We start from the raw sequence: 237732 nt of genomic DNA, 5'->3' as shown, positions 1-237732 counted from the left end.
TGGGTTGAGAAGGCAGAAGGAGGGCTCTCCTTTTCCAGTGCCCAGCACCCAACCTGTCATGGCAGACCAGCAGGCACTTTTAGGGCTAGGGGGGGGTCTCAATCTCCCCTCCCTCCTGCCCAGGCCCAGCTGCTTGCTGTGCCCCAGCTTGGGGCACACACGTGCACACCACACCAGCGGGAGGGCAGGTGCCTTGGGAAGGGTGGGCAGAGGCTTTTATTCACCAGTAGACCCTGGTGACTGAACCTCATGGTTTGCTGGTGCCTGGCTGGTACCTTACCCTGTCACCAAACCCTTTCATGGAAGGGTCCTTCATCCTTATTCTACAGAAGAGAAAGCTGAGGTGTAGGGAGAACAGGGTACTGCTCCATTCAGACCCAGTGGTGGATTCAGGGCCCGTGCCCTTGCCTGTGCAAGGAGGCTGGCAAGGGAATATGGTACCTAGGCAGCCAGAGAGGCTCCCCAATGGTTTTCCAGCCCTGCCTGCCCCTTCCCAGGGACAGGAGGTGGATGACTCTTGGGACAGAAGCCTCTAGAGTGTTCCTCTACCAGATTCCTGAGGTGAGAGCTTCCTTCCAGGAATTACTCCGCCTGACCCCACCCAGCTGGACTTCCTCTCTGTGACCCACAGCCATATCATTTTCCTCATTGGAGATGGGAGTGTGGGAGGCCCAGGCCATGGCCAGCTTTGGAAGTGCCCTGCCTCCCCTGTTGTAGGGGCAGCTGGTGCCTCTTTTTCCATAAAAAGCAAGCCCTGGGGTCCTACCTTCCTGCTGAGCTTCTCCAGCACCCTGCCCCAGATGACACCCAAAGGACCAGAATCGGCCCCATTCCCGGAACTCTGCAGCAACACTGTCCCACTCGCCGCCCCATGTGCAGTGTGATGTTATTAGGGTCCTCAGTGAGTACATCGGGAAGACTTCTTGGAGGAGGTGACCCCTGACCTGAGCCCTGAAGGACGACTGAGAGAGTTATCCATGTGGAGAAGTGGGAAGGACGTTCCAGGAGGAGGAAATAGTGCAGATAAAACCAAGGGGGGCATGCAGAGAGAGCAGGAGGCAGGATGGAATTGACAGACTCAGTTTGTTTCACTTGGGCATCTTGTTTGGGATCTTTGGTTTCTACCAGACCACTGAGAATTAAGCTTCATTGTACATTCTCTCTGCTCACCCCTTTCCTTAGCTTGAGTGCTTCCTCCTCTTGCCAGCTTCTATCCCACAGAATTGCCCCTTTGCTAGTGTTCTGTGAGCGTACAGAAAAGGGCTGAGAGTCTAAGGGAACAGGAAATGTTGGGGAAAGATAACACTTCCATTTCAGTCGTGTTAAGTGGGAGGAGACTGTGCAGTTGTCCCTTCCTCCCATATCTATTCTCTTGTTCTTAACAATAGAATCTTCTGGGCGCCTGGGTGACTCAGTCGGTTGAGCATCTACTCTTGGTTTCTGCTCAGGTCATGATCTCCCAGTTCATGGGTTCAAGCCCCGTGTCGGGCCCTGCGCTGCTGGTGCAGAGCCTGCTTTGGATTCTCTCTCTCTCTCTCTCTCTCTCTCTCTCTCTGCCCCACCCTTCCCTCTCTCTTTCTTTCTCTCTCTCTCTGTCTGCCCCTCCCCTGCTCGTTCTCTCTCTCTCAAAAATAAACTTAAAAAAACCCAAACAGCAGAATCTTCTCTTTTTAGCCATGCACATGGCCACCCAGCATAAAGAGATTTCCCAGCCTTCCTTCCTGCTAGGCGTGGCCATGTGATTAAGTTCTGGCTAATAAGACAGAAGCAGAAGTGATATGCCGTGTCTTCCAGCCCTTAAACACTGGTGGGTGCCTGTTGTTCTTTGTTCCTCATTCTGCCTTTCTCTCCTGGAGCACTGAAGGGATAACTGGAACTCTCACCACCATTTTTGGGACATAAAGTTGAGAAACACACCCCAGTGGTAGCAGAAAAGGGACCTGCAGAGAGACTGGCACGTGAGCAGTATGCCCATGCCAGCCCAAGGCTGTGGACGTCTGGACTTTTAATGCAAAAGAAAGAAACTCTTGCTTAGGATGCTCTGTTTTCAGCCTCTGTTGCTCATAGCAGAATGTAATCCTATCTGATTTGCCCCCAAAGAGAAATGTTGACTAGGCAGTTGGTATATAGATCTGGAGCTCAGAGCACAGTGTGGGGTTGCGGGTAGAAATTTGGCAGTCATCCTCATGGACGTGGTAATGGAAGCCACGAGAGTGGATGAGATCACCCAGGCAGAGTGCGCAGTGTGAAAGAGAAAGGGAAAGGGCTTCCTAGGAGGCAGCCCACCCCACCCTTTTGCCCACAAAAGACGATTCTGGCTTTGCCACTCAGTTTCAACATCGTATAAGGAGGGTTCTGCCTCCCCAGAACACTTTTTGGGTTTTATGATGCAGAATCAGGATGGAGGGAGGCTAGGGGAAAGGTAAGAGGTGTATGGACAGGGCTTGGGGAAATTGTTTTGAGATTTTCGAGAGAGAACTGTAGGAGCAGCTATGGTGTGTGGCAAAGTGGGTGGAAGAAGAAAGGAAAGGGGTTTCATAATGTGTTGCGATACCCTAAGTATCCCTTTCATGATATTCAAGAAAACGCGCAGAACTTGAAGTTTGTTGAAATTACTTTTTGGTTGCTAGACTGGATCTCTTCTGTCATAACATCACCCAGAGACTGGTCCATTCGGATAATGGGTTTAGAAGGATTACACAAGTATCATCAGGGGCTCCTGGGTAGCTCACTCAGTTGAGCGTCCAACTCTTGATTTTGACTCATTTTCCCACAACCATGGGATCATGACCTGAGTGGGGCTCCATGCTGAGCGAAGAGCCTGTTTCAGATTCTCTCTCCCTCCCTCTACCCCTCTGCCCTGCTTGCGCTCTCTGTCTGTGAAAAACAAAAAACAAAAACCCACCGATTACAGCAGTGTAGGTAAAGAAGAAGCTTATGCCAAGGACACAGGGTTAGTATGTTGTAGAATCCAGGGGCAGAAAAGGGTGTGTCTGGGCCTCACAAGAGTCTGGAACAGGAGCTGGAAATACACCGTCACCTGGCCACTTTCCTCTCCCTGTGGCTACAAGGACTCTCCTCTCTGTTGCTCTCTGCATATCTGCTGGATTCTTCTCTTGTTGTAGATTGCCTTTTTAAAAATAATTAATAGGGGCACCTGGGTGGCTCAGTCGGTTAAGCGTCCGACTTGAGCTCAGGTCATGATCTCATGGGTCTTGGGTTTGAGCCCTGCATTGAGGTCTGTGCTGACAGCTCAGAGCCTGGAGCCTGTCTCCCTCCCTCTCTCTCCCCCTCCCCGACTTGTGCTCTGTCTCTCTTTCTCTCAAAAATAAACATTAAAAAAATTTTTTTAAATAAATAATAATTAGTAGATTTTGGCTACATTTTAATTGAAGTACGGTTGACACCCAATGTTACATGAGTTTCAGGTGTACAACACGGTGATTTGGCAAGTCTAGAGCTATGCTGTGCTCACCGCAAGCGTAGCTGCTGTGGGTCACCCTACAACGCTGTTACCCTACCACTGACTGTATTCCCTATGCTGTACCTTTCGTCCCCGTGACTCACTCATTCCGTAACTGGAAGCCTGCACCTCCCACTCCCCTTTACTCCTTCTTGCCCATCCCCCACCCGATAGATTTTATTTTTAAAACCAGTTTTAAGTTTACAAAAATATTGAGCAGATAGTACCGAGTCCCCATATAGCCTTTCCTGGCACAGTCTCCCCTACGTTAACCTCTTAGATTAGTTGTAGTGAATTCGTTACAATTCATGAACCGACATTGATACATTATTAACTAAAGGCCGTAGGTCACATTAAGGTTCCCCCTTTGTGTTTTACACGTATAGGTTTTGAAAAACATAATATCATGTATTCGTCATTACAGTATCATGCAGAATAGTTTCTGTGCTGTAAAAATCCCCTGTGTTCCACTTATGTATCTGTGGAGAACTTGGCAACCACAGGCAAAAACATTTTTGCCTTTTCTTGAATGTCAAATAGTTGGAATCATACAGAATATAGTCTTTTCAGACTGGCTTCTTTCACTTGGTAAGAAGCATTTAAGTTTCCTCCATGGCTTTTCATGGCTTGGTAGCTCATTTCTCTTTGCCACTAAATAATATTCCATTGTATGCACATAACACAGTTTATTTACCCATTTGCTCATTGAAGGACATCTTGGTTGCTTCCAGTTTTTGGCGATTATAAGTAAAGCTGCTAGAAACATTTGCATACCGAGTCTTGTGTAGACATGTTTTCAAGTCAATTGAGCAAAATATCTAGGAGTGTGACCGCTGGGTCATATGGTAAGACTGTGTTTAACTTTGTAAGAAACCGCTGAACTGTCTTCCAAAGTAGCTGTGCCATTTTGCATTCCCACCAGAAAGAATGGAAGTTCTTGTTGCTCTCCACCCTTGTCAGCATTTGGCTGTTGTTGGTGTTCTGGATTTTGGCCATTCTGACAGGTATGCGGTGGTATCTCCTTGTCATTTTAGTTTGCAATTTCCCAGTGACGTATGATGTTGAGCATCTTTTCACATGGTCACTTGCCATTTGTGTATCTTTGGTGAGATATCTCTTCAGATCCTTTGTGCATTTTTTAAAGATTTTTAAAAATGATTTTAAGTAATCTCTACACCCAACGTAGGGCTTGGACTCATGACCCCGAGATCAAGAGTTGCAAGTTTCACCCACTGAGACAGCCAGGCGCCCCCTTGTTGTGCATTTTTTAATGTTTGACTTCTTATTGTTGAGGTGTAAGAGTTCTTTGTATATTTTGGATACATGTCCCTTATCAGATCTATGTTTTGCAAATATTTTCTCCCAGTCTGTGGCTTGTCTTTTCATTCCCTTAACAGATTGCCTTTTATTTATTTTTTCTTCTCCATGCATGTGAGCATTCCTGAATTTATCTGCCTTCCATTTCAGCTACAAGCAGAAGCCAAGTGGTGTCGCTTAGCCCCGGTTCCAGATTTTTGAGAGACACTATTATTTGACCAGTCTGGTGACGTGAGAAACTAATTACGGCTGGATGGTGGCGTGGTGGCATTAAGGTAGCTGGAAAGGAGTCTGGGAAATGCAAATGTAGTTATTCAGCCTCTGTAGTAAGGTAGACAAACCAGAGGGAGATAGAAGTGGTACTGAGTGCCGACCCTTCATAGCAACATAGGACATAGAGCAAGGTGGGTGGGAGGGGGTCTGATATGGTGTAGTATATGGAGGTAAAGATATTCAACTGGTAAAGGATGGGACAAAATGGAAACAAAATTTCCTACACCAATTCCACTCCTCAGAACTTTTCTTATTTTTAGATACTCCAGAGTTTTAACATTATAGTTCTAAATTTAGTAACTCAAGAATATCTAATGATACCTCATCACCAAAGCAAGAATTTAAGAGGCTCAGTTGGTTAAGCATCCAACTCTTGGTTTCAGCTCATGTCACGATCTCATGGTTTGTGAGTTCGAGCCCCGCATCAGGCTCTGCATTGATGGTGCGGAGCCTGCTTGGGATTTTCTGTCTCCTTCTCTCTCTGCCCCTCCTCTGCTCATTCTCTATCTCTCTCTCTCAAAAAAAAAAAAAAAAAATTAAAAAATAAATAAATAAATAAATAAACTTTTTTTAAAAAGCAAGAATTTAAACCGCACTCTCTCCCATCTCCACCCTTGCCCACTTTCTCGGTTCTGGTTCCGTTGGCTACACTATTATCACAGTCTCAGGTTGCTGTTATTTATAGTTCTGAACAATTTATATTCAAAACTTAGTTCCTCTTTACTCAACTTCAGACAACTTCTTGAGCCCCATCACTATGTAAGGCTAACTAGCCTTCCTTCCCCACCTCCTTCTAATTTCTGTTGGTTTTATCTTCACATTTCCATGGTCAAAGTTTATAACACTTACATTCTGTTTTGTAATTATAGTTAAATCTCCCATTCTTTATCTTCAGGGTGATTCTGAAAACTGAAAATCAGCCAATTTTGTGATTGTATAAACATTATTTACTACAGAACCAAATAATGAGATAGCTCCATTGAGAAGGAAATGTAATGCCATTCCTTCCACCCTATGCTGCTCGAAGACTTGCTGTCTCCAACATCAAGGTCAAACGGGTTCTCTTTTCTTACACTCCACTGATTGCTCAAAATCATGCCTCACATGTGTTTGCTTCATATTCAGTCCCTGGAATAGATTTTGTTGTTTCTGGTTTTCTAATTGCTTTTCTTTTTACTTCCAGAGAGAAGAAACAGATGTCCTTACCATTATGTTACCACAGAGTCTATTTGTCATACACCCTTTCCCATGCCTGGGCCCTTTGTCTGTGTAGTCAGATGTCGTGGCTGTTGGTGTGTTTATCCATCACTCCTTTCCCCTCCCCTTTCTTTTGGTGAACTGCTGCTTCTCCAGTCCAGTGTGTGATTTTTCCCCCCCAATTGCTGTGCCTTAGGGGTGGGCTTGTACACCATCACAAGATGGTGACTCTTCTGAGGGCTGGAAACACATCTGAGACAAGTGTGATTGGAGTCTTTCGATAGGATTTGACAAGTGGATATTGGGAAAGGGAAGCACTCACTCCTTTAGCTTCAGGTAAGGTTTGATCCAGAGACTGCGATGATGTCATCAAGGACGGAGGGTCACTGTGTATCTTTCCTCTACCCTCAGTGTTGTCCTCATCCCCTGGCTCCTCAGAGTGGACTGTCATCATCAACATGTTCCTCTTGTGTATAAAATAGGGAGGGGGTGGACAATTCCACCTAATCCACAGGCTTAAGAATATAAGAGGAAAATGAAAGGTTTTTTTTTGTTTGTTTGTTTTTTAACCAGAGGTAGGGTGAATTCATTTTGGACACCCAAACCACAGATGTTCACACTCCTTTCTGTTGAATTTTTTTTATTTCAATGATTTTATTTTAAATTTCCAAGATTATTTCATGCTTTTTTTTTTTTTTCATAGCTGCCTCTTTTTGTCTTAAGAATAAAATGGAATTATGGGGCTCCTGGGTGGCTCAGTTTGTTAAGCATCCGACTTCAGCTCAGGTCATGATCTAGCTGTCCGTGGGTCCAAGCCCTACGTCAGGCTCGGTGCTGACAGCTTGGAGCCTGGAGCCTGCTTTGGATTCTGTGTCTCCCCCTCTCTCTGCCCCTCCCCCACTCACACTCTGTCTCTCAAAAATGAATAAACATTTTAAAAAATTTAAAAAGGAATATAATGGAATTAGAGTCTTTTTATAAGTTCTCTTTTGTTCTTTTTTTTTTTTTAATGTTTATTTATTTATTTATTTTTGAGAAAGAGAGAGAGAGAACACAAGCAGGGGTGGAGCAGAGAGAGAGAGGGGGAGACACAGAATCCAAAGCAGGCTCCAGGCTCCAAGCTGTCAGCACTTAACTGAGCGAGCCACCCAGGCTCCCCCCTCTTCTGTTTTTTCAATTATGTATCCTCTGGGATCAGTTTGTTCACCTTTTGTTTAGTTTATTAAAGAGGTAGCATAGGAAGCAGCCCAAGTGTCCATCGTAGACAAATTAATAAAGATGTGGTGCATAGGTACAATGGAATGTTATTCAGCCATAAAAAAAGAATGAAATCTTGTCATTTGCAGCAACATGAATGCAAGTCGAGAGTATAAGGCTGAGATGAGTCAGTCAGAGAAAGACGGATAAATACCATATGACTTCCCTCAGATGTGGAATTGAAGAAACAAAACAAGCAAAGAAAAAAAGAGACAAACCAAGAATCGGACTCTTAACCATAGAGAACAAACCGGTGGTCACCAGAGGAGAGGTGGGTGGGGGATGCGGGAAATGGGTGAAGGGGATGTCGAGCACACTTATCTTGAGCACTGAGTAATGTATAGAATTGTTGGAATACTGTATTGTACACCTGAAACTAATGTTACGCTGTGTACGAACGATACTGGAATTAAAATAAAAAAGGGGCCCCTGGGTGGCTCAGTCGGTTGGGCGTCCAACTTCAGCTCAAGTCGCGATCTCGCGGTCCGTGAGTTCGAGCCCCACGTCGGGCTCTGGGCTGACGGCTCAGAGCCTGGAGCCTGTTTCCGATTCTGTGTCTCCCTCTCTCTTTGCCCCTCCCCCATTCATGCTCTGTCTGTGTCTCAAAAATAAATAAACATTAAAAAAAATAAAAAATAAAAAAGAGGCAGGATACTCTCAGCTGAGTAGCTCGGGGTGCAATACAGGAAACAGGCTACCTGGGTTCAGAGTCCACTACTCTGCCCCTTACTAGCTGTGTACACTTCAGCCAAGTTAATTTACCGGTCTGTGACTCAGTTTCCTTAAAGTGGAGGTGACAACAGCACCTGGCTCAGAGGGTCCTTACAGGTGTAAGCGGCTTCGATGCTGCCAGGTCAGCACTCGATAGCGACTTGCTCTTCTCATTCCTCCTTTGGTTGGGTTTTCTCAATTGGCTGCTAATGTCTGGTGGCCAATTCAACTTTATGAGGGAAGGGCAGGGCTGACTGGTATTGGCATGGATGGAAGGGATTTTCTCTGCCCTGAAGTGTTAGCAGTTGGGGGTGGAGAAGCACATATGCCTTCAAACTCTGAGGGAGCAGAAATGGGTGCATGAGCAGGACAGGAGAGCCAGAGGGACGGACCACAGGCTCTGGGGCAACAGAATGAATGACAATTCAGAGTGTAGCTATGGGAGGTCACCTTGGGCGGGGAAGGGGGAGCACAGCCTTCAGCCACTGTCACTGCACTCACAGAACTGTTCTGACATTCCAGGCTTGGTGGTAGGCTCTTCACACAGGCTGTCCCAAGGGCCTCAGGTTCAGAGTGGTTGAGCGACTTCCCCCTGATCACACAGCTGGTGAATGATATGTCTGGATTTGAGCTCAACTCGATGTAAGGCCCAGCCTCTGAACCACTGGGCTACATGACTCCCAACGGTCCCCTGAAGATCTTTGGGCCGGTGGGGATTGAGCTGGCCGTACCTCAGACGTTGCAGTGGGATCTGAAAGGACAAAGGTAAGGAAACAGAGGGCTCTGGCGCCCTCTAGGGGAGATAGGGAGCTCTACGGAGATGCTGTCAAGGAGGTGGGCAGTTGGCCTGCAGCTGTTATCCCACCAGTTCCAAGGAATGAGTGATTTAAAAAAAAATGTTTATTTATTTATTTTGAGAGAGAGAGAGAGAGATCAGGGGAGAGGCAGCTGTAAAAAATCGTCTGTGCTCCACCTATTCATCCTTTCCTCCCCACTAACCTCTGGTAACATCAACCTTTTTACTGTCTTCCTAGTTTTGCTTCGTCCACGATGTCGTACAGTTGGAATCAGCTGCACAGGCCTAGAGCTGAACCAACAAGTTTTATGTTGGGGTTGGAGGAAGAAGCAATGGATGAACCCATTGAGTTTTGGTCAAAAAAGGAAATGACCCAAGGTTAGGAAAGATACAGGACAGTGAGGTCAGAGTGAGTGACAGAGCCCTAATGTTCTGGGGCTTGAGGACCTTAGGGTAAGATGTCAGGAGACATCTGCTTTGTGGTTTTGGATTCTGGGTTCAGAGTTTCATGTCCTTTTTGATCTGTACATGTGGGTTTGCCCACAGGGTCCAGGGGTCCTGATTTGCCATGGTTGGGCTCTCCACCACTACAGGTAGGTAGGGGCTGAGTTGAATTCAGTTTGAGTTGTGAAATGAGAAATGTGTTGTCACTCAACACCTGTTCCATATGTTGAATGTCTGGCACATAGTAGGCCATCAATAAACCTACATTAAAATAAAATAAACCTAGAATAAAAAACAGTAACCAGTCATGGTGGGGACTTTTCTTTTTTCTGCCTAAGTGGGAAGATGCTGAAATCACATGAAGGGGTGGTGGGGGCGTAGGACAGACAGTGAGGAAGAGAAGGTGAATCAGAGACACTTCTATGGTCTGAGGAGTATCCTGGAGGTTGGAGCCCCTGTGTCCCCCACAAGTAGGGCCTACTTGGAGGTTCTATCCCACTGGTAGCAGTGGGGCACTGAGAGGCTCCCAGGGCTTGGAGAATCAATACTTGTGTCTGGGTGTCCTGTAATGCTCCTTCACCCCAGGCCGGGCTTGCCTTCCTCCTGGTTGTCAGGAGGGATGTGTGTAGAAAGTTATCTTCCTCTTCTCTCGGATTCCCTGAAAAGGCCAAGTGGCCACAAAGAAGAGGAGAATGGACACGGCTGGTAAGCAGGACCTCCCAATTTCCCGCTTTGCCTTAGAGGAGACACCAGCGTGGCCCCCGATCCCACTTCTGCTTGCTCACTACCCTAAGGGCCTTGCCAGGGTCCTTCCCCTGCCTAGGAGGTCTTTCCTGTCTTGATATTACGCAAGGCCTGCAGCTGCCTCCCTGACAAGCCTCCAGGCTGGGCAGTAGAGCTGAGGCTTTGGGAAAAGAGGAAGCAACCTCTGAGGCTGGATCTCCTCTCTTGGGGTGGCAGAGCCCTGGGAAGCCACCAGCACCACGAGCACCTGGCCTTCCTTCCTGTTCTCCTGTCCTGCCGCTCACCAGCCTTGCAGCCACTTCCCTCAGTGGAACAGGTATTCCCATCATTGGAATGCGGGAGGAGGTCTGGGAGAGGGGCGGGGCTGAGATTTGCTTGGGAGTCTTGGGGGTGGGTGCTGGACCGGAACCAACCCAAGCCCTAGATGCTAATCAAAGCTGCACTCATTACCCAAACCATTCCATGCCCCCAAATCTTCCCCAACCCCCATCCCAATCCCCATCCCAACCAACTTCCAGTCCTACCTCACCCCCAGTTCCACCCCAAACATTTCCTATGCATCATCTCCATCCAGCCTCAATCCTGACCTTCATCCTCCCCCAACCCATCACTCTCCTCCCCATGTCCACCCAATTCCATCCCACATGGCAGCCAAACTTCTCCTTCACCCTGGCCCAGCTGCCGCCCAACCCTCATCTTGCCCTCATGGGAGCCCAGGCCCACTCGCCTCCTTCATCACCACTTCTTCATCCAAGCAGGACTCCCAGCACTGTCTAGCACAGTTTCGGGAATGGGTGCTTGGGCTCTGAGCGTTTATAGCCAGATTGGCGAACGAGACGTGGGATTTCTACTGCCCATTTCAACCCAGTAGACCTCGTTTATGGATTATATGGCTTTCCAAGTGAAACCTTTGGCTTATATTTGGGGCTTTCCACTATTACGAAGATAACGTACTCTGGAATTGCCCGTCTGTACCCTGATTTCCTATCTGGGGGGCAGAACACTCCAGATGGCCGTGTCATCTCACTTCTCTCGTTCTCCAGCCTGATGGGGAAGTTAGGGAGGGGAGAGCCCTGGTGCTAGGAAACAGAAACTGAATCCTGCATAGCTGTCTGCAGTGAAATTACCTCTGCCCTTCTTTCTGGTGTCTGGGATCGGAGGTCAGGGACTCAGGGCCCCAGCCAGCCCTCCCCAGTTGTCCTAGGACACTGGGTCTCACATAGGCTTTGCCACTCACTTGCTCTCACACAGGCAGCAAACATGGGCACCCACCATGTGCCAGGCCACCTCAGCCCAACCATGATGCAACATATACCAATTTGGGGGGTGGGGATTTAAACCCTGTCTTCAGAGCACCCAAGACTTGGAGATACAAAGTGAACCTCAGGAACTTTCTGAGGTCTGGGGAACAATCCTCTCCCACGTGGTCACTGCTTAAATAAGGGGTTGTTTCAAGGCTGAGGGGCTCTGGTCCCCCAATACAGGACTCCCTTCCCCAGTACTGGCCACCACCCCCTTACCACCAGGGGGCGCAGGGTGCACACCAGGTGCCCAGCTCAATTCAAGCCCTAGGAGCACCTAACCTGCAGCAAGAGGTTTTCAAATAGAGACAAAGGTCTTCCTTTCTGGGGTCTGTCTTGCCCCTTCTTTTTCCAGGAAGGCTCTCTGGGATGAGGCTGGTCTTTGGGGTGGAAGAGGTTGAGCCAACGAGTTGCACTCTGATGGGTCTGATCTCTTGGGTATTGTAGCTGGGCCAAGTGCAGGTGACATCTCCATGCTGTGACTTGAGGTGGTTCTAGAAAGGGTCTTCTCACATGTTTCAAAAAGTCTCTTTTCCATTTACCGGTCAGTAGGTCTAAAATCCCACCATTCCTCCTGTTGGTTCGGCATTGTCCTTTCCATGACCCAACACCAAATGGGAACAGCAGGGGCACTGGAGCCAACATGCCACTATCTTACTGATTGAAGTCTCGGCTATAGTGGAGCTCACCCTCTTACCCAGTGTGGCTCTGGGCCCCAGACCCACACCTCCTCGCCACATGCCCAGTTCTGCCTTTCAGCCCAGCATCCAGGCCACAGCCACTGCCTGGGCCAGCATGAGCCTCTCCTGTGGCTAGGGACCAGGTATAGAGGGTGTGGGCACATCCTCCTGGGACAGGAGCAGGCCCAGGGCCACACAAAGAAAGAGGAGGAGACAGTCAGCCTCAGCAAATGATTAGACTTCTCTGCTGGAGCAGCCCAGCCAGGGGGCTGGGTCCCCTGAGAAACAATGCTCTTCCTGGCCTTCACATCTTTGCCTTTGCCACGCTCCCTGCCAGGATGTCCCTTGTCCCTTCACACTTGGCTAAGCACTGTCATTCTGACAGGCAATCCAGACCCCAATCTAGGCCCTGGGTGTCTGCTCAGCGCCTCCCCAGGTGTGCCCCCTGGTAGCCCCCAAAATCAGTTGGGCCCCACCCTGCGGCTGATGGGCTGGGGGCTGGGAGATGTCATGAGTTTCCTGTCCCCAGTCCCAGCCTCCCCCCCTCCCCCTGCCAAGTCAGCATTTAGGACCAGGGAGGATTGCAAAGTTTGCAACATGGGTTTTGGTGTGCATGTTGTAAAATGTACTTAATATAAAACTTAACTGTCTTAACCACTTTTAAGTGTACAAATCAGTGGCATTAGGTACATTCACAATATTGTGTAACCATCACCACTTTCCATTTCCAGAAATGTTTCATCATCCAAAAAAGAGACTCTGTGTTCATTAAACACTAACTCCCCACTCTCTCCTCCCCAGCCCCCCTCCTTGTAACCTCTATTCTGCTTTCTATCTCTTTGACTCTTCATACTCCAGGGGCCTCATATAGGTAGAATCGCATAATATTTGTCCTTTTGTATCTGGCTGGTTTCACTTAGGATAATTTTTTGAGGTTCGCCCATGTTGTGACCTATGTCAGACTTTCGTTCCTTTTTATGGTTGGATAATATTCTATCGTATGGATATACCACATCTCTTTTATCCATTCATCTGTTGATGGACACTTGGATTGTTTCTACCTTTTGGCTATTGTGAATAATGTGGCTGTGAACATGAGTGTACAAGTATCTGTTTGAGTCCCTGTCTTAAATTTTTTTGGGTAGATGCCTGGAAGTGGAATTTCTGGGCTTTTTGAGGAAACGCCAAACGATTTTCCACAGGGGCTGCTCCATTTTAGTTCCCACCAGCAGTGCACAGGGCTTCCAATTTCCCCACATCTTCATCTCCAGCAGCGTTTATTATTTTCTGGTTGTGTTTGCCTGTTAGTAGCCATTCTAACGGGTGTGAAGTGTAGCTGATTGTGGTTTTAATTTGCATTTTCCTATTGCCTGATGATGTTGAGCATCAGGCTTCTTGGCCACTTGGGTATCATCTTTGGAGAAGTGTGTATTCAAGTCCTCGGCCCAGTTTCTGAATTTGGATTGTTTGGGGGTTTTGTTGTTGCTATTTTGGTTGAGTTGTCAGAGTTCTTTATATATTCTAGATATCAATCCCCTATCAGATATATGATTTGCAAATATTTTCTCCCATCCTATGGCTGTCTTTTCACTCTCTTCATAGCGTCCTTTGATGTGCACACAAGTTTTCAAATTTGACCAAGTCCAATTTTTCTATTTTTTTCCTTCTGTTGCTTGTGTTTTGGTGTCATACTTGAGAAATCCTTGCCTGATCCTAGGTCATGGTGTTTTTCACCCATGTTTTCTTTTATCGTTTTACGGTTTTATAGTTTTGGTTATGAGTGTTTCTGGCCTTTCTCCCCACTCAGATTCGTATCTTTGGCACTCTGTTTTTTTAAATTTTTTAGTGCTTGTTCACTTTTTGAGAAAGAGACAGAGTGCGAGGAGGGGAGGGGCAGAGAGAGAGACACACGCAGAATCCGAGGCAGGCTCCAGGCCCTGAGCTGTCAGCACACAGCGCAACACCAGGCTTGAACCCATGGACCATGAGATCATGAGCTGAGCTGAAGTCAGACACTTAACCAACCGAGTTACCCAGGCGCCCCTTCGTTGGTGCTCTTTAGAGCCTCATTTCTAGCAGGGACTCTCGGTGGCAGAGAGCCCACCATCTTGTGCATGGTATACAGCAGACATTTAACTCATGTTTGCGGGATATGTGTTGTGCAGGGCTCTTGTGTCCTGTGCCCAGACTTGCCCAGCCGCCAACTCTAGGCCCCCAAGGACCACACCTCTCTCTTGCTCACCACTGCAAGGCCTAGGGGGCTCTGCACTGCTTCAGGGCACATGTCCTCAGCCCCAGCTCCTGAGAAGCGGGTGGTCACCAGCTTCCAAGGACGAGGCAAGCACAGAGGTAGCTGTGGGGCGGCCACAGGGACCCCAAAGGGCAAGTTTCAGCTAGAATCCACCTTCAAGCTGCACCCTGAAGACCTAATAAGGTTTCAACAGGCAAAGATCATTTGTGGTGGGGGCAGAGCTGGTCAGCTGGAGAGCCCGTGGGTAGATGGCAGGGTGCGTGTGTGGGGACCCGGGAATGGGAGCAGAATGGGGAGCAGGATGAGGACCTTTCGGGGATGTAAGTAAATCTTAAAGGCAGCACTTTGGAAAGTGTTCGGTCAAGCCCCACTACGGTTGGTAAGGCTGGTGGTAAGAAGACAAACTTCAAACCATCAATCTCACTGGGTTCCATCCTCTCTGGGCTCCAGTTCCTGTTGGGTTGGGTGGGGAAATGGGGGGGGGGAGGGAGAAACAGCTGTTCATCTGCTCTGGAGGAGTGTCCTCCAGGGGCTGGGAAAGCAGAACTTGGGGTGGGGCTGAGAGATGCACAGAGGGCTTTGTGGGGCATGTCACCAAGTGAAGGCATTCCCCGGGGCAGTCTGAGTCAGGAACGTGGGCTCCTGGCTCCCTGCCCTGCCCTCTCACTGGGTTGGTCAGCATAGCGTGTGGGGGGCACAAGGCTGGACTCTCAGCAGGCTCTGAGGCTGAGGTGCCCCGAGTTTCCCTAGAAGGCCCCCGTATGCCCCACCAGCACAGTGTGCATCACCCTCTTAGGCACCAGAACTAGTGTCACACCTGCCATGGACTACCTGATCCAGCTTCTCCAGTTGACCTCATCTATCTCAGCAGGTAAACTTTGCTGGCCTTCCCCATCTCACAGGGCCTGGCCTTGGTGAGTCGAGCCCTCCGTTGCCCGAGCAGACTGGACTGTGCCTGGTCACCGGTTTGTCTGCTGAGATTGAAGGAAGGCCCAGGGAGGCAGTGGCTGGCGGCGGGGGCGGTGGGGGGGGGGGGTGGCATCCAGAGGGGTTGCTCCAAGGGTGCTTTGCTGGGGGCAGGGCAGGTTATGGGGACTCGTCTGGGGCAGATCTGAGGGCCCTGTGGTGGTCCCCGGCCTTCATCACTCTCCTCTCTGTCCCACCTCACCCTCAGGCCTGGCCTCGTGGGGTGTCTCCAGTCCCCAGGATGTGAAGGGCGTGAAGGGGTCCTGCCTCGTCATCCCCTGTGTCTTCAGCTTCCCAGCTGATGTGGAAGTGCCCCATGGCATCACAGCCATCTGGTACTACGACTACTCGGGCAAGAGGCAGGTGGTGAGCCACTCGGAGAACCCCAAGCTGGTGGAGGCACACTTTCGTGGCCGCGCCCAGCTCTTGGGGCACACTGAGCACAGGATATGCAGCCTGTTGCTGAAGGACCTGCAGCCTGAGGATTCGGGCTCCTACAACTTCCGTTTTGAGATCAGTGATGGCAACCGCTGGTCAGATGTCAAAGGCACTGTGGTCACCGTGACAGGTGAGGGGCAGGGTGGCCTAGCTACTGCCCGGAAGCGTCTCCCAAGCTGCTCCTGGCCCCATTGGCTCACAGCCCCAATCCTGAGCCCACCAGCCCTGGCCTAAACCCAGCCCCACCTCTCCCTTGCATTCACCCTCAGTGGGGCTGGGGATAGAAAGCAGCCTCTCCTTCCTCTTAAAGGACCCTGCTCAGGTCTTGCCCCTCAGCTGGACTTTCTAGGGTGTTTGGCCTCATGTGTGGTGAAGAGGAGTCCTCAGCCTCTGGTCTTTGTCCTCAGAGAAGCCCGAGGAGCCCACGATCGCTTGGCCAGAGGAGCTTCGTGAAGGCATGGAGGCCAACTTCAACTGCTCCACTCCCTACGCGTGCCCGGAGGAGCAGATCAGCCTGCAGTGGCTAGGCCAGGACCCCGCGCGCTCCATCACTTCCAACCACCAGAAGCTCGAGCCCACAGGCATCAGCCACTTGGGGACCCTCCATATGCCCCTGTCCTGGCAGGACCATGGCCGGACCCTGCAATGCCAACTCTCGGTAGCCAAGCACAAGATTCAGGGCAAGATTCACCTCCAAGTGCAGTGTGAGTGTGCTGGGCGCCACTCCCTTGGTACTGAGGGCACATCTGTGGCTTCCCCAGTGGAAACCGTTCCCTCCTCCAGCCTGGGGAAACAGAGCCCTCACCCCCGAGGCAAAGCTAGACACGCTTGGACCTCCAGGGTCAGGCAGGGCAAGAGACACCGCTAAGCCCTTTTGAGTCACATTTAATGGCTTCCTTGTACCTTTTGTCCCTGAGGCGAGGTTGGGCAGAGAAGGGGAGACACAAAGAGCCAGAGAATTGGGGGTCAGGCAGCAAGGCCCCTGGGATTTATCCCAGCTCTGGAGGATGCGCTGTGTGTGTGTGTGTGTGTGTGTGTAGGAGGGTTCACCCCTCTCCTGCCTAAGACTATTCAGACTCACGGTGATCAGGGTATTGCCCAGACACCACAAAGAGGTGGTGGATGAAAGCCTGAGTTTCTACCTGATTCTGCATCTTCCCGTCTCGGTAAAACATGGCAGAGCCTGTTCTAGAACAACTGCTGTTCACAGGCACCAGGCTGCCTGGATCCATGAGGCACAGGAGCAAATGGGGCAAACTGGTCAAGTGACTTGCCCTGCGGAGCCTCCGTGTCCTCTGTTCGGGAGACTCACAGATCTCAAGGAACTGGTGTGGAAATTGCAGGAGTGCTTGGCACATACCGAGCACTCTAAAACATTAGCTGCTGTTATTTGCCTATTTACCTAGATTAAGCACTTGAACATATTAGCTTCTATTAGCATATTTACGTAGTGAGAGGCTTTGGAACAAGATTTATAGAAACACAATTGTTTTGTGTGGTTGGCACCTTCCTCACACATGGGCTAACTGTTCTCAGAGCTCGTTTGACTCTGCCTTTGGACCCCTCCATTCGGTGTCTGGTCCTGTGCAGGCCACCTAGGCAGGCGGTATGGTGCTCACGGTCCCCAAACAGAACAGAAGGCAATGGACGCTGTCACGAGGCAGAAAGCCGTGGAAGGCAGTGTAGGCTGGATGCTAGGCCAAGTGCTGAATTGTCAAGCCCTCAGTGCAAAAGGAAGGAATCAGGACCTCCTTGTGAGTTGGGGGGCAGAGCCGGCCCTGACAGGGGAAGGGATGGGCCTGACCATTATCAGGATGGGGTTCCTTAGGGTGGAGGGTTGAGAGAGGAGAGAAGGGCTGCCATTGCCCTCCATGGGTTCCTCGCCTGATGCCCCCCATCATGACTTGCAGATGCCCCCAAGGGTGTGGAGATCCTTCTTAGCCCCTCAGGGCGGAACATCCTTCCAGGTGATCTGGTCATACTCACCTGCAAGGTGAACAGCAGCTACCCCGAGGTCAGTTCCACGCAGTGGGCCAAGGATGGGACGCAGCTCAAAGTCCAGGGTCCTGTGCTGCAGTTGCCCCAGGTGGCCTGGGGTGATGCCGGTGTCTACACCTGCCAAGCTGGGAATGGCGTGGGCTCCACGATGTCGCCCCCCGTCAGCCTCCACGTCTTTAGTGAGTCCTGGGTGAACCTGGGTCTTGACCAGAGGGCGGGGGTGGGGATCCAGGCTACTGTTGCTGAAGGGAGCCAGGCCACGGTGCCTCCTGGAACGCAGGCATGGAGTCCTAGCCCTGTCTCAGATAGGTGACAAGCCTTCCTGGCAGGGTGGGATGTCACGAGAACCCTTGTAAACAGGACAAAGAGATGCAGTGCCCATCCAGAAGGCTCTGCTGCAGAAGGGGCGTGATGCAGAACATGCAGGGGTTTAGGCTGACTGGCTACAACCCCGGTGCCCTGGAAGTCAGCTGGGTATCCCCCCGCGTGCCCCATGCTGCCCCCACAGCGGCTGAGGTCCAGGTGAGCCCAGCAGGCCCCGTCCTAGAGAACCAGACGGTGACACTGACCTGCAACACGCCCAAAGAAGCACCCAGCAAGCTGCGCTACAGCTGGTACAGGAACCACGTCTTGCTGGAGGACGCCCACAGCCACACCCTGCAGCTGCACTCGACCACCAGGGCCGATACCGGCTTCTACTTCTGCGAGGTGCACAATTCCTACGGCAGCCAGCGCTCTGGCCCCATCAGCGTGGTGGTCAACCGTAAGTGGCAGGACAGGGGGGCACCGGATGCTGCCAGAGCCCGGTCAAAGGGCGGTCAAAGGGCGAGGGCCCCCACAGGAGGGTTAGGGTCCTGGGCCTGGTTGGCCTTGAGCTCATGTCCCAGCTCTGCATAACCGGGCACGCTTTGACCTCTCTGGGCCTCAATTTCCTCCTTTTTTAGAATGCTTTCATTTTGAAACAAGTTAAGCTTGCGAAAAGTTGCAAGGAGAACACAAGGAATGACCACCTGCCTTTACCTTAGTGTCCCCATTTGTTAACAGTTTGGTACGTTCGCTCTCTCTCTTTAAATATATGTGTGTATGTATATATATGTGCATACGCACAAGTATGCATATACGTGTGTATTACACATGTGTATATATACATATATATGCAAAAGTGTACACGCATTTTCTATGTAAACATATACATGGGCATCCCATATGTATATACGCTGTATGTATAGACATCTACCAGTTGGCTGTCACGTATCTGTTAGCCACGTGCTTACATTCTTCTTTTCAATTTATTTTTAACCGTTATTTATTTATTTTTGTGTGTGCACCGTTCCTGGAAGTGCTGCAATACCAGGTCGATGTGTGGAGTGGACGGAGCAAGCTCCTACTCCATCTCCCTGCTCCAAAAATCCAAGTAATATATTGTCCTCAGATAGAGGACGTATCAGATATTAAACTGACAAGAACAGAGACGACACCTGATCATAGCCAAAAGGCCGAGAATCGATATTTTAAAAATTTTTAAAAATTTACATCCAGGGGCTCCTGGGTGGCTCAGTCGGTTAAGCGTCCGACTTCGGCTCAGGTCATGATCTCGTGGTTTGTGAGTTCGAGCCCCACGTCGGGGTCTGTGCTGACAGCTCAGAGCCTGGAGCCTGCTTCAGATTCTGTGTCTCCTCCTCTTTCTGCCCCTCCCCTGCTCATGCTTTGTCTCTCTCTGTCTCTCAATAATGTATAAATGTTAAAAAGATGTTTTTTTTAAATTTACATCCAAGTTAGTTAACATAGAGTGTAATAACAACATATAGTGTAATAATAATTTTAGTGATTCATCACTCATCCAAACAAGCGTCCTCCTTAATGCCCCTTGCCCATTTAACCCATCCCCCCACCCCAAACCCTGCCAGCAACCCTCAGTTTGTTCTCTGTACTTCAGCTGTGTCTCTTATGGTTTGTCTCCCTCCCTGTTTTTTTATGTTATTTTTGCTTCCCCTCCTTTACGTTCATCTGTTTTGTATCTTAAATTCCACATATGAGTGAAAGCGTGATATTTGTCTGTCTCTGACTGACCTATTTCATTTAGCACAATACACTAATTCCATCCACGTTATTGTAAATGGCAAGATTTCATTCTTTTTATTGCTGTATTTGTTTATTGTATATACATATACCACATCTTTATCCATTTGTCAGTTGATGGACATTGGGCTCTTTCCATCTGTTGGCTATTGTTGATAGTGCTGCTATAAACATTGGGGTTCATGTCGCCCTTCAAGAGAGCACCCCTGTATCCTTTGGATAAATACCTAGTAGTGCAATTGCTGGGTCGTAGGGTAGTTCTGTTTTTAATTTTTTGAGGAACCTCCATACCGTTTTCCAGAGTGGCTGCACCAGTTCGCATATCTACATGTTTACATTCTCAAAATTGTAGATGATGTCCCTCTAGCCCTTAACTCCTCAGCGTGTATATCCAAAGGTCATTCTCATACATAACCACAGTACACTGATCACAGCCAAGCCATTTAATATTGATACAATTGATAATATTGATAGAGCAATATTTTTTAATCTACAGCCCATATTTGACCCCATCATGTCCTTTATGGCAATTTTTTTTTTCTGGTCCAAGATCTAAGCCAGGATCCTGAATTTCATTCAGTTGTTAAGTCTCTTTATTCTCCCCTTTTAAAAAAATCTTTATTTATTTTTGAGAGAGAGAGAGAGGCAGAGTGTGAGTGGGGGAGGATCACAGAGAGAGGGGGACACAGAATCCAAAGCAAGCTCCAGGCTCTGAGCTGTCAGCACAGAGCCCGACGCGGGGCTCGAACTCACAAACCGAGAGATCATGACCTGAGCTGTAGTTGGTTGCTTAACAAACCGAGCCACCCAGGCACCCCCAGTCTTCCCATCTTTAAAGTGGGGCCCCTGATCCACATTCACAGGGTTGCGACGCTTATTGGCCAAGAAGACAAAGTGATTTGCTCAGCCCAGGGACAAAAGTGTTCAACAGGCACTCAAGAGCTCGGGGGTTGCCCCTTCACAGGGCATTGTGGGACAAAGGAGGTGCAGGGTCAGTCCAGGGATTGTCCCTGTCTGAGGATGACCATCACCCATCTGTCTCCACACAGACCCGCCCCTTGTGCCGGACCTAACTGCCTTCTTGGAGACGCAGGAGGGGCTGGTGGGCCTCTTCCACTGCTCGGTGGTCAGCGAGCCCGTGGCCACCCTGGTGCTGTCACACAATGGCCTCATCCTGGCCTCCACCCCAGGGGAGGGGGACCACAGCTCGCGCTTCAGTGTCTTCTCCAACCCCAACTCCCTGAACCTGGAGATCCGAGACTTGCAGCCAGGCGACAGTGGGAAATACACGTGCTCAGCCACCAACTCCCTTGGGAATTCATCCTCCACCCTGGACTTCCAGGCCAAAGGTAAGACAGGCACAGGGAGGCTGGTGGAGGGAGCCTGAGGAGGTGGGCTGCTCTGATCTCTTCCTCCCAGGAGTCCAGAGCGCTCAGCTGAGGGGCTGACCAAGCTGTTTGGTAAAAAAAATAATAATAATAATTTTAAAAAATCACATCAAAGATCTGGACTATACCGTCATCCCAACCTGGGAGGTTCCTGAGGCCAAGGCAAAAGAGAAACATGGCAGGTGGCATTATTCCTTATGTACACATTTTGTCTCTGAACTTGAAGGGTCCTTCATATCCATCTGTTTTTTATGTATCAAATGTTTGGGGCAGGCTCTGTTAGGAGTCAGATGCAGGAGGGAAAATGGAAAAACAGGGGCTTCCACATCTTGAAGGATGTACTGCCATTCCCTCCTGCTGGGGCCATGACAGACCGGAGCTAATCGATCAAGCCAGGTTCGTGATGTAAGTCCGGGCTCTGGCTCCCAATCCTTCTCAACCATGCTGCAGCCAGCTACTACCCATAGATCAGAATCGGCATTCAAGGACAACCCCCCCCTGATACCAAGAGATTCACAGAGCTGATGCCGTGAAGCCCAGACCTGCCTGTAGTCATGTGGGGAGAGGTGAACCCTGGAGGCCTTCCTGCAGCAGGTGGCACGAAGCTGCCGGTGTGCGGGGGACCTGATCCTCCCTTACTCCCTCTTTTGCCAGTGGCCCACCTCCTCATCAGCCCCACAGCAGAAGTGGTAGAAGGGCAAGGAGTGACACTGAGCTGCAGGAGTGGTCTGAGCCCGACGCCTGACATCCGCTTCTCCTGGTACCGGAATGGAGCCCTGCTTTTCGAGGGGCCCAGCAGCAGCTTTCATCTCCCTGCGGCCTCCAGCACCGACACCGGCTCTTACTACTGTCAGGCCAAGGATGGCCACAGTGCCAGCGGCCCCTCTTCCTCCGCCATCCTCACTGTGCTCTGTGAGCGGTCTTCCCACCAGCCCCTGCCTGCCGTGGGGAGGGTCAGCCCGCCAGCCACCCCCCCCCCCCGCCCCCCGCCTCCCTCGGGCCCTCCTGCTGCTGCCTTGCTCCGGGGTCTAGATCAGGAAGGCAGCCGCAGGTCTGCGAACCATAGAGCTCTCCACCCAGGGCTGAAATGTGGAGAACAAAGCTGGGGCTTTCTCTACTTCCCTACGTCCCACCCCCCAACCCCAGCCCCTCCAGGGCCCTCTGCCTCTAGCCTCAAGTGCATCGTTGGGCAGCATGTCCGGGCTTTGTCCTCCTGGGCTGGGACCTTGGACACCATGCTTCCATATATGTGTACACACTCATAGGCTGTGCCCTCACAAGCTCCCACAGCCACGAAGGCAGAACTTCTCAGCATAGGGACTGTGTCCTGTTAAGAGTGGGTGCCCCATGTTAGCCTGAGGGGCCAACCTTCAGCGTGTCAGAAGCACATGACGTTATGCTAGCCCATATGACAGCCTTGTCCAAGCTAGAAAAATGGCATTCCTTCCTCTGGGAAGACTCAGTATAGCACTATGGCACAGCTTAGCATGAGGGGCATGGGCTGCCTTTCTCCTACCCCGGTTTGGTTGTCCTTGTGCAGTGCACAACCTACACAGCTGTTTATGGCAACTTTAAGCACATGCCTTTGTTTAGTGTGGCTAGCCAGCTTTGAGTGGACCTGTACGATCCTGGTGGAGGCCATGGGATGAATGCTTATGCTCTTCCTCCCTATAGATGCCCCACGCCAGCCCACACTCACTGCCCAGCTGGACCCTGACGCCACAGGGGTTGGGGCTACACGTCAAGGACTCCTCTTGTGCCGTGTGGACAGCAACCCCCCCGCCCAGCTTCGACTGCTCCACGGGGACCATGTTGTGGCCTCTTCTTCTCTGCCATTGGGCTGTGGGGGTTGTTCTCAACACCTAAAGGTCACCAGAGCCCCCAACCTGCTGCGTGTGGAGATTCGTGACCCAGTGTTGGAGGATGAGGGTGTGTACCTGTGTGAGGCCAGCAATGCACTGGGCAACACCTCTGCCTCTGCAACCTTTGATGCCCAAGGTGAGTCATGGCAGGGAATGGGTGGCTCAGGGTCAGGGGCTGGTACTCGGGACCCTGCCACCCCTGGCTCCCCAAGGAGGGTCTATTAGCTGAAACCACCTCCATTCAGCAGCGGGAGCTTGCTTTGCTCCCCTGCCCCATGGGAAGCCCAGGGGGTCTCATTCCTGCCTTCTCCAGGCTGGGAGGCTGGACTCCGACCCCACGGGGGAAGTGGTCAGGGTAAAGCCTGTCTCAGCTGGCCCGTGCTGCCTGCTCTCCAGCCACTATTCTGGTCATCACACCATCGCGCACGCTGCGAGAGGGCACCGCGGCCAACCTGACCTGCAGTGTGAACCGGGAGGCCAGCGGTCCTGCCAACTTCTCCTGGTTCCGGAATGGGGCGTTGTGGGCCCAAGGCCCCCTGGAGACCGTGACGCTGCTGCCTGTGGCCAGAACAGATGCTGCCCTCTATGCCTGCCGCATTCTCACCGAGGCTGGGGCCCAGCTCTCCACCCCAGTGGTCCTGAGTGTGCTCTGTGAGTGATGGGCAAGGGCAGAGTGGGTACTCAGGGGGTGAGGGAGTGGTCAGTGGGAGGGAACAGGGTAGGGTTGGGTTTGGGGGGTCAGAGCGTGGCTGGGGAGTGGACAAGGGCATGTCTGACCTGTGTGTGTGGAGGGGGAGGGGCACACAGGGGCAGCTGGACTGTGGTGAGTTGTACTGGGGGTGGCCTGACCTCCTTCCTGTCTGCAGATCCTCCAGAACCTCCAAAGTTGTCAGCCCTCCTGGATGTGGGCGAGGGCCATGTAGCTGTGTTCATTTGCACTGTGGACAGTCGCCCTGTGGCCCAGCTGGCCCTGTTCCATGGGGAGCGCCTCCTGGCCACCAGCCTGGGGCCCCTGCTCCCACACCATGGCCGCCTCCAGGTCAAAGCCACAGCCAACTCCCTGAAGCTAGAGGTCCGAGACTTGAACTTGGAGGACTCCGGAAGCTACCGATGTGAGGCCACAAATGCCCTTGGATCCACCAATAGCTCCCTCTTCTTTCAGGTCCAAGGTGAATGTCAGTTCTCTAAAGACGTGGTAGACCCCCTGAGGGCTGTTCTAGCCAGACTTTGGGCTGGGTCATGTGGATTTTGTGCAGAGATGTGAGTCTTTTCCAGGTTAAGGGAGTTTTTAGCTACCCAGCAGGCCTCCCTTTGTCTCCAGCCAGATATTTTCACTTGCAATAACTGTGCTAACCACTAGGGGGCAGTGGCAGTTGCATCAGGTGGCTTGCTTGTTTGGAGCGCTTCTGTCAGAAACTTCTTTTATAATATAATTTTGTTACATAAGAATTTTCATACAAAACCGAAGACACCTATACTATGCATACATGTGCGTAATGTATGTGTGTGAATATGAATATGCACATACATGTATACATAGAAATATATACACATATACATTGATATACATGTATTCTTCTGTAAAAATCCTCCCTAAGTGAATAAGCCAAGAAAGAGGAAAGTTAATACCCATAAGGCTGCAAAGGCCAATGAAAAAAACACCCTTTTTTTTCTCCCACGATGACAAACATCAATTTTCGAGCACTGTCCTTGGGCTTTGGTTCTATATGTCTTTTCTTATTTATCATACCCATTTCACTGGAAGAGACACTGAGGGTCAGAGTTTCAGGAGCTTGCTCATGGTCACATGACTAGCTAGCTCTGGATTGATTTGGTTCTGATTCCAGGCACAGCCTGTGCTCCCACCACTCCAGCTACCCCACCTCCTTGCTCCCCACCCCAGCCTCGTCCTGCCTGGGACCCAGGGGGCACCCGGACAGCCCTTTGCTTGGTCCTCCCAGTTCATGGGCTCTCATGACTTGGAGCCTGGGTGCAGAGCAGGCCTGGAGAGGACTCAAGACCACATAGTGGCTAACTTTCCCTCCAAGTCCTCGGCCACCCATGCTGGGTCCAGATCAGTATCAGGACCAGGCTCTTGGCGCGGCCTCAACCCCTCCCATTTCAGTGCTTCAGGGGGTCAAACCAGCATTTGCCAAGAGCTAACATGTGCAGGTGCTGTGCCTGGCACTGGGTTACAGGTCATATAGGCTGGGCCCGCACTAGGCTCACCTTCTGGTAGGTGAGATATGACTGACAGAACAAAACTGTGGCTCAAGGTGGTAGGTGGTAAAGGCCGGGATAGACCCAGTGCAAGCGAGTTGGCAACAGGACAGGAGGAGGCATGGAGCTGAACTGGGGCCCTTGGTGGTGGTGTGGTAGGTAAGCTATGGCTCCTGGACATAGGATTGAGGTCATGCAGTCCTGGTGTGCACATACATCCCTAGACTGTGGGAGGGTATGGTGGAGAGCCCTCACCTGCTCTTGGTTTCTCCCCACAGGAGCCTGGGTCCAGGTGTCACCATCGCCCGAGCTCCGGGAGGGCCAGGCTGTGGTCTTGAGATGCCAGGTGCCCACAGGGGTCCTGCAGGGGACCTCATACCTCTGGTATCGGGATGGCCAGCCCCTCCCGGAGTCGAACTCGGCCACGCTCCACTTTGCAGCCATTACTGTGAGTCAAGCTGGGGCGTACCATTGCCAAGCCCAGTCTTCAGGCTCAGCCACCACGAGCCAGGCCGCCCCTGTCATCCTCCACGTGTCCTGTAAGCTTTCATCCTGTCCATGTTTCTTCGGGGGTGAAGGAAACAAGGGCACAGCTGGGGGAGGGGTTGGGGGAGCCCAGGCGCCCTGACCACTCCCCACGTCCTGTAGATGCCCCTCGCCAGGCCACGCTCACCACCCTGATGGACACAGGCCCTGGGCGACTGGGCCTCTTCCTGTGCCGTGTGAACAGTGACCCTCCAGCCCAGCTGCGACTGCTCCACGGGGACCACCTCGTGGCCTCTACCCTACAAGGTGTGGGGGAACTTGCAAGCAGCTCTCCGCGGCTGCAGGTGGCTGTGGCCCCCAACACCCTACGCCTGGAGATCCACAATGCGGCACTGGAGGATGAGGGCATCTACACCTGCCAGGCCACCAACACCTTGGGCCAGACCTCAGCCTCTGCCAACTTCGATGCCCAGGGTCAGTGTGGGGATGTGAGTGTGTGCATGGATGGCTCCTTTAAGAGAGGAGAGGAGGCTGGAGAGGGTTCTGGAAGCCTGAGGCACAGCAGGTGGGCTGAACATAAGGACTGTCTCCATTCCCACCCCCCCTTTAAGGGCAGCAATTTCCAGACTTGGGTTTCATGGAATAACCTGTTTTATTTTTTCATTTTTTAAACATTTTAAATTTATTTTGAGAGAGAGAGAGAGAGAGAGAGAGAGAGAATCACAAGCAGGCTCCATGCTATCAGTGCAGAGCCCGACATGGGACTCAATCTCACAGACCGTGAGATCGTGACCTGAGCTGAAATCAAGAGTCAGATGCTTAACCGACTGAGCTGCCCAGGCACCTGGAAGAGTCTTTTTTAAAAACAGAAGTTTGCAGGGGTGCCTGGGTGGCTCAGTCAAGTGTTCGACTTCGGCTCGTGTTCTCACAGTTCGTGGGTTCGAGCCCCGCGTGGGGCTCTGTACTGACAACTCAGAGCCTGGAGCCTGCTTCGGATTCTGTGTCTCCCTCTCTCTCTGCCCCTCCCCCACTCGTGCTATGTGTGTGTCTCTCTCTCAAAGATAAATAAAACATTAAAAAAACAAACAGACAGAAGGTTGCCTGATGCCCAGAGGATAAAGCTAATCAAGAGAAAGGAGGAAACACCACGGGACAGGGGAGGCTTGTGTTCTCCCATGTGCCCCCCACCAGGATCAGGGAGGGCTCAGGGCACTCCAGGGCTCTACAGAACTCTGCCTGGGACCACGAGAGAGGGCGAGCTGTTTCCCAAGCTCGACCTTGAGGCTCGTTTACAGGCGGGCCATCTGTGCCTCTCAGAGGCTGACATGGAGACAGGTGGCTGGCTTACCCAGCTTCACAACTCTCCAGCGTCCCCCTGCCCTTCTCTCTCCCCAGCTGTGAGTGTGCAGGTGTGGCCCAAGGCCATCGTGCAGGAAGGGCAGCTGGTGAACCTGACCTGTCTTGTGTGGACCACCAACCAGACCCAGCTCACCTACATATGGTACCAGGACGGGCAGCAGCGCCCAGGGGCCCACTCCATCCTTCTGCCCAATGTCACAGTCACGGATGCTGCCTCCTACCGCTGTGGTGTGCTGACGCCTGGCCGGGCACCCCGCCTCTCCAGACCTGTCATTCTGGATGTCCTCTGTGAGTCTGGTTGGATGCAGGGTGGGGCAACAAGGGATCAGGGCATGGCCAGAGTCCCACAGATGTCCAACCCAGAAACAGTCCCCATCTGTCCGATGAAGCTCAGAACAAGGAACACCGAGTTGAGGGTGAGAAGAGATAGGTTCTCTCTCGGCACTGGAGCAGGGGCCATAGATTGGGTAATCGGGGGCCCTTGGGGTAGGGAGCCAGGGCCCTCCTGGTTTTGAATGCCACCCGCCAACTAGCCTCCCGGCTGCAGTCCTCTGAACTGTTTCCTTTGGTGTCCCTGTAGACGCACCCCGCAGCCTGCGCCTGACCTACCTTCTCGAGAGCCGTGGTGGACGGCTGGCCCTGGTACTGTGCACTGTGGACAGCCACCCAGCCGCCCAGCTGGCCCTCAGGCACGCTGGCCGCCTCCTGGCCTCCTCGACCACAGCCTCTGTCCCCAACACCCTGCGTCTGGAGCTGTGGGAGCCCCGGCCCAGCGATGAGGGTCTCTACAGTTGCTCTGCCCACAGTCCTCTGGGCCAGGCCAATGCATCCCTGGAACTGCGGCTAGAAGGTGAGGCAGGGCATGCCAAGCCCACCAGGGGAGGGACCAGCTGTGGGATCCGGCTGGGCCTAGCTAACCCCGCTCTCCTTGGTACAGGTGTGCGGGTGACCCTGTCTCCATCAGCTGCTGTGCCCGAGGGGGCCCCCGTCACGGTGACCTGTAAAGACCCTGCTGCCCACCCACCCACTCTCTATGCCTGGTACCACAACAGCCGTTGGCTGCAGGAGGGCCCAGCTGCCTCTCTCTCGATCCCAGCAGCTACACGGGCTCATGCGGGCGCCTACACCTGCCAGGTCCGGGATGCCCAGGGCACACGCAGCTCCCGGCCCACAGCCCTGCAAGTCCACTGTGAGCAGGGGTCCTTGGCTGGGGGTGCCGAGGATGAGGGCGGGTGGAGGGCACTTCTGGGCCTTCGTAGGGGTGGACACAGGACTGCAGTGGACCTTGGAATGGGCACTTGGGAAAAGAAGGACATAGGTGGTGAGAAAAGAGACCCTAGGGTCCTGTGAAGCCTGCCTGGAGGAGTCTGTCCACAAGACTCCTGAGAACTTGTCACTTCTAGGAAGTGACCATTTGTCCAGAGGCTTCAGCCTCACCAGTGCCAGGCAGGTAGGCCATGGTACAGGGTTTCTTAACAAGGCCTCCAACTATGTCTTATCCTGCCACCAGATGCCCCTCGGGATGTTGTCCTGTCGTCGTTTCGGGACTCGAGGGCGAGCCCCATGACCGTGGTACAGTGCACCGTGGACAGCGAGCCACCTGCTGAGCTGGCTCTGTTCCGTGATGGCAAAGTTCTGGCCACCAGCCATGGGGTTGACGGCTTGGCATCGGGGACAGGCCATATCCAGGTGGCCCGCAATGCCCTGCGGCTGCAGGTGCAAGAGGTACCCTCAGGTGACAAGGACACCTATGTGTGCACAGCCCACAACTTCCTGGGTTCAGTCAACACCACAGGGCAGCTGCAGGCAGAAGGTGAGTGGGAGAAGGGGGAGGGGAAGGGGCGCAGGCGCAGCGGGGCTATGTGTCTGTGAGGGCTGGAGCTCCTGCAAGAGGGGGCAGGCTGACCAGAATGGGTGGATCTAGCCGTGCCCCATCTGATGGAAGAGAAACAGCTCTCCTGGAGGCAGGTGCCCAGTCTGAAGGGGAGAGACAGCCTTGCCCTTGGAGAGCCCCCTACGAGGGTGGAGCTGTAGCTGTGCCAAGGGGACCTTGGATGCGGGCAAGGCATAACCCCACCGTCACAGAACCCAACTTGGGGTGGGGGCACAGGCCTGCCCTGGGGAAGCTGGGGTGGGAAGAGAGACACAAGCTCTACCTTCAGGGATGAGGTGGAGCCCTACCTTTGGGGAGTCCAATCTGAGAACAGAACACAACCTCATCCATCGGAAAGTCTGGTTTGTTAAGAGAGACACGCAGCCCTGTCCTGGAGGTCCCCAGTGCGAGGATAAGAGACAGCCTTGTTCTCAGAGATCTCAGTCTTATGGGAGAGACACGGTCTCACCTTTGAGAGCCCCATATCAGAACGGACCTTCCCGTAATGCACAGAAGGCTCTCAGATGCCAAGATCCTACCCAGAGGCTCCAGCTCCCACAGGCCTGCTGATCCCTGACGACCTCCTGGTCCTTGGCCCGCAGGTGCACGTGTGGTGGCCGAGCCAGGGCTGGACGTGCCTGAGGGTGCACCGCTGAACCTGAGCTGTCGCCTCCCTGGTGGTCCTGGGCCCATAGGCAACTCCACCTTCGCTTGGTTCTGGAATGGCCAGCGACTGCACGTGAAGCCTGGACCCACCCTTGCCTTCACCCACGTGGCCCGTGCCCAAGCTGGGGTGTACCACTGCCGGGCCCAACACCCCAGTGGGACCACAACCTCTGCTCCAGTCATGCTCCGGGTGCTATGTGAGTATGACCCCCTCCCCCACCTCGTCTGTCCACACCTCACATGCCCACCTCAGGTCTTCCTTCTCTTCTGTCTGCAAAGAGCAAAGACCTTGCAGGTATGGAGTCCCGGGTGGGAGGACTCCCGCTCACTGATTGTGTGATCTTGGGTACCCATGCCTTGGTTTCCTCATGCATGACGTATCAGTCCCCTCATCCCGCGAGGAGCATAGGAGATAATGGCATGCAGAGTGCCTGGCATACAATAGGCCCTCATCAGCCTTGGTCCCTTACTCCATTCCTCATGAAGGCGCCATGCTGTCAGTCCGATATGGCTGTACTAACAAGCCACTCCAAAACATAGAGCATAAAATGACAGCCATTTTATTTGCTCACAGTTCCGTGGGTCAGAAATGGGGGCCGGGCTGAGCTGGGCAGGTCTCCCGCTGGCCTCACCTCATGTGGCTGCAGTTGTCCAGTGGCTGAGCCGAAGCTAGACAGCCTAGGATGGCTTCATCCTCATGGCTGGCAGGGGCTTCATCCAGGGGCTGGCTGCTGGCCAGGCCGCCACACGTTGTCCAGCATGCTGGCCCGGGCTTCCCACGTGACTGTGTTCGCAGGAGGGCAGAAGCTGCGAGGCCCCTTGAGGTCTAGCCCTGAAGTCACATAAAGCCCCTTCTGCTTTCTAGTGGTCAAAGCAAGTCACAGATCAAGGAGTGGTGGTGGGCGGGGAGGGGGGGGGGTCGGCTCTACCTCTTAATGGGAAGAGCAGCAAAGTCATCTTGCCTGGGTACAGGGAGGGGAGGATTTGCAGCCATCATCACACTCCCTGTATTCCCATAGACCCTCCCACGATGCCCACTATGACGGTCTTTGTGGAGCCGGAGGGGGGCATCCAGGGCATCTTGGACTGCCGAGTGGACAGCGAGCCCCTAGCCAGCCTGAGCCTCCACCTCGGCAGTAGGCTGGTGGCCTCCAGCCAGGCCTGGGGTGCTCCTGCAGAGCCACACATCCGTGTCACGGCCACTGCCAATGTCTTGAGGGTGGACATGGAGGAGCTGAGGCCCAGCGACCAGGGGGAATACGTGTGCTCTGCCTCCAATGCCCTGGGCTCTGCATCTGCCTCCACCTACTTTGGAACCAGAGGTAGGTGGAGCGTCCGTCTCCCAGGCCCCTCTGCACAGAGGCCCAGCTCTCGGGTCCAAAGGCTTCCTTCTGAGGTCTTCCCTGAATCCCTTCTGCTGTAATCAGTTTGTGTGACTAGTCCAGACTGGTTGCCTGAAGCGCCTTTGCATGGAGGGGGCTTCTGAGATAAAGTGAAAGCTAGAGCAGTTTTCATCTTTGGGGAGTCACCTTGGGAGGGAGGATTGGAGGCCTGGAGTCATAGGTGCCACCTCAGCCTCACCCTTGTGTTCCAGCTCTGCACCGCCTGAGTCTGTTCCAGAAGCTACTCTGGGTCCTGGGGCTGCTGGTGGGCCTCCTCTTCCTGTTGTTGGGCCTGGGGGCCTTCTACGCCTGGAGGTGGGTTCAGAGCTGGGGGTGATGGGGTCACCTCGTCCTCCCCTTGCCCCCCAACATTCCCTTGTGTCATTCCTACCAAATTCACAGGCTCCATACTCTCTAGCCTGTCTCTCTTTCTCCCACTGCTCCAAATTTGGGAATCACTTCTAGAATCCTCTTTATATCCATCTTGCTATGGTTTTCTTCTTTCTTTATCTGGACCCTGTCTGTGTAAAGAAAGTGCTGGGAAGGAAGAAAGATAAGGCACCCCCCTTCCCCACAATGCTCCCACTGCTCTGTGCAGTGAGCAGTCTGGGGCTAAGCACTGGGGGTTGGGAGAGGAGGGGAGGCAGGGGGAGGGGAGAGACCCTCTGAGTCCACTCTTGCGTTGCAGGAGGCATTTTCGTAAGGCGAGCGTGGGTGAGAATTTGGTTGAGATGGATTCTCAGAAGGAGACGGCACAGGTATCCATTCACCATGTGGGCACAAGCAGACACAATGCCTAACTAACCCACAGCGCAAGGTTGGCACCTAGAGACCGTCATATACAGGATGGCCCCTGGGGCTAGGGAGAGAATATGGAGAACCCAGAGACCCCTGAGAAGATAGGGGAGCCACATTCTGACTGGGGCCCACAGCAGTCGCGGGTTTGCTCACTGGGCACTTCTTTGGGCATACCGTAGGCCAGCGTGACTGGTTCTCTATGGGACCTGCTGGCTGGGTGACTGGGGCAGACCTTCTGAACTTAGCAGCATCACCTCCACATCCAAGACACCTCTTGGAACACAGAACCCCACCTGTGTTTTGGGGTCTCTCTTTCCCACTCCTGAGTCTGCCGATCACCTGGGCAGGGGTGAAAGTCTGTTTTCCCTTCCCTGTGATGTATCCCCTCTCTAGATAATCCATTTGGTGGGCCAGGGCTCGTAGCCTCATGGCCAGCCAGGCACATGCTCACCAATCCCCTTGGGATCCCTACACATGGCTTGAGGTCTGGGGGACCGCCCACCAGAGTTAGAGGTCAGGTGATGACCGCTCCCAGAGTCCTCATGTGACCAGGGTTTTCTCTGAGGGAAGCTCAGTGGTCCTGATGCAGCCACATGTGGGACCTTGTCCTGTGCTCCACCCCTGAGCTGACCTGTAGCATTGCCTACCCTCAGGAGGAGGAGGTCACCAGAATCTGCAATGACGCAGGCTTCGTGAACAAGGTAGCACTGAGTCCTGCCTGCCTCTGTGAAAACAATTCTGCAACATCTGACTTTCTGTGACCTGGCTCCAAACCTCTTGCCAAGAAAAATGGGCAGTGATAGGTGAAGGGGCACCCTAATCTACCCAAGAGGGGCTGACCCCCGAGGACTCTGAGGAGAAACGGACTGGTCATGTTGTCAACTTCTCTGTTCCTTTTCCCTGGATCTCATCTTTCCTTTTCTCTTCCAATGGACTGCCCCTCACATATTTTCCCCCAAGCCCACTGTGGACTTTTTGGATGGATTAGAAAAGAAATGAATATTTCTACATCCTCACAGACTGGCTTAGGCACTCTGTATTGGCTAGAATAGAAGTTAGGCTGCTGTAATAAGAGACCAAATACAGTAACTTCAACATGAGGGAACTTTCTTTTTCTTTCCCATATGAGTCTGGGTATGCTATGGTAGTTTAAGGTGTTGGAACTCTGGATCCATCTATCTTATTTTTCTCCATCCCTAAAATGTTACCTTTGGTTGTGAGGTTCATGGTGGCCCCACTCTGTTCACACACAAGAAGGAGAAAAAGTGGACATTGCAGGCACATACCTTCCCATTGTGGACACAGCCCAGAAGTTGCTTGTCACTTCCACTCACTTCCCATCAGCTAGAGTTTAGTCACATGGCTGCCCCAAGCTGCAAAGGATTCTGGGAAATACCGTTTTTATTCTATTTCCAAAGGACTCCCAACCATGGACTCATCCCTGAGACTTCTAACATTGGTGACAATGCCTCCAGCAGGCCTCGTTTTTAGTGTCCTTCTGCCCAAGGCCAGGATGTGTCCCTGGTCATTCTGTCCATGGGCTTCCCAGAGGAGTTAGTCCCTCTCACATATCAAGACTGAGGAAATCAAGAGGGTTTGGTGATCCCTAGGGAGAGGGCATGCAGGCAATCCAGTTGCCTGAGCAGGCATTTCATCAGGCCCCTGGAAGAGATGCCCCCATTCGTACCTCCAGGGAGAGTGGAGAGCACTCTCGATTCTACTCTAGGTGCATTCCTCTCCATGATCACATGAGCTCACTCGCTCTTCTTGGAAGCTTGTGTGCCCAGGGCTTTCAGGTTGAATGAGGGTCACAAAGAAGGTATAAGTTGCTCCATGAAGTCAGTGCATGAGAGGAGCCAGTTCTTGGGTGGGCTATTGACTCCCCTCATAGCCCGGTGGCAGACGGTAAGGGGAGCAAAGACCTCCCCTGGAATTTGAGCTGAGAAACATGGAGAGTAGTGGGGAGTTGTCATTGGGCGCTAACAGGTTGGGGAAGAAACTGGAGGCCAGGTAAGCTCCATGTAGCCACAGCTGGAAGCTTCCTGGTCCCAGGTTCTAGTCCTTGTAATGCATGATTGCCAGACTCTTCCTGGGGGCCTGTCTGGCATGTCCTCCCAATAAACATCCATCCTGTGACATAACTGGAGTGAGTCTCTTTCTCGCAACCCAAACTGCTGCACTGGAACACAAGACCCAAATGTGAATCTCTTTCTGGGAGACTGTCTGACAGAGGGGGCCGGCAAGTGCAAATTACATGACATTTACCACAGGCTACCTTACCCTCAAGCGCTTTGCGCCCTCTCCTGCTCCTTGAGGCTCTGGGCGCTGCTCACGCATCCACGTGCGTCCAGATGCCCAGCACCTCACTTGGCATGCAGTAGGTGAACACTTAGTAAACACTGGTTTTTCTACACTGTTGTCAAGTGAGAGGGTGGAAAATGTGCACTAAATCCAGAGGTGGGACAGAGGGAGAGCAAGCCAAATGCAGCCGGATGTTTTTGGGCTGTCTGGGGAAGAGAGGGTAAGGGGAGGACTGCTTCTGTGCATCTCCAAGGGAACAGGTCCATCTGGGATTGGAAGGTCCTCAGAGGGGTTAGTTGTCCACCCCCAGAGGTCTGAGGCACCTCAAGACTTTAAAAATAAACTTCTAATTCAAGTGTGACCCACATACAGAAAACTGTAAACTTAATGACTTTCCCAAAAAGGTACACACACATGTAAACAGCACCCAGAGCAAGAAACAGACCATTGCCAGCTCCCCAGAGTCTCCCTTCAGCCCCCTCCCAGGGGCAACCAACCCTAAGGTAGCTACTGTCCTGATGTCTAACACCATAGATTTGATTGGCCTGTTTTCGAACTTTATATAAATGGAGTCCTATAGAATATATGATGACTTCAGAAAACTGTCTGACATTGTCTATGACAGCTAAAATACTCTTCCCTATGACCCTGAAATTCCATCCCTGGGCATTTATGCAAAAGGACTAAAGGTTTACATTCACTGTGAGACTTGTACGAGAATGTTTATGGTCACCCTGTTCTGGGTCACTCTTCAGAATGAGTCTTGTTTACAGATGGTGTGTGTCACCCATTACGTGAGCACTCACAAAGATTTAACTCTTACTGGTTCGCCTCCTTCCCAGGGTACTCCCCAGTGGCCCTGTGGAGAGTGACTCTGGCAAGTCCCTTGGGAAATCATCTTTCCCACAGTCGCACTTCTAGGATCCCTCTTCCTCCACTTTGGTTCAATGGTCCCACCCCCTCCTCTGCGACCTCAAATATAAATAGTGCTCTGAGATTTCAACAGAAAATTCCTCGGATATACTTGGACATAGCTCATCTGGGTTTGGGAGGCATCCACTTTGCAAGGATGACTCCAATCCCCACATGGCTCTTAGGCTACATGCCCACCTTGTTTTATTAGCACTGACTGTGTGCCTTGGCCTGTGCCAGGCACTAAATAAAGGCATGGTCCTATACCCCATGGAGCTCAGGGTCTGGGGGAGACAGACAAGGAAATGGACAACCACACTGCTGTGTGATATATGATGCAGGGAGAAGTATATGCAGGGGACAGCAACCCAGGCTTTGGGTCAGGAAGAACCCCTTGACAAGGAGGCACCAAAGCCTAGGTCTGTAGTGGGAATAGAAGCTCACCAGTTCACTGATTTCTTGCCAGAGAGGAGAGGATCTTGCCTTCTCTCCCTGATGTCCACATTGAAGTCTCCCCTCCGTGTTCAGAGTGTGGCTACTCTGGGAGTCTGCTCTGCAATCCTGGCCCCCAGCTCATTTAGGGCTCAAGCCGCCTCTAAGCCCTGCCAGGCCCTGCCAGGCTGCACACTTGGCGTTGTCCTGTCTCTGTGATCTCTGGGGCTTTCTTAGTTGCCTCTTTCTTCTTCCTCCTCAGGACCCCTTTACCAGGGTTAGGACTGTATCTCCACAATTTCCCCTTTCTCAGGATCTACATTTGTTTTGGAATCTCTAGGTGTGCTCCTGGTTCGAGATGGAAGCCTAGGTCCCTCTGTCCACCCCGATTCTTCCCCAAATCCTCCCTAAGAGAAGCGATAGCAAAAACGGACCCAGGGTATGACAGGATGCCTTGCTTTCTGCCCCCCTGGCTCATCTAACAGGAGGATCAGGGAGTTCTGTGCTGCAAGGGGGTGGGGTGCTCTGTCACTTTCAGCACCCGTGGTGACCCTATTTCATCACCCACAGAGGGAGGGCTTGATGCCTCTCCAGCCTCTCCACACTAGAGCTTCCAGCGTGACCAAAGCCATCTAAGTCTATATTAAGTCTTGTTCCCCAAAATGAGGTTTCAGAGGCAAGCGAAGTAAGGCTGTGCTCCGAGGGGAAACTAGTAAAGGGATGAAGGCAGGAAGCTAAAGATACATGCACATAAATGTCCACAGCAGCATTTTTGGTAACATCTCAAAACTAGGAACCACCCTAACTAATGTCCAGCAACAGTAGAATCAATGGGGAAAACAGATGTTACATTCACACAATTGGATGCTATTTATCAATGGAAATAGCTGAACTAAAGCCACACACGACAGGCTGAGTACATTTCACAAACTGAAAATTATTTGCAGGGCGCCTGGGTGGCGCAGTTGGTTAAGCGTCCGACTTCAGCCAGGTCACCATCTCGCGGTCCGTGAGTTCGAGCCCCGCGTCAGGCTCTGGGCTGATGGCTCAGAGCCTGGAGCCTGTTTCCGATTCTGTGTCTCCCTCTCTCTCTGCCCCTCCCCCGTTCATGCTCTGTCTCTCTCTGTCCCAAAAATAAATAAATGTTGAAAAAAAAATTTTTTTTAAAAAGAAAATTATTTGCGACTCATATTCCAGACAAAAGATTAATACCTCTTATATATAAAGAGTTCCTTCAAGTTGTTAAGAGAAAGACCAACAGCTCAATACAAACATGAGCCAAGGATGTGAACAGGCAATTCAGGGTATAGGAACTACAAATGATTCTTAAATGTTTGAACAATTATTTGAGGTCATTGCTAAGAGAAATGCAAATTAAGACTGCACTTTCGAGGCACCTGGGTGTCTCAGTTGGTTAGGCATCTGACTCTTGATTTCAGCTCAGGTCATGATCTCACAGTTCGTGAGTTCAAGCCCTGCATCAGCTCTGCACTGACAGTGTGGAGCCTGCTTGGGATTCTCCCTCTCTCCCTCTGCCACTCCCCTGCTTGTGCTCGCTCTCTCTCTCTCAAAAATAAATAAATAAATAAATAAATAAATAAATCATAAAAAAGATTCTCTCTTTCTAAAAAAAAATAAGAGAGAGAGAGAGAGAGAGAGAGAGAGACTGCACTTTCACCTTCATTCAGACAGGCAAATATCACAGTCTGAGAACTGTGTTGGTAAGGCTGTGGGCAAAAGAACACTCTAGATATTGCTGGTGCAACCGTAAAGTGGCCCAAGGAATCCCACTTGTAGGAAATCATCTCACAAATTAGTGTGTATATAAAATTATCCATCACAGCATGGTTCATAACAGCAGAAGGGCTGGAAACCCCTCAAGAGGGGACTATACAAGTAAGTGGTAACGTTCAACTACAAAATGAGGACTCCGCACAGCCACTGGAATAGCTAAAATTCAAAAGATTGACAACACTAAATGCTGGTGTGGCTGTAGGGGCACTGAAACTCTCATACACTGCTGGTGGGGATGCAAAATGGTACAGTCACTTTAGGAAATCGTTTTTGGGTTTTTTTTTTTAAACTTAAATATGCCCTTGCCATATGACCCTGCATTTCTACTTCTGGGTCATCACAGATGAGAAATGAGAAATGAAAACATATGTCCACACAAAGACTTCACAGCGATTTTGTAGCAGCTGTGTTTAGAAGAGTCTCGCACTGGAGCAGGAGAACCCACATGCCTAACTGGAGAACACGGAGCCACCGCGCTCCCCTCCACCGTGGAACACACTTGGCACCTACCAAAGAACAAATTACTGATCACGAAGCAATGTAAACGAATCTCAAAAACATAGAGGGAAGGAAGCCAGATACAGAAGAGCTTAGGATAACATTTATATGACGTTCTGGAAGAGGCGAAACTAATCTGTAGGCTCAAAGCCTATCCCTGGCTGCCTGGGGCTGGGAGAGGGAGAGAGTGACTGAGGAGAGGCACAGGGGAACTCTTGGGGGGGGGGGGGAGGGGGGCGATGGAAACTGAAGCTGGAACTCTTCCTAACCGAACCGCTGCATTTACTACTCCGCATTTACTACGCAGCACGCAAATCTTCAAAAGAAGAAACGGATGTTACCAAAGCCGAAAGGAACCCCCCACGTCTGGACCTCCGTGGCTTTGTGCAACTGTTCCCTCCGGCCACCACCAGGGACAAGGGCTGCCCCGGCCCTCAGCCGCGAGCCTGTCGGCCGCCTCGCCTTTGCGGGGGCATCAAGTCCCCGGGACTGCGGCTGGACCACCACCGCGCGCCGCGGGGACAGGGGCTGGCGGCCACCGCGATGCAGAGGCAGGCGAGCTCCGAGCTGGTCCAGCCGAGCTCCACACCTGCCAGTCGCGGTCGCCCGGCCTCCCTTCTCCTAGGGGCACTTCCGCGGGGTTCTGGCCAGGGCGCGTCTGGGCAGGACTGGTGGCCAGGCGGGGACAGAGAGGTCCGCCCCAGGAGACCCCAGAGGGGGGCGCTCCCTGCGCAGACCCGAGGGGCAACAGGTGGCCCCCAGCCCTGGTCTCTCTCCCCCCACCCCCAAAGGTCCTCAAAGGCCTTTCCGAGGGGCCCCGCCCCATCCCCACTCCACCCCGCTCCGCCCCCGCGAGGAGAGGGCGCAGAGACCTACCCCCGCTGGTTGGCGCGGGCAGGTCCCCTGTGGGGCCGCACGGATTCCGCCGGCCCTGCTCCCGCCCTTAGACGGCGGCTCCGGCTCCCCGAGGGCGCACGAGGTCCGGCCCGCTGTCAGGGTGCGGCGGATGGGCTTCGGGGCTCCGTGCGGGGTGGCGCGGGAGGGTCGGGAGGCGGCGGGCCGGCTGCTCTGGCCGTGGGTCGGCCTGGATCCAGCCGGGGCGGAGCCGGGAGCCGGGAGCCGCAGCGTGGACACCGAGGCACTCACAGCTATGGGCCGGGGGTCTCTGAGAGCTCGAGGGTCGCAGGCGTCGCTGCTGCTGCTGCTGCTACTGTGGCTACCTTTGCAGGTGTCGGGGACCGAGGCGTTTCAAGGTGAGTGGGATGTGCCCCGCGGGGCAGGCCAGGTCACTTTCAGGGGATGGAGGGCCTGAACTGCCCTCCCCCCACCCACGGTGGCCAGGAGAACAGGGCTCGCCCAGGCTTTGGCAGGGTCTCCGTAGGACCAGCCCAGGGACTGTCCGCTGTATTTGGGCTGGCTTGGAGTCCAGACTGACACAGTGCCAATGGCAAAGCAGTGGTGATGGTGGTTGGAGGGGGTGGGGGGCTTCTCCTCTAAGCAGCTGCCCAAGTCCCCAGACCCCTCTTCTAGGATTCTCTGCTCTGACCACCCCCAGACCCCACCCACCAGTGTGGACTTTTTCCTGCACCTCCATCCCTTAAGGGCCAGCCCACTGTTCCCCAGAGTCCCTGCTGTGCCCTCGGACTAGGGGGCCAGCTATGGCCTCCACACTCAGGCTGGCCCCCATGCTCACCCCACACCCCAGGGCCTTGGGGCAGTGTGTGTGTGTCGTTGATATTGTCGCCTTGTTTGGTGAGATAACGAAGGGTGCTCCGGACAGGCTGGACCCTGGGAAGTAACCTCAGCAACCCCGGTGGGTAGAATTGGCGGGGTCCTGGATGTGAAGTGCCCCGCCACCTGCCTGGGAGGACATCAGGGGGGAGGCAGGAAGGGCTGGGCTGGGCTGGGCTGGGCTGGGTGGCCTGGGAGTGCTGGGTTCCAGAGCACTGTGGGGAGTACCTGTAGGGATGGGGTCCTCTTCTGTTCTGGGGCCAGGAGGGGGTGGGATGATAGCCCTTATGCCTTTGAGGATGGCTGCTCCCTCCTCCTCAGCATGGGGTCAGGAGAGGGTGATAGGACCCCTGGGAGGAGTGGAGAGGGGCTTCGTGCTCCCCGACACCACACTGGCTCCCCCGTTCAGCTCCCGCCCTAATCCTCCTCACCACAGCTCTGTCTGCTCCTCCCTCTCCCTCCTCACAGAGGCACACCCTCCCCTCTCTACTGAGGAGGCTTAGGGCCAGCAAGAAGTACTTTTCCACACCCAGTTAAGTCCTCTCTGGGCTGGGAGACACCCCTTCCCCACCCTGCTTACCCCTCCTCCCAGAAGCACTCAGATCCCTCCCCACCCCCCTCCCCGCCGCCCCGCCCTGCCCAACCGTGGCAGCTCTCTCATCCAATCAGGGAGGGCTTCCTGGGGGAAGGGGATTCCTAGAACTGCTGCTATTCCAGGTCTTTGATGCTGGGGTCTGGGGGAGAAGATGGAGGAGGAGAAAGGACTTGGAGTGGCCTGGCAAGAGCTGAGCCACTTCCACAGTCTGCCATCTCAGCGTGAGGTTGGGGCAGGCTGGGTGCTGGGGAACCGTCAGTCCTGGGAGCTGGGCTTGCCTCCCCAGGGATTGTGTCAGAGGGCAGGGAGGGCTGCCTACAGGCTCTGGGCTGCCTGGGGCCTGGCTCTGCTGGGCAGCTGGGCAGGGGTAGTGAGGGTTGCTGGAACCCACTGTGGGGTGGGGGGCTGGGAGCATTCCAGGGGAGCATTCCAGAGCCTTCTGAGTAATGCTTGGCTCTGGTATTCCTCCAGGGCCCCCTTAAAGCACACCCGGCCTGGGAGCACTCAGGCTCTCTCCCCCCCCCATCCCCCCCGGGGCCTCCCCACCTCCAAGATCCAAGAAAGGGGCTTCCAAGCTAGGGTCCCTGGAAGTCCTGCTTCCAGCGTGAAGCCCCCAAGGGAGCTGTCTGGGCAAGGTGGACTGCCCAAGACATCTGGCTGTTGTTTTTCTCAGATGGTGGAGGAGACACAGGCACCCTCTCTTCACAGATCTCTCACTCCAAAGGCATCTGCTGCCCAGGCTAAAAATACCCGAGGCTGCCTCCCTCTTCCTTCTCCTCTGCACGGGGGGCTTGGTCTCTTCCTTGTAATCTCTGACCCCCAAGCCTCCCCCAGGTCAGTGGGGCCTCTGGCTTGCCCAGCTGAGCTATCCTTCCCAGGCTCCTCTGTTTCTGTTCTGCCACCTCCCTGGTGGCTCCTCAGTTCCAAGGATGCCCGAGGAGTGGCCACCCTCCTCCAGGCTACACCTCTGAATAATGAAGGTGGAGTCTCCTGTTCCTCTTTGCTGATGTCCTATCACCTCACCCCTCTGTCGTCCCCTACTCCTCTATGTTCCTCAGACTTCCCCCTCAGCTTTTACTCTGTCTTCACCCCAGGAAACAACCCTGGAGAGCCAGTCACCCTGCACTGGGTCCTGGATGGACGACCCCGGCGCACGGTCACCCTGGAGGAGCCGGTCAGTGCCAGGTCGTCCTTCCTTTTGCGGGGGGCCCCGGGGTCTCCCAGCCCCTTTCCCCGTCTTCAAAGTTTAGCGTGGCAGTTTGGCTGGGGTCTTTTAGGCCCCTTTCCGGAGGTTTGGCAGGTGGGGGTGGGGAGACACATGAGATCACAAGAGCCTGCACGCATGGAAGTCATTTTCAGGCTTCCTGCCCCACCGTCCGCTTCTCCCTTCCTCCCAGAATTATCCAGGGGAATTATCCTCCCCACCAGGCAGAGATAGGGCCAGAATTTGTGAGCCCTGAAACTTTTCAGGGACCTCTTTATGCAAACACCAAAATATCTTCCTTTTGCAAAGTTTACCAGAACGTGTTACCCTGTGGGCACATTGCTGTCTCCTCCAGTAATACTTCAGCCTCCCTGGCTCGTGCAGAATCCACTTCTGACCAGGGGGCACGGGTCACCCTCCTAGGGCAGGCCCGCCTGATTTTGCTTCTCCAGGATGCTCTGCCCCACTTGCTGCCAACACCCACCCATCACACACTTCCAGAATAACCGTGCTCCCGTCTGTATGTGCCACACAGCTTTGCTACAAATCAGGAGGCCAGTGCCCTTAGTATCCCCATATCACAGAGGGGCAAACTGAAGCCCAGAGAGGTTGGAGAAAGTACCCAAGGTCACACAGCTCTTTAGCCCAGAGATCCACCTAGTGAGATCCACTAAGGTCTGAAAGGCTTCTAACCATTGGCCAATGTCCCCCAATTTTAGAGAGCCTTCTTCATCCTGAATTTTCAGGTAAAAGGCGACAAACCACTGTCCAAGCCAGCAAGGAAGGCAGTAGAGCACTGTCATGAAGGCTGGAAGGCCCCCATAGGCCCAGGAGCTTTTAACCTAGGGCCTTACTGGGTCCCCCAGACCCTCAGGGGCCCCCATTCAAGCATGGTGCTGACCCGGGCTTTGAGCCGGGGCATCACTGGCAGAGGGCAAGGCTGGGCACATGCTGGGCACCTCCCTCCCAGTCCAGCCTAGGCTGTGACAAGGAAGGGCATCTCAGAGGGCCTTGATTTCCCCTGCCTGCCCCCCTGCCCCCCCACCCCCCACCGCCGGGAAGCCTGCCAAGCTGAGGCCAGCAGACAGAGATGAGGCAGGGAATCCTGTCCAAGAGGCAGGAAATACCCACATTTCAGGTTAGGGATGGGGTGTGTAGTGAGGAGCAGGGTCACCAGGAGGGCAAGAAGCAAGGAAAAACAGCAGAAGGACAGAGAGAAGGGAGCCCAGGGTGGAGGTGAGGTAGGAGAAGGCTTTCCATCTGGGGCTGCTGCCTGCGCTGGGTACAAACCTTTTTCCAATAAAGTAAGTGACATTCCAGCCATGTGAGCTCATGCTTGGGGCCTTGGGGTGGGGGGCTTTTGGCTGGGGTTGCGGGGTTGTCTGCCTCCCACCTGCAGAGAAAGGGCCCCCACAAGAATCTGAGCCCCTTGGCCCGGGGCCCAGCCCAGTGCATGGTGCAGGGAAGGGTGAGGGCCAGCATTCCAAAGACACAGCAGCTCTCCAGGATGCTCCTGGGCTGGTTCCAACTCTGGGCCCCCAGCCAGGCAGAGTGGACAAGGTAGGGGGGCCGGCAGATGGGGTATTTCCACAGGGTGGGAGAGGCAAACAGGCTAGCGAGAAGGAGAGGCTGCGGGCTGGCCCAGGCCAGCCCCCGTGACATCTAGCTGAGATGTTTTTTCTCTTGGCCTGAGGTAGGGGGTCAGGGTTTACTTTATGGTCTCAGCAAAGCAGGTGTGGGGCAGGCCTTCGGAAGGCTAGGGGAATTTTCAGTTTGTCAGAATTGAAGGAGGAGGGAGTAAAGTCTGAATTCTACAGGGACTGGGGAGCAGCAAGAAACGAGGCTGTAAGGAGGCCTGAGCCTGGCTACCTAATGCTCCCCCAGCCAATGTCTTCAGGACCCCATTGTCCTCCCCACTTCGAGGAAGCCTTCCAGCTGTGACAAAGGAGGGAGGGCCAGAGGAAGGGTCCAGTAACCTTGGGAAAGTCAGGATACCTTCCTGGGACCCCTCGTTTCATCCCTCTGGAGGATGAGGTGTGCCCCTAGCAGGCTATGTCCAATGGCTGTTGTCAGAACCAAAACCGTCCCGAGTCTGGGAACATATTTGCCTGCATGTTCTCACCCCCACATCTATCCACACCTACCATGACCAGTGGGGAGCCTGCTGCCCCCTGCCCCCTGTGCTCTCCTTCGCCAGCCAGCTCCACATCCCACCTGCTCCCTCAGCCCTACTCTCCTTCTTGACCAGGTCTCGAAGCTAGACATGGGGCTGGTGGCCTTGGAGGCTGAAGGGCAGCAGCTCCTGCTCGAGCTGGAGAAGAACCAGTGAGTAGCAGGCAGGGGAGGGGGCCGGGAGCCGAGAGCAGCTCCCGCTCTCTGGAGGGGATAAGTGCTGGGGGCAGGGATGGAGGGGAACCCCTAAGGCAGGCTGGATGGGGCGAGGGCTCCAGAGGAAGAGGTACAGGAATTGTCCTGCCAGCCCATGACTGGCTCCCTCAAGGCTGAAGTAGACTGCTAAGCCTGGGTCAGCCCTGCCGTGGGGCACACCCTTCATTCCAGCCCCAGGATTATCTCGTTAGCTTCCTGCCAGAAATGAATGAGCATCACCTAGTGGGTGCTCACAGGGTGTGCTGAGTCCAAAGAGAATCCAAAATGGATTCCAAAGATGGGCAGGTGCTCGGGGCTGAGGTGAGGTGCGGCCTTTGTAGGTCAAGACTCCTTCGGGAGGCAGGGATTTGTCTGGCCTGCCTGGAGGGTCTCCATCTACAGGGAATGGAGCAGTGGGAAATGAATTCGGGGAGTCCCAGTAAAGCCAGATCACAGAGGCCTTTTTTTTTTTAAATTAGAGTGAGAGTGAGAGCGAGAATGCGTGCGCGTGTGCAAGAGAGAGAGAGAGAGAGCAGGGAAGAGGGGCAGAGGGAGCGGGAGGGAGAGAATCTCAAGCAAGCTCCATGCTCAGTGTGGAGCCCATTGTGGGGCTGGATCCCACGACTCTGGGATCACAACCTGAGCTGAAATCAAGACTCAGAAGCTCAACCAACTGAGCCCCGCAGGCGGCCCCACAGAGGCCATTGTAAGGCTGAATGTCTTTGCAAACCCAAAGATTCTGAGCTGGTGAATGAGTAGGCAGTGCGGGGCTGGGTGGGGTGGGTGTCCATGTTGGAGTGTGGGGTCTGGAAACCATCCAGATGGAATTATCAACAGCCATCGTTTGTCGAGGGCTCGCTTCATTGAAGACACTGTTCCAAGCACTCTACACATGTTGGCTTCTCCCCCATGGAGCCAGATGGACCAGGAACAGTATCTAGTTCCACCACACAGAACCATAGTTCCTCTGAGGTTCAACGTCCCCACACATGAGAGGGGGTGACCACAGCACCTGCTCTTTGGGTTGAGTCTGTGCATGGAGTCAGGGAGGGCAAAGCTGGAGAAGGTGGAGGAAAGACTAGGAGGTGGAGAAGCAGGCACCACAGGTCTTTGGAGTGGTCTGGCAGTAAAGAGGTCAAGGCGAGGTGGGGATGGAGAATTTTCTTTACAGAAGAGACATTAGCTCACAGTTGACCCACCTTGGTGGGAAGGACCCTGGAAAGATGGAGAAGGAAGGTGAGATCATTAATGGAGTGGGGTCTGAAGAAGATGAGGAAGGGGCTCCCTGCTCAGGTGGGCAGGCAGGAGCAGCTGTGGACAGGTGGGGATTCTCTTTTCTCTGGAAGCATGGGGTGAGCATCACTGAAGGACAGCTGGGGAGAAACGTGGGGTCTGGGGGCCAGAGAACAGAGGCCTGACAAGGCTGGGCCACCCAGGGAGTTTACTGCCCTTCCTTGGCTCCACGCCCCACCTCCTCATCAATGTCTCCTGAATCTTCCCTCCCCAAACCTGTGGAAGGAGCTGCCCACCATAGACTCCACAGGGACCACAAACTGTTTCTCCATTCCTCCTCCTCCCTGCTGCTTCCCACACACCCACTTCCCACACCTCAGCCCTCACCAAGGCTCCTTCCTGTCCCCCCCCCCCACCTTTCTCCCTCCAGCCCAAGGTTTTTCTGAGCTGAGCAGCACACAGTCGCTCCTGTCCCTTCCCTAAGATACATTTGGGTGCTTCTCCAGTCCTAGCCCTATGCCTCACTCATGGAGCTGCTCAGGGAGGAAGGCTGGAGGGCATCCTGGAGGAGGCCTGGCTGAATTAGGTGACCCTTATAACACCCCCTCCCAGCAGGCTGCTGGCCCCGGGATACACAGAAACCCACTATACCCCAGATGGGCAGCCAGTGGTGCTGGTCCCCGACCACACGGTGAGATACTTCCATGGGCTCTGAGGACAGGGTAAGGGATGCTGGGGGGTGCACTCCCTGAGGACCTCTCCACCGTTCCTTTCCCATTTGCTTCCTCTTTTTAAAGAGAGGCTGGAGCCAGCCCCTCCCCCCCCCCCCCCCCCCCCCGCCACCAGCCCCTCCCAGTTCAGCACTGGCTGAGATTTGGGGCTGGGTCCCTTGCTCTCCAGGACCACTGCCATTACCATGGACGTGTGAGGGGCTTCCCTGACTCCTGGGTAGTCTTCAGCACCTGCTCTGGGATGAGGTGAGGAGTTCTGGGGGAGGGGGCTGGGCCTGGGACTGGAAAAAGAGTCCCCTCACACCCTCCTCTGCACTCTTCCGAACTCTAGGGGCCTGATCACACTGGGCAGCAATGCCAGTTATTATGTGCATCCACGGTCAGCTGGAGACTCCGAGGACTTCATCACTCACAAGATGTTCCCAACCAGGCAGCTGCTCAGCTGGAAAGGGGCCTGCGGCCACAGGGATGCCGGGAGCAAAGGGGACATGGCCAGCCTTTCTCGTGCCACTCAGATCAAGGTCAGGGGCACAGATAGGGGTGGGAGTGGAAATGGAGTATCCATAGCCCTGAAAATCAGAAAAGACAGGAATACACAGCCCCAGTTCAGGGCCTCCTGTCCTGATATTTTTATTTGGAGGCTGAAGAAACAAGTTCCAGCAATTTTTAAAGTTAACTTTGTGCTTCCTGGGAATTGGGGTTGGCAGCCTGCCACTCAGGGTCACCATTGCCTCATCCCAGGAGAGGAGGGAGGTCCGCAGGAGCCCGAGGTTCTTGGAGCTGTACATAGTGGCTGACCACACACTGGTGAGCAGAGGCCCCAGGGGGGTGGTGGGGTGGGATGGGGCCAGCTCAGCCTGCCAGGAACTCTTCTGTATGTCTTTCCAGTTCTTGACCCAGCACAGGAACTTGAACCACACCAAACAGCGACTCCTGGAGGTGGCCAACTACGTAGACCAGGTTGGGGTTGGCGGGAAGAGAGTCCTAATGGGGGTGACTGCGACATGGGCTGGCAAGTCCTGGCAGGAGGTGGCAGGGTTGGAGATGAGCAAAGACTATGGAGCAGAGAGGAGAGGGCGCCCCCGGGGAAGAACACAGGCACTGTGGCACATCTTGTCCCCCAGCTCAGCCTGGTCCCGTCCACAGATTCTCAGGACTCTGGATATTCAGGTGGCACTGACGGGCCTGGAAGTGTGGACAGAGCAAGACCAGAGCCATATCACGTCAGACGCCAATGCGACGCTCTGGGCCTTCCTGCAGTGGCGTCGAGGGCTGTGGGCACGGTGGCCACACGACTCCACGCAGCTGCTCACGTGGGTCCCCTCCTACGCCCAAGTGAGTCCCCGTCTGGGCAGCCCAGAATCCTGGCCCCACCGGGTCACGCTGCGTTCTGCCTTCAGGGGCCGCGCCTTCCAGGGCGCCACTGTGGGCCTGGCGCCCATCGAGGGCATGTGTCGCGCTGAGAGTTCAGGAGGCGTGAGCACGGTGAGCTCCACCCGGGACAGGAGCGGGGGGGAGAGGGACAGGAGGCATCCCCGCAGCCCCCAGTGACGCAGTGACCGTCCCTACGCCCTCCCAGGATCACTCAGAGCTTCCAATTGGCGCAGCAGCCACCATGGCCCACGAGATAGGTCACAGCCTTGGCCTCAGCCACGACCCTGACGGCTGCTGCGTGGAGGCGGCGGCTGAGCAAGGCGGCTGCGTCATGGCCGCGGCCACCGGGTACAGACGCCGGGTACAGTCGGGGGCGGGGGGCGGCAGGAGTTCCCGGGGAGGCTCCGCTAGACCAGGGGACCTTCCTCAGCTGCCTTTCTTTGGGAGAAATGGTTATCCCTCGATTTCCTCTTCCGTAAAATAGAGATAGTTGTCATAGCACCCACCCCGAGACTTCTTTATGAGGCTTAAAGGGAGGAAACGCAGAAGTGGATTCTCAAAAGTATGGAGCTTTTCAGAACATCTTAGCAAGGATTCTCCAACCCCGGGAGAAACGGCGCTAGGTCGCGATTTGACCTTGAGTGCCGGGCTGCCTGGTCCTGGCGTGACACCCTCCCGTCTCGGGCTCGCCGTGTGACTGTGTACAGTTTACTTGCCCTCTTTGGCCTCCGCGTGTGGAGGATCCCGGCTGCCTGCTGCTTAGGCGGTTTCTGCGCATCCAGGGGCTGTGTGGCCAAGCACAGGGAGTAGTGGCGGGAGGGGGTCGCAGACGAGCAGGGGATTGAGGGGGGCGGTCCCCGCACGCCAGACGTCCTTCCCCCTCCTGTAGGCACCCGTTCCCACGCGTATTCAGCCCCTGCAGCCGGCGCCAGCTGCGCGCCTTCTTCCGCAAGGGGGGCGGTACGTGTCTTTCCAACGCGCCGGACTCCAGGGTCCTCGTGCCTCGGGCGCGCTGCGGCAACGGCCTCGTGGAGGACGGCGAGGAGTGTGACTGCGGCCCCAGCCAGGTCAGATCCGCGCTCCCGGTCCCCGGGGGCCGAGGCTGGCGCCCCGCTCGCCCCCTGCCCCGGGGTCTGGGTCGCTGCGCCCTCATCTGGTCCTACACCCTCTCTCCGGCTCCAGGAGTGCCCGGACGCCTGCTGCCTCGCCCACAACTGCTCGCTGCGTGCGGGAGCCCAGTGCACACGCGGGGACTGCTGCGCGCGCTGCCTGGTGAGGACATGGGGGGGGCTCGGGGTGAGGGTTAGGGGGCGCTCGGGAGCCGGCTGTTGGTCTTGGCTGATTGGCGCCCTCTGGTGCCCCTGCTGGTGCTGGCTCTGCTCTGCGCGCGGGCCCGCCTGGCCTCACCTGGCCCTCCAGCCTCTGAGCCGCTGTATCGGCGTGGATCTCTCAATGTCCATTGTCTCGCTGTCCATCGGCCGCCCTCCCTCCACCCGGTCCCCTGCGTAGCTGAAGCCGGCTGGCGTGCTGTGCCGCCGAGCTGCTGGCGACTGTGACCTCCCAGAGTTCTGCACGGGCACCTCCCCCTACTGCCCCCCGGACACTTTCCTACTAGACGGCTCTTCTTGCGCCAGCGGCCGGGGCTACTGCCGGGATGGCGCGTGTCCTACACTGGAGCAGCAGTGCCAGCAGCTCTGGGGGCCTGGTGAGACTACCCGAGTACCGCTGGCCCCATCCTCGGGAATGCACCGTTTTCCACGCAGGGGAAGATGGGGGGGTGGGGGTGGGGACTGAAGCCAGTGAGGTCCGCCCATGCTTCCTCAGGCTCCAGCCCAGCCCCGGAGGCCTGTTTCCAGACTGTGAACTCAGCAGGAGACGCCCATGGAAACTGTGGCCAGGACCGCAAGGGTGGCTTCGTGCCTTGTGCCCAGAGGTGGGGAGTGGGGCGGAGTTAGGGGAAGCGGGGTGGTGCACTGGGGCAAGAGGGACGCTCTGGACATGGGGTCACCCTACACTTTCGTCCCCAGGGATGCACAGTGTGGGAAGCTGCAGTGCCTGGGTGGGGAGCAGCGCCCACTGGCACCACACACGGTACCGGTGGACTCCACGGTTGGACTAGGCAGCAGCGAGGTGACCTGCAGGGGAGTCTTCCTGCTGCCTGGTGTCCAGCTAGACCTGCATGACGTGGGCCTGGTAGAGCCGGGCACCCAGTGTGGCCCTAGAATGGTGAGCCCTGTGAGCCCTGCACACCAAACCCTTCCCTAATGCTTGAGTCCTGTAGGCCAAAACGTCACTCCCCCTCACTGCCTGGTGCACACACCACCCATAGGTGTGCCAGGACGGGAGCTGCCAAAACACTACCTTCTGGGAGCTGGAGCGATGCCTGACAGCCTGCCATGGCCATGGAGTGAGTGGCCGGAAAGGTGATGAGGGCGTGGCCTTGGACTTCCTGATCCCACGGGGCCCTCCTTCTCTTTTCCCCTCTGTAGGTTTGCAACAGTAACCATAACTGCCACTGTGCTCCGGGCTGGGCTCCGCCGTCCTGCAACAAGCCAGGGTTTGGTGGCAGTGTGGACAGCGGTCCTATACAGCCTGAAAGTGTGTCCAGGGAGGGAGGGGGTGTGGGGAGGGGCTGAGGCGGGGCACATGCTGAGGACGCAGCCTTACCCTGTTGTCCACAGACCACAAGGCCTTCCTGCTGGTGGTGATCCTTAGCTTTCTGCTGCCTCTGCTCCCCGGGGCCAGTCTGGCCTGGTGCTGCTACCGACAGCCGGGATCCCGTCTCCAGCAATGCCTCTGCGGCTCAAGGAGGGGTCCTGCATGCACTGGGTAGGCTCTGAGCCCACTCCTGTGGTTGCTGCTCTGCAGAACTCTGCTGGACCTGGGGGAGCTGGGGTGGGGTCCTTAGACCTTCCCCCCAGGAGCAGAGAGATGGGCAGAAGCAAGTGGGAAGAAGCCCTGAGCAGGAGGCCACAATGGCCTCCGTTGGAGCCGATGATGTGGACCCCCGTGAGGCCCTCTTCCCCTCCCCATTAATGTGGTTCAGCCCCCCCCCCCACCTGTTGTGTTTCTCCCAACAGGGGGCTGCCTCATCCTAGACTGCCATTGTTCTGCCAGCTAAGAATGCAGTTCTTGCTCCACTGTGCCCTTCCAGACTTTCCTAGCCTCTCATGAGTTGTCAGCCCCCTTTCCCACTTCCTCTGCCTAAATCTTTTCTGTACACCTTTAAAGTCCCCAGATGCTGGACCCAGCACACCCTTTTTACTCCTTACCGCTGGTTAGTTATGGCACTGGCTGCCCTTGTGCCAAGGGCCTGTCCCTAACCCAGTTCTCCATGACCTGGGAGGAGAATCACATAATACCTAAGCATGGTTGACCTAGGGCTGGCCCCTTCAGTGGGGTGCTGGGCAAGGGAGGCACCCCATGGCACATCTGACACTCCCTGGACTTGGGAGTGCTCTGGGCAAGCTGCCAGAAGGGGCAGGGTTTGGGCTAGAGATTGGGGCAGAGGGCATCCCAGACAGGGCAGGCCACCAGCCAGGTCCCAGGTTCCGAGACGGGCTTTGACACAATGAGCAGTGATTGCAGGTCAATGGGGGAGGAGCAAGGTGGTCAGAGTTTGGTGTGTCAGCATAAGGGGGTCTAGAGACGGGGCAGGGTGGGGGACAACTGCATATCAGCACTAAAGCAGAATCTTATGGACGACGGAGACTGTTTCAGAGACATAGCAAAGGAAGTGGCAAGGCGCTGGGCAATGGGGCATAAGCAGCCAAGCATGGCTTGGAGGCATTGAGGGCAGCAATAGCAAAGGCAGTGACAAGGGGCGCAGGCATGGCTGCTCCTGGGGGAGGAAGTCCACCCCGCTTTGGAACCTGAGTGATGCCAATATCTGGGTGGTGCCAGGGTGCTGGGGTGATGGCAGAGCTTGGGAGAAATGTCAGGGCTAGAGAGAAGTGCCGGTGGTTCTGGGAAGGCAGGAGCCTGGGCCCAGGGGCCTCTCTCAGGAGGGAGCAGGAAGGGACCTGGAGGGAGTGACATGGAGCAGAAGGGTAGAGACTCATTCAAGCAGAACTCAGGCTGTGCACACCTGCTCAGGACCACTGTTCTGATCTCCTGCCCTCTTATCCCGATGCTTAGGCCCAAAGATGGCCCACACCAGGACCCTCCCCCTAGGAGCATTCACAGGATGGAGTCAGGCCCAGCAACCACTGAAGAGCCCGGACTCTGGGGTGAGTGAAGCACGGTAGGAGATGGGGAGGGAGGTGAGGGTGGGCTCTTCTTGCCTTCTGCCTCCTTCTAGACGCCCCGCCTCCCCTTCATTTATCTCCCAGTTACCTTGAGGCCCCTGTCCCCACCCTGCTCCAGAGACTTCTGCCTGTGGTCACAACATTTGTCCTCCACCCATTGCTCCAGACCTTAAGAACTCTGCCAGAGCCCAAGAGCCACCTTGAGAAGCCTCTGTCCTGTTGCCTTGCCTGCAACCCCAAGGTAGGTAGAGACCCTCCCCACCTCACCCACCCATCTCTGTTGTCTCTCATCTGCCCTCCCCTACTGAGGTTTTTGAGCGTTATTATGCAAAGGAGATGTGACCTTGTGGAAAAGCTACTGTCATGGAGACCAGAAGCTGGCAGTCCCTAGGGTGGGAGAGAGAGAAGTTGTATCTCTTTCTGGGTCATCGGTCCTCACTGAGGGAGCAAAAGGGATCCCAGCCCTCAGGGGTGACCTCTCCTCTTCATTTGCAGCAGGTCAAGTCTAGAAGCCAAGATCCTGTCTCTGGTGAGAGGGGCTCCTGAGATGAGGATACTTACAGACAGGCGACTGCTGACAGCCACCACAAGAACTTGGTCTCCCAGGGGCAGAGCCAGTGAATCACACTTCCTGCACTTTTGCAGCCTGCAAGTTTCTTCCCTGAGTCGAGCTCTGCCCCCACCCACTTCAGGACCCCGGAGCCTTATCAGAAGATGCCCAATGCTGCCCCATTCCCTATGGCTGGGGGGATCCTGGTAGGGTATATATTCCAGCCCAAGAATCTATCAGTCCAAGGAGCAAAGGTCATGTAGTCACTGACGTCCTGTCACCAGGGGAGGCTGGGTCATTCTGGGCATTGGGAGAGGTCTCTATCCAGGGAACTTGGGTGTCTCTGCATATGTATTTTACCTAGACCCAGCTCTGCAGAATCCAGTGAATGCTGGGCCAGAAGCCTGGGCTCCAGGGGCCCTACATTTCAGATTGAGTCTACTTCCCTGGAGCCTGGCCCTTGCAAAAACAAAACAAAACAAAACAATCCACAAAATCCTTGGGATCCTCCTCCCTCCCTTTTCCTGCCGTGTCCTCCAGATGCTTCCTCAGCCTCACCTCTGTTATCGGTCCTCCACCTGAGGTTTTGGAGGAGTGTGGTTCTGCTGTAGCCCTCTCACTTTGGACATTACCCAGCCTTCCCTCCATTCCATGGGAGGGGACAGTGGGAGCTGTTTTAAAAAGGATACCAAAGTAGAAGTCAGAAGAAAGATATGCTGACCTCAAGCTTCTGTGAGTCTTTTCTGTATGTAAATTCATCCCCATTGGGGCTCCCTGAGGGTCCCAAGGGGTGGTGGCTGGTGGGTGGAGCCTCAGATGGCAGCTGTGGCCCCAGATGGACCTGGGCATAGGACAGTGTTGCCTAGCTTGAATGATCCCTTTGCCCTGTCTATTCTGCCTCCCTTGGAAGTTCTCAGAAGTCACTTATTCTCTCCCCATTCTTCATGAAAGAATTGCTGAGTGATCTTCTGTATCAGCCAGCTGTTGCTGCATAACAAAACCACCCCCAAACACAGTAGCTTAAAATAACCAATTCTGTGAATTGGTAAATTAGGTTAAACTCAGCTGGTAGTTCATTTGGGCTCATATGTTTGCAGTCAACTTCTGGCTAGTTGGGCAATTCTGCCTCTGGGTTTGGCTACCTATTGCATAGACTGATGAGGACGAATAGACTATGTACCCATAGCTTGTTCACATGACAGCTAAGGAGGGTTCTAAAGAGCAGGACCAGGATTAGGGTAAGGCAAGTGATGCACTTGAGCACACACACAAAAGGCAATCAAGATAAATAAGATCTTTTTTTTTTTAATTTTTTTTTCAACGTTTATTTATTTTTGGGACAGAGAGAGACAGAGCATGAACAGGGGAGGGGCAGAGAGGGAGGGAGACACAGAATTGGAAGCAGGCTCCAGGCTCTGAGCCATCAGCCCAGAGCCCGACGTGGGGCTCGAACTCACGGACCGCGAGATCGTGACCTGGCTGAAGTCGGACGCTTAACCGACTGCGCCACCCAGGCACCCCAAGATAAATAAGATCTTAATGCAATCTTTTAAAGGATCAAAATTAAAACCAAAAAATCAATGATGAACAAAATATCAAAATTTTAACTGAACATCAGATCAGTAACAGCGTCATGCCAAGTCATGTTGGAACCTGAGGCAGAAGGAAAAATTCATAGTAGTGATCCTGTCTCATCCTAGCCCCAGCCCTGTCAGAAAATAAGTGGAAGCTTGTGAGGCCTCTGGGAGATTCTATGACGGCACATTTTACTTCCATAACATCCTATTGGCCCAAGCAAGTCACAGGGCCGGCCCAGGTTCCAGGGGTGGGGAGAGTAACTCTACCTCTTGCTGGCAGAGCAGCAGGATCCTGCTTCAGAGGGCATGAAGACTTGGGGAGTTTTTGCAACCAACCACTCCTTGCATTGGCAGCAGAGAAGAGGCAGCCCCAGAGGTTGAATGAGATGGTTTTCTAAAGCTGCCGTCTGTCTTAATTGTACCCATGGGATTCTGATTTATAAAGATGACCTGAGTAATGACATGGAGAGGTTAATGCCACTGAAAGAAGTTTTTATTACACACAATTCCCAAGAGAAGGGATCATGCTATGCCATGCAGGATCACATGGGGAAGCATGAGGTTTGGCCAGGAGGCCGAAGGAGGAGTGAGGGGAGAGCCTAGGAAGGGCAAAGCACGGCTCAGGATTGGCCAGGCATGGGGTACAGGGATGGTCTTTAATTGTCAGGTACCTGGCCCTGTGGTGATTTAGGGCAGGGCAAATACTGGCTTGGTAAGAGCTAGAAAAAAGGCGGCGCTTGTGGGTATAGACTCAGAATTGGTTGGTCTGCACATGAAAGACATATTCATAGCCAAATTTTCATTAACTCTAGGAATTAGCCAGCCCAGGAAGGGGCAGTCTCTCCCCCAAACACCAAGCTCCACCCCCCAACCAAGATGTCAAACCATCATAAAATGCAAAAAAATAAAGAACATCATTAATACATCTCTCCACACTCTTATCCATCAGGGAGGTGTCTGGACCCCATGGGACTCCCACTCATATTTCATGTCTTAAAATGCCTAAAACTGCATGATATGGAGAAAAACCTGCATGATAAAAATTGAATGATCAAAAGCTGGATTTACCATGAAAGTGGTACTTTGAGGGAAATTTATAGCCACAGTATCTTTTATACAAAGAGAGCTAAAAGTCAGTGGGATAAAGGTCCAAGTTAAGAAGTTGGCTCGGGACTAGATGATTTCACTGATGAATTCTACCAAACATTTAAAGGAGAATTAATGCCAATCACTTTCAAACTCTCCCAAAAAAATTCAAAGAGAAGGAAACACTCCCAAATTCATTTTAGGAAACCAGCATTGTCCTGATAACAAAGCCAGATAAGGACCATACAAGAAAACTACAAAGCAATATTCCTGATGAATACAGATGCAGAAATTCTCAACAAAATATTTAAAAAGTGAATTCAACAGCACATTAAAAGGATCATATACCATGATCACATGGGTTTTATCTCACGTGAGATGCAAGGATGGTTTAACATATGCAAATCAATAAGTATGATATACCACATTAATAGAAAGATTAAAAAACATATGATCATCTCAATAGATGCAGAATAAGCATTTGACAAAGTATGGCATCCTTTGGGGCACCTGGGTGGCTCAGTCGGTTGAGCGTCCAACTTCGGCTCAGGTCATGATCTCGCGGTGTGTGAGTTCAAGCCCCGCGTCGGGCTCTGTGCTGACAGCTCGGAGCCTGGAGCCTGCTTCCGATTCTGTGTCTCCCTCTCTCTCTGCCCCTCCCCTGCTCGTGTTCTGTCTCTCTCTGTCTCAAAAATAAATAGAAACATTAAAAAAAATTTTTTTAAATAAAAAAAAAGTATGGCATCCTTTCATTAAAACCCTCAGAAAATTGGGTATAGAAGGAGTAAACCTCAACATAACAAAGGCCAGATATAACAAACCCTAACATGACATCATATTCAATGGTGATTGGTTGATCAGGAACAAAATAAGGATACTTAACACCAACCACTCTCATTTTTTTTCCTTTTTTTAATTTTTTTTCAACGTTTTTTATTTATTTTTGGGACAGAGAGAGACAGAGCATGAACGGGGGAGGGCAGAGAGAGAGGGAGACACAGAATCGGAAACAGGCTCCAGGCTCCAAGCCATCAGCCCAGAGCCCGATGCGGGGCTCAAACTCACGGACCGCGAGATCGTGACCTGGCTGAAGTTGGACGTTTAACCGACTGCGCCACCCAGGCGCCCCACACCAACCACTCTCATTAAGCATAGTGCTGGAAATGCTAGTCGGAGCACTTAGAAAAAAAGGAATAAAAGGCCTCCAAATCAGACAGGGAGAAAATTATCCCCGTTTGCAGATAACATGATTTTTATTTATTTTTAAAAGTGTATTTATTTTGAGAGCAGGAGAGGGGCAGAGAGAGAGAGAGAGAGAGAGAGAATCCCAAGCCAACTCCATGCTGTCAGCACAGAGCCTAACTCAGGGCTCCATCCCACCACTGCGAGATCATGACCTGAGCCGAAATGAAGAGTCAGAGGCTTCATCAACTGAGCCACTCAGGCTCCCCAACATAATTTTATACATAGAAAATCCTAAAGATTCCACCCAAAAACTGTTAGGACTAATGAATGAATTCAGTATTACCACATTCAAAATCAACATACAAGGATCAGGTGTGTTTCTATTCACTGACAAATTATCCTTAAGAGAAATAAAACAGTCCCATTTTCAATTGCACCAAAAAAAAAAAAAAAAAAACTACGGAATATATTTAACCAAGGAGGTAAGAGGACTGCACAATGAAAACGACAAGACTTTCATGATGGAAGTTGAAGAAGACACAAATAAATGGAAAGATATTCTGTGTTCATCAATCAGAGGAATTATTAAAGTGTCCACCCAAAGCCATTTATAGATTAGTGCAATCCCTATCAAAATTCCAATGGTATTTCTCACAGAAATAGAAAAGATGATCTGAAAATTTGTACAGAACCACAAAAGACCCCAAATAGCCAAAGCAATCCTGATAAGGGTATAGATAAGGGGAACACTAACATTTTTGTTAGCAACTTTTCTTCAAGTCTAAAGTGAGTTAGGGGAGCCTGGGTGGCTCAGTAGTTAAGCATGGGATTTAGGCTCAGGTCATGATCTCACAGTCCGGTTTCTGAGTTCAAGCCCCTGCTATCAGAGGAGAGGTTGCTTCGGTTCCTCTGTCCCCTCTCTCCCTGCCCCTCCCTCACTTGGGCGCATGTCCGTGCTCTCTCCTTCTCTCAAAAATAAATAAACTTAAAAAAAAATAAAACTACGGGCTCCTGGGTGGCTCAGTTGGTTAGGCATCCGACTGGTTCAGGTCACAATCTTGCAGTTCCTGAGTTTGAGCCCCACACTGGGCTCTCTGCTGTCAGTGCAGAGCCTGCTTTGGATCCTCTGTCCCATCCCGCCCCCCCAAACCCCCACCCCACCCCCGTAGCTCTCTCTGTCTCTCAGAAATAAATAAACATTAAAAACAATAGTTTGGCATGAGAGAGACCAGGTCCCCTGAGCGTGTTGTGTGGGTGTTGCTGGGAGGTGGGGGGAGGGTCCACTTAGGCGCACATCCAGGTGCTCTATTCAGTGGCTCCCGGACCTACGCAAAGGCACAGCCTGGGGCGGGGAGTCATTCCCATCACAAAGGCTCCTCCCCACAGCAGTATTCCCACTGGCACAGACGGGTTCCCACCAAGCTGGGCTCAGGCAGGGCTGGGAAGGGGGCACCTGTTCCACCGGGACTCTGCTTCCAGCCGTCCTCTCTGTTCACCGCCCGCCATGGCCCTCTGCCTGGCACCCGCGATGCTGCTGCTGCTTTTGGGTAAGTGGCCACCTCCTCCCGCAGACCCCTGAACTCCTGGCCTCTCTGACCGATCTTCAGGGACAGAGTGAGGGGGCAAGAGGGCGATTCTGGAAAAAGAACCGCAGGAAGGGGCACAACAAGAGACCTGTGCAAGGGGTGTGCATGCGGACACCTGGTGGCCGCAGCGCAACACTTGCCTTTGGGCTCTGCAGAGCACAACCCGCGCCCAAGTCCCGTCTTTGTACTCCTGCCCCAGACACTTGCTTTTTCCTATTGGGTCCCCTCTCCCACCTCTCTTTCCTTTCCCCAACCCCTCCCTTCCATCTGCAGTCTTGGAGCTTCACACTCGTTCCTTGCCCTGCATCTTCAGGGTCTCTGTGCCACGCATCTGCTGTTCCACCTGCTTGGCTTCCCTTCCCCAGCTGGGGCATTATGGAGGGAGGGGTCACTTTACCAGGTGGAGGGAGGTGGGGAGAATGGAATCTGGCAAAGGTTTAAGGCAGATGAGATACTGGGGCTGATGTGCTTTTTGAGGCTAATGATGAGGCAAGGGTACTACTGACAGAGGGAGACCAAGACCTTAGGTGACACTAAGTGCTGTTGTGTGTGGATGAGGCCTGGGGATGTGAGGGGGCTTGGCTGGGAGAGGAGGGCAAAGTTTGCCTGCTGCTCCTGGCATCCTGGAGATGAGGGAAGGGGAGGGAAGGGGAGGGAAGGAAACAGGAAGGAAGGGCTCCCCCCCATCATGTCTACCCTCTCCACTTACTTACTAATTCTAAGCCCTCGGGATCTGTTCTTTCTACCTGTGGAGCAGACGTGCTGGAATCACAGCAAGAATCACCATGGCTCCCACCATCCAATCCATGGATCCTGAAAGAGGAGGCCAGTGCCAGATAGGGGCCCGGCTCCCAGACCTGAGGCCGGGGCCACCTCCCTCCCTCCACAAACCCAGCCAGATGGATGTGGGGCCAGGCTGGAAAATTTTTACCTAGACTGAAGTGGCTCCCAGGGGCTGAGAGCCCCGTGGGGCATGGGTAGCCTGTTCTTTTGGTGACCTGGGTCCTGGGAAAGGGCTGCCAAGTCCTGACTTCCGAGACCCTGGCTTGGTGGCCAGCAGAGTGCCACTTGTCATGGCCTTGAGGCTCAGGACAGCTCTGTGGTCTGACAAGAGGGACTTCTCTGGAATCCACACTCTGCCAGCCAGGCCTAAGTGGGCCTTCCAGGGACCAGAGCCCTTTCAGGGAATCCCTCTTTTGCCTGGCTGGTGGGGAGTGGAGGGACTGGGGGAAGCCAGAGCCCTCACGGGCCAGCAGGGGTTAGTTAGATGGGTGAGAAGGGAGCATCAGAAGGGAATTGGGGCGGGGAGACACCCGCGGTAAGGCACAGAAGGAGGCGCATGAGAAGGTCTGGAAGCAGGGAGCATCAGACACCTATAGACTCACTCGAAGGCTCTCCGTGGGGAAGGGAGGAGTAGAGGAAAGGGAGAAAGCTCAGGTGTCCCAGAGTGTCAGAGGAGCAGCCACTGCCTTCAACGCCATTTCCGATAAATGTCCTTTAGCCAAGTGTCCAGAAGTCTTGCTCTGTTTCTAGTGTCAGGTGGACACCCCTTTGAACGGGTGTGGCCATTCTGGGGAAGGAGTGGTACCTGGGCCTCAGCGCCTGGGGGAAGCCAGGCCTTGGTGCGTCCCATCCATCCCTGACGTGTTGCAGGACTCCCCAGAGCCCACCGCCGCCCATCCCCGCGGCAGAAGGCCAGTCAGTGCCAGGCGGTCACGCCTCCGAACCACACTCTGCCCCTTTGGGCTCCTAGCGCCCTGCATCTTCAGAACGCGTGGCCAGAGGGCGGAGGTGAAGTGTACTGATAAGGGCTCAGCGAGAACAGCAGCTGCCCGCTCCTCCACTAGGGTCGCCGAGTTCGGCCGGACGGAACCGATGCTTGGATGCGGCCGAGGCGTGCACGGCTGATGCGCGGTGCCAGCGGCTGCGCACCGAGTACGTGGCGCAGTGCCTGGGTCGGGCCGCGGCTGGGGGCTGCCCCCAGGCCCGCTGCCGCCGCGCCCTGCGCCGCTTCTTCGCCCGCGGGCCACCAGCTCTCACCCACGCGCTGCTCTTCTGCTCGTGCGTCAACGCCGCGTGCGCCGAGCGCAGGCGCCAGACCTTCGTGCCCGCCTGCGCCTTCTCGGGGCCCGGTCCGGCGCCGCCCTCCTGCCTCGCACCCTTAGACGCCTGCGAGCACAGCCGGGTCTGCAGGTGCGGGCACTAGGTGGAATAAGACGGCGGCCGGGCGGGTCTGGTTCCCGGGGTGCCGGCAGGGTGTGGGAGGGAGCCGGGCAGGCCTGCAGGTGTGAGAGGGGTGTGGGGAGCAGCCGGGCGGAGACTGGGCGGGGCAGGGCGGGGCCTCCCGCTCACGGCCCTCCCGCCGCGCCGCGCAGGCCCCGCCTCCTGGCCTTCCAGGCCTCCTGTGCTCCCGCCCCCAGCACCCTCGACGGCTGCCTGCAGGACCAAGCCCCCCGCTGCCTGCGCGCCTTCGCGGGCCTCGTAGGTACGCACTGCGGGGACCCGGGCGCGGGCGGGGCTCTCCCGGGGATGCCTGCGCCTGAGTGGGCCGATTACCCCGTCTTCGGGGTCCCCGCAGGCACCGCCATCACCCCCAACTACGTGGACAACGCGAGTGCGCGCGTGGCGCCCTGGTGCGACTGCGGAGCCAGCGGAAACCGGCGTGAGGAGTGCGAAGCCTTCCGGGGGCTCTTCACCAGGAACCGCTGCTTGGGTGAGGGGCCCTGGGCGGGGCGGCGCAGACTTGCCCCTTCCCAAGTTTAGAGGTGAGGAAACGGAGGCCGTTTGCAGCAGCCACGCAGCTGCACACCCCTATGCTGCTGACTCGCCCCTGAAGAAACCCTTACCCAGTTGTCTCGAAGACAAGGTCACAGACGAAGGTAGAATTTTAGTGATGACTAGGCTGGTGACCCTTCAGGCCGGAGGGAGGAGGCAGTCAAAACAAGTTTCAGAGCTCCTGTAATGGAACGAAGAGAAATTCCTGCTTCTGCCACTTCTGAGGTGGTTCCCCCCTACCCCGGGAATACCAACGCCTCCACTGATGATCTTGCCTTTTGGGTCTGAATAACTGGGTGGCCTGAGTGTGAAGTCCGATTCTGCCACTTACCAGCCTAGAGTTAGTTAGTTATCTCCCCTGTCCTCTTGTGCCCATCTGTAATATGGGGCTGATAATTGTCACCCTTGTGAGGATGACAGTTTGCAAGGCACTATTAGCACAGGTGTCTCTATTTTGTTATTCCTTGGCATGCACCTTCCATTCCAGAAGCCAGTCCCTGCAGACATCCTATCCACCCATCCCACTGCAGGATGCCAGAGGCTCTGTCCCAGAGGAACTGAGCCTTGTGCTAGGGTTTCCCAACCAAGCCCACCTTGGGTCCCTTCCTTCCATAGATGGTGCCATACAAGCCTTTGATGGTGGGTGGCCAGTAATCCTGCAGGACCAGCTAGATGTCCACCAGGACCCCGAGAATAGCCTCCTGCAAGTAGGTGTAAGGGAGGGGATGGTGAGCTGGTGGGCCTAAATGGAGACATGAATGGCCTGGGATGGGGGTGGTGGAGGCAGAGAGCAGAACCCAGCTTCTGCCTCAAGTCCACATTGTCCTCACACCCCAAAGGTGTCCTCCACAGATGGGCTCCTGGTTGGGAGCTCCCTGCTCCCCATGCTCCCTGTCTTGGCTCTCCAGCCCCTGCTCTGACTAGGACAGCAGACCTCGGACAACATCACTGTCCCATCCTGCCTGGGGTACAGGGCCACATCTGCACCCTACTGCCCCACTGAAGTTGGACTGGTGTGCCTCCCAAGCTAGCCCCAGTGCTCTCAGCCCACTGCCCTTTTTAGGTCTGCACACCCTGTGTGCCTGTCCCCTAGAGTGAGGGATGTGGGTTGAGGGTCTGATGCAAAGCCCCTGGTTTCCCTTTTTGTGGGTTTCTTGGTTATAGGTCCCTTTCTCCACTGACCTTGGAACAGTTGGGTTCTCCCACAAGATAGGGATGGGGGGGGGGTCACCTGTGTTGCTGAGGCCTCACTGGGACTCCAGATCACCTAGAGGTCAGAAACCATCCAGATTCCCAGAATTCTAAGAGATTTCATTAGCTTCTTCAAACATAACGTGCCCTAAGGAGTACATCTTAACAAACGTTTAGGCAAAACTTTTAACACTGCAGCCTTGCATGGCACTGTCCTAGTGAGGCACCCCGCCCCCCATCATGATAGCCACCTATGCCGCATGACTTATGTTGGCAAAGTTCTTCCCATCCATGATATGCTGCTTGGTGGGCACCACCTGGAGTGAGAATTCAGTCCCCTGCATTGCACTGGTTGTATAGCCATCTTCCCCATGGCTTAACCTAGCACTATGAATGACATCCAAAACTCAATAAACCACATGCACTGAGACTGGCCTTACTTTCATGGGATCTGTCTTGGGAGCCTGGAGACCAAGGTCAGCCACAGGGTATGCCTCTGCTGGTCTGTGACTTCAGATGTCCTCAGAAACAATCTGGACTACATTTGCTCACCTATGGATGCCAAACTGAATCAACTATTAGATCCTAGTGGCAGAAATTTCTGTTGACTTGTCTTCTCTGCTCGTACTCAGATACTGAAAACTACATTTCCCAGCTAGGAGGTGGTCATGTGGCACAGTCCTGGCCATAAATGGAGCCACAGGTGAGGAGGCTTCCAGGGGAGCTCTTGAAACGGAACTGATTTGTTGACTGGTCCCTTCAGCCTTTAGCATCCTCTCCCTTCTTCTTCCCCAGAACTTGATGACAGTGCCTGGGGACATTGGTGCCATTTTGAAAATGAAGCCACATGACATTGTGGAGTCACTGTACCAGCCCCCATCTGCCTCCCTCTAGACTTCACTGTATGAGAAAAATACCTTTAGTTTGTTTAAGCCAATTTCTCCACAGACATCTGTTATTTGCAGCCAAACGTAGTGTCTGATTGTTACTACCATCTCTGGGGGTGCCATGGAGTCCCAGGATCACTTAGGGGACCCCCTCCTCATTGTGCACAGAGCCCAGACCTGACAGACAACTTCAGAGTGGTGCTAATTGCTTTTTTGTTTCCACATAGTCTGCCTGCTTCTGTCCATATGAAGAGTTGAATTCTTTGCTGGAGCCTAGGGAAATTTATCATAGAAGTTTTCACAAGTACCCATGTGTGGACCCAGCATATGTCAAGCGATTGTGTTGATTTGCAGTTCTGCAAAGATGTTTGGGGAGGAGAAGGCAGAACAATGGGGGACAAATACTAAACCTTCTGCCCACTTCCTTCTTCCTCAAGAGCTTGGAGACTCCTGATGAGTTAAGGGTTACAGAGTCTCTGGCCTGCTCCTTCTCAAACCCTGAGGCTTGTCAGGGGCCGTGAAACAGATTGAAGTGCATGTTGTTGGTGCCTTGCTCAGAGCCCTCTCTGGCCAAGCTGCTGGGGAATGTTGGATGTTAACACAGCTCACAGTTGTTCCCTTCTCTAGAAGAAATGCCTGTAGGGTTATATTCTGTTCTGTAAGGTGGACGGCAGCCTTGGGGTGGGGGGACAATTCTGTGCAACATTCATGCCCCAGAACTCCCTGTGGGGGATCAGGCTGAAGCTAGATCCTAGCTGAGACCACATCCTAACTTAGTGCTTTCCCCTGCCTGCTCCTGCCTCCCTTAGAGGTTCCCCTGAAGGTACTCACTCTGATAAATCATGGCCTGAGAATTCCCATCTTAGGCTCAACTTCTGGAGAACATCACCTAAGACACAAGGGTTAAGCACGGATCACAACAAAGCCCAGGCTTTGGGCTGTCCTGACCAGAAAAAGAGCCACTGGTTCTGAGACCGTATGTTTAGCAATCACAACAAACCCACAGACACCACACATGGCAGCTATCAACCAGCCTTCCAGCTTCAGCCAGTAATCTTATTGGAACCAAACACAAATCAAACCTGCTTGGGTATATACCTGAGCAATCTGGGCATCAGGCACAGCTTTCTCCAGGGTTTCAAGTGATGGTGCACTTGGTCTGTGCATAGCTTCCCTTTGTAGTCAGGCAGGCTCTCACTGCAGGGTCGGTAAGAATGCCATCAGCAGCTGCAGATCTAGTCTCTCCTTTTAGGAATCTCAGCAGAGAAAGGTACCTCTTTTACCCATCATTCATGGACTGAGCCAGGCAGGACCTTGGTGGGCCCAGTGTGGGTTATAAGCCCCTTCCAGTGGCTGGGGAGTGACATCAGCCCACAAAGATCACATGAAATGGGAAGCACAGTTCTCTAAGGGGGGGTGGGGGCGGGGAAGGAGGAGTGTTGGGCAGAGTGAAGCTCAGAGTCCACCCGGTTTATGAAGAAGGAATGTTCTCGACCATCTTCACCTGCATGGGAACGCGCACCTGTATGTGGGCTGGGGAGAGACAGGGTGTTTGTGTGTGCTCGGAGCTGAGGCAGAGCAGTCTATTCACCAAGACTGCATATGGTGATCCAAATGGAGGATTAAATATCTGCTAAATGACTGGCTGTGAGTGTGTGTTAAACTGTGTCACTTCATTTTTGTTAAGTTTTTAAAAATGTAAGTAATCTTGGGGCGCCTGGGTGGCTCAGTTGGTAAGCGTCCGACTTCGACTCCGGTCATGAACTCCTGGTTCATGAGTTTGAAGCCCCACATCGGGCTGTGTGCTGACAGCGCAGAGCCTGGAGCCTGCTTTGGATTCTGTGTGTCTCTCTCTCTGCCCCTCCCCTGCTCATACTCTGTCTCTCTCTCTCTCAAAAATAAACAAAACATTTAAAAAAATCCTTTAAAGATAAAAGTAATCTCTACACTGCATCTGGGGCTCGAACTCACAACCCCGAGATTGAGAGTCACATGCTCGCCTGACTAGGCCAACCAGGTGCCCCTATCACTTCATTTTTTTTACTCAGACAATTAGAGTAAAATACAGGCACACACACCTTTTGGAAGACTGGGAAGAGAAAAAAGAGCAGAACCTCATTGCAAACAGTGGCACTGTTCCACGGAGGCTGGCGGTCTTCCTTCGGTACTTCTCCCCAACTCAGGCACAGCCTTTAAGCAAATGGAGCCGCTTTAACATCAGACAATGTGCTTTGGAAAAGAGGCTTCCTAACTGGGTGCAGTGGGAAAATGGTAGGTCATGGGGTTCCTGCTGCCTGGCTGTCTGTTCTTCCTCAGAGTGAAGATTCCCTTGTGGGAAGCTTGAGGCCATTTGGCGCATGGACCCAGGCAGCTCTGAAGAGAGAAGCCAAGAGGAGGGGACCAGGCGCTGTGGCTTACAAAGGTCACCATCTTGCCACCTCTGGGCCAGTAGACTTTCCAAGGGTTTTGTTGCTGTAAGGGGCTGAATGGTGGCTCCAAAGATACGTCTGCATCCTAAGCCCTGGAACCTGTGAACGTTACCTTAGATGCAGGCTAAAGAGTGAAAGTTACCTAATATAGCAAAAGATGTGATTAAGAATCTGGACAGAAGGTGCTTATCTGGGATTATCAGAGTGGGTCGTAAATGCATCCTTACAAGAGAGGCGGGGGAGACTGGATACACATGGAAGAGAGGACAATGTAAAGACAGATATGGGAGTGATGTGGCCACAAGCCAAGGAGTGTTGGTGTCCACCAGAATGGGTTCTCCCATGGAACTTCTGGAAGGAGCAGAGCCCCACCAACTCTGTGATTTCAGACTTTTGGCCTACAGAATTGAGAATAAATTTCCATTTGAAGCCACCCAAGTTGGGGAATTTGTTACAGTGGTCCCAGGAAACCAAGAGTTGTCGGAGTTCGGTTTTTGTCACTTCTACCTGAAAAAGTCTGGCCAAATGCCTCAAGGCTGAGTCCAGCTGTGCCCCCCCCCCATGACCAGGAACAGGTCCTGCCTTGTTGGTCCATATCTGAGTGTTGGCCTCTGTGTCCTTCCAGGTAGCCTGCTTGCTGTCACTCTTTCATGTGCACTTGGGGACACTACGGTCCTGGCCCTGGCCTTATCCCTGTGACTGGGCCTCTGCTAGCCGTTGTCAACGCTGAGCTTCTAGCTGGCAGGTGGCTGGGGGTGCGGGGTGAGGTCAGGCAGAAAGGCAGGTGCTAGGAGCATCCGTGGATTTATTGGTGGAAACTTCACGGCTCATGAATGCGCAGTCTGGCTTGGAGCCTGTTGTCTAGGTGCAGGGTTGATGTGGAAACTGCATGCTGCTCACCTCCACCCTCCCTGCGCATCCCCCACTCCAGCTGAGTCAGGCAGGGCCAAACTCACAGCAGCTGCTCGTTTTTACAGGAAGTGGGGACACAGGTGAGGTTTCAAGAGAAGCAGGACAGGGGCCATGTGAGGCTCCAGGAGACATCCCCCCAACTGGACAGCAACTTGCCAGGGAGCCTGGCATGCCCGTGAAAGGAGACAGAGCACTACGCTCCACACAACCGACAGGTCACCTGGTCTGGTCCTTTTCCCGTGTTGGCGACACAGGATGGGAGGGGATTCTTGTCAGGCATCACACACCTAGTAACAGAGGGCTGCAGGGTGTGTCTGTTCACATGCAGCCTACACATGTGTAGGTGGCGCTGGGGACTCAGATACCAAGAGTGATGCTGCCACTGCTGACAGAACTTTCCAGAATGATGGCCAGTTCTGGGTAAAGTTTTGAAGAAAACAAGGTTTGGTCTTCCCTTGATTTTACCCAATAGTTTGATTTCCGGAAAACGAGACTGTATCAAACCAGCTCTCGAATCCTTGTGGTTGCAACAGGGTTGACGTCTACACTAAAATAATTAGGAACAGATTTCCTCATCTCCACAAATATCGAGCAAGACATTTAAACACCGAGTGGGAGGTGGGTCAGTTCTTGGCCTGGGTGGGGCCATCCCATGTGTCACAGGATGACCACCTTCAGGCTCACCCACGAAATCACAGCAGCGCCTCCCCCTGCAATGCAATAGCCAGAATCACCCCCACCTGTTTCCCAAATGTCTTGTGCCAGTTGAGAACCGTGCCCCACAGGTCCCGGCCAGGCCCAGCTCCTGCCACGGCTAGGGTAGCCCACTTTGTTTTAACTGCTCTGGCAGCCTCAGAACAGCACAGACCCAGCAGGCCTGCTCTCCCTCTAGGCCTCTGCACCCACTGCCCCCCTCTCTTTCTGAATGCTCTTGTCCCAAACATCCAGGTGCCAGCTCCCTCCTTCATTCAGCTCTCTGCTCAGCTGTTAACCTGTCAGAATGACCTTCCCTTGCCTCTTTTATGTAAAGGAGCACCTGGCCCCCTGTACTTTCTGCCCCCTACCCCATTTGTACTTTCACAGAACTCACCGTCTGACATTGTATTCATTATCTGTCTCCCCAGCTGCACGGTAAACTCAAGGACAGGGATTTTGGTTTGTTTTGTTCACTGGAATCCCTGGTCCCGACACAATGTCTGGCGAGCAGACACTGGCAGGACAGGGAAAGACACCCTCACGCAGGAAGGAGGATGGCAGACATGCAGTGATTCTGAAATCCTCTGGGGGCCCTGCCTTGTGGTAGAAGTTCCTGACAAGAGCTCCCATCTGTTCCTGGGGCCACATTCGGGTGGCATTGGGTGTGTGCCCTCAGACGCAGCTTCTACAATGATCTGCTTGCAGGTAGTTCTGATTGAAGGCTTCCTCAACAGTCACAGTGCTGCTTGGTTGTTTTCATTTGTAAGGGTCAGGCTAACGGTTTCTTAGACAACATAATTATCCCTCAAAAACCTATATTTTTATTTCCCAGGCAGGTCCAGGGTCAGTGATGACATTTCCAGGTTCTTTCCTGGATGTAGTTTTCAAGTTGGCTTTATATCTTTGCTTCCTTATCCACATGCCTCGCCCTCAAAATGTTGCCCTTGAGGTTCTGAGGGTCAAGCGGGAAGACCACAGCCTCCACCTGATTCCCACCCATGGAGGCCAAGGTTTACTGGTCTCTTGATCATGAGCACCTCTTACTGTTTGGAGACCAGAAGCAAGATGAGTTGGCTTTTCTAACATTGCAAGACCCTGGATTTCAGGATTCTCCACCCTTTTCCCTTCGGCCTACAAACCGGCTAATTCTAGAAGTCAACTCTTTCTTGTGATGCCTTGCCAGAAGCAGCCAATATTAATCAACACATACCATATTCTGGTTTTCTTGACCTTCTTCCCTCTGAGCTAAAAACTCAGTAGCCACGCAGACTGCTTTCCAAGCTGTCGAACTTAACAGCCTTACCAGATGTTTTCCCACTACCTGCCAGGGATCCCGGCTGTTCTGCTGCTGCCATCTGTTCTCTCCTTGCCTGCCACCTGGCCACTACGTAAGCCAAAGCTATGCATTTTAAAGTGGCTTGCCTCTATTTGGTGACTCAGGGACCCACGTGCCTTCCAACATCTTTAGCACCTGACCTCTAGGGAGTCCGACGTGGGAACACTGAATGGACCAAGTTTAGAACTGGTGTCCATCACTTACTCCAACATTTCTCTGGCCACAGCTCAGTGTATGGTCCCCCACCTAACCTGTGGGTCCAATAGCTGTGTGGTGAACACACAGCATGGCCTCTGCCATAACACCACACGCTCACAGGATTCCATCCTGTCTTAAGCAGCTGGTGGCACCCACAGCCCTACCCCTACGATAGTTTCAAGGTCTTCTCCAACCTGGCATTGGCCACAAGCCCAACCATTTACCTCCCCAGCCCAGCCCCAAGTTCTGGTGGGCTGGCCGGGCCTGGTGCCTCACCCACCCTCTCCTATGTGAACCATGTTGAACCACGTTCTGATGTTCTCAACTCCCATTATGCTGATCTCATCCTTCTAGGGCTCCTGCACTCCACACCAGGGCGCCGAAGTGCACTGTTCTGACCCTGCCCCAAGCACAGGAGCCGCACTCACAGACAACGCTTTGTGGATGGAAAGAACATCAAAAATTCAAACCGAGGACAACAATGTGGCTATGGAGTCCTCAACCTGTCGGCATACCTGAGATTCAGCAGTTTGGAAAACCTAAACATTCAGGAACCCGCGAGAGAATGAGAAGGTGAGAGACCAAAGACAGGTGGGTGGTTCTGGCCTCCGCGTGGGCTGTGCCCGACCCAAGACCCGCCCCATGCCAGGGCAGAGCTGCTCCCCCCACCATTCTCTCTCCCCAGCACTGCAGTTTCAAGGGCAACACAGGCTACAGTGGGGATGTTGGGAGTCTGCTCACAAGCTGTGTGGGGTTCTCTGTACCTCCTTCATCCCAACAGGTGTCTGAGGTGCCCACCCTGCTGACTTTACACCTTTACCTTCACTGAATGCCAAGTGCTGCCTCTGAGACAGTCTGAACACTGGTAACCATCTTAAACATTGTTTCCCTTTTCTTAAGGTTCTAATGACCAAACTGTAGAAATAAATGAAATAAAACAAACTCAAAATTAAACAGAGCAAAAACCACATTTTTACCAGATCTACTTTTATTTCAGAAGGAAGTTTGTATTATAGTATTTACTTCTGTTTATATACAAGTTCTTCACATTTGTGTTTAAAATGCACAGACCTCCCTTAATTCTCTTGTTCCTGCTTAAATTAGCTGTTATTTTACAATACAAAAAATACCAAAAAATTGCAGTCCTAAATGTATGTATAACACCCACAGTCCCCCGCAATGAAATAGTTTACAATACTTACTCCATATTTACATGAGTGCAATAGATGCTAAATTATACATATTAACAAACTAAGCTTGAATCCAAACCCAAACAAACAAACAAAAAAAAAAACAAAAACAAAAAAACCCCCCAAAACAATAACCGTAAATACCTATAAAACAAAAACATTTCCAGAGCCAGAATTAGTTCAACAAAACAGGCTTCACTAGTGTTTAGAATGTTTTGTGCACAAATTTCAGTTACTGAAAGTCGATTCCATTATTGCCTTTGAAAGCGAAGGCGCCAGTTTTCCTCTCCACTTCAAACCATCTCCCTGCAGGTGAGGGTGCTTAGGAGTTTGAACGATTCCGGGGAAATGTCTCTTGGCGGGCCTGCCATCATGGTGATTTTCGTGGTTTGGTAAATTGGGCAAACATTTCAGACTGAGAACTGGTGCACGGCCTGAGGACAGACCCCTGCCTTCCTGGGTTGTCCTCAGGGTGGCCAATTCTCACAGGAACTGCCACGAGGAGAGGTCTCTTGGGATGAGGGGCTTGAGCTGGGTTTTGCTGTTAATTCCACAAAGCTTCTTTTCCATCTTGGTCACTGCCCTAGTGTTAGCTTAGGTTGTTAGTGCTTAGTGAATATTCATTGAATGGGTGGATGGATGTTAGAAACGAAAGGATCAAAGGTGTTCTCAAAAATGACACCAGCACCCAAGGAAGTGAGTCTCCACCCTCTCCCCAGATACACTCCGTTGAGTTGACAGAGATGCACTGAAAAGGTAACATGTCTTTTTCCTACCGATAGTGCTCTGGTCTTCTCATCCGTCTGCCCCAGACTTCCTGGTGTGTCCGCAATATTGCACTTTGGGCCTCACCCACATAAGTTCTGGTATTTTCCTGTTGCTGACAGTCTTCTGTCCAGGGCTGCTTTTCTTCCAGGTTAGCTCACAACTCCTCCCACCTTTTAGAGGTGATCTCACAGGAAGTGCAGACTTCTCCCCAAACTGTGTGTGCAGGAGTAGGGGGCAGACAGGAGGCCAGGGGGTGTGCAATTCTCCAGGAGGGAACAGGAACTATTTATCAATGAACTAGCCACCCTACTCCCACCCCCAGTTTTCAGGATAGGAAACCATGGTTCTGGGAAATGGTCATTAAAATTTTAGACCAAACAGATACATCCTGGAAAACCCCTTTTTGGAAAATCTGATATAGTCTTTGAACTTAGAGACCAAGAGAAACAGTCCTCAGGACAAGATGGGTCATTGCTGGCCAAGCACAGCACCAAGAGGCTAACAGAAAGATTCATGATGCACTTGCAGAGCCAACAACAGTGACAGCGACCTTCCTGCTGCCTTTGCGTCTCCTCACACAATGCTGTTTAAATGGGCTCAATGCCCGATTTCTCCTCTGTGTACTGACAATTTCTGTTTTAGAGTCGTCCAATTAGTACCAGATGCGTTTGGACACACTGGCATGATGGGGGTGCCTTTTTTGGCTTTGTTATCAATGTATCAGGGCCCAACGAGAGGACTTCTTCAAACTTGGATATTCAGTATGTGGCACAAAAATATACTAGGTAAAACTCAGACACCGTTACATTTAATAAAAATACATTAACATAGTTTTTTGTTTTATGTACACTCTGAATGAACATTCTGGACACTACTGTATAATTATGTACAAGTGCAACATCGATGTTTTCATGACAATTTTAACTTATATACAGGCTCTCTTGTGACACGCAGGCATTTCTCTGAAGTTCCAGATGATTCCCTCCTGGTAACTGGCTCCTAAGCTGACTGCCTCTTTCTCCTGCCACTCCCTTCCTCTGGCCTGAGTCTGGAGGAAGTTCTTTGCTCTTGACTGCAAAGGAGAAGCAGGTGGATTCAGCTGTTTCTCCACTGTTGGAGCAAAATTAAATATCACTTGCTCCTTTTAAAAAATAAACTATCTTCTAGAAAAAAATAAAATATCCAGGTGGCTAAGGGACACAGTACATGTTATTTCAAGGCCTGGAAACCCATGGGGAAGAGACTTCTTTGGCCAAAGAAACACTGGTCCTTCGAACAAACAAGGATTTTCCTTATGGGAGGTCCCTCTCCAGGGGCTTCCCTCTCTCTGGCCAAGAGGCCTCATGGCAATTATAGGGGTAAAGCGCCACTCTGTGGCAGGCTCTGTGGGTGCTGTGGTGTGGAGCAGGGATGTGGGAAGCTTGGAAGAGAAGGGGTCTTTTCTAGAATTGTCTGCTCTTTACCAATGATGTGAAGAAGCAGCTTTTTGAGAGGCAAGTCTCAAAGTAGAGGTGTTTTGTGCATCAGACAGTGTTTTATGGTTCGACTTCCTTGAAAACATCTTTCCAGGCAGCTCTTCGTGGGTGAGGGGTTGGTGCTGGGGAAGACACAGCACTCCTGCTCTAGGCACTGCATTTAAAGGTGAGATGCTGCAGTCTTTGCCCTTTTGAGTATTAATTTCTCCAAATTCACAAACTTGAGCATTTTGTCATCTAAAGGTCCATCCCTATGGGGTAATGTCAGAGAACTCCAAAGTTTTGAAGCAGAATACAGACCTGGGGAGGCTGCTGCATAATGCCAGAATACAGAGCACCATACACAGGGACAACACAACACCCAGGCAGTGGCCTGGGGAGAAGAGCAGGACTGCCCTACCCCACTTAAATTTGGTCACTTTCCACTTGGCATAGTTATTCCTCCTCATCCATTTCCTCCATGTGCTTTTCATCGTCCACAGTGGTCACTGCCCCGCCCATAGCCACCACCCAGGTCTGGGAAGGAGGATGGGAGAGCTGGGCTGAGCCTCTCCCGGAGAAGAACGGGCAAACAATCCCAGGTCCTTCTCCAGGCTTTGGGCGTGCGATTCCACCAGCAGCCTGAGGATGACCCACCATCTTTGAGCAGGCTACAGGAACACACTGTTGCTTTTAGGTGCAGGGGTCCCAAGTGCTGTCATGCTCTTTTCTGTTCAAGGGAGACGTGTAACATGAACGAGTCCCTTCCTCTGTGGTGTCCTGGCAGGAGTGGCCAGAAGGGCTGGAGCAAACATCAGGCCTAGAGTTGGGGAGAGGGGCAGGGGGCACACGAGAACCACACCTTATTTAGGGCCCCTTTTGATGACAACACAAACAGGAGCTTTCACAGTTTGGTCACTTCCGCTTTCCTCTCAGTCCCTGCTGCTAGGTTAAACGTTCCCTGGGGTGAGAAAATTCTTTCCCTGGCTGCAAATCAGATTTTAGAAAAACAGCAGATTGCCAATGGTAGCTATTTAAATTTTGTAAGAATGTAGGAATGCAATTATGTAAAAACACAGGCTTACTAACTTTCCAATTGCTAGATCTATTTAAAGTCTAGGCACTTAGTGTGTGTGTGTGTGTGTGTGTGTGTGTGTGTGTGTGAGAGAGAGAGAGAGAGAGAGAGAGAGAGAGAGAGAGGAAGAGAGAGAGAGAGATGAAGAGAAAGAGAGACAGAGGGAGAAAATTTCAAATGGATTAAGACTAAATTAATCAAGTTGCTATAGAAAACTACCTACTACATCAGTTTACATTCTAAGTAACACTGCTGACCTTGACATTTAAAATAGCTCCCTTCTACCTTAGTTTGATATGATTCAAAAGAGCCAGACCATTGTTAATTCTCAACTAGAAAAAAGCTACTCCCTGGAAGAGAGAGATTTGCCTACATCGTGCAAGAATAAGTAGCACATCTTTTAAAAAAGATAGCAGGCTTCAGATGAGGACAAATTCATTCATCTGACTAATTTTTAAAAGACCACGTTCAAGAACGACGGATGGTGAATGTCTACTTGTAAACACTACATCTTTTGTTTTTTGCAAGTTGAGACGGCCCCAAGAGCAGTTTTCCACAAGTGAACCTGAGTGTCATTCCCAGCTCCCTCACTGGCTCTATACCCCAGCCTCCTCCAGCAACAACTGGATCACCCCTGGACCTGCAATTAAATCAGTGATGTCCTATGCAAAAGTAAAAGGTTAGATGCTGGAGCACAGATGGGAGAAACCGGCAAAGAAAGCTTGTGAACATGCAGAGGAGTCAGATGTTTCGAGGGTTTCCAGTCTTCGGCCCGCTTCGCACAGCATCTCCCCGCCTGCCCCCTCCCTGCAGACGGCGCTGGCACGCCACACCTGGCTCGCTCACTCACGGAGAGTCCCTGGCCCAGCCTCAAATGCAGGTCCCAGGTTGCGCAGGGGGCTGCTGCTTCCGGTTTCTCACGGCTCCTGACTTCTCTTTGTACACTATTGGCATCTGCTGAGAAATGTCCACCAGGGCGCTGGCCACTGCGAGACCTGGGGAGAGCCCACCGTGAACACGTGTTAAGGAGCAGCTTGCTTTGTTTTTGAAAATAATTTAAAAAAAAATTTTTTTTTACATTCTTGGAGTGCAATAAACAAATAAGTAAAGCATATAGGGAAAAGTCTTCCTTCCGCTTTGTGCCTCCCACCTCCCTCCATCCGAGCTCTGCTTTCATTAGTTTGTATATATTCTTTCAGGATTTACTGATGCAAATACAAATACATATTGTTCTCCCCTCCCTACTTTTTACACAAAAGATGTAGCATGCTGTTCAGTAGATCAATGAAGCAAAGAACTCTGCTTGGCAGTTGGAACATTTAAATAAGATTGCAGCCGTGCTTTAAGTGGTAAATTTTTCCTGCTGGCCTCCAAAAAGGGTGCCAAGAAAAAGCAGCACTCTTTTTGAGTAAATTCAGATTCATTCCACATAACTCACGCAACACTGGTTATTTTTGTATCTATCCTATGACACAGGTTAGGACACATTCTGGGCCAGGCTTTGGAATAAGCAAGGTTCTTTAACCACCTCATGCCTCAGTTTCCTCGTTTGCAAAATGGGGACAATAGCAGTACAGGGCCTGTGTGAGGAGTCACTGAGTGAATCCACGTAAAAATCTTAGAACAGTACCTGGCTCATCACCCCACCACCTCTACCACCTGTGCTTTAGGGACTAGTGGTTCCATTCTCCTTTTTGTACTGGGAGCTGGGTTCCCCGTGCATGTGAACAAGCTCAGGCTCAGCGCTCCGCTGAGGTTCTCAGGAGCCATGGGAGTGCTACTTGTCACTCCACTTCACTGAGCCTATAAAATGGAGGCATGTGCCTGGCACTCTTGGGGAATCCACAGCAGTGACATTGTTCCAGCAAAGGCAGAGCTGGGCACTCTCAGAGTCCTGAGGAAGAGCCATCTAAAATTGGGAGTACAGAGGAGGTTGCAGGGATGGGCTCACTTGGGGTGGGTCTCAGGTGGTGTGCAGGCTTTTATCAGGACTTGAACAGGATGGGGTCTATCAGGCAAAGGGCAGGGCAGAAAAGGCCACAGTACCACAAGCCTGTCACTTCCCTACTGCAGTCAGGGCCTTGCTCTTAGGGAGCACAGGCCAAGTCTGCTGAGCTGGGACGCAGCAGGAGACCATACTCCAGAGTTCAGGTTAATGGGTCATTCTACCCTCAATACAGGTAAAGCCGAGTTAGGAGCTGAACTCACATCCCTAGGTGAGGGCAAATCAAGCTGTTACCCTATGAAGATGACAAATCCTGGCCTGATCATGCCTAAAGGCCTTCCTCATGAAGACCCAGAAACCATTTTGAAAGCTTGGCTGGAGGCGCCTCTGAACTTGAGTGCTATAGTTGGGGGGCTGTGGAGCTCAGGGGCTGGGCAAGGATTCTGGGACACACTTTATCACAGACATAAGGCTTTCTTTGGCTAAGGCAACCCTGACCCCCATCATTTCAATTAAAAGCTGTGTAAAACATATTGTGCATATTGTCTGAGGCATCCCTCCAAAGTACTCCACGATTTTTCCAAAACTGTATTTCCTATCTCAGTGTTTGATAAGAGGATATTTATCGAAATTATGATTTATACTTGATAGAACTGCATAGAAGACACTGGTAAAACGTTATGTAGTAATCTGTAAAAATGTTTATGAGTTGTATGAAAAAAGAAGAAGAAAAAATTAGATCTATACAATCATTTCAATAAAGTTGCTGCTCAGGGCTGGAAAGGAAAGAGGACAATGAACATAGTTGGGTGTTGGATGGTACAATTATGAGTACATTTCTAAAAACTTCCTAAGTTGTTATAATTGCTATTTCTGCCTTATATTTGAAACAGAGTGAAAAAGCAAAAGAAATGTAGTCATGCTAGAAATACCAATCTGAGAGTGTCCAGCTTGGAGGAGAGCCATGAGAGTAGGTAAGATGACTGAAGAAGAACGCATGGACGGAGGGGGGACGTCCTGCATTCAAGGCAGAGTAAGGGAAAAAGAGACAAGAGAGGGGTGGCAGAGACAGAGCTGAGCAAAACACTGCAGCAAGGGAAGGTGTGGCCGGAAGCATCAACACCACAGAGAGGCCGAGGGAGCTGGTGCAGGGAGGGAACTCTGGGATCGTCCCTGGGAAAGAACCGTGACCTCAGGAAAGACAGTTTAGGGAACACCAGGCACAATGGGATCATCTTGCAGAATCCTTACAATGACATGAGGTAGGCATGAGCCTACTGTTCACTGTCGCCTCTACACCCAAGTTCACACTTCTCGGGTTTGTCACTGGCCTTCATACGCACCTGACTGCCCGGGAGGAGGGATTCCACCGAGCCCTCGAGGCAGCCTCACAAACACAGAGAGGACAGCAGCTTTGTTGCCAAAACACGGTTCCAGAGCAATGGGTTTGGGAACAGTCTGGTGGAAGAAAACAAAGAATTAACTAAAACGGTGTTTCTCACGTGTTAATACTGCAGCCTTCACATGTGATTTTTATCTATTTTTTAAGTTTATTTGAGAGAGACAGAGAGGGTGTAGAGAGAGGATCTCAAGCAGACTCCGCAGTGACAGCCAAGAGCCCGATGCGGGGCTTGAACTCACGAAACTGTGAGATCATGACCTGAGCCTAAATTAAGAGCTGGATGCTCAGCTGACTGAGCCATCCAGGTGCCCCACAGGTGATTTTTAAATATGCCCTCTGTATTAGTTTCTATTGCTATGTAACAAATTACTAACTTAGTTGCTTACAACAGCACCTATTTATATTCTCTCAGTTTTGTAGGTCAGAAGTTTGGGCGAGCTCTGTTAGAGATACAAGTATACTCATCTCTTCCATCAGTTCTGGAAAATTCTCAGCTCTTATCTCACAAAGTTCTCAAGGATCTCAGCTCTTATCTTCACAAGGTGGAAGCCCAGTTACCATCTGCACTGGCTCTTATTTGGAGGCTCTAGGGAAGAATCTGTTCAAAAAACATTCAGGTGGCTGGCAGACTCTAGTTCCTTGCAGCTGTAGGTCTGAAGTCGCCATTTCCTTGCTGGTGATCTGGAGGGGATCACTCTTCCAGAGGTCTCCTCACATGGCCCCTCCAGCTTCAGATCAGTGGTGGCATGCCAAGTCCTTTTCATGTTTCCTCTCCTGCCACCAGCCAGAAAAAACTCCCTCAGTATCTTATGGTCTCAGCTACCTTGGGATTTGTATTACTCCTACAAAATCCCTTCGTAACAGTACCTAGAGTAGTGTCTGATTGAAAAACCATGAGATGGGAATCTTGGAGGCCATCTTCGGAATTCTGCCCGTCATATCCCAAATATGCCATTCATTTCTTCAATTTGGTTGAATAAAATAACTTCCAGAACTATGGTGGCTACAGCACAGGGAAGGATGGGGTGGGTGAAAGGGCAGTGACAACAGTGGAGGTGTGCTCAGTAGTTGACGACAGAGCCAAAGACATGTGCTGATGGACTGGTTGTCCAATGAGAATGAGAGGAAGCATGGCCCAAGTACAACTCCAGGATTTTGGTCTGAGCAGCTAGGATGATGGAGGTGATATGTACTGAGTTGGGGGCAATATGCAAGAGAAGAGGTGTGGGGAGTAACATCCAGAGCTCAGCTCTGGACATGTTAACTCGGAGATGGCTGCTAAGATATCCAAGTGGGAACTCTGAGTAAGCAATGGGATAATAGGAGTCAGAGGCTCACAGAAGAGGTTTAAGCAGAGATCATGGTATTAAATATAAACCCACGATGGAAAAGATCACTGCTGTGGTCTGAATGTTTGTCTCCTTCCAAAATTGTATGTTAAATCTTAATGCCCAATACAATGATATTTGGAGGTGGGGACTTTCAGAGGTGATTGATTACTGCCCTTATAAAAGGGACCTTAGAGAGTTCCCTAGCCCCTTCCACCATGTAAGAACAGAGTGAGAAGGCACCATCTATGAACTAGGAAGGGGGCTGTCACCAGACACTGAATCTGCCAGCACCTTGATCCTGGACTTCCTAGCCTTGAGAATTGTGAGAGATTTCTCTTGTTTCTACAACACCCATTCTCTGGTGTTTTGTTATAGCAGCTCGAATAGGGCTACAACAGTCACCAAAGGAGTTGGTGTAAAAGAAGTGAGAGGAGGCCCAAAGACTGAGCTGGATGTGCACCACTGTTAAAGAGGTGGGGAGTTGGAGAGGGTTGAACAAAGAACACTGAGAAAGAGCAGCTAGAAGGTGAGAGTGTGCTGTCCTGGAAGGAGAGTCAAGAAAGTGTTTTAAGAAGCAACCAACTGGGTCATATGCTGTTGATATATGACATATGGTGCTGCTTAGTACTTAAGATTTGTCTATTTTTTTTACATCCCACAAATTGTTATTTTATCATGTTTGCTTAGATTCATGTATATGTTTACCATTTCACATATTCACAATTCCTTTTTATACCTCAGTTTCCCTCTGGGGTAAATTTTCCTTTTTTCTAGTGCATCCTTTAGACATTTCGTTTGTACAGGACTTTTTTGGTGGCCAACTCCGCTTTCCTTCTAATTGTTAGAGATCTTCATTCTATCCTCATTCTTGGAAGGCCAAGTTGCCAGGCACGCTATTCTAAGTTAGCAGTTCTCTTCTTTATGTTGTTTGGAGACACTCTTCCACGTTCCTTTGGCTTCTGGTGTTACTAATGAGAAGTCACAGGCTGTCACTTTGTCATTTCCTTTAAGTATCTTTTCTTTTTTTTCCCCTAGTTATTTTTTAATGTGGTAAAATACACATAACATTTACCATCTTAACACCCCCCCCCCCACACCGCCTTTTATTAAAGTTTCACATCCAGAGTGAAGCCCAACACGGGGCTTGAACTTCATGACCCTGAGATCAAGACTTGAGCTGAGATCAAGAGTTGGATGCTTAACTGACTGAGCCGCTCAGGCATCCTGGATCTTAACCCTTTTTAAGTGTATGCTTCAGTGGTATTAAGTAGACTGATGCTGTTATGCAACCATCACCACCATCCATCTCCAGAAGTCTTTTCATCTTGCAGAACTGAAACTCTACACCCATTACACAGTGACTCCCTATTCCCCCTTCCCCTCCAACCCCTGACAACCACCATTATACTTTGTTGCTATGGACCTGACTACTCTATACATCTTATAAAAGTGGAATCATACAGTATTTTTTTTTTTTTTTGCGACTGGCTTATTTTGCTTAAGGTTCACCCATGTTGTAGCAGGTGTGAGAATTACCTTCCTTTTTAAGACTGAATAATATTCCATTGTATGTATAGACCACATTTTACACACCCACTTGTCTACTGATGGACACTAGGGCTGCTCTTAGCAGCCTTTTAGCTATTGTGAATAACGCTGCTATTAACATGGGTGTACAAATGTATCTTTGAGGCCTGGCTTTTAATTCTTGCAGGTATATATCCAGAAGAGGAATTGCTAGATTATATGATAATTCTATTTTTATTTTTTGGAGAAAGAACAATACTGGTTTTCACAGCAGCTACATCATTTCACATCCCCATTACCAGTGCCCGTGGGTTCCAATTGTTCCACACTGTGGCAATCATCCAATATATATATATATATATATATATATATATATATATATATATATATATAAAATATATATTAGGTCTTCTCATTTTATCCTCTATATTCTTTTTTTTTTTTTTTACATTTTATTTATTTGAGAGAGACAGAGACAGCATAAGTGGGGGTAGGGTAGAGAGGGAGGGAGAGAGAGAATCCCAAGTAGGTTCCGTACTGTCAGCACAGAGCCCCACGTGGGGCTTGAACCCACGAAGTCACGAGATCATGACCTGAGCCGAAACCAAGAGTCAGACGGTTAACCAACTGAGCCACCCAGGTACCCCTATACTCCATATTCTTATTATCTGTTATATGTTCCATCTCCTGGTCTTTCTGTCTTGCATTCTGTGTAATTTCTGCAAATTCATCTTCCAGTTCAGAAGTTCTCCTTTGAGTCTAACATGCTGTTTAACATGTAAACTGAGTCATTTAAAAAATTTTAACCACTATATGTCCCATTTCCTTTTTTAAAAAAAAATGTTTTATTTATTTTTGAGAGAGAGACAGTGAGAGTGGGGGAGAGGCAGAGAGAGAGGGAGACATAGAAGCTAAAGCAGACTCCAGGCTCTAAGCTATTAGCACAGAGCCTAATCCGGGGCTTAAATCCACAAACCACAAGATCAGGACCTGAGCTGAAGTTGGACGCTCAACTGACTGACTCACCCAGGCACCTCCATTTCCTTTTTTTTAAAGTTTATTTTTTATTTTTAAGTAATCTCTACACCCAAAGGGGGCCCAAACTCACGAGCGCGAGATCAAGAGTCACATGCTGTACTGACTGAGCCAGCCAGTGCCCCTGTATGTTCCATCTCTGACAGTTCCATTTGGTTCTTTTGCAGTTCTGGTCATTCTTGACTCATGGTGTCTTCATCTTTATAATTCTCTTTTCAAGTCTTTAAACATTTCATACAGAGCTATATTATACTCTTTAGAGGTCTACTCTAACATGTGAAGTCCTGTCTAAACCCACTGTCCACGGTGCCTGCTAACTCCTTTTCTTACTAGCTTCTCTCTCTTGTCCTTGGTGATCTCTGATTGCTTGATCTTGATCTGTGGGGATCCTACAGGGCTGAATTGGGGATGTTTTCCCACAGAGAGGATATGCACTTACCTCAGCTGGCAGTCGTGGTGTGTAACCAATCTGGGACCACTTCACAACATATTTGGTTCTGGTTTTGGTTCATGATTTCTTCTTTTTGTGGGGAAGGATAGGAGAGTATTCCCTGGGAATTTCACCCACTTCCTATGAGCTCAGTAATGCTTTAATAAGTATTTGAAAATTTAGGATCTATAACTACTTCCCCAGAATATCTGAAATATTTCATCATTTTGTCAAGAGAAACTTTTATCACTTTCTTTACCACTTTTTTTTTTTTTTTTGGAGAGGTCAGTAATATTTACATTCCATGGAATGCATAGTGAATTAATGATTTTTGCCCCTTTAAGAAAATTTCCTAAGCTAATAAAAAACAATGGTTCAATTTTATTCTTTTCTAATACAAGTTTTAAAGTATTATGCCACAGGATACTTCCAAGACTATGAGACAAATCATTTATATTTTAAAATCCCTCGAACATGAGAATACTTAATGACATGAATGAAAAACTGAAAAATGAAAGCAAAAGAGTACCTGACAACATCAGTGTGTCACCTTATTGTTAAAGAGAGAGAGAGAGAGAGAGAGAGAACCTTAAGAGGCAACAGAATAAGGCTCTTGTTCTCTGTGGTTTCCCAGACTTAAAAGCATAAGTTTGGACAGGTTTTCAGGACTTCTGAATCACATTCTCACCTTTATACTCCCCCCAATAAGATCGGGAGGCTCTTCATCTGTTTCCAAGGCAACGTTTACGGAGGCAAAAGGGCGACTGGCCATTTGTTGCATCTCTCGAAGAAGTTGCTATTGATCAACATAGCAAGCATTAATGCACCGAGAACTAAGGGATTTTATTAGAGAATACCACATATTAGAAGTACCTCATCCTCCCTGGTTCAAACAAATCAAGTCCAAAATGATATCTTTTGAGACAGCTGGAGAAACCTGGACACAGACCAGGTATTAGAGAACATGAGTACAACTGTGCGATGATGGGTAAGTTATTCTGCCTCTCTGAGCCTCGGTTTCCTCATCTGTGAGAGAGCACTAGGGTCAGTAACTATTTCATAGGATTGTTGTGAGGAGTAAATTAATTAATCTATATAAAACCTCTGAGAACAGTGGCTGGAATTTAGAAATGTTCAAATGTCAGCTCTTATTGTAACAAACTTGTCTGGATTTTACTGGCATAACTTCTAATATTTTCTTATCACGAGTGATGTTGGTTATCTGGATATCCTTTCTAGTGTTAACAAGGAGGCAATATTTTTGAGTTTACTAAGAGTTTTGTTTTTAAACTAGGAATGGGTGTTGAATTTCAATAAAAGACAACATGATTATTTGGCCATGACAACAAATTTAGGTTCTATATTTACCCACTGATATAACCTATTCCAATAGGTTTTCTGGTATGAAATGATCCTTTTATTACACTGGTCAATTAGACTGCTGCACCTACAGTCATTATATGACTGGCCTTTTCTATGCATATAATGAGTTAGGGCTCTTTTAAGCTTTCCATCTTTTCCCTTACTTGGGAACAGTTTATGTCTTTTGGAACTAAGTAATTCTCATAAGCACTCAAGGAAAAAATAGACTAGTATTATTTACATAAGCTCACCTCAAAATAAAAATCCCTGGGTAATGCCCTCTGTGGAGACAGTAATATTTTGACAAGTTTTCAATTCCTTCCCTGGCCACTGGTTTATTGAGGCTTCCCATTTCTTTCTTTCTTACTCCATTTGGGTAACTTACATTTTTTCAGAACACTGTATAATTCATCAGGATTTTAAGATGTCTTAGTAACACAGCTATGAGAAAAATCCCTCTGAATATGTTACCCACTGAATTTTAAAAATGATAATTAAAAGGATGCAACATTATCTATATGATAACAACACCTTTACATGGGTCAGAAAAGCGGTCATGGCCCCCAGGAAGAGGCCCATATCCTGGAGCCTATGCTAACCTCATTATAGACACTAATGTTCAGTGAACAGTGCTGCATGCCTATGAGTTTTGATTTCACACATTCCTGTTCTCTTCTAAATCTTGTCTACAGATCAATTTTTAATACAATTAATTTTTTATTTTAAAGAGAGAGCGCACGAGTGGGGGAGAAGGAGGGAGAGGGAGGGAGGGAGGAAGGGAGGGAGAGAGAGGGAGAGAGGGGGAGGGAGAGGGAGAGGGAGAGGGAGAGGGAGAGAGAGGGAGAGAGAGAGAGAGAGAGAGAGAGAGAGAGAGAGTGAGAGAGAGAGAGAGAATCCCAAGCAGGTTCCATACTTAACACGGAGCCTGACGTGGGGCTTGATCCTACAACCCTGGGATCATGACCTGAGCCGAAATCAAGAGTTGAACGCTCTATCGACTGAGTCACCCAGGTGCCCCCAGATCAATTTTTATGTAGAAAAGGGCATGAGCAGATACAGAAAATCAAGGAGCGTATGTCAGTCTGGATCTCAGTGCCCTTCCATTAGCAACGATGCAATAGACAGGATGACTAGAAGGCAAATAATATCGGTGAAAGTTATGATAAACAAAGATCTTATGCTGTAGTTTTTAACCAAGTTTACTTATTTGATTTGTCAATTATAAATATTTCCTTCACTTACTGGTATTTCTTTTGGAACACAGCACTAGAAATAAATCAAGACTCACTAAAAAATAAAACTCAAGCAAAAACTTAACTAGACTAGACACCGATTTATCTTTCCTTGAGTGAAGAGATATTTCTGAGATGCTTAGCTCATTAATTTTACTTTCGTTCTTGTGAAAGGCTCTGCTACTGAGCCCTCAGATCTCCTGCCTGAATTAAGGACAGAGTGCCGGTAGAATATGGGTAGAACTGAAATCTGCAAGTCAATATTAGAGTTTCCTTTTAGAAAGTTAAAAGCACGTGGTGCAGAATTAATTATACTCTGTATAGCACTAACTGAAATCTACTGACCACATTTTGCGGAAAGGGCAGCACTACTTCCCCTACAGTATGTCTTTCAATTATCACTAAATAGCTAAAACTGACTTGCTTTAGAGGAACAGAAAGGAAGAAGCTCTTACAGGCAATCGCGAACCATCCACTGAGGCTTACCTCTCTACGCCTGGAGGCCCAACAACTTTGTTTGATCTTCCAAACCACAGCAGCCACCAGGAGCAAAGAGAGGAAACAACTGTGAGAAAGGAAAGTACTGAGTTATTATCCCAGCCCCCAGAATCAGCACTGTCACCCACACTGCAGGTCAGGCAGGGAGTGCCCTCCCAATACCAATTCCAAGCACCTTTCTGATGATTCATCACAACCATGTCCTGGTTCACAGGAAGCCAGTATGAGGAGACTCTCAGAAGCTGAGCTTCCTGTCCTACATCAAGACAGTACTGTCCCAACAAGGCAGCGGGAGAGAGCTGCAACCTCCCACTGGGTTTTTTATTGGAATGACCTGTCATGGCTCATCCCAAATAAGAAAAACAGTTCTAGGATAATAATAATGAACGACAAGTGTGCCATTTAACTGAATTGGCAAGCCTTTACTGATAAAGTCTAACAAAATGAGAAAAGTTAATTATTAAAGTAACAACCAGCTTTCCATAAGGAAGAGGTAAATACACAAGAAATAATCTTCCATATAATAATATATTCAACTATAGTTTTACAAAATAAACGCATATAATTTTTATAAAATAAAGTCAACCTCAAACCGACCACTTTCTCAAAAGTATTAGCAGAGAATACCTCCCAGTGGTCTTGTAACTGCAAATGCTTTCAATGTTCTCTCATCTGTAAACCAAGTGTGGAAGGTTTGAAAAGCTACCCTAACAGCAGAGAGAATGAGTGACTTCTGTCATCTGCAAACGTAAGGCATTTGTACCATGGGGTCGGCTTCCAAGTACCCAAATGTGGGCCAGAGGCAGGTCCCCTCAGGCCGGCTGGAGAAGGGCACTCTGAGGTGTGAGGATGACTGAACTTCCACCCTCTCTCAAGTAGAAACCTCAAGGCTCCCACAGCCCACCACTGCCCTGACATGAATGAGGGAAGACCCTTCCGATGGATTCCCTGACTAGAGAGAAGGGGCTTCCAGAGTCATCATTCAGGCGAGAGCCTTCAGTTCCTGTCTTGCTGGGCACCTTGGCTGTCCTGACACTGCTGGTCTGTCCCTCCTCCCTGACAGTCTCTATTTACCCTTTAATCAATACTTTATTGAGACAGGGCTTGTTCTGGGCCCACAAAATACACTGATGAACTGAACAAAAGACTAGTGTTCCCATGGAGTTTACATTCCGTCAGGAGGAGCCGAAAAGTAAATAAAATAAATAAGCAAATTACAGAGCATGTTAGAAGGTAGTAAATGAGACAGAAATAAAAAGAGGGTTCAGGGCAAGGGGGTTCAGGAGTGACAATGGCACTATAAAGCAGTATGGTCAGAGTGGGTGAGCCTAACTTCTTGAGGAGGTGACATCTGAGCAAGACTTGGAGGAGGTGTGGGGGGTGGCTCAGGGGATGTCTACAGAAACAGGCCTGGGTGACGGGCTCAGCCGTGCACACACCCAGAGGTAAGGACATACCTAGAGCTGCTTGAGGAACCTGAGGATGCCACCATGGCTGGGGTAGGGGCAGTCAGGTCACAGATAAAGGCAAAGAAGTAAGGGGACACAGACCATGGAAGGCCTGCAGGCATTTGAGTGGGGAAGTATCATGATTTAACTTATGCTGAGGAGACCAATAGGGCAGCGATGGTAGAAATAGGGAGCCCAGCAGTCTAGGAGAGATGATGGTGGCTCAAGCTAGGCTCTGGTAACAGGAGTGTGAAAAGCACTCTGGAAATCTTGACATAATTGGAAGGTTGAGACAACAGAATTTCCTGATGTGCTAGATGTAGGGTATGGAACAGAGAAGTCAGAGATTTTGGCCTCAGAAACTTGCCATCAACTTAAACAGGGAAGGCTCTGGGTGGAGCAGGTCCAGGACAGCAGTCTGAATTCTGAGAATCTGCCTAATCACTAAAGGGAGATGATGTGGGCAGATATAGGAGTCTGAAGGCTGGGTGCCAGGTCTGGCCTGGAGATGGCATTTGGAGTCATTAGTACATAGTTAACCCTTGAACAACACAAGGGTTAGGGGGGGCTGACCTCCCGCAGAGTCAAAAATCCACGTATAAATTATGACTCCTCCAAAACTTAACTACTAATAGTCTACTACTGACAGGAAGCCTTACTGACATCATAAACAGCTGATTAACTCATATTTTGTATATGTATTATATACATATGTATTATATGCTGTATTCTTACCATGAAGTGAGGTATGGAAAACAAAATATTAAGAAAATCATAAGGAGCGCCTAGGTGGCTGAGTCAATTAAGCATCTGCCTCTTGATTTTGGCTCAGGTCATGATTTCGTGGTTCGTGAGATTGAGCCCCACGTCAGGCTCTGTGCTGATGGTGTGGAGCCTGCTTGGGAGTCTCTCTCCCTTTCTCTCTGTCCCTCCCTGACTCGCGTGCTCTCTGTTTCAAAATAAATAAATAAATATTAAAAAAAATTTTTTTAATGTTTTATTTATTTTTGAGAGAGAGAGAGACTGAGCATGAGCAGGGGAGGGGCAGAGAGAGAAAGAGGGAGACACAGAATCTGAAGCAGGCTCCAGGGCTCTGAGCTGACAGCACAGAGCCCGACGTGGGGCTCGAACTCACAGACTGTGAGATCATGACCTGAGCTGAAGTCGGACGCTTAACCGACTGAGTCACCCGGGCGCCCCTCAAAATAAATAAATAAATATTAAAAAAAGAAAGATAAATTACATTTACTGCACTGTATTTGTTTAAAAAAAAAAATCTATGTATAAGTGGACTTGCACAGTTCAAACCTGTGTTGTTCGAAGGTCACCTGCATATTGTATTTGAAGTAATAAATCTGGATGAGATCACCCAGGGAGTGAATGCAAATACAGAAAGATGTCCTGGGGGGGCACCCCACTTTTGAGAAGTTGGGGAGAAGAGGAAGAAGCAGTAAGGGAGTCTGAGAAGAGTAACCCGTCTTTCTCGGTTTCCACGCACAATCCTGTTTTTTTACATTTTTGTTCTAATAGAAACACAAGGAGGCAGCATATCCACATATAAGGGCAAGAAGCGAATGAGAACAGTTTCCAAGTTGGCCAAGACCCTACTGATGTAGCTGAGTACAGGGCTGTCCTCAGAGGTGAGCACCCTGGTACCACTCAGAGGCCTTTCCTGGGACTACCCTCAAGCCAGAGGTGTAAACCAGGGCAGCTCAGTGTCCCCTGTCCCCCTAGGCCTAGGTGGGGCTTCTGTCTTCAACGGAGACTTGTTAAAAACACCAAAAACCCAGCTGCTTCCACCAGTTCCAGCTTTTCTAAGAAGCGACACAAACAGCATACCAATTCACAGTGATTGTCCCTCAAAGCTGGTATGTGCATGATTTCTCCCAGGGCAATACAACAACAAAAATTCTAGTTATTTCAAAAAACGTGGCGCTCGCTGATACACCTCCTTTCTTTTCTTCCTTCCGCTAACTTATGTACTGGTGGTGCTGTAACTCAGTCTTCACCCTACTGCAGTCTCTCTTATTAACTATCTCCCAGATTTTTCTATGTAAATGTAATTTTAAAGAAACATTATACCATGAAAATTTTCAAACAAACACACAAGTAGAGGGAATGATCTAGTGAATTCCTTTGCGTCTATTACTTATCCTCGGAAATCATTAACATTTTGCCAATGTCACTCAAAGATCATCAAAGTGTATTTCTCGTTTTAAACCTAGGACACTAGTCCTAGGCGGAGTCTCTTACTTCCAGCCAGCATGGTACCTGAGGAGAAAACAAGAATCCTTTTGTCTTTTTATCCTAAACCTGCTCCTGCTTATCCAAGGTTTGCACTTTCCTGAGACTATTCTAAAAAAAATCCATTTCTTAATTCTAGGTTTTTCTTCCTATCTTTTATATAGGTCTTCAGAAAACTCACAATTTGTGTGAGAGCTCAGCTTTTGGGGCATCTCTCTGTTTTCTCACCAGCTTAATTTTAATTGTGCAGCTAGAATGACATTTTTTTTTTTTAATCTTTATTTTTGAGAGAGAGACAGAGTGAGAGTGGAGGAGGAACAGAGAGAGAGACACACAGAATCTGAAGCAGGCTTCAGGCTCCGAGCTGTCAGCACAGAGCCCGACGCGGGGCTCGAACTCACAAACTGAGATCATTACCTGAGCTGAAGTTGGACGCTTAACCGACTGAGCCACCCAGGCACCCCTAGAATGACGTTTTTGAGAGCATCTTGAACTTTCCGTCCAGAGGGCATGGCATGACTATTAACTAATGGTCATGTTTTCCTGCCCTTACAAGTCTGGCTTTTCTAAAACTATGTATGCATTTCTTGGCCTGGCTTTGACCTCCAAGCTAACCTGAAAGCAGAGATACCACTGCTTCTTCCCATGTTCCTGTGATTTTACACTCATCATTCTGGTCAGAATTAGATCCAGAGCGGCAGGAACCCATGATCACTTCTATCTTCTGGAACATGAAATGGATTTGTCAAAATGTCTGTTGTCAGTCTGGCAAGGGTCTAGCAGAAGTTCAGATAATTACGTTTTACAAGTACATTGTATCTTGCCTACATCAGAAATTCCCATTACATGCTCTCCTTTTGGCCAGGTGAGGTGATGTCACCTATTTCTCCTTTTTAACCTCACTCAGATGCTGCCCGGGCACCCGTGACTCCAGCCACAAAGACTTCCACAGAGTGTTAGTGGGTCTCTTCTTACTACTACCAGTTGTCGTCCTAACCACTCTAGCACTCACTCCCAGATACAAAGCCCTTTCACACACATGATCTCATCTAATTCCCAGAGCAAGCAAGTGGGTCTTATTATTCCCATCTTCATACACAAGGCTCCTACTAGAGCCTGGATTAGCATCTAATTAAGACATAAAGAGGGTTTAATGGATTTGTCACAATCTAGAGTTTATGTCACTGTGCCTGAGTCTGGAAATACTTTGCATAACTCAACTTATACCGATTTTCTCACTTGAATCACTGAGCGCCCCCACAACATCCCGATCTACTTCTCTTCTGTGTTATCTGAGCTATTTTTCAGAGTGCTTAGGATCGTTTGGATACCTTTCTTTCCCCCTTATTTTCATGTAGATCCTTTGGGACCTGGTTAACTTGCTTGAGGAAAATATTTTCTTCCCCATGCTCATAAAAGGGACTCTATTCTCAGTTAAAAGATCATCATCATTCCTAGTTCTTAAAACAAAACTCAGAAATAAACAAAGTTCTGGATTCTTTTCCAAAGGTTCCACTTTCAAAAGGTAGGAGTGACAATACCACCATCTGTCCTTGTTTACTAGACAAGATTCCATGGTCTCTAAAGATGTCCCCAGTCAATTCTGATGGTGTCATTCAGTCTTCCACCAGGCGGCAGAAGAGACTGCTCCTCATTGGGCTGGTGCTTAGCAGCAGGGTCATCTCATTCTGTACACATGTTCCAAGAATACACCTGCTAACTGGAACTACTGAATTAGCATGCAGCCTCTCCATCCCTTCAAAGTGTGCCATCAACCAGCACCAGTAGCTTTCTTCCCTCAGAGAGGTTGGTGCCTATGGTTCCTCAAGACTCTGCAGTTCTCCTGAAGGCTTAGTTTACTTTCCACATATATTTGCAAATGACCGTGTACTAGGTACTGAAGGTATGCGTGTGTGTGTGTGCACGGATGAGAGACAGCGTCTCTGCTCTCTTGAAGCTTAAGAGTCTAACTGTGGACACAGATATGAAGCAAGTAAACTGTGAGAAGGACCACGATGAAAAATAGTATTGTTCTATGGGAGAGAATAAGGGAAGACCATTTAGTTCTGGGGCTCTGGGATGAAATCCTGGAGGAAGTGATGCTGTGCCAAGTTTTGAAGGATGAGTGTAGTATAATAAAAAATGTATTTATTTGGTCTCTGTCCTAAGTTCCTGGCACAGAGGTCCTAAAATTCTTAAAATTTTCTGAGTGACAGGAGTGTCCCCCTCCCCACTTTTTTAGACAAATGTTCACAACAGCTTTATTTATAATAGCCAAAAACTGGAAACAGCCCAAATGTCCATCTCCCATCAAGAAGTGAAGAAATAAATTGTGGTTGATCTTTACATAAAATATCACTCAGTATTAAAAAAATTTTTTTTAATGTTTATTTATTTTTGAGACGATGCAAGAGACAGAGTGCAAGCAGTGGAGGGGTAGACAGAGGGAGACACAGAATCTGAAGCGGGTTCTGAGCTGTCAGCCCAGAGCCCGACGCGGGGCTTGAACTCATGAACGGTGAGATCATGACCTGAGCTGAAGTCAGACGCTTAACTGACTAAGCCACCCAGGTGTCCCAAAATATCTCTCAGTATTAAAAAGGAATGAGCTACTTTTAAATTTGATTAAAAATTAAAAAAAATATATATATCTTTAATAGTTTTTTTTTGTACAAACTGATTTACACAGTTTTAGGTATAATTTAAAAAATGACAGGGTCTCTGGGTCTGAATGAGCTGTTTTTTTTTTAGAACAAGTTTATTGAAATGTAATTCAGGAGGGTCCTTTGTATCCTAATGAATGACTCATGGGAGGGAGGGACCCAAATAGCTTCAGGATGGAGGCTGGTCACCAGAAAAACCAATCACATGATTAGAGAGCTAGAATGTTCAGTGCCCTCCCTGCTGCATCCCCACCCAACAACTAGAGGGGAGGGGAGATGGCTAGACACTGAGTTCATTAATCACATCTCTGTAATGGAACCTTGAAGGAAATGAGGAGCCATGAAGTTTGAGGGAGCTTTTGGGTTGGTGAACACATATGTTCATGTGCTGGGAGGGGGGCATGCCCAGAGAGGGAGTGGAAGCTGTGCTCTCTACCCACCCCTATAACCTGCCCTATGAATCTCTTCAATTTGGCTGTTCCTGAGTTACATTCTTTCTAATAACTGTAATTTTAAGTGCTGTGCTTTTTCTGAGTTCTGTGAGTCATTCTGGCAAACTGTCAAATGTGAGGAGGGTCACAGGAACCCCCAAATTTGTAGTTGGCCAGGCAGAAGCATGGGCAGCCTGAGGACCCATTCGTGGTTGACATCTGAAGTGGGTGCAGTCCCTGCAGACTGAGCCCTTAACCGGTGGGGTCTGTGCCAACTCCAGGTAGTGTCAGAACTGAACAGATCTGCAGGACACCGAGTTGCTGTCAGAGAATTGGATGTTGTCTGGAAAAACCAAGCAATGAGTAAAACTATAGAGATGAAGGGTAGGGAGAAGAAAGAAAGAAAGAAAGCATTTTCCAGGAAAAAAGGAAAACCACGTGCAAGTACTGTGAGGTAGGAAAGGAGCCTGGTGCTTGTGAAAAATCAGAAGATGGCTCATGCAGTGGGACTGCAGAGGAGAGTAGCATAAGATGAATATGGAGATGTGAGCAAAGGTCAGTTGACCTGGGTTAGTTTAGATACAATGAGAAGCCACGGAGTATAAGGGAACAGATGTACACGGATTCATTTTCAAGGTCTCCTCGGATTTTGTGTGGACTGTAGAGGGGCTCTGACTGCGGGGGGTGTGGTGAGGGAGTGCCTGGTGCATGGGAGACAAGTCACTCCGAAGTGGCAGCAGGGCAGACAGTGAGGAAGGACCAAAAAGTTCGCTTCTGGGAGTGTTATGCCACAGACGGGATGGCAGAGTTCAATCGGAATACAGGATGAGAAGATGGCCAGGGTCAAGCTCTGGGAGAACATCGACAGTGAGAAGCTGACAGAAAAGTTCAACAAAAGAGTGGCCTCAGAGCAGTCTGGGGTCAGAGAAGGCCAGCAGAGTCTCAATGACGGGTGGTCAGCTCCTTGATACTGATGAGAATCAAGAAGATGACAACTAAAAAGCATCTCTGGGATATGGCAACAGAGATGCTCTTGCTGCCCTCCACACACACACAAATTTAGATGGAGTGTGGTGATGGAAGTCAGAACAGAGAGGGCTGAAAAGCAAAAAAGGTTTCTAGTACAAGGATTCTTAAGGGCAGTGAAAACACTCCATAGGGTATTAGGAGACTGGATATATGTCATTATGTATTTGCCCAAACCTATAGAATATACAACACCAAGAGTGACCCCTAAGGTCAACTATGGGCTTTGGAGGATTATGATATGTCAGTGTAGGTTCATCCTCGGTAAAAAATATACAACTCTGGGGAGTGATGTTGATGATGGGGGAGAGGCTATGCTTGTGTGGGGGCAGGGGGATACGGGAAATCTCTGTACTTTCTTCTCAATTTTGTCATAACTGTAAAATTGCTTTAAACAGAGATTCTAAAAAATTTAAACAAACAAACAAAACCAAACAAAATAAAAATGTGCTGGAGCCCACAGCCAATGGATACAAGGAGGGAAGGGAACTGCCACAGTGTTCAAGGGGAGCTACATTCAGCGTGGCCACAACAGGCGGCTTCTTCCCCATTCTGTGTTTGTGCTAAGCAGTGGGAGACAGCAGCTGAGACAGTGAGCCCTGGGCCTGGGGCCGGGCAGGCCAGGCAGGACGGTGGCCCTTTCACTCAGAAAACAAACTAACAGTACAGCTTGCCCAGCAACACGCTCTGCCCCTACTCCACACTCACTAGAGGATGTGACACACAGAAACAGCATCCTGGAGGATGTGACACACAGAAATAGCATCCACACACAGACAAATGGCAGTCTTCAACACATCCCCAAATCAGACATTTTGAGGAAACCAATACTGTGAAAGACAGGCATCAAACAACAGCAACAAAACCCAAACATCCGAGGAGAGTTATTAATAATAGCACAAAATAAGACTTCAAAATAAAATAAAATAAAATAAAATAAAATAAAATAAAATAAAATAAAATAAAATATAAAATAAAATATTAATCTCACAAAGGAACATGAGAAAAAGCTACATTCACAATGAAACAGGCCATAAGGAAAAATATATTAGAAATAAAATGCAAAAGTTAAAAAAAAAACTTATCAGATGGACTCAACAAAGGAAATGGACCCAACTTTGGATTACATTAATGAGCTGGAAAATACTGCTGTGGAGCTCACATAGAATGCAGTGCAAAAGGAAAATGAAAGAATAAGTGAGTTCAGTTAAGAAATATAAAGGACAGATCCAGAATCTTCCTCATTAATCTAACAGAGAATTCTAGAATTCAAGCAAAAGAATGAAAGGAGTAGAAACAAGCAAAGAGAAGACAACACTGCAAAACTCAAGACTCCAGTCCTCAGTCTGAAAGCCCCTCCTCCTCGCCCCGTATCAAATTCCTTCTCAGGTCCTTTCTGAATTACTCAAACGGTCCTGCAGAACAACAACATCCAACAAAGGGAAAGGCATGGGACACATAAGATGGTGTGAGAAAAAAAATGGTAAAACTTACAAAAATTGTTCCTACACAACCTAAAATGACTACAATCTAGAATTTAAATCCCAGATAATCGCTACTTCAGAGGCCACCGGATGGCTGTGCAGGCTGTTACAGGGCTCACTGAGAGCCTCATAGCAGACAGCTCTTGTAGGGACTGGACTCATGAAGCTGCCAGGAGCTGAGGCCGTGGTCCCATCCCCTTCAGTGGCTGTACAATCTTCTTTCCCATCTGACCTCCCATGCTTTAGCTTGCGTGTGGATGGATGTAATACTGCCCCAGGCCCTGAATTCACAGAACTTTCAGCTAACTTAGGGTTTCTCAATGCCAACTGAACATAAGAATCACGAGAGAGCCTTTGAAATATCACAAGGATCAGGTGCCCTAAGAGATCAAGGAATTGGCATCTCTGGGGCATGGGGCCCAGGCGGCTCCTAGTGCTTTTTAAATTTCCCAGGGTGTTCTAAGGTACAGCTAGGGCTGTGAGACATGTAACTGTTTCAGGCTCTCAAACCCAATTTAAAACCTGTAGGAGAGGCCTCTAATTGGCCCTGTTCATTTTTGCATGTCAAATTATAGGTTCAGCTATGTATGAGTTGTTCTTAAGCTCCAGCCTGGTAAATAAGTGCATTGAAAGGTGATTAAGCACTATCATAAGAGTCCCAAAGGGGATGGACTTTGGGGTGAATGTATCAGGAGAAGACTCATGGAATAGGCAATTGGGTTGGGTTCTGAAGGGTTAAGACTATGACAGGTCAGTGGGATCAGGTAAATACCTTTGAGACAAACGCAGAGGAGACCCAGATAAGTCTACCACCCCTCCAGGCCCTGCAGCTCATGTGGCCAAAAAGGAAGGAGATGACAGCTATCTTGGAGAGGCTCATAATCTGGTGGAAGTCACAGGGCAAAGATTGATGAAATACTGAATTTGCAAGAATATAGAATGATGCTTCGGCCCCACTCTTGAAGGACCACAGAAGGTGGCTCAGGTCAGTGACCCTACCTGCCTGCCACTAAACAGAATAAAAAAACTACTGGGAGGGGTGGGAGGAGATCTTGGGATTTTGATTTCTCCTGTGGTAACATTAGAAGGCAGTTTCCTTTTGGAATCTCTACTTCTGTGGAATGAAGAGATTTTCTTGTGAATGGGAGGTAGTTTCATCAAATTTCCAGCACTCCATACCGCTAGCATTGCAACATTTAGGACAGAGGTTCTGCGGTGCCCACTCACTCCAATGAACTGTGCTGAGTATTTTCTGAAAAAAGGAGTAACACAGAGAGTGAGTCCCGGGCCTAGTGGATGGTGTGGTCCCTGGAGCCGAAGCAATTAATATCTTGCCTTGATTCACTGGCACTCCTAATGCAGAGTATAGTAAAGCTGTAATCAAATAGATCCCACACGGATATAGGAACACCTAAACATGAAAACACAACAGGGAAAATACCCATGAAAAAAAACAGGGAAGGACAGAGAGGTCTGCTTCGTGGAAAACCCCATAAATGGGGTTCAAAGACAAACAAATGAGCACACACCTGTTAATAGTTGCAAAATAAAACGAGGTCCTAAATTTTAGTACAAAAAAGGCAAATATCCCGATAGAAATAAAAACAAAGGATAGGGACAGGTAATTCAAAACAAGAACTATAAGAGATCAGTAAGCATCACTCATAATTAAAGACATCCAAATTTAAGATACCAGGATACCTCTCAGACTGGCGAATTAAAAATAATGGCAATTTTTAGTGTTACTAAGACATAGTAAGAGGAAGAGGCCTTAAGACAAATTATATTCCTGCTGTAGGGAGTGTAAATTCATGCCACTGTTGAGGGCCCATGGCAGTGTTTTTGCATTTTGATGCAGCAATTATAGGGACATAAAAGCTATCCCAGAGAGATCTTCATAGAAAAACGTAAAGGTATATGTAACAAAATTGAAGACAATCTAAGAGTCAGTCAAAAGAGCACTGGTTAAACAAAATGTGGTACTTGTACTATGAGAAAAGCTGTTTAGAAATGAAGTGAATCTCCACATGGAAAAGTTAACCGTAAAACATGGCGTAAAAAGACAAGTTATAGAACAACATGTAAGCAGGGAACCCACTTTATAAACCAAAGAATCAGAAAAAAACAGAACTTACGTGCAGCATATATACAGAGAAAAAACTGTGGAAACACATGCATCAAAATATTAACAGTGATAATTTCTTAAAAGTAGAATTAGGAGAAGTTTGAATTTTAATTTTTACGTTGTTTGAAGTTTTACCACGAACATAAACTACTTTTGATGTTTTATAAGAGTTATCTGTATGCTGATTTTCTACTTTAAAAAGTCTGAATGAAGACTTAGTATTTTGTTTTCAAATACTTGGATTAGGTTAGCATTATTTTATCGTATCTTTTTATGTCGTCCCTAGCAATTTTTCCCTTTACGTTATCTAGATCATTGTTGTTCAACAGAAATTTAATGTGAGCCACATATGTAATTATAAAAGTTCTAGTAGCCACATTAGAAAGTAAAAAGAAACAGGTGAAATTAATTTTAATAAAATAGTTTTATTTAACCCAAGATTGCCAAAACATCATTTGAACATGTGACCAGTATAAAAATTGAGACATTTTATATTCTAAGTCTTCAAAATCCAGTGTGTATTTAATACTAATAAGCACATCTCAATTTGAACACTAAATTTTTACCAGAAAATATTTCACCTGTATTTAAATTTCCTAAAATCCACAAGTGAAAAAGTAGATTCACATATCCAGGTTGTTCTAAACATACTTAAAAGTTCTCTACTAACTGAATCAAGTAGCAGTTTTTAAATTGTATTTAAATTAGTTAAAATGAAAAAGCCAGTTTCTTAGTCACACCAGCTACATTTCAAGTGCTTGTGAGCTACATGTGACAAGTGACTGTTAAGTCTATACTGATCTTTTACCTTCTTGTTTATTACTATCTACTTTTTATTTCTATTTAGTTTTTTATCACTTAAATCGGAACCTTTTAAACTTTATCTATTTTGGTCGTTATGTATATATTCCACTGGTTAATCTGATTTTGTGCCAGTGCCACACTGACCACTGTAGCTTGACAAAATGTTTACTATCTGGGAGGGCCAGTGGACAGTCTCCCTACCCTCTCCATTTTTTCTTGGTAATTCTTGATCTTGTTATGCTGTAATTTTGAGCAATTTATTAACTGAAGTAATACAAATATACAAATTTCATTTTTATTGGTGAAATGTAGAAATATAATTGATTTTTTCCCCAGAAACACTGAAGGCTTTTATTAGATTCTTTTATCTCCCTCCAAGATTAGAGGGCTGCAACGGTTACTTCTTGGTGGAGATGTCATCGTCATCCAGAAACTAAAGGGTACAGTTTACAGCAGGCAGAAGGGGACCCATCAGGATGTGGATGAATCTTGATGTGAGGCCATCTGCGTTCCAACATCACTTGGGAAGGGATTTCTCCTTTCACGGTAGAAAGGGGAGGGCACCCCATGGCTTACTATGGGAAATATAATTATATGGTTTTCATGACAGCATCTGCCTTTACCAATAAGAGCTGCAAAAGATGTACGCCTCTAAACGACATAAAACTGATTTTTTAATACTGCCCTTGTGTCTAGCTACTTTGCCGAATTCACCTATTAATTCTAACATTTTTTATGCAGATTCTTTTGAATTCCTCCCATAATCATGTTGCAAGTGTGGTGATTTTTCTTTTTCAATTCTTATGTATTTTATTTTTCTTCTCTTACTGTATCGGCTAGAACCTTTGTCACAATGTCGAATGAAGTAATTGGTAAGTAGAATCTGTCTTGTTCCCAAACTCGAAGAGAAAGTTTCTAACATTTTTCCATTAAGAATGTGGTTTGCTGTTGGCTTTATACATTGGTCCTTTATCAGATTTAAAGAAGTTTTTTTCTATTCTGAGTTTCCTAAAAGTTTTTTAATGAATGATATCAAATTTTATCAAATGCTTTCCCCCACTGATTAAGATGATCTTATTATTCTCCTCCCTTATTATGCAATTAATGTTAATTACATGGATTGATTTTTCTTTTTTTTTTTTTAATTTTTTTTTTTTAACGTTTATTTATTTTTGAGACAGAGAGAGACAGAGCATGAACGGGCGAGGGGCAGAGAGAGAGGGAGACACAGAATCGGAAACAGGCTCCAGGCTCTGAGCCATCAGCCCAGAACCCGACGCGGGGCTCGAACTCACGGACCGCGAGATCGTGACCTGGCTGAAGTCGGACGCTTAACCGACTGCGCCACCCAGGCGCCCCCATGGATTGATTTTTCTGACGCTAAATCAACTTTGCAATTCCTGGAATGAACTCAACTGGGTCATAGTGGATTTTTGCTTCTTCATTCCTGAATGAGATTGGCTTGTAAATTCCATTCTCATAATCTTCTTGTCAGGTTGTGCTAAATTCATAAAATAAATTGGGATGTATTCCTTCTTTTCTGGTTCTCTAAAAGATTTGGTTAATAATGGTATTATTTCTTCCTTAAAATGTTATAAATTACCAATGAAGCCACCTGGGCCTGGAGTTACCTTTGTGGGGAAATTTTAAGTTATGTATTGTTTTTAAACAGATATAGGGCTATCCAATATTCAAGTTCCTATTCTGTATCAATTTCAGTCAGTTGTAGATAATTTTGTTTTTTTAACTGTTCCATTCCATTTGTTCAATTTTCAAACTTATTTGCATAAAGTTGCTCATAAAATACTCTTATGGAGGAAAAAAATGTCTGCAGCATTTGGAGTAATGCTTCCTTTTAAATTTTTGACATTATTTATACCTTCTCTCTTTTTTTCTTGGTCAATCTTGCCAAGGGATTATCAGTATTATTATTTTCAAAGATCCAACTTTGCGGTTCTTTCAATTCTCTCTACTGTACTTCTTCCCCTGTAACATTAATTTTACTCTATTTATACTGCTTCCTTCTACTTTCTTTAGGTTTAATTAGTTCTTTTTCTGACTTACTGAGAACGCTTTTTTCCTTTTCCAATATGTGCTTTTTATAAAGCAGTGGTCTTCAACCTTAGCTGCACACTGCAATCACCGGGGAGCTTTCAAATGCTTAAGTCCCATCCCCAGAGATTCTGACATGACTGGTCTGAGATGTGGCACGGGCATCAAAAGCTTCCCAAGTGATTCTATTGTGTAACCAAGGTTGAGAACCACAGATTTAAAGCCATACCTTCTAAGTACAACTTTAACTGCATCTTACAAGTGAATTTTTCTTGACCATTCAAATTGTTTTAAAATTTCTGCAGTGATTTTATGAAAATTTTTATTTTTAAAAATTTTCAAGTTTATTGGTAGGGGTAGAGAGAGAGGGAGACAGAATCTCAAGCACTGACAATGCAGAGCTTTATGTGGAGCTCGAACTCATCAATAATGAGATTATGACCTGAGCCAAAATCAAGACTTGGATGCTTAACTGACTGAGCCACCCAGGCACCCCTTCTGTAAAATTTTTAAATGGACAAATCCAATACATGGCTTTAGAAGTCAGGTGAGTAGTTATTTTTGGGGAAGAATGAAGGGGCTGTGACTGATAACACAGGGAGCTTCTAAAGTGCATGTTTAATTTGTGATAATTTATTGAGCTGGACACCTGCTCTGTAAGTGTTTCTGTAATTTTATAGTATACTTAAAAATAGATTTCATACAAGGACTGGGAATTATAATGGCATTAGCCTTCTCAATATTAATACTGGGAGCTAGAAGAAACAGCATTAACGTCTTCTAAATTCTAATGGAAAATAGTTTCCAGCCTAGAATTCTGCATTCAAACTTTTGATCAAACGTGAAGGTAAAATTAGAACATTTTCAGACAGAGAAAGTTACAGAAAAGTTACCTCCCCTGCAACTTTTCTCAAAACTCATGGAGAACGTGCCCCCGTAAAAGGAAGAAATAAATAGGGAGATAATGACAGGAGATCCTGGAAACAAAGATTTCAACACAAGAGGAAGGCAGAAGAAGTTCCCAAGATGGTATTCGTGCAGCAGGCCTCCAGAGCTAGCGCACCAAGGGCAGCAGGCTGGAGGGCTCCAGGACAGACATCTCCAAGAGAAACTGAAACCAGGAGACTACACCTGCTTATGTCTGACCACAGACAGATTTTTCAGTTCTAGTTACATAGAAAACCAAATCAGGGCTAGTTACATAGAAAACCAAACAATGAAAAAACCCAGGTTACGATAAACAAAGAGTGATTCCCCCATCCAAAAAATGGGGAGGTATAATCATAGTTCAACCCAGCTGTGAATAGGGGTTTTACAGTTATAACAACAAAAACTGGAGTGCTGATTTAGCCAAACATTGTGATGTAACTATATGACATGAGGGGGAAGGCAGGGGATTTCGAACTCGTGGCGTGTGGGGAGTTGTTGGGTGAGGTTACATGAGATAATGAATCCTCATCTATAGTGGGACATCGAAAGACAGACTGAACTGGAAAATCAAGAAATAGTGTAAGCACGGAGAAGTTAAATATCCTTAAGACAATTTAAACTGGAGGGAAGTAAGAGATGGGAAGGTGTGGGGCAGGATGCTGCTACTTTCTCTTATGAGATCTGGAGCATGTGTATTTTTCAATTATGTGTATACAGTATTTCATAAAAACAAAGTTAAAAATAAAAGAATCCCAAGAAGTAACAAGTTACTTTTAGCTTAAAAACTCTGGATAATCACCTGAATCATCCCTGAACAAGAAGAAGCATATTGGTAGCACACACTAGTAATCATTATTGATTGTTTCAACCCCAAATTCTCCCCATATGAAGGTCCAAATTATCTACATTTTAGTATAGAATACATGAAAAGCTGCTCCCAAAAGCCAGAACATACAAAGCAAATGTTTTCATTCATCAGATTACACTGAATTTACATTATTGCAACCAACATGTAACTTCTCAAAAAGGCCTATTAAGTTAGTTTGATCTGTTTTGCCCACACCAGATTATTCATTTATCTTTTATGAGCTGATAATTAATGGGATTTAGTACCTGAATCAAAAGAGAGGATATGGTTTGTAGAAGTGAAATTACCTGAAGAAAGTCACGAAGAACTGTACCAGGTCCATAAAATTGCTGTGCTGGGAGAAGGCGATCTGTGAGGGAGAAACAGGCAGCGTGAGGAGGGAGACTACTGAGCAGCACCATCAACTCGGCCTTCCTGGTTCAAGGGTTAAGCTAAAAGACACACTTGAAATGCTCAGGAAGAGTGCTTCAACCCTTTAGTTTCTTTTCTGGCTTAACTGCCAACCCAGAGGTAATATTCTGAAGCCTCAACGCGAACTCCCAGAGTGCCAGCCTTTCTGCTCTTGACATCAGATCTAAGTCCTTTCAGTGTGACCCTGAAGACCTCTCAGACCCCCAACATGAAAACCCCAATGCCAGGCAAGCCAGTTTGCTTGCTACCTCCTCTGCCTTCCTCTGGACAAAATGCTCTCCTTGTTTGCTTTGAGTTCAAGTTCTTGGATCTACCTCGAGGTCAGGAGCTTCTTCTGTGCCCTTCATCCCTTTGATACTTACATGCTCAGCGAATATTCACTCAGGATAGTGTCCTTTCAAAAAAAACCCGTATCTCAAGTTTTACTACATTAAGTATCATCTGACAATCAATATAACACCAGTTGGAACCTAAATAATTTTATTACACGGTTAATAGTTTTTATACAAAGAATATAAAAAAATCCCTAATGTAGTTCATCGAAGACACCACTGACTGAAACAGGCATTATTTTGTATACAATTAAGAAAAAACATTGTCAATTATACTATGACAAAATGCTTTAAAAATCATTGACTAAGATGCATCGTGATTTCAGAGATATTAGAACATGAAAAAAATGAGCATGTTAGGATTTATTACTAAGTATGAGAACTGTGTCATTATTAGGTATAATACTCATAGTACTAGCCAGATGTTATGGCATATTCCCTGCTTTTTTTATTTTTTATGAATTTTTTTAATGTTTATTTTTCAGAGAGAGACAGAGTGCAAGCGAGGGAGGGGCAGAGAGAGAGGAAACACTGTATCTGAAGCTGTCAGTACAGAGCCTGACGTGGGGCTCAACCCATGAACTGCTAGATCATGACTTGAGCCAAAGTTGGATGCTTAAGTGACTAAGCCACCCAGGCGCCTCTTCCCTGCTTATTTAAAGAGAACATAGCCCTCCTTGGAGAGACAATGGTACTGTAAGTAAAACAATTATTGAATAAGGTGATTACTGCTCCAGTACAGACAATAAATATGACAGGAATCAGAGAAGTAAATGATTAGCGGCTTCTTTTTCTAATCCCACCCAACTCTCTTTGTCAGACAACAGCTTCCATCCTATGGTAATGAAAGAGAAGTCCCAGCACTGGGACAATTCAAGGCTTTGTGCTTTTTTTTTTTTTCAATTTTTATTTTTTTAATATGAAATTTATTGTCAAATTGGTTTCCATATAACACCCAGTGTTCATCCCAACAGGTGCCCTTCTCAATGCCCATAACCCATTTTCCCCTCCCTCCCACCCCCCACCAACCCTCAGTTTATTCTCAGTTTTTAAGAGTCTCTTATGGTTTGCCTCCTTCCCTCTCTGTAACTTTTTTTTCCCCTTCTTCTTCTGTTAAGTTTCTCGGGTCTTCTGTTAAGTTTCTCAGGATCCACATAAGAGTGAAAACATATGGCATCTATCTTTCTCTGTATGACTTATTTCACTTAGCATAACACTCTCCAGTTCCATCCATGTTGCTACAAAAGGCCACATTTCATTCTTTCTCACTGCCAAGTAGTATTGCGTTGTACATATAAACCACAACTTCTTTATCCATTCACCAGTTGATGGACATTTAGGCTCTTTCCATAATATGGCTATCGTTGAAAGTGTTGCTAGAAACAAGTGCCCCTATGCATCAGCACTCCCATATCCCTTGGGTAAATTCCTAGCAGTACTATTGCTGGGTCATAGGGTAGATCTGTTTTTAATTTTTTGAGGAACCTCCACACTATAAAGAACTCACCAAACTCCACACCTGAAAAACAAATAATCCAGTGAAGAAATGGGCAGAAGACATGAATAGACACTTCTCTAAAGAAGACATCCAGATGGCCAACAGGCACATGAAAAGATGCTCAATGTCGCTCCTCATCAGGGAAATACAAATCAAAACCGCACCCAGATACCACCTCACGCCAGTCAGAGTGGCCAAAATGAACAAATCAGGAGACTACAGATGCTGAAGAGGATGTGGAGAAATGGGAACCCTCTTGTACCGTTGGCTTTGTGCTCTTTTTACAACCAGACTCAAAGAGGCAGCGGAGGTTTCCAATGTTTGCCTTTTCTGATGGTCTTGTTTTCTTTTAGACATTCCATAAATAAAGTTCCAACACTACCTATTCAGGCTATAGGACATTATGGGGAATAGAATTTTCAGTTTTTGTGTCTTCTCTCTAGCCACCATATAATCAGAAATACAAACATACATAGGTTTTATGCCACAGGTAAGGAGAAACCCACATTCTTTGCTTTTACTTCATTTTTTAACAGTAACCAGTCACAAGGAAGATTCTTTGATAATATGGCCACCACCCTTGCACAAAAGCTCTTTAATAAGCTGGAGAAGAACAACTGTTTAAACAAGGTTATTCAATCTTGAGGAATGAGGACTCCAGGTTACAGCATATAAAGAAGGAGAAGGTAACAGATTCCAGTCCAACCAATTCTGTTTATAGACTTTCATCTTTTAAAGCATTAGTATGTCCTCATTGTTTAGACTTAAAGAGATCCTGAGATGCTTTCCGCACTGTCAGGTGCCAGGAAGTACGGATGCTAATAGTACCCTCTGAGGACTACCAGATGTCTGTGCCCCTTGTGCCACAAAACACTCCTCAGTGCTGCGATCACAGCTGACTTCTTGGTGAAGTAGGGAAACACCACGTTCATGTCTAATTCGAAACCACAATGAACCAATATAAATTGGTTGCCAGCGTGGCTGCTACCCAAGACTCACATTAAGGGAATCTCTTTTGTTACGTATTACAAAGGTTTTGTGGGGGGGGGAAAGTCCTAACATAAAAGTGTTTATGAACAGACTGACCACCTAGAAACATCTATTCTTGCTCAACACCCCACCTACCATGTCAGTCTTTGTGGATTAAGCTTTGATTGACAGGGTGATGAACTTATTGTCCAAACTGAAAACTTCTGAGAGAGAAGGGGAAACACAATTCAAAATTACACTGGGCAATCCCTATCAAAATAACACCAGCATTCTTCACAGAGCCACAACAAACAATTCTAAAACTGGAACCAGAAAAGACCCCAAATAGCCAATGTTGAAAAAGAAAACCAAAGATGGAGGCATCACAATTCCAGACTTCAAGCTGTATTACAAAGTTGTAACCATCAAATATGATGCTGGCACAAAAACAGACATACAGATCAATGCAGCAGAATAGAGAACCCAGAAAAGGGTCCACATGTGTATGGCCAACTATTCTTCAACAAAGCAGGGAAGAATATCCAATGGAAAAAAGACAGTCTCTTCAGCAAATGGTGCTAGGAAAACTGGACAGCAACATGCAGAAGAATGAAACTGAACTACTTTTTTACACCACACACAAAAATAAATTCAAATGGATGAAAGACCTAAATATAAGACAGGAAACCATCAAAATCCTGTAAGAGAAAACAGCAACCTTTTTGACCTCGGCCGCAGCAACTTCTTACTAGACATGTCTCTGCAGACAAGGGAAACAAAAGCCAGAATGAACTAGTGGGACTTCATCAAGATAAAAAGCTTCTGCACAGGAAACAATCAACAAAACTAAAAGGCAACTGATAGAATAGGAGAAGTTATCTGCAAAGGACATATGGGATAAAGGGTTAGTATCCAAAATCGACAAAGAGCTTATCAAACTCAACACCCAAAAAACAAATAATCCAGTGAAGAAATGGGCAGAAGACATGGATAGACACTTTTCCAAAGAAGACATTCAGAAGACAGACACATGAAAAGATGCTCAACATCACTCATCATCAGGGAAATACAAATCAAAGCCACAATGAAATACTACTTCACACCTGTCAGAGTGGCTAAAATTTTTTTTTTTAACGTTTATTTATTTTTGAGACAGAGAGAGACAGAGCATGAATGGGGGAGGGTCAGAGAGAGGGAGACACAGAATCTGAAACAGGCTCCAGGCTCTGAGCTGTCAGCACAGAGCCTGACGTGGGGCTTGAACTCACTGACCGCGAGATCATGACCTGAGCCGAAGTCGGCCGCTTAACCAACTGAGCCACCCAGGCGCCCCCAGAGTGGCTAAAATTAACAACTCAAGAAACAACAGATGTTGGCAAGGATGCAGAGCAAGGGGAACCCTTTTGCACTGCTGTTGGGAATGCAAACTGTTGCAGCCATTCTGGAAAACAGTACGGAGGTTCCTCAAAAAATTAAAAATAGAACTACCCTACGCCCCAGCAAATGTATTACTAGGTATTTATCCAAAGGATACAAAAATGCTGATTCAAAGGAGCACATGCACCCCAATGTTTATAGCAGCACTATCAACAACAGTCAACTTATGAAAAGAGCCCAAACGTCCATTGACTGATGAATGGATAAAGAAGATGTGGAATATATACACAATGGAATATTACTCGGTGATGAAAAAGAATAAAATCTTGCCATTTGCAACAAAGTGGATGGAAGTAGAATGTATTGCGCTAAGTGAAATAAGTCAGTCAGAGAAAGACAAATATATGATTTCACTCATATGTGGAATTTAAGAAACAAAACAGATGAACATAGGGGAAGGGAAGGAAAAATAAGATAAAACCAGAGAGGGAGGCAAACCATAAGAGACTCTTAAATACAGACAACAAACTGAGGGTTGCTGGAGGGGAGGTGGATGGAGGGGATGGGCTAAATGAGTGATGGGCATTAAGGAGGGCACTTAATGGGGATGAGCAGTAGGTGTTATATGTAAGGATGAATCACTAATTGTATTACTGAAACCAATATTACACTATATGTTAACTAGAATTTAAATAGAAAAAAATTACAGTGGGACCACAAGCATGAATTGCACTGTCGCTACTCAGACCACCAGACATGCAAACCAATTGCAAAAGTGATCTTGTGAAAGATTAGATTTTACTGAAAGTGCTGTTGGAGAACTGATCGCACAAAACCACAGGCAAATGAGGACTTGGCAGGATTATCAACTGAAGAGGTATGAAGGTAAAAACACAAGTCCTTCAAAATACTTCAGGGAGGATTAAGAGAGGACCTTGGGAAAATTGGTGAGGCTCTTGACTACTAAATCATGCTGTGAAGTCAAATCTGAAGTGAAGGACTCCATCCGTGCTGTCCGATCTCCGAGCACTATCTATCTGCACAACTGAAGCCACACCTCTACTTATCTTGCTCAAGTTTTCTTAGATGTGCATTTATTTATGGTCTTTTTCTTTCATTAGAAAATAAGATCCATGAGGACAGGGACCTTGCTGCTGACTACATGTCTCTAGTGCCTAAAGCACTGACTGGCACATAAGAGTGTTTAATAAATATGTGCTGAATAAATGAATAGGGTAACTGGAAAAATAATGTCCACCTTCCCCCAAAACTGAGTTAAGACCTGATTGAGTTTTCTTTCTTCTAAGAATTGGCTCATGGTTGCAACCATAATTTAAAATTTGTTAACTGTAAAATTAAACACTTTCGTGCTTTTGTTTCACTTCAGACAATATTCCAATCAGAACTTTCTTTTACGAATTATTACAAAATAGACATTGAAACAAACATTGAAGTGCTTGTGGCTTTTCTGACACTGAAGAAAATGGGGACTGTCTATAATAAAATATACTTAATACAAGGAAGAAAACGTCATTACGATTTGTAAATAAAACTCATAGTATCATTTTTCTCCCTTTAGTAGGTATCGCTCCCCACATTCCAGTAAACCTAGAATTCAGGTCCCCTGACATTTCCACAACCTGCTTCTGCCTCACTTTCAGCAGTAAGTTTGATTAAGCTGTGCTTGCCCAGGGGACCCTCTGGGCATATTAAATAAATCTGAGAAACGAAATCCAGAAGCCCAGCTTAGCCCCAGGGTTTAGGGGAGTGCACAGTGGGCCTACATTTCCCATGCAGTAATTTTGTTTCTGCCAAACACGTGTTTTCAGGTTGCTCTACTACTGAACTTGGTCTTTTCGTCACCAGAATGCCCTGCCAACCCATCTGCAGTGGGCACCCTCTGTCCCTTGCTACCCGGTCCAAACACTCCCTTCCTCATTCTGCCACCTGCTCCTCCACTGGGGATTGGCTCTCTCTTCTCTCCACTCCCAGTGCCTGATCCACTTCCCTTTCAGGGCATGGGACAGTCCTATTCCACCTTATATGATGGCTGTGTATGCAAGAGGTGTCCTGGAAAAAAAGATTCCTATACTCTTCTGTCTACAAAGGTATCAATTTCTGACTTTCTAATTGTTACAGGATAAAGAACAAAAAGGCAATTCCCTACCTCCCACAGAAGCAGATACCCTGACCTCCAGAGGGCAAATACACCATCATATTCCAAGAACTAGACAATGGTTCTCAAACTCTGGAGACCTTGCAACAAAGCGTGAATCCCATTCCTACTCCTGAAGCTTTAAGCTCCCCAGGTGATTCTGATGCTGGTGTCCAAAGACTGTATTTTAGGGAACACTGAACTAAAGAATTAAAGGAAAGAGTCTACCCTGCTCCGTCCCCTGAACAATTCCTTTAGTGTTTCGGAACTACACTGAAAAAATTTGTCATTTTTACTTGGAAGGTTTGGCCCCCAAAGAAATGAACTTGGATCTTCTCCAGGGGTGGGAGTGTGGTGGGGAAAGGGGGAAGGATGAGGATAGTGCTTTGAAACAGACAGGTATGGCCCAAACCCTGAGACCAGGAAATGGAAGGAATGGAGAAGATGTTCTAGAGTTTTGAAAGGGCCAAGGAATACAGGGTGACTGCATGGTAGGCCTGGGGAGGCTCTGGGGCCTCGCTGATTATTCTGTGCTCAAGTGCCTAGGTCTGTCACACATGGGAATGAGGACAGCTGTCTTAAAACAAACCTAATGGCCAGAAGCCAGGGCAGTCAGTGAATGAAGATCAGAGGGCCTCCCCCAGATCTCTGGGTTCAGGTAAGTCCTGAGGTTTCTGCAGTCCTGAGAAGGGGATGGGGCTCTCTGAGAATGGATTTCTTACCAACTGTGGTAGGGAGGGTGCTCTAAAATTTTTTTAAAAATTAAAAAACACTAAGGCACTTCTTATATTAAACTACCATAGAACAGATTCTTTTTCTCTAACATTTGTATTTTACATCTACTATGTGCAATCCAGAAAAGTAGGTATTCGGAAACAAGTGAACAAATGGATGAATGAATACTGAACTAATAGGGAAAGACCACTGTTTAATACAGAAGGTTTGAAAAAAGAGAGGGAAGGACCTCTAGTTTGCCTTTATCTTCTCCACCATGAGTGACCTTCACTGTTATGAACACACAAGGTAGAGGATGGGAAAGGACAGCTGGCCATCCTGAGAAGTAAAGATTGCTAGCTCCCAGGCAGCACCTGGTGGGCTCTGAGAAAACCCAAGGTCTGTATGTACCTGACAGAATCCTGATGGGCTGCTCCGATGGCTCTTGAGGCCCGCAGCTTCACCAGGGCTCACCTCCTACTGGTCTGGGAGTCTGTCCAGACCGGGGCCCCTCTGCTCTTCAAACAGGCTCTGCAGACGCTGAAGATCTCACTTCAGGATCTGAGAGGGCCAAAGTGGCCTTGGCTGCCATCTGGGCTCCTGGCTTCACCATGCCACTCTTGCCACACAGCTCTGGCACTGCAAGGCTGGAAGTCAGGAGAGAACGGACTCCTCCTGTAAGAACTCAGGCCTCAGCTGTGTCAAAGATGGAAGACTCTGTGACCACTCTCACCGGGCTCTACTGCTGCTACCACCTTGAGTTTTGCTGTGCCATAGAAAAGTTTTCTTGTATTAAATCTTGCCATTTGCCACAACATGGATGGATCTAGAAGGTGTAATGCTAAGTGAAGTCAGTCAGAGAAAGTCACATACCATGCAATTTCACTCATTAGTGGAATTTAAGGAAAAAAATAAAGAAAAAAAAAAAGAGACAAACCAAAAAACAGACTCTTAACTACAGAAAACTGATGTTACCAGAGGGGAGGAGGGTGGGGGATATGTGAAACAGGGGATGGGGATTAAGAAGTACATTTGTGATGAACACTGGGTGATGTATGGAATTGCCGAATCACTATACTATACACCCGAAACTAGTATTCACACTGTATGCTAACTATATTGGAATTAAAAAAAGAATAAAGGAACACTGGATGCCCTTGTGGCAGCTGCAGAAGCTTCCAGCAGAGGTGGGCCTGCAGCTTCTTCACAAAATAATTGATAGCATTTGTAGTCGAGCTTATCCTCTCTACCAGGATTCGCGCTGTGTTTGGGATTCAACAGAATGGAAGAATGTTCTAGAAGATATTACCAAATTTTTCAAAGCTGTAGTTGCTAAAAATCTACCTGATGAAGAGATATTTCAGCAGTTGAATCAGCTGAATTAGTTTCATCAAGAAGCTATCATGAAATACTTAAAAAGTAGGAAAAGATGAAATCAGGCAGGCTCTGTTAGAAGAAATAGTTGATATTTCTTCTCACAGCTACAGGATTTTGATTGGCAGTTAAAGCTTGCATCGTCTAGTAACAAGATTGCTACGTTATAAATGCTACTTAAAAAATTTTTTTTTTCGTGTTTATTTTGAGAGAGAGAGAGAGAGAGAGAGAGAGAGAGAGCATAAGATGAGAAGGGGCAGAGAGAGAGGGAGACACAGAATCTGAGGCAGGCTCCAGGCTGTGAGCTGTCAGCACAGAGCCTGACGTGGGGCTGGAACCCACAAACTGAGATTGTGACCTGAGCTGAAGTCCGGCACTTAACATACTGAGCCACCCAGGAGACCCACAAATGCTACTTTTAAACTTTAATCTAGATGTAAAAGAAAATGGCGAAGTCAAACCGTATTGTCGAAATAAGTAAAGAAGAGCTGCAGAATCTAATAAATTCTTTGGAAGCAGCTAACAAGGTGGTCCCACAGTTGAAATAACTGGAAACTATCAGATTTCACTGCTACACTTGAGACGGCCGAGTGACTGCTGTGTGTTCAGAAAACCTGCAATATATAGACTGTTATCCTGTGCTGAGAGAACAGCCGTGCTGAGATTGCAGAGATAAAAATTTATCAGCTTCCCGAAAGAACAGGAAATGACATGGATGACAGGAAATGCATAAAAATGAAAGATGAAAAAGCTGTAACAGTGATTTATATTTTCATAATGGTTGTTTTGCACTTATTAAATATTTGAGAAATCTTTATAGGTATACAATTTCAGTTTTACTGAAAACTAGAAATGGGCTCTAAAGTAATGTAAACATACAAAGCACAAATATACTTGAATGTTGCTTAAAGGAATATATGAATAGCAGGGTGTGTAACATGGATATATATGATTAATTTATATTTTAAAAATAACTTCCAAGAATGTATATGCTGCATATATAACTCAGCAGATTCTGTATCTTTCTTATATTTCAAAGATTGTAGGGGCGCCTGGGTGGCGCAGTCGGTTAGGCGTCCGACTTCAGCCAGGTCACGATCTCGCGGTCCGTGAGTTCGAGCCCCGCGTCGGGCTCTGGGCTGATGGCTCAGAGCCTGGAGCCTGTTTCCGATTCTGTGTCTCCCTCTCTCTCTGCCTCTCCCCCGTTCATGCTCTGTCTCTCTCTGTCCCAAAAATAAATAAATGTTGAAAAAAAAAATTTTTTTTTTAAAAATAAAAAAAAAGATTGTAAAATGTAAATTTCTTAAAGAAAGAAGCTCTTCTTCAGACATGAACAAGAAAAAAAATAATTAAACCTGTGTGAACAGTTTTGAGTTATGAATTCTAGAAATTAGATTCTTTTACTAGAATAGGAAAAAATGAAAATAACACTGTTACTTCTGCATTTGTGTGTCTGATTGGGAGGGTATGCTCTGATAAAAAGAACAGATGTCATTGTGTAGTGTATATATAACTATTCAAATATCAGCTAAGATTAAATATAGGTCCACTTTTGTTATAAACTTCATAGTGAAGTGAATAGTTTTGGGTGTTAACAACTTCACTGGAAAACAAACCATTTTTAATTTTAGTTAACTTTAAAAACAAGTATTCTGGGGTGGCTCAGTTGGTTAAGCGTCTGACTCTTAATTTAGGCTCAGGTCAAGATCTCACGGTTCCTGGGCTGACAGTGTGGGGCCTGCTTGGGATTCTCTCTCTCTCTCTCTCTCTCTCTCTCTCTCTCTCTCTCTCTGTCTCTCTGTCTCTCCCCTTCTCTCTCTCTCTCTCTCCTCCTCCCTCTCTCAAAATAAATATTTATATATATACACTAAAAACAAAAATAAAGTAATTTTCTTAAAAACAAAACAAAAACAAATGGGAGTTCTATCTGGAACTCCATACTGAGACCACGGGCTCTGGACTGGATCCCAGTGCCCATCAACTGGCCTCACATACTAGCCACCTAATGCTGGTTTGTGCTGGCACAGAAACTGTATACCCAGACTCTGCTCAGAGCCTCAAAGCAAGTTAATACCACCGAACCACTCCTTCCTGACATGTGATTAGCTAACACTCACCATCCGTGCCCTCCCAGCCTCCCACCTCAACACTGCTCTGTGCTTTCTTCCCCACTTGTCCTTCCAGCCACTCCTTCCACCACTCTCCAGAATTCTGATTCCATTTTATCATGATCATTAGTAATTTCTTTTTTTTTTTTTTTTAAAGTTTTTTATTTTATTTTTGGGACAGAGAGAGACAGAGCATGAACGGGGGAGGGGCAGAGAGAGAGGGAGACACAGAATCGGAAACAGGCTCCAGGCTCCGAGCCATCAGCCCAGAGCCTGACGCGGGGCTCGAACTCACGGACCGCGAGATCGTGACCTGGTTGAAGTCGGACACTTAACCGACTGCGCCACCCAGGCGCCCCGAGTAATTTCAAAGTCATTAAGAACTACATATACTGTACCTGCCTGAAATATCTACAAGGACAAAAGAGCTAATCATGCAAAGCAATGGTTCCTGCTCCCTATTTCCTCTTGTAAAGGTTTCTCCCCAGAGGTCCCCACCTTTACTTAGGTTTCTTTTCAGTTCTTCTGTGGGTTACCTTTTTATCACTAATTAGTGTTTTGTTTTATTTTATTTGCTATTTCTTGACTTAGCCATTTTAGGCATCACTTACTGACTTTCCTACTATAATCAAAGGTGATTTAGGCCATTGTCCCCACTCGCCCCTTCCAGGATAGTCACATCATTATTTTTAGGGCCTCTGTCAGTTTCTGTGTCACTGTTCTGAGGGTGATGGTGTTGGAAGGATGCCAACAGAGACAGGGAACAGATAAACCACCCTTGGATACAGGGAAAAGATGTGCCTGTTACACACAAACGGTTGCAGGAGCAGGAGGCAATTTGGCCATGGCCCCCTGGAAGGAAGCTTCCCAGTCCTCATAGCCCAGAGGGAGGAGATCTCAGGCCTCTGATGCACCTGTGCTTGGAGGTGAGCCCAGCAGCTCTCAGGAAGGCTCCCTTTGCCATCTCACCAGGGTGAGGTGTGTTAGACTGAGGGAAAACAGGGTTTTGTCCCAGACTCCTGACTGTTCTAGAGACTGCCCAACAGCAGCCAATAACTGGTAAAACCCTAGTAAAATACTGTGTACTTCCTGCAAAGTAAAAGAAAGTCAGTTCCAAGATATACCCCAGCTGGCCTAGATGTGCTAGGTTCCAGCTAGCCTAGGCTGCTGGCCCAGCTGAGGCTACCTTCAGGAGGTTAAATAATACACTCAGACCTTTATTCTTTTTTTCTATCACTTGTATGATCTTTTTTGCATTTTTTTTTTATGGAAAATTTTAAATTTAAAAAGTAGAGAGAACAGAATAATGAACCCAGTGTGCTCACTACCCAGTTGTAATAATGACCAGCCCAAGGTCAGTCTTGTTTCATCCATATGCTAGCCTCTTTCCCCACAATCATATTATTTTGAAGCAAATCCCAGGTTTCCTATCATTTCATCCTTAAATATTTCAATACATATAGTTATCTCTTAATGCCCCTCTTTGTGAAATTAGGATGTTTGTATCTTCATCCCTTTCTTTCCTTCTACCACTTTTGACAACTTCTAGAACAATTCAATTCTGTAACACCAGACTGTGCATACTGGGATGACAAATTCTTGGTCTCCAAGCCGAGCTGGCACCTTAGCACTGGTTGGCAATCATTCTGACAATATCAGAAAAAGCTCTCAGCACCCTTAGAAAAGTTGCAAAAAACCCCACAAAGTTCTGATACCAACCCGAAAGCTCTCGTACCTACAACTATTCATCCATCTAGTGCACATTTGTGAAGTGTCTACAGCTGATCAACACTATGCTAGGACACTGAGGACACAGAAATATAAGGCATCCTCCTTGCCCTGAGGGAAATCTTTGTAGAGTGAAAAGCTCGACAAGTCTACAGCCGTGGAGGCACAGATGAGGAAAGAAAGTTGCTACCGGGTATGTCTGAGGGACACCTGATGGACCCACTCCCCTGGGTTTCCAAGTAAGAATTCTACCTGGACTCCCCAACTCAGGCCCAGCTCCCTCCAAACCATTCTCCCAACTGCTGCCAAAAGGGTCTTTCAAAAACACTGATCTTTGGACACTTCTTGGCTAATGACACATCAACAATTCCCAGTGGTTTTCAGGTCAGGGTTCAACCCCTCTGCTGAAGCCTCCAGTCTCGTCACGACAGCCTCTGCCTAGTTCTCCAGCACCTTGCTCACAGCGCTGCCACTTCACCTCTGCTGAACTCCTGCTTGTTCTTGAAAGTGACTGGGTATGCCCTTTCCCCACCCCAAACACCCCTACTCCCCAACCTCACGTTCCTGACACTCAGCCCTGGTACTGCTCATCCTCACTCAGACCCAGGTGGCATGGGACACTCCCCTCTCCTCCCAGGGCTCCCAGAAGAATGTGGGCACATCCTGCCACCCCGCGTCCGACAGCTCCTCCTATCCATTCAAGACTGCTGCTTTGGGCTACAAGTCTGTGGAGTGAGTGGATGTTAAGGGAAGCCTATTGGGTCCTGGATATGGAGGTCACACGAGAGAGGTCTGTTAGTAATGGAGATTTACCCTTCCTAGCCATAGGTGGTTTTCACAGATGGTGTCGATGAAACTATCCAGGGAGAATGGGTCCAGAGGAAATCCAAGGGAACAATGGTATTAAAAAAACTAAGAAGAAACAGCCAAAGCCATAGGTGGAAAGTGAAAGAGAGGAGGCTTTCAAGAAGGAATAATAAATAATGATCCTAATGAAAATCACAAGATAGTATAAGAACCTTAAATGCCACTTTGAAACAAAGAAAGACTTCTGCTTTAAGTCGCTCAGTTCTAGATGTATTTCATGGCTTTATAATTCTTAAAACTTATAAGGTACAGATATCTGACACCAGGAGGTATGTACATATGCCATCATTATCATTATACAATAATATAAACATTAAAAGTATATTTGACATTACTCACAATAGCCAAAGAGTGAAAACAACCCAAGTATCCATCAACAGATGAATGGATAAATAAAATGTGGTATATGTATATCCATACAATAAAATATCATTCAATCTTAAAATGGAGTTAAGTACTCAGACATACTAAATATAAATGAATCTTGAAATCAGTATGCTAAGTGAAAGAAGGCAGTCTCAAAGGACCGTATATTATGTAATTACATTATTATGAAATGCCCAGAATAGGCAAAGCCATAGGGATAGAAAGTAGACTGGTGGTTGCCTGGGGCTAAGGGGAGGGAGGAACGGGGAGTGACCGCTACTGAGGGTTTCTTTCTGGGGTGATGAAATACTCTAAAATTGATTGAAGGCAAAGTTACATAACTCTGTGAATATACTAAAAACTACTAAAGGGTGCACTTTAAATGGACGAATTGTATAGTATGTGGATTATATCTCAACAAAACTGTTACCAAAAGAAGCATATCTGAGTGAAGTCTCATACATCCTTTGCTTAGTGGAGTAATCCTGTTAGCACCTATAAACATAACTCTGAAGTCCAAATGAATGCCCAGTTCTCAATACAAATTCCGCATTGCCTTCACTTGTGAACACTAGCCTCTTACATAAACCAGCAGATGAAACACCCAGCACGGAGAAGTCTTTAATATTAGTTCCACATTACAATAACAACCTCTGTTGCAGAGCCAGTAACAAGCCTGAACCCCAGCTTCACTGCCCACCTTCCCAGCTCACACAAAACATCTGCCTGTCCATTCTCTATCTTGAATACCTACCCTCCCAAACTATGGGCATGGCTATGCCAGCTAAGTCCCTCTGTCAAGGACACCCAGGATTGCTTTCAGAAAGCAGAGGCTGAGGGAGGGGCGCTCACCCACAGGAGCAACTGACCAGAAAACATGCACAACTGGCCCCAACACACCCACCACCCTTCTACACACAAGGCCTTTTCAATCTGGGTGTTGTGTTTTGTTTTTTTTTAACTGTGTCTACAAAGATTTTTACAGTTGGTTTCAAATTCCCTCAGTTAGCAGTTACAGGTTTTGATCTGTTCCTAATTACGGAAAAGAATCCTGGGATTGGTACAGAGTGAAGGAACTTGAGTTCAGCATTACAATTTTTAAAGTGCCAATGTTTATATGAATTCTGAGAACTAGATTTCCTCAGTTATTCTGCTTTAAAAAATGAGAATCAAGGACAAAAAGGCTTTGCCTGCACTGAAAGCCATACTAAAATTTAAACGAATGACCTATCCTGCACCATTTAGACACTTCCTTACTCTTTTCCATAAATTAGCCTCTACATTTTTACCGAAACTGGATAATCTCTAAGTGTGCATGGGTGTGTTTAAGAGCTAACCACATCTAGAAAAGCTAAGGCTCTGAGGAAAACAGAGCAGTACAGACACGTACAGCCCCCTTTGTTGAGCACACCGCTGGATCTGTGCAGGAAGAGGCAGGCTGAGCCCTCCACACGGCACACATCCAGGTACAGTCCCAAGTGCACAGAGAACGGGTGTCGTGTGCAGACACCGAGGACGCACAATGCCGCAGCTCTATTTACACTGCTGCAAATACTACAGTTAGTTGTACCAAAGAGTAAAAAGACACATTTCCAATAGAACTTACCTGCTCGTTCAAGGAAAGCTTGGCAAACTAAATGGTGAGCACGCCATAGTTTATTTTCGAAAGTGCTCCTGAATACAGCTTTCATAAGTGGATCTTACTCAAGTAAGTGATCCAGCCCAGGTGAAGAACAGAAAATCAGGCAGAAAGTCAACATCTCTTTGACTCTTAAACTTAAAATTAGTACTTTTTAAAAGTAAGTGTGGGGAAGAGATCCCTCTAGAAGGAAATGCTCTAAAACCATTTCAGTGGCTTTCAGAGGGTGGAGCAACAGGGCACTGGGAGGAAAAAAAACTAGAACTCAGCATTGGCAAGAGCACGACTATCTCCAGCACAAGAGCCTGTTTATATGCATGGAGCCCTCTTTCTAAATGGGAAAAATGTCAGCAGCGTAAGATTTTCACTAAGAACCTTAAAAATGTTCATCATTTTTCAGCTATACACAACAGAGCCTAAAGTTCAATCAGAGTCAGAAGTAACAAGGTATGTCAGTATGAAAACAACCTCAACTTAAAACAAGCCAAGAAATAATATTTACTAGACCCCAAATCAAATATTTTATAAATGTATCTGATCTATAATTGGATAGTGTCAGACGTTACCAAAGTGAAATGGTATTGACTAAAGCCTACAGCTCAACCTCTATGGGGTCAAACAACCTAAATCCCTGAATGCCACCTAAAATTCCCATTACCTTGGTGTATTCACTCTGCATAATCCTCTCCTCTTGAGTGAGGTGGGCCTGACCTAATCAGGTGAACACTTTTAAGAATGTCCTGAGGTCAGTCAGGAAAAGTCAGAAAAAGTTGAAGCTTCAGTAAACAAATCTCTATTTTTGGTCTAAAATTTTTATTTTCAAATGTTATAGAAATGGAATCATACAGTATATAAATTGCTAAGCCTCCCCCCACCTCAGCAAAATTTCCTTGGGATTCATCCAAATTATTGTATCGATAGTTTATTTCTTTTTATTGCTGAGTATTACATATGTATATGTACTACATACATATATATATGATATGCATGTAGCACAGTGTGGCCATTAACCTGCTGAAGAATATTTGGGTAGTTTCTAGTTGGGGCTATTATGAGTAACCCTGCTGAATATTGCTGCACAGGTGCTATAAACATGGGTGTACAGGTGTCTGTGTAATCACCGGTTTTCATTTCTCTGGGATAAATGCCCAGGAACGCAAATGCTGGGTTGTATACTAAGTGCAAGTTTAGTTTTATAAGAAGATGCCAAACCACTTTCTGGAGTGGCTATACCATCTTACTTTCCCACCAGCAATGTATGTGTGATCCAATTTCTTTGTATTCTCTCAAGCATTCGGTGTTCTCACTATTTTGATAGGTATGTGGTGATGTCTCATTGTGGTTTTAATTTGCATTTCTTTAATGGCTTCTGAATCTGCGTATCTCATGTCCTTATTTGCCGTAACGTATAATCTACTTGATGAACTGTCTCTTCATATCTTTTGTTCATTTTTAGAGTACTTCTTTTTTAAAGTGTTGAGTTTTGAGAACTGTTATAGTCTAGATACAAGTGCTTTGTTAGAAATATGATCGCAAAAATTTTCTCCCAGTATGTAGCTTACTGTTTCATCCTCTTGCCAGGGTCTTACTACATAGAGCAAAAGCTTTTGGTCTTGATGTGGTCCAATTTATCAATTTTTTCCTTTATGGGTCATGTTTTTGTTGTCAAATCTAGAAATCTTTTGCCCAGACTTAGGATATAAAGTTCTTCTTCAAGGGGCACCTGAGTGGGTCAGTTGATTAAGCGTCCGACTTTGGCTCAGGTCATGATCTTGTGGTTCACGAGTTGGAGCCCCGCGTCGGGGTCTGTGCTGACAGCTCAGAGCCTAGAGCCTGCTTTGGATTCTGTGTCTCTATTTTTTCTCTTCCCATGCTTAATAACTCCTGGAGATAACACACTGCAGTTGTGCTAGTGGTTACAGTATTTGGAGATAAAATTAATATTTTTTTAATGTTTTTTTTTGGGGGGGGAGAGGGAGGGAGGAAGGGAAGGAGAGGGAGAGAGAGAGAGAGAGAGAGAGAGAGAGAGAGAGAGAGAACCCCAAGCAGGCTCTGCACTGTCAGTGCAGAGCCCAACCAGTGCACAGCCCGATGCAGGGCTCTATCTCACAAACAGTGAGATCATAACCTGAGCTGAAATCAAGAGTTGAACACTTAACCGACTGAGCCACCCAAGAGTTCCTAAAATTAATATTTTTGACTAGAAGTATCTAATGATGAGTCCACAGAAATTGAACGTGGACACATCATTAAGATGTAATCAGAAATGACCAGATGACTTCAGTTAACATTTCTGAAATAGCAATCACATTGATTATTTCAAAATCCTTACTCTGTAGGTAAGTGTATTTTAATTTTTTGCCCTTAAATACTTTCATTTATCTTGGGAATGGGCTTTTGAGGGGGAGGGTGCTATCTCTTTAGCTAGCAGAATAGCGTGCCTTTTATCCTCACACATCCTATTTTTGAGGACACAGTAGCCATGCTTCATGGGAGGTCAGAGCTGCGTACAGCAGTCTTGCCCTTTGATATCCTTGGACTCTGTCAAGTGAACCAGAGAAACAGCCCTTTGCAGCATGGCAGAGCCCCCGAAGTTCTGGGCTTTACCTCCACTTCAATAATATTGAATGTTTTTTAGCATGAGAATGTGTTATAACATTTGAATTAATTTGGACTACACTTTGGCTTTCGAGGGGAATCATTTCAAATAGACACAGGTACTTTTTATTAACTTCTTATTCTTGCTATCTTAAATTCCTTACTGTGTTTAACGGTACACTTGCCAAAATACTTATGTTAAAAAAAAAAAAAAAAGCAGGCTTTTGATTTTTTTGTTTTTTTGTTTTTTTTTTAAACAGCTTCAGATTGAAGCTGAGAGTTACCATAAACAAGTTGAGTGGCAGGCCTGGTATGCTGTGTCTTGTTACATAAAGCTATTGCCAGAATCTCAGTAAATATAACATTTAAAAAATTTGCCTTTGTATATTCATAACAAATAAGACAAGTGAGAATTACATTATGCTCTTCCTGTATCATATTTTACTAAGATTTCACGCTTCATTATCTAGTGCTGAACTGTTTAATAGTAATGTTACATGGAAATGATAGATAATTTTTACTTTATATTTTTATATAATGAGGTAACATGAAATATAATTTGATGTACAATTTTGCCTGTTACAGAGGGTGTGTTAATTATAGTGGCATATGCACAAAACATTTTGACATGACAAGAGGCTGAATAAGTGGCCACTTTACTTAGGAAAAAAAAGGTATGATCTATAGTGAGCTGATTTTGTTTAAGATGTGAGGTTTAGATCAAAGTTCATTTATTTGTTGTTGCCTAATTGTTCCAGCGGTACTTATTTGAAAAGGCTCTCCTTCCTCCACTGAATTAATTGTCTTTGTTTCTTTGTCAAAAATCGTATCGACATATTTATGTGGTTCTGTTTCAGGGTTCTTTATTCTATTCCTTGATCTGTCTATCCCTCCACCAACAACCACAAAGTCTTGATTACTGTAACTAAACAATAAACCTTAACATTATATACAGTGATTCCTCCCACTTTATTCTTCTTTTTCACACTTGTTACAGCTATTGTAGACTCTCTGCCTTTTTGTATAAATTTTAGATTAAGTTTATCTATATTTAACAACAAAAAAAAAGTCTTGCTTTGATATTTAAAACTTTTTAAAATTAGGGTAAAACCTACATAAGATAAAATTTACCATTTTAACCTTTTTTTTTTTTTATGCTTATTTATTTATTTTTGAGAGACAGAGCACAAGCAGGGGAGGGGCAGAGACAGAGAGGGAGACACAGAATCCGAAGCAGGCTCCAGGCTCCCAACTGTCAGCACAGAGCCCGATGTGGGGCTTGAACCCACAAACCGTGAAATCGTGACCCGAGCCAAAGTTGGATGCTTAACCAACTGAGCCACCCAGGTACTCCCCATTTTATTTTATTTATTTACTTAATTTAAAAAATTTTTTTTAATGTTTATTTATTTTTGAGAGAGACAGAGACAGAAGATGAGTGGGTTAGGGGCAGAGAGAGAGGGAGACACAGAATCTGAAGTAGGCTCCAGGCTCCGAACTGTCAGCACAGAGCCCAACGTGGGGCTCAAACTCACGAGCTGTGAGATCATGACCTGAGCCAAAGTCGGACACTCAACCGACTGAGCCACCCAGGCACCCCCAGGTGCTCTCCATTTTAAGCATTTTTAAGTGTATGATTCAGTACTCTTTTTTATTTATTTTATTTTATTATGATTTTTTTTAACGTTATTATTGAGAGGCAGAGAGACACAGAGTGTGAGCAGGGGAGGGGTAGAGAGAGGGGGAGACACAGAATCTGAAGTAGGCTCCAGGCTCTGAGCTGTCAGCACAGAGCCCGACACAGGGCTCAAACTCACAAACTGTGAGATCATGACCTGAGCCGAAGGTCGTGGCTTAACCAACTGAGCCACCCAGGCACCCCTGATTCAGTACTCTTAAGCAGAGATGCTGCAAAAATTAGATAAGAGGATAGTGTGAATAACTTTATGTCTATACATCTGAAAAATTTTAAATAAATAATAATTAGAAAAAATTATTTTAAATGACTCAAACAGAAAGGGAAAATCCAAAATATCCTATAACTTTTAAAGAAGCTGAATCAACAGTTTAAAAAAATCTCCACAAATAAAACACCAAAATCTAATGATTTTACAGGAGAGATCTATCAGGTACTCAAGGTTCATAGAATTCTAATCTTATATAATCTCTTCCAGAAAGAAGAAAAAATCAATTTATAATTACTAATGGTTAGTTTAACCTTGATATACACATCTAACAAGGAAAGCAAAAGGAAATTGGACGAATGGTGGTGTCATTCACTGAGAAAAGAGGCCTGGGGTTTGAGGCTGAGGTCATAGGAATGACTATGTGCAAAAGGCAGGAGCTTGCGATTGTCCAGGTAGAGATGTCTAGGCAGCCACCAAGAATATTGGTCTGGAGCTCAAGTATAAGCTGGGCTGGAGACAGCACTGAGAATCACCAATACAGAGAATCCCGTAAGTCTTACAGGGGGGATGGAATTACCCCGGGAAACTGTATGGGATGTGACTGATTCGCAGACAACCCCAATATTTAAGGAAGGAGATTCCCTGAAGAGACTGGCCAGAGAATCAGGGAAAGAAAGGACCAGGAAGGCCAGAAAGACAGTGACTCAAACCACTCTGTGACCAAGAGAGCAGTGAGGAGACTGAAGAATTCAGTGACTGGCATCTGCTAAGATAGGACAGTTTCAGGATGTGGTGAGGGAAGGAGGCACTGCTGTGTGGGCTGATGGACGAGTGGATAAGAGGAAGCACAGATAGGGAGCCAACACTATGAGAAGGCTGGCCAAGGAGGGAAGCAGACAGTGTCTAAGAGCAAAGGGAAAAGCCGATTAGAAGATGAGCACATTGGTAGACCACTAGACAGAAAAAGGAAAGTGGTTGGTGAGAAAAAAAACCACAACACAGAACCTATCCTCACATTCCAGGAAGGAGAAGATTGCTCTGTAGTCACAGTCCCAAGGCATGGACACAAAATCACCACAAGTCCTTTTCAAACACATCGTCACTGATCAGTGACCACTTGCTTCTGAGAGTCTGTGAACGGCCACAGACCAGTCCTGTGACCGTGCTTCGATGGCTAAAGGTGAACCAGCCCTTGGAAGTCCACCCAGCCCTGAATTCCACACAGGGGGTAAAAGAGAAAAGTATGGAGGCAAGGCCCTTGAGGACAGCGGCAGATGATAAGAGCAAAAATGAGATCACGGGTCTTGGATAAGAGGGAGTCTACTGGTCACCCAAGAACAGAGAAAACGATCAAGGTTGATAACACTGGTGGCAGCAGCAGGTGACATGCTTTCAGGTCACATACACAAAAAATCTGAGGTGTGGAGCGGCTACACGATCTGTCTAGAAGCAAGCCAGGACGCATCCCCCTGTCCGACTGCAGGGCCTGTGCTCTTACAGGCAACCTTGTGCTGCCACCCAGTGCTATCTTCCTCTAAACTCTGCCTGCATTTGTGGCATCTTTCTGTATGGCACATCCCACACTCTGGCTCTTGCTGGTTAGAAGTGTGTTTATTTTATTTATACCCACCTTCCCCCAGAACCGAAGCTCTATGGGCTTTTACATGGCAAGTGCTCAGCGAAGAAATGAATACAGCTGTAGTTACCAAACGTGTTATGTGCCGAGTTGCTTTCAAGAGCGTGTATCATTTCCCTTCTCAAGTGACTGAAGCCATCCCCACCACACCTTCTTTACGGTGCTCAGGTGTTCACACTCCTTTGCCACAGAGACTACAAAGGCAAAGCTATACTGTGCACCTCATTTACCTCAAGTTCCAAATTAGTGGATTTAGCCTCCACTGAAGAGATTTCACTATGTCTGCAGGTTGAGACCAAAAAGCACTTCTTACCTGAATTTTGATGGGCCAGGTGAAATTACTGACATAGACGAAGAAAGTGATATTTGGATGGTTGCGAAAATCAAATTTCTCATTAGAGAAGCTATCTTTGTACTCCTTAATGTTGGTTTTTGAAACAACAGGCATCTCTTCTCCAGCCTGGGTTCCAGCTGTCAGGAAGAAAAGAATGAAATACAAGAGCCCCATTTGTTTTTTCTTTTTTTGGACAGAATCTGTCCTCATTAATAATGACAGTTTAGCATTTACTTAACACTATGTTCCAGGAATCGCCTTTAAGAGCACAATCTCCTTTAGTTCTAACAACAACTCTTATTATTCTCACTTATAGATCAGGAAACTGAGGTTCAGAGAAATTTAGTAACTTGGCTCAGGTCACACAGCCAGCAAGAAGCAGAGGTGAGATTTGCAGCAGGAAGGCGGATACACAATACTGTGCCCTTAACCAGAATGCTTTTGCAGGGGTCTCAGAACTCCTCAGCACTGAAACGATCGCATGCAGTTGTGAAAATACAGATATCACTGGAATCCTGCTGACAAGCAATGGCCCTCACTCTGCACGTTAACACTTCAACTGCTTTACGTTTCCCCTTTATACCTGTTTGTCAGTGCTCTTGATCCCCCATATCAGGGACAGAGTCACCTCTCCCTTCCTAACTAGCAGTGACCTCATGTCTCAACAGCAGCAGGGAGAAAGGAGCTCTAGGGAATCACTCTGTCCCTTCTGTTATCAGCTACAACTGTATTCAAATCCCCTCAATCTGGCATAAACTTATCCTCTTCCCAAATAGCCCTTCAATATTCCATATTCTCCCTTAGCCAGGAATTCTAGTATCTACAAAGACTCAAAAAACAGATTTTTTTTTTCCCATGTCTGCATTAAATACTGTGACTGGAGCCCAGGTTTTTGGGTCCTCATTAAGAGAATCATTGAAAAGCATTCACATGCTCAGAGATGTTGCCCTTCTCCCAAGGCTCTCATAATTCCGACTTTTTCTTAAAAGTGTCTCCTCACCGCAACTTTCTAAACCTTCTCTGAATTCTATACAATCTTTTAAGACGTGATAAACATGTCTTAAGATAGATAGCATATCTTTTAAGATATGATAAACATAATACATACAAAGGTTATGTTTAGGGGTGCCTGAGTGGCTCAGTCGGTTGAGCATCCGACTTCAGCTCAGGTCATGATCTCAGTCTGTGAGTTTGAGCCCCGGGTCAGGCTCTGTGCTGACAGCTCAGAGCCTGGAGCCTGCTTCGGATTCTGTGTCTCCCTCTCTCTCCCCCTCCCCTGCTCATGCTCTCTCTCTGTCTCAAAAATAAATAAAAACATTAAAAAAAATTAATTTTGCTTCAATCTGATTGGTCGTGTTGTTGTGACCAAAAACAAGTATTGTAAGAGTAATGATAATGACATGCAGTTAACATTGAGTGAAAAATAACCATGTTTCAAGCACTACATTGACTACTTTGTTTATTATGTCATTTCATCCTCACCATGTTCTGCACAGCTAGGTGTTTTAATCATCCTTTGTATACACAAGAAACTGGCTCAGAAAGCTGAATTTGCCTACTCGCACAGTGCAGCATAGTAACAGGCAGAGTTCAAACCCAGATCTGCCAAGCTATGTTCATAAGCACTACATCAGGCCCACCTGTTACTTCTTCAGATTTTCCTTAGTGAATCGTAGCAAGGTAAACAGGCTAGCAAACACTATGCTCTGAGAGCTTGATTTAATTCCCAAAGTATATTTCCCCTTACTTACTAAGATCTCATTCTATTTAAAATATTTCCATTTCCTGAAACTCTGAGTCATTTCCATATTGTCCTTGTGAAGCATGGATGGGGAGGTGACGGGAGTGCCGGTGCAGTGGCTACAGCAATGCTATTAAAGCCGGTAGCAGGGCAGGGGTGGTGAGCACGTACTGAGTCTGACACCATGGTAGGCGCTGGCACGTATAACCTAAGTTCATCTACACAGCGGGTATAGGTATAACCTAAGTTCATCTACACAACCTACTTTCTTCTAGGAGGTAAGTATCGTTATCTTCTCTTTACAACTAATAACCCTAAGGTCTAGAGAGGGGTTTGGACACTTGGTTCAAGGTCTCCCAGGTAGTAAGTGGCAAAAGTGGGTTTTAAACCCATCTGTCTTGTCTGTCCCCAGCACCCCCTTTCTCAACAACTACATCACTTTTCTCAATCTGCTACTTCCACTTCAAAGGTCTTCTCTAGGTATGTCTTTACCTGAGAAGCTGGCGGCCCAGGTGATGTTGAGGTTGAAGTTTTTGGAGGCATTGATGAACATGTCCAAATCCCTGTTTTGCTGATGAGAGGTGCGAACAGTTAGAAAATTAATTATAACGGTTTCCAGATTTTGAAAGAAAACAGTAATCAAATTTTATTACTCTCAATTTTCTTAATTACAAAACAGATATTTTACGATGTCTTAAAAGAAACTCACACTTACAAAATATGAGTTAACATTTCTAACCAGTTTTCCCAAATAAACTTCATTTCTCTCCTTTAAAAGTATATATAATTTAATGCTTTATCATATGCCTAACTCTATGAAAAAGTATCTTTTAAAAAACCCCTCACCAGAGCACAATGTCTTAAATCATATGGCCTAGGTTAGGGGAAGCAGCCTCATAAGGATCATCTAGGTAGCTGGGCTCCAAATGTCGGGAGAGCTCACACCAATACGTAAACACTTAACCAAGTCCCCAGTTTATGTGTATTTATAAATTAAACCTACATACTTCTGAGCTGATCGATTACATATATTGTGAAGTTCTCCAAAATGGAAATGGTTTTTAAAAAAATATATAAAACTGAAATAAACTAACTTAAAAAAAATACTTTGTGTCCATTCGGGATGTGAAAAAACATTTTTCTCTCACTAAAAAAAATCAAGAGAAATATGACTGAATACTCCTCATTAGCTTTGAAATCCTTTTACCACTTAAAGACAACTATTTGAAGAGCTAGGTTATTTTGATCCTTGATTTTAATGACTGAAAAAGACATCTCTGAGAAATGTGCTGAACCAATGGGAAGAAGTGCACTGTTGGCTACAATGGGTAAACTGATGCTAATTTTAAGTTTTCACTGAAATTTGACGAATAAATCTCTTTCTTGTGGTCAAAGAATTGTTTTTGCAAGTGAATCAGATGTCGTATTTTTAAATTTTGTAAACGGATCCAATCCTGCTGAAATTCTGTATCTTGCAAGATCAAAAAACAAGTCAGCTCGGTAAGATTTGTAATGGTCTTTACAGCACAAAATCACAACAATGGAAACGTTTCCAAACAGTCATTTTCAAAATGTGATCTCCAACCCAGAAGTTTCTCTCGCAAAGCAGTTATTTACCTTCTCATTTACTGACATAACCTCATTGTCCTCTTGCAGGGGACAGCTCAAGTGTTTATGTTTATTGGAAGCACACTACTAATAATTACTTCTTTTGGAAAGGATCAATAAACTTGAAATCCTAGTGCTTTTATAAAAGACAGAACATACACATTGGATAATTCTATTAAATATTTTGTCATAAGATAAACAAGGAACTCCAGAGAGATTAAAAGATTTTCGTAGCTCCTCACCTCATCAAGAAGTATTACGAGGAGTCTTGTTTATTTAAAATAAAATCAACAACATCAATCACATCCTGAAAGACATCCTTCAACCACTTGCTGAGGAATAAGGTATTAAACAAATTTCATGTGTGGTACTTTGGTATAACTTTATCTTAAAACCTTTTTTTTTTTGAAATACCAGTCACCAGAGCCATTCAAATGATACGACATACAGTGTGTCCACAGAATATTTTCATTAAGGTTACTTATTGTTTTTACTTAAAAAGAAATTCACTCATTGGAATAGATTTTCTCTAGTTCATTTTTCTTTAAATTTACCATTAAAATGGAATATAAAAAATAAATCTTACTTTCATTTCATTATATAATAAACATCCCACACTCTGGATTTTATTCTACTACTAATTTATTTATTTTTTTAATTTAGTAATGTTAACAATGTTTGTTAACAAAGGAAAATAAATGGGCCTACTGTCATATTATCCTCTGTGTATTATTTGTTATGTTTATTGTGACAGGAATTTTGTGACAGTAAATGGCTTTGTGTATGTTGATGAGAAATAAGAAAGTTTAAAGGAGGTCCCTAAATAATTTATCATCAAGTTTGCTGAAATTTCATTACGTACTGGACTGGCCATTGAATGACTTTATATTTCATTGAAAAAATCATATAGGTGTGCCTTCATGTTCTAAATGCTTCACTTTTAAATGTCGTGCTATGTTGGCTCCCTCTACCCCTAGGTAGTACCCTATGGCAGGCTGTGGTTCATCGTTAATGAAAGAAGATATAAACCCACATTCCAAACCACAGTCTTAATAATTTCAATGATTTCTGGTCAACTTCTTGTTGGACTCGATTGCACCTTCACCAGTTTCGCCTCCTACTGAGGCTAACAACTTATTCTAGGCACAGCAGCGTCACCTCTGCCATCGTCCTCGTATCACTGGCATTCATTTCAATCTGCAGTCTCTTCGAGGGTACTTGTTAAGCGTCTGGTCCATTTTAAGAAATAAATCTGGGCCTTGCCATGCGCCCCTCTCTCGGGGAGCTCCCCTTGCAGTCTGCTCTCCTTTCCTGTATGGGGATGCAATGGGTTGATGGACAAACCAAGTATGTGTGGAGTCAGTGTCAGCCTGTGTATCAGATCCTGATAAATCTTAACAACGTCACTCTTGTCTTTGAGATGGAGAGGAGATAAAATGTAGATCCTAACATTTCTTTCCTGCACCTCTAAACAGTCCTGCGTACTCCACTTTGGAGACCATGCTAATGCCGTGCTTCTATCCATAAGGATCAAGAAAAAGAGTCACATGAATTCAAAACAAAGCAAGAAAACTTTTAAAATCTTACTTCATCAGGTGTTGCCACAAAATTGATGGCTGTGTAATAGCGGTCATCTTCCTGGGACAGGCTAAAGGTGAACTGATAGTCAATAAGAAGAGTATCTATAGAAAGAAAGAAATGTATATTCAAAAATTAAAACAAAACACAACAAGTCTTTAGAGATACAGACTGATTTTCTTATAAACATTCAACAGCCAGGAAACACTTTTAGCTCACTTATAACTGGGAACTAGGAAGCTTTTCAAAGGAAATAAAGTCTGTGGGCAGTATTGTTTTATTTGGAATAACCTATCAAACTCTCCTTGTATCATGATCCTGGCTGAGACTTTAGGCTCCAACCTCGCTCACCTACAAATACTCATTATACATCTATTACATGCTAGGTTTTGCTTAAGGATACACAGCTATAAATTAATGATATAAAAGGAATCGAGACTCCATGGAAAAATAGGCTGATTCCAGGTCTGGAGCAAGGAATATGTGCCTCGACTATCTTATTCTAGAAAGCAAGAAAGCATTCAAACACTAAAGTGATGTAGCAAAAGAACATGCCTTTAGAGAGAAACTAACGGCCAAAGATGGTATAATTTTTTTTTTTCCTAGTCCAAAAAAGGTGGTTTTATTAAAACACGGGGACAGGACCCATGGGCAGAAAGAGCTAGCTGCCCAAGATGGTAGAATTTAATTCTAAAAAGTCTATTGTACAACTCAACAACCTGATTTAAAAATGAACAGAGGACTTGAATGGATACTTCTCCCAAGAAGATATACAAAATGGCCAGTAAGCACATGAAAAGAAGTTCAACATCATTAATCACTAGGAAAATACAAATCAAAACCACAATGAGATACCACCTCACGCACAGTAAGATGGCTACTACAAAAAAAAAGAAAGAAAAGAAAAGAACAAGGGTTGGTGAGGATGTGGAAAAACTGGAAACCTTGTGGGAATGCGAAATGGTGCAGCTAATGTGGAAAACAGTATGGTAGTTTCTCGAAAAATTAAAAGTAGAATTACCAAATGATCCAGCAATTCTACTTCTGAGTACATACCCAAAGAGTTGAAAGTAGGATCTTGAAGTGATATATGTACACCATGTTCATAGCAGCCAAACAGATCATGGCTATAATTCACAATAGCCAAAAGATGGAAGCAACCCAAAGGTCCATCAACAGTATACATAAAGTGGAAGATTAAAAAGGAAGGAAATTCTGACATACTACAACCTGGAACAATCTTGAAGACACTATGCCAAACGAAATAAGCCAACCACAGAAGACAAATACTGTATGATTCCACTTATATGAGGTGCCTAGAGCAGTCAACATTATAGAAACAGAAAACAGAATGGTGACTGCCAGCAGCCAGAAGAAGAGGGAAAAGGAGACTTGTTGTTAAGTTTATTTTTTACTGTTTAAGAAACTGCCAAATGGTTTGCCAGAGTGCCTACACCATTTTATATCCCATAAAGAATGCATGCATGAAGGTTCCAGTTTCCCATAGCATTGCTAAAACTTGGCATTGGGTATTGGCTTTGTTTTCCAAGACAGATACGTTGTAATGTACCAGATTACAAAAAATTCACTGATATGGTTTCGAGTTCCACATTTAACTGATCTTTAAGAAATAACCAGTTGTCTAGTTTTGGTATGATATCAAAGGACAGTATCCATAATTAACTGAAAAGGTAATTAAAATACTCTACTCCTTTCCAACTCTATCTGGTGAGGCCAGGTTTTTCTTAATGTACTTTAACCGAAGAGGTGTATTCAACAGACTGAATGTAGAGCAGAGGTGAACATCCAGTCATCTATTAAGTCACAGTACTGACTTTTGATTCTAGTCATTCTAGGGGTGTGCCTCACTGTGGTTTTAATACACATACCCCAAATGTGTGATGTTACTAAGTCTTTTGTTCATGTTGGCCAACTGTCTTCTTTGGTGAAATGTCTATTCAAATCATTCCTTGTTTTCAACTTGAATTGTCTCCTCATTTAGTTGTAAAAGTGTTGTTGGTTTTTTTTTTTTTTTTAATATATTCTGGATACAAGCTCCTTATCAAATACATAATTTGCAAACATTTTTTCTTCTCTGTGGCTTTTTACTTTTTAATGGTATTCTTTTAAATACAAGTTTTAACTTTGGATAAAGTCCCAATAAATAATTTTTTCTTTCAGGGTGCCTGGATGGCTCAGTCGGTTGAGCACCTGACTTCAGCTCAGGTCATAATCTCACGGTTTGTGAGTTTGAGCCCCACCTTGGGCTCTGTGCTGACAGCTCAGAGCTTGGAGCCTGCTTGGGATTCTGTGCCTCCTTCTCTCTCTGCCTCTCCCCCACTCATGCTCTCTCTCTTTCAAAAATAAATAAAAATTTTTAAAATTTTTAAATCTTGTATTTCTTTTATGAGTTGTGTTTTTAAAATCATATCTAAGAATTCTTTCCCCTACACAAAGTTATGAAGTTTTTTTCATTTCTTCTAAAAGAGATATATGTGTATATATTTGCATATATTATATACACACATACACATACAATGTATATCTATGTGTATATATATGTGTGTGTGTCACATTTATAGGTTCCAGGTGGACATGAATTTTGAGTGGATGCTATTCAATCCAGGAAAACAAGAACAAAATTAGAGTGGATATGCGAAAACGTTACTCCGTTTCTCTGGTTCTGTAACTTTGCCTACTATGTGGATTTTCCTATAGAAAGAAAATACATTTACCCATAAGAACCTGGCCCCTTTGCCAGATTTACCTTTCCCTGTAAGTTAATCATTAAATATTTTATTTATTAGTTCCTAAAGAGGTAATTAACATAAATGAGGTAAATGTGATAGAATGGAAACACATCAAATTTGGACACACCTCCATGATATTCTTATAGCACTTACCATTCTCAACCCATGTTAAAGTATTAAGTTTTATTGATCTATTTGGCCTTTAGACAAATATGAATTGTGAAAACACTTACAATAGCATGTTCCTTTGAGAGGGTTTCCCTGGTATCGATTTTCTACTTCACATCTAGGAGGATAAAAATGAAGATTATTTTCTATTGCTAGGTAAAACAAAATCTACATTCATTTTAAAATCAAGCAGATCCTTTTATATAAAACTAAACTGAAAACAAGTCTGAGTCTGTACAATTACATTCTTCACTGTTACTCAGATCAGGGAGCTTGATGAGAGTCTGTGTTCAGGTTCAGTAGTGATGGCCCAGCAGTTCACACCACCACCAACGAATAAACATTTGCCAAAGTGCAGGAGACAAATCCAAATATAATAAACCTAGATCCTTGGTTTTTTGAAAACACATAAAAAACACATTTTTACTTTTGTGTGGACTAAATATTCCTCTAAGACTGAAGTTAAAATATTTTTCAAATATTCATTTCTCACTTCCTTCCTCTTCTCCCTGAATAAAACTGACCTGTTCTGTAAAAATAAGCAGGCAAAGGCTAAACACTGAGAATCACATTTATTTATTTATTTGTTTGTTAAACCCTTGAACGTGGTTCACCAGTCTGAAGAAAAAAAATAAAGTCTAATAAAAAAGAAATTACTCTCCCCACTGAAATACACAAATATCATTTATGAACATCAGCAAAACCCAATCTCCCACTTCACAAGGTCATTCATACTGGCAGGCCCAGTAGCTAAGAGCTATAAGAAAGGGAGGAAAGCTTGGGTCAAGCACTCTTCTCAGATAAATAATACGGGATATTGTGTCCTTTGATCCCAGGTGATTCTTAGCTCTTGCTTGTATCTAAAATCTCTTTAATAGGGGTGCCTGGGTGGCTCAGCCAGTTAAGTGTGCGACTTCGGGTCAAGTCATGGTTCGTGAGTTTGAGCCCCGTGTCGGGCTCTGTGCTGACAGCTCAGAGCCTGGAACCTGCTTTGCATTCTGTGTCTCCCTCTCTCTCTCTGCGTCTCCCCTACTCACTCTCTCTCTCTCTCTCAAAAATAAATAAACATAAAAAACAAATAAATAAAATCTCTTGAAGAGAAAGTCTTTTACTGGACCTATACCTCATTTCATTATTGTACACCTGAGAAAAGGAGTCATTAATTTTGTTCTATTATATTTTTCTGTTTAAAGGAGCCTAGATCACAAGACTAAACTTAATCTTTGATTAAGCATTTCTTCACATACTAGCTTTAAGGCATCATGAAACCAGTAAATATGCACAGCAGTGTGAACTATAAAATGCAGACAGAGCAATTCTTTCCTTGAACATCACCAGCAAGGTCTGGGTCACTGGTGACATTATTACTACTGTTCTTTGGGGGAAAAAAAGTTCACCAATGATGTATTTGTTTGTATCAGCTCAATGCTGTGATACTACTATGCATTTCTCTCACTTAAGTCTCTTCTTGAGAATGAGTCAACCTGGAACACGTGTTTTATGAGGTTTTCTGGGGAGGCAGACAGGTATATACTTGTTGGGGAACAATCTCTTGTTTCAACTCACCAGGACACTAAAAACAATTATTGCTAGTCCCACTATTGATGAACAGGAAAACTGAGGCTCAGCTTGGTTAAGTGATTTGTCAAGAGCACCCTGCTCAGTGGAGGCTCAGTCAGGGCTAAAGCTCCATGTCTGTCTGACGCTATCTGCATCCTCATGAATGGGAACCCCAGACTCTTCCTTGGAAGACGTCTGACATACTTCACCAAGGAAAATGCTAGAATAAGGAGGGATGGGTTAAAGCCCTGAGGATCATCTCTACTATCAGACAACCAAAATGCTAAATAAAACACTGTCCTGGAATACCAGTTCTTCCAAATTTCTTGGGAAAGGGTGTAATCCCTGGATGTGACAAAAACTGAGTAGCGACTGAGGTGAAAAGATGAATCTAAGTCAGGAACCCAGGAAATGTCAGTGTCACTCAAACATAAAATGTGAACTAAAGAACCATTAAGGAACTGCTGCTGAACCTACGACCTCTTCAGTATGGAGGCTGACCAAATTAGACCTGTCTGAAGTAGAAAGGGCGAACTTCCAAATCCATCAACCCGGGGATCCCCCAGAGCCCATGACAACAAGGCACAGACCCAGCCTGCCTGGCTGTCAGTCACTGACTCCAGGTGTGGCCTGTGGCAGGGGCCCGAGGGTGTGGTACTCACAGCTGGCACTCGTCCCCCTTGACGCCCTTGGTGGTACAGAAGCACTTGCCCGTGTTGGTGTTACAGAGCGACGCATGCCCATTGCACTTGCACGCTGGGGGAAGGAAAAGGAATGGAGGTCACAACTGGCTTAAGAGACGACTACTACCACAGACTTTTCCTAAAACACGTAATTTTATCTGGATTGGATCTGATAGGAAAGACAGATGAAAATGAAAGCATTTAAAGGATAAGATTCAAGTTTTTCAGCTAATGATTTATCTCAAATAATGTAAAGGCAACATTAAAAGAACCAAAATCCAAGGACAGGAGGAAAGAGAATGCTGGTTCCCACTGCCATCTGAAGCAACCATTTTGATCTATTTTGACCTTTTTGATAGATGGATTTTCACTACTATGACTCATTCATTCAGTAAATATTTGTGAAGCATCTCCAGTATGGCGCTGGGTGTGGGGACACAGACACAGTCCCTGCCCCCACGGAGATGCTCTGAGCAATGACAGCCCCTGAGGGGAGGCTTGGTCTGGCCGCTCAGCCTCAGCTGAGGTGCCTGCTCCACAAAGGCTACGTTTCAAATCCTAACAGGGCTCAGAACTGGGGTGAAATTGCAATGGCAGGTCAGGGGCCCCGCAAGGCTCACTACCCTGCTTCCACTTTAGCCTCTGCAGAAGACAACTCCTGTCACCTCTTCTTCCAGCCATCAACAAATCACCTTCTTCATCCAATGCATAAGTGTGAGCCAGGACACATTTTATACATGGGATGAAACAAGTCTTTCGCTCAATACCTTTTCACTTTACACCTTGTTTTTCTGTAAATAAATTAAAGGCATTAGGGCTGAGGACAGGTGTACTTAAATCCTGTGAAGAAAAAAATCGCCCAAAGAAACTCACGAAACTGAATAGGGCAGCGGTTAAGAGGATGGATGCTGGAGTCAGAAGCACGAGTGTTCTGCTCTTGGCTCTGCTGGGTACAGAGAGGAGTGGGGTGTGTTAGCAAGAAGCTCGGGCCTGACGTCAGGCTGCCTGGGCACGAGTTCATTCTCCCGCACTTAGCTCCTCTGTAAGGAGGAGCTCCTCTGGGCATGCTATTTACCTTCTCTAGGCCTCACTTTCCTTGTCTATGCAATGGGGATGAGAACAGTATCCACCTCACAGGCTAGCTGCAAGGATGATGGGAGGTAATACATGAATGAGACACGGTAAGCATTCAGTAGATCATGGCCACTGTCCTTCACTCAGGACTACACAATTCTAAGAGGAAAACATTAAAAACTTGGTGCCACTCATAGTATTTTAAAAATCATGCCGTTATAGATTGCAGCTCTGAAAAAGAAATCTAGCTCTAAATTCTGGACAAGTGAACTCAAGCCCCACAAATGCCTCAGAAGATGTCATTTTTCTAAATGGCAGCTGCAGAAATGGGGATGACGGCACCTGGAGGCACAAGCAGGCCCAGCAGTCAGTCCCATGTCCTGGATGTGGTTCCCCACATGGCCACAAGCCACAGTGAGCTTTTAGGCAGAATGCATGGTCTTGAAGAGGATAAAGGTGCCCGAGGTCCGATGCCCGAGGGGGCCTCAGGCACAGCGTCTTGTGTACATTCCCCAGTAATGCCAGGTACCCTGACTGCTATTGAACGGATGAAGCCCAGTCATAATGAGAAGGAAAAATATGTTTACTAAATACCTTTTAATCTGAGCAAGAATTTTTTACTTAAGAGTGGTGGGAAAGGGCAGTAAGAGGGTACTAATAACTGCCCACATCTACTGAACGCCCTGCTCTGACTACTTTCACCTCAACCCCACCCTATTCTCCCCATTTTACAGATGAGGAGACTGACCCCTGAGAGGTGAAGGGATGTATGGCTAAAATGCCAGCTCTCTCCTGGTTGCTCTGGGATCAGATTCTCAAGGGCCGTGCTAAGGAGTTTGGAGGTGGGATTTGGGAAGTGAGCAAAGATTTTCCTTTCTTATTTACTTTCCTGCTCAGAACCTGAAGGGTCTTCCCAATGGAAACAAGAACAAGCCAAAAAGCAGTTCATCATTTTAAATCCTTAAAATATACTAGAAGTGCTGAGGAGTCCTGCATCTGGTTAAAACCCTGTGTGTCGTTTTTGGGACCTGACCACAGCCCATGACCCACGTTTACCTCGCTGGCCTCCTGCACTGGCCTGGGTAGCAGTCTCTGAAGGGAGCTGCCGGCAGGGTCTCAGCCCCCGCCCTGTCCCACCCCCAGTAGGCCACGCTCTCACATGTCTGCATTTCTAGCTCAGGCGCCTGCATTCCCTCATCTCTTTATCTGACGTCTGGGGCAGACCTTCTTGCCTCTGCTGAGCCTCCTCAGGGGGAAGAAGGGGGTAGCCCTGAAGACACTGCCCCCGAGTTCAGTAAGGTCCCTGGCACTTTCCCACTCCCCTCCCATGCTCAGGGTCCCTTACAGGCTTCTGCTGGAGCCTGCTGTTAGGGGCTCTCCCCACCTCTGTGCTGATCCACCTGATGGTCATCCAGCATTCACTCCAGGGGGGTGGAAATGGAGCGAGGGGACTCAGAGCTTTCCCGGGTTCAGGTTTAAGCCTTTTGCTTTACCCTCACAGTGAATGATTAAAGGCTTAACTCTTCCATTTTTGGCTCGTTGCTTTAACCAGCTACTCAGACACTTGGCAGCCTTGCTCACTCCCTCCCACGTTCAGCTGAGCTCCTGACAAGTATGACAAAGAAATGCAGTATCCGAAACCAAGTGGCTTTTTTCCTCCTAGATATTCAAGTCAAACAGAAGCACTGTGTTCTGCCTGCTTTGCAGTCAGTAACCCCGAGGGACGTGACTCACGCTGACATCTTCCTCCATTTGTGGGATCCCCGTAGAAGCCAGATATGCAGGTCTCGCAGTGCTTGCCTGTGGTCAGGTTCTCACACTTCTCACAGATGCTCTGATTAATGCATTTGCTGTGCCCATTGCACTGGCAAGCTGAAAGAAAAAGAATCTGAAGGGGCCTGTCCCATGGTAGAATAGGGTGGAGTCAGTTCCACGAGATTTACTTGCAACTGTCTTTTATTACCTTATTACCTCTAAATGCAAAATCATTCAAACTGGCCCACTAAAAACTAGTTTGAGAAATGAGATCAAAACATCCATATACGGCTAGTCCAGGAAATCAGAAATATACCACAGCAAGGTGAAAGTCTACAGCCATTAAAAAAATAATTTGCTCTTGTTTGTAAAATAATGTATGTTCACGAGAGTAAGTTTGAAGAACGTAAGGAAGGGAGGAAAATCATATTCAACTGCACAACCCAGAGATCACTGTGCACATTTGGAATTTTAGTTTCAGTATTTTTTCTATACAGTTTAACACAGTTTGTGCTCATATTAACACTCAATTTTGATTTTTTTAAATTTATAGCATGGTTACTTTACCACGTTATTTCATCTATCATAAACCATAAAAAATTTCTTAATGCTTATTTATTTATTTGTGTGAGAGAGACAGAGAGAGAGCTTGCAAGCAGGGGAGGGGCAGAGAGAGAGAGAGACACACACAGAATCCGAAGCAGGTTCCAGGCTCTGAGCTGTCAGCACAGAGCCTGACGCGGGACTCGAACCCATGAACTGTGAGATGGACGCTTAACCGGCTGTGCCCCCAGGCACCCCTACCAAACTTTAAAATTTTTTTTTTCAACGTTTATTTATTTTTGGGACAGAGAGAGACAGAGCATGAACGGGGGAGGGGCAGAGAGAGAGGGAGACACAGAATTGGAAGCAGGCTCCAGGCTCTGAGCCATCAGCCCAGAGCCTGACGCAGGGCTCGAACTCACGGACCGCGAGATCGTGACCTGGCTGAAGTCGGACGCTTAACCGACTGCGCCACCCAGGCGCCCCAGCCCCTACCAAACTTTAAATGGCAGAATGATTTCTATGAATCACAAGTTATTTAACCATTCCCTTACATCCTGATATTTAGTTTGCTTTCAATTTTTCTCTTTTAGAAAAATAACCACTTTATATATAAAAACATTTCCACAAGTGGAGTTAGTAAGATTCTTGATGCACACAGGACTTTACAACTAGAAAGGCATATAAAACCTGGGCCTCTCAGGACTGCTGTTCACTGCAGATTCCAGTGGGGCCATCCACAGAGTGCATAACCTGTACCACTACAGATGGAAGATCTCATTCTGCAAGTCTGTCTTTTCCCCTCCAGCTCTACTGAGATACTACTGTGTAAGAAGTACAATGCATTGATTTGATACACTTATATATCACTAAATGATTACTACCGTAATGTTAGCCTTGCCTCATATCACATGATTACTATTGCTTTTTTGTGGTGAAAACATTTAAGGTTTACTCTTTAGCAACCTTTGCAGATCTCTCTTGGTTGACCAACGTGATACAGGTTTTCACCGTCTCGGCAACCTTCCACAGTCTTGCATCAGTTCTGTTTACCCACCTCTTTTCTAATCCCTGCAGGTATTTGACTTGTCCTATACAGACTGCAGCTGAAAAACTTAAAAATGACTCTATCAGTTAGGAATGCACCAAGAATACTTGGTGTGGGATATACATGTTGTTCCTGTTAAGGTGAACAACTGTATAGATGTCAAAAGGGCAAAGTACAACACACACACAAAATGTAACACCTAAAACCATTTACCAATAAAAATCTGTGTTCTAGTTTAAGATAAAAAGACTGAACAAATGTTTCTCTCTCTCTCTCTTCCCCTTCAAAATCCCACTGAAAGTACAGAAAAAAATGTAAAAACAAGCATAAATCAATCAGAGTATGGGATAAGAAGAAAAAGTGCTATCAGAAGTGTATTGAGAGATACTTCTGAAATACTGAACAATTTCTAGAAATTATAAAACAGATAGTGTCAGGTATCTAATAGAAAAAGGGGAGTTGAGACATTCTGTCTCCTAATGTAGAAGGCGGGGACAGGGAAAGTGACTAGATGCATTTGACCAACTGACACTTGAAAAATCCAACTGAGGCTGGGAGACAGAGCAGGCTTCGGGAGAGTGGCAAACAGCTGGAAGTATCTCGTGACCAGGTCTGTGTCTGTTCAACCTCACACAACATACAAAAATAAACCCAAAATGGATTGTGGACCTAAACAGAAGAGAAAAATCTATAAAACTTTAAAAAAGAAAACATAGGGGGTGCCTGGGTGGCTTAGTCGTGTCCAACTTTGGCTCAGGTCATGATCTCACTGTTCATGAGTTCAAGCCCCGCATTGGGCTCTGTGCCGACGGCTCAGAGCCTGGAGCCTGCTTCGGACTCTGTGTTTCCCTCTCTCTCTCTCACCTCCTCCCCCGCTCACGCTCTGTCTCTGTTTCTTGGGAAAATAAACATTTAAAAATTTTATTAAAAAAAAATAAAAAAGAAAACATAGGAGGAGCACCTGAGTGGCTGAGTTGGTTGAGTCTGACTCTTGATTTCGGCTCAGGTCATGATCTCACAGTTGATGGGACTGAGCTGCGCATCAGGCTGATTCTCTCTTGAGAATCAATTCTCCGCTTCAGATTCTCTCTCTCTGACCCTCCCTCCCCCCAGTGCATCACTCACTTTCTCTCTCTCAAGATAAACAAACATGAAAAAAAGAAAACAGGAGTAAATCTCTGTAATCTTGGGTTAGTTAGGCACTGATTTCTGACAGTACCAAAAGCACATGGGATAAAAGAAAACACTGATACACTGAACTCACAAAATTTAAAACTTGTATATTTCAAAAGATTCCACCAAAAAAGTAAAAAGAAACCCACAGAATGGAAGAAAATATTTGCAAATCATATAGTCAGTAAGGAACTTGTATCTAGAATTCACAAAGAATTTTACATGTCCATAAGAAAAAGACAAATAATGCAATTTAAAAATGGGCAAAGAATTTGAATAGACATTTCTCCAAAGAAGATGCAAATGGCCCGTAAGATGCTCAACTTCATCAGTCATGAGAGAAATGCAAATCAAAACCAGTGAGATACTGTTTCTCACATACTAGAGTATCTGCAATCAAAAAACGGACACAGGCACTGATGAGCATGGGGAGAAATCTCAACCTTTTCAGACTTCTAGTGAGAATGGAAAATGGTGCCACTACTTTGGAAAACCCCGTGCCCATTATTCCTCATTCCCACTCCCAGCCCTAGTCAACAGTTAAGCTATTTTTTTTCTCCGTATATTTGCTCTTTTTTGGCCATCTCATATAAATGGTATCATAATAATAAACAGTCTTGAATCTGACTGGTTTTACGGAGCATGCTTTTGAGGCTCATCCATGTCACAGAATATAGTACTCTGCTCCTTTTTGTTGCCTAATAGTATTCCATCATATGGATGTATCACATTTTGTTTATCCATTTGCCAGCTGACAGACACTGGGTTATTTCCACTTTTGTCTATTGTGAATAATGCTGCTATGAGCATTCACTGCAAGTTTTTGGGTAGACATATGTTTTTAATTCTCTTGGGTATATATTGGGCCATATGACAACTCTATGTTTAACTTTTTGAGGAACTGCCAAACGGTTTTCCAAAGTGGCCGCACCATTTTACATTCCTTCCAGCAATGTGTGAGGGTTCCAATTTCTTGAATGTTGTTGAGCATCTTTTCATGTGCTTATTGGCCATTTGTGTATCTTCTTTGGAGAAACGTCTATTTCAATCTTTTGCCCATTTCATAATTGGGTTTTTTTTTTTTTTTTTACTGTTGAGTTTTAAGAGTTCTTTATGTATTCTGGACTTTAGACTCTTACCAGATACTGTATATGATTTGCAAATATTCTCTCCCATTCTGTGGGTTGCCATTTCACCTCATATATTCCTGATATTAACAAAAATGCATAGATTTAAATATTTCATGAATTAAACTAGTAGATAAGAAACAGAATTATAGATCCTTTGACCTCTTAGAGAGGAAAAAAGGAAATTTGTTTGGTAGACAAATTTGTTTGGTAGACAAAAAAAAAAAAAAAAACTGGTTTCTTATTTTACATTTTCCTGCTCTTTTCCTTGTCTGAGAATGACTTCTTTATATCCTTTGCCCACTTTTTCTGTTGAGCTTACACATTTTTTTCTTCCTGGAGGACAGAGGTTTACATACTCTGGATGATAATCTTTATACTGCAGATATTTTCCCCCAGCCTATTTCTTGCCTTTTACTGTTACTTAGGGTGGTCTTTCCCTTACAGAAGTCCTCATTGCCCTGTTGTCAGTGGCACCGTGTGTCAGACTCTTGGAGAAGTTCTTACCCACTAACCTCCTGGGGTCTCTGCACCTAATCTCTCCCAGCTGTTCTGGAGGCCCATCAGCACATTCTTGAGTATTTACTGACAGTCTGAATCAAAGGCCAATTTCTCAGGGTTGATTTCTCAGGACACCCTTCCCAACTCATGGTCTATTCCTTCTTGACCAACCACTGGAAGGAAGGGGGAGGAAGGGAACAGAGGGAGAGGAGGAGGGAGAGCAGGCAGGCAGGCTTAATTTTTCCTCTTCTTGGGACCCTTCCCTCCCCCTTCTCCCTTTTCTTAGAGCACTTCAAGGAAACCTGTTTTTACAAATCCTTTCTCTTCTCCTTTAACATGTATATGTATGTAAACCTTTTCAAAAACCTAAATAAACCTCTTACATCACTTTGAAATGTAAACATCAAGGAAGCCAGCACCCTACCTCCCTGTCACTTTGGGAATTTAGTCTGGGTGCATTAGTGCCAAACTGTAACCAGCTGCTTGCTGTAAAGATATAAGTAGCTTATATGCCTATTTAAAAAGGTGAGCTTTCTCAGGGCACCCGGGTGGCTCAGTTGGTTAAGCGTCCGACTTTGGCTCAGGTCATGACCTCACGGTTTGTGAGTTCAAGACCCACATCAGGCTCTGTGCTGACAGCTCAGAGCCTGGAGTCTGCTTCAGATTTTGTGTCTCCCCCTCTCTCTGACCCTCCCCCACTCACACTCTGCCTCTCTCTCGAGAATAAGTAAACATTTAAAAAAAAAAAAAAAAAGGTGAGATTTCTCGTGGTTTTTGCAATCTCATTAGTGGATTGCCTCCGAGGTGTACCACTGGCGTACCAGTCTGGTTTAATGCTTATTCAAAATAAGACTATTTTCTTTTTTTTTTTCTACATTTGTGAAAAGGAATTTCTGGGTTGGCAGGAAATTTATTTTTCATTTTTCCTCTAACAATTGCCACAATGTATTTTTCAGTAAAAAGCAAACTAGAACAACGGATATCATATTAATCCTATATAGCATAGTATTTTCTATTTTTTAAGTTTACGTATTTATTTTGAGAGAGAGATAGTGTGAGTGGGGGAGGAACAGAGAGAGAGGGAGAGAGGAAGAGAATTCAAGTAGGCTCTGTGCTGGCAGTGCAGAACCTGATGAGGGGCTTGAACTCATGAAACTATGAGATCATGACCTGAGCTTGAGTCACAAGCTGAACTGACTGAGCCACCCCTGCACCCCAGTATTTTCTATCTCTAAAATAGAAATTGGTATGTCTGAAGGTATCTATATTAAACCATTAAAAGTTTTTACCTCTATGAAGAACTGGACCTGAGAAGAGGAATTCCAGCTTTTATTTTATCTACATCTGCAGTATTTGTTTATAATGAACATACTTCATTACTTCTGTAGTGAAAGCAAAACACCTCACTTGAACTTCTGTGTTTTCATTGACATTGAAAATATTTTTCAGGGGCACCTGGGTGGCTCGGTCAGTTGTGTCTGACTCTTGATTTCATCTCTGAGTCATGATCTCACGACCGTGGGATTGAGTCCCTCGTCAGGCTCTGCGCTGGTGGTGTGGAGCCTACTTGGGATTCTCTCTTCCTTTCTCTCTGACTCTCCCCAGCCTATGCTCACTTGTTCACGCTCTCAAAATAAATTAAAATAAACTTAAAAAAAAATCCCAAAACAAAATTAGTTTAAAAAAAATATTTTTCATGCAAAACTATTTCTCCTAAAATGATGTTATTTTTTTCCTAAAGGAAATTCATATAAATAACATAGCTTTCAAAGTTTTATTCTTTATAAATAGGCAGCGAAACACTCGATTTTGGGCACTCAAGACAAATTACCTGGACAATGAATGAAAGACCAGTTGTATCTGCTGTCCTCCAGGCACATGCTGGAATTGAGAAGGGGCTGCGGGTAGGAATTTCCCACAGGGGCCTGAGAAGGCATCTTCACTGGTCCTTTATAGGAACCTTCTATGCATTTCCCTTTGCCAGTATTGCTGGGGTCAGTACACCAGCCGCAGCCTGGCTGCTCCAAGCAATGGCTACAGGTACAGTAGCCTGAACAATTTTCAGCTGTAAGAGGGCACAAGTTACAATTCACTAGCACAATTCACTAGGTTGCTTTGAATTCATTGTATTTAAATTACCCTTTTTAAAAACAATTACCTTTTTTTTAAAACAAACTATTCAACTTCTGTCAGTTAAGACTCCTATTCTAAAGTGACTGTTTAAATGACACAATAAATTTAAAGAGCCCAATATCTTGCCCAACACAGAATAGGGACTCCCCCCCTCCTCTCTCAATCCCAGGATGTTGAGGGAGAAAGGGACCTTAGTGGTCATCTACCAGAGACCATTTATTTCATCAATCAGGAGAGTAAGGTGTGGAGACGTTGCACGGATGAAGCAGTAGGATACTGAAGCTGGGCAAGCTGCTTCTGTGCTCTGTGGTCTATCCCACAGGGCTTGGTTCTGCATGAAGGTTCTCCTCTGGCAGTCTCAGCCTTGTCCCTAAAATGCTCAGGGGACGACAGCGCGGCCCCACAGCAGGAGCGGCACCCTTTTCACTTACGGGGGCAGCTGCTCATGGTGTACCACTCCATACACTGGCCAAAAGGGAAGGAGGCCACGTAGGCGTTGGAGTCCACGCACTGCTTCATGTTGCTGCACCACATACACTCTGAGCTGCCACTGGTGCACTCTCCACACGCCGTCCGCAAGGCACACGGCGTCCGGCACTGCTTGGCACTGTGGTTCGCTGGGAAGCAAACCCAAGAGAGACACTTAGAGCTCCCACCACGTTGGCTGAGATCAAAAAGGCCTGTCAGGGTGGGTTGTGACCCATTAGCGTGTCACGACATCAATGCAGTGGGCTAACATTAAACGTAGGGGGAAACAGAAAACAGAGTCACCATGTACTGGTTAGTCAAGTATACACATACGCTTGGGGGGTAAAAAACTTTCTTTTCAAAGAGCCTTAAGGACAGACATGAGGGAACAAGCTAATCTTTCTATAAGAGCAGTGGTTCTAAAGCTCCTTACAAAATATGGGACCCAGGATATTGAAACCCACCTCAACATGAAAACTTGTATCTTTGTGTATTTGGGGGGTAGAAGGAGCACAACATTCATTAAATGCACCAAAGCATTCAGGACCCAAAAAGGCTGAGAAGCTCCCCTACAGGAAGTTTAGCAACCGTATTTTAAGGGGATTCCTCCAGGGCTATGCGTTCTCTTCTACACCTGTGTACTCTTCAGACAACTTACAGTACCTTGCTAAAATGAGACACTATGTGAATGGAGTCCAGCCTCCCAAAAAGCTCCCACAAAATTCCATCTGCTGTGTGCGTCCCTGCGTCCCTCTGCAGGAATACGACGCTTGCGCGTGCTGCAGAGGCTGCCCCCAGGCCTGCCTTTGGGAAGCTTGACTGTAGCCCAGAGGAGAGACCCCAAGCCCATGGGGAGCCTGAATGCAGCCCAGAGGAGAGATCTGAACCTGAGAAGCTACTCAGGGGGTGCTCCTCGGTACTCTCTCACAGCTCTAGCGTGGTTCAGGTTTGCTTCTGCTGTCACGTAACCGCTCTCCTCATTTTTCTGTCTAGTGTCCCTGCAGTGACCTGCTTGCTCTTCTGATCTTTTCTTTGCATTCTTGTTCTCTCTTCCACAGCATTTCTTTGCCAGCACCAAGACATCTGCCTGTCGAAGCAAATTCTCAACACTTTTTGTGGTCAACACACCAATCAATCTCACTGTAAATGAGAGTATTAGGCTCTTTTGAATAGAATTAGTGATTTTTGTTTATGATTATGGCTCATAGTACGCAGAGCCAAAGACTATTTCCTTCTGCGTTTAAATTCTGGGTGACACTCTACTTCATATGCTTGAAACCAATACTCCATCTGTTGCTCGTGACTATCTCACACATCTCAATATTTAACTATGCCTCCTACAGTTTCTCTTTCAGTGAGCTTCCAAAGACAATCATTCACCCATATACTTACCAGGCCTTTCGCAGACACTACCATTGAGTGGGTTGATGCAGGTTGCAGCCTTCAAGCCCCGAGTACTGGGTTCTGACAAGATTCCACAGAATCCAGCATCACTGGGCTCAGACGGCATCCACTGTAGCAAACTATTTGTGAATGGGGACATATCTTCCCAGCACCAGTAGGACACATTGATCTTCCGAAGGCCAACCCATGGGGTTAAGGTGAGCTTGGACTGCAGGCAAAAGAGACACAGCTATGTATAAGCAATGTCTTGAACAAAACAGGCTTCTAGATAAAAACCACTAAGTTACATATACCCACAGATAAAAGAAAACCTCCCTATCCTGACTGAGCCACGGCAAAATGATAGGACAGACTATCATTTTTAAACTTGTATATATCATCCCTGGCACTTCAATATGACCATTTTACAAAGGACAGAAATATAAGTCAGAGAAGATATAAAAATTTTCATAGAGATTAACAGCAAAGAGGTAATAATAAGTCCCTAAAGTACTATACCCTATGGCAAATGTTACACAGAGATGGCCATCCCCCAACCTCGGTTTAAATGATTACTTATGCATAAAAGCATCTTACCAATATTTATGAAATACTGGTTATACGCTTATCCTTGGATCATTAACTAAGCTTGTGTTGGGGCTTTGGCCAGTTCAGATGATTGAAGATTTGTACTTTCAAGCTGGGGAGCACTGCCTGGCACTGAATTTTCTAGGGAATAAGAGGACCTCTGGGAGTCTCTGCCATCTTCTGCTCTATTAAAGTTTTCTTCTTGTTACAATTTAAAACAATTTTTAAGTCGAAGTATACGCTTTAGTCCAGAAATGAAAGATATTCCTAATATTGGCAGTTACAAACAGAATGTACAATGTATTTCCATTTTTGAGAGGAAAAAAATATACATGCCTGTTAAAGATGTCAAAGAACTAAACATACCCAGAAGCTATTTTTAGTTGTAATAAATGATATTTATTTTGATTTTAATGCTAGCATCTTCTAAATTTCCTTTGCAATATGCATTTTTTAAGGAAAGAAAGCTAATTAAAATTAATACCTTTTAAAAGTCCTTCAATTTCTTCCTCTTTGGCTTCAGGATAGAATTCATAGCAATCAGCATTATACACAAGGCCTCTCTGGATTTGATACCTCGTGAGGCCCGGCCACAGGACCTCCCTTCCCCCTAGCCCGCAGCCAGCCATGCAAACATACCTGCAGCTCACCCCTCGATCTCCACATCTGGCATGTGGCGGTACAATATAAAGATGGTGTTTCCCTCTCCACCTTCCCAACTGTCTCATCTTCAGAGATTACCTCTCTGGCTGTCTATCAGCCAGCCTCTGCCCTACACGATAGGTCCAGCGCTCACTCTCGTCCTTCCGTGCAAGCCTGGGATTTAGGTTTAGACTCACACCTATGGCAGCACATTTCACTACAGTTGTCTTTTCACCTGTCAGTCTCACCACAAGACTGTGAATTCCTGTTGTACAAATGTGTTCCCAGCAGACCTGGGAGCTATGCAGAACCTTCTGGAGCCAGAAAACTGGAGGAAGAGGGAAAAGGTACCAGAAGATAAATCTGTGGTCAGCTGGCAGAGCAGGACCCTTTTAGCCAGGTGTTTTTTCAAGGACATTGACCTGGGGGTCCCTGGTAATGTGGAAAGCTGTAAGCCATCAATTCTCCGAGGGAGTGACTACAGGTAAGACCGGCCAACAGCCAAGGACAGAACAGAGGAAGAGGCCCATTTCTGGGGCTGAGGAAAAGAGAAACAAATCTCTGATGGAGATTATGCAATGTGAAAAACCCTTCAAAATATCATAAAACATAAAATGTGGCCATAGTGTTCCCTGAGATAACCACATTTATAATGTATTGCCAGTGTCTGAAGTGTCCATGCCATACCAAAGCCGCACTGGAAAAAAGACCAACTGGAGAAAAGTAAAATACTATAGGGTCCCTCCCACCAGTCACACAGCAGGTGGTATACAGAGGCCAATGTAGCCAGGACCCAGACCACACTTTCCATGTTTTTCCCTGAAGGGGGCTGCACCCAACAAAGTGCTGCTCATCCCTCTCTAGACAAAATGTGTTTGTAGAATATCAACTACAGGTCACCTGAGGGCACTGGGAGGACAGGAAGAGAACTTGGGGCTTTCTGGGCTCAGAAACGTTTGATAAGAAGGTGCCCTCTCCTTTGGAGCTGGTCAGACCTAAGGAAGACCCAACAGTTCTTAGGGTGATTACCATTAAATATTACACACGGTAACAATACCTGAAACCTGACAGACTCCAGTGGCTTCCTTCAGCCTAGCTAGTCGGTAGTGACATCCCCTTTCCCTCTCCCCCAGAAGAACCCAGAAGCCAGGATGAAAGCATCAGCTGATGTCACAAGGGTATGTGACACACGGCGCTACTCAACATACGTGTAATTATCCCTCTGTCTTACAATCTAATAGATATGACTTACAAAGTGTGAACAATTTTAAGGTAAGAAAGAAAGCATCAAAGGAAGAGCATCTGATCGTGCCAATCCAGTCTCTTAGTATACTCACACACTAGCACTCTGCGTGTCAGGCACATCACAGGGAAGCTGTGTTCGTGCTCTCAGTGGAAGGGTGGGTGGTAGAAATTTAAGTTCTGAGGATGTTAACTCACCATGCTCTGTGATGACTGCATTATTCGCAGCTGCTTAAGGACAAATTCTACCTTCTTCTGGGTTGTAAGAGAAGCCAAAAAGGCATTGTGGTTCCTACAGGACAATTTAGCATTGTCATAATTCTCCTTGGCAGTGGTAATTTTCAAACACGAGTTTCCGACCAAATGCCAGCCAATGCCACAGATATTTTCTTTTGTAAAGCGGGGGAAAAAGAAAAAAAAAAGAGTTTTAGAAACCACACAAAACCACTACATTACCAGTTTGAATCACCGGAAACCTAGAAGGTTTTTGCAATTTGAATTCCACAGTACTTCACTAGGATATGGTGACGGCATCCAACCCATCACTAAAGACCAATACAGAATAGAAGAAAGTTAGACTTCACCAGTCCTATTTCCTGGATCTCAAGAGGCATACTCTAAGGTCAACCCTCTATATCTTGGAAGAAAAAATCTTAGGTGCCAGTGCTCAATTTCTAAACTCCTTTTTGACGAACAATTAGAAACAAGACTAAAATCCTAAGTGAAGAGCAGAAAAATAAATATGCACAATGGAAGGATGGGGAAGAAAACTGTGGAGTGTGGAAATGAACTCACCAACTGGTGAGTGAGTAAGACTACAGTCTTCAAAAGCTGCACTATTTTCACATCAAGTGGAAAGGGCACAAATCAAGGGTACAAAACATCCCCAAAGTGAGGTGGGAAGATCCTTTTCAGGAAAAAACAAAACAAAACAAAACAACAACAAACCCAAAGTGATACAGCTGGAGCACATGAGGCAAGACGGGAATCTACTTCTGCAGTCACCCTGAACCCACCCAGCTCAGCTCTGTGCCCTGCCCCACAGAAGCTCTGCACGCTTCCTAAAAGGGCACAGCAAAGCAACTTTGCCAGAAGTAAGTTCCCTGAAGAATGCCACCAACAATGCCCGTTACCAGTCAGTGAGGTAAATGGAAGGTGCCATGGGAAAGGGTTCATTGAAGAGCAGATAAAGACTTGTTCTTGCAGGGTGCCTGGGTAGCTCAGTCGGTTAAGTGCCTGACTTCAACTCAGGTCATGATCTTGCAGTCTGTGAGCTCGAGCCCCACATCAAGCTCTGTGCTGATAGCTCAGAGCCTGGAGCCTGCTTCGGATTCTGTGTCTCCCCACCCCTCTCTGCACCCCCCAACCCCACTTACACTCTGTCTCTCTCTCTCAAAAGTAATAAACGTTAAAAAAATTAAAAAAAAAAAAAAGACTTGTTCTTCCAAGTGTGGCATCAGTGTCACTACTCATTATAATCTAGATTCTAGAGCCCCACCCCCGATGTGTATGAGAATCTGATTTCTGACAAAATCCCCTGCAGTGCACTGAAGTTTGAGATGCCATGAGATAAAGAACGAGAAGCTCACACTCATGCAAGATGAATCAAGTACTTCCAAAGGACATTCAAAAGGGGCCAGGCAGACCCTGTTGCCCTGGGCATGCTTCAGCTGCTGCACAGAACCACAGATGTACCCCTTTTGGGAAATCGTGGTTGAGCAAATGTATCATAGAACTTCTGTCGTGGCTGGCCAGCCTGAGGCCCTCAACTCTTCATCCCAAACCTTAGAGGCCATAAATTGAGATATTCAGGACTGGAGATCACCCTAGGAGGTGCTGCTGATAAAGGCATCTCTCTTCCTTCTTGTCAGAAGGTGCTGACAATCTAATCCCAGTGTTCAGGAAGAACTATTCATAAAGTGCCCCTCAGACTGACTGGCTGCCAAAATTGCTGCATTCTACTGCCAGGTGACCACAACAGAGGCGAGCAGAGACAATGCAGCAAGCTCGAAGATACGGAGCCAAACTGTCATTCCATTCCCCAGAGCAGCAGATGATACTTTACTTTATCTCAAAGCACAGTACGAGCAAATGCTTAAGAACTGTATTTTCATTAAAAAAAATAACCACAATTATGGTACGGTGGATGAATGGTTAAAATGAGTTTGTTTCCTGTGCTGGGTTCAATCTGGGCTGCACAGTATGGGGGGGCGTGTGTGTGACGTCTCTGGACCCATGCACATCAAGATGCCCCTACAAGGCCTACCAGGCAGGGCGATGCACTCCTGATTCCGGGGCTCCCACTGGCAGTTCTGGTCCAGGGCACAGCTCCTACAGCTGGTCTTCTTGTTACAGTAGTACATGGGGTTATCCTTGGGGCAATTCTCATATCTGGAAATGGAGATCTAGAACACAGTGGACAAAAGCTTTTCTCAGAACTCATGGTGAGGACAAACAGGATGTTAAAATCAACAAAATTTTAACTGAGGAAGCAAACTGCAAAAAACACACAAATAAGATGCAGACGAATCAGGCCTGCAATGGAAATAGGGTGCTGAAATCTTCCGCACAAGGACATGCCTTGACCCAGCAAGGAGGCAAGGTGCTCTATTTTAAACACCAATCTTCTACCTGCTCATTTGTGAAATGGCGGCGTTCAACCCACTGCTTTTCAAAAGCCTCCCAAACAATTTAAAACTTTCATATTTTATGAACTGCTTTGTGGAATAAACTGTCAAAAACTATAGAAGCTGAGTCATTCTATTATTTTTTGCCCTAGAACCTAAAAAAGGAGATTCTGCAAAGTCGCCTGACTCACCTTCAGTCTCAAGTTCTAAAACTTGCTCCCAAAAGCTTGCACAGGTAGAGTGAGCTCACTCACACCCAACATCTAGCCCTTAGCTACAGTCATGCCTCTAAGGAGTAGGGAGTACACAGAAGAACAGTCCTGCTCTCTTCTAAAACACTACACATCAACCCTTGTGGCCAGCAGGACCTTTGAAATTATGATGCACATAGCAGCCCTTCCTAAAAGAAAACCTAAGCAATATAATAAAATCCAAATCCACACCAAAGGTTTTAAAAATAAGTCTGGGCCAGTATTTGTACCATACACACTACAGTCTTACACCTGACACCCCCCCCCCCCCCGGGGACCCTTTCATCCTCTGAAATCCTTGAGAAACGGCCCCTGACCTGGCCTTCCGTGCAGCTGTGGTTCACAGGGACACAATGGTCATTGCACCAGTGGCAGTCGTTGGTGTTGGCTGTGCAGCTATAACAATCAGTGTGCTGGTCGCATCTGTCATGGTCAAGAGCTACGAAAAGAAGAAAAATTCATCAACTGCGACAGCTCCTCCTCAAAAAAATCTGAGACTAAGGTTTTTAAAAAATGTTAACAAGGGATGGGAAGTAAAATAAGTAAAACGGGCAGGAAAATATACTGGTGTGCTCAGGTTAAAAGAATATTTAGAAATAAGTAAGAAGTTTAAAGAAACACTCTTTTGTAAACCCCCTACTCCCATAGAAAGTACACAGAGGGGGAAAAACAAAGATATATTCATTTCATTCAACGATAATGAGATATAATGGAAGCAGGTCAGGTTCTCTGAATACTTTTTTTCCCCGAGAAAAAAAGCAGCTAGCAATAGAATGAACACCAAGAGCTGTCGAGGACCCAAACAAAGTAACGTCACAGACCAAACCACTCCTCCTAGCTGTAAATGCAAGGCTAATCTGGGCACAGGAAGCAGGCAGCACCACAGAAGCCCAAAGGAGGCACCAGGCTGAGATACATTCTGTACGCATGTATGTAAATCTAAGAGTGTTAAGTTTGAGATCTTCTGGGCTACTACAGACCTGCTGCATCTCCTGTGGACCCCTGACAGGCCAAGGTCAGCAACAAAAGAGAGCCCATACAACCATGCTGCTTCATCTGTTGATCCACTTGCGAACATGGCACATGATGGAACCCATGGACAAGACAAGGCAGGGCCCACCCCCACGAAGCATGCTCCTTGGGTTGCTGATGTCCTCCTCTGGTCATTGCCCCATGGACTGGGCCCACACAGAAAGAAGAGTGACCAGGGATATGACATCTGAGATAAGCTCACAGCAAAGGGATTCATACTGAACCATCTAAGGTAATTAAATATTATTTTCTATAATCATGTACATTTAATTTGAACTTTTAAAACCTGGATTAAAAAAAACCCCAATTTTGCAGATTTTATCCCTTTGAACCCTACCAGGTTCTGGTCCTCTCTGTTCTTCAGTGCTCACTGGGAAGTTGCCTGGGTGTCCTTTTAGAGGATTTATACTCATCTTAATTTGAAGCATTCTAGGACAGTAAAAGCTGACTCTATCCACCATAACCCTCATGGTAACATGCGACACCAACTCTAACAGTTAAGAAATTCAGTCAACATTCTTTAAATTAATTGAAGGAACAAATATTTTGCAGAGACATTTTTCTTACTTTTAAAGGTAGGATATTACCTCACTTTATTACAGATATTATCTCACTGTATTACACTGTGCTGTAAGCCAGAGCAAAACCATAAGAAGCTAAGTAGACAAGATGAAGAAAGCCTGGAAAACATTAAGGGGTGGTTCTAAAAGCTAGGACCACTGGTCATCCTCAGCAACTCTCTTGCCTTGCTATCATTGCTGTGCCCAACTAGAGAAGCTACAAAAGAGTACTCTGCAAAGAGAGCAACTCTGCCTCTATCCACTAGAACAATCTACTCCAACATAGCTTTTCTGGGTTGCCCCTCTTAATCTCATCCTTAACATCAGAACTGCATAATCTAATATGGTAGCCACTAGCCTCATGTAATTTTTAAAAAATTTTTTTAAATGTTTATTTATTTCTGAGACAGAGAAACAGAGCATGAGTGGGGGAGGGGCAGAGAGAAAGGGAGACACAGAATCCAAAGCAGGCTCCAGGCTCTGAGCTGTCAGCACAGAGCCCGACACAGGGCTCGAACTCACAAACCGCGAGTTCGTGACCTGGGCCAAAGTCGGACGCTTAACCTACTGAGCCACCCAGGCGCCCCTGTAATTTTTTAATTTAACTAAAGTTTAAAATTCAATTCTTTGGTCTCACCAGTCTCATTTCAAGTGTCTCATATAGCCACATGTGACTAGTAGCTCCCATACTGAGACAATGAACATGTAATATACTTTCATCATCACAAAAAGGTTCTCCTGGATTGCACTGCCTGAGACCAACTGCTAGGTTCAGGAGCTGGTATACAAAAATCTATGCAATGCTAAGGTTTTGTCTCCATCACTCATGGCTTCTAGGAGCCATGTGGCATGATCCCATCTATCGTAAAAATGTTTAGAAACCAATTTTTAATCACCCATAAGCCTTTGCTCCAGTTATTACCAAATAATTCTGGATAATAAAATGAAGATAAAAAATGAATATATCCTAAGTGCTTCCACGATTCAGACAAAGTGAGATTTCAAATTAATTAAATTTTAAGAAAAGGATAAAAACATACTTCCTTTGGAAAAACATTCTGATTTTAACTTTTCTTCTTGTGCTTCAGTTGCCAACTCCCAGGAGATGCACTGAGATGACCCTGTGTCCCACACACACCGGATGCCAGGCCCTGCCGCTAGACAAGCAGCTTCACTCCGGTGTGCTTCACACTGTTCCGAGGTGAATACCAGGATGTCACTGAGGAGGAGACTATTGAAACCACCAAATACATACATGGTGCTACAGGGAGAAAAAAAAAAAGGAGAGGCGTAGTTTACTGAAAGCTTCTATAAACAAATGCATGAAATGCTTCTTACAATCCTTAGACAAAATGTCCCCAAATGCCCATCAATTCGGGATGTGATGTGAATAAACAATGGTATATCCACACAATGAAACAGCAGTCGGTAGATGTAAAAAGGAATGAGCACGATTTCTACATACTGCTATGGAGTGATCTTCAGGATATATTGCTATGTGAAAAAAAAGGAAATGCAGAGAAAAGTAGATATTGTATGTTACCATTTATCTAGTGAGGGGAGGGGAAAAAAGAAATCAAACACACACAGACACACATGCACACACACACCGCTTTTCATTTTAAAAACAAGAACAACAAAGCTTTTCTTTGAAAAAAAGTTTTAATGTTTATTTTTGACAGACAGACAGAGAGAAGTGCAAGTGGGGGAGGGGCAGAGAGAGAGGGAGACAGGATCTGAAGTGGGCTCTGGGCTGACAGCAGAGAGCCTGATGTGGGGCTTGAACTCATGAACCATGAAACCATGACCTGAGTCAAAGTGGGACACTTAACCCACAGAGCCAGCCAGGCAGTCCAACAAAGCGTCTCTTTGACTTATCTTCTTAAAAGGGTAGGACCAACTTAGTAGCAATGAATATCACTGGTATTTAGATTGTGGTATCTAAAAACCATTCTCTCCCCTACCACTTAAAAAACAAAACTAAAACATAAAACCCTAGGACTCTTTAGAGGCAACCCCTAGTAAGTCAGGTTTAAAAATACAAACAAGGGAAAAAAAAAAAAAAAAAACTAGGCAGAAAAATCAGCAGTGGTACACTGGGGGAGAAAGACTCTACTGAATCAGTCTAGACAAGACACTAAACAAACAGCAACAACCCACAGTGGTGAAGGTGGGGGAATCAGAATCCACATCTGATATTACCTAAAATGTTTCCGTTTCAATAAAATGTTACAATATATGCAAAAAAAAAAACAAACAAACAAACCAAGAATGTGAACCAAATAGAGGAAGCAAAACAGTCCATCAAAACGTCTCTGGGATGGCCCACATGTTGGACTCAAGAGACAAAGGCTTCAAATCAGCTATTACAAATATATTCAAAGAAAACTGTCTGAAGAATTAAGTCAAAATAGGATATGAGCGACTCAACAGGTAAAGAATACCCATAAAGAGATACAACTTATAAGGAACAATTAAAAGGAAGTTCTGGAGTTGAAAAGTACAGTAAGTGAAATGAAAAATTCACTAGAGGGACTCAGCTGACTTGACCTGGCAGAGGAAAGAAACAGTGAATTTAAACATACATCAATAGTACCATAAGGGACTCTTAAATACAGACAACAAACTGAGGGCTGCTGGAGGGGAGGTGGATGGGGGGATGGGCTAAATGGGTGATGGCCATTAAGGAGGGCACTTGTTGGGATGAGCACTGGGTGTTATATGTAAGTGATGAATCACTAAATTCTATTTCTGAAATCATTATTATACTATATGTTAACTAATTTGGATTTAAATAAAATCCAAAAATTAAAAAAAGATATATCAATAACGATTATATAATCTGAAGAAGAAAAATTTTTTAAATCAAAGAAAATGAAAAGAGCATCAGAGACTTGTGGGAAACTATCAAGCATCATACATAAGCATAATGGGAGTCCCAGAAAGAAGAGAGAGAGAACAGAAAACACATGAAAAAAAATAATGGTTGAAAACTCCCCAGATTTGATGAAAATTATTAATCTATACATCCATAAAATTCAACAAACTCCAAGTAGGATAATCGCAAAAAGATCCATACTTACACACATTATAATTAAAAACTGCTGAGGGAAGGTGGGCAGGGAATGGGCTAAATGGGTGATGAGTATTAGGAGGGTGCTTGTTGTGTTGAGCCCTGGATGTTATATGTAAGTGATGAATCACTAAATTCTACTCCTGAAAACAAATTAACTAATTAATTAATTAATAAAAACTGCTAAAAAACCCAAACGAAGAGAAACTCTTGAAAGCAATAAAAGTAGGATAACTCATCACATACAAGAGAATCACACTAAGATTAATGGCTAAGACACAATGGAAGCCAGAAGGCAGAGGACTGAAATATTCAAAGTACAGAAAGTAAAAAGCGTCAAATAACATTTTTTTAACTAACAAAACTATCCTTCCACAATGAAACTGAAATAAAGACATCCCCAGATAAACAAAGACTAAGAAAATTCTTTGCTGGCAGGACTGCCTTACTGAGAAAGAGTAAAGTAACAATAATAGTTGAAGACTTCAACATCTCACTCTTAATAATGAGAAAACAACTAGGCATAAAATCAACAAGGCTACACAACACTTGAACAACATTATCAACCAATTTGACTTAACTGACAACTATGGAACACTCCACCCAAATAGAATAACACATATATTATTTTCAAGGGCACATGGAACATTCTCCAGAATAGACCATATATGCTAGACCATAAAAAAACTCAGTAAATATTTGCGTTTTCCCCCCCACTCCCTTCAATAAGTGTTTTTTTTTTAAGAAAAGAAATCTTCAAAATATGTTCTCTAATCCCCAAAATGGAATTAAATTAGAAATCAACAGGCAGAAAGTCTGTGAACTCTACAAATATCTGAAAAACAAACAACATATTCTGAATAATCTATGGGTCAAAGAAGAAATCACAAGGGAAATTAGAGAATATTTTTAACTAAATAAAAACAAAAATATGCCATTTTAAAAGTTTATGGGATGGGATTAAAGTAGTGCTTACAGACAAACTTACAGCTTTAAACACATACATTGGGGGAAAAAGGATCTAAAATCAATAACCTTAAGAAACTAGAAAAAGAAAAACAAACTAAACCCAAAGCAATCAGAAGGGAGAAAATGATATAGAAAAAAACAATAAGATATATACAAAAAAAACAGAGAAAAATAAATGAAATCAATAGTTTGTTCTTTAAAAAATCAACAAAATTGACAACGCGTTAGAATGACCAAGAACATAGACGGAAAATAAATTAACAAAATTAGGAATGAAGAAGGGACATCATTGTTGACCTTATAAAGATTAAAAAGCATATAAAGAAATACTATGAACTTTTATGCCAACAAATTAGACAAGTTAAATGCAACAAATTCCTAGTAAGACTTACTACTGAAAGTGACTCATTCTTCAAAAAATTAAAAAGTAGAGCTACAACATGATTCAGCAATTCCACTTCTGGGTATATACCCCAAAGAAAGAAAGCAAGACTATCAACAACAGCCAAAGTGTGGAAAGAGCCCAAATGTCCATCGATGGATGAATGGATAAAGAAGATGTGGTATATACATACAATGGAGTATTACTCGGCAACCAAAAAGAATGAAATCTTGCCATTTGCAACTACGTGGATGGAACTAGAGGGTATAATGCTAAGCGGAATTAGAGAAAGACAAATATCATATGACTTCACTCATATGAGGACTTTAAGATACAAAACAGATGAACATAAGGGAAGGAAAGGAAAAATCATGTAAGAACAGGGAGGGGGACAAAACATAAGAGACTCTTAAATACGGAGAACAAACAGAGGGTTACTGGAGAAGTTGTGGGACGGGGGGTGGGCTAAATGGGTAAGGGGCACTAAGGAATCTACTCCTGAAATCATTGTTGCACTATATGCTAACTAACTTGGATGTAAATTTAAAAAAATAAATTTAAAAAAAATAACTGAAAGCTACGACTCAAATACATATTTGTACATCCATGTTTACAGCAGCATTATTTGCAACAAGCAAAGTTGGAAGCAAACCAAGTGTCTACTGATAAACAGAATGTGGAATATATGCACAAGGGAATATTTATTATTCAGCCTTAAAAAGGAAAGAAATTCTGACACACGTACAGCATGGATGAATGAACCTTGATGATATTCTAAGTGAAATAAGCTAGCCACAACAATACAAACACTGTATGATTCCAACTAAAGGTACCCAAAGGAGTTAAATTCACAGAGACAGAAAGGAGAATGCTGGTTGCCAAAGACAGGGGGCAGAGCAGAATGAGGAGTTACTGTTTAATGGGGAGAGAGTTTCAATTGTGCATGATGAAAAAGTTCAGGAGATGAATGGCAGTGATGGTTACACACAATGTGAACACACCTGGTGCCACTAAACCATACGCTTAAAACTGGTTAAGATGGTAAATCTTACGTTATGAAAATTTTATCACAACTAAAAAAAAAAAAAGCTAAAGAAACTGCTTAACAAAAAATAGGAAATCTGAATAGATAAACGTACCACAAGTAAAGAGACTGGATTACCAATTAAAAATCTTCCCACGAAGAAAAGCCCAGGCCCAGATAAATTCTACCAAGTCCCTGATGAATTCTATCAAACATCAAACATGTGAAGTAGTAATACCAATCCTTTATGAACTCTTCCAGAAAATAAAGGGGGAAAGAATACCTCTCAATTTATTCTGTCCAGTATTAATCAGACAAGTATGTCATAAAAAAACATAAAACGATGGAGCAATATCCCTCATGAATAAAGACAGGGGACATTTTTGTTTGAAGAAGGATGTTTGTGGGTGATGGATATGTTGTCTTGATTGTGGTGATGATTTTACAAGTGTATACTTATGTCAAAATTTATCAAACTATAGACTTTTAGTATATTCAATTTGTTGTGTATATCAGCTCCTGTTGTTGATATATGTAACAGGCCATATGCAGAATCACACCTATTCTGTGTGATTAACACAGAATAAAGCTGTTTAACAGGCCATATATGCAGAATCACACCTATTCAAAATAAAAGCAGTTGTGTAACAGCTCCAGGGAAAGTTCTTAAATGCTATCATGGAAGGCCAATGCCAGCAAATGATGCAGTCTGTATCACAAAGTATACTGGGCCATATCTGTCACATACATGGTATCTCTCTTGTGTGATGTGTGCTGGCACATCCTCAATCCTGCCATCCACTGTGCCAGATCAGAACCTGAAGAAAGAGTTACGTTGGGGACTGTATAGACAGGAGACACAGCACTATCCTTAAATATAATAATCTCCTGAAAAATCTGAAGAACAGAAACAAGATCAATCAGCAGAAGACAGAAGACAGAAGACAGAAGTCAATTCCAGGTAATATAAAGGAGAACCCACTAATAACTGGCGTCTGCAGAAAAGGAAGGAGCTTCCTTCTTAGGTGAGTTTTCCATCTCTGGACATGTTTAAAGGGGATGCCTGCATTAAGTGGAAGTTTCGAGCAGGTAACTTCCAGAACTCTTCCAACTCCGAGATCCTACAACGTGCCAGGAAGTTTAGAACTAACCCACAATGACGTGTCGAGTAATTTACTCTCACTTGTCTCAATTTCCTTCAAATTAACACAAGACTAGTTTACTAAAGCATAAAGATTTTGTGGCTCTCTTATGTATTTGCCATATATTATATTTAAAAATTGACACATTTCAATTACCAAAAATGAGCCTCACATTTAATTTTTAATCTCATTATTGGATTAGTATCGCATTAAGCAGTCTGGATTCAACTAGTCAATCTGCTGCTTCAACCAAATAAGCTCCATCCCCCTCCTGGTGCAGCTGGTGTTTTCAGCAACTCTGAATCCATCTGGTCACACGTTGGCTATGGGAGGTACGCAGAGCCCTTCAAAAAGGCCTGGAGCCGGAAAAAGGTGCAGCGGCATCTACGCAGCCTCGGTGCCTCAGAACCAGCTCTTCTTCCCACCTCCCTCACAAAACCCACGAGAACAACAACTTAAGTGAGGCACAGCTCACCCAACGCTGCTCATCAGTTAAGAAAAACCACTACTTGGAATACGGGATACGAAGAAATGATATGAATCCAAGTTTCTCTTTGAGTAAATTCTTTCTCTCACAAGATTAAACTAGCCGTGGCCTCTCTCGTCATCCGCTGCCCTCCCCCAACCCTGCCCCACATGCACAGATTATTCACATACAGGCCCAAACATACCACTGGAATTACACAAAAATGAAAACCTTATTATAACCCAAGCAAGCCATTCCTAATTCTGATTCGTTGTTAAATTCTATCGTATGGTAAACTATCAACTTCTCTGAGTTTGTATAAAACCAAAGAATGTTTTAATAGAAGATCCATTTATCTGCTAGTTACCATCACTGTACTAACAGCTGTCACGATTTAGCAAATGCCTATTATGTGTCAAATCCTGTGCCAGGAGAACCAGGGGCACGAAGATGAATAAAGCAGAGGCCCAGACACCCGTAGGCAAGAGGACGACAAAATGGCCCTGCAGCTTTTCAGATAAAAGCACCAGGAGGCATACACTAGAAAACTTCAGGGTTTTCCTACACTGATAAAGTACAAGCTTACAATTTAAGATGACAATTCGAATTAGTAAAGTTGTCAGTCTATACCATCAAATGTTCTCATAGGAAAACCATATTTATCACTAAATTTCAGCTAAGTTATTACTTTAAAAAGATGTCACCTTTTCCCAATATCTAAGTGTCTGAATTCTGTCGATTCTTCCCTCACGACATCCTCAAGACATGTTGCTGGCTCATTTTTCCTAATCCCAGGTCTTCATCTCATCTTGCATCGTAACAACAGAAATTTTGAAAGTCAAGGAAATCCTAACATAATGTTGGCGTTATAGCATTTAAATAGTTCCAGGATTGATTAGGCTCAGAATTTTAGAAGGTAAAATAGACAACACTCATAAGAGCTGAAACAAAATGGGAAAAGTTAAGAACATGATTAGGCTGTTTAGGAAATCAAAAATCTTTAAAGCACAAAGTAAGCAACAGGCAGAGTGGCCATTCTGGATCCTCCTTCTCCAGGGGCAGATTCACGAAGAACTCTGTTAGCTCGGGCCAGGCATTTTTGAGCGATGCAAGGAAATGGAGTACAGACTTCAGATTATCCAAACACTACAGATTGATCTATATGAAGTTTCGCAGTCTTCCCATCTCTATTCCTCTACCTTGCCCGCCATTGAAATGTCTCTTTACCACTCAGATACAACTGTGAGAGACCTGACAACCCAAGTGGTGCAGACAACAGCAAACAGCGGAGAGTGGAAGACAGCAACTGAGCATAACTCTAGCTGTCCCATGAGACAGCACCAAACGTAGCATACCCCTGCATGCCAACAAAACCACACCAACAAACTTGGCATCACAAGGAATTCAAATCGACATCAGATATTTTATTTTGTTCCTCTTTAAAAAAATTGTTTTTAATCTAATTTATTGTCAGGTTAGTTAACATAACAGTGTATACAGTGTGCTCTTGGTTTTGGGGGTAGATTCCCGTGATTCATCCCTTACAACACCCAGTGTTCATCCCGACAAGTGTCCTCCTCAATGCCCATCACCCATTTTCCCCTCTCCCCCGCACCTCCCCCACCATCAACCCTCAGTTTCTTCTCTGTATTTAAGAGCCTCTTATGGTTTGCCTCCCTCTCTGTTTGAAACTATTTTTTCCACTTCCCTTCCCCCACAGTCTTCTGTTATGTTTCTCAAGTTCCACATATGAGTGAAAACATATGATATCTGTCTTTCTCTGCCTGACTTATTTCACTTAGCATAATACCCTCCAGTTCCATCCACGTTGTTGCAAATGGCAGGACTGCATCCTTTCTCATTGCCAAGCAGTATTCCTTTGTATATATAAACCACATCTTCTTTATCCATTCGTCAGTTGATGGACATTTGGGATCTTTCCATAATTTGGCTATTGTTGATAGCGCTGCTATAAACATTGGGGTGCATGTGCCCCTATGAATCAGCACTCCTGTATCCCTTGGATAAATTCCTAGTAGTGCTATTGCTGGGTCGTAGGGTAGTTCTATTTTTAATTTTTTGAGGAACCTCCATACTGTTTTCCAGAGTGGCTGCACCAGTTTGCATTCCCACCAACAGTACAAGAGGGTTCCCGTTTCTCCACATCCTCGCCAGCAACTGTTGTCTCCTGAGTTGTTCATTTTAGCCACTCTGACCAGTGTGAAGTGGTATCTCAATGTGGTTTTGATTTGAATTTCCCCACACCAGATATTTTAAATATAAATCAGGAAATCCGTATGTACAAAATTCCGTGAAAAACTAATGGGCTGAGGGAATCCTGCAAATAATACGTAAGTCCAACTCCACTATCTCATGTGTAACCTTACTTTCATTTTAAACACAAGAGAAAAGGAGCAAATGCTTCTTCTCCAATTAATTACCTGTTGTGTAAGACTGCCGAGTGGCCAAATCTGTTGACGTCATGATGAAGATCAGGTCTGGGAAGCACTGACCAGCGGTCACAAGCTAGGAGCAAGAAAAACGCATTTCAGAAGGAATTGCTATTCATAATCAGTTAGGAACTCGCATCTTCTTTGGGAAGAAGACCGCAACAAGCACAACTCATAAAACGTATCTCTCAGTTTTCTTTTTTTTTTTTTTAATTTTTTTTTTTCAACGTTTTTATTTATTTTTGGGACAGAGAGAGACAGAGCATGAATGGGGCAGGGGCAGAGAGAGAGGGAGACACAGAATCGGAAACAGGCTCCAGGCTCTGAGCCATCAGCCCAGAGCCCGACGCGGGGCTCGAACTCACGGACCGTGAGATCGTGACCTGGCTGAAGTCGGACGCTTAACCGACTGCGCCACCCAGGCGCCCCTCTCAGTTTTCTTAATGACACCATTATTTCGGGGGTAAAATACAGCAGCAGCAGAACAACAGGGCATGGGAGGCAGGACAATATGGCAATTCTAATTCACGAATGCATGTAACATCCTTGACACTCACATCACTCACTCTGTTGCCTATCACTTTTACCCACTTGAGTGGGTACCCACTTTGACATTTTTCAAAACTTATGTAAGTAAAATATGTGGGTTCCATAATTATTTTCCAGTTCAAACTTCACCTAGTTTTTTAAAAAGTCCTTGGGGCACCTGGGTGGCTCAGTCGGTTAAGCGTCCAACTTCAGCTCAGGTCACGATCTCGCGGTCCGTGAGTTCGAGCCCCGTGTTGGGCTCTGGGCTGATGGCTCAGAGCCTGGAGCCTGCTTCCGATTCTGTGTCTCCCTCTCTCTCTGCCCCTCCCCCGTTCATGCTCTGTCTCTCTCTGTCTCAAAAATAAATAAATGTTAAAAAAAAATTTTTTTTTAAAGTCCTTTTCTAGGTTCCCTAGACCTACCAATTTTTCTGTTTTGTTGCATGTCAGCAACTTCCCTTCTGTACCTTAATCCAACTGGTGCTGCAGAACGCTGCCAACCTTACTCACACTCCCTCTCAGAGACACTCAGACATTCATACTCACTAAGCAAAGGTTCTTCCACTTGATCCAGACCCTTATTCAACTCTGACAATAACAGCTTTCACTTCCTTCTCCCCAGCCTAGACTCTGTGGTCTTCTTCACACAGAGAACAGAGGCCACCAACTCTCATAGCTTCCTGCCCACCCACCTTGCTTCCCTCCCTAAAACCACAGGATGGCGGGAACTGCTTTCTCTTGTTCCACCTGGCTTTCACCACAGCATTTAAATGTGCCCAAGGAGGCACTCAACTTATGTAAGCCTTTTCTTCCCTTCACAGAGAAATGGGTTGGGTCTTTTTCTCTTTTCTTTTTTCACTAAAACACTTAACATTCACGGTGTACATCTGACCTTACGTCGCTGCTATCTGGATTACTCCTCCTCCCTGACTACAGGCTAACAAAGGACATCTTTGTTGTCAAATCCAACAGGCCCTAGAGTCCTTGTTTTACTTAATTCCTCTGCAGCCATTGTCAACCGCTCCCTCACAGGTCACCAATCTTGCCTCACTTTCCTCCTGCTTCCCTGACATGTTTTCACAGTCTCCACTCTCCTTCAAACTTCTTTATCCATCCATCCTCTGGCTGTCTGCTCATCCCTGATGACACATGCTCCCTAGAGGCTTGCCCCTGCCTAAGGCTTCCCACTGACCTCTGTATGGCTCGGTCCCACAGTCATCTCCAGCTGAACATGCACCTAAACCCAATTATTCCCTTCCTCCCAACCCAGTCCCTCTCCTTCTACTTCCAGCCTTGGTAAAAAGCACCTTCTACCATGGGCACACCAGATAGCCAGCGATAGGGTACAAGTGCTGCCTAACTTCACCTAGCTGACTTCCTGGGGACCCAGCCTGGATGGACCATCCTCAAGAATTTGGACCTGATCTCAAGGTCCAAAGAATTTGGATCTGACCTCAAGAATTTCCCTGACCATAATCCTTACTCTCTTGAGTTAAAGAATGCCCAAAGATGCTTTCATGTATTCTTCTAAGAGCAAGCAACACCCTGAATTGCAATGATATCGTCTGTTCTCTGCCTCCCCTACTATGAGTCCCAGCACTGTAATTTACTCATCTTACAATCTCCGAGCTTAGTGGCTGGCACATATATGTCTGTTAAAAAAGAACATCTGATGATACAAGAGAACTTCTAGTATTTGTTTTGCATGAACACATACTGCCCTCTTCTGGTCAAGTATATTACCACACCAAAATTTTTTATAAAGTTCCATGTCAAAAAGTATTACATCAAGAATGTGTAAAACCAATTTTTAGGGAATGAGATAAAGCTATTGGTTAAACCAACTTAACACAATGCTGGTGGTAACAACTATGTAACACTATTATATAAGTCATTCATTTGTAACACAGAGGCTGCTCACCCCAACCCATCCTCAAAAATTAACATTCAACCAATTGATGGGAGTGACTTCACTTAATAGAACTCAATATAGAAAAATATCAAAAATTTAAATAAAAATATAAACAAGAACTTAATATAGAAGTAATACTTTTTAATAGATGTGCAATATTTGTCATATGAATATAAAAAATACCATTTGGGGGGTGGCTGGGTGGCTCAGTCAGTTAAGCATCCAGCTTTGGTTCTGGTCATGATCTTGCAGTTGTGAGTGTGAGCCCCATGTGGGGCTCGCTTTAGATCCTCTGTCCCCCTCTCTCTCTGCTCCCCACCCCCACTCTCATGTGTTCTCTCTCTCAAAAATAAATAAATATTTAAAAAAAATTTTAGAATAAACCATTTGGACCTCTTTCAAATGGCCTGACCATTTTCAAGTACCAATATTTTCAGTTTCTTCTAAAATGTTGTTATTTATAGGGCACCTGGGTGGCTCAGTCAGTTGAGCATCCGACTTCCGCTCAGGTCATGATCTTGTGGTTCATGGGTCAAAGCCCCACATTGGTCTCTGCACTAACAGGTGAAACCTGGCTCAGATTCTCTGTCTCCCCCTTTCTCTCTTCCCTTCCCCCACTCATGCTCTCTCTTTCAAAAATAAACATACAGACATACATATACAAATAAAATGCTGCTTATAGACAAAAGAAGATTCTTCAAAACTAAAATGGCTTTGGGAAACTTACCAATGTCGTAAGCCATGAAATCTGAAGAGAAGCATTTGGCGCCATGGCTCATGGATGTGTCATTGTGTGTGTTTCCTCCAAACACCAGCATGGTTCCACTCACTATCACAGCTGTGTGCAAGTAACGGAAAAATCGGCTGTCCTTAAGAATGGTCCTTTTGAGTTTATTTAAAAATAATAAATACAAGGTTAGTTTTTTAGGATATTTATCATCTACTTGCTAATGCAAACACAACCAATTTCTTAACTTTAGAACCAAATGTGCAAATACTTCTAGATTATTCCCTATATAGAAGTAACTTTCTCAACAATAAATAAATATGTAAAACCTTAAAGGTCTATGAGAATTTTGACAAAGCACATTAAGAGTCTTAAAAATGATCATAACTTATGACCTTATAATTCCAGTTTCTGGGTAGAAATCACATAAAATACAGATAAAAGCTTATGTATAATGCCTTATTAATAAGACAAAAACTAGAAACCAGAACTTCCAACTGTTCAAGATTAGTACACCCACACGACAGAGTATTTACACAGCCACTAAAATGACAGACATTTTAATGACTGACAGAATGTAAACTGGTATCCATAGCATGGTCTCAAATATGTAAGGAAATACAAAAAGAAGAGAAACCATGCTTTATATAATCACATTATTTCATCATTCAAATCTGCTTCACATTTATTAAAATTAGCATACTTTATATAGTTCAATTTATAGGAGAGGGAGTACTGCTCTAATTTAGGTCCTGAGACCACCTCTGTTTGATGATTTCATGCAATGACGCCAGTAACTAACCCCAATGATGACACTTTGGTCATCAAGAAAAGGGTTAAAAAATGGATAGATTCTACTTAATTACAACAATGTGCATAAGCTCAGCTTTGTAGAACAATTGACTCCTCAGGATTCTGAAGAGCTAAAATTTTACAGTGGTACTGAGTGTATGAAAATTGAAAAACCAGTCAAAAAATACTAAGCATCTTCTAATCAATCTACTACAAAACTATAGAATAATGCAACAAAATAAACTAGCTACACTATTACCTTCCGCTTCTTTCCCAACTTTCCTACCTACAGTGCTGAAGAGAATTATCTGCTAGGCCTGAAAACAAAAATATAACACAATATCTTCCGGACAATTGCCAGAATTCACACCTTAGAGTAAAAGCTCAAGAAAAAGCACCCACCACATCTGGGTGTCCACATCGTATCTGTAGAGATCATCTGCGAGCCGGTATTTATTGGCGCTGAAAGCCTTGTAGCCGCCATGTACGTACAGGGCCCTGGTCCTGTAGTCATAGACACTGCTGTGGCCATAGCCCCCTTGGACAAGGGCTCCCTGGGTATGTAATATACTCCATGTGTTCTTAGCTGGAAGGGGAAAACAGTTAAAGGCAAATGTTGCAGGCTCCTCCTCCCCTAATACTTTAAATGACCAATTAGTTTACAATGAGAGATTTCAGGAGACTTGATACATATGAATTTCTTTTACCTTTTAATTTTTAAAGGAAAGCCATCTAAAACTTATAACAAAACCAGGTGGCCAAACATCAACCTGTTAAATGATCTGATGGTCTAATATACCATGCAGGAAAATAATTACATTAAATTTAAAAGACTCAGATTCCCCTCAGTTGAACACTTAATACCCCGTGACCTTCAGTGACCAATACCCAGATGTACTTTATGGGCCTACTTTCTCAAACTATCAATTATGGGCAGTACTCCTGCACCAAAACAGCAGATATAATAAAATTTAACCAATGGAAAGATTACACATTAAGGGGAAATCACAGTCCATTAACCCAATCTCTAAAGGGTGGTCTAATTTTTTTGTTGTTGTTGTCAGAATACTTGTAGTACCAAATCACTTTTATTTATTTACTTTATTTCCAACACCTAAAGCATTTGGTGCCATCTTTGGCTCCTCGCCAAACTGACAGTAACAAATATATACTACTTAGCAGCAGCAAGGATCTGAATTTCAATAGTAATATAGCAACATTCACCGCATTTCAAGATAAAGTACTGTGTCAAAGTTAGGTGGACTCTTGTTGAACAGTCAAAACAATACGGATAAAGGTTTTAAAAGAATCACTAGAAAAAATACACCTACCCAAGTCATATTCCTGTACATTGCTTATATATCCATAGAGAGGGCAATGACCAAAGATGACCAGCATGACCACTCGGCCAGTTTTCAATGTGACAATGTGTGCTGAGTGCCCGACCACTGCATACTGCTCTTTGGCTTTAGGGGTCAACAACACCCATGATTCGTTATGAATATGGAACACTCTCAGCTCATTGGTCACATTCCCTGTCGAATCAATTTTTCCTCCGTACATGTAAATCTTATCCTAGGGGAAAAAATGTAAACAAAATTCTAAAACACATCAAAAGGATCAAATCTGAGAAGGAAAAGGAGAAGTTCAAAACCTCAATATTATTCTTAGCTTAAAAAGTGCTAGTGAAATACACCTTTCAGTGACTTATTAGGAAAAGACCGGAGAAAGGAACAAGATAAAATGAAACAAATCATATTCTGTATCTCCCAACACTTCACCACTGTTCTTGGACTTCCTCATACAAGATCTCTAACGGTATAAAATGTGTTGGGAAGATAAAGTTGAAAAGTTCCCTTATCCTACCATAAACCACAAAAACAAGGAAATGAAAGTGATTATTCAGTTATATTGCAAGGTGGCTATTCTTGGCTAAACTTGCTAATGAACATAAAAGCTAATTTATACAGTATAAAATTTTCACCATTTAGTACTATAATCATAATACCCCAGTATAATTTGAGTCCATTAAAATCTCTCAGGTTAAATTGGTTTCAACTTTAATTTCCACTTACAACCTAGCCAATTAAATAGCTCCCCATACCCCACGAATAGTAAGTTTTCCCCCAACTAAAAACCAACACTGACGTCAAAATTATAGAGACAGAGAGTAGAATGGTGGTTGCCAGGGGCTGGGGGTGGGAGGTGGGGGTGGGATGGGAAGTTACTATTTAGTAGGCATAGAGTTGCAGTTTTACAAGATGAAAAGAGTTACAGAGATGGATGGTGGTGATAGTTGCACATTAGGCATGTATTTTATACCATTGAACTGTACACTTGAAAATGGTTAAGATGGTAAATTTCATGTTATGTGTATTTTACCACAATAAAAAAGATTAGAGACAAAAACCCAACATTACATAGCTTTTCAATCACATAATACAATAAAAAGTAAGTGTGGAAGACTTGAGTTTCTAGCTTAGTACAGAGTGGAGACATTTTACCTTGTATAATGCTAAAGAATGGCCATATCTAACAACCACATTGTTCACAGAACGGTTCAGGGCAAGCCACTCCCTAGAAGCAAGGTCATACCTACAAAACAAACATCATATTTTCACCCAAATGACAAAACAGAGTATCTTATACTTTTTTATTTGTGATATAATACAGTTTGGAGACGCTAATTAAACGTGCCATGCATACAAGAAGGCACCTCTACAAACAAACAAACCTAACATCTGGGTCCATGGGGGCATATCAGAGCTTGGGAAGCAAGGCTGGGCTGCACAGCCCTAAGACGAGGAAAAAAATCTACTGGAAGTTTCTAATGCTTCCTGAAAACCTCTCTACACGCAGTCTAAATTACTTGCAAGTTGCATTATACTCAAGGGACATTTACTGCCATAACTTCTCTTTCATTTAATCATGTGAAATTGAAGACAGGTACTGAAAAAGGAATGGTAATTAAGTAAAAGAAAACTCCCGACTTTTCCTTTACTTTATCTAATTGATTTTTTTAAAGTCGTATTTTCAAGGAAGCTGGATTATCATTTAACATTTCAATTACACTTATGGATTCATTTAAAGACTTTTAAAATACAAGCACTAAGTAAACATCATTCCAGACATTTTTGATGCATATATAGAGAGAAATACACTGACAATATATATTTATACAAAGGGGATCATGCTACAGTTGATACTTTAAATAGTGTCAATTTATATATAATTTAATAGAAAAAGAAGTCAAAAAGAAACCAATGCTATTGTTCTACTTTAAATAAATGTTTATTTTCTATGTTTCCCTGAATAATCCAAGTTTTTTTTATTATGAAAAATTATTATGTAAACAAGAAAAAAGAAGAAAGTTTTATCAACAAAGTAGCAAAAAAAGGAAACAAATAAATGTCCACCAATAGAAAAAGGATTATGTCTATATAATAAAATTATAGAGTGAAAAATAAATACACTCAAACAACACATTCTCAACATAAATGTCAAAACAATCCTAAGCTAAAAAATCAAACTGCAGAATACTGTTTCTATAATGGCTAAAAATAGAAAACTTATTAATTATAATATATGTTCATATCTATCAAAAGTATAAAGATGTGTATGTGAACAAACGATACAACATCAGGATACTGATTATCTCTGAGATGGGGTGGAACATGTGGGGATCTTTAATTATATTAGGAATGCCTTATTTCCTAACCTAGGTGGTGTATGCATTAGTATTCATTATTCTTTTCTAAACCTTTCCTTTTGTCTTATTTTATACATGATCTAAAACAAAATGGGGACATTTACTGAATAATATATTAATACCAGTTATTACTTTATGTGTTTTTTAAATATTCCACATATTTAAAAATACATGAAAAATTACTTAGAGGTTGGATTCACTTTAGTTTTTAAGTTACATACAAAATTAGGTTAATTTTGGACAGAACCCATTAACTTCCTGCTTTGAAAGTTGAAAACCTTAGCACTCACATTTCCTCCCATTTTTTCTCCCAATTTTTGTTATGTAATTTTTACACTGTCCCAGTTTGTAACAGTCACACTCCATTCTGTAACTGTGATACCATAGTTCTTTAGCACTGGATCTGTATTTTAGCTGAAGCAATCTCCTCACCGTCCTCTTACCACAACTTCTCCTTGAGTCTTTAATTCCTAATTTTGCTGCTGAGTGGTTTTTTTTTTTTTTTCTAGTGGAGCTCATATGTCCTCCTTTCCCTAAATTCCCTCATGTTTAAGAATACCTGCTTGGGGGACAGCTGGGCGGCTCAGTCAAGGTTGGGTGTCCAACTTTGCTTCAGGTCATGATCACACTGTTCATGGGTTTGAGCCCCATATTGGGCTCTGTGCTGACAGCTCAGAGCCTGAAGCCTGCTTCCGATTCTGTGTCTCCTATTCTCTCTGCCCCTCCCCTGCTCACACTCTGTCTCTCTCTCAAAAATAAATAAAACATAAAAGAAAAAAAAAAAAAGAATACCTGCTTGCTAGCTTTACAGCTGAATGACATCTTGGCTGGGTATAATATCTTGGGCCATCCTTTCTTGCCTTTAGAACTTTGCGGATGCTGCTCCCTTGAAAAATACTGCAGTGAATGTTGCTATGGAGAAGCCCAAGGCTAGTCTGATTTTTCCCCCTTTCATGTGGCTTGCTCCCCTGTTTGGAAGCCTCATTCTCATTCTCTCTCCTTCTCCCTCTCTCTCCTCCTTTCTCTCTCTATTCTTTTTTAAAGTCACACTATTATATTTTACTTAGGTAGAAATAACTAAAATCCATCCAGGGTAATGTCTTTACAAAATGGACTGCATACCACTATAACACTTTTATGGAGTTCTGGTTGTGAGAGGTCTTTCCTCAGGACTGGCATGGCTTCTAAACATACTAATATACTTAATGTTCTGTCTGTAAGCTTGAAAGAGGAAAGAAACAGAGAGAGCCCAAACCCCTAGATGATTTAATCTACTTCTCTTTCAAATGACACAGAGGGTGCTCAATCTGTATCTTATGCATTTTGTTCCTCATAGTCAATGAGTCAGCTCAAGAGCCTGTCAGAGACACTAAGGTACTGGCAGGTCCCAATAACCTGGCACAGATGAACAAGCCAAAGTTCTTATGTAACAGGCTGTGACTCTTTTCACAGCCCAGAAAAGCAAACGCAAGGCAAGAACAATACTGATGCAATAAAACAGAAGAAATTCCAAGCACTAAATAAATTCTTCTGGGAGCTCAGTTCAAGATAACAGAATATTGAACAACTAGTTCTAAGACCTGGACACACAGATAAGCAAAGACAAACTTCAGGAATTCAGAAGCAGGTGTCTTTCAGAACTGCAGCCATCTCTCTCACAAACCTCTCCTTGATGGCTGCTATCACAATGACAATCACAGCACAGGCCACAGGCTCCACCACCCACAGGGTCCTGGTATTCCAATCACAGTGTCTGACCATCCGAAGACCATGGCAAAGGCTCTGTGGAGGCTGAACATGAGCCCAGCCAGAGGAGGCACAGAACTACCTGAGAGGCTTTCCATCCAATAATTTGTCCTTTATCCTAAAAATTCAGTAACTTGATCAAATCAGGTCTTGTTGAACAGCTATACAATTTTCCTGAAACCTCTTGTTCTATTTCAATCCGTTTGTCCTATTTGTTAGGTTCTTTTCTTCAGCGACAGCAATTATCTTTATACTGGATCTCCCGTCTTCCATGTGTCTTTGCTTTTCTAATTATTTCAACCTGTATTCGCTGGAATGTCTATAAAGCTGTCAGTAATTCAATTTTCTTTCTAGTTTTTGCTGTATATAATTTATTTACATTTCCTTAAATGTGTAATCTCCCATTTCATCTCGTTGTTGTTATTTTCCTGTCTCTCAGTTTGTTTTTCTGAATTCAAATCCTCATTAAGTTGACGTGCAGCATGCAGCAGCTGGAAGGAATCTCCTTATTTTTCCTCTATGATAGTTGACAGCATTTACAAGCTGTTTTCTTCCTCTTTATTTTTCCATCATAGAATATGATGTGTTAGCTACAACATCATTTCTTTCATCTTGCTGGTGATTAGACATTGCCCTCCAGACATTTATAAAGTGTGGGTGACTTCTTAATTCTTTTTCTGGAATATCTAAGACAAGTTATCCTTCCATCCTAGCTTTATTGTGAGAGCTGGTATTTCATCTTCTATCCACTTTTCTGAAGCCTGAGGACATGCTGGGGCTCAGATGGAGGAGTATGCAGTCTATTAGAATAAATTACCCAGACTCTGCTCTCCTCTGAGATTTTAAGTGTCCTACCCCAGTGGTCAATGCATATCCCAAATTAAAAGAAGCCTTGACTTCTGGACAGAGTCAGCCATTCAATTGATTTTCCCTCTTTTCACCCAATCCTCCTCAGCAACAATTTCTAATTTCTCTGACTCTTGAATTAAGAGGGTGAAACAACAATGATACTCATTCAGTTTGCTTCTTTCAGATTTGGGACTATTTGTGAGAACGCTCAGAATCTCACCCACATGGTTTCTATGGGGTAGAACAGGGGGTCAGTCTTACTGTTTCTGTGAATCTGTTTTAAAGTTTCCGGGGGGCACCTGGGTGGCTCAGTCCATTAAACATCTGGCTCAGGTCATGATTTCACAGTTGCACAAGTTAGAGCCCCACAATGGGCTCTGTGCTGATGGTGCAGAGCCTGCTTGGAATTCTCCCTCTCTTTTACCCCTCCCTTGCATGTGCTGTCTCTGTCTCTCTCAAAATAAATACACTTAAAAAAAAAAAAAAAAGGAGTTTACTGGATTAGGTATTTGGTTATCTGCTACTCAATATCCTACTTAAAAAAAATTTTTTTTTAATTTTTAATGTTTATTCATTTTTGAGAGAGAGACAGAGTGTGAGCAGGGAGGGGCAGAGAGAGAAGGAGGCACAAATTTGGAAGCAGGCTCCAGGCTCTGAGCTGTCAGCAGAGCCTGATGTGGGGCTCAAACTCACAAACCACAATATCATGACCTGAGCCGATGTCCAACGCTTAATCAATTGAACCACCCAGGAGCCCCACGCAAATAATGTTTTAAAACTCTTTTTTGCTTAAGGGAAGAAAATTCAGTGATAAAATTTCAATTGGAAATCTTAACCCTGGAGACAAAGACCAAAATGGGCAACATAATGACATAAAATGGGCATTGCTTTTTAACACAAGTTAGAAGTTTTGGGTTAACAGGGTTGTGGGAAAAATAGACAGTAAGTTCAATTGCTGAAATATGGTTATGTAAGAGTATAAATGATGATTAAGTTTATAATGTAAGTTCCAGAAACACTTCTTCTAAAAGGAGTCACTATATTTACCTTTCATGAGTTAGTAAAATTGTATTTGAAACTATATTAATATTTACATGAAATACATAAAGCTATAAAAATCATGTTCGGATCAAGTACAAGAAGAAAAAATGTTACAATCTAAAAAACAAATGTGGCATATAAGGTACACCAGTCAAATAAAAGCAAGAGGTGACATTAATATTTCTAGGAACAGATATTTGTGAAGGAAGCAAAGAATTCATTTACTCTCCCACTCACCTGGTAAATACTTATTTAAGCTCATTCTATGAGCGAAGCCCTGAGCTGAGTGAGCAAACAAGGTCTCTAACCATGGAGAATGTATAATAGAAAAGGCAAAACCTGAGAAGCACAAGGGGTACACGTAGCATTAAAAATGATGAACGCTGCTCTAAAAGAAATGACAATTCTGAAAAAGAACAGGGAGAGCCTGTCTGAACTGGATGATCATCAGAGAAGATCTCTTGTGGGACAGTTAACTGAGATCTAAAGGGTGAGAAGAAAACAGCCCTGGGGTACAACAGCAAGAAGAATCTGGATTGAGGGAGGGGTGAGCACACAGAGAGTTTTAGACAAGCAAAGAAGGCTGGGGAGGTGGGAAAGGAACAAGTTGAGTCTGGGAAGGTAAGCAGTGGTCAGATCAGGTAGGCCCATTATGTCCAATGGGAAAAGCCACTGATAGGTTTTAAGAAGGTAGTAAATTATATGATCTACACTATATTAAAAAAATCATAACAGTTGGTATTTAAAAAGTGAATTAAGAGGAATGCATGGAAACACGTGCTAGGAATCTACTGCTAAAGCTTAGGTGAGAGATAGTGGCAGGCTGGGCACAGAGAGGAAGGAGTGAATACAACATGTATTTAGTGGGCTCCATAGGAGATTAGGATATGAGGAGGTGAAGGAGAGGAAGTATCAAAGTCATTCCCAGATTTTTTGCTTTGAGAGACGATAATGCCAAATACAGGGGTAAAAATCACATCAATGGTAGAATACTTGACTCTCATAGTATCTAGTATCATAGCAGAAGAGACAATCACTTTCAGACCTTTAATTTTACCTTACTTCTCAGGGCAGTGGCACTAGAAACAGTGAAAAACAGAGTGGGGATAGATTTTAAAAGTAGAGCTAACAAGGGGCGCCGGGGTGGCTCATTCGGTTGAGCGTCCAACTTCAGCTTGGGTCATGGTCTCGCAGTTCATGAGTTGGCCCCCCGCGTCGGGCTCTGTGCTAACAAACAGCTCAGAGCCTGGAGCCTGCTTCAGAATCTGTATCTCTCTCCCCCTCCCCTGCTCATGCTCTGCCTCTGTCTCTCAAAAATAAATAAATGTTAAAAAAATAAAAATAAATAAAAGTAGAGCTAACAATGTCTGCTGACATATGGTAGCAGACAGACACTGGGGCGGTGGTCTTCATGATCTTGTCTTCTTGGTATTCATGCCCATGTATAATACCTTACCTTCCCCTCCAGTGTGGACAGGATCTATGACTTGCTTCTAACCAACAGAACGTGGCAAAGATGGTGACATGTCATTTCCATGACATCCGTCCTACCAGCAGACTCAGTCTAGAGAGTCTCCTTGTGACCTAAAGAAGCAAGCAGCCACACTAGGGAAGTCAAAGTGATAAGAAACTGCGGGCGGCCTCTAGGAGTTGACAGCAGACTCTACTTGACAGTCGGCAAGAAGCTGGGGCTTATAACCACAAGGAAGTGGATTCTGCCAACAGCCCTAGTGAGCTTGGAAGTGGACTTTCCCCCCAGCAGAACCTCTAAATGAGAACAAAGGCCAGGTGACACTATGATTGCGGAGTACCCAGTTAAGCCACGCCCAGACTCTTGACCAGCAGAAACTATGAGGTAATAAATGGGTGCTGTTTTAAGCTGCTCAATTTGTAGTCGTTTGTCGTGCAGCAATAGATAACTAATATACATACTGACATGGGATGTGAAAAAACAAGAAGTCAAGGAAGGCTTCCAAAATTTTGGGGTTAAGCAAATAGAAGTATGAGGTGGTCATTAACTGAAATAGGGTCATCTGGGGCAAGAGCTGGCCAGGAGGAAAGATCAGTTTTGGACACATACAGTTTAAGATGCCTCTGAGATAGCCAAAAGATTGAGATGTCAAATAAAGAGGTGGAGATAAGGGTTCAGATGAAAAGGCTAGGATGCAGACATAAAATTGGGGGTCACCAACATAAAGGCCAAGATATTAGATGAGATCACCAGGAGAGTGAATATATACTCTCATGGAAGAGGGCCAAGAGCTGAGCGCTGGGACACAGCATCATTCAGAAGTCAGTCCGCTGAAGAAGAACCGGCTAAAGAGACTGCAAAGGAATAAATAGTGGGAACAAATATCAGGAGATTGTGGAGCCCTGGAAGCCAAGGGAAGAAAAGGTTTACAAGAGGAGGGATGGACTAGTTTTATCAAATGTTGGTGAAAGACCAAGTAAGATGAGGACTCAGAACTGAATATTTAAAATTCAACTCCTTGGTCACATTAGTCACATTTCAAGCGCTCAATAACCACAAATGGCTAGTGACAGTGACCCACCGGGCAGGCTGATGTACAGAAACAGAGGACAGAATAAATGAGCACAGATGTGGGTAATGGCTACATGTGGTGGTGGGAGTTCGTGGAAGTTCTCTTCCGATAACTTTTACCTTTCAAAACAGAAACAGGAAGCAAGGTAATTGGCTGAGAATGAAAACAGGAGACAATGTGGTAGAGATTTGAAAAATGAAGAGAAATATGATGCCTGAGCGGGAGAATGAGAAAGACTGGGGCAAAATCAATGGACTGTGAACCCCTGTGGGAGTCCAGGATTGCTGGAGTTCGCCCAACTTCTTGCATGTACATGCATGTCTTCTGCCAAATTTAGGCAACTATCAGCCATAGTTTCTTCAAATACTTTTTCAGACATTCTCTCTTGCTCTTCTCCTTCTAGGACTCCCTGGTGACAGAAATGCTAAGATTTATTGTTATAGTCCCCAGGTCTCTGAGGCTCTGCTCATTTTTAAAATACTCTATTTTCTCTCTGGATGAGATTGAGGGACTTCTGTTGTTCTACCTTCAGATTCACGGACTCTTTCCTCTGTCCTCTCCATTCTGCTGTTGATACTGTCCGCTGAGATTTTTGTTTTGGTTACTGTATTTTTCAGTTCTAAAATTTCCATCTTATTCTTCCTTATATCTTCGATTTCTTTGGTGAGACCCTATTATTCATTTGTCTCAAGTATGTCTATAATTGTACACTGAAGCATTTTTATAATGGCTGCTTTAAAATCCTGTCAGATAATTCTATTATCTATGTCATCCTGCTGTCAGCAACTCAACTGCTTTTTTTTCATTCGAGTTGAGATTTTCCTGGGTCTCTGCATGAGAAATGATTTTCGATTGAATCTGAACATTTTGGGTGTCATGACATGAGCCTCCGGATCTTATTTAAATCTACTGTTATAGCAGGCCTCCTCTGTCACCCGAGTGGGGAAGAGGGAAGGCCAACTCATTACTGCCAGGCTCCCCACGTGGTCTCCACTGACATCACATGGGTGAGGCAGGCCTCATTCTTGCCTGGAAGAGAAGAAAGGCCCAGCTCCTCACTAGGCCTTCTCTAATACTGGCAGTGGGGTGGGGGTGGAGGGTTGCAGCACCTCACCACACCCTGGCAGGAACAGAAATCTAGACTCTACACTCAGACTTTGCTGACAGGGATGAGGGTGGGGCCACAGTTCTTTCTGTGGTGTTTGACTGCAGCAGAGTGGTTATTTGTGTCTTACAGTTTTCTGTCTTGCTGTCTTGCTAAGCTGCCCTTTTCCTAGTCGTTAGGCTAGAGAGAATAGGTAGGCTTTTTCGGCTTGTGTCTATTGGCATTTTCAGATTGCTGCTTTTTCCAACATCAAATCTGGGATATATGAGACAAAAAGAAAACCCATGGAATCTACTGTTACATCATTCCTTGGGTCCCGAGGTCCCTAGCCAGACTGCCTTCTCCCTCCTTTTCACAGTTTTCTCATGTTTGTTTTATATATAATGTCCAGGGTTTTGAACTGTACTTACCTTCATTCCTTTGTGATTTTTAATAATTTCTTTTTTCATATTCTATTACTAAAGGAGTTTCTATTGTGCTTACTTACTGTGTTCCTCCTAGGCTCGTCTTTAATTCTGAGATACTTTAAAATTCTTTCCTAACTTCTATCAACTCATTTCTGGATTTTTCTACTTCTGATTCTACTGTTCTTTCATATCTCGCATCATTGTCTTCCTGCATTTTAGCTTGTCTGGGAATTCTAACTTACCATTTTCATCAGTTTGGAGAGTATATTTTTCTAGTACGCTTTCACGTACAAAGCGGGGGTTATCTTACTCCTTGGTCTCTTTATTCTATGTTACTTTAACTTTTATTTTTCTAGGTCATTAATAACTTCATACATTTTTTTTCTGTTGCTCAATTTTAAGCAAAACTAGTTTTTTCCCAAACTTGTACAGGAGGGGCCTGGGTTAGGATTGACTTCCTAATTTCTCAGCTCTCCAGCTCACTCTTCTGTTGCTAACAGTGTGTGTTCAAACACATGGCAGCTTACTTGTTGAACTATCCTGCTCTGTTCACCTCCCTGACTGTTATCTGGACACCCTTTTCCTTTTTTTCTATTGTCACTGTCCTGTTCAATTTGAATTCTATTCCCAGTGGTTTCTCCTCAGTGTGGAACTTTCTCCTGCAAAGAAAATCTGCCTAGTTCATTTAGAGAGCTAATAAGGCACATAAGGATCCTAATAAGGATCCTAATAAGGATCTGAGCTAGCCCCTTCAGATCCTACTATAGATCCCTTGTGCTTACCCAGTACTAGAATATGCAAATCTTTCCAGCTCCAGCTGCTGTTCTCAAAGCAGCTTCTTCTAGGTATACTGAAGCCTGTCAGTCAGTCCCTTGCTCCCCTTTGCTTATTCCTACACAGATGGCAATACCACACAGGTTCTGGAGCTGTCAATGGGTTAGCCCCACCCATCTGTGTAGATAACTTCTGACCAAGCTTTGTTTTGTTACTCATGTGTTGTTGTTGTTTTTTTTTCCATTTTGCTATCCTAGTTGCATGTGTGCTTTAATGACTACTTGGGGGATTCAGAAACTATGCCACTACTGCCATAGTTCCAGAATCCCTTAAAGAACAGATGCTGGGTTTTGACAATCTTCATTAATAAAAAATGCCTAGAAAAAATCTCCGGGGCATAAAATCAGCATGAGTACATGTTCATAAATTTCTCCCCAAAGTCAATCTTCATAACTAACTTCCTAACTCCACTGTGATAATATATATTCTCCTTTCAAGATGAACAGCATGGGACCAGCAGGAGACCTTGAACACTGGGTTAAGTTTTAGACAATAGCATAATTTCCTCTAGAAAACTATAAATGCAAACCATGTGACCTACAGATAAGCTAATTAAAATAAGAGGTAAAATAACCCCCAATTTTTGTAGAGCCCCCCCCATGTGTACCTAAAACAAAATATGAGAGATGGTATCTAGAAAAGATGAATTACTACTTATGATAAAAACACATTCTTTGTGCCTCCCACCTTCAAAAACTAAGGATATGTCAAACAAATTCTGGAACACCACTACCAAAATATTAACAGTGATTTTCTGGGTGATGGAATTACTGATGATTTCTTTTCTTTTTATCTCTACTTTATAAATTTTTGAAATGGAAAACTAGTCAGCTTCTTGCAAAAATGTTTAAAACAACTTACGCTAGAACCATGTTGTAATCTGAGTGGTTGAACATATATCCTCCAACAACCCACATTATATTTCCATTGACCACAGCTTTGTGAGAGGCTCTGGGGAGCTTTAGGTTAGAATATTCCTCTCGAGTCCAAAATGACTGGTTAGCTGGTACAGGAATTGAACATCCAGGACCTAATAAAACAGAATAAATTAGATTCACAAAATGCAGCTTTAAAATTACTGCATTTCAAGTTTTAATCATATAAATGTAACAAATATCTAAAGTATACTTAGTTTTCCTTTAGCATCTAAATATCAAAGTCCTTTAATTCGTGCTTTCAATTCATTCAAAGCTAGTGACCAAGGGTCATCTCCAATAAAATTGAAAATCACACACTTTTCTAATTATGACCTGACCATATCCAGGTTAGGATTTTTTAGTAATGAAATACTTGCTTAAGCAGCTCTCAGAGGAAAGACCGGACAAAGGAATTATTAATTCAAATGAAAAACTTTCAGACTAAAATTTAAAGACTAGTCCCAGGAGTAATAACAGAAACTATCCATTTCCTGGAAAATCAAGAAACTCCACTGTTGGGGGTGTGGCTCCTGCTGCAAGCTGTGCACAGTGGGAGGTACTCAAATACTTCAATTACTTAACCCTTTGATGTCGGCCAAACCGCACAAAGCATTAAACAAGCACATTTCCTTTCAAAATAAAAGTGCTTGGTAGAAAGGGTAATGTATAAAGAAAATTACCAAATCAGTAACAGCTGTTATCATAGATTCCCTGAAAGAATTTGCTACAATTTCTTTAATAATCTCTATCTGCAGATAATTCCACTCACTGACTGTTTTAGGATTCTATTATATAATAGACCCCAATTTTTTTTGGAATTTATTGAAAGTATCTGAGAGATACCATTACTATTAGTTTTTGTCCCACCTCCCAGCTTGGTTCTCTGCTATGTCTTCTTAAGGTTGAGACCAAGCCCTCAAACTTTCATGAATGAATTGCAAAGAATGTCAAACCCCTCCACAATTCTCAAGAGACCACAACCACACATCTGTGAAATTCAAAGATTTGTAAGAATCTGAATAAAGAGATGCAAAAACTTAAATGCTACATATTAACATATATTATATATATATATTAACATATATTATATATATGGTATATACCCAAGGAATAAAGTCAATGTAGAACATAAGGAACTAGGAAGATGCGGTAAACTGGAAGAAGAGCAAAGATAAAAGAAGCTCCTACCCTGCCAGTCTGGGAAGCAGGAGCATCCTCTGACATCACTTGAATTGCAAATGCCTCGACCAGGGAAACCACAGTCCTGTATACAATGAGGAATGTCGCATGCTTCACCTTTCCAGTTTTCAGAACATTCACATTGGACAGTGTTGCTGCTATTACTGATCTTACATTCTCCTCGGCCTGAGCAATTGTTCGGACACATGTCAAAACTAAAAAACAGTTGGGGAAAATTAAATCAACACAAAGCAACGCTTCAATTAATTCAGCAAAACTTCTGCCTACACAAGGTTTAAGACTATCTGTCACTGGCTCTCCAGTTCATTCACGAGCATAATGGCAGTACTTACCTTTCAGCCAAAGTGGGGTCACTCAACACTGCATAACTAGGGCATATCAACCCTTTTGGATTCTCATAAGAAGAGACAAGTTAAAAAACTTACTTAGGGAGAAGAAATTCTTACAAAATGTCCACATTTAACTTCTCAAGGGTGGGAAGACTATGCTGCTCTTGGTGGCCCCATCAGTGACGAGCATTAGGAAATGAGGTTGCAAGTTTGGAGGAAAAGGATGAAACAAACGGCTAACGATACATTATACCATCTTCATGACACATATACCTCTGAGAGTTCAGAGAATATAAGATTATTGACCAGATTGGTGTATTTAAAATTCCTCAGTAAGTTTATCTACTCATGTCAGAGAGAAGAAAAAGGAAGGACCAGTTTCACTCAACAGCTTAACTATAATGTGTCTCATAATAACATGACTTTAAGATAACTGTATTGTCAGCATTCTGAAAAGACATAATTCAGATTTTAAAGGAGGGGACAAAAACCAAACTATCAAGATACTTTTAAGAGTACAGATTTCTTCTAAGGCCTATACAGAAAACTAAAAAGAAATTTTGCAGCAAAGCATGTCAGAAAATTAGGAATCAGCTATTAAAAACAAGCTAATTAGGGGCACCTGGGTGGCTCAGTGCGTTAAGTGCCCGACTCTTGGTTTCGGCTCAGGTCATGATCTCATAGTTGGTGAGTTTGAGCCTTGCGTTGGGCTCTGCGCTGTCAGTGTGGGGCCTGCTTGGGATTCTCTCTCTCTCCCTTTCTCTCTCGCCCTCCCCTGCTTGTACTCTGCCTCTCAAAATAAATAAATAAACTTAAAAAAAAAAAAAGCTAATTAATGTTCACACCTACACTGAAATATCAGTTTATGACGTATTTATAAAATTCTATATTTGTATACAGTATTTTAATAATCTATATAATTATAATGAAAGAAATGTGTATGCCTACTTTTGAAGCCCCAGTAAGCTGATTAAGTACACAAAGTATTTGGTTAGAAAAGCTATGGGGCGCCTGGGTGGCGCAGTCGGTTAAGCGTCCGACTTCAGCCAGCTCATGATCTCGCAGTCTGCGAGTTCGAGCCCCGCGTCAGGCTCTGGGCTGATGGCTCAGAGCCTGGAGCCTGTTTCCCATTCTGTGTCTCCCTCTCTCTCTCTGCCCCTCCCCCATTCATGCTCTGTCTCTCTCTGTCCCAAAAATAAATAAACGTTGAAAAAAAAAATTAAAAAAAAAAGAAAAGCTAAATGACATTCTTGTAGGCCTCTACCAAGAGGTGCCTACTATCTCTCTGTAATAATACAAACACAGAAGTGAAGCTTCAGTTTCATCTTTTTCAAAAAAAAGGCCTTTGGGGTGCTTGGGTGGCTCAGTTGGTTGAGTGTCTAACTCTTGGTTTTGGCTCAGGTCAGGATCTCACAGTTCATGGGTTTGGGCCCCTGCATCGGGTTCTGCACTCACAGTGTGGAGCCTGCTTGAGATTCTCTCTCTCTCCCTCTCTCTCTGCCCTCCCCTGCTCACACACACTCCCTCTGGCTCTCTAAATAAATGAATGAATGAATGAATGAATGAATGAATAAATCTTTTTTTTAAAATTCTAAAAGAAAAAGGTCTTTGCAAGGCCAACAGTTTATAAAAAATAAAGTTTAAATTTCAGATTGGACTTGTTATCGTAAAATGGCTACAACAATCACATTTCGTTTTTCTAAAAGGCCTAAAATAAAACTGTAGTAAAAGCACTGCCATGCCAGTGTGAGCACCCCTGTGCCTCACACCAAAAATATGTCAAATTAGAATTTCCTACTGCCACACTTATTAACCATGTACAAGGGAATGGCACTCAACCAAAATCTAATGTTGCTGAAAAATGAAGAGAAGGGAGTAACCCTTAACGCGTTTTGAACTAAAGGAGGGAAAGTATAACAGCCTCTCTTACACCTCAACTTCCCCACTCCAGTGCCCTTAGGCAGAGGTTTATCTCATGTGCCAAAAATTAACTGTGAGCACTCTCTAAAGTTACATAAAATCTCAGGGCGCCTGGGTGGCTCAGTCTGTTGAGCGTCCGATTCTTGGTTTTGACTCAGGTCAAGATCTCACAGTTCGTGGGTTGGAGCCCTGCATCAGGCTCCACACTGACACCAAGGAGCCTGCTTGGGATTCCCTCTCCCTCTCTCTCTCTGCCCCTCCCCCACTTGTGCTTGCACTCACTTTCTCTCTCTCTCTCAGAATAAGTAAATAAACTTTAAAATTAAATAAATAGGAGTGCCTGGGTGGCTCAGTCAGTTAAGCATCTGACTCTTGATCTCAGCTCAGGTCATGATCTCAAGGTTTGTGAGTTCAAGCCCCACATCGGGCTCTGCGCTGATGGCATGGAGCCTGCTTCAGATTCTAGCTCTCTTCTCTCTGCCCCTCACCTGTTTGTGCTCTAAATAAATAAATAAATAAATAAATAAATAAATGTTCCATAAAAATCTCAAAACACAAACATCATTTTTTAATCTCTGAAAAGTGACAGTGGCAGGTAATAATACATCAAAACATCTGTTTGTATGTCTAAACTGGAGTAATGAGAAAAATTGGTCTAATTATCTGTGCTTAAAATATGACTCAGAAATAAAATGAAGTGTCAATTTGTGTGAAAATAAAATATAACTATTTTTTTCTTCTTTTAAAAGAAAATCAGGGAACATCTAAGTAGCTGTGGGTAGCCAGTCTCAAGGGTCCCCCAGCTACGGTCAGACCAAAGCTAGGATTCAGTGCAACTTGAGGATGCCTGTAAAAAGAATAACAATGTTTTATGTATGTGTTTCTAGGCATTCTTCTGGGAATAAAGATCATCGTTTTATTTGGTTTTTCAAAGGGTCTGGAACCCCTAAAATGGTTTAGGACTCCTTTTTAAAGAACAGAGATCTTGGAACCAAGAAGCTATTAAAATTTAGGATAACCTCAACCTTCCTTCACTTAACAAATAAATACTAATTCTGGTCTCCAGGAGAGATCAAGGCTCCCTTAGCCAATCAGGGTAAGAATAACATGCGTTTCTTGGTCACAGAGCTAGAACTCTCCAGTGATAGGGCAAAGGGTTTCCAATGTCAAGCGGTGCTTGAATTGTGCCCCCTCCAGGGGTGCTCCCTCCCTGGAGTTTCTCTTCTCCCTCAAGGCTGCTATTATGAGGGGGCTTGCAAGAGCTAAGACTGTGCCTAAGGACCTACGGGGAACCCAGAACAAGGCCTAGTTGAATGGCTAGAGCAATACTACTCAGAGTGTGGACCATGGGTAGGCAGCAGCAGCATCACCCAGGAACTTATCAGAAATTTGGATTCTCAGGCCCCAGCTCTGTTGAACTACGGTTTCTGGATAGGGTTCAGGAATCTGCGTCTTAACAAGCCCTCCAGGAGATCTCAGTGCCATGTGCAGTTTGAAAAGCCCTGGCCTAAGGGGATGCCTGGCTGGCTCAGTCAGAAGAACACCTGACTCTTGATCTGGGGTTGTGAGTTTGATCCCCACGCTGGATGTAGAGATTACTTAAATAAATACTTTAAAAAAAGAAAAGCAAAGCAAAGCTCTGGCCTAAACCTCTCCCCTCCCCTTTAGAGCTGAGTGTCCCACTCAGTGCCATGGCTTTCTAACCTTCCACTGTGAACTGTGCTCCCACCAGGTCTCTGACCTTACCCTCCTCAGCTAGGGTCACCTAGGGCCCCCTCTGCTTACCCAATCTCCTAGCTGTCAGTTCCCTCCTTGAAACTTTCTTTTCTGAGCTTCTGTGACAAACAGCGCATTGGCATTCCTCTTTCCCTTAGCTGCTTCTACTGCCCCTCTCCTCACTGTGCACTTGGGCCCATAAGCCAGTGAGTCACTGTCCGCGTGCCAGTGACTCCCAGATGACATCCCCAGCTCTGGCAGCTCCTCTGGGCCCTAGATCTGAATATCAATGTCCTGCTTACACATCTCACTTGTACCCAACCAGACTCATCAGTCTTTCCCCTCAACCTAGCCTTTATGCCTGCCTGGGTCACTAAAAATCACCTTGCTAGTACTGTGATACGCTGCCCAGGCTGCCAAGTCACCAACCCCGGGCACCTGAAAAGCTAAATCACCATGTCAAACAAGGTAGAGCTGGCTCTAAATAGGCCTACGAGAATATGGAGAGCCTGAGAATATGGGCAGAAGTAGAATCCAGCATAACGGTTATACATGGAGCTTACTGCCTCTGCCAGGAGTTGGCGAAAACCCAAATAGTATCTTAGGCTGTGTGGGCCACAGAAGCTCTTCAGCACAAACCCTTTGCTTAGGGTGCTTTATGAATTTAACCACTTATGAAAATAAACATTTCTTAAGAGGAAAAAAAGAAAGGCCAAAAGTTAGCCTCTTTCCTATCACAACAAATTCCCAAAGCTGCCTAAGTCTGTTGTCTGCATTTCCTTTGTAACCTCAACGAAGTTCTCATCAATGGGCCAACCCGAGTACGTGAAAATGAATAATAGTTGTTAAATTGCACTCAGCAAAAAAAACCCAATGCTTTTATCCATTAGCAGAAAAATGCCCCTCTCTTCCAGGAGAAGCTCAAAGGCAGTTACAGCTGGGATGAAATTGTGGTCCCACCACTCTGACAATGTATTTTACCATTTCCCACCAGTTTCCTCAATTACAGAACAAGTGAACAAACAGTGCCCATACCTCATGAGTTTTTGAAGGAACTTTAAATGAGAAAATCCATGCAAACTGCTTAGTGCAATGCCTGGCACACTGTCAGCCCTCAACTATGTTAGTCATTATTATTGTTAAAACAAAGAGTAAAGTTTCTTCATAAAATCACAAAGATTAGACTTAAATATCTTACTTGTAAGTGATATTAAATCCAGTCAAATTATAAGCAGCATCACTAAAAAAATGCAGCAGGGCATAACCTGATGTGGCAACAACCTCGGGGACAGTCTCGTTGCCGTCTCTCTCAGGAACGATGAGGCCACTGAAATGGAAACATTTCTTATAAAGGGAAGCGTACTCAACAGGCATGTCACATGGCGGCATACAAATTCAAAACTGGAATTCATCCTTATAATTAAAAACAAACAAACAAAAAACACTTCCAGGAAAAGGGGCAAATCCCTGTGATAAATGCATAGTGCCACCCTGTTAGTTCTGGATCCAGTTCTGAATCCTCAGCGGGACAGATCTGAATCTTTCCTAGGCTTGCCTTTATCCTGGGTTATATTTCTAATGAGATTTGAAATCAATCACCCTATTCTTTTTTTATGTATACAAAACTGTTTGTAATGGTTCTTTGAAAGACTGAGTAAACCTTCAAAATTACAGAAACTAACAAACTTTATGAGTTGATGAATGCCAAATATATACTACTGAAAAGTATGAAAAGTAAAAATATAAATAAATAAATTGGCTAAACACCCACAATCTTAACTCTGTTAGTATTCTGATGTACTTTTTTTTGCCTGATACCATTATCACAGCCTATATTCTATTTTACAAGTAATACACCAGAAGCATTTCCTCTCTCATTTGGATTCCAGCACACAATAGTATTTGCTGGGTGTCTGGAGAGTGTTAAAAACTATCAAATCAAAGGGTCTAAATGATGGCTTTAAGGCTCTTGATCCATATGCTTTCCAGAAGCCATATACCAATCTGAAGTCTCATCAATAAAGAATAAAAAGGTCCATCCTACCTCACCTGCCAAGAAGAAGAAGTACCAGTCCTATATTAGCCTTGCTAACCTGGTAAGTGAAAAGTGACTTTTTTATATTGTGGTTTTGAGTTTCTTTTATATTCCTGAGGTTAATCATTCTTCCTGTGTTTACTTGCCTTTTGCATTTCTTCATATGCTCACATCTTTTGCCCAATAACCAACTCACTATCACCACCACAACCACCACCAACACCTCATTCAGTGAAAACCTTAATCCTTACCAGGCCCTATGCAATCTGCTTCACACACACAACCCCACACAATGAACAAACATCTCATTACTACTCTCTTCCCTTCAGTCACTCAACCCCAGCTGCACTAGCCTCCTTGCTTTCCCAAAGCACATACCATGTAAACTATTCCCTCAAGGGCCTATGACAATCTTAAATGGTCATTCACTGTGACCTAGCAATTCTAAGTTCTTTGTAGAACTAACACTTGCTCGTGTACACAAAGACTAATATACACCCTCACTGCAGCACTATTCAGAATGGCAATACATTGGAAACCACCTAGGGGTGCCTGGCTGGCTCGGTCAATACAGCATGTGACTCCGGATCTCAGGGTCATGTGTTCAAGCCCTACGTGGAGTATAGTGATGACCTAAATACAAAAAAAAATTTTTTTTAATTTTTTTTAACATTTATTCATTTTTGAGAGTGAGAGAGACAGAGCATGAGCAGGAGAAGGACAGAGAGAGGGGGAGACACAGAATCAGAAACAGGCTCCAGGCTCTGAGTGGTCAGCCCAGAGCCCGGTGCAGGGCTGGAACTCACGGACTGCAAGATCATGACCTGAGCCGAAGTCGGGATGCTCAACCAACTGAGCCACCCAGGCACCCCCCCCAAGAAATTTTTTTAGAGAAGAAGAAAACCTCCTAAATGCTCATCTGCAGAGAGTTAGGTGCATCAATCATTCCACACCGGTAGTTCTGCAGAACTAACAAGGAACTCATCAAGGCATTCTGATAAGTAGGGAAAAAAACAAGATGCAAAACAATGGACCTAGAATATGTGTACATTTACACATATTTAGGTAAGTGCATATAAAAATAATGAAATGGAAGAATAGAGAAGCGGGAAATTAGGAAGAGGAGCCAGGATTTTCATTCAATAAGAATATCTAGACTGAATTCTACAAACTCTAGGACTGTGTAGGTACTCCAGGGTTTACAAAACAGTGAAGCATTCTGCATTGTGTATTCAACTCACAAATATTCACTGATACCGCATGTGAGACACTGTTCTATGTACCAGAACACAACAGTGAAGAAGCCTCTGCTCTCATGGAGTTCACATTAGAGAAACAACAAATAAGGCCAGAAATATCCCCCACCCCCACACACAGGCGTGTATATGTAACACCAAGCAGAGATAAATGCTATAAAAAGAAAAAAACAGTGCAAGAACAAAGACACTGGGGCACCTGGGTGGCTCAGTCAGTTCAGTGTCCAATTCTTGATTTCAGCTCAAGTCATGATCCCAGGGTCATGATTTCAAGGCCCACTCTGGGCATGGAGCCTCCTTAAGATCCTCCCTCTCTCCCTCTGCCCCTTCTGTTCTCTCTTTTAAAAAAAAGGTGGGGGGGGGCACCTGGGTGGCTCAGCTGGTTAAGCGTCCAACTCTTGGTTTCGGCTCAGGTCATGATCTCATGACTCGTGAGTTCAAGCCCCACAGTGGGCTTTGTGCTGGCAGTGTGGAGCCTGCATGGGATTTTCTATTTCCCTCTCTCTATGCCCCTTCCCTGCTCACGCATGCATGCACAGGCTCACTCTCTCGCTCTCTCGCTCTCTCGCTCTCTCTCTCTCTCTCTCTCTCTGTCAAGATAAAGAAATAAACTTAAAAGGGGAGGGGGGGCACCTGGGTCATTTAAGCATCCGGCTTCGGTTCAGGTCATGAAATCATGGTTCATGAGTTCAAGCCCTGCATCAGGCTCTGTGCTGACAGCTCAGAGCCTGGAGCCTGTTTCAGATTCTGTGTCTCCCTCTCTCTGTTTCTCTCTCTCTCTCAAAAATAAAGATTCTGAAAAAAAGGTGCTACTTTAGAAAGGGCAGTTAGGGAAGGCATCTTGGAAAAGGTGACATTTGCTTTCATCAGTTTTATGTACCAGAATCCCTTGAAATGCTAAGTGGGGAAGTAATTATAAGAGGGCGATGTAGAAACAGATATGCTGAAAGCAATCTTCCCATAAGAAATACTGGCCCAGGATGACTCGGGGCTTTAGTCACATGTGGAAAACCCAGCACTCTTATCCTAGCATGAGCTTTAGGACCAGAGGGAATGCCAATTCTCACTCCACATCACTGGGCATGTCATAGACATCTAGGAACCTCAGTGTCCTAAGTGCACATGGAGAGAAATCCTATCCACCCGGCAGTGATACAATAAGAATCAAACTATTACAGCACATGAAGTGCTTAAACACTGACTGCCTCACATTAATAGGTATTCAGTAAATGATGGCTAACGATATCTATTATTTATATGGTGGGGACATTTAAGTGTGCAGGACGAACGGTAGAAAGGGTGGAGGGAGAAAGAACAGAGTCACAGAAGGGGTGCGAGGGCCACCTATGTTAGATGACCATGATGCTGGAGAAAGGGGGTCAGCTTCCCCACTGTCAGAGAGACTCGGGCATTTGCTTCTTTATATTTGAAAACCTGACATTATGACAGCTTTAGAATGTGCTACTTTCTCCCGGTGTGAAAATAAAACAACTGGTTTATGACAAAAATAAACTTTTACAGGGTAAATGAATACAAATGCAGCCTCAACCCAGCATGCAAAGCAATGGAAAGTGCGTGGGTGAGAAAGTGATGCTGCAGGCATGCCATTCAACTGTCACCCCGAGCTGCTTCCCACCCCCCCCCACCTCCTGCCCCCAGGTAGATAAATACACACAAGCACAGCTTAGGTTGCAGCCAGTTTTTCAACTTGAGCAAATCAAGAACTGCCTGCCCTGGGGTTCTATATAACCTTTATTTTAAACACAGAGTACCACTGTTCAGAACCATTTTTGAAAATTGCTATTCAAAGATATTCATTATCACGGTGCCAGGCAGACATGGGCTCTGTGAACACACCTGGGGCACACCCTGACTTCACCAACTACACTACCCAAGTTTACTAGCAGTCCTAGGTCTCCTTGCAAGACCAGACGCTCTTCAAAGGCTGGGAGATTGGAAGGTAAGCCAGATTTTTAAAGTCAGGGGTCAGAGCCCGGTGGTGGGGTGAGGCAGAGTCTGTACTTCCGCCTGGTAAAGGAAGGTCCGAGACCCTGAGAGGTGCCTGCCTTTGACTACTCTCTGCGCCATGGTCTGACGACGCCATCACATGGCTCCTCTAACAGCCCTTCATCACAGTCTAAACAACTGCCTTATCAATGTCACTCCCCCACCAAAAAAGAATTAACACATACACACAAAAAACTTTAAAAGGAATAATGTTCTGTTGAAGGATGTTCTCAGAAAGGAAAACTACTCTCCCTGTTCCATCACCACTACTACCTCTGCATCTCCTACCAACAGATCCCAGCAGAAGAGCTGCTCCACAAAGGTGCTACGTTTATACATTTGTTGAACTGAACACACCACAAAATCAAGATGTGGTACAGCTGCAAGAGTCTTGGTCCAGCGGTTCTCAGATTTGTCTGCTAATGGAACTCTGTTTGATGACCAAATTTTGTTCTGATAAACAAATTTTATTCAGAAATTCCATATGTAAAAGATAAATGTGATCAACCAGCTCAGAATCAAATTAAACTTTGTAGTTTGCAACATACTCAGAGAAAACACGGTACGACGCCAGCACTTTGGGCAGAAGCCGAGTACAAGAGCACTTAAATGACCTGTTCAGGTTCATACAGAGACTGGGGCAGAACTGGGATAAACAGTCCCCAGTTTCTGAATCCCATGTGGTTCTTTTCTTATTAGCTGGGCTGTCTGCCAGCAGGCTCTCAACACTCTGGGATGCCTGCACATCACCACCGGTTTCATTCCCCTCTCGAGAACTCCCCTGGCCCAGCAGCACCCCTCAGCCTCCACCTTGTGACAGCACCCTCATGGCTTCAACAGTTGTTTTCAAGGTGTTCTGCACATTGGTGCTTTTAGGAGTTTTGTGTTTCAGGTAAATTTTGATTTTTAAACACACATTTTTTTCACTAACATCTTAGAGAATTCACACTATGTTGTCAGTTTAAATTTTAAAATAACCAATGGATTAATGTATATTATCAATTAACCAGCTTTTTTAGAGAAACATAAAAATCCTTCTATTAATCTGTGCATATACTTTGGCTTCTCTCAGAAGTCACCGACTTAGGGATGCCCAGCTGGCTCAGTCGGTTGAGCCTCTGACTGGGTTTTGGCTTAGGTCATGACCCCAGGGTCATGAGATCGAGCCCTGTGTTGAGCTCTATGCTAAGCATGGAGCCTGCTTAAGATTCTCTCTCCCTCTCTCTCTCTCTCCCCCTGCCCCCTGCTCATGCTCCCTCTCTCAAATTAAATAAATAAAATAAAAAATAAATAATAATTTAAAAAGAAGTCACTGACTAGAAAAATTACAGCCTCCTGCTTGTTTTGTTGCTGTTGCTGCTTCACGTGTCGGCTCACCAGACACACAATCCAGGTGAGCCACAGGGTTATGCACACCTGCTTGGCTGATGCTCCCCAAGGGCTACTGGCAAGCTGATGCACAGTGCCTGGCACATAATAGGGACTCCATGAATTCTGACTCATGAACTCAGTGTCAAGTGAACCCCAAGTACTATCATGATAACAGCGTAACAGAGACAGTTTCCTTACTTGTGTTGAAGTTTGGGGTGCCTTGCTATAACCTAAGGTACGCTTCAAACTCTGGCATAAAGATAAGTGCACCCAACGCTTGGACAATGACATTTTACTGCTTAGCATGGCCTATATACTCTGCTCTTTGGCTCCAGAGTGGACCTTTGAAACCCAGAAAATAACCTCGGTGCTCAGTTCAAAGACATGCTGGGGAGAATTCTAAGCCCAAGGGAATGGAGAAATACAAGGGCACATTAGTCCCCTGATCTCCTGAGCTCTCTGGCTTCTTGTGTACTCTTTACTCTCTGTTACCTCCTCGCTGACAGGAAACATCAACTACACCAGCCCCATGTGAGGAATACAAAAAATATTTGTCGAACTGATTTCTTTTTAAAGTCAGAGAAAGAAATCCAGAAAGTCAGCTGCAGATGAAAAACTGACAGCTATGGCTCTCTAAGGGGATGTGCAGTTTTGAAAAATATAGTTCATAAATCGTCTATTGAGTAAAAGGAAGAAAAATAGAACGGTTTTGAATTCCCATGCAGTCAAAAATATAATAAACAACACAGCTACTTACAGTTAATAAAAAATAAAATGCCGAAACAATTCAGAATACCCCATGTATTTAGTGTTAAGCGTTTCCTAATAAGGAATATAATTGTTTAAAAAATCACAACACAAAATTGGTGTTTTCCTCATTTTCCACAGGTAACTACTGTTCATTTTCTGTGTATTTTTCCAAAAAGCTTCCTTCACCCATATTAATGCATATACATAAATACACACACACACACACACACACACGCACACACACACACACACAAACTATATCTGGATTCAACAAATAACTCCTGAAGGCCTATGCAATGAGGAACACAAGGGTCAAGGTGAATGTGGGTCCTGATTTAAATTTTTCACAAAAACAATATCCAATATATTACTCACAAAACATTTTTTAAATGTAAACTTCACCACCACCACAAGAAGTAAGTAAACTTGATAGTACTACCACAATTTGATACATCAGGAAACCGAAATGAGAGGTCAAGTCCTCTGCCCAGAAACTTACCTAGTGTCTACAGGAAACCAAGTTAGGCCTAGCACACAAGTGACAGAGGACTCCAGAACTAGCACTCTCGCCATGAAATAAAGGTGGTAAGTAAGTGATAATAAAAGTGATGAGCAATAAAAGTTTGCAATCTAGGAGGTAAGTGTGAATTCAGAAATCAGATAATGATTAACTAGTACTTATATGACAGAGCTTACCTAAAGGCAGCAACTAGTGGTGCGTAAATTGAGTCTCCATCATAAACGTATAAATGATCCCAACTACACTCTGTAGCAAAATGATTAAAACGAAGTCTCATTATTCTATTTGGCCTGAAAAGAACAAAAAAAGAGTAATTTATAATAATCAGCATAACTACCAGACATTTGAGAAGAAAATAGACATAGATTTTTAAAGATAAATTTACATGAAGAGAAGAAATTAATAGTATATAAACAACATTCCTTTATCTGTCAAAGATTTACTTTTCTTTGTACTTACTATGTGCGAGACCACTAATCATGCAACGGTAAACAAGGCGGACAGGTCTATGCCTCTTCAGGCCCTACAGCCCATACAGTGGCTGTTCTTTAACAGCCTGTGAACCAACCAGTTAGCGGTTTCATTTCTGCACTTCCTTTCCTATTCAACTTAAGATTTCACACTACATCATTTCACACACACAATTGCCAATTCTCTAAACTTGCCTACCCTTCTGCCTTTTCATGGAGCTACCTGGCAAAGCCCCGGTCTAGAGGAAACCAGTGATCTCCTTTGATTCAAATTAAATGCAAAGAAAACTAAGCTGTGCTGGAGGTAGTCACAACACTGGATAGGCTGGTTCCAGGACTGGTCACAGCTCACCAACTTCAAATTGGCACTTTACTTCTGCCAGCAGTCAGTCCTACTACTAATTCTCTCTCTCCTTCCCCACAATTGCTACTAACTCCCAATTACTATTTCAAACCACTCAGTCTCACCTCCTTAAGCTCAGCACTCAAAAATCTCTCTACTCCCCATTTTTCAAAACAGATATACCTGTCTATTCCTCCTTCCATCTCTTAAACATTTCACATCTCCCTCTCATCTGGAACTTCCCACATCCATATTTAAATGTCCTTAAGTCTCACACATTTTACCAAAAAAAACAACAAAACATAAAAACTTCAAATTTCAACTCTCCTTCTAGCCATTACCCAACCTACCCCTCCCTCTCCTCTGAAGAGAGTGAACCTCCACACAAGACTTTGCTTTCTGTTTCCTCACATCCTACTCACCCACTTTGTTCTCAAACCTGGCTTCCACCCAAACACTCCACTCAAAAATCTCTTGGTAAAATCAGCACCATTTATACCCTGGTGATGTCTAATTATATGTCTCCAGTCTAGGCCTTCCCTCTACCCCACACGTGTCTACCTAACATCTCTAAGCAAACAATTAAGTACATAGGCAAGTTAACTCAGCTGATGATAACTACCATGAAGAAATGAAAGGAATGTGATGTGTCCAACAGGTGGCAGGGAGTTACCCCAGAAAGCTTTGGAAGAGATGAGAATGACAAGAGATAAGCCATGTGAAAAAAGCTGGGGAACAATGTTTCAGGCAGAGGGAAGAGCACAGTCTTAAAGTCTTAGTGAGAAAGGGATTGACGTGTCTAGGCAACGTGAAGAAAATCAGCGTGTCTGAAACAGAGCAAACAGAGGACACCACAGGAGACAAGAAGCGAGAGGTGGGCAAGGGGCAACGGCAAAAACCGGGAGGCCAATTTCAAGGCTACCACCGTGGCCCAGAAAACAGAGGATGGCTGGGGTCTTACAACAATTGTAGAGATGAAGATGAAAGGGAGATCGTAAATGAATTGGGAGGACACTCTAGAGGGAGAACAGACAGAACTTAGTGGCAGGCTGAATATGAAGATAAGAAAGGAAGGAGTTAAACTTTTTTGCTTAGGCTCGGGAGGAACCACCACCAAGGGCACACTGGGAGGGATGCTGGAGAAAGACCTCAGATAGAAATAAACTGACAGAAAGGGCAAGAGCAAACAACTCCTTAAAGCAGCCATTCTCAAAGTGGGGTCCTCACAATGCCAGAGGCCTTGGGACCCGTTGGCATTTACTGATGGTGCAAGAGCAGTGGTGGGTGAAACTGCCGGTACCTGAGAACAGAGCAGGGCAGAGGCACCAAACCGTACCAGTAATCGCTGTTACTCTTTAATACTACACGTTCACAAGGAAAAAGGAGTTTCATTTAAGAGTATCTTTATGAAGTGGTAAAAACTGCTAATTTTATTAAACTGTGGCTCACGAATACACATCTTTTGAATATTCTGCCTGACAGGCTGGGAAGTGTGCATAAAGCACTTCTGCTGTCTAACAAAGTACTGCGGGCTCCAGGAAAATCGCTTTTGCAATTGTTTGAGTGCTGAGCTGAACCTATCGCTTTTTTCTCGAACACTACTTATCATTTTTACTTGAAAGGACAACTGACAAACTATGGTTACTCAGACTTGGATATCTGGTAGATACTTCCTTAAAAATGAACAAAGCAGGTCTGTCACTTCAAAGAAAACAACTGGCAGTATTTGTTGCCAAAGATAAAATACAGGCTTTCAAAGCAATAATTAGTTTTGGAAAATCTGTCTCTGCCACCCAGATAAAACTTCCCAATGCTTAAAATTTTCTGATGAGATTAAATGGTGACATTAACCGGGGCGCCTGGGTGGCTCAGTCGGTTAAGCGTCCAACTGCAGCTCAGGTCACGATCTCACGGTCCGTGAGTTCGAGCCCCGCGTCGGGCTCTAGGCTGACGGCTCAGAGCCTGGAGCCTGTTTCAGATCCTGTGTCTCCCTCTCTCTGACCCTCTCCCGTTCATGCTCTGTCTCTCTCTGTCTCAAAAATAAATAAACGTTAAAAAAAATAAAAATTTAAAAAAATGGTGACATTAACCAGTGTGATTTTTTTCATATTGTATCATGAAATATATCAAAATTAGGAAGATCTGAATAGTTCAGGGAACCATTATTTTCTAAATAACCCATATAGCCTGTTACAAAACCATGCAAGGCTTAAAGAGCCATTCAAAAGTATAAGAAAACTCAAAAGATTTTAATTTAAATTCCAAAAGTTCATTAATAATGTTTTAGATTCCACACTGCAATTTACGTTTAAGAAATTAGCACTTGTCAAGCTTTGATGCAGTGTCAAAGAAGACCACCCAAAATTATTTAAAAATGTTATTCAGATATCCTTCCTTTTCCTACTACACATTCAAGTAAAGCCTAATTTTCTTCACATGCTTCAACCACAATAACATATTCTAACAAACTGAATGCAGAAGAAAATATGATAATCCACCTATCTTCTACTGAGCCAGACAGAGAAGTGATTTGACAAAAATGTAACACGATACCATTCTTCTCACTGATGTTTTTTTAAATATAGGGTTTGCTTTTTCATAAAAATATGCCATTTTGTGCTAACATGTAGTAGGTTTATTACTGCTTTTAAATGAGTTAATAAGGAATTTCCTTAGTTTTTATATATAATATAATAAACACAGATATAACCCACACAAACAAGAGTTATTTGGAATTTTCAAAATTTAAGAGTATAAAGGGGTCCTGAGACCAAAAAGTTTGAGAAACACTGCTTTAAAGATGTGCCATGGAGAGAAGGCGGCAAGAGCTGGAGGGGCACAGGAGGCCCAGAGAAGAAGCTATTTTTCTTTTCCTGCCCACAATAAAAATAAGTACTTAGAAAAATGATATAATATTATAATTTTCTAATGGTATAAATCATTTAAAATATTCAACAGTTCTAAGTATGATAACTGAAAATATACAAACGTCTGGTGTGTACAATTCATTCACAGCTTTAAATCAACACAAAACAAAAACTGAAAACAAAAATTGTTTTCAAATTCACAATGAAGGTTAATAAAATCATATTCACTTGTCAAATGAAAAGTTATCAAATAAAAAATATTTTAAGTACTCTATGCTACAGGTTGTTAATTTTACTTGTAAAAAAAACCACACTGAGCTCTAAAAAAAAAAAAAAAATTTAAACCAGCCATTACTACTTACTGTCCTTCAATGAGCCATGTACATTTTGTTTTATATTTATAATTTCCAGGTCCATCTGTTACAAACCCAGAAGATCCAGTTAGTCTGTAATGCAGAAAACAAACAAACAAACAGAAAACAAAAAACAAAAATGTAAGTCCAACCAAGTTTCACATACTAATCTTTCTTAATTCTCAAATAATGCAAGTTAAGCATAGTAAGTACATTAATGCACACTATAACCAGAAGAAAATGACTGGGTAGTTATAGTCAGATTATACTAATCTAGATGAAAAAAATAATTTCCATAAACTTAAGAAAGGGGGGTACAAATACATTAAAACCAACAGGAATTGAAAAAAAAAAGCGTATCTAAATCTTTCTAGCTGAGATAGGAAAATCATACTTTGAAAATGGCTACCATGAAAATGGCCACAAGAACTTACTTATAAATATGAGCTGGTTTTTAAAAAGATCACACAGTTATAGTTACGACTAAAGGGTATTTAATACAATAACACCGTGGAAAGCAGAACTGTGACAGGCAAGCACATCAAGCCACAATACACAACGGACCCATCACAGCCATTTGGCTGCCACTTCTGAAGGCAATCCACCACGTCCCACGAGCAGTGACCGTCAGCACCTGTCTTCCCACACTCGTGCCAAGTCTGAAGTTTGATATTTTTAGGTCTTGACTATATGATAGGCATATACTGATATCTCATTAATGTTTTGGCTGGTACATACCTTGATGCTTAAGTGTCTTCTCATATGTTTTGGTCATTTGTATTTCCTCCTCTCTGAATTAAAATTCCATATTCTTTGCCCACTTTGCTACCAAGTTGTCTTTTTCAAATTAATGTTTAGGAGCTCTTTTTATATTAAAGAGCTCCCATCTGCATGTAAAATGTACTATAAATACATTTTCTCAGTTTACTTTTTTCTTTATATTTTGTGTCTGGTATCTTTTCCTATATAGAACTTTCGAAATTTAAGAAGGATGCTATTTCCTTCCACACTGCTGTTTCCAGATCATCTTTTGTCCATCTTCCATCACCAATGTCAGCCTGTCTGAAACAGATGCTCTCCTCTGGGTCTTACTCCCTTACATTCTGACTTATCTACTGACATCCCAGTTATTCCTTCTTGCCCACTGACATTAGCATCTAGTTCATTCAACTACATCAACATATAAGATGTTCTAATCAGAACCCAGTTTTTCCATTTCTTAACTTCACCATTAACAGTCTTTTTTTCCACCCATATTAGTCACCCACTCCTCTGGGTCCTGCCATTTCCTGTAAAAGCATGAACACCAAAATCTGCATTTTAGGCATCCTACATTCTGGCCACCATCTCTTCTCTCTCAAGTTCATTTAGCCTAGTTCTCCCTTTCCAGTGAGTCATCATCCCCATGGGGACCTCCAATCCACTGCACTATCACTCTTCATGCTCATCACCCACCACACACACATTCGACTTTCCCACTTAAGATTCCATGGTCCATCACAATTATCATCACCTTCAAATCCTTCTTGGACTTTTGCCCTTCTCTCCCTCTGCTGTACTCACCTGGATACTGGTATCTCCATCCATGTCTTACTCCCAACATCCATTCTAACCCAAAAAGATTAGTCTGAGCCACTCATGGTTTCCTATGCCCCCTGACAATAATTGATTAGAAACCTAACACAACTGGCAGAAAAACAAAAATAGTAATGGCTTAACCAAGATAATAAAGTCCAAAGGTAAGAAATACAGAGAACACAAAAGGATTCCCATAATCATGAGGGACCTAATGTTCTTCTATCTAGTTGCTTTGTCATCCTCAACATGTGGCTTCCACCTCATAATCCAAGATGGCTGCTCAAACTCCAGCTTTTATTCCCACATTCTACCCAGCAGGAAGGAGGAAAACAAAGTGCACATTCCCTCCTTCTAAGTCAAACAAGACAATTCAACTTATATCCCATCAGCCAAAACTTAGTGACATATCTAAATGTAGAGGGAGGCTGAGAAATGTAGCCACTATTCCAAATGACCATGTATTCAGTGAAAAATCAGGATTTCCTTCATTAGAGAAGTGGAGAAAGGAGACGAAGGGTCATTACTAGTTTCTGTCACAGCACATAATCAAATACTTAAATGTCAGGGGAAGTCTTGATGGAGGCCTTCCAGGAAGTATTTTTTCATTAACAAAGACAGTGTGGTAGACAGGGAGATTTGCCACATAATCTCCCTTCTGAGGAAGGACTAACAGCCTGGTCAACAGTTTTTACGGCTCTTACAGTTCCTTCAGGAGCTGCCTTGCCCCAGGTCACACCCTGCCCAGGGTGGTCCATACCACAAAGGGTGGAAAGTCTGGAGCAATCCAACAAAAAACAACTCTGACAGTCCTTGCTTCTGAGCTCCCCTTTGTCAGGCCTACACTGAAGTTCAACTTCTTCCTTTGCCCAATTCTGCTCTCTGCACCTTCCTCTCACACTGTTATAACCAATTTGTGCCCCAAACACAAATCTCAGTAATGCAGCCATTATGCTACAAGGCTGAACAGGAAGCCAATACCAAGGATGACCAACCAAAGGAATGCAAAGGTCCATGAACGCAGCATCAACCAACCACAGAGACCACTCCCAGTTTATGGACAAATAAACTTCCCACTGGTTACTGGTTTATTGTATATGTATGTGTGGACATAGTTTAGGCCCTTCTAGCTCACAATGTTTTCTGGCTTTCTACTATGCTTGTTTTGCTCCTAAGGGTTGCTCTGGACTGCACATAGACATGCTCAGGTATTTGCAAATCAGCATCACTTTTAGAAAAGAAATAGGTCATTTTTATTTTAAATATCTACTCAGTATTTTTAAATCTAGCATTTACATAATTTTACAGACAATGCATAGTTATGATCACAGACAAGCTGTCAACTAAACGACGATTCACCTTTTGTAACTTTTCTCCCCAAGTATACCCCCACCCACACCACATTAAGATAAATATTTAACCACCTAGTAAGCATTCTTAACTATTTTTCTTCATATTCATGAGCCCATGATATATGCACAGTTCTCTTAATTTTTGGCTATACATATTATACAAACTTTTCTGCATCTTCCTTTTCTAACCCAACAAAACTTTGTGAGAGTCTCTCCGACTAAACAGGTATTAGTCTAATTCACTTTTTGTGAAGCATATTCTAACCTATGGAGGTAGTGGTTTTTTTCCTGCCTTTCTCCTACTAACATTCATTTTGTTTTCAGTCAGTTGGCATTATGCACATTGCTGCAATAAATATCCCTATACATATGGCCTTACTTGTGCTTTAATTTCTAAGAATAGAATCTTAGGAGGAGGATTACTGGGCCAAAGGAATATGAATTTTAATTGTTAAATAAGCTGCCAATTTTCAAAAGGCTGTAACAACTCACATTTGCATCAGCAATACGTGAGAATATGCTATTTTCCACATCCTCTCTGTATTCTTGTTACTTTTAAATTTTTAACTTGAGGGGCAGCTGGGCGGCTCGGTCAGTTAAGCACCCAACTCTTGATCTCGGCTCAGCTCATGATTTCATGGTTTGTGAATTCAAGCCCTGCGTCAGGCTCTACGCTGACAGCATGGAACCTGCTTAGGATTCTTTCTCTCTGCCTCTTCCTCGCTCACGTGCACTCTCCCTCTCAAAATAAATAAACATTTTTTAAAAAATAAATAAATAAATAAGGGTGCCTGGGTGGCTCAATCCGTTAAACATCTGACTTCAGCTCAGGTCATGATCTCAGAGTTTGTGAGTTCGAGCCCCGCGTCAGGCTCTGTGCTGACAGTTTGGAGCCTAGAGCCTGCTTCAGATTCTGTGGCTCCCTCTCCCTCTGCCCCTCCCCCGCTGGCACTCTGTCTTGCACTCTCTCAAAAACAAATAAACATTAAAAAAATCAAACAAAATGAAGTTACATTTGTAATAAATAAATAAATAAATAAATTCTTTTAACTTAAAATTCCCTATGTTCTAGTGAATGGCTAACAAATGGTTACTGAAAATTTAGAGAGACTTGAAAGGGGAAGGCTAGGAATATCAACTAAACTTTCAGGTCAAGTTTTACATTCTCGTTGGCAATCCAGGTGTAGACAGATACCAGTACTGCCTGTGCTCACTTCACTGGCAGTAGCACAAAGACACTGGATTGAAACAAAGGCTTTTCAACAATACAAAACCAGAAATATAAAGAATTAACTCGCTGCTTCTACCAACTTTCCAACTCAAGAATACGCTGAGGGTGATTATGTGGTAGAAACAAATACAGGGAAAATAGGGGAACCCTCCAAAGGAGGCGGGTTTCAAAGAAGTCAGCTTACAATTATTTCTACTTTATTTGTATTATTACCAGGCAATGTGGCCTATAAAAAAAACCTCAACTTTTCTCACCTGTTAAGATTTTCTTTGTGGTCAAGTATGTTGGACATTGATAAACCCTGACCAAAGTTCCTTGGACGTTAAAAATTAAAAAAAAAAAAAAGATTGGGGCGCCTGGGTGGCTCGGTCGGTTAAGCGTCCGACTTCGGCTCAGGTCATGATCTCACGGTCCGTGGGTTCGAGACCCGCGTCGGGCTCTGTGCTGACCGCTCAGAGCCTGGAGCCTGTTTCAGATTCTGTGTCTCCCTCTCTCTGTGACCCTCCCCCATTCATGCTCTGTCTCTCTCTCTCTCAAAAATAAATAAACGTTAAAAAAAAAATTAAAAAAAAAGATAATCTATTGTAGGAAATGTAAACTACTATGTATGTGTAATTTAGTTTATTGAATTCACTATTCAAACCCTTTATATTCTTACCTGTTACCTACAAGATCTAATTCTGAGAAAAGTATATCAAAATCCCATACATACCATGACACATTTGCCACATTATTTTTGCTTTATGTATTTAGCTATTTAGCCATATAAGCTCCATAACTATTAGATCTTCATAAATTGTCTCTTTTATCATGATAATAACCCACTTATATAGTTTGATGTTCACATTCCACCTTGTCTACTGACAACCGATTTTTTTGTTGTTTTCCTGGGCCATAGCTCTTTATCCAACTCTGTTTTTCATATTTCCTTACCAAATTTTCAAGTCTCTTTCTTCTAAACAGGATACGGTTAGGTTTTGTTTCTTAACCTGACAGTTTTACTGTCATAATATAATCTATTCACATACAGTACGACGTATGACTGCTATACTGATTTGATTTCTTCCAACCAAAAATTTAAATCAATCTTAGTGAGGAGTAATTCATATACAATAAATGGCACCTTAAATGTACTATCTGTTAGGTTTTGACAAATGTACACACGTGGGGAACCCTCCCAAACGACACATAAAACAGGTCTTGTTACCCTGGAAAGTTCCTTCACACACTTTGCAGGTAATCCCTCCCAATACTGATCTTATTTCCATCACTATAGACCAGTTTTCTACAACCTAATTTAATAAAGTCATACAGAGACACTCTGGTGCCTCGCTTCTTTTGATCAGCAAAATGTTTTCTCAGTATTGTGTGTATCCGCAATTTGCTCCTTCCTATTGCTGAGTAGTATTCTACTGCATGAATATACCACAACCTGTTTATTCATTCTCCTGTTGACGGACGCTTGGATTATGTAGTTAGAGGCTCTTATGAATAAAGATGCTAAGAATACTGTGTACAAGCCTTTGTGTGGGCATGTGTGGACATTCCTCTTGAATAAATACATAAAAGTGAAGTCGCTAGATCAAATAATAGATATATAGTTAAATTTAAAGAAACTGCCAAAACGTTTCCTAAGTGGGTGTACCATCTTACACTCCCATCCCATCTAAGTATGAATCTTCTCTGCTCCCAGGTCTCCCAACTCCCCCTGGTCTCAAGCACAGGTAAGATTTTGCCCATCCATTTAGCAATATATTGACCTTGTGGAGGTCAGGAACACCTACTGTACTCCATGAGTGCAACATCACACTTTCCAGGATCTGCTGCTTCATCATCCATGCCCCCTGCTACACTGGCCCAGTCATACATCAGTTCTCTCTGTCTGGAAGGATCACAACAGATCCCAGATCCTGTAAGTTTCCTGTAGGCCCCCACAGCAAGCTGGCTCAAGAAAAGCAGAGTGCTTGCAGTTGGGAGAGCCAAGGAAACAAGTCTCATACAGGCTGCCATGTTCCTCATATCCCCCTTGGCTCCTCTTCATAGCTAAAGTCCATTTAAGTTTGGATTTTCTGTTGCTTTCAAGTAAAAACCATCCCAGTTACTAATTTCACCAATTCTGAAATGAACAAATTTTTCCTAATAGTCCAGAAACCAGGATGCACTGTAAAATCAACGGCATGTCACAATTTAAAGGAAGTGCTTTTTTTTCTTTCTTAGTAGTACATGAGGTAAGAGTGCATTTTACACTCAGTGGCATCTTAGCAAGCTGAAATTACACATATGGCAAACCCTAAACCTGGCTAAACCCAACTCTGCTTACTTAGTATATGCAACCAAATAGCCGGATAAAACTAGAGACACAACATTGTGCTGACTGGTCTTACTTCACATTTATAAACACACATCTCAAGTAGATTCTCAGCACTGCACGACAACAATCCTTCCATTTTTCTGGTCAATTCTCTTTTATACCTTATTTTCTTTCAACTTTCCAAACCCTCTTCCCCCTCTTCAATTTCAGTGGATGATCAGTGAATTGCTTTACTTATTCGTTTCATATCTATTTTTCCCCAGTGGAATGTAAATTTCATGACAGTGAAGATTTTTGTCTGTTCTGTTCACTAATTCCAGTACCTAGAAATGTGCCTGGCGTCCTAACGGCACTAAGTGAATAATAATAAAAGAAAGAAATTAGGAGAGAACTATATTTTCTTCCAATTACTAAATGCATGTACTTTGCCTTCCAGTTATAATGGATGAACTATCTAAATCCATCTAAGGTTAAATTTTCTACCTGGGCCTACAATCCTCAAATTCTACTCAATCAGGGCACCAGCAGAACAAACCTAATTCCAGCCCCTACCCCGCACTTCTCTCTACTGGACCAGCAGAAGATGAGCTGTCGTATTCCCTTCCTAAAAAACAAACTCCCTTGGGGTGCCTGGGTGGCTCAGGTGGTTGAGCATCTGCCTTCGGCTTGGGTCATGATCTCATGATTTCATGGTTTGTGAGTTCAAGCCCCACATCGGGTTCTCTGCTGTCAGTGCAGAGCCCACTTCAGATCCTCTGTCCCCCTCCCCCTTGCCCCTTTCCTACTTGGGCATGTGCTATCTCACTCTCTCTCTTAAAAATAAACTTAAAAAAAAAAAAAAAAACCAACCCTCCCTTTATCTCATGTTCCTCTCACGTTGCTGCCACTTCTTTGTTCACTTTTACAGCAAAAGTCTTGAGAATTATCCACTCTCACTGACAACACTCTCACCTACTAATTTCTTAACACATTCCAGCTAGGCTTTAACCCTAACCTCCTCAGCCACCCCCCCTACCCCACTCCCCCACTACCAAATCCTTTTGTTAAGTTATATAAGCATTTGAAATAGCTGATGCCTCCCTCTTTCTTAAAACACTTTCTTCACTTGGTTTCCAAAACCCTCCACTCTCAATTCACAGACAACTTCTTCTCAATCCCCTCTGCTAAATTCACCTGGCTTGTCCCAATCTCTAGTTGTAGGAATGCCTCAGGGCTCCAACCTCAATCTGCTTCTCTGATGGAAGTCATATTGATCTCATACTGGCCCAAAACTTTAAATACCACTTCTATATGTTTTTAACAATGAAATTTTCATTTCTGTGATATGGTAATACCATTCTGATTATCCCAGGCAAAAACTATGACTAATACAAGCATATCTGCTGTTAAAAAAAAAAAATAGGGGCACCTGGGTGGCTCAGTCGGTTAAGCGTACGACTTCGGCTCAGGTCATGATCTCACAGTCCGTGGGTTCGAGCCCCACGTCGGGCTCTGTGCTGACAGCTCAGAGCCTGCAGCCAGCTTAGGATTCTGTGTCTCCCTCTCTCTCTGCCCCTCCCCTGCTCATACTCTGTCTCTGTCTCAAAAATAAATAAAAACATTTAAAAAAAAGACTATTTCATTTTTTCTTTTCCAATATTTATGACTTTATTATTTTTCTAGCCTTATTACAATTAGTTAAGATCTCCATTATGATATGGAAAAATATTGGTGATGGTAAGTATCCTTGTTCTGTTCTCAATCTCAGGGAAAAGCTTTCAGTATTTCACCAGTGTGATATTTACCCTAAGTTCTTTGCAAAACCCTTTCTTAATACCAGATTAAGGAAGTACCTTTGTATCCCTAGTTTGCTAAAGATTTTTTTTTTTTTAATTTTTTTTTTCAACGTTTATTTATTTTTGGGACAGAGAGAGACAGAGCATGAACGGGGGAGGGGCAGAGAGAGACAGAGACACAGAATCGGAAACAGGCTCCAGGCTCTGAGCCATCAGCCCAGAGCCCGACGCGGGGCTCGAACTCCTGGACCGCGAGATCGTGACCTGGCTGAAGTCGGACGCTTAACCGACTGCGCCACCCAGGCGCCCCAAGATTTTTAACATTAGTATTGAGTTCTATTTTTTCAAAAAAAAACCACCAAAACTGTGTATCTAATGATCATTCGCCTTTTTTCCCTTATTCAATTAATACTGTGAATGATATTGATTTTCAAATATTAAATTGACCTTGAGTTTCTCAAATAAACCCAACTTGGTCATGATTCTTCTGACATTTTGCTGGATACAATTTGCAAATATCTTGTTTAAATTTTTTTATATGTTGGTTAGACTGACCTGCTTTTTCTTTGTCAGGTTTTGATAACAAAATTATGCTGGCTGTATAAAAACAAGAAAGAAATTTTACCTATTTCCTTATGCAGAAGTGTCTGTATAAGATTGGTGCTATTTCTCCTGTAAAAGTTTGGAAGAATTCACTGGTAAAGACATCTGAGCCTGAAGTTTTCTTTTAAGCAAGTTGGTTTTACTAGAGTTTGCCATTTCATCGGATTTTTTCAAATTTATCAGAATAAACTTATTAGTAATATCCTCCTATGATTTTTCCAATGTATCTAGAATCTATAGTGATACCCTCTTTATCATTATTGACATCAGTAATTTGTTTTCTTTTTCTCTTTATCAATCTCTCCAGCAACTTACCAGTTTTGTCTTGTCTTTTTCTTTTTTCTTTTGTTCTAGATTTTATTTTTTTAAGTAATCTCTACAACCAACTGGGGCTCAGACTCACAACCCTGAGATCAAGAGTCACACGCTCCACTGGCTAAGCCAAACAGGCACCAGTCAATTTTGTCTTCTCTACTCTAATGACTTTTAATATATTTTGCAGTTCTTCCATATTCTTGAGTTGAAAACAGATCACTGATTTTCAATCTTTCTTTTTTAATGCATGCATTAAAAGCCCTAACTTTCATTCTCAGCATTGCATTAGTTGTATCCCATCTTCTGACATATAATACTCTCATTAACATTGAGTTCAAAATTTCAAATTCCCAGGGTGATTTCCTTTTTACTTCATGAATATTTTGAAGAGCACAGTAACTATATGGTGTAGTATTCTCCATATGTCAATTAAAAGTGTTTTAATTTTTTAAATGTTTTTTTTTTTAATTTTTTTTTTCAACGTTTATTTATTTTTGGGACAGAGAGAGACAGAGCATGAACGGGGGAGGGGCAGAGAGAGAGGGAGTCACAGAATCGGAAACAGTCTCCAGGCTCTGAGCCATCAGCCCAGAGCCCGACGCGGGGCTCGAACTCACGGACCGCGAGATCGTGACCTGGCTGAAGTCGGACGCTTAACCGACTGCGCCACCCAGGCGCCCCGTTTTTGTTTATTTTTGAGAGAGAGACAGAGAGAGACAGAGAGAGCATGAGCAGGGAAAGGTCAGAGAGGGAGACACAGAATCTGAAGCAGGCTCCAGGCTCTGAGCTGTTAGCACACAGCGCGACTTGAGGCTCAAACTCTTGAACTGCGAGATCATGACCTGAGCCGAAGCTGGACGCTCAACCAACTGAGCCACCGAGGCACCCCAAGAGAAGTGTTTTAAAATCTTTGTTCTATTAATCAGAGAGAGGAGTATTAAAATATTTTTTGGCATCAATGGATGTTAAAAAAGCAGGAGGAAAACCTAATGAGGAGCAGAATATATGCATGGTTTTAAAGTGTTTCCCCACATACTGCTTACTGGTTGCAAGAAGGAAATAAAACAGTGAGTAGATAGTGGGGAAAAAAAAGATAATACCTCAAACAGGAGAACAAAATTAATATAAAAAATAAGGAAGACACAGGCATCACCTGCCTCCAAATGTGATATCCTGAGAAGGGATATCCCCTCACTTACACAGTATTCTGACCAAGGATGCATAACTTGAATCTAACCAGGAGGAAACACGAAGCAAAAGCAAAATAGGAAGCTGGATTAAAAGAGGGAGGATGTATTCATGAAAGAATGTCAATATCATTAAAAATAAATATAAATAAATAAATAAGAAAGGCAGTAGAAATGGTGTAGATCAGGAATCAGCAAACTATAGTCCGTAGGCCAAATCCTGCCTAACTGTTCATGTAAATAAATGTTGTTGGAACACAGCCGTGCCCTTTTGCTTATTGTCAATGTTCATGTTACAAGAGCAGAAGTGAGTAACTATACAGACACAAAGCAGAAAATATTTACTATCTGGTCCTTTACAGAAAAGATTTGCTGACCCATATTCGAGATTAAAGTAGGCTAAAGAGACATAAAGATATGATGCAATACCCAACCCTACACTGGATCTGGTACTGGAGGTGGGGGAAGCAAAAAATATAAAGGACATTATCAGGTCAATTGATAAAATTCAGTACAAACAATATATTAAAGGTATTATATCAGTATTAAATTTACTGAAGGTGAAAACAGTACCTTAAGTCTCTTAAAACTATCACTATTCTTAGAAAATACACACTATTTTTGAAAAATTTTTAAGTTTATTTTTGAGAGAGAGCGTGCACACACGGGAGAGGGGCAGAGGGGGTGGGGAAAGCATCCCAAACAGGCTCCACACTGTCAGCGCAGAGCTGGACATGGGGCTAGAACTCACAAACTGCGAGATCAGGACCTGAGTCGAAACCAAGAGTCAGATGCTCAACCGACTGAGCCACCCAGGTGCCCCTAAATAGTACTTCAATTTAAAGGGCCAAGGGCCACGAGACAGATATATCTTATTCTCAAATGGTTCACAGAAAACCACTGTGTGTGTGTGTGAGAGAGAAAGAGAGAGCACAGCACAAGCAAGCTCACAAATGACAGAGTATTTTTTATCCCTTTGCCTCTCTGTGCTTCTGTCCAGGTGTTTTCCCAACATATTCTTAGACATATTCTTATTCTTACAGTTCATTGATTCTCTCTTCATCTCTATCTAAAGTTCCTAAAATCAGTTACTGTATCTCCAGTTTCTGTTAATATTTTCTTCTTGAGAGAGAAAGAGAGACAGAGACAGAGAAAGAGAGAGAATGCACTCGTGAACACGGCAAGGACACCAAGTGGGGGAGAGAGAGAATCCTAAGCTGGCTCCATACCCGAAGAGTGGCTCACAACCATGAGATCATGACCTGAGCAGAAATCAAGGGTCAGATATTTAACCAACTGAGCCATCCAGGCACCCTGTTAATTCTTTTTTATATTTTCTAATTCTTTGCTGAAATTGTTGATCTTGTCATTTAGATTCTTAAAGCTATCAATTATTTCAAAGTCTGTTTCTAATCATTCTAACTGCTGACTTCTGCATGTCTCCAATAATGTCCTTCTTCTGTTCCAAGATCCAATCCAGAACCCAACACCGCAGTTAGCTGTCATGTCTTCTTGCCTCCTTGAACCTGTTTTTTTTTTAATAATTTAAATTTTAGTTGAAATAGATTCACATGCAGTTATAAGAAATTATAGAGTGATTCCTTGTATACTTTGACCAAGTTCCCCAAATGGTAACATTTTTCAAAACAACAGTGAAATATCATAACTAGAACACAGATGTTGATTAAGTCAATATTATTCAGATTTCCACAGTTTTACTTATACTCATGCGTGTGTGTGTGTGTGCGTGTGCACGTGTAAGTTCTATATAATTTTGTCACCTGTGTAGATTCGTGCATCTATCACCATAGTCAAGATACTAAATGGTTCCAACACTATAAGGATTCCTCATATTGCCCTTCTGTAACCATACAGCTCCCTCCCACATCTCCCCCATCCCACCCCACCTGCCACTCCACATTCTTAACCCTTGGAAATATTTAATCTGTCATTTTATCTTTTTAAAAAAATTTTTTAAACATCTATTTATTTTTGAGAGACAGAGACAGAGCACAAGCAGGGAAGGGGCAGAGAGAGAGAGAGAGAGAGAGAGAGAGAGAGAAAGAGAGAGAGAGAGAGACAGAATCCAAAGCAGGCTCCAGGCTCTGAGCTGTCAGCAGAGAGCCCAATATGGGGCTCAAACCCACACAACTGTGAGATCATGACCTGAGCCAAAGTCAGACACTTAACTGAGCCACCTAGGTGCCCCAATCTGTCATTCTGTCTTTATGCAATGTTCCTCTTTGTCTCTGGTAATTTTCTTTGCTCTAAAATATAATTTGTCAGGGCACCTGGGTGGCTCAGTTGGTGAAGACAGAGCTCCTGCTCTGTCTCTGTCTCTCAAAAAATAAATAAATGTTAAAATGGTAAAAAAAAAATTTTTTTTAATAAAAATAAAAAATATAATTTATCAATTATTAGTATAGCCATTCCTGCCCCTTTTATTCTTTCAGTTAATGCTTGCATGGAATACTTTTTCCATTCTTTTACTTTCTACCTACATACGTTATTGAATTTGAAGTGACTTTCCTACAAGCAGCATATAGTTGAGTCACATTTTTTCAACCAATCTGCATTTACATTTTAGGTAATTATTACATTTATAGTAATTATGGAAATGTTAAGACTAAATCGGCCACTCTATCATTCGTGTACAGTTTTCTTAGTGGTTACTCCAGGCACCAGAATACACATATGTGACTTATAACAATCTACTGGTGTAATGTTCTACCACTTTTAGTGGAGTGTGGCAACCTCACTTCCATTTAGGTCCTTTATCCTATTTTAAATAGCATCATATTGAGTATCAGATGGTTTTATAATTTTTATTCAGTCACCAAATATGATTGCTAAAACTCAGGAGGAAAAGGAGAGTCTATTACTTTATGTACCTGTATTTCTGCTCTCTCCATTGTTCCTTCTTTTTTCTTGATGCTCCAAGATTTATTCTTTTATCATTTCTTTTCTGTTTAAAGAATTTCCTTTAGCCAATCTTTAGTGCTAGATCTGGAAGCAACAAATTCTTTTTTATTTTCCATCATTTGAAAATGTTTTATTTCCCTTTAATTCCTGAGGGACAGTTCTGCTGAATACAGAATTCACAAATGACAGTTATTTTATTTCAACACTTAAGAAATAATGTGCCACTTCCACTGGTCCCCATGGTTCAGATGAGAAATCTGTTATCTGAACAGGTGTTCCTCATCATTTCTCTCTGGCTGCTTTCAAGAAACCTTTCTCTGCCCTTAAGTTTCCAGGCTTTCTATACTGTTCCATTGATCTATTTGTCTATTCTTTCACCAATACAACACTGTCTTGATTATTGCAGCTTTACAGTAAGTCATGAAGTCAGGGAGTGTTGATCCTCCAACTTTGTTCTTCTCTTTCAATATTGTGCTGACTACTCTGGGTCTTTGGTTTCTCCATGCAAATGTTAGAATCAGTTTCCCAATATCCACAAAATAATTCACTGGGATTTTGCTTGGGATTACATTGAATTTATAGATCAAGCAGGAAAGAAGGGAAGAACTGATATCTTGGCAACAGTGAGTCTTCTCATCCATGAGCAAGGGATGTATCTCCATGTACTTAGTTCTTGATTTTGTTCAGCAGAGTGTGTACATTTCCTCATATAGATTTTATACGTATTTTGCTAGACCTATGCCTGAGTATTTCATTTTTGGTGGTGCTAATGTAAATGGTACTGTGTTTTTAATTTCAAATTCCACTTCTTCATTGCTGGTACACAGGAAAGCAACAGACCTCTGTGTATTAACCTTGTATCCATCTCACACTTTTAGATTTCAAGAGTTTGATTATGATGCATCTTGGTGTGGATTTGAGTTTCTCTTGTATGGGGTTTACAGTTTCTGAGACCTGGAGGTTTGTTTCTTTTGCCAAATTTGGTAAGTTTTCAGCCATTATTTCTTTCAAATACTCTCAGCCCCACTCTAATTTCCTTCTGGGACTTCAATTATACAAGTGTTAGATCTTTTCCAGGGGCGCCTGCATGGCTCAGTCGGTTGGGCATCTGACTTCAGCTCAGGTCATGATCTCACAGTTCATGAGTTTGAGCCCCACATTGGGCTCTGTGTTGGCAGCTCAAAGCCTGGAGACTGCTTTGGATTCTGTGTCTCCCCCTCTCTCTGCCCCTCCCACCCTGCTCCTGCTCTCTCTCTCTCTCCCAAAAATAAATAAACATTAAAAAAATTTTTTTTTAAACAAACAAAAAAACAAGTGTTAGATCTCTCTCACAGATTTTTTTCAAGTGTGTTTTCTCTCTGTTGTTTAGACTGGAAGAACTCTATTCTTCAGTTCTCAGGTTCACTAATTCTATCCTCTGTCACTGTCATTCTACTAATTGAACCCATACACTAAGTTGGTGGGGGCGGGGGGGGATGTTGTTGTTACTGTGGTTTTCAATTCTAAAATTTCCATTTGGTTCTAATTTCATTTGTAATTTGATCCTAATTTATTTAGTTCTTTACTGAGATTGTATACTTTTATTTCTTTCAAAATAATTTTCAATTGATTTTGAAGCATTTTTATGACAGCTGCTTTAAAATTCTTGTGAGAAAATTCCAATATCTGATACATCTTAGACTGGTGTCTGTTGTCTTTTCTGATTCAAGTTGCAATTTACTTTGTTATTGGTATGACAAGCAAGTTTCTATTGTATCCTTAATATTTTGTCTCTTATGTTAGAAGTCACTAACACAGGGCCTTATTAAATATTTTATTTTAGCAGGTAGTCACCCTGTTTAGTTTTAGCATATGGACCTTACCCACTTTTCTGGGCTATTATTCCAATGGCAGATTAATTTTCAGAGTCTTTGTGGTATTATTTGGCCTGCTCTGTGTATCTGGTGCCACTGGGCTCCCAAGGGTCCCTGCTGGTGCTGCCTGAAGGAATGAAAGGAGGTTCCCCAAGCCAGGCTGCTAGGTGCCTATTGGTGGGAGAGGGGTGTGATGGCCTTAGGTTCCTCCCCAACCCTCCCTACCGCCCCCACCTCCCCACCCCCGCTTCCCAGTATCTCTGAGTGGGAAAGGCAAGTCTTGAACCCACAGAGACAAAAATGACAGAACATGCTGCTTCCCATAGGTGGGTCCCTCTTGCCAGTTCCACCCACCTGCCCCTGTATCTCTGGCTAGGGGAGAAGCAGCTCAGGCCCACATAACCAAAGAAACTTCCCTGGACCAGGCCACTCGCAGCTGTGTCCTTTTTGCCACTAGTGTTCACCCCGGTATCTTTGGTTGGGGGAAGAGACCCTCAGGTCCTCAAGGACAAAGAAGCTTCTCAGACTGGAACGACTGCTGTTCTGAGTCTCACTTGCTAGTTCTGCCCACCTGCCTTGATATCTCTCAGTGGAAAAGGGAAGTCTTAAGACCGGTGGGAAAAAGACTGCTTTGTCTCCACACTTATATTCAGTGGATTCCTAATTGATTCCCCTTGGTTATGACATTAAGCTTGCCTGATGTTTTCAAAAGGATTTTCATTAAATTATTTTTTAATGTTTATTTATTTTGGAGAGAGACAGAGCATGAGTGGGTGAGGGGCAGAGAGCAAGGGAGACACAGATTCTGAAGCAGGCTCCAGGTTCTGAGCTATGAGCACAGAGCCTGATGCGGGGCTCGAACTCACGAACCACATCACGACCTGAATCGAAGTCGGATGCTTAACCAACTGAGCCACACAGGGGACCCTATGGGGACTTCCATTAGATTCATGGAAGGAATGAGCCTACCTGGACTACATTCTATTGCAGGTCAGAAGGTCAGGAAGCCTAAGGTCTGGGAGGCCTTTTTCTGTTGGGTAGGGGGATGCACTATTCCCTAGGGCTATATTGTTCTTCTAGTCCTGTGGTCCCAAACCAGCTCACCTCTCCTTTTTACAACCTTTCAGAGTCCTCCTTTGGTTGTCTTCTGTACCAATTCTAGGATGTATAGACTTAGCAGAGAAAACGGGTCTGTACTATCTCACCTGTACTAGAAATCTCCTATGAGTCTGCTTCAATTGTGTTTTCTCTCTGGATTTTTTAGTCAATTCTTTTATTCTTATATATATCTGGTTATTTAATTTAATGCCAGACTAAGTTTTATAAATATGTTGTAGATATAACATAAGACATATATAGCTAGATGTAAATATATATTACATGTTATCAGTAAATATACAAAAACTATACAGACAACTGAATCAATGATTGATGGTGTCTTTCTCCAGAGAAAATTTACCATTTACTTCTAGCAAGCAATAAGGCTAGGAGCAGGTTCCCTTAATCCAATCAAGGACTGAGGTGATTTGAAAGCTGGGCTTCAGCCTTTGTGAGAGCTAATCCTTAAGGTATAGCCTATCCTTCAGAGTTCCCAACTAAAAGCCTGGGGTGTTTTCCAATGCTCTTCCTTCTCTGCAGGCCCTGAACTCCAATTTTGTCCCCTAACTCTGCATAACTACCAAAAACTCTACTTAAAATCTCAGCCTCTCTGCTACCCCTTTGTTCAAACTCTTAGATGCACAATTCAAATCAGCCAATCACTCTAAGGGAAAAGCTATACCGAAAGCTGCCCTCACCCCTCTGAGTTTTCCTTCTCTAAAATATGAATCTTTCAAGTCCTTGCTGTCTGACTTGCTCACTTTCTAAAGTCTTAAACAGATTTTTTGAATTATTTTCCTTTTTTTTTTTAGTTGTTCTCAGTTGGGAGTGTCAGCTTAGAAAAAGCTATCCTGCCATCGATACAAACAGAAATCTTCCCATAGCTTGTTTTGTGATATGAAAAGACGTTCTGGGCTCATTTTATAGATTTCCTGGCTTCCTTTTTCCAAGGTACCCTAGGTTCCTTTTAGTGGGAATTATTATTTAGAGAATAGAGTCTGGAACTAGAAGTGCCTAATGCTGTCCAAGTGGGTTTCTCAGATGTTTAGTAGAGAGAACTAGGAAATACGTTTTTAAAAAAGAAAATACAGAGGCACCTGACTGATTCTGTTGGTAGAACATGCGACTCAGTCTCAGCATTGTGAGTTCAAGCCCCACGCTGGGCATAAAACCTACTTCAAAAAGTAAAGAAAAGAAAAGAAAAGAAAAGAAAAGAAAAGAAAAGAAAAGAAAAGAAAAGAAAAGAAAAGAAAAGAAAAGAAGAGAAGAGAAAAGAAAAGAAAAGAAAAGAAAAGAAAAGAAAAGAAAAGAAAAGAAAAGAAAAGAAAAAGAAAAGAAAATGTATCATGAGTTCATACTGACACTTCTGATCAAATTTAAGATTCCTGGATTCTTACCCAATCTCTGACTGTATCTCTTTTCCACATCAAAATCTATGGCCTCAATCCAATGTAACTATCTACTTGCTTACAATCTTACAACACAGAACCTCCAGAATTAACACTACCAATATTATTACCAAGTATCTGATTATTAAAATCAGTTTATACCTTTGCAGCTCTTTGTCCTTAGGGGTATATCCCAGTAGAAATTTACAGTCACATTACTCTGTTTCAGAGTCACTTGAAATACTCTGTATGCTTCAAACCTGATATACATTTAGGCTCACTTATTTCATTTTGTGTTTCATTTTTTTGGAATTTTTTTCCTCTCATTTTATTTTTGTTTTATAATATGGTAAGGCATTTACATGATTCTAAAGCCTAATCCACAAAACAAAGTATATTCTAAGTCTAGGTTCCATAGCTGTTTCTTGCACCCAATCCCCTCCCTCTCCTTAGAGTAACCATTATTATTCGTTTCTGGTTTACCATTCCTTTGGTAGGTCTCTGTGTATACACAATAATACATATTTACATTTGTATAGGCCCCTTCATTTGAAAAATCATAACCCACAATACCACTGTTCTGCTCCTTGCTTTTATCATTTAACAATATATTCTCAAAATGACCACATAGCATACTTAGAGACATAGTCCTTGTTCCTTTTTATAGCCACTCCCTTTACAGTATTCCATTGTGTGGATATGCTGTATTTTACCTAAACAGTCCTCTAATGCTCTGAGCCCAGACTAAACTGCCATTCAATTTTGCTTTATAATTTAAATTCACTAAAAAATCAAATGCTCAGATAGCCAGATCAACTAACTTGCTGCCATCCTGGCCTTTGCTGTCACAGCTTTTTTGTTGTTATTGTAAAGTTTATTTATTTTGAGAAAGACACAACATGAGTGCGAGAGAGGCAGAGAAGGAGAGAGAGAGAATACCAAGCAAAGAGAGGGAGAGAGAGAGAATACCAAGCAAGCTCCACACTGCCTGCCAGCACAGAGCCGGATGCGGGGCTCAAACCCACAAAACCGTGAGATCATGACCTGAGCTGAAACCAAGAGTCAGACTCTTAATGGACTCAGCCACAGGCGCTACTGTCTACTGTCTACTGTCATAGCTTTAAGCAAAGAAGCTAACCATATAAGCAAGAAGCAAAGCATACTAACAAAGCTCCTAATCAAACCCCTGATACAGAGTTCTCACCTAGAATATACACCAAATCACAAAAAAAAACACAAATGATGGGGCCCCGACATAAACCTCTCTCAGCTGGGATCTAGCATTGCACTGGTGTCTTTAAAAGCTCCCCAAATGATTCTAATACATACTACAAATTAAGAGGAAATCTTCCATACACAATCTTGGAATTTCTAGGTGTTAAAGTAGCTGAATTTTTGGCACTGAAATACTGAAAGTATTTCCACATTCCAAAGTTTCACCTTTAGTAAAAATGTTTTACGTAATTCCTTAAAATCAAAATACAGGGGCGCCTGGGTGGCGCAGTCGGTTAAGCGTCCGACTTCAGCCAGGTCACGATCTCGCGGTCCGGGAGTTCGAGCCCCGCGTCAGGCTCTGGGCTGATGGCTCAGAGCCTGGAGCCTGTTTCCGATTCTGTGTCTCCCTCTCTCTCTGCCCCTCCCCCGTTCATGCTCTGTCTCTCTGTGCCAAAAATAAATAAACGTTGAAAAAAAAAAATTTAAAAAATCAAAATACAATGAAAAAAGTTCATCAAGAAAATTCATTCATACTAATGGCCCTAAAATGTAACAGATTAAGCATTTGTCCCAATTATTAAAAAAAAAAATAGTAAATCTACAACTATAATAAATCATGTAACATTACAAATGAGTGCTATATGCTTAAATGTTTAGGATACCTTACCATACTCATCCACAATGATAATTAAAACTACCATGAAATAATATGGTTCCCTCATATTTTTTAAAAATAATACATCATCGACCTTGAAAGACTCAATAAAATCAAGGGACAATTCCTTTGTTCACATCCTGGGCTCTGTCCTAGGAGCTGTCCTGGATCCAGTCCTCCATGATCCCCCTGAATCACATCTGTATTCATGGCTTCACCTACCTACCATCTATATGCTGGTAACCACCCAAACTACATTTCCAGCACAAAGCAAGACCCATATTTGAGACGAATATTTCTTATGTCAAAAAATTAAATCCCCTTCTTTTACTTATTTTTTCCAACATTTTGTCATCGTGCACCCTCTTTCAACTCATCAGTTGTTCCTTTACCTCACCCCATTCATTCAGCCTACCAAACCTTTTTGTCCATTCTCTATTCCCACTGTCCATGCCAATGCCTTGGTTCAAATTCTCCTCATCCAAGTTTGGTCTCTGCAACAGCTCAGCCTAGCTCCCTGATCTGACCAGTTCTCTACAGAGCAATCTGTCATCTTCCTCAAAGGCCAGTCTGATCATGTCAAACCTGCCTGGAAACCTGTGTCTGCCTTGATGGACATAAGGCCCATCACAATCCAACCCCACCTCTCCTGCTCCATCTCTAGCTACTGCTCCCCAGACTGAGCAGCCTAAAGTGCAGCAATACTGAATGTCACTCTCTTCCCTCAACTTACCTGTCCTTAAGTCCCCAGGCCTTAGCACATCCTATCTCTATCTTCCCTCCCTCTTGCTTCCCCACCTAGTAAATCCTAACCACCCTTTCAGATCTCACTTCAATGTCCCTTGGAACTCTGGAAACCGTGCCCAACGTTTTTGATGCTGAGTTGAATTACGCCTTCTCTGTGTTCAGACTTATCACGTGGTCTCTTACTGATACAGAGAAACATCTCTACCTACTAGACAACCATGATTTTCTCAAGGATATATCTCATTCACCTTTTTTTTTTCTCCAGTGCCTAAAACATCATAGATGTTCATGCAACATTTGCTGACTAATGAATAAAAATATCAATTCCAGCAAAATTCATAACAACAAAAATTTTCAAGCTCTTACTACCAGCAGTTTACTACAAAGAGAGTCCAAGATAAACCCATATATGTATCCATGACATTCTGGAGAGAAGAACATTTCAGAAGCTAAAAAAACTAGAGGCAGAGCCTTTGTTCAAAGACATCTAGACAGGGGCGCCTGGGTGGCGCAGTCGGTTAAGCGTCCGACTTCAGCCAGGTCACAATCTCGTGGTCTGTGAGTTCGAGCCCCGCATCGGGCTCTGGGCTGATGGCTCAGAGCCTGGAGCCTGTTTCCGATTCTGTGTCTCCCTCTCTCTCTGCCCCTCCCCCGTTCATGCTCTGTCTCTCTCTGTCCCAAAAATAAATTTAAAAAGTTGAAAAAAAAAAAAAAAGACATCTAGACAGTGATCTGACTCTATACCCCCAGATGGGGAGGTGTCTTGTGGATGCCTAGTTTGGCTCAAGAACCAGGGGTCCAATAGCTTATATAAATCATTTCCTTAAACATCCATCAGAAGATAATTTGTATTATGTTTTTCTAAATAATAAAATTAAAACTCAGAGCGTAACAGGGCAGTGCAACAGCAAAAACTGGGAGTTCCAGAATCAACAAAACTCAACCCTGCAAAGAAACCAGGAGCCAAAAAATATGGCTCTGACACAAGCTATATTCGGCTCTGCTTTGTGTGGCCCCCTCACCTCTTACAGGTTTCTTGATACATTCTTACCTATTAATTTGAAATATTACATTAATCTTGTGGGAGGAGTATCTCTTCCCATCCAACTATAGTCCACCTGAAATGAGAAAATAGCCCCATTCTCCTAGGCTCAAGATGTGGGTGTGACATTTGTTAGCTTCTTCCTCTATTTTAACCCCTTCCTCAAATGTATGACCAATTTATGATACAATTGCCATCAAAGGCTTCCTCAGACTCATCCTTTCATCTCCATTCCCCCTGCTATGCTCTACCCCAAGACCAAAATAATTCATAGTAGTCTTAACAGCCAAAGCCGCTGGCGATCTTCACAGCTTCAGAGACCTGCCCACAAAGTCTACTAAGCAGCCCACAGCCAGAACAGCATTCCTAGAGCACCGAGGTCACCATGTTACTGCCCTTGTCAAGTGTTTACAATGACTGCACAGACAAGGTTCGTCAGTTTTACATTTACCAAAGGAAGAAAAGAGGAATAAGATTTACACTGAGTTCTGTCTCATTCTAGCAGTAAGTTATATTACCCACAGATTTTTTTAGAAGTACTATTCATCTCAATAAGAGATGCTCTTCCAATAAAAATCTACCTATTATGTTTAATTATTATTTCTAAAAATGTCCATTACATTTATATGGTTTGCTCATCTGTGCACTAAAAATAATCATAATGATTAGTTAATTCAGAAAAAACTCTTCACATAAGGTCTCATGGTAACATGAAATTGAAAAAAAAAATTATTTATACACAAATCCTCGTTTTAAAGAAATATGGTAACATACTCAACTATCTTCAATATAGAAACACTCAGAATAAAATTCTATGGCAGAAATACATGTACACAAATTAGTGTATGTAAAACTGGTGAAATATGAATAAGGTTAATAAAACTGTATCAATGCCAATTTTCTGGTTGTGCTCTTGTACTACTGTTATGCAAGTTGTTACCATTAAAAGAAACAGGATAGAATATCTCTCTACTATTTCTTATAATCCTATGTGAATCTATAATTATCTTAAAATAAAACGTTTAAAGAATTATGTAGAAGGATTTTGAAATTTATTACAAAGTAATCAAAACAGGCTGGTACTCATATAACAATAGGCATACAGGTCAGTGGAATATAACTGAGAGTCTAGAAAAAAACCCATACATCTACTCAACTGACAAGGGTACCAGGACCATTTAGTGGAGAGAAAAAAATAGTCTTTTCAATAAATGGAACAACTGGATATCCGCATGCAAAAGAACAAAGTGGAACCTCCACCTCACAGCATGTACAAAAAATAATTCAAAATGGATCAAAGACCAAAATGTAGGAGCTAAGTCCATAAAACTCTTAAATATTAAACACAGATGTAAATCTTCATGCTCTTGGATTAATGGTTTCTCAGATAAGACACTCAAAGCACAAGCAACCAAAGAAAAAATAAATTAGACTTTATTAAAATTAAAAATTTTTGTATGTCAAAAGATACTATCAAGGTTATTTTTTGTGTGAAAAACAATGGACAAAACTAGAAGAAATTATTGCAAATCACGTCTGATAATATTAGAAATATCTAGAATATATAAAGAACACTTGCAACTCAACCATAAAAAGACAAAGAGCCTAATTTTAAAATGTGCAAAGGATCAGAGTAGACATTTCTCCAAGTTGGCCAAAAAACACATGAAAATATACTCAAAATCAACAGACACTAAGGAAATGCAAATCAAACCCATAACGGATATCAGTTACACTCATTAGGATAGCATAAAACCACAGAAAGTAAGTACTGGTGAGAATGTACGGAAAAATGAACCCTCATAAATTGCTGTTAAGAATATAAACTGGTGCTGTCTCTGTGAAAAATGTCTGGCACTTCCTCAAGAAGTAAAACACTGAGTTACACGACCCAGCAATTACACTCCTGGGTATACACCCAAGAGACATACCCAGATGTCCACACAAACTTGTTCACAAATGTTCAGAGCAGCATTATTCACAATAGTCAAAAGGTGAAAATCACGTAAATGACCATCAACTGATGCAATGGATAAATAAGATGTGGTTTACGCATACAATGGAATATTATTCAGCCATAAAAAGGAATGAAGTCCTGGTCCATGATGCAAAGATGAATTTTTCAAACATTATGCTAAAAGTCAGTCAAAACAATCACATGTTGTATAATAACATTTATATGAAATGTCTAGAATAGATAAATCCATCGAGAGAAAGCAGACTGTGGCTGTCAGGGGTTGGGAGAAAGGAGGACTGGGGGTGAGTGACTGCTAATAGGTACAGCGTTTCTGCCTGGTGTAATGAAAATATTCTGGAATTAGACTGTGCTGATGGTTGCACAATTTTATGAATATACTAAAAGTCACTGAATTGTATGCTTTAAAGTGGTGAGTTTTATGGCATGTGACATCTAAATCAATGGGCAGAATTCATAGCCCAGAAAAAAATTATAAAATTATATGGGGTTATTAGAATGAAAATAAGAATTTAAGGGGAAAAAAAAGGCTCAGTGCAAAAACTGTTTAAGATGACCACACATGTATTTTTCTTAATGAATGAGAATGGTTATCGAACTGCTATGGAATTTGGATTCCAGTAAATTTTAAAAAATAATATAATTTTTTTTAGTAACTCTGTTCTTTGCAACTATGTAAGTCCATTTTTATTTATTTTTTAATTTTTTTAACGTTTTATTTATTTTTGAGACAGAGAGAGACAGCATGAACGGGGGAGGGGCAGAGAGAGAGGGAGACACAGAATCGGAAGCAGGCTCCAGGCTCTGAGCCGTCAGCCCAGAGCCTGACGCGGGGCTCGAACTCACGGACCGCGAGATCGTGACCTGAGCCGAAGTCGGCCGCCCAACCGACTGAGCCACCCAGGCGCCCCTGTAAGTCCATTTTTAAAAAATGGTATATGTCGGGGCGCCTGGGTGGCTCAGTCGGTTAAGCATCCAACTTCGGCTCAGGTCATGATCTCGAGGTCCGTGAGTTCGAGCCCCGCATTGGGCTCTGTGCTGACGGCTCAGAGCCTGGAGCCTGTTTCCGATTCTGTGTCTCCCTCTCTCTCTGACCCTCCCCCGTTCATGCTGTCTCTCCCTGTCTCAAAAATAAATAAACGTCAAAAAAAAATTTTAAAAAAAATGGTATATGTCAACCTAAAAGTATGCAAGGAAGTAAAAAGAATTTTAAAATTATTTTGGAGGTGCTTCAAAAGTTTGAAGATAACAACTCTAGATAATATTCATATACAGGTGCATAAAGAGATAAGTAAAGAATGTTAATTGTAGCTGTTTTTGTAACAGGACAAGGTGGAAAAATCTAAATGCCCATCAGCAGGAGAATGGGTAAATAAACTGGAGTTATATATTGAATACAGCTATAAATCAACTAGAGCTACATTTATCAATACAAATCTCAAAAGCATTAAAAAATGGATTTTGGGGGTGAAAACAATATGTTATAGAATAGTCACTTTTTATGAAGTCTGAAAACATGATCTTGTTTTTGGAAACAAGACATTGTGTGGGTGTGGGTGTATGTGTGTCTGTAGTAAAAGTAGAAATGTGCGAGGGAAATAATGAACATCAACTTTACCATACAAATTACCTCTGAAAAGAGAGTAAGGGGAAATGGGATCAGGGAGGAGTAACACAGGGGCTTTGGTTCGTATCCGTAACATTTTATATTATATAATTCAATATTACTATAATAGTAAAAAGAAGAAGGAAATTCAGCAAAACTAGGTTGCAGGTAAACAGATGTTCATTTTATTACTCTTTGTATCTCTTCCATAGACTTGAAATGTTTCATATTAAAAGGAAGTTAAAGTTAGCTCAGAGACTGAACCCAGCACCAAACATAATTGCTTTAATAAAGCAACCAGTTACCCTGTCAGGGTTGGTCAGGGTTTCTCAACCAGCCGCCCAAACGATGCTCCAATTAAAAGACAGTACTGGTATATACTAAAAAAGAAGTATAGGACACAGTATTTAAATACAAGTTACAGAAGGGCATAAAAGAAAACTAATTCTGCAAATTTGCCTCAAGATCATCTTGCCAAACCTTCTGATCAAAATCCTTGCATAGCTTTGTAAGATGTCTCTAGTACTTCAAAAAACAATATTAAAAGGGGAAAATTAAGTGACAATTATAGTCAATCTGGCCTTTCCACTCAATTGTGAAAAAAACATCCACACAGGAAATATGGTATCTGCAGAGAAACACTTACAAATAGCTGAAAACCACTATCATTTTATGATTTAGAAACAAAACACCAAAAAAATTTTAAGACATAATTTTTAAAGCAAAAATGCCTACATACCAATAATTAGGACAGAAAAGTCTATTTCTATAGCACAGAGTCCAATTCAATCTCTATTGTAATATAAATTCAATCCAAAATTGTCATTTTTTACTATATATCATGCTTTTCCTTATAAAACTAATTTAAAATATATTAATATGTGTCACATGTTAAGTAGGGAAAAGGTCAAATTTTTCTTTTAATATTATTAATATCATTACAAATTATATTTAAAATGTATACCATAGTCTGTTAAGAAATTATGTTTTAGGGGCGCCTGGGTGGCTCAGTCGGTTAAGCGTCCAACTTCGACTCAGGTCACGATCTCACAGTTCGTGAGTTCGAGCCCCGCGTCGGGCTCTGTGCTGACAGCTCAGAGCCTGGAGCCTGCTTCGCATTCTGCGTCTCCCTCTCTCTCTGCCCCTTCCCTGCTCATGCTGTATCTCTCTCTGTCTCAAAAATAAACATTTAAAAAAATTTAAAAAAAAAAGAAATTATGTTTTACTCTATTTAAAATCATCTCATCAAAAACAGGATACTTTGTTTAAAAAGATTATTTTTTAATTCCTAAGAGTCCACAAGATTGTAAATTTTTGTGAAGGGATGTGTGAAACAAAAAATATCAGAAACACTGGTCAAGAAAGGTGACTTATGTGTCTCTTAACAGCACCTGACACAGTTCCAGCCCCTAATGCTTATAAGCTTATTAATAAACAAATTAGAAAATTCTTAATTAGAATGCAATTATCAGGGGCACCTGGGTGGCTCAGTCGGTTAAGCGTCTGACTTCGGCTCAGGTCATGATCTCATGGTCCATGAGTTCGAGCCCCACGTCAGGCTCTGTGCTGACAGCTCAGAGCCTGGAGCCTGTTTCAGATTCTGTGTCTCCCTCTCTCTCTGACCCTCCCCCATTCATGCTCTGTTTCTCTCTGTCTCAAAAATAAATAAATATTAAAAAAAATTTTTTTAATGCAATATCAAATTCTAAAAAGACAAAGAATTCAGCCACAACTAAAATTAACTTCTATAAGTGCAAGACAATTCAAGATGAGTAAACATGTAAATAAATAGCTAGAATTGAAGTTCACTCAAAATGTTACCTTGAAAGAACAGAAAATTTACAGAATTAAAAATTGAAAGAATCAAATCAAACCAGGGTCTCAAGTAGTAAAAGAAAAGCATTTAAAGGAAGATGACATCCATAAAATGAGAAGAAAGAAAAAATAAATAAGCAAGACAAATATGAGAAAGCCACTCTCAGAAGGAACAATGAGGAAACGTCTAGCTAATTATAAAGGGCTAGTCTGAAAGTACAAGGAGAAAAGGGAAATGGAAAGAAGATAGTAACAAAATGAATTAAATCAGTATACAATACATGGATAGGGATGCTTTTGCCACAATCATTTGAGAAATCACAGAAAATGATAAAGAGTGTGAGAAAAAAAGTTTCAGAATAGGTCAGTGTCTGATAAATTTCCAGACACAAATACTCCGAAAAGTACAACGGTTTCATTTCAGTTTTAGAAACAAGATTGTGCTAAAGAAAAAAACTAGTATGACTTCTGTTCAACCACAATACCAGATACCTACTTCTAAATTTAATACTCAAGATAAATGTAACCTACACATTTATTAAGTCATTTCAACATTTTTAGAAAAAACTGTTTTGATCATAAATGTACTCTGTTTTTCTCCTATATATTTATCTCTCCTCTACACTGTAGTAAATAAAAAGCATTTAGCTATCTTGGGAAACTTTCAAAGAGGTAAAGCTTAAATGTCACATATCTGCTTTCAAACACATAACTTATGCAATTATATTACGACCTTCATGCTCAATTTTTCTTCTTACTCAACAAACATATTTTTACCTTTTCTTTTCTTTCTTTTTGTAAGTAAGCTCCATGACCAATGTGGGGCTTAAACTCACAACCCTGAGATCAAGAGTTGCATTTTCTACTGAATGAGCCAGCCAGGTGTCCCAATTTTTACCTTTTCAAATAAGTAAATTTTATCTTTTGGAAATCAGCAAAAAATTTTAAATGTCTATTATGTAAGTATTTTGCAGAGTTTTTACCCAATATAACATAATTGATTCCTCCCATAATTCTATCTCCCCCATCACAAAGTCAGGAGACAAATAAATGCCATTCAGTGACTTGGCTCCATGAGATTGAAACTCAGCATGGAACAGTCCTCACTGCAGCGACCTCAAAGAGCCAGCCAGCATGGGGCACCTCGGTGGCTCAGTTGGTTAAGTGTCCGACTCTTGACTTCAGCTCAGGTCATGATCTCACAGTTTGTGGGCTCAAGTCCCAGGCTGGGCTCTGTGCTGATGGCACAGAGCATGCTTAGGATTCTCCCTCTGCCCTTCCCCCCACTTGCACGCCCACACACTCTCTCTCAAAATAAATAAACATTAAAAAAATAAAAAAACAAGAGCCAGCATAATGCATTCCACATAGTGGGACCCCCACAGTCCCTCATAATGATTGAGTGAATTCCTGATATACTAGGAGACCGGCATTTCATTACTTGATACAGTATTTTCAAGAGCATTCCCAATTTTCATCACCAACACTTACTGAGTATTCACCAAATGGCAGATTCTGGAAATATGCAGGGGTGTCACTGTTCTTACCTGCCTAGCATGGGCCCCATGTTCTGGTACATGACGTGTGTTCTCCTTTCTCCTTTTCTACTTCCCCATCCTCAGTCCATGCCACTTACTCCTACTGGAGTTGGGCCTCACACCCCAGCTCCACAGCAGGTGCTCAACTCAGGTACAATCAATCAGAACATTCCCCATGACCCAAACACAGGGATTGCTTCAGTAAAGGACAAGGGACCAGTCAGCACTCTTTATTTGAAATGAGCATCTAAGAAAGGGTCATTCTTTTCCAGTGGCCAGTTCAATTTAACTTCTGGAGACACCACCTGAAGACAGTCTGACTGAGAATATGGCCAACAGAGAGAAGATCAAAGCCAAGAGATGGAGAGAGACCAAGTGGACCCCTGGATCCAGCCACACACAAAGCCAACAATATCCCCTTGACTTTCCTGTCACATGAACCAATAAATCTCTCCCATCTTTTTTCTCTTAAGCTTACATGAGTTGGGTGTCTGTCACCAAAAGAACCTTGAAAGAAATTATATCCAACGCAATTCACAAATACAAATTAATGAGCCCTCAAATGGGAAATTGGCTAAATAGAGCTGAGGTACAGGGCAGTGAAAAACAGCCTCATTCCCAGCTGGAAGTTGGCAATTTGAGTTACGCAGTATCAAAGAAACAAGCTAAAACTATTGCCTGTGGTAACTTAGGGTTCAGATCATGTGCCCACCAACACCGGAAAACTAAGACTTGGCAGAAAAATGTCAGGAATTTAGACCATGTTGTCAATTCTGAGAGAATGAGGCTCAAACTCCTCGGTGTAGAATATGAAGACTTTCATGATCCTGACCTATGTTCCTCTGTATGTCAGGAATTGTTCTACATTATGAGGAACAGGAAATCCAACCTTAACTGGCTTAAGAAAAATACAGAATGCAGTACCTCACAAAACTGAAAAGTACAGCTTCAAGCAACATTTGATCCAGAGATTCATACAATCATCAGGTCTCCAGCTCCATTTCCTTGACATCTACCCTCTTCTAGAAGTTGCTGTGACCATAGGTGGGTTCCTATCACAACTATGCTAGTTATAACAGTTTCTAAGTTTTATATCCTCAGCACACAAAGCAGAACATGACAAAGCATCCCTTTCATTAAATATCCAGAGGAGACAGCTCTCCAGAAAAAGTCCTGAGATTCACTTTAAGTCAGCTTAGATCACATGCCTACCTCAAACCTCCTAACAAGCAGAGGCTGGAATGCCCTGATGGCTTAGCCCAGGTCAAGCATGCACCCTGAAGCTGGAGGTTGTTGGGAAAGGAAGAGGAAAGGCCATTATCACCTTCCAGGCTCACACCATTCCAACACATCCCTCACAGGTTATGCCCCAACAACATCCATGTTCAGTTCTCTAAGTGCTGTGGGTTGAATTGTGCCCCACAAAAAGATATGTTGGAGTCCTAACCCTCGGTACCTGTAAACGTGACCTTATTTAGAAACAGAGAGGTTGCAGATATACTCAAGATGAGGTCATACTCAAACATCCAACATGACTGGCATCCTTACGAGACAAGAGACACACAGGGAAAGCGTCATGTGAATCTGAAGTGATGGAGGCAGAGACTAAAGTGATGCATCTACAAGCCAAGGAATGCTAACGATTGCTGGCAATTCCAGCAGCTAAGAATGGCATGGAACAGATTCTCCCTTAGACCTTTCTGCGAGAACATGACACTACTGACACTTGATTTCAGACTTGTGACCTCCAGAACTGGAAGAAATTAAATTTCTGTTGTTTTAAGCTACCCAGTTTGTGGTACTTTGTTACAACAAACCTAGGAAACTAATACACTTAGGTAAGGATGATAGTCCATGATTCTTTGCCTTTGTATATGCTCTTTTCTCCTTCTGGAATGCTCACCTCTCCCAGATGGTCTGTCTATTCACACTAAACCTCAGATCTGCCCAAATGTTCTCTTCTTTGTGATGCCTTCCACCATGGCCCCTCTCACTATGTATAAGTCCAGCACCACATACTGCTTGCATTTTTATTATTAAATTTTAAATTGCCTGTGCACATAGCTGTCCTCCCTTCAGAATTATGAGCTCTCCAACGGGATAGCAAGGCTTTCTTACCCACCTTTATATCAAGGCAAGTGAACAGCACCTAACACATAATAATCATTCAAAAGCTTCTATGTATTGAACAGGCTGATAACTCATCTCAGAAAAAGATAATGGGTATGATTTCAGAAAATGGTCTATAACAGATTATAGAGAACTGAAGACAGGCTTTGAGGTAGAATCTAGATAAGGAGAGAAAAAGAATATGGGGGCGGCAAGAAGGAAAGGTGTTAAATTTAGCAAATATGCAGAAAAACTACAAAGTAGATGAATATGATTAGGGAAAAAAGAATGTGTTTGGGGCAGTGGGAGCCTTCTGCTGAGGGGCATTTTCCAGGTAATAAGAGGAGTAGAAAAAGAAAAGAGGTTTCTGAGCAAGACCGTTGACACACATTTTCAGGGGATTCCTATGACAAAGTGTTGAATGGACTCTGGAGGTGCAAGAGACCAGTCAGGGTGCAACAGAGGCAGGTCAGCAAGGAGGTGAAGGGCCAGATGATCTAGGACAGCAGCAGCAGGAGTGCGAAGGAACACAATTTTAAGACTTTAGAGAGAATAAACAGGAAAAGCAAAGAATTACTCTTTAGTTTTGACCTTTGGTTATTTCGCAGGATTGACTACTGAAATAAGAGAGTATAAAGGAAAAGACTCTTTTTTTCCATGAGGATAAAAGTTTGTCTCAGATGGCTTACTATAAAACATCCCAAAAAAGATGCCCAGCATACAGAAGGCAAAGAAGTGCCTGAGATTTATGAGAACAAAAGACACAGATGGCAATCATACAGGTAAGGATGACTTTTTTTGTAAGTCATAAAAAAGATATTGCAGAATTTTATTCTTTCATTCCACAAATATTTATTGTGCACCATGTCCTAGGCACTGTTCTAGGCTCTGGGAAGCCAGAGCTCATGGAGCTTATATTCTACTGGGGAACACAGACAAGTCTATTTGACTCATGAACATAAATTTAGGGCTTCAAGTTAATACTGCTTAGTAGTTATGATAAACCAAAACAAAAAAAAATTTTTTTTACCTTTTTCTTTTTTCAAATTTTATTTTCCAGACATTTCCTTTCATATAGGTATACATGTCCCTGATCAGTAGCCAAACAGGTTCGAGTAAGTTAAGGGTTTGTTTTTTCCTTTGGTTTGTTTGTTTGTTTATTTTAATGCCAGCATATTGCTGCAATAAATCTATTTTTCCTCCTTTGTTTCTTAATGGCATCAGGAAACCCTTCCAAAGAATGTTCATAAAGGGTGACTGGACTCAGAAAAAAATGAGAGGACAAATGGTACAATGGAAAGCAAGGTATAGGAATTAACAAGGCCTGAATTCAAATCCCAGTCCAGTTTTTTCACAAGTTGTATAAGCTGGAGCAAGTTACTCAGTATCTCCAAGCTTCAGTTCACCCATCCGTGAAATGGGAATAACTTCACTCTAAGGATTGAAATAAGTAATTTCTAAATGGCACTTGACGCAACACCTAGAAAAAAATGGGAAAAACGCTGGTGGCAGCTACTGCTGCGACTAATACCACCATCACCCCACATGCCCGGCACAAAATAGATGCTCAATAAATGCCTATTTCTTTTCTTTCTTTCTCTTTCTTTCGTTTTTTAAAATTTGTTGTAAATAATTTCTACGCCCAACGTGGGGCTTGAACTTATGACCCTGAGATCAAGAGACTCACGCTCTTCCAACTGAATGAGCCAGGTGCTGCATATTTTTTCCTTCTAGGGAAGGGAAGTTCTTAATATCCTGGGTAATTACAAGGCTCCCATTCACTAGGCTATTGTAGTCTATCCTCCTGAAACTTCCACTTGATAGAAGAATTAAATGCAATTAATTTCATAAATGGGCTTACTATCTTTATTTCTAATTTGGTGGCATGTATTTATCCTCCAAAGAAAAATTTCAATGGTGAGGTCACAAATAGAAGAAAATGATCACTGATGAGGTGCCCGGGTGGCTTGGTCGGTTAAGCATCTGACTCTCGATTTCTGTTCAGGTCATTATCTCGTGGTTCGTGGGATTGAGCCCCGCGTCAGGGATTCTCTCTCTGCCCCTCCCCCTCAAATAAATTAAAAAAAAAAAAATGATCACTGAATTATGAATGCTAACATAAAAATAAATGAAACTGGCACTGCTTTAGAAATCATCCATCAAAGATTCCATAGTAATTTTTACTAAACTGACACCAATAATAAAATCCTCTGTGATTAATCATTTCTGTAGGAACTTTCATTTGGAAAAAAAATTAAGTGATTTTCTAACTGCAACCACATAATAACACAAATTTTATACGACACCCTCAGAGTTGTCCAGAAGATTAAATGGCACAATGCATATGAAAACATTTGGCCAGGTCCCTGGCACATAGTATGCATCCAGCGATAACTTCAGTGAAATCTACTCCTCTTATTATCTTACATTCCTTTCAATTAACAGAAAAGACCTTATAACTACAATTTTCACACAGGAATTATGGAACTAGAAAGATTTAAAAAACACACTGACTTGATGCCATTCCAAACCAGAAAGGTATTCATTTGAATGTCTCTTCATTTAATAACAAAAAGGTCTGTGAGTTAAATCAAGACACGTACCACTATAATCAAAACCAACATTTCAGTCTTCCCCTAAAAGAATCCTTCCACTACCAATTTAATGAAAGTTTTTTAAAAGGCCAGAGACATTAAGTTCCTCTTACTTTCATTTTTAAAAACGCAAATTCCAGAAGCCTATAAAATATACTGGAATTATCAGGACCAAAGTCATAACTGTTTGCCCAGGAAAGAGCAGTGACACCGCCTCCAACCTGCTCAAACAGAGCATCCACAAAGACCAGGGGTGCCCCTTCACTCATGCATGACACCATCTGAGACAACCAGTGTCAGGACTGCTTATTCCCTATAACAAGTGGCTCTTCTCCAATCCTCTGGACTACAAGAGACCCCTGCTCTTTCTCCCTGGCAATCTCCCTCATACACAAACGACCCCAATGCTTACACCTGTCCTGCTAAGTGGATAGCCTAAGAGCACCCAATCTCAGTGTGCATAAAATCTCCTCCTGTGTCCCTATGTCTGTTAATGGTATTACTACCTTCTCAGTCGCCCAAGATAGGATCTAGTTTGCTTTCCCTCACCATCCCCCTCCCTTCCCAAGAATGAACCAGTTTCAAAGCAAGACCTGTCTTTTACCTCTGCAATACCACCTAGCACCCACCCTGCCTCCATTCCCACAGCCTATCTCAGGTTCTCATTACTGCCTTCCTGACCCAGGCCAGCCCCCACCCAGGTGCCCAATGAGTCCACATACTCTGAAGAGTAGACAGACAGATCTTGCTATGCATGTTCCTCCACACCCTGTGGGCCCCCACTCCCTTCCACAGCATTCCAGATTCTCAGAACTTAAAGGACTCTCCTCTGACACAACCACCCATTCACTTGATCTTAGAAGATCTTCAAATTCAAAATGCTCTGGCCTTACTTTCAGGCCATTCCTGCTCTGGCTCCAATCTAAAATCCTGTAATGCCATGAAAATGAGAGTGAACTATGCCATTCCACTGCTCGATAGCTAAAGGTCAAAATTCTCAACTCAACCTACAGGGCTTCACATGGCCTGGCCCCTGCCTATCTCTCCAGTCTTGCCATGCTCCCATTTGCTCTCTGCTTCAGCTCTCTGGCCTTCTATCCAGCTTGCCATGATCCCCTTCATCCCAAGCCTCTGGACATGCTGGCCCTTTAGCACCCCACTCCTCACATAGGCAGTGCTATCCTACCCTTCAAATCTCAACTCAGAAGTCACTTATTCAGCCACTAGCCTTACCATTCCAAACTAAGTCCTCTGTTTGTCCTCTATCCTTTCTTCCATAGCCTCAAGCAAAATAATAATAAATCAGTTATTAGATTTCCTATTCCCAAGCTAGAATGTAAGCTCCATAAGAGCAGGACTATGTTGGTCTTGTTTGCCACTGTATCTCACAACTTACCCCAGAGGAGCCCTCAACAAATATGAGTCAATTAACATAATTCATAAATCAGAACACCCTAAGTTACAAGGCCACAGGGCGACTGGGTGGCTCAGTTGGTTAAGCATCTGACTCTTGGATTTTGGCTAAGGTCATGATCTCCCGGTTCACAGGATCAAGCCCCACATCGGGCTCTGTGCTGATGGCTTGGAGCCTGCTTCGGATTCCCTCTCTCTCTGCCCCTCCTGTGCATTATCTCTCTCTCTCAAAAATGAACTTAAAAAAAAAAAAAGTTACAAGGCCAGCCCCCACTACACACAGGTCATGAAATCACTTGGTTACTCCCTAACAATAAACAGCTCATCTCCTCAATGTTTCTGAGTTCCCCTGAAGATCTGACATTACATGAGTCTACAGTTCTACCATTCCAAAGATCCCTCTCACAGCTCTCTTCTATACACGCTGGTACCAGCAATACTTTGCTTTCTGGGTTCCACAATTTTGCTTGCATCCTTCCTCCCATCTGGAATTTTCTTTTTCCCAGCTATACATTTCCAAATCCTATTTTGCTTCAAATGCTCAAATCCAATGTCGCTTCTTTCTCGAAGTCTTCTTTGCATTCCCCCAGCTCGTCACAACCTCCCTCCCTGAATTCCCACAGGTTCTCCATTATTTCATTTAGGTCTGATCAAATGTCACTTCAAATGAGAGTTCCTCCTAAAGTTACTCACTGGTTATAATTTTCTATCAGGTCATCCTGTTTTATTTTCTTGACAGCATTTTACTATTATCTGAAATTATCTGGTTCATTTTTTCTTTACTTATTTGCTTATTTACTTATTAACTGCCTGTCTCCCCCACTGGAATGTAAGATCCATGAGAGCAGGGACCCTCTGTCTTGGTTTCCATATTTCCCCACTCCTCCACATCTGACATCAAAAATGTTTAGTAAAATCTGCCAAAGGCATGAATGACTCCGTAGTCCTGGTGACTAGGGTCATTTGTGTACCTATCTTTCTCTTACTGTATTCCAAATTCCAGGTGGACTAGGTCAAAGTCTAGCTAATCTATTTGTTTGTCTGCATTACCTGGAAATCCTTTCACAACTGAAGCAAATAACAGATAACTTTTAATTAATGAATTAATGATCTCTCCAGGAGGTACTGTCCCAAACCAGGCCAACTCAGAACTCCATATTCTCCAGAAACCAGGGCATACAGGAACCTCCTTCTATGCCCTCTCCATCCTGTTCCAATCAGCCACCTCTAGTGAGCTTCAAAAGGCGAGTCTCTTCACTTTCCTCTAGCCAACAACCACTGATTCTATCTCTAATATCTCACAATCCTAACCTTTTCCTTCTATCTCCAGCCAACAAATCACTTCCAGGGCCCTGTTTCTTCAGAGTACCCTACATCTCCAATGAGTCGGAGAACTCATCAGGCCCTAGGGAACAAGGAGACGTTAAAACGAAGTGTTACTTAAAGACTAGCTCTCTTTTCTTTTATACCCCGTTTATCCGAAAGCGGCCCAGTTTCAAGGACTGGCTTTGACACTCTTCGGGACCCTAAGCTTTCTTCTCATGTACCCGCCGCACCCAAATCCCTCTGTAGTGCCTCCACCCGTGCCTCGAACCTTTTCATCTTCCAGTACAAGACAACCCTAGGCCAGAGACGATGATCTCCTCGGAAGCAAATGGTCCTCAAACACCGAGGGGCGGCCGTACCCTCCCCACTTACTGTCCGGCATCTGCCTCCGGCCTGGAGCCATCTCGGCGCCCCTTAGCCTCAGTCTCCCTCTGGGCCTGACCCTCCAACACCACCCCCCACTCACCTGAAGCGGCCCCCGCAGTGCTGGCATTGCTCGCCCACCCAGCCGGTGGGACAGACGCACTGGCCGGTGCCAGGGTTGCAGCGGCCGCCGTTGACACAGGGTCGGTCACATTCCTTGGCCTCGGCTGCGGCTGAGCCCGACACCGCCGACGCCGCTGCCGCGGCCTCGGCCGCCCAGGGCAGCAGCAGCAGCGGCGGCGGGAGCAGCAGCAGCAGCAGCAGCAGCAGCCGCGGGAGGCGCAGCCCGGCCCCCAGCCCCGGCCTCCCAGCCCCGGTCGCGTCCCAGTCCCAGCGCTGCCCGCCGTTCCTGCCCGCAAGCGCTGTCGCCGCCGTCCTGCTCCTCAGCCTCGCCTTAGTCGCCGCCGCCGCCGCCACCATCTTCCCGGGGCTGAGACGGCGCCCCGCGAACACATACACACACCGCACGGCCGGCTCCGCTTTGCCTGGCCGTGCGGGGCGGGGCTGTGCGGACGGTGGCTCGGGCGGTCAATCCTGGGGGCGGGGCCAGAGCTGCGCGGTAGGCGGAGCGGTGCGTGCGTGCGTGGGCGGCGCGCGGCGCGCGGGCCGTCCTCTCGCACCCGCGGCCTTGGAGGGGGGTGTCTGACCCTTGGTCTACCGCTTGCTGAGACCCCCCTTCCCCCTCGGGTCAGAGGCGCCTTTGCGCTCCGGTTCTTAGCCTTCTCTTGGTGCCCCGGCGACGGGTTAGCATCCCTGAGGCAGCCTCTTACCGTTGGCTGCCTGGGAGCCGTCCGCTCTGCTAGCAAAGCCGGCTGTGTTGAGGACTGCCCTTCCGGAGACCCCGGCGTGTGTCATCGCTCTGCCTGCGGGGGACCACCTGCGGGGCAGAAGGGGCCTAGAAGGCTTCGTCGTGGTGTGCGGTACTGTAGAAAGAGTGCTGCGCACCAGCCTCTGCTTTCCTCTCTGTAAAGTAGGGACAACGAAGTAACACGTGTATTAACCCCAGCGCATAGGCTATGCGCAATAAATGCCCAGTACTCTTGAGTGAAGAGTTCAGCTTCCTTGATTCAGGCCGATCCAGTGGCCGACCAGAGCCCCCACCCTTAATTCTGGGGAGGAAATTTGGGGTTATCTTACTTTGCACTATATGTTCTCAAATACCTCTTAAGAGAGTCCAGCACCCTCAGCCCACCGCACACATCTGCACCTAGAGCCCTTCTTGTCAGGTAGTTTGTTACTTTGGTGGCCCCAGTGAAACAAACCTCCTGACAGTGTAACCTTGTGTGGTCGTCAACCCTGGAATCTGGACTGGACCTGTGATTCGATGTAACCAATGGCAGAACGTGGCAGAAGTGACCGTGCCAATTACAGATAGGAGCTTTGAGAATACCTGGTAACCTTGATTTTGATTTTGATAATCCTGAGCTGCTCCCCCTCTTCCACCTTGCTGTAGAAAGATGACACAGAGACATAGAGAGGGAAAGGCCCTGAGACATGGAGAAGTCGAGACCCAGTTACCACCGAGAAGTGAAGTCCCAGACACATGTACCTGGTGAACCCATACCAGCTGAGGGACCAGTCATTGAGGGAAGAAGCCACCTAGGTTGTCCCAGCCATCTGAGCTTTCCTCATTACTTGGAACAGAGGTAAGTCTTTCCTCCTGTGCCTTTTCCAAAATCCTGAGCGAGAAACTGGCTGTCAGTTGAAGCCTCTAAGTTTTGGAGAGGTTTATTACTCAGCAATAGATAACCAGACATTGTCTGACATAAGCCTGGTGTTGTGAGGAATATTCCTGGGTCAGCTCAGAGTTTGAGCACCCTGCAGTCCCTGGGAAACAAAGAAACCCACTTTTGCTTTACCTTAGAGCTCAGAATTCTAGAATATACCCCCATACTCATACCTAGGTCCTGACCTACCTTCCTGTGTATCCACTTCAAGGCAGGTGAAGCCTAACAGCCCACCAGTCTCCGCCCTCAGCTCTCCACCCACACATCCCTCCTATTGTTACACAAAACACATTGTTCAGCTTAGGCCCTACCACAGGCATTCTGGTTTGGGGGTGGTTTTTGCTGCAGTGTCCTACAGGGGCTGTGTAGAATGAGGTGGGGATGGAAGACATGGCCCTACCCTCTGGCAAGAACCCAGTCAGATGGAGGTGGCTTACATGAAGCCATGCCCTGGCTTCAGGAAGCACTGCTCTCCCTACTCCCCCAGGCCAGAAATGGAACCAGACTTTCCCTTCTTTCTTCACAGCAAAACTGAAGCCAGGCTGTGAAGTTTCACATAATTTTACGAATACTCAGAGATAAGAGAAAATGGTTTGCGTCCACAGGGCAGCAATATGGCTGCCCTAGAACCTTGGTACAGCAAATGTTTTCCTCTTTAATCTACTCCCTTCTCTGGTTCTCTTTCCTTAGCCATGTTTTGCTTAAATGATCTTGCCTTAAAAAAACAAAATCTGGGACGCCTGAGTGGCTCAGTCGGTTAAGCGTCCGACTTCCACTCAGGTCGTGATCTAGCAGTTCGTGAGTTCGAGCCCCATGTCAGGCTCTGTGCTGACAGCTCAGAGCCTGGAGCCTGCTTCAGATTCTGTGTCTCCCTCTCTCTGCCCCTGCCCGCTCACACTCTGTCTCTCTGTATCTCAAAAATGAATAAACGCTAAAAAAAAATTTTTTAATAAAAAACAAACAAAATCTTACCTTGACTATGCAGGGAAATACTGCAATCTTCTTTCTCCTTTACTGTTGTCAAAGAGTCTCCTGCACTTTATACTTTTGCATGATGGAATTAAAGATGGCTACAAATTGTTTTACACTCCTTCCATGGAAAGATGGGGACTAATTCCCCCAACTCCTTGAATCTGGGCTGGTCTTAGTGTTTGTTGCACCAGTAGACTGTGGTGGAAGTGAAATACTGAAACTTCTGAATCAAGGTCCAAGAAGTTTTGCTGCTTCTTTCTGAGTGCCTTCGAACACTTGCTCTGAGGAAATCCAGCTGCCATAAAAGAAGCCCAGCTAATCTGATACTGCCATATTGCAAGGAAGCAGCCGCAGCCATTCCGGACCCTAGCCGTTCCGTTCTTCCCAGTGAAGGCCCCAGACACTAATGCAGCAGAGGGGGTGCCACCTCTGCTAACCCACCCAAACCGCGGATACATGAGCAAAATAAATAAATGTACTTCTCTAAGCCACTGAGTTTGGGGATGGTTTGTTTTAGGACTGCAATAAATTCCCAAAATACTCTGTAACTTCCTGCCTCCAAAGATAAGAGTAAGTCTTTAAGGTAAACTTGATTAACAATGGCTGTGTAATTGTACATACATATAGGATGTACAATGAGTCATTTATATATTATACACAGAGGGTTCTGATCGTTGGGTCATTCTTCCTGAAAAGGGTCATTGCTGCTCCAGAAGCATGTCTGCTGGACTCCTTACACCTTACCACCAACACTCTATGACTGTTCTATCTGAAATCCCACACCATCATTTTCTCCACTAGTCCTTTCAAGGTGGCCACTTCCAGGACCTAGAAATTGTAATGTTAATGGCAAGGAATTCCAATGGCAAAAAATTCCTGGAACTGCTTTAAGTCCAGACTCCACATAACAGAGTCCTCACCAACTGCGTGGCCAAGGAGGTTTGTATCCACTAAGACGGTTTGAAGTTACCTCTGCCCATTTTTTCCTTCTTTTTTTTTTTTTTTTAAAACTCAGGAAAGGCATTCTCTCTGTTTGTATGCCCTTTGCTCTCTCTAATTTCATGTCATCATTTTCTATATCTTTGCATTGTCTCCAGGTCATGGACATGGATGTTTTTAACAATTGTTTGGCTTTTACTCATGCATTGTCTTAGGTCAGTTTCCTTAGAAGCAGAGCCCGAAACAGGATTTATTATGAGAGTGCTCTCTGGACAAAGGCAATGAAGGAAGCAGGACAGATAGGGAAGGGAGCTAAGCAAAGATGTGGTCTTATCTGGAGTCAAGCGGCAGCCTAAACCTATGGAGAGCCTTAAGACATAGATTGTATCTAAGAGTTGATTCCACCTTGAGACAAGAAGGCATTGTTTTGTATACAAATCTCATTTGGCAGCCAGCCAACAATCACAGCCATAAGAAAGATCCAAAAAAAAATTGGGGAGGGGTATCAGTCTACTGTATACAACAAATATTTATGGAGCACTGGATTGTAAGGATGAATGCCGCCCTGGTAAGATCTATCTGATCAAGCTGTCTGACCTTCCCTAAGTATCAAGAGACTTCACTCTTAAGAGACTTCTGTTAAGAAGTCTCACTCTTAAGAGACTCTTAAGAGACTTCACTATTAAGAGACTTCACTCTGTACTATTGGAAAAATCAACATCTTTTATGTCAAGGATCTTCTTACACTCTTCATCTATTTGGAACAAAGCAATTCCCTAATTATAGATATCAGAATCTTACCTAACACGTAAGGTACTATATTGCCTGTGAAAAAGGTTGATCCTGAGGGTTTGGAAGAAACACAATGGTAGCAATGGTAGCTCCTGTGTGAAGGATAGGTCAACTTACAAACATAAGATCCCTATAGTACTTGGGAGGCTCTACAAGTAAATGTTCAGGGATCCTTGATCTGGGAGCATAGGATTAGCCCCCTTAGCTGTTGTCAGAGCTCCTGGTGGCTGCCATAGGTAAGCCCCATGAATACAGGAAGTGGCCTTTATAGCAACTCAAAGGACAGAGGACTTGAAAAAAACCTTATAATCCAAGTTACAATTAGTTATTAAACTTAAAAACAAGATGGTGCTTTAAAAGAAATGTCCACAGGGGTGCCCGGGTGGCTCAGTCGATTGAGCGTCCAACTTCGGCTCAGGTCATGATCTCATGGCTTGTGAGTTTGAGCCCTGCATCGGGCTCTGTGCTGACAGCTCGGAGCCTGGAGCCTGCTTTGGATTCTCTGTCTCCCTCTCTGTCTCTGCCCCTCCCCAGCTCATGTTCTGTCTCTCTCTCTCTCTCTCTCTCTCTCTCTCAAAAATAAACATTCAAAAAAAAATTTTTTTTAAATAAAAGAAATTTCCACAAATTCTTTGATATTCTCATTAAAAGTTGGAGTTTAATTCCTCTCTGTAGAATAAAGGCCAGACTTAGTGACTCTCTTCTAACAACTTGAATGTGGTAGAATTATACTATGTATATTCTGAAGCTAGGTCATACAAAGGATAGTTTCTCCTTCCCTTCTTCCTCTCCTTCACATTCTCCCTCTCCCTCTCCTCCCTGTCCTCTCTTCATTTGCTTTGGAGGAAGCCAGCCATCATGTCATGAAGACACTTGAGCAGCCTGTGGAGAGGCACAGGTGGGGAGGAACGGGAACCTGCCACCAAGAACCAGCACATACTTACCAGACGTGTGTAAGACAACTTGGAAATGGATCCTTTGGCCCCTGTCAGGGCTTCAGATGATGCCAGTCCTGGCCAACATCTTGACTGAGACCTCACAAAAGACCCTGAGCCAGAATTGCCTAGTCAAGCTGTTCCTGAATTTCTGACCCATAAAAACTGTGAAGATAATAAATTGTTGTAGGCCACTAAATTTGGGGGCAGTTTGTCTTACAGCAGTAGGTAAGTAACACAGGCCACAAGAATTTGGAAGTCCCCCTAAATATACCCAACACCATAACAGAAGATACTACTGCTGAGACAGTATGGCAAACCCGTGGAAGATGTCCATTTCCTTGTTTCCTGCTTTGGCTCATAGAGAAACCAACTCTCTAAGCTGGCTCCCATGAAAGGCCACTGTGCTGGTGCAGCCAGAAACACCGTCTCTATTGCTAGTGCTTGCCCAAGGCACTGATATTAACTGCTGCCAGTGTTGTGATCAAGGCTTCTGATGCCCACACAGAGGTCCCCATCTCATGTTGCTGTCAAGCCATTGGCATAAACTCCCATCATCCGAGAAGCCACTGGCAGCAATGCAGCCTTCATTACAGGGAGGTGGTTCTTGTGTTCACTTGTACTATGACCGCGGCCAGAACCCCAGTATGGAGGAGGGGTAGCAGATAACCCTGTGTACAGAACCAGCTCACCAAAAGCATGGTCTGTGGCTAGAGATATGGCCCAGATTGCAGTGTTTATTTACCAAGTTAAACAGGCTAAAGCCAGATCAGCATATCAAAAATGACTCAAACAACAGGGAGAGTTTAGCTATGAACTCAGTGAGTCAGGGCCAAGGGCATTGATTACGTACAGAGTTGAAAGAGGACAGAAAGAAAGCAGACCTGCAAGAGTCCTGGGCTTGGGGTAGCTTTGAAGTGTATTCCTATGGCCACTGGTCTGAGCCTCCCACCCTTAGGGTTTGTTTGAAGCCATCAGACCCCTTTCTCCCATATGCATTTCAAGGCTATAGCTTCTTTTTGTGCATGAAATTCTCACAGAATTGCCAGGGCTCAAGACTGTGTCTGATACTGGCAAGGAAGCTTGAACACTCTTCTGTTAGCTTAGGTTCTCCCGAAAGAAAGCCCTGAGGCAAGAATTCAAGGTTAATGTGGGATGTAATCCCAGGAAACAGGAGAGTAGGGAAGTGAAACAGGGAAGGGAAGAAAATCAATACAGAATGTGTTATTAGTCAGTGACTAGTGTGAGCCATTCCACAGGGAAATTCCACAGAGGGAACTCTGGGAAGTGGTACAGGACACATGTCTCAGAGAGGCAAGGGGGCAAGGGTGTTTACAGGTATTTATATACCAACTCCAGTCAGCCATTGTTAATATCTGCTAGGGGAGAGAGTGTTAATTACTGAGGGGACCAACACAGAGAGACACTGGTTGATCAGTTTTTTATTTGTTTATTGACCATTTAGGTCTCCCCTTCTGTGAAGTGAGCATTCGTATCCTTTGCCCACTTTTCTTTGAATTGCTTCTTTTTCTTACGGATTTGTGAGTGTCACTTCTATATTCAGATACTAGTCTTTTCTTCATTATATGTGTAACAAGTACCACTTTCTTTATAGTATCATCTAATAAATAGTTATCTTTAATGTATATAAATATATCAATCTTTTCTCAATAGTCTGTGATTTTCTTTTTTTTTTTTTTCTTGAGAGAGAGAGAGAGAGAGAGAGAGAGAGAGAGAGAGAGAGAGAGAGGGAGCACGTCTATGAGCAGGGGAGGGGCAGAGGGAGAGAGAGAATCTTAAGCAGGCTCCACAGCCAGGGCCATTGAGGCCCTGAAGGGACTCAATCTCATGACAGCGAGATCATGACCTGAGCCAAAATCAAGAGTCAGACTCTTAACTGACTGAGCTTCCCAGGAGCCCTGGTAGTCTGTGCTTTTCATGTCTTGTTTAAGAAATCCTTTCCTACCTTGAGGTTAAAGAGATGATAATTTACCAGGAATTTTCGCTTTTTACAGATAGTTTTTTTTTTTAATGTTTGAGAGAGAGAGAGAGAGAGAGAGAGAGAGAGGGTGACATAGCATGAGTGGGGGAGGGGCAGAGAGAGACGGAAACAGAATCTGAAACAGGCTCCAGGCTCCAAGCTGTCAGCACAGAGCCGATGCAGGGCTCGAACTTGGAAATGGCGAGATCATGACCTGAGTTGAAGTCGGATGCCCAGCCGACTGAGCCACCTAGGCGCCCCTGACAGATACTCTTTAATCCACTTGGAAATGACTTAACATGAAGATGCAATATAGGCATTCAGTATTTAATTTTTATCATGGAAAATGCCAAACAGGGCCACCTGGGTGGCTCAGTTGGTTGCGCATCCGACTCGTGATTTCAACTCAGGTCATGTTCCCAGGATCATGGGATCGAGCCCTGCATCAGGCTTAGTGCTGAGTGTGTAGCCTGCTTAAGATTCTTTCTCTCTCTCTCCCCCTCCGCCCATCTCCCCTGCTCACACACTCTCTCTAAAAATAATAAAAAAGAAAATGTAGTTTGACATATACAAAAACAGAATCCTACAATGAACTCAACCCTCAGCTTCAACAATTATTAATTTATTTCAGTTGACCACTGCTGTGTAACAAATTACCCCAAAACTTGGCATATTTAAACAGTAATAAACATTTATTATCTTGCACAGTTTCCGAGAGTCAGGATTTTAGGAGTGGCTTAACTGGGCGGTTCTGTCTTAGGATTTGTCATGAGCCTGTGGTCATGTTGTCTGCCTGGCCTGCAGATATCTGAAGCCTTAGCTGGGGCTAAAGGATCTGTTCCAAGGTGACCCTCACCTCTGGCTGGTAAAGTGTTGCCGGGAAGCATCTGTTTCTTGCCACGTGGCCCTCTCCGCAGAGCAGCTGAAGTGTCTTCACAGCAGGGTAGCTGGCTTCCCCCAGAACAAATGATCCAAAAGAGCGCAAGGTGGAAGTTGCAATGACTTTTATTACACAGTCTTGGAAGACACACAATATCACTTCTACCACATTGTGTTCATTAGAAACAAGTCACTAAGTCCCATCCACATTCAAGGGGAGAGAAATTAGGTTCGAAGTTAGTGGATGTTTTCAAAATCAGCATATAACTCATGGCCAATCTTGTTTCAGCTATGCCTCCGTCTACTCTCCCTTAAAAACTGGATTCTTTTGAAGAAAAT

The 237732-nt window shown here is 44.6% G+C and overlaps 4 protein-coding genes, 1 long non-coding RNA gene and 1 other non-coding gene across 20 annotated transcripts; 4 read left to right on the top strand and 2 right to left on the bottom strand.

Moving 5' to 3' along the window:
- The first annotated feature begins 10348 nt into the window (after positions 1–10348).
- Positions 10349–38076, top strand: SIGLEC1 (sialic acid binding Ig like lectin 1). 3 transcript variants are annotated; one of them, XM_043602794.1, is made up of 22 exons: positions 10349–10518; positions 15231–15305; positions 15609–15968; positions 16246–16542; positions 17749–18015; positions 18345–18599; positions 20965–21264; positions 21958–22215; positions 22978–23301; positions 23562–23816; positions 24032–24334; positions 25664–25924; positions 26034–26345; positions 27267–27518; positions 27811–28080; positions 28168–28419; positions 28741–29043; positions 29706–29966; positions 30789–31091; positions 31364–31466; positions 31840–31909; positions 32603–33049. In XM_043602794.1, exons 2-22 carry the CDS (start codon positions 15257–15259, stop codon positions 32708–32710), a joined length of 5163 nt encoding a protein of 1720 aa, XP_043458729.1. In that variant the 5' UTR covers positions 10349–10518; positions 15231–15256; the 3' UTR covers positions 32711–33049. The 3 variants fall into 3 exon arrangements, with proteins under 3 accessions (XP_043458729.1, XP_043458730.1, XP_043458728.1); XM_043602793.1 differs by lacking the exon at positions 10349–10518 and having other exon boundaries at positions 15001–15305; XM_043602795.1 differs by lacking the exons at positions 10349–10518; positions 31364–31466; positions 31840–31909; positions 32603–33049 and adding exons at positions 37412–37414; positions 38065–38076 and having other exon boundaries at positions 14999–15305; positions 30789–31106.
- LOC122467444 lies at positions 19154–19344 on the bottom strand. Its single transcript, XR_006292970.1, has one exon. It is a non-coding gene; the product is annotated as a U2 spliceosomal RNA (small nuclear RNA).
- A 57-nt stretch (positions 38077–38133) lies between the features above and the next one.
- Positions 38134–52644, top strand: ADAM33 (ADAM metallopeptidase domain 33). Of its 9 annotated transcripts, none has more exons than XR_006300841.1 (22): positions 38134–39139; positions 41307–41386; positions 43665–43741; positions 45632–45707; positions 45917–45993; positions 46079–46268; positions 46489–46554; positions 46636–46707; positions 46894–47060; positions 47148–47232; positions 47327–47469; positions 48011–48188; positions 48304–48393; positions 48631–48826; positions 48946–49054; positions 49149–49347; positions 49451–49528; positions 49611–49719; positions 49803–49950; positions 51259–51350; positions 51453–51609; positions 51864–52644. XR_006300841.1 is itself a non-coding variant. In XM_043602797.1 (22 exons), exons 1-21 carry the CDS (start codon positions 38893–38895, stop codon positions 51570–51572), a joined length of 2568 nt encoding a protein of 855 aa, XP_043458732.1. In that variant the 5' UTR covers positions 38741–38892; the 3' UTR covers positions 51573–51609; positions 51867–52644. The 9 variants fall into 9 exon arrangements, 4 of the variants coding, with proteins under 4 accessions (XP_043458732.1, XP_043458731.1, XP_043458734.1 ...); XR_006300840.1 differs by having other exon boundaries at positions 38135–39139; positions 45629–45707; positions 51867–52644; XR_006300838.1 differs by having other exon boundaries at positions 38740–39139; positions 45629–45707.
- A 4346-nt stretch (positions 52645–56990) lies between these two features.
- GFRA4 (GDNF family receptor alpha 4) lies at positions 56991–61748 on the top strand. The gene is given in 6 exon segments (XM_043602792.1): positions 56991–57313; positions 59200–59558; positions 59662–59834; positions 59917–60065; positions 60743–60834; positions 60967–61748. Coding segments are annotated over 6 exon segments (897 nt in total). The 5' UTR covers positions 56991–57270; the 3' UTR covers positions 61048–61748.
- A 6983-nt stretch (positions 61749–68731) lies between these two features.
- On the bottom strand, positions 68732–229688 carry ATRN (attractin). 5 transcript variants are annotated; one of them, XM_043602788.1, is made up of 30 exons: positions 229212–229688; positions 193110–193193; positions 189244–189357; positions 182327–182455; positions 177152–177357; positions 175908–176076; positions 165317–165407; positions 164144–164387; positions 163215–163398; positions 162021–162175; positions 158846–158930; positions 150389–150609; positions 148074–148195; positions 147145–147283; positions 145077–145267; positions 142416–142635; positions 140987–141172; positions 140254–140487; positions 134010–134147; positions 131181–131274; positions 129024–129076; positions 126050–126144; positions 123347–123425; positions 121093–121250; positions 99388–99449; positions 83014–83092; positions 80622–80729; positions 75552–75666; positions 73097–73258; positions 68732–72008 (listed from the first exon to the last, which is right to left on the bottom strand). In XM_043602788.1, the coding sequence occupies exons 1-29, from the start codon at positions 229586–229588 to the stop codon at positions 73134–73136; spliced, it is 4257 nt and encodes a 1418-aa protein (XP_043458723.1). In that variant the 5' UTR covers positions 229589–229688; the 3' UTR covers positions 68732–72008; positions 73097–73133. The 5 variants fall into 5 exon arrangements, with proteins under 5 accessions (XP_043458723.1, XP_043458724.1, XP_043458726.1 ...); XM_043602789.1 differs by having other exon boundaries at positions 73114–73258; XM_043602791.1 differs by adding an exon at positions 75394–75399 and having other exon boundaries at positions 68732–73258; positions 75557–75666.
- A 60-nt stretch (positions 229689–229748) lies between these two features.
- Positions 229749–236118, top strand: LOC122496508. Its single transcript, XR_006300836.1, has 3 exons — positions 229749–229911; positions 230622–230814; positions 234444–236118. It is a non-coding gene; the product is annotated as an uncharacterized LOC122496508 (long non-coding RNA).
- Positions 236119–237732: the final 1614 nt, after the last annotated feature.

This window comes from Prionailurus bengalensis, chromosome A3 (assembly GCF_016509475.1).
Source record: "Prionailurus bengalensis isolate Pbe53 chromosome A3, Fcat_Pben_1.1_paternal_pri, whole genome shotgun sequence".
NCBI classification, from domain to species: Eukaryota; Metazoa; Chordata; class Mammalia; order Carnivora; family Felidae; genus Prionailurus; species Prionailurus bengalensis.
The sequence above is the reverse complement of the archived record's forward strand: the minus strand, read 5'-3'. Positions and strand labels throughout refer to the sequence as shown.

Coding starts and splice junctions, on each gene's coding strand:
- ADAM33 (XM_043602797.1), top strand. CDS start 38,893: ATGGGCTTCGGGGCTCCGTGCGGGGTGGCGCGGGAGGGTCGGGAGGCG. Junction 43,742..45,628: donor CTCGAGCTGGAGAAGAACCA/GTGAGTAGCAGG, acceptor ACCCCCTCCCAG/CAGGCTGCTGGCCCCGGGAT. Junction 48,394..48,630: donor ACTGCTGCGCGCGCTGCCTG/GTGAGGACATGG, acceptor TCCCCTGCGTAG/CTGAAGCCGGCTGGCGTGCT.
- SIGLEC1 (XM_043602794.1), top strand. CDS start 15,257: ATGGACTACCTGATCCAGCTTCTCCAGTTGACCTCATCTATCTCAGCA. Junction 23,817..24,031: donor AGTGGTCCTGAGTGTGCTCT/GTGAGTGATGGG, acceptor TCCTGTCTGCAG/ATCCTCCAGAACCTCCAAAG. Junction 24,335..25,663: donor CCTCTTCTTTCAGGTCCAAG/GTGAATGTCAGT, acceptor TTCTCCCCACAG/GAGCCTGGGTCCAGGTGTCA.
- ATRN (XM_043602791.1), bottom strand. CDS start 229,588: ATGGTGGCGGCGGCGGCGGCGACTAAGGCGAGGCTGAGGAGCAGGACG. Junction 150,610..158,845: donor TCGGCAGTCTTACACAACAG/GTAATTAATTGG, acceptor TTCTCCCTGTAG/CACCATGTATGTATTTGGTG. Junction 83,093..99,387: donor TTCTTCGTGACTTTCTTCAG/GTAATTTCACTT, acceptor CCTTTCTCACAG/TTGTTTCCTCTCTTTGCTCC.